This window comes from Trifolium pratense, linkage group LG2 (genome assembly GCF_020283565.1).
Source record: "Trifolium pratense cultivar HEN17-A07 linkage group LG2, ARS_RC_1.1, whole genome shotgun sequence".
NCBI classification, from domain to species: Eukaryota; Viridiplantae; Streptophyta; class Magnoliopsida; order Fabales; family Fabaceae; genus Trifolium; species Trifolium pratense.
This window is the reverse complement of record NC_060060.1, coordinates 5,924,435-6,207,847: the sequence shown is the minus strand read 5'-3', so window position 1 is coordinate 6,207,847 and position 283,413 is coordinate 5,924,435. Positions and strand designations below refer to the sequence as shown.

General features: G+C 32.7%; 36 protein-coding genes, 8 non-coding genes and 7 pseudogenes across 49 annotated transcripts in view; 33 read left to right on the top strand and 18 right to left on the bottom strand.

The window, feature by feature from the left end:
- Positions 1-88, top strand: part of LOC123906610 (polygalacturonase At1g48100) — a 4,693-nt gene extending 4,605 nt beyond the window's left edge. The window contains exon 6 of the mRNA XM_045956553.1: positions 1-88. This exon is cut by the window's left edge and continues 590 nt beyond it. The gene's annotated coding sequence lies outside the window, so the exon portion shown is untranslated.
- A 4,235-nt stretch (positions 89-4,323) lies between these two features.
- LOC123906609 (ADP-ribosylation factor 1) lies at positions 4,324-8,095 on the top strand. The gene is made up of 7 exons (XM_045956552.1): positions 4,324-4,595; positions 4,794-4,972; positions 5,726-5,796; positions 6,363-6,482; positions 7,083-7,201; positions 7,418-7,499; positions 7,836-8,095. Exons 2-7 carry the CDS (start codon positions 4,825-4,827, stop codon positions 7,839-7,841), a joined length of 546 nt encoding a protein of 181 aa, XP_045812508.1. The 5' UTR covers positions 4,324-4,595; positions 4,794-4,824; the 3' UTR covers positions 7,842-8,095.
- Positions 8,096-25,564: 17,469 nt separating this feature from the next.
- On the top strand, positions 25,565-29,095 carry LOC123904056. The gene is made up of 2 exons (XM_045953751.1): positions 25,565-26,291; positions 27,165-29,095. The coding sequence occupies exons 1-2, from the start codon at positions 25,565-25,567 to the stop codon at positions 29,093-29,095; spliced, it is 2,658 nt and encodes an 885-aa protein (XP_045809707.1).
- On the bottom strand, positions 29,094-33,671 carry LOC123904055. Its single transcript, XM_045953750.1, has 5 exons — positions 31,203-33,671; positions 31,040-31,122; positions 30,869-30,961; positions 30,391-30,780; positions 29,094-30,310 (listed from the first exon to the last, which is right to left on the bottom strand). Exons 1-5 carry the CDS (start codon positions 32,851-32,853, stop codon positions 29,228-29,230), a joined length of 3,300 nt encoding a protein of 1,099 aa, XP_045809706.1. The 5' UTR covers positions 32,854-33,671; the 3' UTR covers positions 29,094-29,227.
- Positions 33,672-37,751: 4,080 nt separating this feature from the next.
- Positions 37,752-42,418, top strand: LOC123906607 (MYB-like transcription factor EOBII). The gene is made up of 3 exons (XM_045956551.1): positions 37,752-37,890; positions 38,091-38,220; positions 42,052-42,418. Exons 1-3 carry the CDS (start codon positions 37,752-37,754, stop codon positions 42,416-42,418), a joined length of 636 nt encoding a protein of 211 aa, XP_045812507.1.
- Positions 42,419-64,007: 21,589 nt separating this feature from the next.
- On the bottom strand, positions 64,008-69,600 carry LOC123904054. The gene is made up of 2 exons (XM_045953749.1): positions 68,644-69,600; positions 64,008-64,094 (listed from the first exon to the last, which is right to left on the bottom strand). The coding sequence occupies exons 1-2, from the start codon at positions 69,598-69,600 to the stop codon at positions 64,008-64,010; spliced, it is 1,044 nt and encodes a 347-aa protein (XP_045809705.1).
- Positions 69,601-73,133: 3,533 nt separating this feature from the next.
- Positions 73,134-73,205, top strand: TRNAP-UGG. Its single transcript has one exon. It is a non-coding gene; the product is annotated as a tRNA-Pro (tRNA).
- A 145-nt stretch (positions 73,206-73,350) lies between these two features.
- Positions 73,351-74,160, top strand: LOC123906606 (50S ribosomal protein L12, chloroplastic-like). The gene has a single exon (XM_045956550.1). The coding sequence runs from the start codon at positions 73,462-73,464 to the stop codon at positions 73,999-74,001; it is 540 nt and encodes a 179-aa protein (XP_045812506.1). The 5' UTR covers positions 73,351-73,461; the 3' UTR covers positions 74,002-74,160.
- Positions 74,161-76,847: 2,687 nt separating this feature from the next.
- On the bottom strand, positions 76,848-77,914 carry LOC123906605 (protein NDR1-like). The gene has a single exon (XM_045956549.1). It carries the CDS (start codon positions 77,725-77,727, stop codon positions 77,152-77,154), a length of 576 nt encoding a protein of 191 aa, XP_045812505.1. The 5' UTR covers positions 77,728-77,914; the 3' UTR covers positions 76,848-77,151.
- A 180-nt stretch (positions 77,915-78,094) lies between these two features.
- LOC123906604 (zinc finger CCCH domain-containing protein 1-like) lies at positions 78,095-79,950 on the bottom strand. Of its 2 annotated transcripts, none has more exons than XM_045956548.1 (4): positions 79,724-79,950; positions 79,460-79,519; positions 78,520-79,361; positions 78,095-78,394 (listed from the first exon to the last, which is right to left on the bottom strand). In XM_045956548.1, the coding sequence occupies exons 2-4, from the start codon at positions 79,509-79,511 to the stop codon at positions 78,293-78,295; spliced, it is 996 nt and encodes a 331-aa protein (XP_045812504.1). In that variant the 5' UTR covers positions 79,512-79,519; positions 79,724-79,950; the 3' UTR covers positions 78,095-78,292. The 2 variants fall into 2 exon arrangements, with proteins under 2 accessions (XP_045812504.1, XP_045812503.1); XM_045956547.1 differs by having other exon boundaries at positions 79,769-79,950.
- Positions 79,951-80,643: 693 nt separating this feature from the next.
- Positions 80,644-84,152, top strand: LOC123904053 (annotated as a pseudogene).
- Positions 84,153-84,612: 460 nt separating this feature from the next.
- Positions 84,613-91,945, bottom strand: LOC123906603 (UDP-galactose/UDP-glucose transporter 5-like). Its single transcript, XM_045956546.1, has 11 exons — positions 91,520-91,945; positions 90,101-90,214; positions 89,899-89,991; positions 89,741-89,806; positions 88,751-88,849; positions 87,676-87,755; positions 87,107-87,219; positions 85,787-85,875; positions 85,505-85,591; positions 85,348-85,416; positions 84,613-85,169 (listed from the first exon to the last, which is right to left on the bottom strand). Exons 1-11 carry the CDS (start codon positions 91,640-91,642, stop codon positions 85,041-85,043), a joined length of 1,062 nt encoding a protein of 353 aa, XP_045812502.1. The 5' UTR covers positions 91,643-91,945; the 3' UTR covers positions 84,613-85,040.
- Positions 91,946-92,598: 653 nt separating this feature from the next.
- Positions 92,599-93,108, bottom strand: LOC123904052. The gene has a single exon (XM_045953746.1). The coding sequence runs from the start codon at positions 93,106-93,108 to the stop codon at positions 92,599-92,601; it is 510 nt and encodes a 169-aa protein (XP_045809702.1).
- A 2,590-nt stretch (positions 93,109-95,698) lies between these two features.
- On the top strand, positions 95,699-99,310 carry LOC123906602 (PWWP domain-containing protein 3-like). Its single transcript, XM_045956545.1, has 2 exons — positions 95,699-95,876; positions 96,164-99,310. The coding sequence occupies exon 2, from the start codon at positions 96,198-96,200 to the stop codon at positions 99,027-99,029; it is 2,832 nt and encodes a 943-aa protein (XP_045812501.1). The 5' UTR covers positions 95,699-95,876; positions 96,164-96,197; the 3' UTR covers positions 99,030-99,310.
- A 2,264-nt stretch (positions 99,311-101,574) lies between these two features.
- Positions 101,575-106,280, top strand: LOC123906601 (ATPase family AAA domain-containing protein 3C-like). The gene is made up of 8 exons (XM_045956543.1): positions 101,575-101,981; positions 102,089-102,184; positions 103,582-103,692; positions 103,776-104,085; positions 104,347-104,437; positions 104,655-104,946; positions 105,355-105,503; positions 105,632-106,280. Exons 1-8 carry the CDS (start codon positions 101,733-101,735, stop codon positions 106,134-106,136), a joined length of 1,803 nt encoding a protein of 600 aa, XP_045812499.1. The 5' UTR covers positions 101,575-101,732; the 3' UTR covers positions 106,137-106,280.
- A 1,198-nt stretch (positions 106,281-107,478) lies between these two features.
- LOC123906600 (universal stress protein A-like protein) lies at positions 107,479-110,660 on the bottom strand. The gene is made up of 4 exons (XM_045956542.1): positions 110,353-110,660; positions 108,853-108,974; positions 108,250-108,368; positions 107,479-107,928 (listed from the first exon to the last, which is right to left on the bottom strand). Exons 1-4 carry the CDS (start codon positions 110,528-110,530, stop codon positions 107,820-107,822), a joined length of 528 nt encoding a protein of 175 aa, XP_045812498.1. The 5' UTR covers positions 110,531-110,660; the 3' UTR covers positions 107,479-107,819.
- Positions 110,661-112,277: 1,617 nt separating this feature from the next.
- On the bottom strand, positions 112,278-113,216 carry LOC123906599 (annotated as a pseudogene).
- Positions 113,217-126,020: 12,804 nt separating this feature from the next.
- LOC123912025 lies at positions 126,021-126,100 on the top strand. The gene has a single exon (XR_006810880.1). It is a non-coding gene; the product is annotated as a small nucleolar RNA R12 (small nucleolar RNA).
- Positions 126,101-126,395: 295 nt separating this feature from the next.
- Positions 126,396-126,479, top strand: LOC123911986. The gene has a single exon (XR_006810841.1). It is a non-coding gene; the product is annotated as a small nucleolar RNA SNORD24 (small nucleolar RNA).
- A 3,899-nt stretch (positions 126,480-130,378) lies between these two features.
- Positions 130,379-134,830, bottom strand: LOC123906597 (cytosolic Fe-S cluster assembly factor NBP35-like). 4 transcript variants are annotated; one of them, XM_045956540.1, is made up of 5 exons: positions 134,710-134,789; positions 132,475-132,551; positions 132,272-132,323; positions 132,082-132,183; positions 130,379-131,545 (listed from the first exon to the last, which is right to left on the bottom strand). In XM_045956540.1, the coding sequence occupies exons 3-5, from the start codon at positions 132,306-132,308 to the stop codon at positions 130,617-130,619; spliced, it is 1,068 nt and encodes a 355-aa protein (XP_045812496.1). In that variant the 5' UTR covers positions 132,309-132,323; positions 132,475-132,551; positions 134,710-134,789; the 3' UTR covers positions 130,379-130,616. The 4 variants fall into 4 exon arrangements, with proteins under 4 accessions (XP_045812496.1, XP_045812494.1, XP_045812497.1 ...); XM_045956538.1 differs by lacking the exon at positions 134,710-134,789 and adding an exon at positions 134,533-134,676; XM_045956541.1 differs by lacking the exon at positions 132,475-132,551 and having other exon boundaries at positions 134,710-134,830.
- LOC123904050 (photosystem II core complex proteins psbY, chloroplastic-like) lies at positions 132,475-134,833 on the bottom strand (the record flags this gene model as incomplete). The annotated part of the gene is made up of 3 exons (XM_045953745.1): positions 132,475-133,231; positions 134,533-134,614; positions 134,710-134,833. Coding segments are annotated over 3 exons (537 nt in total), but the record flags the coding sequence as incomplete, so codon positions are not given.
- A 3,383-nt stretch (positions 134,834-138,216) lies between these two features.
- On the bottom strand, positions 138,217-146,125 carry LOC123906596. Its single transcript, XM_045956537.1, has 3 exons — positions 145,823-146,125; positions 140,434-140,606; positions 138,217-139,026 (listed from the first exon to the last, which is right to left on the bottom strand). The coding sequence occupies exon 3, from the start codon at positions 139,013-139,015 to the stop codon at positions 138,491-138,493; it is 525 nt and encodes a 174-aa protein (XP_045812493.1). The 5' UTR covers positions 139,016-139,026; positions 140,434-140,606; positions 145,823-146,125; the 3' UTR covers positions 138,217-138,490.
- Positions 146,126-151,065: 4,940 nt separating this feature from the next.
- On the top strand, positions 151,066-151,145 carry LOC123912026. The gene has a single exon (XR_006810882.1). It is a non-coding gene; the product is annotated as a small nucleolar RNA R12 (small nucleolar RNA).
- A 166-nt stretch (positions 151,146-151,311) lies between these two features.
- Positions 151,312-151,395, top strand: LOC123911987. The gene has a single exon (XR_006810842.1). It is a non-coding gene; the product is annotated as a small nucleolar RNA SNORD24 (small nucleolar RNA).
- A 105-nt stretch (positions 151,396-151,500) lies between these two features.
- Positions 151,501-151,583, top strand: LOC123911981. The gene has a single exon (XR_006810836.1). It is a non-coding gene; the product is annotated as a small nucleolar RNA SNORD25 (small nucleolar RNA).
- A 722-nt stretch (positions 151,584-152,305) lies between these two features.
- On the top strand, positions 152,306-152,386 carry LOC123912027. The gene has a single exon (XR_006810883.1). It is a non-coding gene; the product is annotated as a small nucleolar RNA R12 (small nucleolar RNA).
- A 67-nt stretch (positions 152,387-152,453) lies between these two features.
- Positions 152,454-152,537, top strand: LOC123911988. Its single transcript, XR_006810843.1, has one exon. It is a non-coding gene; the product is annotated as a small nucleolar RNA SNORD24 (small nucleolar RNA).
- A 9,183-nt stretch (positions 152,538-161,720) lies between these two features.
- Positions 161,721-162,769, bottom strand: LOC123904049 (annotated as a pseudogene).
- A 15-nt stretch (positions 162,770-162,784) lies between these two features.
- Positions 162,785-165,437, bottom strand: LOC123904048 (organic cation/carnitine transporter 3-like). Its single transcript, XM_045953744.1, has 3 exons — positions 165,366-165,437; positions 164,638-164,704; positions 162,785-164,330 (listed from the first exon to the last, which is right to left on the bottom strand). The coding sequence occupies exons 1-3, from the start codon at positions 165,435-165,437 to the stop codon at positions 162,793-162,795; spliced, it is 1,677 nt and encodes a 558-aa protein (XP_045809700.1). The 3' UTR covers positions 162,785-162,792.
- A 2,584-nt stretch (positions 165,438-168,021) lies between these two features.
- LOC123904047 (jasmonate-induced oxygenase 2-like) lies at positions 168,022-169,304 on the top strand. The gene is made up of 3 exons (XM_045953743.1): positions 168,022-168,470; positions 168,571-168,898; positions 169,044-169,304. Exons 1-3 carry the CDS (start codon positions 168,022-168,024, stop codon positions 169,302-169,304), a joined length of 1,038 nt encoding a protein of 345 aa, XP_045809699.1.
- Positions 169,305-170,793: 1,489 nt separating this feature from the next.
- Positions 170,794-172,112, bottom strand: LOC123904046 (annotated as a pseudogene).
- A 7,041-nt stretch (positions 172,113-179,153) lies between these two features.
- Positions 179,154-184,658, bottom strand: LOC123906595 (cinnamoyl-CoA reductase-like SNL6). The gene is made up of 5 exons (XM_045956536.1): positions 184,170-184,658; positions 181,241-181,413; positions 180,456-180,650; positions 179,904-180,057; positions 179,154-179,648 (listed from the first exon to the last, which is right to left on the bottom strand). The coding sequence occupies exons 1-5, from the start codon at positions 184,435-184,437 to the stop codon at positions 179,353-179,355; spliced, it is 1,086 nt and encodes a 361-aa protein (XP_045812492.1). The 5' UTR covers positions 184,438-184,658; the 3' UTR covers positions 179,154-179,352.
- A 12,942-nt stretch (positions 184,659-197,600) lies between these two features.
- On the top strand, positions 197,601-199,687 carry LOC123906594 (F-box/FBD/LRR-repeat protein At5g53840-like). Its single transcript, XM_045956535.1, has 3 exons — positions 197,601-198,860; positions 198,948-199,115; positions 199,345-199,687. Exons 1-3 carry the CDS (start codon positions 197,604-197,606, stop codon positions 199,540-199,542), a joined length of 1,623 nt encoding a protein of 540 aa, XP_045812491.1. The 5' UTR covers positions 197,601-197,603; the 3' UTR covers positions 199,543-199,687.
- A 679-nt stretch (positions 199,688-200,366) lies between these two features.
- On the bottom strand, positions 200,367-202,185 carry LOC123904045 (annotated as a pseudogene).
- A 1,750-nt stretch (positions 202,186-203,935) lies between these two features.
- On the top strand, positions 203,936-205,934 carry LOC123906591 (F-box protein At1g60400-like). Its single transcript, XM_045956531.1, has 3 exons — positions 203,936-205,168; positions 205,259-205,441; positions 205,677-205,934. Exons 1-3 carry the CDS (start codon positions 203,936-203,938, stop codon positions 205,872-205,874), a joined length of 1,614 nt encoding a protein of 537 aa, XP_045812487.1. The 3' UTR covers positions 205,875-205,934.
- A 2,603-nt stretch (positions 205,935-208,537) lies between these two features.
- Positions 208,538-210,440, top strand: LOC123904044 (F-box/FBD/LRR-repeat protein At5g53840-like). The gene is made up of 3 exons (XM_045953742.1): positions 208,538-209,788; positions 209,868-210,050; positions 210,231-210,440. The coding sequence occupies exons 1-3, from the start codon at positions 208,538-208,540 to the stop codon at positions 210,438-210,440; spliced, it is 1,644 nt and encodes a 547-aa protein (XP_045809698.1).
- A 5,705-nt stretch (positions 210,441-216,145) lies between these two features.
- On the top strand, positions 216,146-218,232 carry LOC123906593 (F-box/FBD/LRR-repeat protein At5g53840-like). The gene is made up of 3 exons (XM_045956533.1): positions 216,146-217,405; positions 217,493-217,660; positions 217,890-218,232. The coding sequence occupies exons 1-3, from the start codon at positions 216,149-216,151 to the stop codon at positions 218,085-218,087; spliced, it is 1,623 nt and encodes a 540-aa protein (XP_045812489.1). The 5' UTR covers positions 216,146-216,148; the 3' UTR covers positions 218,088-218,232.
- Positions 218,233-218,911: 679 nt separating this feature from the next.
- Positions 218,912-222,011, bottom strand: LOC123904043 (annotated as a pseudogene).
- Positions 222,012-222,479: 468 nt separating this feature from the next.
- Positions 222,480-224,478, top strand: LOC123906592 (F-box protein At1g60400-like). Its single transcript, XM_045956532.1, has 3 exons — positions 222,480-223,712; positions 223,803-223,985; positions 224,221-224,478. The coding sequence occupies exons 1-3, from the start codon at positions 222,480-222,482 to the stop codon at positions 224,416-224,418; spliced, it is 1,614 nt and encodes a 537-aa protein (XP_045812488.1). The 3' UTR covers positions 224,419-224,478.
- Positions 224,479-227,081: 2,603 nt separating this feature from the next.
- On the top strand, positions 227,082-228,984 carry LOC123904042 (F-box/FBD/LRR-repeat protein At5g53840-like). Its single transcript, XM_045953740.1, has 3 exons — positions 227,082-228,332; positions 228,412-228,594; positions 228,775-228,984. Exons 1-3 carry the CDS (start codon positions 227,082-227,084, stop codon positions 228,982-228,984), a joined length of 1,644 nt encoding a protein of 547 aa, XP_045809696.1.
- A 1,149-nt stretch (positions 228,985-230,133) lies between these two features.
- On the top strand, positions 230,134-233,296 carry LOC123906589 (putative F-box protein At3g58860). The gene is made up of 4 exons (XM_045956530.1): positions 230,134-230,173; positions 231,334-232,573; positions 232,661-232,843; positions 233,081-233,296. Exons 2-4 carry the CDS (start codon positions 231,341-231,343, stop codon positions 233,243-233,245), a joined length of 1,581 nt encoding a protein of 526 aa, XP_045812486.1. The 5' UTR covers positions 230,134-230,173; positions 231,334-231,340; the 3' UTR covers positions 233,246-233,296.
- A 384-nt stretch (positions 233,297-233,680) lies between these two features.
- Positions 233,681-234,121, top strand: LOC123904041. Its single transcript, XM_045953739.1, has one exon. It carries the CDS (start codon positions 233,681-233,683, stop codon positions 234,119-234,121), a length of 441 nt encoding a protein of 146 aa, XP_045809695.1.
- Positions 234,122-237,699: 3,578 nt separating this feature from the next.
- LOC123906588 (F-box/LRR-repeat protein 13-like) lies at positions 237,700-239,519 on the top strand. Its single transcript, XM_045956528.1, has 3 exons — positions 237,700-238,923; positions 239,023-239,205; positions 239,308-239,519. Exons 1-3 carry the CDS (start codon positions 237,700-237,702, stop codon positions 239,515-239,517), a joined length of 1,617 nt encoding a protein of 538 aa, XP_045812484.1. The 3' UTR covers positions 239,518-239,519.
- A 2,948-nt stretch (positions 239,520-242,467) lies between these two features.
- Positions 242,468-244,414, top strand: LOC123906587 (putative FBD-associated F-box protein At5g44940). Its single transcript, XM_045956527.1, has 3 exons — positions 242,468-243,700; positions 243,788-243,961; positions 244,199-244,414. Exons 1-3 carry the CDS (start codon positions 242,468-242,470, stop codon positions 244,361-244,363), a joined length of 1,572 nt encoding a protein of 523 aa, XP_045812483.1. The 3' UTR covers positions 244,364-244,414.
- Positions 244,415-244,798: 384 nt separating this feature from the next.
- Positions 244,799-245,239, top strand: LOC123904039. The gene has a single exon (XM_045953738.1). It carries the CDS (start codon positions 244,799-244,801, stop codon positions 245,237-245,239), a length of 441 nt encoding a protein of 146 aa, XP_045809694.1.
- A 3,706-nt stretch (positions 245,240-248,945) lies between these two features.
- Positions 248,946-250,880, top strand: LOC123906586 (F-box/LRR-repeat protein 13-like). The gene is made up of 3 exons (XM_045956526.1): positions 248,946-250,196; positions 250,284-250,466; positions 250,671-250,880. The coding sequence occupies exons 1-3, from the start codon at positions 248,946-248,948 to the stop codon at positions 250,878-250,880; spliced, it is 1,644 nt and encodes a 547-aa protein (XP_045812482.1).
- Positions 250,881-252,680: 1,800 nt separating this feature from the next.
- On the top strand, positions 252,681-256,100 carry LOC123906585 (F-box/LRR-repeat protein 13-like). Its single transcript, XM_045956525.1, has 4 exons — positions 252,681-252,720; positions 254,035-255,277; positions 255,365-255,550; positions 255,788-256,100. The coding sequence occupies exons 2-4, from the start codon at positions 254,042-254,044 to the stop codon at positions 255,980-255,982; spliced, it is 1,617 nt and encodes a 538-aa protein (XP_045812481.1). The 5' UTR covers positions 252,681-252,720; positions 254,035-254,041; the 3' UTR covers positions 255,983-256,100.
- Positions 256,101-259,923: 3,823 nt separating this feature from the next.
- On the top strand, positions 259,924-261,727 carry LOC123906584 (annotated as a pseudogene).
- Positions 261,728-264,078: 2,351 nt separating this feature from the next.
- Positions 264,079-265,718, top strand: LOC123906583. Its single transcript, XM_045956524.1, has 3 exons — positions 264,079-264,832; positions 264,914-265,102; positions 265,354-265,718. The coding sequence occupies exons 1-3, from the start codon at positions 264,092-264,094 to the stop codon at positions 265,549-265,551; spliced, it is 1,128 nt and encodes a 375-aa protein (XP_045812480.1). The 5' UTR covers positions 264,079-264,091; the 3' UTR covers positions 265,552-265,718.
- Positions 265,719-268,015: 2,297 nt separating this feature from the next.
- Positions 268,016-277,967, bottom strand: LOC123906582 (serine/threonine-protein kinase BLUS1). Of its 2 annotated transcripts, none has more exons than XM_045956523.1 (21): positions 277,709-277,967; positions 275,166-275,725; positions 274,337-274,591; positions 273,942-274,066; positions 273,782-273,826; positions 273,578-273,659; positions 273,409-273,477; positions 273,158-273,328; positions 273,005-273,070; positions 272,696-272,764; positions 272,431-272,571; positions 272,239-272,312; positions 271,529-271,726; positions 270,900-270,991; positions 270,678-270,754; positions 270,215-270,346; positions 270,088-270,130; positions 269,929-269,975; positions 268,995-269,056; positions 268,863-268,914; positions 268,016-268,401 (listed from the first exon to the last, which is right to left on the bottom strand). In XM_045956523.1, the coding sequence occupies exons 2-21, from the start codon at positions 275,331-275,333 to the stop codon at positions 268,357-268,359; spliced, it is 2,013 nt and encodes a 670-aa protein (XP_045812479.1). In that variant the 5' UTR covers positions 275,334-275,725; positions 277,709-277,967; the 3' UTR covers positions 268,016-268,356. The 2 variants fall into 2 exon arrangements, with proteins under 2 accessions (XP_045812479.1, XP_045812478.1); XM_045956522.1 differs by having other exon boundaries at positions 268,995-269,068; positions 277,709-277,931.
- A 2,378-nt stretch (positions 277,968-280,345) lies between these two features.
- LOC123904038 lies at positions 280,346-281,198 on the top strand. The gene is made up of 2 exons (XM_045953737.1): positions 280,346-280,376; positions 280,795-281,198. Exons 1-2 carry the CDS (start codon positions 280,346-280,348, stop codon positions 281,196-281,198), a joined length of 435 nt encoding a protein of 144 aa, XP_045809693.1.
- The last annotated feature ends 2,215 nt before the right edge of the window (positions 281,199-283,413 follow it).

The window sequence follows — 283,413 nt, the reverse complement described above, 5'->3', positions numbered from 1 at the left end:
GTTTGATTTCTAAATTAGTTTGTGTATAATGGAATGTTGAGTGAGATAGTTAAGTGTGTACCAAATTAAAAGTTTTATTCTATTATTACTTCCATTTGGATATAATAAATAATAAATAATGTAAAACAAAGGGGGTTTTTCTATTTTTTGCAAGGTTGCACATGATAAATCTCATAAATTATCAATTTTTTCTTTGTTAATTACACTTTCACTTTCTTATTTGTGAGAAGAGATAGATTACATCAAGATGAATTCAAAAAACAAATATGAAAACTAATAATTAGTGAGAAAAAAGAAGCAACTAATGAGAAGGATTAACTCACTTGGGTTGATGTATATTGGTATTGACTTGAGACCTGAGAGTGTGCTCCTCTTGATGTCTGAGGTTTGATTCTCTCTGTTATCAATTTGGGCGGATTAATTTAGCTTTTTCAAAAAAAAAAAAAACTACTGAGAAGGATTGAGGATTTAGTAAAAAAAAAAAGGATCGAAGAGAAGATGTACAAGCATAAATGCCTTGTATATCTTTTACTAGTAAAAGGAAGGTTGAATTGCTCCTAGGCCTTCATTGTGATGATGTGGCATGCTTTAGAGAGCTCTCATATCTATTTAAAATTTGTCACATAATTTATTTTGTATGTCCATTCATCCTCCAAAGTAATTATCTATATGTTACAATAATAATGGCTCCCAATATTTTTTTTCCAAAGAACAAAAAAAAAAGCTATATTGATGTTGATAATTATACATGTGAAGTTCAAGTAATTTAAATTAGTAGCAAGTGTAACATATAACATAAATAATAGTAATAATGAAAAAAAGACAAAAAAAAAAATCAAATTATAAAAGAAAAAAATGAATAGATATATGTTCTTTCATATTTTACACTACCAAACATAAAATATAAACTACGCATGCATAAATATAATTTGCACTTTGCAAAAATTTACTTTAAATAAATAAACCAAATAAAAAAAATTACTACTCAAAAAATTTTCATACTTGACAAAATAAATAAATTTTATGAAGAAAATACTTTAGTTATATTGTTTATTAATTAATTATTATTGTGCTATTATTTAAAAAAAAATAACTTTGTCATACCAACTTTTAAACTACCATTCTTTCATATTCCTTAACTCTTATTCCTTAACTATGACAAATAAATTTATCATTCAATCCTTTCAACCTTCATCTTTTCTCATTCCTAACCATTGTGTGTATAAATATATGATTTTGTGCACAAATGCTAAATGTTTGTAGTGCAAATTTGAGTTTTCATCATCATTTTTCTCCAACCAACTTTTGGATAGATGCTCTTCAATAGGTTCTTCATCTTTTTCACAATTTATTAGTTTCTATATATATAACAACTTATTAATTATGTTACTCTTACTTTGTGTGAAAATTTTAGAAATCTTTATTTTTATTGATATAATATAATGTTTGTTAGCCTACTTTTCTAACTTTTTTCTTAATTTTTTCTATTTCTTAACGTAAATTTGACAATTTTTTCATGTGAATTAGGATAAGAGAATAAAAGAGAGACCTCTATTTTTGTCATTGTTGCATCTTTGATGCTCAAGAAGTCTATGAAAAGTGACAATTTATGTAAGTATATATCTTTGAGTGCATTTCCACTATATATGTTATTATTCATAATACCATATTTTTACTTACTACCCTACAACAATATTGCTTATTTTTTCAAGGAAAATATCACTAAAATTATTAAAACAACAAAACCATCATTTTAATTGTAACAAAAAAAACATCATTTTAATTTTGATATTACTTATTCTTTGTGATAAAGCAATTATTATATTCAATTAAATTTGTCTTTTTAAGTAATCGTGAAAATAAAACCACAAATCCACCTTCATTTGTAAATTAGTTACAATAAGAAAAATAAATGTACGAGAAAATCAAGTTTCTTATAACGATAATAAATTATTAAAAAATTTGTAAATTACAGTTACTGGGTGGCGCATATGCATAGACTACAGGAGGTTGAATCAAGCAACAAGGAAGGATCACTTTCATTTACCTTATATGGATCAAATGTTAGAGAGGCTGGCTGATCAAGCCTTTTATTGCTTCTTAGACGACTACTCTTTCTATAATCAAATAGCTGTAGACCCGACAGATCAAGAGAAAACAACTTTCACATGTCCATACGGAGTATTTGCATCATTGTTTCAAATTATTTATGTGATATAGTAAATAAGAGAAATGGAAAGAAAGATTCAAAAGAATATTATAAAATTACGCACCTTTTTATTTTTTCGATAAAAGCCGGAAGAAAACAAACTCAAACAATTATATTGCCAATTTTCACACACATCGAGCAAAACTAATTAACAAAAACTCAATATGTGATTCCTTTTGTAGTAAACACAATATATATATATATATATATATATATATATATATATATATATATATATATATATATATATATATAATGAATAATAATAAATAAAACTCAGCTCAACAAAGTCAATATATCAGCACAAGGCAAGCATGACTACCTCTAACATACAAAAGTAAAAAAACAACGGTAAGAAAAAAAAAAGTAAAAAAGCAAAGCAAGTTGCGACTATACTACCACGATGCATAAAAAGAAAATTAAGTTCTCATACTATTACACTATTAGAATAAAATATAATTCACCTCTTCAAACTTATGAATATTAACAGATATTCACTAAAAATTATATTAGTTGTCCTTAATATACACAAATCTACTATGTAGGTTAATATTAAACAAAATCTTTTTTTTTTTAAATAACCTTCTTATTTTTAATATAGATTTATATTAAATATAACCATGTTACTATATTTAAAATATTAACAATCATTTAATTATATATGATTATACTTATCATAATTATTATTTTTATTGATAAAAAGTATTTTAAATGTGTGTTTTAATCAAACCCATGAAATGAAAGAAAAAAAAAAACAAATCATCTATAAAAAAAGAGTACTGCATTCTAATAAGCACTACTAAATTAAATTGAAAATCCGAATAAAAATTATTAAATAAAAAAATTGAAAGCAAAATGAGCGGAGAAAAACCCAATAGAAAAAAAAAACAAACAACAGACAAAAAAAATCGAGACTAATAAAATCTGGATAAAATTTCACCAAGTGAATAATTGATAAGAAACTTCAAGAGAACGAGAGGGAGGTAAGTTGATAAGTTATTTGGCATCTTAAATTGTATAGAAAGGAGTAAGCAATAACGTTGTTATTTGATAGGTAATTTTCAGAATACGAGATCACGTGATAAAAAATGTCAAAACCACCATACTTCTTAGTTCAACATTACTCATGAACAATATTTTCACCAAGTATAAGTATGTATGACCTCCAACTCTTATTGAAAATAAATAAATAAGTGATACATTAAAAATAAAGAAGCAAAGTGATTTGTGACTAAAATTGCAACTCATATAATGAAAACTAAGATTTTATACGATGACACAATTAAAATAAAATATGATACATCATTTCAATAAAAATTATTTTAATTCTGAACAACTTTTTTTGTTTTTACACATATATAATATTAAATATAACCGTATCGTAAAAAATATTTAACAATATATTTTAATCGAATATGTGATTATACTTATCACAATTATTATTTTTAATTTATAAAAATATTTTAATTATGTATTTTAATCGAACCCGTGCAACGCACGGGTTTACCCCTAGTTTAATTTAAATGGAACAATTTGTCATAGGGAATAATAATAGTAGAATAAGTGGGTTATGAGTCATAACTTATGACATTTTTTTCAAACCCATCCATGATATGCCTATGTGAGTGACTTGCAAACTTGATCCTTATTAACAAGTTGAATGTATAAAACTGCTAAGTCACATGAGCTAATTAAGCTTCAATTTGAAGTGAATAAATATATATTAAAATTGTGGGGAGTATTTGAATCTTATGAAATATTACTTATCTTTTTCTCATACGCTAGTATTTACAATTATCATACCAAATTATATCATATTAATTTAAATTACCTATAATCTTTTAATGTACCTAAAAAATAAATCTTTTTATATAATCTTTTTCTCATAATAACATCTATTGTCCACCCCTCAGAATCGACCCCTCAGAATGTCACCCATATCATATGATAACCCAATAAAAAAAAACCATTCTTTCCCTCCCTTAATTAATAAAAGAAATGCAAAAAATTAAATTTAGTAAACTAAAAAATAGTGTAAAAAAAAACTCCGAGAGACAAGAATAACCATGCATTTTTACCTTAACTATTGATCAATCAATCAAAACTCACAAATTTTTCTCTTTTCTTCGCCCAAAAAATTCACAAACTCACAAAAAAAAAAAAAAAATCAAACTTTCTCACTCTCTCAAAAAAGAAGAAGAAAAAAAAAAGAGCTAAAACGACTGCGTTTCAACCAAAACACTCAATACGACGCCGTATTACAAACATTCATTCTCCTTCACTATTAAGTAAACGTAACAATCGTAAACAACGTTCTTCTTCCTCTCTCTTATACAAATCGCGATTCGCTCTTCTCTTCGCAAAAAATCTAGATCGAGAAGAAGAGGTAAAATTTCAATTTCAATTTCAATTTCAAATTCAGTTCAATTTCAATTTCAGTTTCTTCGATCTGTTTAAATTTGCGTTCAATTGGTGTACGAATTATTAATTTTGGTTCGATTTTGATTTTTTATGATTGAATTATTGAATTGTTTATGGATCTGATTGAATTTTTGGATTGTGTGATTGTGGATCTTTGATTTAGTTATTGGATCAGCGATTTGTGTTGGTGAAAGATGGGGTTAACGTTCACGAAGCTGTTCAGTAGGTTATTCGCGAAGAAGGAAATGAGAATTTTGATGGTTGGTCTTGATGCTGCTGGTAAGACTACTATTTTGTATAAACTCAAGCTTGGAGAAATCGTTACTACTATCCCAACCATTGGTTAGTTCAATTTTCTTTCTCTATACTCAGTTTAATTTTTCATTATAGTGAAGTTAATTTTGTAATAGTAATTATAATTAGGGAGAATTTGGTAAAGAAAGAATTAATGAAGTTGAAAATTTCAGGGGTTCTATAAAAATGAACAAGATTGGTCTTATGTTTTAGGGGAGGAAGAAGTTCTTTATTCAGTTATGTTTTTTCAAACATATGAATGAATAAACAAGTTCGTTCTTGTTTTTTTTTAGTCAAATATTTGAATGAATAAACAAATGCAATGCAATCATTGCAAGAATGTTTGATAAATAGTTATTACTAATGAATTATTATTAATAAATGGCCATTTTTATACAACTTGGCTACACTACGGTTGAAAAACTAGCTGAGTTACTGCTGCAAGTAAATTGCATGATTGCATCTCTTAGATAAATATCAAATGAATTTTTAACTTGAGAGCAAAATATATTCAAAACACAAACTCAGGAATGTTTGTTGTCCTATCTTTATCTAACAACTGTGATTTGCTGACTGCAATGATTGCACAAATACCAATTTATTTTTTTATGCAGTTTGGTGTTTATGTTTGCATTTCCGGCACTTGTGTAGTGGTATTATTAACCAGTATGGAAATTTATACTTTGTATTGTTAACTAACTAATGAGGCTCACACGATGTGTTTCTTAATGTACTCATGGCATCTTACGGCTGTATGTATATCTATAAAATAAAATAATTGGAGTCATTTTTTATCTACAGGATTTAATGTTGAAACCGTGGAGTACAAGAACATCAGCTTCACCGTGTGGGATGTTGGGGGTCAGGACAAGGTACAGCTGCTCTTCTGTGTCTATTTAGGCTTTTTTGTTCCTGGTGAGTGTGAGTGGTGACCGAGAGCTAGTAGAGGTCATACATGGCTATGAATCACAATTTTAAACAGTTTTTGTTGTCATGATGACTCTATTCAAATGAGGGATCGTTGCACCTGTATGTGGTGTGTTATGTGATTCTTTCACTATTATTAAGTGACAGAGTGAAGAATAAGAGAGGGAAGGTAAAAAGGGGGAGAGGAGTGAGTGGATTGTCGTATATAGGGTGTTCTTGCTATAGTTTTATGCATGGTTTTTCTCTAATGCATATCAGCTGATCAAGTTGATGTAACCATTGCTACATCCTATCATTTTTGGTATCACTTTGTGAATCTTTCTTATTTATGTTGATGTTTGAATACACATCTTTTCAGCAAGTCTTATGTTCTATCGGTGTGTAATTTTGCTTACTAATCCATGTTATGTTATGTATTACAATATGATTATGATGTTTTTTGGGTCTTTTATTCTTTGTTAATATAATAAAGTATCATGCTATTTTCGATTAACTTAGTTTCTATCCACAGATCCGTCCATTGTGGAGGCACTACTTCCAGAACACCCAGGGTCTTATTTTTGTGGTTGATAGCAATGATAGAGACCGAGTGGTTGAGGCAAGGGATGAGTTGCACAGGATGTTGAATGAGGTATATGATTTTTGTAGCGGTGCATCCTTTGTTATTTAGTATCTTCACTATCTTGTATTATTTTAGCATATCACGTCCTTCGTAATTGACTTTTGCATGTTATACAAGTTCTCTAGAGATCTAATATTTTGTTTTTTTGGGAGGGTTTTCTTCTTGCTAATCTAATCATGTGCATGCTTGGGAATACCTTTTTTGGGTACAATGTTTTAGAAGCTCTCCCATGAATCTAGCAAAAATAATTTTTTAACTCAAATAATTTTTGTGCAATGCTTTGGGGATTTCACAATTATCATTCAAGACCGTGATAGAAACTTTGTAGCCTTATTGGATGTAATTGGACTGCTTTGTATGCTACTGAATCATTAACCAGGATTATATTATAAGTTTGTTTTTGGTTTTGTTAATGACTTGTTCTTGCGTTGTTTATGCATAGTTTCGTACTATATGGTTTGCACCGCTTCACCTATCCTTTGCTGACACCAGTTTATCCATTATATACGTAATTAAAGGCTGTTAAAATTAAGTGATAGTCTTAAATATATTGTAAATAACTAAATATATAATGTTGGTATGTGAACCTGGATGCTAATTTTGTTTCAGGATGAACTTAGAGATGCTGTTTTGCTTGTTTTTGCCAACAAACAAGATCTTCCCAATGCAATGAATGCTGCAGAAATAACTGACAAACTTGGACTTCATTCACTCCGCCAACGCCACTGGTATGAAGATCTGATCTCTTGCATTGAAATAAATTCTCAATTGTGTAAATCTTGACTAAGCTCAACTAGTTGCCTCAAATTGATGGTTTTTATTTTTCTTGCAATTATATATATGTCATGTTGGATTGAGCTTTTGTGAGTTTTATAATCACATTAGCTAATGACCATGCATAGGGCGAACAACCCTTTTTAATGCAATGGTTTGATTTATTTCAGGTATATTCAGAGCACTTGTGCAACTTCTGGAGAGGGTCTTTACGAGGGTTTGGACTGGCTTTCTAACAACATTGCTAGCAAGGTAAGTCATAATGCTATATAGGCATGTGTAGCTCTAATTATAATAAAAATGTTAGTGTTCTGTGGATGACACCTGTTGCATGATTTGTATCATTGTTCACCCTGGAATTTGGAACAACTCTTTATACTTTGGTTTTTCTGGATCAAAATTGTCTTAAAAGTATGCAAAGGTTAAATGGATAACAGTAATGTAAAGGAAACTGAATTGGTTTTATCAGTATTGCCTCAAAAAAGTTTGTCTTTGAAAGCTTTTAGACTGAAAAATCTAGTTAAAGTTTATAATATGACACTTATTTTGTGTATATAAGGTGACTGACCTAACCTTATGTTTTCTCAGGCATAAAGAAACATTTGAAAATTTTTGGGTGTGATCTGATCATTTCCTGTGAGTCTGGTGGTTCTTGAAGAAGGATGCTTTTCCTTTCAAGTGAATATTGTAATAGATGAATGATTGTTAGAAATATTCTCATCTTCAGTGTTACTTGAGTCTGTATGATTGCTTAAATGAGCTAATACTTTTAGCTATAATTGGAACTCCTACAATCTGTTTTGGTGTGCCTTCATGTTTATTCTATTAGTTTGATTATCGGTTGAATATTTCCGTGGATTATTATGTTCTTGGAATATTACCAGTAATAATTTTTGTCTAGTGATCAGTGAAACAGAATACAAAGAATGTAAAATCATAGTTGTTTTTGTTATATAGATGTAAAAGGATAAAATAAAATAGTGTCTTCATAGAACCAGCAAGTACCCTCAAAACATAAGATGTGTCTTACAGAAACAAAAATAAGAGGAAGAAGAATAGTGACTAGTAATAGAAGAGAAATATAGAAGAGACTAGTGACCAGCAAGTACTTCAACATAAAAGGTCTCTTAACATTTCTTTCATTGTATTCCTCTCACTTGTTTCATAGACAATTCGTTAGTTAGTGATATAATTTAGGAAATTACTAATAAGTAATACAATGAAGAAACTAATTTGCCAGGAAAGTTCAAGGTTCAAGTTACTTTTAGGGTATTCTGGTTGACGTTCTTCACATAATTCAAAAATTAAGGTTTTTTTTTTTTTTTTTTTCTTGTCTTTTTTCCAAATTTCAAATGGTGTAAATGCTCGACCTTACAATTCAGATTATGGCGAATCGATGATTTAAAGTGTTTGTCCCCTTACGTCTCAATATCTATTGCAAGGATAATGAAGGAATTGACTCAACACTTGTGAAAAGATAATAATTCAAAGAGTTTGATCAACAAAGCATCTCTTATCTAGCATGCGTTTGCTACGTGGAGCAACAAAGCAAGCATCAATTGAACTACTACTATGCATCAATAGTTGTCCAAATTTTGGTGTTTTGAATCTTGATCTATGTTGACGCGCTTTCTTAGTGATAGTGAATTTCAATGTTTTAGTCCTCCATTACGGAAGTTAGAGTTTCGATTTTGAAGACACAGTTCTCCTTGGGATGACTACTAAAGAGTGTAACTTTTGGTGATTGCCATGCTGACGAGATTTTGAGACATACTCCCTCCGTCCCAAAATATAAGCAAAAGTGAGTCAACAAAAGTTAATGTATTTGGACTAAATTTTACATCAAATACATTAACTTTTGTTGACTAGTTTTTACTTATATTATGGGATGGAGGGATTAGGTAATTTTATCGTACCCCACGGTGAGTCTAATGTTCTTGTATAAAGCAAGAGGTTGATCACCGGAGCTAGTGATTTCCATGTTTTTGGTTGTAAGCTCCTTTTCGTTCAATTTGAGTTAGGAGGTAAACTAGATTTTACAAATAAGGTGGGATGTACACCTACAAAGACACTCTAATGGCAAAGTGAGACAAAATGTAAGCAGGTTGAAAGCGAGGTGAGTGAGTGATCATACATGTGGTGAAGTAGGGACATGGGTTAGGAACTAGTTATAGTAATGCTCACTTTTTCTTAGTGTTGGTTTAACCGGTTTTCAACTTTCGTTGAACTCAAACTCACAAGAATATCCTCTCGAGTTCATAATTAATACGTGCTTATACATAACGACTTCTATAAAAATAAAATAAAATAAAGTCAAATTATTTTTCAACTTTTCATATAAAGTATAAGTTATTTTCATAAGCTATTCCGGAGAACTTATGGAAATAAGCTGAAAACAACTTATGAAGTGTCATAAGTGGTTTTCATAAGCTCTCCCAAATAGTCTCACAACAAGTGCTTATGGCAATCAAAAACTCAAATAAGGCATTTAAACGGATCAAATTATTATCTAAAATACGAAAATCAGATTCACAAAAGTCACAACCTCCATTACATCAATATCAAATTACAACGATTAATACTGAACTTGGAAATACAGATGAAATCAAAAGAACAGCTAGAACAAATCCACGAAAAACAGCCGATTCCGCTGTGATGACCACTATTATCGATATGACCATAAGGAGGCCAAGAGACAGAGCATACAAGGGATTATAGATCTTCGCTAAACACGCCATAATAGTTCCTGCTGAATTCGGAGTTTAAAAACTGTTTAAAAAATAATTTTTAGTCACCGAAGATTTTACTAGGTTGAGTCGCGAACTGAGTCGCTCTCTTTAAGACGTTTCGTGCCAAGGGACAAAATTGTGCAAGCAGACTATCAACCACTGGCCAAAATTGTGCAAGTATACTGATTTGCTACTGCACGATAGAAATCAGTCAAAGAATACACCTTGAATGGTACTACAATACTACTCGAATTGATGCTACGACATCAATCTATGATTCAGTGGTACTACAATACCACTCAAACAGATGTTACGACATCAATCTATGAATCAACGTTACTACGATACGACATGTATTGATGATACCAATCTTGAATAAATGAGATTATGGTACTGCGACCATTCTTAATTTGAATGAACTAGTGATACTTTTATCACTCTTAAACCAAATTAGTAATAATAAGATTTCTCTTTTGTTCAACTTATAAAATATACACAAGATTTAGACTTAAACTTCAAAAAGGTTCATAATGGAAATTAAATTCTAAAACAACAAAAATTCGTCAAAGCTAAAAAGTGGCAATATCAAAGAGATTAAGATTTGTGTATAAAAAAAGATTTGTGTATAAAATATTAAGCACGGAGCCATGAAAAGTCCCTTTTAATTTTTCATTTACAATTGTGACTAAGAAAGTTTATTTATATCTATCACAAAAATATTATTAGATGTAGCAATAAACGTTTCCAATAAGAAGAAACAATTTCTCAATATTATAAGAAATATTCAATGGTCTAAAAGGAGCATTCATATCAAATTATACAAATTTCAACACATTCATATATTCTGATTTACTACTAACATGTGTGCATCCAAATTGTATTTTAGTTTTTGTTTCGTGTGACCACTTGAACTTATTCTTATCAAGAAAAATAAATTGTATAGCATACCTGAATCATGGTAGGTAGCACAGACACATAAATGTGTCTTGAGATATACTCCCTCCGTCCCAAAATATAAGCAAAAATGAGTCAAACAAACTTGGTGTATTTGGTTCAAAATTTGGGTCATATACATTCACTTTTATTGACTATAACTTTTGCTTATATTTTGGGACGGAGGAGTATATTATAATAATTTAGTGCCATTGCAAGCACCTCTCATATTCGGATAGAGTTTCAAAATCACAACAGCACCACACTTGTGACCTTTTCCTTTTTGTATGTGATTAATCAATCTCAACAAAGTATTGCGGCTACTTGTTTGATTTTTATGAAGTACATAGGTTTCAAATGCTCAGCAAAAAAACATTGATTTCTTTATGCTCTTTCTATATGCTCAGTATGTATTTCTCTACAAAAATATTATTCAAACACAAATATTAAACAAATATACAACATTTATATATTTTTTGCTTTTTTTTTTAAATATTTTTTGCATGTTTCGAATTGCGTGCTGTGAGGGAAGAGAGAGAATGTGTCGTATTTTTGTCTACAAATTTGTGATGATATATCACTTCTCTTTTTTCACTCTTGAGTGGCGGCCAAATCATGTTTTACAATGTAGTCACCAATTATTCTCCCATAAACTTTTGACGGTTAGAAATTGATGGAAAAATAAAATCATCGTAAATTAAATAAATAAATTTTGTAACCGACGGAAACTTAATTTATTTATTTCCTCAAATTACACACTAGTATGTTACAACATACTAGTATGCTCTAGTACTCAATATGTGACTCAATTTTATTTTCAATTCACACACCAATGTGAACTTTCTCCCAACAATTCATCACTTGAATTTAAAAGAAAATTCCTAAAAATCGTAGGACGCTTCTAAAAGATTGTGTATAATGAAAGGTGTCTATGTCTTGAACCTTTACATAGCAAGTAAGAGTCTGATTTAGTAAGAGTAACACTTGTCTTGAATTCTATCTCGGGTTTTTCTTAAACCCGCACACAACCTTTTCTTAAGGTGTATCTTTATAGCTCATGCTTTAATGGTCTTGCACGTGTATCCCAGTTTCATGAACGCTCGAGGAATTCGCCTCTAAATTCCATAGAAACCAGCCTCAGTTCCACATTCATATAGGTGAGTCTATCAAGAGTACTCCTAAAGCTCGGTATTCCACTCATACAAAGTATAGATCTCATTAAGAGTTTTTTTTATCTCATCCTTTTGCTTTTCTTATTTTTAATTGCATAACCATCTTTAACTCCTCACAACTTGTTATTACCCTTTTAACCTAATTCTTGGGATCTTCAGTCTTTTAAGTTGAGTTTCCATTATGAGAAATTCATTTAGGCATTAGTCCCATCTTTATAGATGTATTATGGACTTCCTCTTTATCTATTCCTTTCGTCAAAAGATCTGCTAAATTTTCATCAATGTGTATATGACCCATTCTTACCGCTTCTTTGGAGTAAATAATATTAAGTTGATGATACAATACCTTAAATCAGATACAATACCTTAAGATTATTGGAAAGAGATGTTAAGGATACAATACCTTAAATCAGATACAATACCTTAAGATTATTGGAAAGAGATGTTAAGTAAATAAGTTTGATGATAAAATGTATTTATTGAAAAGAGATGTTAAGGAAATCTTCTATTTTAGATTTAAATTGCACACAGTTAAAACTGCAAGCAGTCTTACATTATCAAATTAACTTTATCAAATTACTTTTCCTTTCATTCATATATTTTTTTTCATTATAGAAAAAGTCTTTTTTTTTCTTTTCATTTCTCCATTCAACAGAACTTATAGCATAATTTTTACAATCTTATAATTTTTACATAATTTCTTCTTTCGGCCGCCACACCTATTCAATTTGGTTCTTCTTTTTTTAGTTTATCAATTAGAGAGAGGTGATTTATGATCAATTTTGATCTGGAATCACCCCTCTTGATCGTTTTTTTATTTCTTTTTATTCAAATAAGTGATACCCACATATATTTAGGTTTTGTTCGAGTGTTCTTCTTCGTGGCTTTTTTTCATCTTGTGTTGCTTGAATCCCGTCTTAGTGCGTCTTAGTGCGGAGTTTTGGTTTTGTCCCTCTTAGTACGGTGTTTGTTTTGATTTCTCGTCTTAGTACGATGTTTGTTTTTGTTCATATTTGCAGGTTTGCTTCGATCCAAATTCAGTGCAAATTTAATGACTTTAGCGCCGCCAACGTTGCAGATCTAGATGCATGACTATTCATGACATTTGAACTTTGTCAAATCAATTGTAGGTTTTGTCATAGACTCATAGACATTATGCCGTTATGTTATAATTTCTACAATTTCATAAACGAAATTCAACCTTAAATAGCGGAAACAAAATTGAATTAAATAGCCGAAATACCTCCAGCCATTGGTCTTGCTTAAAGTCTGTTCTTGTCTGAGGATTGCTCTTCCTCTTGCTTGCTTGAGGATGTTGAAGCTCTTCTAAACCTTCTACTATCTCACTTTGATGGTATAAGTTTTCTGAACGAGAAGTAAAGCTTAGAGAACCAAAACAAAGGGTTGCACTCTATTTATAATTTTGTCCATCACAAAAGTATTTTACGTGCAATCATGATTGTCCCACTATCTTGATGGGCAGTTACTATATTTGAGGGAAAGAATAAAGACCATACTTTAGGCTTAATGAATAATTACCACAGTGTGCACTTAGTGGTAATTTTCACTTATTTAAATTAATAAATAAATAATTAAAGGAGATACATCCAGCAGTTTTATGCTATTAACTCGGATGCTATGAGCATGTTCGCAGATTCATCCTTATTAGTTTTTAGCGAAATTGAACATGTAATGATTTTGATTAATGTATTTCCTATAAATTTGAATGAATGAATAAATTCGTTGTTTTTGAGTAAAAAAACCACGTATAGTCTTTTTTTTAAATACGTGTAAAATAAGACTTGGCTCAATCTACAAAGATTATGCAAAGAGAATTTTAGAGTCTCAAACAAATCCATGACTTGGCTCCCAAAAGCAAAAGGAACAACATGAAAAGAACTGTCACTAAGATTGTACTTTATTCAAGGTAAAGCAATTTTACTAATGACGACATTAATCGATTTTTAGTGGAGTAACCAATAACCAAACACAACAAGTATCAAGATGAACTTTCTTTGATAGTGCAAATAACATTTTGGAATGACAGTGACCTATCGAGACCAACTTCCTTTGGTTGTGACTTGTGAGCAAACTAGCTACTGGCTTGAAACAACTTAATTAAAACAAATTCACTAAAACCAAACAAATTTAAAAAACAAAAACTAATTTAGTTTGAAAAACTTGTCCACATTAATAATTTAGATATATTTAATATTTAGATTATTTTCATATAAGACAATGTAAATAATTCTGAGAGAAAAAGTTATAAGTTATTCGATAGTAAAAATTAACTATACGTTTGTGAAGGAAAAAAATTTAGCGAGTGCATTTCTTTCTTTTGTCATATGAGCTTATAAACTAGAGTTGGAATCCTCTTCATTTTGTTGTCTCATTTTCTCTTACCATTACTATAATTTCGAATAGTTTTTAAATATATATTAAAAATAGTTGGATCTGCTAAATATCACATTATTGCATTTATATTCTCAAAACATTAGCAATGACAAAAATAGAGAATAGAAAACGTAGAGGATCTGTCCCCGTGAGCTTAACTCAGTTAATAGAAACATCACATATATTATATAGGAGCCGATGTCCGAACCTCATACATCTTATTTATTCATGTTCAAGGTAAAATTTCTAGTCATTAACCTATATGTTTATATGTCAAATAAAACCAAAAGATTTTATGCTATCTAGCTACAAACAAAGCCACGTGGCGCTCTTGAAACAACAAACCAAGGTAGGTGCATAAATCTCATATTCCATATTCAGTAATATAGGAATACATTTTTTTGGTCTAATTGGAAAAGAGGGTAGTTGTGCAAAAGATGAACAAATTTCATATTTTGCAATTAGAGAAAAAGGAAAAAGAAGTGTCACCATAACCAAGTTCAAAATGTGTGAGTATGGACCATTAATATTAGGTTAGGTATTCTAAGTTATCTGCTAGTTTATATGGTTGTTATGTAGTTTATGTTAATCGGTTGTGTAATATCGTTGTTCATGAGCTTGTTCAAAATGTGTGAGTATGGACCATTAATATTAGGTATTCTAAAACTTTGGGATCTCGAACCTGGGTGGGGAATGCCCCTTTACAGGTCTGGTCTTTGTTTTCCTCCGGCTTATTTTGCTAATGAATGTGTTGATTGTCAAAAACAGATTACCAAACAGGTTTTTATTAACCTAACCTTTTGAGAGTATTTTGACAATAAATACTTGGTCGAATTAAAATTCTCTCAATTTGTTTTAAAAATGTTATCTTCATTAAAAAAAAAATCGACTTTTTAAATAATTTGGCTTCTATACTTTTGATTTTTTTGATCATTTTGCTTATATTTTACTGCGAAAAGATTATATTTATCATATAATTGAAAATAAAATGAAATATTTTATAAAATCAAATTTTATAATTATTTATCATGATAATTCTCACGTATTTTACATAGAAGACTCATTAAATTCTTCAGTAGATAAATAATATATGAAATACGTAAGCATTAGTATGATAAATAATATATTTGTCCCCGTGAACTTAGTTCAGTTGGTAGGGACATCACATATATTTCATTTCGAACACATTTGGCATGTCTAATAATTCACCATATGCCATATCCATTTTGCACAACTCTTGCAAATTTCGTCTCAACGAAGATGTTCGCGTATTTCCTTAATATCTATTGGTCGACCTCAAATTCAAACAATTAAAATAAGAACAAGAAAACCTTCCAAACCTTGTTATGCAACTATCATGCTTCTGTTTGCTTTGCCTGTCATAGTTATAGTTGACAATGTGTTATCTCTTGGAATTGAACAAATTAAGTAATTTGGTGAAACTTTTATGCGTGAATCCATTTTATCCACTCAAATTGAATAATCTTAAATGTATTGACAACCACAAGAAATTAGTGCACGTCATATACAACGCGTCATACGTTCGCTGAAAATACTCTTGTCTAATATAACAACACATCACATATATTATCTAGCTGTTTATTTATGTCTACACGACTTTCTTATTTGGTACGCACTTTACATGTCTAACGATTCACCATGCTATATCCGTTTTACATAACTATTTCCTTAATTTCTACTAGACTTTTTTTTTACCAAGAGCAGACTTATTTTTTTAACTATGAAATTTACAACATTCACACACAAGCGCTCCAACACTCTGTTCCACATCAAAATTGACGCTTATAACATTTGAGTAACCCAAATATAATCTCTATTGGCACACCTTGTGTTGAGGAAATCACTCGTTCTTTTATTTATATATATTCCATTTTGGTCTCTTCAAAAAAAATTAACTCTCAATCATCAATAAAATTGCTAAAATCCACTCTTTTATTCTTAATAATTAATATAACTAGAAAACTTCTTGATTAAGAACATTTTATAAACAATGACTATAAGATCACTTTAACACTATAGTCTTAACACTAACTTGGTGTACTAACACTATACCTACCTACCTATGTATAGTGGAAACCTTTTTCAATCTTTTTGGCAAAATGCATACCATACACACACAAATATGATTTAACTCTTTTTTTTTTGACAAAAATGTTCCTTGTAATTTAACTCTAAAAACCACTATTTTTTCTTTTTAAAATAACATAGATTTTAAGGGTCATATATTAAATCCAAATTTAATATCACAATATATATCATTCAATCATTTTTTTTTTTTTGACAGAATATATCATTCAATCATCATCCTATGTTATTTACCAACATTAATTACCTACCTTCTAGATAGAATTCGTTCAATTTCATTTTCAACTTTAATATTGCAAGTACACATTCGTACTATATATTTAACAAAACTAATATAATAATTCCAAAATTAAAAATAAATAAAAATCAATCAATCCTTTTCCAACCTAGACAAAATAAATAAATCCAAAAACACAACGAATCAATGACAATATTTGTTACACGTATCTCCATTCGACACGTATTAATATTATTGGTGACAAAATACGACAACCTGTTAACCACAAATGATGTTATGTGGTAGGGACTAAAACCCTCCTATTTAAGGATTGTGTCTCTTAATGAGTGTAATCTCTAATTAGCTATGTTCATATCACATGCTTGTGAAGTTCTAATTAAGGTCCCCAATCAAAGTAGTATTTTAAGCCACTAATCCCATGTTATCTTATGCTTTAACTTTAAGCATTAGAAAGTAAACAATATATATTTCTATGTAAAGAAGTTGAGTTAATGGTCTCTACTAAATTGTGTTGCTTTGCTGGACTTTGATTATTATGACTATCAATGGATAAGAAGAATCATAATCCATAAAATTAAAAATAATTTATTGTGACAACTAAAGCTATAAGCAACTCCATTTTTAGAATTATACATCTAAATGATCAAATGAATGTAATGCAATAGTAACATTATATGTGTATATGTTAATATGTCTCTGAAGGAGTAGTTCAGTGATTTTGTGCATTGATCGCACGATCAATCAATTACAAAGACTAATTAAGTAGATAAAAAAAGTGATTTATTCAAACTATTTTAAGATAGAGAATCAATCAATTGGATATCGTCGGGGATTTCAGGACAGTTTCAAGCAGTTCTTCAGGCAGATTAGTCATTTGATTTGTTACGAAAGAAGATGTAAGGTGGAAGGTGCGCAACCAACTCCATATTTTCCATAGTAAACCTAAAGGCTAAAACTAAAAGGCTTCTTAAAATTATTATTTTTGAATTCTTAATTTAATTAAGAAGTAAATAATTTTTATAATCCCTAAATATCTCTTTTGAAAAATAATTGACCTTTATTATTAAGCTCTTTTAAAATAATACCTAAATAGCGGATAATCCCAAAAACACCCTGTCAGATTTTATTTTTTATAACGTTTGCTATTTAAATAACAAAACAACATTTATAAATACATAGAACGCGTTAGAAATATATAGGACGGCAAAAAAATCTTTAAGTTCTGAGTTATTAAGGACTTTATCTCCTAAGAAGTAGAGTTAGCATAAAAAGAAAACTATGATACATGTAGACAGATTAAGCCCACACAGTAGTGGGTTGAAGAATCATGTCAAAAGGTTGCACATCACTCAACATATGAAAACCCATAACATGGATTTCCAAAAGTAGTAATGCTTTTATGTAACTTTAATTGGTGTCTCAACTGAAACTTGCTTAGCTTAAAGGTTAGAAAATTAAGTAAGATGACACATATTGATTTGATAAGATAATGAGTGGCTAACACTTAGTTGAAGTTAGGAATTAGTCTCTTTAACTAATTGAATCATTTATTTTTAGTATAAACTCATAAAGTCATATCCTTCCTCTTATTTATGGCCACGTATAATATTGTTGTACTTTTTCTTTTGATAATGTTGTTGTACTTTTATTTATTCATTCAAAATTCTTGATATATCTCTAAATTGTGACAACTTTTTATTCATTAGTTGTTTTTCAATATTTTAGTTGACTTTGTGTGGTATCCTTCCACACTTAGTCAGTCAAATTGAATCCTCTATACGTATAATTTACCACATATTTATTCATATATTTGAAATATTAATTATCGTCCGATCCTAATTAAAGAGCAAAATCAAATAAATTTTACTTTTCATTTTACAATTTAGAATATCAAACTTAAATATGAATAGTTTATTTTTGATCGAACTATCACCAATATCCAAGTGTGTAATTGCATATGAAAACTTAGTTTATTTTCTTAAAGAGTTGCTTGCTTAATTGACCCAATACATAACATCTATTAGACATGATGTTATTCTCTATTCACTCTCATATTCAGGGCAAGATTTAGGATTAAATGATTAGATGACCAACCAATATGACACTTAAAATTTATAAAAAGAATGCAAGGACAGTGATGAGTGGTTTTTTTTCTTTTTTTTTTCATGTCTATAAAAATAGTTAGGGATAGTAAAACCGACCAACCCCTATCTTGTTTTAGTATGCACTGCTGTTAATCCGTTTAAAATAAAATTGGGCGGAGCCGGTCAATTAGAGGTCCACCGTGGACAAGTGATCTACCGAATATAAATTTATCATCTTGACAAAAATAGTTTAATTAACACTTTAAAATTGTAAATAAAAATATGATTTATCATCCGACTGTCCCCTCATAACCCGACATAAAATAGATTAAGAATCAACCAAAATAAAATAAAAAAACCAAGACATTAATCATTTAATGAGCCACCAATATCACAAAGCATATTGAACACCAACCCCTTTGAATACGGATCTAAAAGTTTAACACACAACTCATAATATGCATACATACAACTAACCTCTTTTGCCTTTACTATGAACCACTTTAAAAAAAAAAATAGCCATAATATTTTCAAATAAGGCCTGGACACGATAGGATTTATTCAAAAATAACTCCTACATGTGTATAAAATCCACCCCTTTTACCTTTACTATGAAGTGTGGAACCCTAATTTGTTAAAATTTTCAAGGAGTTTTCAGACATGTGGAAGCCGCTTTTCCTTATTGTATTTTTTATGTTGTTAATCTTGTTCATCGGCGAAGAAATTGAAAGTTCATCCAATTTTTCTAATTTCTCACAAATAACTATGTTAGGTAAACTTTTTTTCATCTTCTGAATTTGAAGTTGAATTTTTTTACAGCTTCATTTTAAAATAAGATATGAAAAAAAAAACAAAAAGGAGAAAAATATCATATATTTAGTTTGTTGATATATTTATACTACATAAAAAGTAGCGAATAAAATATATTGAAAATTCAAATGATATTTAAAATTAATAAATTTATTGTAATAAATTATGACAAAAGTCAATTAAATTAAACAGCATTATAAAAAAAGTATATATACAAATAAATGTACGTTGATATATTTATGCCAAGTTAAAATAAATACTGATAGACAATATCATCGTCATCAGTCATCACTCTCCTTTTTATTGTTGTTATTCAATTTGGTATTTATCTTATTTTATGGATTAAGGTTTGTTCTTCATTTACTTTCTGCAAGCCAATATTAAAAATATGACCTTCCACTCTTTGAATTTTGGGGTTTGTTGTTGTGGATGAAAGTTATTTTGAAGGAGGGGGTAATAGTGATGGAGTGAATGATGATTAAAGAGAGAGATAAAAAAATATCAATCACTAATTAATATATTTAACTTTTTTTATAGATTATTTTTTATTTTCTTAATATTTAAAATATATTTATTGAAATAGAAAAAAAATTAATGACATGGATAATGTTTTGACCAACTGTGCAATGCCACGTCATTAATGACCTTGACATCTCATCAAAATTGACCATAAAATGGAGTGGGGGATCAAAACTCAAGAAAAATTAAAATAGGGTAAAATAGGGAGACGAAAAAGTTAGTTTTTAAAATAATGAGATCAAAACTTCAAGAAACTGAAAATAGGGGGATCGAAATTGCATTAAAGCCAATATTTTAAATGGAAAATGCTATTTAGCAAGAATTTTTTGATGTAAGAAAGAGAAGAATCTCATGTGTCAACATTAAACACTTACAAATTATAATCGCTCTTTGTCCCATCCATGTATGGTCAGCTAATTTTTTATTTGTCAAATTTCCTAATTATGTGGATTCTTCTCATTCTTGTGTAAATATTTTTTTATGTAGCAATACTCATTTTTTAAAAATAGAAACTAAAAACATTGAAAGCAAATGTAAAATAAATAAATTTATTAAAATAAATTATGCTAAAATTAAATCATATTTTAATTAAGTATAGCAAAAAATTAATTCTATATTATATTATATTTTAATTAATGAAGTAAAATATTTAGTAAAAAGTGTCTGCATAACTTTTTTTTTTTTTTCACTATAAATGTCCGCATAACTGGATATCAATAAGATTACGATCTTGGACTACTCTAAATCCTCTAATTCTCGATGGCGGGTGCTTAACTATGCTCTTCTTATCTTCATTATTGGATAAAATATTGTTAAAATCCTACTGTTATCCCATATTTTAGCTCAAGGTAAAATATGTTATAATCTCCAGTTCCAAAGACATTTATTGCTATAAAAAACCTGTTGAAATGGCTTTAGGTAGTCTTAGTCTTTAATGTCTTCAAGAACAAGAGAATCCTAATGGAAAAGCTTCATAGCTCGAGACTGAAAGAATCTTTCGATGGAAGCCAATGAATCGAAGTAATCAAGAATTGTGGACTTAGAGCAATTTTTATCATTTAAGGGTGATTCGACTTCGACGGTTACAACGGTTTACAGGCCTTGGTTCATTTCAAATGCAAAGGACGCGTGGCTGAAGTTTAGTAGTTTAACGTTAGGATAGACGTTGCTTAATTTTCTATAAATAGAAGTATATGTAGTCGAAGTAGGGGTCACAATTCATTTACACAAAATCTCAAACACTCAAAGTATCCATGTTAAAGCGAGAAACGAGTTATTCGAGAAAGATGTATGAATCGGTGAACCTTTACATTTTCTTTGTAACTTTTACATTCCAAATGCAAATTTATGTTTCATAAGTCTTTATTTTCTTAAAGCATTTACAAATTCTGCTTTTTATTAGTTCCCCCGTTCGAGTGAACTTGCTTTAATTGCATTTAACATATGTTTCAGAAATCAAACATATTGTTCTTTTATAAAATAAGGATGTCTTCAAAAATAAACTTCCAAGTTTCCTTTAACAAAATGCATAAACAATTGTCCCGAGATTTACTAGTTGATCTCTCAAGTAATTAATTTAAACTAGCGGTTGTTTACCAAAAATCAGTGTAAACAAATTGGCACGCCCAGTGGGACAGGTTGTTTTGTGCAATTTACATTGTTTAAAAGAAGTTTATTTTCTAAAAATCCTTTTACAAGTATTAAGACAGTTAGTGTTTATAGTTTGTGTTTTGATTTTGTATGCATTTGAGAAGTGGTAAATCTTTACCAAATTTAACTAGTGTCAAATCTAGATCAAAAATGGTTAGACCACCAAATAATAATCAAAACAATAACAACAATGTCCCAAATCCTGAAGGACAGCCAACACAAGCGTCAATTAGTAACGCTACTGTCATGGCCCAAGGCTCTGGAACATCTGCTTCGAGCGTTCCTGCAGTCAGTTTTGGGAATATAGGGGTAACAATGCCCTCAACGAGTTCGACTGTATCTGGGTCGATATCTTCGTTAGTATCACATGGTATAGGGGGCAGTCAGCCTGGTGCTGAAGATGTAAGGAGCCCCATTCGATCGTTTCTGTTGAACCAATCAGGATTAGGAATGCCAGATTCTCTGATGGCAGGCTTACATAATTCTAACCCAAATCCTGACAGGAGTACCATGCCTTCCCCAGCAGCCTCTGTTGTGGGAAATAGGACTAGAGATATTGCCTTACAAAATTTAACCAATGTAACTATGATGTCTTTTCGACAACAAATGGACGAGAGTAATCATGAAATGGTTAATACTCTGACTTCACAATTGGGGACTATTTTGAACCCTTTAATCAACAATACAAATAATAATTATCAGTTGCTAGCCCATCAGATGGGGCGGATTGCAGATTTCTTTGGCACTCCTACAATGCCTAACCAAAACCTGCAGCCCATTCGAAACCAAACACAGGTTCAGCACCAAGGGTTTCGTGTGAACAATGAAGTTCCAAACGATCAAATACCACAAGTGGTACAAGAGGAACCACCGGCTCCAGTGGTGCACCATGTGCCAGAGCCTGAAGTAATTTTGGTTAATCGAAATCAGAATGCTGACGAAGTGGTTCGAAATGTGCAAAGAAATAATTTTGCGCAACAAGATAACTTGGCAAATTTAGTCGAAACTATTTTAACTCAAAATGGTTTCAATGTTGGCCTACATAGGCCTAACTTTATTTCCCCATTATCTGAATACGTGTTACAAACTGAATTGCCAAGGGGATGGAAGATCCCCAAATTCACAAAGTTTGCTGGGGACACAACTGAGTCAACAGTGGAACATGTGGCAAGATTTTTTGCCGAAGCAGGAAATTTGGCAGATAATGAAAATTTAAGGTTGAAATATTTCCCAAATTCCCTTACAAAAAATGCTTTCACTTGGTTCACAACTCTCCCCCCCCGTTCGATTCAGCATTGGACTCAATTGGAAAGGGCTTTCCATGAACAGTTTTATATGGGCCAATCTAAGATTAGTTTGAAGGAATTGGCCAGTGTCAGGAGAAAGACACCAGAGTCCATAGATGACTATTTGAATCGATTTAGGCTACTTAAGGCTAGATGCTTTACTCAAGTGCCTGAACATGAGTTAGTCGAAATGGCTGCTGGAGGCCTAGATTATTCAATTCGAAAGAAATTAGATACACAACATCTAAGAGACATGGCACAATTAGCAGATAGGGTAAGACAGGTCGAACGCCTTAAGGCTGAAAAGGCAAGATCATCGAAGTTTCAAAAAAGGGAAAAGATTGCTTATGTTGAAACTTTAGATGATGATGATGAGGAATATGTGATAAACTATGGAGACATAGAGGATAATGAAATTAATGTGGCCGAATTAAAACCTGGCCCTCCCTATGTCTGCAAATTACTAAAACCTTCGAATGGAAAAAATCCTGTCGAACCCAAGAATGATAAATTTGTCGCTAAAACTTATTCGTTTGATATAACTAAATGTGATGAAATATTTGATTTGTTGGTTACTGATGGCCAAATTGTTGTTCCAAAGGGATTGAAAGTGCCTCCCCTCGAACAGCAAAAGAAAAGAGGTTTTTGCAAATTTCATAATTTTTTGGGTCATAAAACCTCACAATGTGTTCTTTTCAGGGATCTGGTTCAAAAGGCTTTGAAAGATGGAAGGCTGAAGTTTGGAGAGAAATCCGGACACAAGATGAAAATTGACGAAGATCCACTACAAATATCTGATGCTTCCTATGTGGAACCGGTCGAATGCTTGATGATCGATGCCATGGACTTATCAGGAGGCGCTCAATTAGTTTCTATTCCAGAGAATGAGTACTATGAGAAAATGAAAGTAGTATATCCTGGGGCTGAAGAGGAACTGATTGATTTTCTGCAAAGGTGTAAGCTTAACAAGTCTGAGGTGATGCTTTGCCCAAGGTGCAGTGCTGTATTCGACAAGAAGGCTACTGAGGGCCTTAACAAGTTTATACCATTCAGAAGGAACAAAGAGAATTGGCCAAACTCAAGGCCAATGAAAAAACAGAACATGGCGCATGCTAAACCAATACATCAAAGGTTGGGCAACCCAAATACTTTTGTGCCATCCAACAAATCACCAATGAACAAATGGGTTCATGGTCCTGCATCCAACTTTGTCAAAAATTCTGTTGACAAGGGAAGTTCGAGTCATTCTGTCGATTCGAAGAAGTATGCTTACAGAAACAATTACAAGGGAAAGAATCCCATGACCCGCACACAATGGCGTAGGCATCAGCGCCAACAAAGACTCTCCCTTCAAGAGGCTCAAAAGACTGAAGACAACAAAGGAAAACAGGTTGTCGAAGTGGCTAGAAGGCCTATGAAAGAAAGATTGACTCAACTAGAGGGTGTTCAAAAGGTTGAGAATGAGTTTGAAGGAGAGAACATGGAAGATGAGGATCTCCTCGATTCAGATCCCGAATTTGATGTGCTGGTAAATGTAGTTTCGATCCTCCCTGCTGAGTATGACGTGTGGTCAGAAGTGACTGAAGGGGAGGATGAATTCGATGAGTCTGAATTGGCTTTACACAAGCCAATGTGTTATTATGTAATGAATAATGGCTGCTTAGAGGAACAGATGGCCAATTTTGAGAGGCCAACTGAGGGAATGAAGAATCATTTGAAACCCCTCTTTATTCAGGCCAAAGTAAACAATGTGGGGGTCAACAAAGTGTTGATTGATGGAGGAGCAGCAGTAAACCTGATGCCAGAATTCATGATTACCAAGATTGGTAAATTCTCTACTGACTTGCACCCTCACAACATCGTTCTTTCGAATTACGAAGGTGAGACTGGTTTCTCGCTGGGGGCAATTCAAGTCGATGTGGCAGTTGGCAGCACTGTCAGGCCAACTTTGTTTTTGGTTGTAGCATCGAAGGCCAATTATAATCTGCTTCTAGGAAGGGAGTGGATACATGGTGTTGGAGCAGTGCCTTCGACTCTCCATCAGAGAGTGAGTATTTGGAGAGATGATGGTGTGGTAGAAAATATCGAAGCTGATCAAAGTTATTTTAGGGCTGAAACACACCACATAACCAAGCACTCATTTGATAAGAAATTGGCGAATATATCGCCATGCACTGAACAGGGATATGCCTATGCCCCTGCTGATAATGTCTACCATTCTGTCAAATTGGATCCAACCCATGGATTCATTTGGGAGAGAGAGGAGATAGACGAAGGTCCACATGTGGATGAAGGCAAAGTCCGCCCAACTGGGTGGGACCTTGAAGAGTACTACGATGACTAAGCCCAATGCTTGGGCCAAGATTTCGGCTTATATGGCCGAAAACAAGATAAAGATGGCTTTAGAAGCCACAATGCTGCAAGAAAATATGGCTATCGAAGCCAACAACTGTGAAAATGGCAAATTATTGCCAATGACTCAAAAAATGGACTGCATCTATGATGAAGAACCATTAGGATTTGAGAAAGATCCTTCCAGTTCCAGTCAAAAGATGCAGGCCCAAGATCCTTTGGAGGAAATAGATATTGGAGATGGCTCTATCAAAAGGCCAACATACATAAGTGCCAATATCCCAAAGGACTTGCGTGATAAACTGGTCGAACTCCTTAAAGAGTTCAAGGATTGTTTTGCTTGGGATTACAATGAAATGCCAGGTTTAGACAGAAATTTGGTCGAGCATAGATTACCCATTCGACCAGACAAGAAACCAGTTAAACAATCACCAAGAAGATTCGCACCAGAAATCCTATCTAAGATCAAGGAGGAAATCGAAAGGCTGCTGAGAAGCAAGTTCATCCGGACTGCCAGGTATGTCGAATGGTTAGCAAATATAGTTCCTGTCATTAAGAAAAATGGTTCTCTTAGAATATGTATAGATTTTAGGGACTTAAATAATGCTACCCCCAAAGATGAATATTCGATGCCTGTAGCAGAAATGTTAATAGATTCAGCAGCAGGCTTCGAATATCTTAGCATGTTAGATGGGTATTCTGGATATAACCAAATTTTTATCGCCGAGGAAGATGTGGCAAAAACAGCTTTTCGATGCCCAGGGGCTTTGGGTACCTATGAATGGGTCGTAATGCCATTTGGATTGAAAAATGCTGGAGCCACATACCAAAGAGCAATGAACTCAATTTTCCATGATTTTATAGATACTTTTATGCAAGTATATATTGATGACATTATTGTTAAATCGTCGTCACAAAATGATCATTTGGTTTGCTTGAAAAAGTCATTCGAAAGGATGAGAAAATATGGATTGAAAATGAATCCATTGAAATGTGCTTTTTGTGTGCATGCAGGAGATTTCCTTGGATTTGTGGTGCATAAAAAAGGCATTGAGATAAACCAAAACAAGACAAAAGCGATTTTGGAGACTAACCCTCCAACAAACAAAAAGCAACTTCAATCCTTGTTAGGAAAGATCAACTTTCTGAGAAGATTCATTTCGAATCTAAGTGGTAAAGCCCAAGCTTTTTCACCATTGCTTCGACTCAAGAAAGAGGATGTTTTTACTTGGGGGCAGGATCAGCAAGAAGCATTCGATGCAATCAAAAGATACTTGTCTAATCCTCCAACTCTGATGCCACCAATTAGAAATAAGTTTATGAAGTTGTATATTTCAGCATCTGATACCACATTAGGTAGTATGTTAGCCCAAGAGGACGAAAATGGCGAAGAAAAGGCCATCTATTATCTAAGTAGAGTCCTTAATGATGTTGAAACTAGATATAGTAGTATTGAAAAGCTTTGTCTTTGTTTGTACTTTTCTTGTATGAAATTGAAGCATTATATAAAGCCTATTGATGTTTATGTTTATTCTCATTATGATGTTATTAAACATATGTTGCTAAAACCAATTTTACATAGTCGAATTGGGAGATGGGCTTTAGCTCTTTCTGAATATTCACTTTCATACAAACCTTTGACAGCAATTAAAGGCCAAATAGTGGCTGACTTCATTGTTGATCATTCAGCAATTGAATCACCTCAAAATTACATTGCTCTAGAACCATGGACTCTGTATTTCGATGGGTCTAGACATCAACATGGTACTGGGATAGGTATTTTGATAATTTCCCCACAAAAGATTCCTACTAAGTTCAAATACAGGATTAATGGTATTTGTTCGAACAATGAGGCTGAATATGAGGCTTTGATAGCAGGATTAGAAATATTATTAAGCCTGGGGGCAAGAGACGTTAAAATAAAAGGTGATTCAGAACTAGTTTTGAAACAACTGACCAAAGAATACAAATGTATCAAAGAGCATTTGATTCGTTATTTTGTCATAGCAAATGCGTTACTAAAACGTTTCGATTCGATTGATATTGAACATGTCCCTCGAATAGAAAATCAAGAAGCTAATGACTTAGCCCAGATTGCTTCAGGATACAAGGTGTCCAAAGCAAAGCTAGAACAATTAATAGAAATCAAAGAAAAATTGATTTCTAATGAGCCAATGCAATTGGAATTGTCAATACCAAAACTTGAGGGGGCAGAGATGTCACCAAATGACATAAATAATTCTGATAAAGAAATGAATTATGATGAACTCCAAATTTTGGTCATTGACAATTTAATAGATGGTGATTGGAGAAAACCAATTGTAGAATATTTGGAAAATCCAATCGGGAGTGCTCCTCGAAAGATCAAATACAGGGCATCAAATTATGTGATCATTGGTAATGAATTGTTTAAAAAGACCCTCGAAGGAGTACTATTGAAATGCCTTAGTGAGAATGAGGCCTACATAGCAATATCTGATGTTCATAGTGGGGCTTGTGGTTCTCACCAATCAGGCCATAAGATGAAATGGCTTTTAGTTCGACAAGGCATGTACTGGCCATCTATGTTGAAAGATTGCATAGATTTTGCTAAAGGTTGTCAAGACTGTCAAAAACATGCAGGAATCCAACATGTACCTGCAAGCGAATTACATTCGATAATAAAACCTTGGCCATTTAGAGGTTGGGCATTGGATTTAATTGGTGAAATAAAACCAGCATCATCAAAAAATCAAAAGTACATAATAGTTGGTGTTGATTATTTTACCAAATGGATCGAAGCTATACCTTTGCCCAACGTTGATCAAGAAGAAGTTATAAGTTTTATCCAAAACCACATTATTTACAGGTTTGGAATCCCTGAAACCATCACAACTGATCAAGGTTCAGTGTTTACTGGTCGAAAGATGCAAGAATTCGCCAGGCAAACAGGGTTTAAACTTTTGACTTCGACACCTTATTATGCACAAGCAAATGGTCAAGTAGAAGCTGCCAATAAAATTATTATTGGATTAATCAGAAAACATATTGCTCAAAAGCCAAGAAATTGGAACAAGACTTTAAATCAAGTCTTATGGGCATGTAGAAATTCCCCTAAAGAATCAACAAATTCTACTCCATTTCGATTAACGTATGGTCATGATGCTGTGTTACCAGTAGAAATTTATTTGCAATCTATCAGAATTCAAAGACAAATGGAGATACCAACTGATCATTATTGGAGTATGATGTTTGATGAATTGGTTGATTTAGACGAAGAAAGGCTAAGAGCGCTTGATACATTAAGTAGACAAAAAGAAAGAGTAGCAAAGGCCTATAATAAGAAGGTTAAATCAAAAACCTTTGACGTGGGGAATTTAGTTTGGAAAGTTATTTTGCCTATGGACAAAAAAGATAGAGTTTTAGGCAAATGGTCTCCAAATTGGGAAGGACCTTTTAAAATAATACAAGTATTTTCGAATGGTGCATATGAAATAGAAGAATTGACTTCAGAAAAGCGAACCTTGAATATAAATGGTAAGTATTTGAAAAAATATAAACCAACACTTTTAGAAGTTAATATTAGCACAGAATAAATATTCGAAACGAAATTGAAATGGCATAAACGAAGTAAAAGTGCCATAAAAGGCAATTGTCAAGGTTACAAACCAAATAAAACAAAACCAGATAATTGTTCGAGAAATAAAAACAAAACATCAAAAGAAAATCTAAGACAAACACTTAGATTTGAAATCAGCATAATGGTCCTTAATAAGGCCAACTTCGACAGTCTGGATCTTGATTGCGTCTTCGAGAGATTTGATCTCTTCTTTGATCACAGTGGCAGCACTGAAGTGGGAAATACCTTCCTTCGCAGCTTCGCGAATAGATTCTTGAGTGGTAGCAGCAACAGCTTCTTCAATCTTTATACGCTTTGCTTTCTCTTCAAGAATCTTTTTCTCTCGATCAGCAATCTCAGCTCGAAAAGAATCTATTTCTGCCTCCCACTTGGAAATATTGTTGGTACATTCTTGAATCCCAAGACCTGGTTGCTGAACTTGTGCTTTCATTTGGTCAACTTTTGATTGGGCAGCCATGGCCTTCTCAAATAATGCATCATAAGCAGCCTGTTGACCAACAAGTTTCTGAGAGTTGCGTTTCAGGTTTTGCACTGTGGTAGCAAACTGGTCCAAGATCGATTCGAGCTGGATAACTTTTCTCAAGGTTTCGAGGTCAGTCTGAGGATTGTGCAACTTGTTCAAAAAGGACTTGTGCTTGAAAGCATTAGCAGGGTGTTCCTCAACTGATGCCAAGATGTCTCCATTGATGAAATCCGTATACAGCTTTGAAATCAGAGAGTCTTGTCGAACAGAAGAATTGATTTCTGAGTCTGAAGCAGTTGAATTACTAGGTCCACTCGAACTTACGGGATCAGTAGTTGTTTTAGAAATCAGAAGTTTTAGAGCAGCTTCAGGATCATGAATTTGCAAAGAAATGAATTCTTCTTCAGCGAGCCCTAGGCTGGCTGACAGCTTCGATGTCGAAGTTTCAGGTAGCAATTCTGATCCACCAGCCTCTGCTTCTTTTATGGCTTCAGAATCAAAGTCTTCTTCCTCTGAGGAAGATTCATCAGCATCGACCTCGACTGTTGGATTTTCGTTCCATTCCTTGAAAGGAGAAGTCTTGTTATCAATCTCTGCAGACATAGGAGGCTCTGATTGATCTTGACTAGGCTCTGGTATGACTTTTTCAGAAATAGTGGTCTCACTATCTTTGAGAGTATCACCACTAGACTTGTTCGATAGGATGTCCTGAAAAACAGAATCGAATATGAGGGAATATAACTTTACTTATTATAAATCAGAAAATGCAAGTAAAGTAGTACAAGTACCTCTGGATTGTTGTCTTGCTGGGGCATGTTGTCCGATTCTTTGAGTGTAGCATCAGGCATAGCAGCATCTTCTTGAACTTCAGCGTCAGGGATAGGCTCTTGTTGTTCATTCGAGATCGAAGGAGATTTAAGGTTGGTTGCAGAAGGATCACTTGAGGACTTTGATTTTTTATGTTTTTTATCCCGGGTTCGATCCTCTGAACTTTTCTTTCCTTCTTTCTTCTTTTCCTCTTTCCTCTTCGCTTTCCTTTCCTGCTTCTCTCTCTTTTCTTTCATCTTCTTTTCTTTCTCTTCAGTAGAAAGATTATCAGAGGTAGTTTCTGGGATATTTGTTTCAATAATCACAGAAGGCTGGCCCCTCTTTCTCTGGAAACTTTGTTCTTCGTCTTCCTGCAAATAGAAGTAGAAACAAGAAGTATTCGAATTAAGGGATTTGAGTTGAGAGGAACTTTGGAAATAATTTAGAAAAAACTTATACCTCTTCTTCGTCACTGACGACTATTGTGTTAGGTTTTGGCTTCTTCGATGGGCCAGTCTCAGTGGAAGGGACGTTGGTTGGTCTTTTACGTGCCTAGAAGAAGTGGGTTAGAAAAGTAAAGATTTAACTTAGAATGTTTCAAAGGAAAACAAGTTTCGATTCAATATGTACCTTAGAAGGTTCTTCAGACTCAACTGACTTTGATGTTTTTTCTTTAACTGTCTTAGCAGATTCTGCAGCTTGTTTTTTGGTAACTAGGAAACATAAGCAAAAGTTTAAATCGAAACAATATGGGAATATTTGGTAAAAGAAAGTGCATATATAGACAAGTTACCTGTAGTCTTGACTTGCTGTTCGATTCTCTTTATCTGAGGTCGAGTAAACCCACTCTCCAACCTCGAGATAAGCACTGCATCTCCTAGGTGTTTGCTGTCGAAATATCGCCTCCACCAGTTGGCAAACTCTTGTGTACAGTAGTAAGAAAGGTTGAAGTCAAATGGCTCGAAGCCATAAACGTTGTCACGACTAATCTTCATGTACCTTTCATACAAAGTGGAAGTCACAGTTGTCCCAAGCACGATGTTTTTCTTCCTTATATACATGCTCTTTGGTCGAAGCTGTGAAAAGCCAAACTGTCTAGAAACCAAGTTCGGTTGATACCCAATTAATGCATATTCAGAAGATAGGGTACCAATTCGAATAGACAGAATAGTAGGATCTAAGTAGGCTGTCCAAGTTTCATTTATTTCCTCCTCAGCGTTAGGATTCAACACTGGTATCTCTTTGACGAACCAGGAGGGACCAATGGTTCTCTTCACAAATGGAGCGTGTTCAGGCTTGAATTGGTCGATGGCTAAGAAAATTTTCATGTACTTCATGAATAGCTGTTGAGAGTTCTGTTCAAGGGGATTAGGTTGAAGCCTTATTAAACGAGTACCTTCGATTTTCCTTTTAGCTATCGAAGCGTGATGTTCAGTGGGAATGAACAAACCAAGTTCTTTTTCAAAGGTGGCATTCAACCACAACTGTAATAGCCACATTGGCCCAGCAGCTTGAAAACATCCATCTGGCGCAGCTTTCTTCGATTTCGACTTGGCAGGAACTAAACCTTTCAGGTTATCACAAACTTCCCCAATCGACTCATACAGAGTTGCCAGCAGAAGGCGTCCTAAGGCAAAATGGCATCCTTCATGTATTTGCACAGCCATGGGTATAAATTTCCTAGCAATTTGGAGAGATCGAGAGCAAAATACATAATGGGATAGCCATAGAGTGAGAAAGGCCACATGTTCTTCATCTGAGACTTCTTCATTCTCAGGTCCTGAATGTTTGAGGATAAAGGCAGAAAAGGCGTTTTCTTTGTAGTTTAAAGTGATGTTATCACTAACATCATCAGGGCTGTAAGTTTTGCCAGTGGGTCTTAACCCTGTGATAGCTGACACATCGAACAGGGTAGGTGTCATCATACCACTTTTAAAATGAAAGGTGTTGGTAGATTTTTCAAAGAAATGCATCGCAGCAATGAGCATTTCAGGTTGGTATTTGGGTCCTATCCTAGAAAACTGTATTAACTCAAAGATTCCGTAATCTTTCCAGAATTTACCAAAGGATTGCTCTATTCGATCAAGCCAAGTAAGGTAAAGGCTATTTCCGTAATAAGGATGGGATCGAAAGGGTTTATAATTTGTCAGCATATATTCAAAGTTATAGGGTTTGCTATCAAAGATCCTAGGCTCGCAGGTTTCGAGACATGGAAATATCTCGTCTACTTCCCTAGTCAAATTCATATCATCTGGAATCGGACCACCAAAAGCATAAACATTGTTATCAATAGCAAAGGGAATCATTACCTGACTTTCCCAAATTTCTCGGTGCTCTTTGCTACCCTTGGGTTCTGGAACATACTTCATTCCATCATCAGCAACAGAGAAGTCGTTCCATTTTCCAGCGAAAGGAACTTGAAATTTGTTAGATGAAGACGCCATGAAAGTTCTTGGGAAAACAAAGGAAAAGATGTAGATCTGAGATCTTGAAAGATGCGAACTGAAGAAGGTGATCAAAGATCCGGTAAGTTCAAATTTGTTTTGAATCTTTGATGTTTCAAGATTTGGAGAAAGATTTTGAGAGATTTTGGAGCGTGAAAAGCTTTGAAAGAAGTTGGAAAGGTTTCAACTGAAGTGACAGAGCTCTATTTATAGGCAATCTTGGATTAAGACAAAATTTAATTAAAAAGATAAATGCTGAAAAAGCGCTTTTTGTCTATTCCGATTCAACTTCTCAGGCTGACGCGTGTCCCACTACTCAAAAGGATGCAGAACGTGACAGTTTTGAAAGAAGTGAAACGGTTATCTTCTTAAATACCATGACATCATCAAATCGAAAGAAAAGGAATGGCATTTGGAAAGAAGTACTTTGAAAAAATGCCAATCTCTTATTTCATTCGAGTCATTCAAATCGAAATAGGCATTTTTGGGGGCAATTTGTTATCCCATATTTTAGCTCAAGGTAAAATATGTTATAATCTCCAGTTCCAAAGACATTTATTGCTATAAAAAACCTGTTGAAATGGCTTTAGGTAGTCTTAGTCTTTAATGTCTTCAAGAACAAGAGAATCCTAATGGAAAAGCTTCATAGCTCGAGACTGAAAGAATCTTTCGATGGAAGCCAATGAATCGAAGTAATCAAGAATTGTGGACTTAGAGCAATTTTTATCATTTAAGGGTGATTCGACTTCGACGGTTACAACGGTTTACAGGCCTTGGTTCATTTCAAATGCAAAGGACGCGTGGCTGAAGTTTAGTAGTTTAACGTTAGGATAGACGTTGCTTAATTTTCTATAAATAGAAGTATATGTAGTCGAAGTAGGGGTCACAATTCATTTACACAAAATCTCAAACACTCAAAGTATCCATGTTAAAGCGAGAAACGAGTTATTCGAGAAAGATGTATGAATCGGTGAACCTTTACATTTTCTTTGTAACTTTTACATTCCAAATGCAAATTTATGTTTCATAAGTCTTTATTTTCTTAAAGCATTTACAAATTCTGCTTTTTATTAGTTCCCTCGTTCGAGTGAACTTGCTTTAATTGCATTTAACATATGTTTCAGAAATCAAACATATTGTTCTTTTATAAAATAAGGATGTCTTCAAAAATAAACTTCCAAGTTTCCTTTAACAAAATGCATAAACAATTGTCCCGAGATTTACTAGTTGATCTCTCAAGTAATTAATTTAAACTAGCGGTTGTTTACCAAAAATCAGTGTAAACACCTACATGATACATGAAATAAGTGGAATAATTCATTAAGAGACTTCGAAGAGTGCATTCCACAAACACGCTAATTCTTCACTCTGAGCAATTTAATATACAGCAAAAGAACAATCGATCAAACCTTATAACCGAACATGAATATCCTCTATTTTATTTGTATGCACAAGAGTTTCATATAAAAAATTTAAACCCAGCTTATAGTTTAGAACGAGGTCCCGAATGGTAAGAATTGCACTCGGGTTGTCCAAGTCCCGACAACTCTAGCTATGATACTCATTTTTCGTTGTAGACCTACTTGACGCAACCCGCTGGCAAAAAGTCCTGCCACTGACCATTCATTTGTGATAGTTAATTATGCTCAAGAGAGGTGTGTTGGGTGTGGCGAGGATACGTATGTTCGAGGGGGTTGAATCGGAAGAGCATTTATTTGTTAAATGTCATATTGTTGGTATGGTATAAAATAATCTTTAGTTAGTTGGAAATTATTAATTAGAAGAGTTATTTGTACTATATACCAATGCAACAAAAGGGAGGAAGTATATTTTGTTACTCGGTCCCTTGGACAATTTGGGGACAAGAAATAACTTCATCTTCTCATTCAAGGATCCTAATGTGGAGGATGTGGTGAATTCAATTAAGTGTACTTCATGAAAATAGGTCCTCACAAGACATGTTTATATTACAAATAGCATAATTATCTACTTTAGTGCTTACTTAGATAGTTGAGTAATTTTGGAATCTTTATTTGTTGGTGGTAACCAGTTCATCGAAATAGAAATCTTAAAAAGAATTAGGTTTAGAATAGTAATCTGTTTTCAATTACCTGTATTCCCGGGATATGAAGATGGTAACAATTCAAATATTTCTTTGATTTAAAGAGTATTTTTAAGTATCCCTTATAGTTAATTTTATTGATGAGCCAAGTGCTGTTTGTACCTTTTTTCCCACTTTATATATAAATGATTTTTAAGCAAAAGTATGACTCCAATATTTCAACCATATTGACATCTTTTTATTTATCTAAAAAACCAAGTCATCACAAAAATTATATTGTGTAAAAAAGGAATACAAAACTTGGAGACTAGATCAAACTCCAAGTGGAAGCTAAAGAAATTACAACTGCTTACCTATAAAATTCAATGGAAAAAACCAGATGAAGAAAAAAAATAGTACAATGCTCTAAAAATTAGCAAAATCTTTCGTGCTGAGAAATGAGATGAGAATGCTCTACATAGCTCTCTCCATAAGTCTACAAAGTCGTCTTCTAATCCTTTGAACCAAGTAAGGCGGCGCCTTTGATGGTGAGAACGAAGAGTTAGCATTTTGTCTTCCCGCGTGCCTGGTAGTAGTCCAGGACGGTGTCAATGTGCTCTAGCCTCTAGGTGCTCGTCTGAGTCCGCAATGCCATCATAGCTTTCCATTTTGGGAAGTTTCTCCAAAGTTCTTGGGATTCGAGATTCCAAAATCCTCAAAGTAAACGGGTCCGTCCTGGATATTAGAGATATAGTTAGTTGCATTAGTTACTAGTTTTCTAACTTTTCTCTCTACTTTTTCATGGATGTCATGTTCTTAACACTCAATAACGGTTAGATCCCCTTCTTCGTTCATCCTCATACGGATGGTCTCTGCTGCATCTATTGTGGCTGGAAGGGAGATTTGGTAAATTCCATCATCGTCCTCCATTTCCGTTGTTTCCGTTCTTGCCGTTTCCTGGATCATTTGTGTTTCTGGTTGCATTGTATTTCTCGTTGTTTCTAAAAATTAGCAAACTCAACTGTCTCATTGAATTTATATTTGTAACCTCATATATCTAAAATAATAATCCGAAACTTCTGAGTTTAAAACATACTAGTATCTTTTTTTTACACCTAGAAAAAAGAAACTACATTTTATTCCTTGGCTCAAAAGACTAGTAAATCGTATTAGTCCTAATCGTATGAGTTGGTGTAAAATAATAGTTATTTTTCTTTTACTAAAATAATAAAATATACATTCATTCAAATTAATACTCAACAAATTTTAAATTCTTAAAATTGAAAACAAAGAATTTACGAAAAAAATTCACAACATTCAAGTTATTATAGTATAGAACAGAAAAATGCTTTCTCTAGTGAGTTCTTGAGTAAAAATCATTGAGAGTTTTTTTTGTTGTTTTTTAAATAAAGGACAAAGATGTCTTTTAATTTTAAATTTAATTATAAAAAAAGAGAGAGAAATTATAAATATTTGGGGACTAGGCCCAAACCCAACGTAAAAAAAGTTAAAGGCATAAACAACATATATCTCGTTAAAATTTTTACTGTGAAACTCCAATGGGATAAAGTTTTGGTGAAGGAAAAAAAAGGGCGCAGAGCAAACAAAAGAAATATCTCTTTTTTGGGACAGCAAAAGAAAGATCCCCTGATATACATTAACGGGAACAATGATCATTGAGGGGGGTTGACAAAGGAAACGAGAGAAACTAAGGATTGTTCGTGGTGAGCAATTAAAAATAAGTGTTTTTTCTTCTTACTTTTGTAACTCTCTTGAGAGAGAGATACAATAGAAAATTAGGGCTTGCTCTTGTTTAGCTATTAAAGTTAATTTTTTGTAACGCTATTATATCCGGTATAAAGACTCATTGATAATGAATCATAGAGTTACTCTCTCCCTTAAATGTGGATCAATTTGGACCAAATTGGATAAACAATCTTGATGTATCTATCCCTCTACTCTCTTTATCTTTATTCTTTGGATTGATTATTCAAATTTTCTTTACACGCATAAGTTCTAGGTTTATTCCAGCTAGGTTGAATTTTAATTTGCGTAGATAGTTTAATTTACTCCCTCCGTCCAAAAACTTTAATCCTTTTGCAGTTTTGCACGGAGATTAAAAAACATTAAAAAATGATAAGTAAAGTCATTTTTACCCTTACTTTATTAACAAAGAGAAAATATATTTAATTAATGTTTTAACTTTAGTAAGGGTAAAAATGGTAAAGCATCACTAAAAGTGCATTGGTTTTTTCAAAGGACTAAAGTTTTGGGACAAAACTAAACTGGTAAAAAGACTAAAGATTTGGGATAGAGGGAGTAGTTTTTTTGTTTTTTTTTTTTTTACAATGTTAGCAATGAGTATTGAACCTAAAACCTCATGCATACTATCAAAATCTCCCACTCATAGACCAAATAGTGGCTTAACAGTTTAATTTAGTTGTCATTATTATTTATTCCACTTTTTAATTTTTGAATTTACAATAGTAAGAAATAAATATAAACACTATATATTTCTCTGATCATATGCATGTGCCATCATAATTAAGGAGGAAAATATAGTTTGTAAACAATATTTTACACCTAAGAAAAAAAATTAAAATAGTGATGCATGCAAATACATATTATTTTTTGTATTCATGCATAGATGTTAATATGATTAACATAGTTAGGTACGTAAAAACCTTTTGATATCACTCACAGAAATACTTTATTACAAGTAACACATCATATAATTTTCCTTCTATTTAAGCCCTCCAACACCTATTATAATTTCCATCTCTCTACTTCTTCTTTCACTCACACACACTCTCTCCATCTTCCTCTTTTATTCTCTCTCATATACATGCAAAAAATAATGGACAAAAAACCGTGCAACTCATCTCAAGATCCTGAAGTGAGAAAGGGGCCATGGACCATGGAAGAAGACTTGATTTTAATCAATTATATTGCAAATCATGGTGAAGGTGTTTGGAATTCCTTAGCCAAAGCTGCTGGTAAATTTATAAAAATTAAATAATATTTTTAATATTTATATATTAGTTAATTACATATGTTGAGCACTCTTTCCATTATTTTAATTCCTTACTATATTTTTCTCTATAAACCCTAGCTAGGGTAATACTTTTGTTTTTAAAAATTAATTTAGTGATGGTGATACTAAATTATTAACCTGATTTATGTTTTCTTCTTCTAGGTCTTAAACGTACAGGAAAGAGTTGCAGACTTCGATGGTTAAACTACCTTCGTCCCGATGTTAGAAGAGGGAATATTACACCTGAGGAACAACTTTTGATCATGGAACTTCATGCAAAGTGGGGAAATAGGTGAATATTTATATGATTATTGTAATTTTATTTATTTATTTTTTAAAAAAAATGGTGCATGTGCTCTACTTAGCTATGGATCTTAATTTTATTTTATTTTTTGTTGAAGAAATGGTATATTTTAATTATTACTTGATTAAATTAACTTTTAACCTTTGTCTTACAAAGATGAAAGAAATGAAATGATTGGCTCTCTCTCCTTATATAAGTAAGCACACCATGAGAAAATACTATAAGGAAGCATTAGGTATGGTCATGGAAGACTATGGGAGAGAACTTTGTGCTTGAGAGAAATCTAGCCAAGAGGAAGACTTCAACACATGGAAGTTTGTAAAACCTATGGCTGAAAAATATTGCCTATGCGTGCAAAATAAGTTTCTATGTTTTTAAAGGCTTCAAAATGCTTTGTTTTGTGGTTTTATATTCATATGGGAGAGTTGGAGAGTTTTCCTTTAAAGGTACATGTTATATGTTTTCCTTTTTACTCAATTCAATCTCTCTCTCTCCCTCTCCATCTCCCTCCTTTCTCTCTCTCACAAAATTTTCCTTGAGATATACTATAAACATATGCATGGAAGTTTTGGAGATTTTGATCTCGTGACTTTAGAACATAAGGAAAAGAGAGGTACATCAATTATATATTGTCTTCCTATTTCCATTTATATTTATCATGCCCTTCTTTAAAAAAATATCATGAATTCATTGAGTACAAAGTTTTTCCTTCTTTTCTATAATTTAATTCTTTTTTTTTAAACGACTTTCTAAGCTTCTATTATCTATGATGTGAAAGATGGATCGAGGTTAATTGGTTATTAGAGAAATATTATAAATTTATAGCTTTAATTTAAATTTTAGCTTTGTACACCTTATATAGGTTTCAATGTTATTAATAAATGTCTTTTGCTTAATAAAAAATAAATTTAATATGATCTATGAATACTATGTACTATGTCAGAATGAGTTGATGTAATCTTGTACTTATTAAAATAAAGGTTATTTTCAAAAAAAAAAAAAAAGGTTATTTTCTTATTAAAAAAATTAGTTGAATAAAAAAGTATTAACTTTTTTTTGTATTTTTTTAATAAAAAATGGCAATAAAATATTAATCAACTTGTAGCAAATTTAATCCCTACGCACCGTCTACATCCTTTGCGAAATATTGGGAAGAGAGAGAGAGAGAGAAATGCGAAAAAGAATGAAACAAGAGAGATAGATTATGAATCTGTGAAAGAAACATGTAGAGAAAGATATCGAGGTTGTAGAGGGAGACTAGATGTATAGGATCTTAGTTTTTTTTTTTTTTTGAACGGCAAAATATTATTAATAATAAGTATAGGATCTAGTTGTTTACTTCGTAGAAGGTGAAAAGGAATTAAGACCTCTATTGACATAGATAGATAGAATGAAGAGGTGGTAGAAAGAAGTTGGATGTATATGATCTAGAATTTACTTTGTAAAAGGTGAAAAAGTATCAAAACTTCTATTGTCTCTTCTAAGTAATAAAAATACAAGAGAGAAAAGAAGAGCGGTAAAATATAATAGGGAGAAGATATATGAGAGTGAGATGAGGAAATTTGTAACGATATCTAGTGTATGGAGAGAGCTTAAGAGAATTTGACCAGAAAAAGACAAAAGTACGGAGATAAAGGAAAGTAGAAGATCTCCTATATGTGAAAGAGAATATGACATGATTGAGATGATGATGATGAATGGATAGATGGAGAGGATGGAGAGAGGTCGAGAGAACTCCCGCTACATATGACTCACATTAGATGAAATGATTTCATATAGTAAGAAACAAACAAGCATTCTCTCATGCATGATGCATCTCTCTCCTTGAAGGAAAAACAAATGTGGGAGAAGAGAGAGAAAAATGAAAAAGGGCAAAAAATATTAGGGGAAAGAAATTTTGGAGAAATATAAATTCAATAAAATATTAGCAAACAATATTGAAGATAAATTTTGTTGTAGAGAATTGAATTCCATAAAAGATAGGGATATAGAAAATAGTTACTTTACTTAAATAAAAAAATTTGTGAGCTAGATAGGTAGTGTGGCTCGATAATGATTATTAATATAGTATGTATATATGATAATGATGCCATGCATTTTCCTATGTAGCCATTCATTTTACAATTGGCTATCTCTAAAATAATGATTGAGAAACAATAGCTTGGACAAGGTCAGCTTCTATTTTAGGTTGAGCTCATGGAAAGTGGGGCACATTAAAATAGCACTCTAGTCACATGACAAAGAAATTTCAAGAAGTTTAGTAAAAATAGATTCAAACCAATGCCATGCAATTTTTGGCTCCTCAACAAAGAAGGATGAGATTGCAATTTTTATTAAATTAATTTGAGAGTCTCCTTCATGATATAGACTCACATATAATGCACACATAAACTATAGGGTATAGCTCCACACTCTATGTACTTAGTGTACCTTCCCAATCTTCTAACTCCTTCCCAACCAAGAAAACAAGTACAAAACACTAAGAGGTAAATAGTAAATACATAAATAATTGTTTTTATTCAACTAAGTTTTCAAATATTACCTCTTATTTACATATAGTATATATAAAGTTGCCAACTTTTATAACTAGCTAGGGATAATAAAATTTGCTAGGTAATTGGTACACGTGGCATTTTCTTGAACAAAGAGCTAGCTAGAAAATATTTGAAGTTTAAGATAGTCATAAAAGAAAAGAAGAAAACTTATATGTTTGAAAAAAAATTGAAATTGGATAGGAAAAATAACATGAAGAGAAATGTATATGAAATGAGAGAGAGATTTTTTAGAAGTTTGAATTGAATGGTACTTTCTACTACCTGAGGCATGAGAAATATGATTTTGATGATCTTGGAGCAAAGGCATCATTTTTCCAATGTATCATCAAAGGGACCTTGAGCATCTTATAACAATAGTCTTTTTATATGTGAAATCTAACATGCATATCACTTTTATTCTCAACCAAAGAACATGGTCTTACTTGGACACATGATACCTATTTAATTTTTTTGTTGCTACTTTTTACTTATCAATAAAATGTGACACCATTTGACAGCTTTTTATTAATATCTACTTTGTGCCTTTCTATTTTAAGAAACTTGATGTATATATTTGAGTCCTCTTCTCTTTTTCACACATGCACAATTTTCTATAACCTTCTATTCTCATTTTACATATGGCTTTCAACATACCATGTTCATTTTAATTGACTTGCATTCATTTTATTTCTTAGTCTCATTAATATACTTAATAAAACTAAACATTTGATGCAAAGGTCATAAAGTTAGGAATTAGGAATTGTCGGATAGTAACGATCGATACTAAAAAAAATTGCAAAAGAAAATATGGTGACGAAAAAATTTAATCCCTCTCTAATTCCTTCATCACTAACGTGATTAGATAGAGATTTCATATCTTCCCTCTCTAAATTTCACTTTCTATTTTATGTTTTTTGAGTATTGGAATAACAATTGCATCGCAATCTTTGATATATGATACCAGAAGTTCTCTAGTACTATTGGTCAACAAGCAAACGAGTGACAGTTTGACACAAACGTTGCTTCTAGTCCATATATTGATTTAGAGGTGGTCAGTTATAACCCAATATCGTAAAATATTTCTTAAACACCATGCTCATGATACTCAAAAAAAAATTAAGAAAAGTTAATTTTGTATTACACTACTAATTAACTAACTAATTGATCATTTGAAAAGCCTAGGTTGATCCAAAGTGGTTAATATATCAATATATAGCCAAGCAAGAAAATTACTTTTTCAGTTATATGTCATTGTCTTTTTATACAAATTATTTCACCATTGTAGGTGGTCCAAAATTGCAAAGCATCTTCCTGGAAGAACTGACAATGAGATTAAGAATTTTTGGAGGACAAGGATACAAAAGCACATTAAACAAGTTGATAATCCTAATCAACAAAATTATCAACCACAAATGAGTTTAGACATAAATGATCATCACCATTCAAGTAGTAGTCAAGTTTCCAACATTGTAGAGCCAATGGAAACTTACTCTCCAACTTCATATCATCAACAAGGAACTTTGGAACCATTTCCAACTCAATTTCCAATAATCAATGATCATCAATCAAGTTGTTGTACTAATGACAACAATACCAACAATTATTGGAGCATGGAGGATATCTGGTCAATGCAATTACTCAATGGAGATTAAATCAATGGTTAATTAATTATATGATCTCTAAATAATTAATAATATTAATAATAATATATGTTTTCATAAGTGCAATTATTTGCCACTTATATGCTAGAGTACTATATATCTAGCTTAAAAAACATACATATATATAATTAAGTATGTTCATATATATAAGTAGTTTAATTTGAGTTTGGTGTTAATTAAGAACTAAATTAGTTATGGATTGTAATATATATAGGTGCATATACTATTAAGTATGTCTGCATGCTTTTTTCTTTATAAATTTTTATAATATAGTAAATGGGTTAGTAGGTGGTAGATTATATATGTGAGATATGAGTATTATTTTAGTAAAATCCTAAATAATTATCTTAATGATCTCTTCTTTTGTCTCGAATTGTATATAAATATGTAGCTTATCATGTTAAGATTTTGATTATTGAATCTCTGACTCAATCTCAAGCTAATGATTAGTTGGGTCCTTACATATAATCTATAAAGAATATATAGATTTATTCGTACATACTATATAAAGACTTTTAATTAGTTAAAATAAGAAATTTGTACAAAAGTTAATTAGTCAAAAAGTTATATATAAACACAAGTTTTTAATCATTATAAGTTAGTTACTTTTCTCTTATGATGTCAACTTTGTTTTTTTTTTTTTTAATCATTATTTGATTAGGTAAAGTTATATCTAAGATGTGAGTGATGATGATGAAATATATATTATTGTATATAGTATAGTCTCAAACTTATCCTATATGAATATAAATGGAAAGACAACCATGTGAGTATGGGCATCAACTTGCATTCAAAATTTGGAAAAAGAAATTGCCCATACACTGCCTAACATAAACCACTAGAAATTTGACACGTGGCTGTGAAATATCAACACAATATAGCTATTTTTGGCAAAAACTCAATTCTACTTTTCCATATTACCCACTTTGGTGCATGGCCATGCAACATATTGGACCCCGACGTAAACCTAATTTTCTTGGGGATGAGTTTTTAGTTCAAATCTTCACATGGCCCTCTTAATATCCACACCATATAGATTTATATGTTAAACAATCCATATGTAGTTACATACCCTTATAATAATGTATTATTGTTCCTTAGGGAAGTCAAATAATTTTTTTAAGTAAAATATACGTATCATATATCAATAGTAACAGAAAAGAGTACAAGATAATTAGACGTGTATATATTCTAGAATTTTTTTGGGTATGTGGTACAACATTCATTGATTTAATGTTATATCATTTTTTCATATATAACTCTTTTGAGGTGAATTAAGTTTATTAATTATTTGCCATTCAGAAAAACAATTGTAGTATATTTTTTTTATAAGGATGAGGTCCTAGGCCATACTAATTTTTTTTTTTAACGGCAATTGATTTTATTAAAAGATAAGGAGAAAGTACAAGAGGTATTCTATCTATATCAGTAGGAGAAGTACAAATAGTACTATACCTAAACAAAATGTCTATCCAACCAAATACATGTCATTTGATCGGACTAAACCACTACTACCCGTCCAAAACTATCGAACTATACAATCTAAGGGCTCAACAACCATACTAATTTTGTAGTATTAGCCGATACGTACCCAACAAAACTGTCAAATCCTTAATTAAATCTCGTTTCTTCCTTAATGATAGTTGTTTTATTTAATAGTTGATAGAGCTCTAGTTAATTCATATGTGATCATTATTGTTGTGGTGAATTAGAAGAGATTATTACCATTACTACTATTATTATCATAATTAAGATTAAGACTAGAGATGTTATTAATTGGAATTCAGATCTCCACGATTGTAGATTCCTCGTTGTTATTCATTAGGTTAAGAACATACGGTCTTAATTGAATAGTCATTGATATCTTAAATACGTGAATGCCGAGAAGAATACTGACGACAGGAAATTCCGAATCCAATTAATTAAAAGGGTTGTCATTTTGTGAGCACAGAGTTAGGCCAATGAGGACATATATAGGAGAAGCATTGATAGTGTACCGAATTTCAACTTTAGTTTGCAATGCATTTTAAGACAAAGGGATGAGAGGGTCACTTGAGCCTTGTCTTGTGTTGTGTTGTATCTTATAAAGGAAATAAGGACAATAACTTGGGACTTTTTTAACCGCATGCCTATTTCTTCGTATCTTCAAAAGTAAAAGAGTTTTCTTTCTTACACCATCTATCTATGTGCCATTCCACACTCAATTCAATCACATGTTTTGTGTGCAAAAAACTTTAGCTATTTTTTTTTTTTCTTTTCAAATTTATAGGTAAAATAGCATGTGATGGATAAGGATCATTCACGTTGGGGGTCGGCCACTATATTAAAACGTGACGCACCTAAGCTATTTTAAAGGGAAATTGGACTTCCAGCTTAACTGCGTCATGCAGTTACAACTCTCAGTTGTTCGATTAAATCGACGGTTGAGATTATTTTATTGTATAATTTGATTGTATGATCTAGACTATTTAATCTTAAATCAACAGCTAATATTTAGTACTGCGTAAAATTGTGTATAATGTCATCTGCATCATTATCCGTTTTTAAAGATGAGATAAAATTAATTATGGTTAATATTTGTAACTCAACTGATGACGATATCGTTAGATTAAACACATTTACTCTAGTTTGAACTTGAGATTTTAAGGTTGAGTGTGTGAGTTTCTTGTGGTTATTACTCTCACTTTGGTTATAGACAAAAACAATTTGATTTCTTAATTCATGATTATGGCTACAAATAATTAACATAAAAAAATTGCATATTAAACCTCTAATTTTCGGGGAGAGATCGCGATAATCCGGAGTTTGGCTGACAATTAAATAAAGTTTGACCAATTATTGTTCCAACTAAGATTCAAATTTGGATTTTCTTAGAATTATGCATCTTTAAGCTTATTAGCCACTTAATAAACTCAATAATTTGATAAGCAATTCAGATTCCTTAAACAAGTGGTAATAAGTTTGATTGATACGTGACTCATATATTTGAAATTTTATCATTTAAGAGAGAATCCTTGTAGGGTAAATGATCATTTACCCCCCTGCAAAATAAGCAAATTTTCATTTACCCCCCTGCACAGATTTTTTTTCTGTTTACCCCCTTGCAAAAAATAGATTCCCTCATTTCGCCCCCTGGGTGTACAGCAGGACAAGTGACTATGCAAACCTGTTGACGTGGCTTGTACATGTGGAAAAAATCATTTATATTTATTTTTTAAATTCCACGTCAGATAATATTTTTTTAAAAAAAAAATAATAATTTTTTTCCTACAAAAAAAAAAAAAATCTGTTTTTTTTCCCCAAAATTTTTTTAAAAAATTCCTACAAAAAAAATTAATTTTTTTTTTCATACAAATGATTTTAAAAAACTTTCCAACAAAAAAAAATTTCCTCCCAAAATTAAAAAAAAAAATGAATTTTCTTATTTTTCTCCCAAAATAAAGATTTACTCCGAAATAAAGTTTATTTCCGAAATAAAAATTTTAAAGATTTATTTTCAAACTTTTTGAATTAAAAAAAACATAATCTTTATTTTTTAAAAACAAAACTTTATTTTTTGTTATTCTCTTTGAATTAAAAAAAATAGAAAAAGATTTTCAAAAAAAATATAAAATAGAAAAACAAGTTTTATTGGTGTTTTCCTCTTCTATCAAAACCATTTGCCCTAAAACTAGAAAATTATAAAGAAGCAGAAGACAATATAATGATGTAGAAGATGATTTCGGCGATTGAAGAAGACGACAACAAATACAATCATGACGGTGGAAGCAAACGATTACGGCGAAGATTCTGTTTTTTTTAATTCAAAAAGATTTGAAAATAAATCTTTATTTTTGGAGTAAAATAAGAAAATTCGTTTTTTATTTTATTTTAGGAAAAAAATACTCAATAATTTTGTACGAAAAAAAAAGTTATTTCTGGGAAATTTTTTTTAAAATTTTGAAAGAAAAAAAAAAACAAAATTCATATTTTAAATTTTGTAGGAAAAAAAAAATTTATTATTTTTTTTGAAAAAAATATTATCTGACGTGGAATTTAAAAATAAATATAAATGATTTTTTTCCATGTGTACAAGCCACGTCAGCAAATTTGCACAGTCACTTGTCCTGTTGTACACCCAGGGGGCGAAATGAGAGAATCTATTTTTTGCAAGGGGGTAAACAGAAAAAAAATCTGTGCAGGGGGGTAAACGAAAATTTCTTTATTTTGCAGGGGGGGTAAATGATCATTTACCCATCCTTGTATGTGCTTTAGATGCTTAAAATGGTTAATGTCATAGTCGTGTGCAAATGATATCTTAAGAAGGACTAAATTTCAATTCCTAAAAAATGTGCAACCGGAAAGATGAGGCAAACTTATAAATTAGTGTGCAACTAAGTGTGGACGAAGGATTAATCTCATAATAAATTCCAAGGATTTGCTAAGAGATTAAATATTATTGTGTTGAATTAACTAAAAAATGTAAAATATACAACCTAAGTTCTTTTTTTTAATGTGCTAATGATATTTTTCCTTATATTAATTGGTACAAACATACGAATAACTTTATATATAGTCGTTAAACGCATAACTTAGAAGTTTTTGAACTTGTCATTTTAGAATGTTAACTTTTATAAGAGTCACTTGATTGGAATGTTAACTTTATTGCAATTTTTTAGGATAGTAAATATATTGTAGGCCATTAATATGAAGAGCATATTGGAATCTTCAAAGAGTAAGATTCTTTTTCTTCTTTTCTTTTGAAACAAAAGAGTGAGTATCTTTTCTTTTGGAAGTATTATTCTTTTGGTTAGTTCTTTATTGTGAAGTTTGTCTTTGCTCTGTTTTTGAATTGCCAAATAAAATTGTAAATATCTTTTTGAGATCCAAAGACCTTTTTTTATGGTGTTTGATTATGTGAATAAGATATTTTGGGTTATGTATTGGGATAAAGTTTGTTTAAGAAATATGTTTAGTGTACACCTATACATGGAATTAAAGATCATGAAATTTTGTGGAATGAATACATTGATGGTAAATTTTAGTCTTTTTTTCTCTTTGGTCTAGATTTTTCTCCGGCATTGAAACGTCTTAACGTCAGAGAAAACTGTCTAAAGTTTGCCGCTAATATAACCAAAAGAAATATTGTAACCTTCATTTTAATGTATTTGAATTAGATATTTCTATGTATATTTGTTATATATATACTCCAATTTTTAAAACATTGATTTTTTTAGTTCACCAAAAAAATAACTAATAGTAAATTATTTTGTCCTTTAAGCGTTGGTTGTCTAACAAAGTCGTGGTTCCAAGTGATAAATGTCAAAGACGTGTTTCCTAAATTATATCAAATTTTTATGGAAAAACTTGCTAAGTAGAATATTATTTTATTTTATTATACAAAGAGGACGTGTTAGAAAAGTTTCAACCAAAAGGTATTACTTCCACCTTTCTTGCATTTATAGCAAAATAATGTTCTATTATTAATTTGCGATACATACTTATTTCCCTTGTCAATAGAGAGATTGTGGATGGAGTATTATTAGTTGTTAATGAGAATATTGACATATAAAAAGTAAAGTAAAAATGAAGATTGTTCAATAGTAACTTATTCCGTTATGTTCAATTTTCAAACAATAAAATGAAAAACTTATTCCGCTCTCACTAGTACAGAAAACACTTTTTACATCTGGCCAAAACCCCCTTTTACATCTGGCCCAAGTCAGAGGTAGACGTACGAGAAGTAGTAAGTTTATGCTTTTTACATCTGACATTCGCCAGATGTAAAAGTATCCCCTTTTACCTCTGTTCTCATGTTTCAGCTGACCAATTTTTATTTTTTATTTTTTTTAATTAAATTGGACCTTTTACATCTGACCAAGTCACCAGATGTGAAATAGTAACTTTATTTAATTTTTTTTTTCTTCAAAATCCTGCGTTTTTTTTTTTTTTTTTTATATTTTTAAATCCTATTTTGTAATTAAAAAAAACCAAAATAGCATTACAATTCAACATTCAACCAAAATACAATTACATTCAACCAAGTCATTAAAATTCAACATTCAACCAAAATACAATTACATTCAACCAAAGTCATTACAATTCAAATAAAATACCAAGTCTTACAAGTCAAGCAAAATACCAAAACAATCCAAAATGTTATAACATTCAAGCAAAATACAAGTCATTACAATTCAAAACATCCTAGTTAATGTGAATCCATTGTCCATTGTAACTAATAACACGATAAAACAAGAACACTGATATAAAGTCTTTGACAGTAGAGTGATCATTTTGTATTACGTCAAATTAAGTACAAAACGAAGGTAACTTACAATGTTCCAACCAATTTTCTTGTTCTGGCTTCAACTTGATCGCCACAAAATTCCCGAGCCAGACCAAAATCTGAGATTTTTGGATTCATATGGGCATCTAGCAAGATATTGCTTAACTTCAAATCTCTGTGAATAATTCTAAGTCTAGAATCTTGGTGGAGATAAAGAAGTCCTCTAGCAATGCCAGCAATAATATCGGAACGCGCTGGGTTGATGCGTTTTGAGAGAGAGGACGGCGCTGGTTCTTGCGAAGGTGAGGACGGCGCTGGGTTGATGCGTTTTGGGTGCGAATCGAAGGTGAGGACGGCGCTGGGTTTTGGTTCTTCGTTCGTGAAGGTGAGAGGGGTTTTGCTTCGTACGTGAAGGTGAAGCGGGTGGGTGTTGCTGGGTTGCTGCGAATTGAAGGTGAGGACGGCGCTGTGGGTTGCTGCGAATTGAATGTGAGGAGGACGGCGCTGTGGGTTTAAGGTGAAGAGTGTTGCTCGTACGCGAATTGAAGGTGAAGGTGAAGAGGGTTTAGTTCTTTTGATAATTGGGAGAGAGACAGATACATATTACCTTTACCTTTGTTCCAAAAATAATTTTTTTTTTTTTGTATTTAACCTGACATTTTACATCTGTGGCTAAATATGGCCAGATACATACATATTTTAGATAATTTTCACCATAATTACAAGATTGCCACCGCGTTTAGTTATGCTTCTGGTACATTGAAGTCAGATGTAAAAAGTCTTGTCTATTTATTTTTTACATCTGTGGATACTGAAGCCAGATGAAAAGGTTACTCCACATAGCCTTTTACATCTGACATATGCTCGTCAGATGTAAACATGATGTGTAATATGTCATATTTGTACTAGTGTCTGTCATAAATATCCAACCAATAATATAAAAGTCGTGTTTCATTTCGCTCTGATTCACTCTATTTCATCATGTTACTAACTTTCATTTAAAATAAAAAGGATTAAGCCCAAACCTTTATAGCTTAACTTTCATTCCACTACGTTATATATATATATATATATATATTTTTTTTTGCATAAATGAGTTTAACAAGCTAAACCCAAGCTTTACTAAAATTTAATAAGTTTAACCAAAATTTTTAACAAGTTTCCCTTAATATGAATGTTCAAAAGAATTTGAATTCGATTTTTTATGAAAATAATTTTATATTAGATTTTACTAACTTTGTGGCCGAACTCTAGATTATCGGGTCTCTTCCTAAATTCTTATTAAAGTTTGAATTGATCTAGTCCACTCTCCATTATCTTTTGTATCCCTTGTTGCATGTTTTTATTAAACCGTTTTTAAAATGGCATTGACGACCTCAAAACGTAAGCCTTCTTTTCTTGATTTTACACTTGGTATCCTCAACACTTTCCTTAATACTAGATAATTTGGTTTTAATTGATGCTTGCTTAATTGCTCCAAGTGGATTCAAATCTAAAAACTTAATCAATAAATGTATATTTAAACAAATGTTGGCAACACAAAATTTTATTCCATTGATGATTGTTCTCATTCATGCATTGTTCTACTATGATATAATCATGAAATTTTAATCGTTATTAGTGTTGATTAATTTTCGTTGGTATCTCTAGATAAGGTAGATTCTCTCTTTCCAACTGAATTATTTCTAATCGCGTGAACCAGAAATTGAACACCCGACCTGACAACTTATTTATAAGACTCAAGACCTTTATCACTTGGATTAGGATCAAGATTGCATTATAACATTCAAATTGAAAAACTAGAGGAAATCAGAAAACAACTATTGTTTGAGAATAATGAAAACAATATCAAATTTACATCATATTTTGGAAATTAAAATGAATTTGCAAAGAAATTAAGATTGATACACACGGATTGCTAATGAAACCTTGGGATCCCGTTACGCTGCCTATTTGCATTGACTTGTTGAGGTCCACTGTTGTACGGTTCTAGAAAGAATGCTCGGATTTGGTTGCGGTGACAACGATTATTGTGATGACTGTAACAAGGCCAAGAGACAGTGCATACCAGCCATTATATATCTTCGCTAATGATACCATTATTACCCCATTCAAGAAAAGCATCATGATATTAACGAGACAGACTTCACGATTTAATATGCAGAGGACTACAATAAAGAAAACCAATATGGTGTTAAGGGTGAAAGTAGATAAAGATAGAGCAAAAACGTCATCTTTTAGGATTTTTTATAGGGTAATTGTGTCGTTGTGGTTTGGTTTATGGTGGTGGTTAATGTAACAGTCGTATTAGAATTACTAGTATTTATCTGATTATTTTATATATTAATTATATGTGATTTTATGATGGACAAAACTTACAGTATAATAGGTATTGTTTTTACTGTTCTCCAATAAAATAATCACACGTGTATTTATTTACTTTCACTTTAATATTTTCAATGTTGCTAAGCGGTGTTCCGCCGTTCTCCACACACCACCTCTGCGAATATCATGCCACCGAGAACCTCTAATAACCATTGTTGTGGTGCTGAATTTGAAATTTGTGCCAGGAGATTCAAATTGGGAACCAACATCTACGGTATTACTTGCTGGACTCAAGACGACCATCGTGAGTAATCATAACCATTGTTCAAGAAAGCTTTGAGCAACATACTACATAAACAGAAATCATAGATCTATGTTTTTCCACAAAGCATTAGAACCATTTATCCCTTTAGTTTCACCGTTTTGGGATTTTATGACTTTTATTTCTTTCGTTTTGTTTTAGCCTAAATTCAAATTAGTGGTTACATGTTGATTGTGTTTGATGAGGTAAACGTGGATAGAAGTTGTTTCCCTTGCAGGTGGCATAGGATGAATCCAATCGGTGATGGTTTTATTAAGCAGAGGTTAGAGACAATGCGATTTTGTGAAATAAACACGTGTAATTATTTTATAGGAGAACAGTATCTAATGATACTGTATCTAAGTTTTGTCCTTTTGTGATTAATTATGTTTTTGGGTGTTTGAAGGATATTTTGGTAATTAACATATTTATTAAGTTTGTTTTGAGTTTTTAGTAATTAAGGATGAGTTAATTAATTTAAGTATGAGAGTTAGTGTAATTAAATGTTACTTCTTTCGGACACAAATATAAGTAAAAGTACACTTTTTAGATTCATTGAATAAAAAAATGCACTTTTGCTTATATTTGTGTCCGAATGAAGTATTAGGCTTAATAATAAATATGTGTGTGTTTGTGAGTAAAATGAAGGGTAAAATGGTAAAAAAAGCTTTATGATTAGGTGATGACTATGTTAGAGAGTCATAAAACCTACCGTTGAAAGGGATGTACAAAGAGAAAGTATTTTGTGAAGAGAAAAATAGAGAGAACGGGGAGAAAAGAAAGAAGAGAGGGACTTGGAGCTTGAAGTTTAGAGATTAGGAGCTTCAAATTCCAACCAAGGTGAGAGAGCAGATATATTAATTCATATGGAGATGGTTCAAAAGAGGGGAGTATATATATATATATTGTTTTATTGATGTTAGTTGCATGATTCAATCCATGAAAAATGAATACTTGATGTATTTTTTATGATGATGTGAATGATGAATACTTGATGTATTTGATGATGACAATGTGGTTTGTGTTCTAATTTCATATAATATATCGATCTCTAAATTGTTAATTATTACATGTGGTATCAGAGCCTCTTATTATATGAGTTAGAACCCTAATTTTATTGAGCCGAAATTCATCCTTTTCCCGAAATCATCCTTTTTGATTCATATGCTATATTGGATATAAATAAATTGATTTCGGTTCATGGATTAGTGTATCATATGCTTCTCTTGTTGTTGAATGCGTTTGTGAATAATAGCGATGTCTGTCTGATCACTGAGAAATTTTATTCGGCTATATATATATTTTTCCAGTCAATCACGTTTATTTAATTTTGATTGACCTGAAACTGCAGATGCTATAAACCTATTTGTTGGTTTCAAAATATTGTATGACAATCTTATTTATTGGAATTTGTTGCAATTATGGGATCATTCCTCTAATTGATAATTCAGAAAAAATAATTATTTATGCCGTGTTTGGTTATTTGGCTTATCGTTTTCATTGATTGCCTTAGAAGTTGCCACATACAAGTTTCAAGTTTTGGTTATGTTATTGTTTATGAATTTTTCCGATCAAATCATTTAGTTTTGCGGTTTGTGCTTTATATATGCCTTGTTTTCGGTTTCAACAAATTATAAGTAATATGCAATGGCATCGTTTGGTCTCTGTTTCTTGTTTATAGCTCTTTGGCTTAATTTTATTTCATATATGCCATTCAGGTGAATATGATTGTATTCAGAATTTTATTTATATCGTTTCTAAACAGTACAGAGTGACCATATAAGATCAAAGCACTGAACTTTTTTTTTTATTGCAAAGTTATGCAAATATCATACTTTGATCTAATTTTGATTTGCAATGGGATGAAACTTGTGTGGTTTGTTTCTTGTTGTTGCGTTTCAGTGATAAACAATGAGTGCATTCAGTTTTGATTATTGATTTGAGATTTCAACTTGTAATTATTTGTCCCTTAATTGTGGTTTTCTAATTTTCGGAACCGATATAAGTTCCCTTTATAAATCAGAGAGATCCATATTTTTCTTATTTTTATATCAGTGGTTATTATTATTACTTTATTTGGAATTGATCACTTATATTATATAAGTTCCTAATGTGGAAATAAAGTTTTACTGATAATGTGGATCGATAATTATAGTAACAAGACATGATTCTATTTTGTAGCAACCATGTGAAGTATGTTTTTTTTTTTTTTTATTTATTTTTGGTACCACCATTGATTGCGGGTTATTCAATTTAATGTGTTATGGTATAAGTGCTTAAATTTTTTCTGTTTTTAATTGTAACATGTAATTTTCTGCCCAAAGGTGATTATTATATGTTACGACTAAAAATTAATTTGAGGGATTTTATTTAACCCTTAAGATGCGATCAACCCCTCCAAAATCATAAATTTTATTTGAGATTGTTCTGTTTAAATGATAGTATCGCATTCCACACTTTTGAACTGAATTATATAATATGTTATATGTTATTATTACTTTAATCTTTCAGTTCCTATGATATGATTCCGACTTCTATTGTGTGTAGTGATACTTTTTGTTTGGGGTTTTAGCAAGTAACCCTGTATACTAATTGTTAAGTTAATTTGGGACTACTCTCCAATATTGTGTTTTCTATACATGTTCACTTTTAAAATATTACTCATAATGTTTGTGAGCAAAATTATTATGGTAATTGAAAATTGAATTATCCTTGCATTGTTTATTATTAGAGCATTTTATTATGATATATAACGGTTTGCCTGATTTGTGGCTGTTTGAGATGACATCGTCAAAGATCTTATGATTGTAAAGTCATCAATGCTCATCGACTCTATTTGCAAGGGTGAAAGTCACAATTTTGGAGGTTAGTAGTTCAATTATTTATCCTCTTGTGACTCATTATATAATTGCACATAAGGATAAATTCTTTTAAGGATATTATCGACTGCTTTTGAAATAATAAATATGCAATTATATATGAAAGTTTTATTGTTTTTCCAGAATATTCTAAATTAGAAACTCTCTATATAATGATTAATTGATTTCATGTTATATACTCCAATTTTTTGAAATTTACTCTATTGAGTGGGAGTATTTTAAGTTTAATATTTCGAGAGTTCTATTATGGAAAAATTTAAATTTAGTGTAACATTGTTTGACATGTCCATTGTGTGATAGAGGAAATAGTTGAATATTTGTTTAAATATTTTAACATTTTTGGATTGGTAATTCAACTATAATTCTCTATCAAGTGGGAGAGTTTTACATGTCAACTATTTATAAATGTTTATAGAGACTTATATTGAGGAGTCCTATGTTATTTATAAAAGTTCGGGACTATTTGCTTTATATCCTCAATAATATTTCAAATGAAGTCTCATATTATTCCGTTGCATAAATTATTTATTTATTATATTGAGTTGACTGATTCACAGTAATGATCTCTCCCCTCAAATACTATTTTTCCGCATTGAATAATTCAAGACATGTTGAGAATGCAAATTAAAATATAATGAGTTATCAGTTTAGATGCATTTAAATGATGCATATTTTTACTGAGTTGTATTTTGAAAAGAGCAAATGATTCCTATGCAAGAAACTTTTGTGTGTTGGTATAAACCGTCACCACCAAAGTGGGACCGCTTATATCGATCGATGAGATTTTCTTTGTAGTTTGAGGAATGTTTTTAATTGTAACATGTAATTTTCTGCCCAAAGGTGATTATTATATGTTACGATTAAAAATTAATTTTAGATGAAGTTATTGGAGGATGTATTGATCGGAGGAATTTGCCTGCCTAAAGGTGACAAATTTCAAAGTTCAATGTATACTCATTGATTAACTCATATGAGGTTTTGACTAGGGTTTTTTATCCCTAGTGAGTGCATTCTGCCCAAAGGTGATTGTACTATTATATTGGCCTCTTATGATAATACTAATCCAATTTGGTTTTGATTCAAATGAATTTCTCCAATTATGTTTCCATTGAAATGTTGAACATCATAGATCACTTGATTAGTGGGAGATAACTTATATTCTCTTGATATGCTTGATTAGTGGGAGTTTGAATTTTATATTAACTCCTTTTATAAATTTGAAATTATTTGAAATATAAAAATATTTGAGCTCAGTGTTGTTGGGATCACTATGCCGGTGATCAACACTATTATGAAGCTGAGGCATTATATAAATAAATATTATAGCTCAGTGTTGTTGGGATCACTATGCCGGTGATCAACACTATTTTGGAGCTGAGGCATTATGTGAAAACATAAATAAATAAGCTCAGTGTTGTCGGGATCACTTAGCCGGTGATCAACACTATTTTGGAGCTGAGGCATTATGGTATCTTAAGAACCATGTAATTTCTCTGGCTTTGAGGCATTTGAGAGAAATTATGTCTAAAATATTGGAGCTCGATGTTGATTAGATCATTATACCGCGGTAGTCAACATTGTTTTGGAGCTTGGACTTGTGGTATCTTATGGACCATAGAATTTCTCTGGCTTTAAAGCATTTGAGAGAAATTGAGGACTGACGAAGAAAATGATAGTATGGTTGAGATCACAAACATATCATTTTCTCGCTACACTCTACACAAATGACTAGTCGACGGAGTTTGGTGGTATTTGTAACCATGGAAGGTGTTGTGTCGATAATGATATAATTACCGCTATGATTCGATATCATTTAACTTTTGTTGGACGGAGTCTTAATTAGATGTTGCATCTTGGGATCAATGTGGCCACGTTAAAATATGTTGTCAACCCGAGAGTCGTTTTCAAAATGTTTTCTTCAAATTAAATATACACAATTGATTTTGCCCAAGTGGGAGAATGTTAGAATATTTTCTAATATTTTGTGGGCTGCAATCAATTGTGGGTTTTGGTTTTAATAAAAACGGGTTGATGTTGTTGTGATCCATTTGATGATGCTTAAGCCCGATAATTGTGATCAGTAATAATGGGCTTGAACACTAATTCTGATTTGTGTAGAAACAAAGTGTAGGCCCAACTCTAGAGTCCATGATGGGTGGTACTAGGGTTGTTATCTTATAAATAGATAGGCTAGGTCCCCTTTGCCGTCACGTTGTCAAGCGAACGCTCATTTGTTGTCTTCCCCATCAAAGACCTCAAAGACTGGAGCATGTGATAGGCAAAGGAAGATCTTGTCTAGTATATCGATGTTTTCGATATTGGTGCGATTCCGGTTATGATTATCAAGTAAGTGTGTTCTAATTTCATATAATATATCGATCTCTAAATTATTAATTATTACAGTTTAGAGATTAGGAGCTTCAAATTCCAACCAAGGTGAGAGAGCAGATATATTAATTCATATGGAGATGGTTCAAAAGAGGGGAGTATATATATATATATATATATATTGTTTTATTGATGTTAGTTGCATGATTCAATCCATGAAAAATGAATACTTGATGTATTTTTTATGATGATGTGAATGATGAATACTTGATGTATTTGATGATGACAATGTGGTTTGTGTTCTATATGATGTAGATAGAATACTATTAGGTTTTTGTATCCATTTTAATGATGAGGTAGATGAATGATACTTGCGCATTCCATTCATTCGTATTGTATGATGAGTAGATATTTTAGCTGCGATTGAAAATATAGCAGATATTTTAATGGTGGCTAAAATATATGGATTCAGTTGGTCCAATAAATAATGATGAGGTACCGCATGCATTAATAATGTTAGGCAGGGCCGGCCCAAACCCAAAGCTAGTGAAGATGGGGTTTTAGGCCCCCACCTTTTAGGCCTCTAAATTAGGCCTCAAAAACAAAAAACTAGGCCTCAAAATTTAATATTATATATAATTCCGAAAAAAAGTTATCAAAAGGATCTGAGTAACTTTGTGGTTCGTGTGATACTTGTAAATATAAGTTAATGGTTTTGCGATCAAAACGGAGCTAGACCACTTTTTTTTTTCCCACATAACTGGTGACATGTTTGTTCTCTTTTTTTTTTTGACGGAAATGTTTGTTCAGTTGTTCTTTTGTTTTTTTCCTCAAACATGTTTGTTAAAAATAAAAAATAAAAAAGTTACATGTTTAAGTTTGACATAAATACTGTCAAAAAATAAAAAGTTTGACATAAAAAATATTAATTATAATTTATTGCAAAATAGTTACAAAATTATTTATATACTACTAGTATACATATTAATATAGGAGAAAGATGTACCAAAAAAAGGAGAAAATAAAGAAAATTGTGGTTTTTATTCTTTACAAATACAAATTTATCCTTAATGGTTTTTTTTTTTTGATAAATTATCCTTAATGGTTATTAATGTATTCATGATAATACAAAGTGACATTTTTTATAATACCATTTTGCTTAAAAAAAATAATAAAATAAAGTGCAAAATTATATAAAAAATAAATAAATTAAAATTATATTAGAAACTAAAACTGAGAATTTTTTAAGATAATTTATTTTGACAAAGTTTACATCTATCATCAAACAAAAAGATTAATTATATTTACCAAAACATTATGTGGTTAATGAGTTCTTCTAATGCTTTACTTATCTCGCAGTCGAACTCTTAACAAACTAATATATTTTTTAAAAAAATATTAATATTTTTAAAAAGTCTCACTTAAATTTTCACTTTAGGCCTCAATATGCATTGGGTCGGCCCTGATGTTAGGGGGCATTGCATAAATTTGGCATTAGTTGCATTAGGTAATATGTGCACTTATGTGGTATGTTCGGTATCTCGCATAATTGATTCGTGTACTTGTGATTTCCTGATAATTGTGAATCCTCGATTATACGATGACTATTATGATATGTGTATACGAGAGATGTTAGATAGGGACATTTCAATGATGCAATTTATGTGCGGTTTATTTAAAGTGTATAGTATGAGTTGCTTTTACAATAACCTGAATTTTTATACTAACTATTTGTTCTGTGTATTTGCTGAACCTTTGGGTGGTTCAGGATCTCAGACTATGTGTTATGTTCGAGTTATCGACGAAGCTCCACTTTAATTGTAACATGAGAAAAGGTTAATAGAGTCCTTATTGTTGTCTTCTTTTTGAATTAAAGATGTATCTTGTAATAAAGAAATTTTGTATAAGTAATATTTTCTACATAATTTTGTTATTAGTAGTGTTTTAATGACGTATGTAACACCTTAACCAATGTTTTATATTTTAATTTTGAATTCGAGTCTTAAAGTCTATGTTATCCGCTACATGTTTTTTAGAAGCATTTTTAAAGTTAAAATTATTTAAATAATGGGTTTGGGTGAGTTAGCACTAAAAGGAGAAAAGGGTGAGAATGTGGGTGAGAACGGTTTTAGGAGTAGTTGGTGACTGTGGATGGGCGTCCGTTGTCATATAGTGTGATGTCCGTTGTTTCAAATTTTTCACCCGAAAAATCTATTTTTTTTTTCAAAAAAAAAAAACTCTATTTTTTTTTATCTTTCTTGTGTTTGTTTCAGATTTTTTTCAAAAATCATTTTAGTAAAAAAATCATTTTTTTCATCAAAATGAGAATCTATTTTCAATAGTTTTTATCAAAATTCATTTTTTTATCATTCATCATCCCTCGCCATCTTAAAAAAAACAGATTTTAATGATTGTAAACTGTTCTGGTAATAAACGAGGGGGTTTGTATTATTGATCAAATGGTGTGATTACACTCAGTTCAATCCCAACAACCCTGGGAGTTTAATAAGTCAGAATTTGATCCTTTTACAGATGAAAATATGAAACTATTTATAGACCACTAAAGTCTTCTTCTCCAAGCTAGGGTTCCTACAAATCCGGTCTTCAGCGCCTTTTCCGGTGATGCAGCGTGAAAGTAGGAATAAAAACCTTGGTCTCCAAGCCATGACAGTTTCAAGGAGTTGTTTTCTTCATTCCCAAGTTAATCGCCAAGGCAGGGAAGGATGAAGATATTTTGTTATCGTGGGTAAATCCGTCTTATAGGCGTTATCAGTCATTGCCTACCTCGCCCAGACCTTATGTCGCCAAATGGACGTTTAGGATTTAATTGTTTTGGGCCTGTTTCCTTTCTCATATTAATTGGGCTAGTTTGATTTTGCTTTTAGGCCCGTTGCCCAGTCCACAGCCCCCCAAGCACGAAGTCCAAAGGGGTGAAGTGCTTGAGTATGATTCGAATTTTCCCTCTAAAAACTTGTAACGCGGGAACGGTTTCATCACGTTTCTTCCCACTTTCTGGAGCACGATCTCGCTCTCCTATGCCATATCTATCAACCGTTTCTCCATTTACTGATGACACGATTGGATATTTCCTCTATAAAATGGATCCTTCGATGTTAGGATCCGCTCATCCCATTTTCACCTGTTTACCTAACAGCTTTCTTTCTACAGTATGTCTCCCAAAAATCCTCCTTTTGAATGCGGTCAGTCTCCCGCCTCTCCGGTTATCAAGCGGCTCCGTCGTATGCTGACCATAAATACTGAAGACCTGATGGAGGATTTTGGCGAATTTTCTGAATTCGTCAAGGAGCTTAACGACTACTGCTGGAGGTTAACCAAAGAAGAGAAACGCTTTCTCGATAGTGTCTTGCGCCTGGAAAAGGAGTTAAAAGCTAATGCCTCCTTTGTGATTGCTGTGGAGAATGTTAAGGAATGTCACTTCGAAGTCACCGAAGCTGTTGATAGCCAGATAGAGATCACGAAAGAGACCATGGGTGTGCAAGAGGAAATCTTAGGAATATGCTTTAATGAGGAGCGGAGAGTGGACGATCGTCTGGCGCTGCTGAACAAGGAGATGAAGCCGCTTGTGAAGAGGAAGAGGGCTCTTCAAGGCGAGATTAGGGATGATGTTGCTAAGCTGATTTCCAGGCGCCATTCTTTGGTAGACCTTTTGGACAAGCAGAACGAGCTGAGAGAGGATCTGAAGCCTATTGAAGAAAACATGGTGAAGGCGAAGAGGGTGAAACGGGCGCTGGAGGAAATGCACTGTCTCGCCGTCGCCGACGCCGGTGAATTAGGGAGTTCTACCATGCCATGAAGTCTTTACTTACTTGCTCTTTTATGTCTTTTTTCTATGTTTGTAATTTGTTTCCGTATCTTTGAACCTTCGTTATTTTCATTCTGTTTCTTGCTTCCGTTGTATTTTCTTTGCGAAAAATTTGAATATTAAGCAATTTCCTTTCCTTATGTGTTGCTCTTCTGTTCCTTTTAGTACCGCCTTCCTTTGCGATCTTCGATAACTAAAATGGGTCAAATTTTGACTCCTTGGAAACATAAAAGTGGCATTTATCGAGACAGTTAAAACTTGGTAGTTATAACCGTCCGCGCATTTATTATTATCGTTAATAACGATGTTAAGGTTAAACACTGACTATAAATATCACCTGCTAAAAACTCGAATTTTTATCATCTTGTTTTGAATCTTTAAGATGGAAAATAATAATGCGAAAAAACCTGTTGCCAGAAGTACTCCGCCTCAGCGGAGGAAGAAAAGAGTTGAGGTTTCAACCTCTAACTCCACTCGCTCCCGAAGGTCTAAGGATGTCAAAAAGGTGGAGGTTATCGTTCTTTCCTCGGATACCTCCGATTCTGGTAGTGGTGATGAGGATTACGTTTCGTTTCTGGAGACCTATGTTCCTCCTGAGCTTCGTGCTTCCTCGTCCAGTGAAGAAGAGGGGTCCCGGGTCACCGTGGAATCCAAGATGACTTTCCCTGAGCCTGTGCAAAAGGATTCGGAGTCTGATTGATAGGATTTTAGGATTTCTCCATGTAGCCTTGGTTTCTCCTCGTTGTACTTTCCATTTTCTGCTAATAATAAAGATTTTCTTTCTTGCTTTGAGTAGAATGCATTACTTTATGTCTTGTCTTTGCTTTATTTTATGTCTTGCCTCTCCTTGATTTTTGGCTTTTTCTCGTTGGGCATTGTTTTGGATATCTTTGTTGCGCCCCCAAGGCGAATCAAGTTTTTGCTTTTTTGGCGAGATAATGCGTCCTGGCGTGGCCCTTCCTTTAAAGGCGTTATAGATAGTTACCTCGCCGGAGGGCGTGGTTTTTAACTGTCTGACGATAAATCTTCCATGATTTATTCTTGAGATGCGCGCTTTGACACGTATTTAATCCGACGACGCGTGCGTTACCTCTTGCTTCAACTTCTGGACTTCAAACAGCCGAAAAGGTTTTTCTCTTTAAATAGTACCTCTGTTTCCTTCCCTTTACTTATTTCTTCTCGCAAATCCGTACTCTTTTTCGCATATCCTTCTTCGATTCTCCAGCAAGCCTTTGTTCAACGCTTCGTGTTAGGACGCTTCCAGTTTATTGCTCCAAGCTTTGTCAATTTCCTAAGGTATTCTTCTTTTATACCTTATTCCTTTTCGCCGGTTTGGTCTGTGTTGCGTAGGAACCCTAATTTTCTGATTTAGGTTTAGAAAGATGGTTATTTTGAGGGAGTTAGACGATAATGAGGGGAGGGTTCCTATTTCTGCTCCTAGTTATCTCGAATGGGCGCAACAAGTTCGCGCCCACTATACTAGGGCTAACGGTGTTCTTAATAGCCGAGGATTTTACTCGGAATTATGGGGTTTTGATGTTGGGAGTAGTAGTAGTGATAGTGATAGTGATAGTAGTAGTGCTGATAGTGGTAATGACAGTGATTGCGTCATAATCTCCCCTTCCTCTTTCACAGGAAAGCAGAAGAATCCTTGTCGAGATCTGGTTGTTGCTGGTTATACTCCCGTCACCATGGAAGTTTCTTCAAAGTATACCAGTACGGAAATGGTGAGGAGCTTTAGGAAAGCCGTCAAGCTTTCAGACCCCTCTCACGAAGACTCTATTATAACCGAACCCGTCGGAGAGGACGAGTTTGTATTTTCTAAGAATGACAACCCGCCGCATTATTTCTATCTTTATACCGGCGTGATCCAACCCCTCAACATTTGGTTGCCATTTACTTCCTTTGAGGCGGAGATATTGAAGGTTCTCAACGTTGCCCCTACCCAACTCCATCCTAATAGTTGGGCCTTTATCAAAGCCTATGAGGTAATGTGTTCCGGCTTCGAATTGGAGCCCTCAATTGGCGTTTTTTTCTCTTTCTACCACATAAAGAACTTGAAGCCGCATACTTTGGTCTCCCTTAGCAGTCAACCTAACCGTCGCCTTCTGAATCTATACGCTTCCAACTTCAAGAACTTTAAGAATTCTTTCTTTCGAGTTCGTAGTGCTGAGGAACTTTCTGACTTGATGTATGATGAGGTTGATGATCCTCTATTCCCTTTCTACTGGACTGATAACCCTAGGCTTATCAAGGGTGCTATCTTTGAGGCCTTAAGCGATTTTGAGCAAGATACCGTCAACTTCCTTGACTCCTATGCTCTTATGGATACCGCCGATATTCTTAGGTGTGAGGGTAATAGTGAAGCCCTGACAGAGTATTTACGTAAGTAACGCATTTGGTATTTTTCTACTTCTGTTTAATGTTGATCTCGCCTTATTATTAACTCTTGTGTTTTTTTTTTTTTTTGTCTCTTTTTACTTTTGCAGAGAGAATGAGGACTATTTCTAATGAGGAGAGACTGGCATTCTTGGCTAAGGCTCGCCAGCAAAAAGCCAATCCTGTTGTCGCCGTGATTGATCCACTGAAAAAGCTGCAAGTGGAGGAAGCTGCTATGAAGGAAGGGCGGAGCAAGAAGAAGCATGAGGGGCGTATCCGTGTCGAGATCCCGGGAAAAACGGCCTCTGGAGCAGAGGAGAACGAGGGTGTTGCTCCTCCTCCTCCCAAAAAGCAAAAAGTTGAGAAGATTACTCAGAAGGCTGGGGGCGCTGACAAGGGCAAAGGCGCGGCTTCCAGTTCTTCTCAGCCTCCTGCTCAAGACGCTGAAAACGCTGCGCCCCTTTCCTGGAGCTCCTTCGATCCTCTGGAGTTTATTGAGAGAGGAGTAACCATGGTGGGCGACATGACTCGCTTCACCGACACTTCGACGGAAGACCTAAGGAAGAAGGCCTTAGAGTATGAAGTCAAGGGTACTCTTCTTAATTATCTACTGACAAACCGCCAAGAGCAAGAGGTTCTAGAGGCGAGGCAAAAAGTGAAGATGGTTGATGATAATCTCGCTGACATTGAGAAGAGGTATTCCGAAACTAAGGCAAAACTGGAAGGCGACATTAAGAAGCTGAAAGAAGAACGGGAGGGCGAGACAGAGAGACTGAAGAAAGAGTATGAGGAAAAGCTGTCTAAAGTTAAAGAAAGCTATGCCGCTTCGGAGGCCAAGCTCAAGGAGAATGCTGCTGCCCAGGATGAGAAACTCTCTAAGCTATCCAAGGAGAAGGATGAAGCGGTACTGTCTGTTGGGACCTTAGCTGATGAGAAAGCTAGATTGGAGAGTGATGTCACAGAGCTTCAGCTCTATGCCGCCAACCAATATGACGAGGGCTTTTCTTTTGCTATAGAACAGGTTAAGCTTCTTTTTCCAGATCTCGATGCTAAGCGCTTTGGCGAAGCTGATGCAATGAATCAAATTGTTGACGGCAAGCTCGTTCCCTATGTTCCTCCTCAGTGAATGATCTCTTTTGTAATGATCTTGTTTCTGCCCTTCTGTGGCTTTTTGTAATTATTTTGTATGCCCTTTTGTGGCTTTGAACAATTTGCCCCTTGGCTGGGTCCTTTATAAATTTCTTTATTCGCCTGATTTCTTCTCTTCATAACTTTATGAATTATTTTTGCATTACGTTGTGAGGTAACGCCTTCTGTCGTTCTCGTCTAGGAAACTTTGTCCTTGCACCTGTGACATCTTCGACTTTCTACAATAATTGTAAATTGATACAAATAACTTTATACCTGTTGTCTTTTGGCGTTATAATGAATCGCCTGCTTTGGTTGTGTATACGCTTCTTCTGGCGGTGTTGATAATCTCGCCTTTTTCTGCTGTTTCTTTTTCTGACGTACCCAACTCGTAAGACTTACAGGTAACGCCAAGGCCTTGCAACCTTGTTTAATTTTTCTTTTTCTGACGTACCCAACTCGTAAGACTTACAGGTAACGCCAAGGCCTTTCAACCTTGTTTAATTTTGCTTTTTCTGACGTACCCAACTCGTAAGACTTACAGGTAACGCCAAGGCCTTTCAACCTTGTTTAATTTTGCTTTTTCTGACGTACTCAACTCGTAAGACTTACAGGTAACGCCAAGGCCTTTCAACCTTGTTTAATTTTGCTTTTTCTGACGTACCCAACTCGTAAGACTTACAGGTAACGCCAAGGCCTTTCAACCTTGTTTAATTTTGCTTTTTCTGACGTACCCAACTCGTAAGACTTACAGGTAACGCCAAGGCCTTTCAACCTTGTTTAATTTTGCTTTTTCTGACGTACCCAACTCGTAAGACTTACAGGTAACGCCAAGGCCTTGCAACCTTGTTTAATTTTGCTTTTTCTGACGTACCCAACTCGTAAGACTTACAGGTAACGCCAAGGCCTTTCAACCTTGTTTAATTTTGCTTTTTCTGACGTACCCAACTCGTAAGACTTACAGGTAACGCCAAGGCCTTGCAACCTTGTTTAATTTTGCTTTTTCTGACGTACCCAACTCGTAAGACTTACAGGTAACGCCAAGGCCTTTCAACCTTGTTTAATTTTGCTTTTTCTGACGTACCCAACTCGTAAGACTTACAGGTAACGCCAAGGCCTTGCAACCTTGTTTAATTTTTCTTTTTCTGACGTACCCAACTCGTAAGACTTACAGGTAACGCCAAGGTCTTGCAACCTTGTTTAATTTTTCTTTTTCTGACGTACCCAACTCGTAAGACTTACAGGTAACGCCAAGGCCTTGCAACCTTGTTTTATGGTTCAGCGCTCACATCTGAGTTGATCTTTGATAAAGATTCGGAGCTCAAGTTTGAGATAACCATTTTCATTGATTCAGAGCCCGTAACTTAATCAGGTTGACGCAAATATTTTGACATATGCAAGAAGATATAAACTACTAGAATTTTGAAATTCAATGAGCCTCGATAAAAACCCCAGTTAAAACAGGGGAAAAGAGTGTCTCATTGTCTTTTTATTCATTTATGAAAACGGTTCTTATACATCATTAAAAATATTGCTAAAAGAAGAGAATGGTTTTACTTATTCTTCCACCAGAAACGTGTTGCCCCGCGATTAGCTGTAGTAGAACTTTAAGTTTGCTATGTTCCACGTCCTGGGGAGGATTCTTCCTTCCATGGTCTCTAGACGATATGCTCCTCCTTCGAAAGCTTCTTGCACCCGAAAGGGGCCTTCCCAGTTTGCCGCGAACTTTCCTCCTTTATCCTTTCCCATAGGTCTTTTCAGCACTAGATCGCCCTCTTGGAAACTCCTTTGTTTGACTCTCGTATTATAACGCCTAGCGGCCCTTTGCTTTATGGCGAATTCTCTGAAATGCGCTCTTTCTCTTCTTTCCTCGATCATGTCTAGGTTCTCTTCCAAAGCTCTGTCGTTCTCTTCCTGCGTCGTGGTTTCTCTGCGCCAACTAGGAGGATTTATTTCCACCGGGATCATCGCGTCTGAACCATAGACCATTGTAAATGGCGCTTCTCCTGTCGAGGATTGGGGAGTGGTGTGATACGACCAGAGGATGGGTGAGATGTGGGCTACCCAAGCTTCGCCTTTGCTATCTAGCCTCCTTTTTAAGGCTCTTAGTATCACCTTATTTGCTGACTCTGCTTGTCCATTAGCTTGTGGATGCTCCACCGATATAAAGGTGTTTTTAATCCCTTTGCTTCGACAGAACTCTACTACCTTTTCGCTGGCGAACTGTGTACCGTTGTCGGATACGATATATTTGGGCAGTCCAAATCTGCAGATGATTTTCTTCCAATAAAAGATTTTTACCTGTTCCGCCGAGATGCTGGATACCGGTTCTGCTTCAATCCATTTTGTAAAGTAGTCCACGGCGACGATGATCCATCGCGCTTGTTTATAGCCAACCGGAAACGGACCCACGATATCTACACCCCACATGAAAAAGGGCCATGGGGATAACACTGACTTTAGTGGCTCCCCCGGAACGTGATGCAGGTTGGCGTGTCTTTGGCATTTGTCACAGTTTCTTACATACATGGCGGTATCATCATGTATATCTGGCCAATAAAATCCTGCTCTTAATATCTTTCCTGCTAGTGCTCTTGAACCGATATGACTACCGCACGATCCCTCGTGAACTTCAGACATGATGCGCTTGGCTTCTTCGGTACTGACGCATAAAAGGAGGGGGGACGCAAATCCCCTTTTGTATAGCTTATCCCCTACCATTGAATACCATGCCGCCACTTTCTTCAATTTTAAAGCCTTTTCCCTTTCTTTCGGGAGTTCATCCTTTTGGAGGTATCGGATAATGGGTGATCTCCAGTCTTCCTCTTCTATTACCATCATTACCTCTTCCCCGTTGATGCTGGGAGTTTTTATGGTCTCTTGGATAACGGTTCTATGGCTTCCTGGTTTTTTGGTGCTCGCCAGCTTTGACAATAGATCTGCTCTCATGTTTTGTTCGCGGGGAACGTCAACTAATTCGAACGAATCGAAATGCTTAGCTAGGTTTTGCACCTTCTCCACATATTTGATTAACTGCGGCTCCTTCGTTTGAAACTTCCCTGATACTTGGTTGGTTACCAGTTGGGAATCACTCATGGCCCTTAGCTCTTTTACCTCCATATCGCTTGCTAACTTCATTCCTGCTATCAAAGCCTCGTATTCCGCTTGGTTGTTGCTAGCTTTGAAGGCGAAACGTAGTGATTGTTCTATCATAACGCCATCCGGTCCTTCCAGTACTATTCCGGCTCCACTTCCTCGCACATTGGAGGCCCCGTCAACTGAGAGTGTCCAAAACGCCGTTTTCTCTGTTGTTGGCGGAGTAGACATTTCCAATACAAAATCAGCTAGTCTTTGTGACTTAATGGCCCCTCTAGGTGAGAAGGTGATGTCAAATTCTGATAATTCCACGGACCACGCTACCATCCTTCCTGCCAAGTCTGGCTTTCGGAGGACGTTCTTGATAGGGTAATCTGTTCTAACAACTACCTGGTGGCTTTGAAAGTACTGCCTTAACTTTCTGGCTGTGACAACTACCGCGAGAGATAACCTCTCTATTCTTTGATACCTTGTTTCTGCTCCCCTTAAGGTTCTACTTACAAAATATATAGGTTTTTCTTCGCCCTCTATTTCTTGAACTAGAGCTGAACTCAAAGCTCTATCCGAAACTGCGAGATATAGGTAAAGGGTGTTACCTGGTAATGGGCGTGTCAAGATGGGCGGTGATGCCAGGAACTCTTTTAGTTGTTTGAAGGCTTCTTCACATTCTGGTGTCCAGGAGAATCTCTCATTTTTCCTAAGGGATGCGAAGAAGTGGAAACCCTTTTCGCCCGCACATGATAGAAATCTGGATAGTGCCGCTATTCTGCCTGTCAAGGTTTGTACTTCTTTCACGGATGTAGGGCTCCTCATGTCTATGATGGCTTGGCATTTCTCGGGGTTAGCCTCTATTCCTCTGCTGGTGAGCATAAATCCTAAGAATTTTCCGGCTTGTACTCCAAAGGAACACTTCGCTGGGTTTAGTCTCATGTTGTACTTTCTTACTGATCCCATGATGTCCAACAGATCATCATCATGGCGACTTCCCTCGGAAGTTTTTACTACCATGTCGTCGATATATACCTCTAAATTCTTCCCTATTTGCTCAGCAAAAACCCTGTCCATCAACCTTTGGTATGTTGCTCCCGCATTCTTCAATCCAAAAGGCATGACGTTGTAAAAATAGTTGCAGGTATTCGACATAAAGGCTGTATGGCAGGCGTCGGAGGGGTTCATCTTTATTTGATTGTATCCGGAGTAGGCGTCCATAAAACTCAGCATCTTGCACCCCGAGGCGCCATCAATTAACCTGTCAATGTTGGGCAGAGGATATGGATCTTTGGGACATGCCTTGTTTAAATCTGTGAAGTCCACGCACATTCTCCACTTTCCGTTGGCCTTTTTCACCATGACGACGTTTGCCAACCATGAAGGGTATTTTATTTCTTCGATGAATCCGGCCTCTTTTAGCTTCTCTACTTCTTCCGCTATAGCGACTCGTCTTTCTTCTCCTACCTTTCTCTTTCTTTGGGAGACTGGTTTTGTGCTGGGTGATATTGAAAGTTTATGTGTTATCACCCCTTCGTCAATCCCTGGCATATCTGAAGGCTTCCATGCGAATAGGTCAGCGTTATCCTTCAAGATTTTGATGATTCGTCCCCTCTCCTCGCTGGGCAACGCTGTTCCCAAGCTTGTTGTCTGGTGAGGGTGATCGCCAATTTGAACCTGCTCCAGGTCTTCTATAGGGCTTACCCTTCGATCTTGAAATTCCTCCCTCGGATCCATATCTGCGCTTTCTATGATGTTTATGCCGCCTGGGATTGCGGCTTGTCTTCTTCCGACTTTTCCGCTTGCGCTGGAAGTTCGGTGTCGTATCTTTAAGCTAGACTCGTAGCATTTCTTGGCGAGGAGCTGATCGCCCCTTACTGTTCCTACTCCCCCATTCTCAAGGGGGTATTTTATTGCTAGGTATAGAGTGGACATGGCCGCCCCTAATGTGTTAAAGGCGGGCCTTCCTATAATAATATTATAGGAGGTAAAAGGAGTTTTAACTACCAGGTATCGCACCTTGATAGTTTTGGCGTTGCTGCCTTCTCCAAACGTGGTAAGAAGGGAGGCGTAACCCATTACGTCCACTTGTTCGCCAGAGAACCCAACCAGGGTTCCGGAGTATGGTTGCAATTGCTCTTCTGCTAATTGCATGGCCTTGAAAGCTTCCCAGTACATAATGTCCGCTGAACTCCCTGAATCTATCAGTACTCTTTTTACATCACAGTTCAAAATTTGGACTTGTATCACTAATGGATCATCGTCATGGGGTGCTACCTCCAAACCATCCTTTGCCGTGAATGCCAAATCTGGTACGTCTAATGGCTGAGGCTGACTTACGAGGTATATTTCCGAGATAGCTCGGCGTACATACCTTTTCCTTGCTGAGCTTGATTCGCCCCCGCCTGAGAATCCTCCTGCTATTGTATTCACGGAGATTCTCCCCTTGGGAGGCTCTCTGTTTGGCCCAGGAGGGTCTCGTGGCTCCTGCCGGGGGACTTTTGGCACGACAACCCGCCCTTGGGCGGCGTCGTCAATGAATTTGCGAAGGTGTCCGCTTTTTATCAGTTCTTCGATTAAATCTCTTAAGCGGAAGCATTTTTCTGTGGAGTGACCTCTACACCTGTGATATGCGCACCAGGCGTTATCGTCCAGCCCCATGGGGATGTTACTGGTTCTCCTTGGGGGGAGGTTTGCCAAACCAGTGGCCAGAATCTCATTTAAGACGTAAACTTTTGAGGCGTTTAATGGCGTGAGGTCTTCATTGGCGGGATGATTCCTGAATTCTCTTCTGGGCGGTTGGCGGTAGGGCTTCCCATGATGCCTCTGCCATGGGTCTCCTTGGTGGCCTCCCGATTTTGGTCGTGGGTGTTCGGGCGCTCTAGTGGCACGGCCCACGTATTCCTTCTCCTTAACGTCTCTTTGCCTTTTCTCGGCGTTACTTTCTTCGCCCTTTATATAACACTCCGCCCTCTTGTTCACCTCTTGCATTGACGAGGCTGGCTTTTGGGCTAAGGACTCATTGAAATGTCCCGCTCTTAGCCCATTGTGGAAGGCTGCCACGAACATCTCCTGATTTGGATTTGAGACTTTGATGGTGGCTTCGCTAAATCTGGCGAGGAAGTTACGCAATGACTCGCCATGGTTTTGGCGGATGGAGAAAAGACTGGTTGATGTGACTTTCACGTGTTTCGATCCAGCGAACTGGTGAATAAATTTTTTATGAAAGTCAGCATAACTCTCAATTGAGTTTCTTGGAAGGTTCATGTACCAACGCAGGGCGACATCCTTGAAGGTGCCGGCTAGTAATTTACACTTTAGATGTTCCGGAGCATTGATTATGGCGGTTTGTGTCCCAATTGCCATCAGGTGCTCCCTTGGATCCGTCTTTCCGTCGAAGGTAGGAAAGTGAGGAACCTTGATTGTTTCCACCACTTGGGCATCCCACAAGTGTTGTGCTAAGGGTTGTACGTCCATGACGCCCTCTCCCTCCTCCTCCTCCAAAATCAATTTCGCTTTCTCTTTCTCATTAGTTCTTTCGGCTTCGATGGCCGCAATCTGAGTTTGTAAGCGCCGTATCTCTACGACGGCGGCTTGCAGGGTGTTAACGCTAGAGCTATCGTTGTTTCCATGCTCTCCAGCCATGTGAAGATGTTTGATTTCTTGTCTAGTTGCTGTGATAGGCTGGGATCAAATGATTTTACCGCAGCCCCACGGTGGGCGCCAAAATGTTCTGGTAAAAAACGAGGGGGTTTGTATTATTGATCAAATGGTGTGATTACACTCAGTTCAATCCCAACAACCCTGGGAGTTTAATAAGTCAGAATTCGATCCCTTTACAGATGAAAATATGAAACTATTTATAGACCACTAAAGTCTTCTTCTCCAAGCTAGGGTTCCTACAAATCCGGTCTTCAGCGCCTTTTCCGGTGATGCAGCGTGAAAGTAGGAATAAAAACCTTGGTCTCCAAGCCATGGCAGTTTCAAGGAGTTGTTTTCTTCATTCCCAAGTTAATCGCCAAGGCAGGGAAGGATGAAGATATTTTGTTATCGTGGGTAAATCCGTCTTATAGGCGTTATCAGTCATTGCCTACCTCGCCCAGACCTTATGTCGCCAAATGGACGTTTAGGATTTAATTGTTTTGGGCCTGTTTCCTTTCTCATATTAATTGGGCTAGTTTGATTTTGCTTTTAGGCCTGTTGCCCAGTCCATAAACAAACGGCAAATAGCTTTAGATTTTCTTCAAAACCTCTACAAAAAATGATTTTCTTGAAAATGATTTTTTTTTAAATCTCAAACAAACAAGCCCATTAAGAAAATGTATTTTTGCACCTTATTTTAATTCACCAATATTTTTTTGCACACACTTTCTCTTTCCAATAAATTTAATATGTTATGTACCAATTTTTTTTTAAAAAAAAATACAATAAAAAAAATTATACGAAGAAGTTTAGTAAAAAAAAATACAATAAAAAGATTTAAAATAAGGAGGATATAATAGACAAAATATAACCTTAAATTATCAAAACGATAAGTAATTTAAAAAAAATAAAATTTTCTAAAATGTCCAGTTATTCGAAACGGATGGAGTACTATTTTCTAGCTCCACCGGATAAAATTTATGAATTCATCACTATAAATAAACACAAATTATTCCAAAATATTTAGTTAGGATTGATGGTTTGTTAAGCATTGGGCTCTGAACTTGAAATCACACAAGCCCAATAGAGTGTGATATCATCGTGGACTAGTTAGTTTGAACAACTGAATTTAAACTTTCCATTAAAAAAAAAAATTGAGAGATTCATGCTACACTTTAGTATTCCTTGCTTCCACTTATATAAAATTCTTAATTTCTAACATGTTTTAAAACTCCCAAGATAAGCTTCTAATTCTTCAATTGCTACCAATAATACAATCACTAACTTGTATAAAAGTCTTGTATAAAGTATGGTATTATTGGTAATGATAGTTTCTCTTTCCACCCCTAAATTTCTCTTTTCGCGCAGAAAACTTTGAAAAGCGTTTTCCGAATTTTTGATAAAATTTACACCGATAAAAAAACATCCGAAAATATTTTTCGAAATTTTTTATGTGTTTTACGCGAAAATAGAAACTTGGGATAGCGAGAAAAACCATCCTTGATAATTTGTAACTCGTGTGATTCATCTAAGTAGGCCCAAAGATTTAATAGCACACTAATTAACCCATGAAGAAAGGACTGTGTATGTATTTGTTTGGACCTTTTGGTACAAATCAACATTCAACATACATACCCCTCAAAGGACTAACTAACCCATGAACAAAAAGACTTTGTATGTATTTGTTTTGGACCTTTTGGTACAAATCAACATCCAACATACCCTCAAACGTTTGATTCACCAATAAACTACTTGCTCCATTCTTTTTAAATTATCCAATTTTTAGGGAGAATTTCTTACCATTTTCAATATTATATTAACTTTCTTTTTGTCAATTTATACATTTACTTGATCAATTATTTTACACTTACCGTAAGATAAAAAGAGTAAATGAGTTAGCAACCACCTTCAAGACATAAAAGGAGTAATAATAGTGTTTAGCCAATTATAGTGTTTTTGGAGTGATTTTGTCAAATCATATGCATTATCTACCCATTCTCTAAAAAAATATTCTTCCATAAGTAAGATGAGGTGAAATATATTCTTCCACCACGATTAACATGACATCTCTGTTAGGAACCTGTGAGATATATAAGGTGTGTTTTTTTTTCATAACTGAATTTTTTCATACGCATGAATCAGAAATCGAACTCTTAATCATATGTTTAAAGGAACCAAAATTCATACCACTTATACCAATCAATTTATTATTGATTTTGGTTTGCTATTTTTTTACTTTAATACAAATTAAAAATTACATTAAAATTTAAATCGTCTAATCTTAAACTAGTGATTATGTGTCTAGAGAATGTCGCAAAATATTGAATCTAATTTCAAAAGAAACACCCATTTTGTAGGGTTTTATTTTTTATTTTTTTTACTAACCATTTTGTAGGTTATTATTATTAATATTATAATCTTAATCTAACATGGTTGTAACGAATCCAGTATACCATGAAAAATACCATAAGATAACAAATATGCAAGAGTCATTTTAACAAATGCAAGAATCATTGAGTTATATAGTTCTAAACTTTATTACAAACACAACCGGGCATTTGGTCTAGTGGTATGATTCTCGCTTTGGGTGCGAGAGGTCCGGAGTTCGATTCTCCGAATGCCCCCTTTTTTCATTTTTAATTTTCAAACTTTATAGTATTTTTCTTGTCACGTTATTTAATTTTCAAACTTTATACTAATATTTTTCTTGTCGCATTATAACATTTTATTTATTTTTATTATATTCTTTTTATCCATCTTCTTAAGCCTTTCATTTCATCATATCCATTCTCTTATCTTTTCATTTTCTCATTCTTCTTCTTCTTCTTTTCGTTCTCTCACTCTTTCAATTTTCTCTCTAACAAACAACAAACAACAACGATGGCACTAACAACCGCTTTAACAACAACAATCTCACCCCTCAAACTTTCTTTTCCCACCCCCACTCCAAAACCAATCACATCTCTCCATTTCTCAACCCCAACCCCCTTCCTCATCCATCGCACCACCACTCGTCTCCGCCCAATCACCGCCGTCTCAGCCGAAGTCGAAAAACTCGGCAACGAAATCTCATCTCTCACACTCGAACAAGCCAAAACCCTAGTCGATTATCTCCAAGACAAACTAGGTGTAACCGCCGCTTCATTTGCTCCCGCCGCCGCTGTTGCTGCTCCTGCCGCCGCTGAAGTTGCTGTCGTTGAAGAAAAAACTGAATTCGATGTTGTGATTGAAGAAGTTCCTAGTAGTGCGAGAATTGCAGCTATTAAAGCAGTTAGAGCTTTGACGAGTTTAGGATTGAAAGAAGCTAAGGAATTGATTGAAGGTTTGCCTAAGAAATTCAAAGAAGCTGTTTCTAAAGATGAAGCTGATGATGCTAAGAAACAACTTGAAACTGCAGGTGCTAAAGTTTCAATTGTTTAGGGTTTCAATTTTTTCCCCAAATTTTCAATTTTTCTTGTTGTAATTTCAAATTGTTATTATTATATTATGGTGTTGTAGTGTTCAAAATTGAGTTAGTTCTTGTTATATTATTATTATAAACCTAAATTAAAAACAAATGTATTAATTAATTTTACTTAATGTGTATGTTTTATTTGAATTTGTTTTTTGGATTTTTCATTTTTTTTATATGTGCATTATCCTTTTTAGGCTTGTTTGGATTCAAGAACAAAATTTGTTGGAAAAAATAATTTATTTTTTTTAGAATTGAAAATATAATGATATTGAAATGATAAAAATGTTAGTGTTTGGATAATTGGAAAAAAAATTGTTGATTTTATGTAAATAATAGTTTAATGACTTTAATCTAATGGCTGAGATTGTCTAATGCGTGCGATGTAGTTTGAGTTTGAAATGTAAATGATAGTTTAATTTAACGGCTGAGATTGTCGGACCCAGATTTGCTGCTGTTGATATTAACACAGTTTCCCACTGTTTTAAATCACAGCCACTGAATTTTGATCGAACGTCTGTAGTTTAAGTTTGAAATGTAAATAATAGTTTAGTCTAAAAGATTATATTGTGTAATGTGTGTGATGTAGTTTAAGTATTAATCGATTGATGTTATGCAATGTGGTTTAAGTGTATGTATGATTTCACGGTGAAACTGTGTGATGTCCAAATTATCGTTTTCCAATGTGCTTTTGGTGTGGTATTTGTGAGGCTACAATTTGGGGATTTGAGCTTTCGGTTCAGTCTTAATGCAATTCTACAATCTTGCTGCCGAACGAAGGCTAAGCTCATTTGAGTATAGTCGTATGAAACTATCAACTGCGTGCAACTATGTGATTCTACTACCGCAAAAAATGTTGTTGTCGAGCTTATTCGTGCTTACTAAATTTGGAAAATGAGTATATAAGGTGAAAAAAATTAGAGAAAAACCAACTTTTTTTCTTACTATTGATGAACTTTATTTTAAAATATATCTTATCTTGATTTCTATCAGAGAGTTATAACCATAGTCTTACCACCCTGTGTTTGGATAAGATTTGGGATTGAAGGATGGATGGTTTGAGACTTTACACTTGAAATTGGTATGATTGCATTGCATCACAACTTGGTTGATTTGTTGTTTCTATGAATTAAATTTGAAAATTGAGTTGAGTTGTAATAATAATAATAATATCCATTTCTAAGGGTGAAACATTGCATTGTGACTTGTCTGTTATGAATTACAAGCTGTTTTGTATCAGAAAAAATTGAGAAACAGTTGAAGACTTGAAGTCAGAATTATGCTACTAACTAAACATGCATTTCTCTTATACTCTCAAGTCTCCACAGGTCTTCGTAACAATATGGAATTAAATATTTCAGACTGGTTAGACTATAAAATGTCTCATAAAGTAGTAATCAAAGTTTTTATTCAGAGATTGTGCTCAAATAGTATTATCAATGTTGCTCAAGCTTAAGCTTATGTTTTAGTTGTTTGTATTTTGGTCATATTATTGGTCATATTAAGAGATTAAAGAATGGATAATAGGGGAGCCCATTCTTTAGCAAAACATGTACTTTGCAATCCAGAGGGGTGTGGATAGAAGAAACAACTAAACCAAAATCTTTTTTGTCTTTTTGGATAAAAATGGAGCATAAGCCCAGAAAGAGAAACAACTAAACCAAAATTACTTATTACTCTAATATGGTTTCTCTCCCAACCCCCCTCAATTCTTTTCTACCCCCTGAATTTTCGTTTTTGTCCTTGGGGATACTGCGGTTTATAATGAACTCGGCCTAGCACACGCTGCACATACACTCACAACCCAGGACAATGATGACATTCCATATTAGCAAGAATATTAACCGATATATTTTGATAAATCAAGGTGTGACAGTTTGGATTTGAACCACCATTTTTCAAATATTAACCGATATATTTTGTTAAAAGAATTTTAAAACATGGATGGATATACTACTAAACACTAAATTAATCAATATTATTCTCCTACTTCAAGGCTAATATACATAGTTTAACATGAACATTCGTGTTAGCATCAATAGAAGTCAAAATATATACTCCCTCCGGTCCTTATTATAAGGAACAATTTGAAAAAAAACACACATACCAAGAAACCTTATCTTTCTTAATAAAAATTCTAAAATTTTACAATCTATTCCAAAACTAACCTTGATGTATTAATTTATCTTTAGGGAATATATCAAACTAATTAATGCATCACTTTGGAATGGATACAATTTAATAAGGGTAAAAATGGAATTGTAAGAATAAATTTAATGATCGTTTCTTATAAAAAGGACCAAATTTTTTTTCCAAATTGTTCCTTATAAAAAGGACCGGAGGGAGTAATAAAAAATGTCTTCAAAAGGAAGTCCTTCTTTGAGAAGTTAACCCTCAAACTAAAAACGAATTCAAACCACCTTAAAATTGTCTTCCTCGGTCACTTACGGATAACCGACATTTTATAGACAAATTAAAACTACTTGAGCTTTCTATCTTGAATCCTCTGAATTCTCAACAAACAACTAATAAGAAAAAGGAATGGATAAACCATATTACTTTGCTTCAACCCCTTTGAATATTGAGGTATTGACTTCTTTAGAGGGATTACTATTATTGGCTCAATTTGGAGATTCGTATAAAAATTATTTTCCCAATATTCTTTTACTACCCATTTAAATGCATTATATTGGAGCAATTGAGACGTACACAACACATCCAAAAATGTTTATATGGGAAATTATGTTTATAAACCAAAATTCAAATAAATTAGGGGAGAGCTTATGTATATAATAATTTGTTGGGAAAACTAGTTTACACATACTACATGTAAGAGAAATTCTTCTACTAGATGGACGAAACTGCCATGAACCTAATTAATGTCGAAGCAATTTTTTTTCTCACTGCATCCCAGCACAACATTCACAGCATCCATCAGATACTAAACGTGCTCTTCTTTAAGCTTACACTGGGTTGCAAGCAAGAATTACTCCTTACTATAGAAGAACATGCAGACAAATAGTATTGTTTTCTACTTGTTATAATGTGAAAAATTATGAAGAAGGATATAGAAGAGGGGGAGGAAAAACCAAGCCAAAAAAACAGTGAAGGAAATGAGATCAGTGCTTCTTTACTTTGGACCTTCCCAGTTTTTTGGAATTACGGGTAAGCGGGTACTTCTTCTTCTTATGTGAAAGCTTACCATTAGAATCAATCGGCAGAATACCTTTCAAGAGTAATCTCTGAAACTTGCTCTTGATTCCCCATGTCTTGTATCGATATCTAGTTGTCAGGGAAGCCTTCAACTCAGCGGTTGCATTTGATATGGCATTGAAGAGAGGTTTGAATGGTCCAGGTTTGCAACTAACAATGTCAGATACAATGCGGTTCTTGCTAGTTCCTTGATGAAATGAACCTATGGTTGTCTCCCCCACCTTATCTTCCTGCTGCCCATAGAGGAAACTCAATATCATGTTGTCGTAGTAAATGCTCGAGTCCTTGTTTGGGTTATCAATTTCAAGGCTATAAAATATGGTGCCATTTTGATTTGAAGGTCGATCTATAGTGACTAATACGATGGAGAAGGATGGGTTATTCGGTCGTAAGGACAACCATAGACACAGAACAAGAAGACCTAGGAGGCATATAACTTGCAACATCCATACATAGAAACTCTTCCCTTCTTCACACATCATTCAGCAAAAATGTCAGATAATTGAGAGAATGAGTTGAATGTAATATTAAGTGGTGGATGGTGCAGCAAGCTTTTGTATTTGAAGGGTGGGTAAGGTTAATGTTTTGAGTTAATAGATGGCTAACTAGAGGAATATATGCATAGAAAATGAGAAGCAGGTTGCCAAAGTATCAAGGGAAAAGAATATATGCATTTCTTGAGCAACATTGGATATGAACAAAATATACTATTAGAGAATCTTTGGCAATCCTCTACAGGAAGTATACTAAAGTTGTGTAAAAAAAAGAAGGATTAAAAAAGTTAGAAACTCAACTAATTTAGTAGTATTAAAATGAATTACACTACAATAAGAACTACACAGCGTGCTATTTTAAACAGATACAAATCTCTCACTATTATATATTTCGGAATCTATTAGTCAAAAAGATACAAAAATAACAAGACTGCGTAAACCTAACATATGTTTTCAACTCATTACATAGCATCTCCATATGACAGAATTAAAATGGAAGGAAAAAAAGGTGACCTCAAAGAAGCAAAGACATTCAATGATTGTATTGAGGTGTTTATTTATCCTCAGCCATCTTCTTCCGTATCTCATGAGCAACGTTAAAAATACCAAGCGTTGGCTGGTTGCAAACAAAACACTTCTTATTCTTTGCATGATGCTGCAAGTAAAATGATCAGAAAGTTAGGCATAAGTAAAAGGAAAGGGAAAAACAAAATTAAAAAAACTAAATAACTTGAAACTGTTATAAATAGAAATTTATTTGCCAAAACAATAAGGATGTACCTTCAATGCACAATGCTCGCAGAAGTAGTGTTTGCACTTCGTTGAGACAGGATCCACGAATGGATTTCTACAAATGAAACACGCAAATGGTAATGCATCATCGTCGTCGTCATCTTCATCATCATTCAAATTGGCACCCTCCTCTTCCGCATCCTCACCTGCAGCCAAACGCATCCTCCTTTGTTTCTCAGCTTCTTCCCATTCCTTCTCCATCTGCCACCCAGATTTGTAATCTCCTCGATCATGCATAAACTTACACGAATCACCATAACCACAATACCCAGTCTCCTTATAATCTTTACATATATCAGGCTGATAATCAAACCTAGCCGACACTCTTATATGAGCCGAAGCCCTAAGAGGACCGTGTGACCCACCAGCCTTTTCACCAGAAATTGTGTGCTCTCTCCGAAATCCAGCCTTATGATCTGTGTAATTATTCATTCCCTTGTATAATTTTCCATCCTCGGAGCCAGTTCCCTTTCCCTTAAGAGTCTCCGACGCTTGCTTAAGAGCTCTTTCACGCCTAGCACGAGCATCATTCGAAAAATCAGTCTCAGTCTCTAGAGTTGCTGTTGCTTTGCTGTCATGTTGAACTTGAATCTCTTTGGATGACTCAAAATGAAAGCCATGTTTTTTCTCAGATTCTTCGTTCCGTTCAGTCGATGCAGAGCTTTTGGAAGACCCGGAGGAAAAGAACAGCTTATTATCAGTCTTTGTATTCTTTTTCTGAACATGCATCAAAGATTCTTCATTATTGGAATCATCCTCATTATCTTCATTATCAATAGTTCGCTTCCTTATGTTCTTCTTATTAACCGGTTTTCGGAAAAAACTACAAACTGGAAATAAATAAAAACTAAAAATTAACGATAGTACTAGAAAACAGAGGTACATAAGATAACAAGATTGTGATTGTAATGCAACCAGTTTTACATACCTTGTTCAGTTTGTTGGTTGTTTTCGGCGGATTTGGGTTCAGAATCTTCCATGATAAAAACTGTTGATTTTTCAAACAAAGCACACAATTCCCAATCAGAAATATATATATATATATATATATATATATATATATATATATATATATATATATATATATATATATATTGACAAAATCAAATAATGTAATTCAAAATCATAAAAACAGAATCTAATTTGGAATTGAAACTAGGGTTTTGAATGGGGAACAATTGTAAAAACTGACCTAAAGAAGAAGTCAAGTAAGTTAACGAGAGCAGTATGGAAATTCCGATGCGATGACTGAACAACGGACGGAGGCGACGGTGAACTGTGAATGCGGAAGCTGCTATTTGATTTGTTAAGATTTTGAAGAGAAAGAATAAAATTGAGCTACCAAGAAGCAACGCTAGCCGCTAGGGCAAATGGTGCAGTTGAGTTAGTTGAGTCCAAGTTGTTTCAATTAACGCGGCTAGCTACATGTGAATTAAAATATTTGAAGGCTTTTATCATATACTTAAACCTTTTTATATAGATAGATATACATTTTTTGGATAGATATATATTGACATATCAACTTCGATCAACTACTAATTGAACCTGTGACTAGGTCGTCAAGAGCAAGCCTGAAGCTTAAAATTGTATCTTTTTATTCTATGTATCGTTTTTATTCTATTTTATCCTGATGGTGTAGTGATCTTTAGAGTTTAGATGGTATTATTTGGCTGTTTAACAACATGTTTGAATGGAATATATTTTTGATAAAAAAAGAAAAGAAAATAAATTCATAAGAACACTAACGGGTGACTATATATATATGAGGGAATTCCTATAAAGTTTGTTTGGAGATGAGAACAGTATGGAATGGAATACAGTTCATTAAAATTGGAAATCTCAGTAACTAAATCACACCATATATATTCCTTCTTAGTAAAAATTGGCTCGATAAAGGAAGCCATCGTATGTCTATAATATCTTTTGCTATCTTTATTTTAAGATCACCCTTTTCTCTCACCCCTAATGGCTGAACAAACCAATACTGGAGTAGCATCTCCATTTATGGTACTGTAACTTTTAGCAATGTAATTTAGGTTTATGGAGGAGGGACTGTAGAGCTCTTTTATATTATGGTTTTGTTTGTTTGCTTTTACCTTTAATCTACTATTTATGCATATTATTAACAATACTGTCACTGCTTTCATTTCTCAGTTGCTGAGTTTGTGTGAAGCAGAAAGCATTTCTTATCTTGATGAAGTAGCCAGCTCAACAAAGAGTTTAGAATTGTCTAAATCTGTTGCATTAGAGGTTAGTTTTCTTTTTCGGCAAATGCCAATAATTTGAACTGTTGACGATATATAGGGCTGCACTGTTTTAGTGGGATTTTGCTGATAGTTGACTTGCAAACGTTATAGCCTGATAATTACCTTATTGACTTTTTGTGCCACTCTCATCATTTCATTATTATCTGTGAGTATGTTGCTCATCAACTGGGATTGAATATGTTGAGTAAAAAGTATAAGTTCTTCATAAAATCTCTAAATTGACATTGTCCCATGGCGGTCTGCAGTATGTGTTTGTGCCATTAAGCACGTTGATTTCTTTATCATCAGGTTTTTGCATTTTAATATGGTTATCATGATATAGTTTTTTGACTTGTTGAAGAAAGCTTTTGGAAGAAATCCCGGGCATCTCACTGCTGGTCGCCCAATGGGATTTGTACAGCTCAATGCAATGCGTCTAGCTGACATTTTCTCCGATGATTCAAATTTTCAATCTTACGTGATACTTTGTTTTGTAAGTATATCTTAAAGACAATAATAGAGAGTTAACCTGCTTTAGTGTTATTGACTTGGCAGTAGCAACTAGCAAGCATCATTCTGTTTGGTTTTCAAAACTACACTCAATTAAAATTGTACTCACATATTGTTTTAATTTGTAGCCAATGCATAATATTTATTCCTTTCCCTTAGATTTGTCAAATGTTCATTTTGTGGTTGGTAATTTGACTGTTTCCTTTGCATGTGGTTTCAGACTGAAGTTCTGACAGCAATAATTTCACTCTCCCATGGAGATTTTTTATCCTGTTGGTGTTCATCAAACCTCTCAGAGACAGAGGAGGACGCGAGTCTTGAATATGATATATTTGCTGCAGTTGGATGGGTTTTGCATAATACTTCACCGGATGCAAAGGATGCCACAAATTTGGAATTCAACCTAACACAAAACAGCATGCTTAAGGCTTCTTATGCACATCATAGGACATCATTATTTATCAAGTTCTTTGCAAATCTTCATTGTTTTGTTCCCAATGTTTGTGAAGGTTGGTTCCTTGTCAACATTCTACATATTTTAGGCCAAACTTGATTGTTTTTATAGAAATACGCATCTCCTCATATAATTAGACCTTTTTTTTTGGTAATTTTGATCTTCAGAGCAGGAAAGAAACCTTTTCGTTCTCAAGGTCCTCGAGTGCTTGCAAATGGATCTATCTAACTTGCTTCCTGGGTTTTCTTTTGATTCTGATGCTCCTAAATTTGCCACCGCTAGCAAGAACCTCCGTAATGATTGTTCTCACATAATTATTCTTGCAAAAATGTGAGCCACGCATAGCTACTTTCTTACAATTAACCGTTTTTTTGCAGGCTCATTGTTAAGTCATGCAGAATCTCTGATTCCAAACTTTGTAAATGTGGAGGATATACAACTTTTAAGGTTACGTGTCCCTCATAAATGCTGTTTTAGCACTTGGCACTTTCACTTAGCATGAATGATTTTGAAATGTTATTTGCAAGGATAAGTATTTTCAAGGATAATGATGAATTGAAGTGATTGTTTTTGTTATTTTTCCTGAAAATTGGAGCTTGTTGTCCACACTATAGAGAGTCAAGGAATCTTCCTGATCATTGCACGCGTCATGCCTTGCTTGATCATAAAAAAATCAATAGACATTCTCTTCTGAATATCTGATGGTGGTTTGCATGACATATTTACCAGCATATTGACAGTCCAGTTAGGAGGACACTTCAATCTGCCTTTTTTGTTCTATTTACTGTACATGATAAAATATTTTTTAAAGTACAAACTTAGTTATCCTCAATTTTTTTCAAAATGAAAAAAGAAATAGATGAATAGCAAATGTGCTGATGATAACTAACTTTTATAATAAAGTTTACTGTGTGAGGATAGACCAAACATTGCAAACAAAATTTTGAAATTTTAATATAACTAGTTACTAGACGTTTTTTTTATTTATGCTACAATTAGAAATTTCAATAAACTCAGCATTATGCCAGTGTCAATGAATGTGTTCTTGGAAACTGTGTTTTATAGTAAAAAGTTCTCTCTGTCGATCATTTTGTTCTTGAAGATCCAGCATTATAAATTATAATATCATCAGTAAGTAAACAACTTCTATCTGTAAATTGTTTGTAGGGTTTTTTTCGTGGAATTACAATCACTATTTACTTCAAATGGATCTGGGAGAAATTGTGTTCAAGTAAATCCTTGTACTTTAGTTTGAGCTGTCAATACTGTCTTTTTCTGTTCAATCTCTTTTTTACTCATTCCCTTTCTTAATTGATGTATAAATGTGCCCAACTACTCTGCCAGAAAACTCAGGATAGCAAATTTGGGGAGTCATCTTGGGATAAGTTTTATAAGTTTTAAAAAATGTAATTAAATATTTTCCTGCTTTATGGCGCTACAAAATGCCTTAAACTGTTAAATAAACAAAGTAATCCAATTTTCAAATTGGATTATTTGGTTACCAATTATCATATGTAGCTTGTCCTCAACAAAGTGACTTGAGAAGTTTGATTTCCCGCAGGAGGCTCAAAGTGCTGGGGGACGTCCATTGCCTGCCTTTAACTGGTAAAGAACCCTCTGATCTTGATAAGAAGGGTGGTAAAGTCAAGGAAGGAATGCCGGAGAATTCTTCTTATGCAAATTTGGAACAATGTAAAACCCAAGCTGAAGACAAAGTTGAAGGCAATGGTTCAAATCGGCAAAGTCAGGTAGAAAATAAAGGCATATCTGGTAAAACAGCATTAGGAGGAGCAAGAGATACTGACAAGGATGCTCATAAAATAGAAACAAGTGGTTCAGATGCCAGTTCTGCCAAAGGAAAGAATGCTGTTGCTCATATGGATAACAGCGATCTTTCAAAATCAAATGAGCGTCTTAAAAAAGTCACAGTTAAAGAAAATCCAGAAGATGAAAAGAGTGAGCTTGCACAGAGGAAAAAAAGAAAACGAACTATAATGAATGATGAACAGGTGTTAATGATAGAGAGAGCTCTCTTAGATGAACCTGATATTCACCGAAATGCAGCTTCACTTCAATCATGGGCTGATAAATTAAGTTCGAATGTATGTTAAATGTAACTCAGGTCTTGAGTAGAATTTCATTGACATATTTTCATGAGACTTTCTTGCATGTTTTTCAGGGTTCTGAGGTTACATCTTCGCAGCTTAAAAATTGGTATGCCTCATTATGTAGCTTGTCATCTACCTGTTTGTTTAAGTTGTTTCTCTAATTGCACTATATAGGATTAGATAATGAAATATCTAGTTTTCTTTACCAAAACTATACTGAATCTTTGTTTAATGTATGATCTGAAATGTTATTAGGACTTGAAGTCATCAATATTTTTAACCACTAGTTTTTATATTTGTTAACATAAGTAGTATTTTCTCCGTTCCTTTATTCATCTTGTTTTGGAATTTCAAAGTTATATTAACTACTGTTTTTTGTCAATTGTATACTTCATCAATTACTTAACGCTTTTATTAAGAGAGTAAACAAATGAGTAACACAATGAAAAGTGAGGATATATTTGAATTTTGCTTATTAATCAAAGCTATGAAGTATTTAGTTTGTGCAAAACAGTATTACAAGACGTGTTAGAGAAAAAGAAAAAAAAAAGACACAGTCATGCTCATAGTTGTCAAGATGTTTTTATGATTTGAAGAATTCAATTATCTTCATATAGGTAAACAGCATTTTCCTGCCACATAAATCCCATCCACAGTAATGCCTATTATAGTTTTGCGACAATATATGCATGTTCTTACCAAAAAAAGACAGTATATGCATGTTATATTTTTGCACAGTTTGTTTATAGATTATGCTATCATATTCATAAAATAAATTGCCAATAATGATATTAAGTAAATAATGGACCCCAAAAATTACCACAAATCTTCCATCTTATCCCTCTTACACATTTCTGGAAAACTGAACAAAAACAACTTTGCTTGAGCAACACATTATACATTTCTCAATCATTAAACATCTTTTGGCTTTAGCAAGGTCTACAATTGATCTCCCCCTTGGAAAAAAATGTGGGGTTAACAACATCCTTTTCAAGTTCGGTATTGTTATGACAGTGATGCCAAAATCGAGGAACCTAGCCGCACTTGGTGCTGTTTGAATTTAAGTCAAACCACCTCTGTATAATTAGCTATCCCTGATCTTAAATACTGGATGTGCAGCTCGTGAGCTTAAAATTGAACCTCTTCAAACATTGTCAGGTGTAAGGTCAGTATGCTTTACGCCCATCTCAGTCATGGGTTGTCCTTCAAATCCTTCAAATCATTTGAATCCTCATTTTGAACAAGTGCTACATATGAGGGTGTCTTCTGAGGTGCCTTCTTCCAGAAACTTTTTGCATAAAGGGAGCCGAAAACAATGACCTGAAAAGTAATGGCATTACAATGCTTAGTTGCTTACCACTAATTTCATCAAGGAAATGATGGGAATCATTGGATCACACAGTTAACTGTAAAGCTTTGATCAATCTACATGGTTCGATTTTAATTTTAATCAAAGTAAGTGCAAGCAGGGAATGTTCAGAAAAGGTAAAAGGCTTACGGCTCCAATCCACTGTTCCCAGCTAAGAGGATGGGAAAACCACACACACGACAACATAATGCTCACCAACTGCAACAATTTGAATAAAAAATTACAAACATTGAAATATTACGCAATTGTAGTGAAAATGATAATTAGATTTCTCTGTGCAAGTTACCTGTCTTGTGGTCATTATGGTAGCAAATGTCAGAGCACCAAAAGTGCGAATTGTGTAGGAAATAAAAAATTGACTAATTGTTGCAACCTGTGTAACATAATAATAAAACAAACCTCAATGAAATAGATAATGAAAAGGGAGAATATTCATGTTTTTGCTTTTGAAGCCAAAGAGGGATAAGCAGTATAATACTATGGATACTGCTATGGATTTAAAAAATATTTTACAACAAACAGAAAAGGAGAATACGGTATAGAATTAAAACAGATGTAGTTTGCTTACAGTTGAAAGTAATGCTATGTCAAAGAAACAGTCATGATGCCGATATACAAACTCTACTGCTGATATCATTTGTCCTTGTACAATAAGACCTACATAAAAATTATCAAATATCAAAAGAGTGGATTTCTGGCCTTGAAGATTGTAGAGAAAACAGAGCTGAACCAAAATATTAGAATGAAAAAATCACTACTATCACTTAAATAAGTCTAGATACTAGATAGTTTATGCAACTCAGAATATTGGCTGTCAAGATAGTAGTTGTTTAGCAGTTGGGACTGAGTATTCTTGGTGAGCGGCTAGCACATAGAAAAAAAGTAGAAAGGAAGGCCCAAACACTAAAAGAAACACCAATGCAAAGGTTGTCAAGATCAAACATTATTATACATCATAACTTTGAGTCATCAGGTGCAAGTTATATAGTGTATGTTGCAAAGCAGCATCCAAGACTTTTAGAAAATTGTATCCATAGCAAATATTTGCCCTCAAATATGACTCCAGCAAATGAATCATTACATTACTGTTAGACTTGGAGTATTAGGGGGGTAAGATGGGAAATAATGAAAATACTGCAATGGATAACTGAATGGACTGGTGGCAGTGGAGTATTAGGTAGGGTGATGTTGTAATGAAGAGAGGTGGTTATAAGAAGAGTGGAAACGGGGAACATGGGTGTATGGAATATTTCGGAAAAGGCATGGGTAAATCATTCGGAGGAGTTCATCTCCTCTTTTTTTCTTTCTTTCGTTATGAACTTTTATCTTTGTTTTCTATTTTAGTGATACAGAGGGATAGACCTCAAATTGTAAGGAGCAGAGCTCAATTATTCTATATTTTTGGTAACAATATATTCTGGTTCCTATCAATTACCGAGCAAGATATCATTAGACTTAGGAGGATAGAATGCGAAATACTAAAAATACGCAAAAAAGGATTGTAATATAGCTTAATGGGACAGGTGGCATAAGGGGGGTTGGCAGAAATTGATTCAGGAATCAATGGGAGTTTATTAGAGGGCGTAACAGACTTGGAGAGGGAAACATGGAATTGAGGAAATTGGTGTGTGGTGGTAACTGAGCAATAAGGTTGGCTCCGAGACCAGGATTTCTTTCATCTTCTAAGGAGCTTTGCTCCAATTCAGTCACAGTTTCATTTTCTTTTGTAGTTTGTGTGTAAATTCTATTTCAGGGGAGTTTCGTCACTGATCAGGTTCTATTTCAAATAGCACATATATCAGTTTCTTTATATTTGTCAAGTCCTATCAGATATGTACGACAAAATTTAATGTTCGATATAAAAATTCAATGAACTTCTTAAACAAACCTGTCAGGCTAAGAATACAAGAACACAATGTTGTATAAAATATCTGATTATGTATCTCCATGTCATAGCCTCTAAACATCTTATCTTGGAATGTGCTTGTAAACCCATCAAACCTACAACAACATAAAAAAGATTCAATGGGGGAGTTGTATATGAACCACTTTTGGAGATAAATTCTTAAAACAAGTTGAAATAAACATGCATTCAAGAGACTGGAAAAAAGTTTAAAATGGCGATTTTTCCAAAAGAGGTTTTAAATATACACTGCAGCTTCAAATAACCTGTACTTCTCAAATCAACCAAAATCGTTCATAATGATTATATTTTCCCATACTAACTCTAAACTTTGAAAGAGGGAGAAGTAAAAAAAGTATATACAGGTAATTATTTGAAGTTTCATTGAGAGAATCTACTTTCATCGTTTTTTATCAGCATTGTAAACAGTTTGGACAAATAAAATATCTTCTGTTATAATGAATGAAGGTAGCATTAATTTTTGGACTTTTCTCCCCATAATAATACATAAAATCACTAATCATATGAAGAGATTTTAAGTTCTGTAGTGATACCCAAGATAGCCAACCATTAGAAGAACACCCCAAACAGTATTTTCCCTTCCTCTACTGTATGGGCTTATGTCTGTTCCTGCCTACAATAAAAACATAAAAATTTCTTTAGCTTATTAACGAATGCTGCCAGCTTAACTTATTAGGTGAATGCATCAGCGACTAAGTCAGTGTCATCATGATATCTAAGAAATTGCCCTCTGCTTAACTAAGATTGAAGTTAGGGAGTGAAAAGTTCTTGAAATACAGGGTGAAAAATATTTTTCATTTCTGTTGTTTACCATGTTTAAAGAAAAAATCATAGCAGTCGTGGGAACCGCCCGTGTCATTGGAAGCCCTCCGTTGTTGCATTTTTGCAACAATACTCACTCTGTTAGATTTCAATACATGTGTCAACTCTTTATGCAATGCAATATCCATTGATGGCTACTATTATAACAGATCATCGACCTTTGTGGGCTTTCCTTATTTGGACCAGGAATACAAATCCCTTTGGACAAGAGTAGACCAATGATAGTAATCCCCTTTCTGTGCGTGAGTCACTTGCCTATAGTGGTATTGTTATGATGACATTATGGTGTCAGCCATTCTGCATCCACGACTGGCACTATTGCAATGAGTGAGAGTTAAAATTTCCTTGTTTCTGATATTAAACTACTAAACACTTAATTTAATGAAAATATTCTCCAAAATCATGGCCTTTGTTACCACCACATACCAAAGGAAGCCTGAGGGTAAATTTTGTGAAGGAGAGCCATACATTATTTGCTTAAGAGTTAGTTCATACTCCTAAACGTCCAGTTCTTTGGGACAAAAATAGTAAATATAGCCTTCATAGGAGTGTTTTTATACTGATTCAGGATAGTTTTATCCTCAGACGTGCAACATTCATGACATGTGCTTAAAATAACCCCTCCTTACTGCCAAAAGAAATAACAGTACCACCCACATGCAACATCAAATCATTGAATATGATTACTCATCGGTGGTTCTTTGATAGAAAATTGTCATAAAGACACAAACAGACAGAATGACGATAAAGCAACAGAATTATTAGGGTCAAAGTTTCAATAATTACCGGATATAGGATAAATACTGAGCAGCCAAGGGTAACTAAAAAAGACAACAAATAGTCAGGTCCCTGATATCTCTTCTGCATGATAAGTGTACCCCAGAGCTGCATAGGATACAAAAGAAGGAATATAAGTTCAAGATGTATAGGTCAATCTTAACCGAACCAGTAAAGCAGAAACAAGATTCATGGAATCAACGAAAAACAATGACATAGGATGGAAGAAACACAAATTAAGACCAAGACCAAGACCAATTCCACTATGTAAAAATTTGGCTACTGTCGAATTCAGAAGAAAACATGGAAAGTCCTTGGAATAAAGGTTCAAACCGAAAATACAAGTTACACATCACTCTGTGCATAATAAAATGTCGTTTTACATTCATAAACAACTTGTCCAAAAAGTAAAATATCCTCTAGAATTTTTTAAACATGTATGGAATCCTCTAACACATCTTTATAACTCCCATAACACAACTCCTTGCCTCGCCGAATTCTCTCATTCATGGATATACTGCATCAACTTTATAAAAAAATTAATCAATCAATTCCAGGTGTCGTATTTAACATCTCAGTCTAGAATCTAGAGGATACATGATTTTTGTTTGTCATAGCGAAACAATGTTTTTGAGATCGTTGAATGATTGCGAGATTGTGAGGTCAAAAAAATACATTCAAGTATCTACTCAACATTTTTAAGCTTTCATGGATTTGTCTTGTCCCCATTTAGTAAAGAAAGGGGACACTAATAATAGAAATTACACAACATTGAGGACACGCACACACGGAGATAATTTAGCGCTAGTTCTTCAACAACACAAGCAATTACTATTATTCTCCATCAACAGGAGTAGCAGTGACTGAGAAGGTGAAAAATAAGCTACAGAAAATGATACAGGATAAATAAAAGAGAAGGGGGTAATGTATATTGAAATCAGCAAGTCATCATGATAAACAAAATTTCATAACTGGGAACAGCATCAAAGATTGACCTACCATAACCGGTATCATTTTAGCACACTTTGCAAGAGTCTGAACAGGAAAGCTAACATATTTGAGGGCCTGGAGTAAGAAATATGGTAGGTAAGTTATATCCATTAATGTTACCAATTACTTATAAATTAACATGAACGCAGAAATCATGTCTCTCTTACCTCATACTGACAAGTTGTGGTTAGTATGTTTGATACTGACACAAGGGAATACTTATAAATGGGAGCCACTGGGTCCAATGCTTTTTTACTTGCCTATAAGAAATGTAGAATATTAAGAACAAACAGAGCCACAAGAGAGGTATGTTACAATTCAAACACTGCAAAACATGCGAGTATTTTTGCATATAATGTATATACTTGCCAGCAAAGAACCAGCGGAAACAGCAGACGTCATAATGCGGTTGCAGAAAACAAGAAATAGTGAATGCTTGAAATACTCTTTTTCTGTCCCGTAAGGTATTCTCATGATCTTTTCCTGCAAGAACAAATATCGGTAAATCAAAGAATAGATCTTGGATCCTGAGAGGGCTTCGTGCTACCCATTCATATATGAAATAATGTATCAAAATTATATAGCTTACTCGTCATCAAATCACTAAGAGGGAATAAGAGAGAAACCAAGAGTATTGCCAACCACTCATGTGTCTATTTATTGCTTGATTGGTTTTAAATTTACAGTACTAAGCACATTTTGGATAAACAACTTAATTAACAATTTCCCGTATGGATTAGCTTATTTTTGAGCTTATACGAAACAGCTTATGCAAATAAATAAGTTTGTATGTATTATTATAAGCTTTTCAAGGTAGTTTATAAAAAAATAGCTGATAAAGATACAATTTTTGTTAGTGAAAACTTATGAATTAACATAAAAGTTTATTTATTTGCATAAGCTATTTTCAAAAGCTCAAAAATAAGCCAAATCCAAACGGGCTCTAAGTGCTCACAGCATAAGTGCTTATGATGAATAAGTTGTTTTTATAGGAAAATGCTAACATGTGCCCTTTAGTGCAAATGCTAAAATATGGAAATATTATCTTGTAAATTATGCATTTAATTTCGTAAAAGTTAAAAAATTGGTTTTTTAACACTAAGGGCTCGTTTGGATTATCTTATTTTTGAGCTTATGCAAATAAATGAAGTTTTATGTTAATTTATAAGTTCCTACTAATAAAAATTGTATTTTTATAAGCTATTTTATCATAAACTACCATGACAAACTTATAATAATACATAAAAAATTATTTATTTGAATAAGTTGTTTTGCATAAGCTCAAAAATAAGCTAATCCAAACGGACCCTAATTAAATTTCTCTTTTTGAAATCCTTAACATGTGGCCATTTTTATTAATAAAAAATAAAATATGTCAAACTGTTTTTATTAAAGCTGTATGTTGTTTTTATAAACTATATCCTGAAGAGCTTATGGAAATAAGCTGAAAACAGGTGATGGACATATCTATAAACTCTCCTAAACAATCTCACAAGTGTTATGACATTATACTATAAGCTCAAATAAGTCAATCTAAACAAAAAATAGGTCCTAAACCCTAAACACATATTGCTGGTGTATTCAAATAATGGCAGCTATAGCATTCGAAATTTTACTAAATCAAGAAAAATATGGGTTGTGCATAAATTTGTGCGATGTAAAAAAATGAGAATGAAGAAGAAACAATAAATGGAGATCGCAAGAAGATGCGATGCGATGCAATGGAAGGAAATGAAGGATGCAATATTGATTAATTAATTAATTAAATAAAAAAGGAAATGATAATACCTGTAAGATGCCATAGGTGACAAGGGTAAGCATGATTCCGGAGACAGCGAAAACACCTTTCCATGGATTTTCTTTGAAACTAACGGCGCTAGAAGATGAAGATGATGATGATGATTCCGCCATAAGCGAGAAAACATAGAATGGGAACCAAAACGGTGTCGTATTGATTGATTGGTTAATAATGAAGAACTTGAAAACTCTTTATGATGTTGAACGGTGGCGCCACCATTACAAGTGTTGAATCTTAAAAGGAAGAAGAACGCCGCTGTGTAGCAGAAGAGAGTAAAGAACGCCGCTGTTAGGACGGGCGACGAGGGCGGTGGTGGAGACGGCAGCAACGGCGGAAAGAGGAAGACGGAGAAGATGAACTGTATTAGTATTGTTTCAGAGAAAGAAGACGAGGACAAGCCATTTTTTTTCATTATTAATTAATTAAAAACAATGTAACCATTTAATGTCAGCCGTTTGATTTACTTTTTCCACGTATCACTCAAATGTGCAGTCAACAGGAATATATTTTTTATTATGGCTTTGACTAACATGCACAAGTGCATCATATGGTGTACGATGCACAAGATCGAGATAGGATTGTCTCACCTGCGATGAGATGATTCTTTTGTTTGAGATGATGGAATCTCAATTACGCAGAAGAAGAAGAACATGCTCTGCAATACTAAAAATACTTCTAATATAATTTTGCCTCAATTCAATTCTAAGCGAGAGTGTCTTAAAGAATCCAATACCATGAAAAATTATAGAAAAATGTCATAAACATTCATATTAAGTTCAATTTATAATCAAGTTGTCTAAAACCACCTAATACAAAAATAATAATAATTAAATTTATCCTATTTGAAAAAAGCTACTACCCTTACTTTCTATCATTCTAATATGATGTTGAATTTTTTCGCATCTTCTCCAAATCACTATCTCCATTCACTCGAAAAGTGCATCGTTAGGATCACCGTCTCTAAAGTATAATTTTTGCTAAAATTACATTGACTCAGTGTAACTCTATCAAACTCGCTATCAATTCTAACTTACGCAAACAACAAAAAAATGAGTAAAAAATAATAAAATTATTCACCTGAGAATGAAACCCTTCCAAAATCTAAATGACCAATTTGGTACAACTCATGCCAAACTTTTTCAGCTTCAAATCCAACATTAACACTATCCATTGGTGATGTTGGCCACATCATCTTCAAATCCACTTCTTTATTTCCTTCCAACACAACATCAACATCTTTATGTCCCTTTATACATTTCCTCTTATGACAACAACCACTTTTGTTTTTATTCTTGTTTTTATTCCCTAATCCCAAACACTTCCTTCCCATAATCCATGGTGCCTTTATAAATGCCAATGCAAAACAATGTAACACAACACAAGGACAACAACATAATGCAACACAATCAGCTATTAATCCTGTTGTGCATGATTTGCAATACTTTCCAGAACATTCTATTAAATCCGTTTCGCCGTCGTCTATGGTGGCAAACCTCTTGTTGGTGGGTTCCTTGCCTTTGCTACGAGCCTTATGAGTTGTAGTTTTGCTATGTGAAACTCCATTTGGGTTTTCATCCATATGATTCTCTTGCATTCGATATGTATCTGCAAATTTTTTAGTAAGAACATTTAAAGCAGATTTTTTACCTAAACATAATTTGTTGTTGATAATGTAAAATGGTTAATTTTGATAAGTTTAATAGTCAACCCATTACTATAATACACGAGCGTAACTTAGTTGATAGATATATTGTATATATTATATGGGATCCGAGTTCAAGCCATGATACCCTCACTTATTTATCTTAAAAGGCGAAATTTTAGCCACCAAACTACTTGACTGAAAAAAAAAATACATTGTATTTAAATTCTAAATTCTATACTATTTTTTTAAGCATAAATTAATGGACAAAACTTACGTGCATTTCCATACATGCATTTCTTACTTTTCCACTCACAAAGAGGTGGTTATTTGTGTTTTTTCATTTTGAAAAAATAAAAGAAAAATATTTTTTAATAAAAAAAACTACCTCTTTGTGATAGGAAAAATAAGAAATGCAGGTATGAAAATGCATGTAAGTTTTGTCCTAAATTATTTCAAAAACCGTTCGTTTCAAGTTATTTCAGAAGATTAATGGATAATTATACATGAATTTAAATTTAACACACGCTCTCTTTCTCCCACCCTCCCTCTCCCCACTATTTTTTTAAGAAAAAAAAATAAAGAAATCACTCTCTCTTCTCTAATGCAGCTCTAAACTATATTATAAACATAATAAATACTTCATCTGTTTCTTTTTAAACGATGTTTTAGCATAAAGCTCTCCAACTAAGATAGTAAATTATTATATTATTTTTCCGATTTTACTCTCAATTAATCTATTGTTTGTTTTCTTTTTCCAAATAAATTTAGCATATATTTCCCCGTCTCAAAATATAGTATTGGCAGTAAAGACAAATGCATAAGATGATAAGATCAATTAAACGGTAAAAAATTGTCAAAAATGGAAATTAATAATTTATTTAATAAAAAATGGTGGGAATAAAAAGGTGGCATCAATTGGTGCTTCTCAACTCAACAGAACAATGAAACGTAAATATCTCGTAGGGACAACAAAAATCTCGTCATCTATTCCACCGCTACATTAGAAAATTAACTATATGGAATACCAAAAGTTAGTGTAGCATTGTTAATTTCTTCTAATTTTTTTTTCTTAAATTTCTTCTAATTTTATACTCTATCTGTTTTAAATTACTTCACGTTTTAGTAAAAAAACAAAAAATAAAGAAAGTATATTTTTTCACTTTATTTTTCTATTAACTCTTATTTCAATTCACTAATATTTTTTTTCACACAATTTCTCTTTTCAATAAATTTAATATTTATGTATCAATTTTTTTAAAAAAAAAACAATAAAAAAATTTAAAATAAAAATGAGTGTATAATAGACAAAATATAAACTTAAATTATTAAAAAAATAAAATTTTCTAAAACGTCAAGTAATTTGAAACGGAGGGAGTAATGTGTTTAAATTATTTAATAGATTAATAGATCAATGTATTTTTGGTCCATAAATAAATTTTGTTTAATTTTAGTATTTTTAAATTTTAGCATCTTTTAAAAATTACTAAAAAATAATTGTTTTAGTTTTCAAAGTCAAAAGAGACAATAAATGAAGAAGAAAAAAAAAACCACTAATATAAGATAAGCTAAGTGATAAAAAAAGACAAAAAAAGAGTATAATAATTAGACAAAATTTATAACTAAACTTGAAAAATTATAAATTTTATAGAGATAAATGGAATTCTGGTCTTCTTTTTTCTTTCTAATTTTATTATTTATTTTAATTGTTTTTAATCAATTTTTTTATTTTTCTTATATAGTAACTCTTTATGGAAACACTTTAAATATATTTCTTTGCGAGTTTTACCAAATTAATTATGTTTGACTAATATTTTTGAAAGAATGTTTGACTAGTTTTTTTTTTTTTAAAAGAGTCAGGTTTAATTACTTATTTTTATTTATAGTAAAATTATAAGTTGTACTATCTTTGCCCTAATTCGAACTTTATAATCTCAACTGTTACTCTTTGATCGGACGGTTGATACAATAACTACGTTAACTTCAAGGCTTTGTCTAACATGCACCACTTGATTAAGTGGTGCATGGTGCACAAGTGTTCGATATTTTTATAACGAATACAAATTTTACAAAATCTACCGTTGGATAGAAAGTTTATATTGTTTAGATCATCCATAAATTTTTTAAATTTTTTTGAAAATCATTTGATATATTATTGAGACCCATCAAAATTAACGGTATTGAATAAAAATCCATAAACAGTTAATTTTGACGGGTCTCAATAACATATCAAATGATTTTTAATTTTTTTAAAAAAATTTATGGATGATCTATACAATATAAACTTTCTATCCAACGGTGAATTTTATAAAATTCGTATTCGTTATAGTGTTTTCGGTAACTTGTGCATGGTGCACAACTTAACTCACTTGTGCACCATAGACTTCGCCTAACTTTAAATCCTTATCCGAGAAAATGAAACCAAATTATCATCATCTCGTGATATTTTCAAAACCCTCATTCCATTTCATTACTCTCTCACTGTACTTTATTTATTATTATTATTATTTATTTAAATTCAAAAAATAAAATAACATTAAATAAAAAAAATCAATATTTATAACCCGAGAATCATATTCTTTTGCTCATCTTTTTTCTTACTATCATATTCTCAGCAAAAGAAAATTTTGAACCCTTTCATCTTCACAACATTAATCAAACCTTCATACCTAGTTCTAGTTCTTGTTCTTGTTCTCATCTTTGAGGTACCTTTTTTTATTTTTCATTTTTATTATAATTTTTGCTTTTTATTTAATGTTTTGAGTTAATTAATAATTTATGCATACAATAAAATCTTGATATGGTGTAGATTTTGTATATGGGTTTAATTTATTGAAAATTTTCCTTTACTGGGTAATGTTCAAAATTTCATTTTTGTGTTGCTCTTAGTTCATACATTTTATGTAACAAAAAGCCCTAGAAATTTGTTGAATAAAGTATTGATTTTTAACATGTATTTTTGTTTTTTTTTGTTTGTGTTTTTTTATATTAGGTTGGTTTTTTGAGGAAAGATTTGTTCTTTTTTGATGGGTATGTTTGAAACTGAATCCAAGGAACCATTTGGGGTTTCTTCTAGTTTAGCAGAAAATGTTAGGGTTGAAGGTTCAGAGCAAGAGAAGAATGAGAATGGTGTTGTAGTTGAAGTTGTTAAGAGTAGTGTTTTGGAGACAGAGGTTGTTTCGGTTTTGAAGGAAAATGATTCTCAGGTTGTGGTTGATTCTGAGGTGAATAATGGAAGCGTTGTTTGCGAGAAGGTGGATTGTGAGGGGAAAGTAGTAGAAGGTGCTGTTTTGAGTGATGATGGTGAAGAGAGAAAAGATGAGAATGTGAAGGAAAATGAGGGGGGGAAAGATGAAAATGTGGATGGAAAAATTGATACCGTCAAGATTCCAATTGTCGAGATAAGTGAGAATGTTGTTGATGCTGAAGTGAATGGGGTGGAGAGCGAGGAAGGGAAAAACGACGAAGGTTTGACTGAAGTTCCAATACTGCAGATAGGTGAGAACATCGACGTTGAAGTGATTGGGGAGGAGAGTGAGGAAGGAAAAAACGACGAAGTTGTGAATGAGGTTCCAGTAGTGGAGACAAGCGAGAGCGTTGACATTGATGTTGACGATTTGATTGATGAAAGTTCGGAATTTTTGGTTGGAGATTTTGTTTGGGGGAAAATAAAGAGTCATCCTTGGTGGCCAGGAAGAGTTTACGATCCGTCTGATGCTTCGGATTATGCTTTGAAGCTGAAACAAAAGAATCGGCTTCTAGTGGTGTACTTTGGCGATGGAACATTTGCTTGGTGCCATCCGTCACAGTTGAAGCCTTTTAAGGACAATTTTGATGATATGGCGAGACAGAGCTCTAAAGGTTTTACAAATGCTGTTCAAGAAGCTGTAAATGAGGTTGGAAGGGTTCTGGCTATGAAGATGAGTCGTCCTTTTGTTGCGGCGGGGCAAACTGAGTCTGATTTCGCTCCGGTGTTGGCGGAAAATGTGGGAATCAAGGAAGGGGTTTTTGTACCTGAAAGTGGCATAGAGAGACTTTCGGCTGTTACAATTGAACCAGCTGAGTTACTTTCTCAACTGAAACAAACTGCTGAAATTATTGATGTCGCTAGTATTCTTGGGCTGGAAATATTAAAGGCTCAGCTTTCGGCGTTTTATTTCTCGAGAGGAGGATATAAGCTACCTTGTTATGAGGATCCCAAACGGGTTCTCGGACTTGAAGATAAAGATGATGTAGAAAATGCAGTTGAAGCACCGTTCCAAGGGCCGTTTGACGAGGACTATTCGAATCTGACATTGAGTCCAAAATCGGGCGAACCCCGTCATTCTCCAGGGCTTTTAGGAAGTAGACTGAACCCTCAAAGAAAGCAGAAAAGCATTGCTGACATTATGGGGGAGGATAAAGATGATGCAAGTGATGAAGTTCTTGACACAATTAGGTCAAGAAGTAAAAAGAAGAGAAAAGATAGTGACGATGCAGCGGCATCTAAACCAGTTCGGAAGAGAAAAGAGTTGGTTATAGATACTGATGGAAAGTTTGTAAGAGCTGGAAAAGAAAGCCGCGAGGGGGAGGAAAACAGTGACAAGGGCAAATCGCTGCATTCAAACAAGAAAAAAGAAGCTTCTGTCAATGAGAACATCAGTAGCGAGGGGAGCGAAAAGGAAAATGATGAAGAGAAGCCGAAAGAACAAAATGAGAACGGTTTTTCGCCAAGAGAAAGAAAGAAAAGCAAGTACTTGTCGCCACCTTTCACTACTTCAATTGGGGAGCTTGTGAAGGGAAGAATAAAACCAGAAGCCAGGAATGCCGACAAGCTTTCTCCTCGAGTTTCAAAGCGTAACAGCGAGGCATCTCAAGAGTTGGAACTTGCTGATAGCTTGAATCACCAAACACAAGATGATGAGAAAAAGACTATTGATCCAGAGAAAGTAAAGGTTCCTTCGGGTGAAATTCTGTCCAAAATCCGTGATGCAGCTGTCAGTCCACAAATTTCTAGGGAGGGCACTTCTTCTGATAGATTGGTAGATTTCATTTCTGTCATGAGAAGTTCATTATATCGTGAAGGATTGCTACACAAAGAATACAAGAAAACTCGACCTGGAACTGGAAGGAAGAGAAAGAAGCCGGAATCTGGACTTGATCAATCCGATACCATATCACCTAATGAAGGTGGAAGGAGGAAAAAGAAGACAGAATCTGAACTTGATCAATCTAATCAAGTATCACCTAATGAAGAGTCTGAACCTGCCAAGAAAAGAAAGGAAACAGATTCAAGCATGTCAAAAGGGAAGAAGAGAGCTCGTGAAACCGAGACTAGCCGTAAGAAGGGGACCAATGAAAAATCTTCACCGGCTGTGCTTGTTGTGTCGTTTTGGCCAGGATCATCCACCCTACCTTCAAAAGCTGATCTGATCACAATATATAGTAAGTTTGGAGCTCTGAATGAAGAAGAAACCAATATGTTCCTTACTAATTACACTGCTAGAGTTTCCTTCCTGAGAAGTCGTGATGCTGAAAAGGCGTTGAAGAATTCGCAAAAGAAAAACCCGTTTGAGCCTTCTGAAGTAACTTTTCAGCTCGAGTATGCAGAAACTGGAACCAAGTCTGGAGGAGAACACAAGGAAAGATCAAAGAAGTCCAAACCCTCACAAGGCAAGAATAAAGAAAAGACTCCAACACCAACTGCACAGGGTAGCGAGACATCTAATTTGAACTTCATAAAAGATAAACTTCAAGGTCTGCTCTCTACGATAGAATCATCCGACGACAACTCACTTGATTTGAAGACAAAGGTAGAGAGCGAGGTGAAAGGTCTTTTGGAGGACGTGAACAACATGGTTGTATCTACTTCGTCCTGAAAAGCACATCGGTACTGGTAATTATGTAGTTAATGAGTAATGATCAAGGTAGGTTATCAGAGTCTTTTTACTATTGCCATATACTATATCAGGTTATGTTATCAACATGGAAGAACCTTTTGCATGATTAGTCTTTTATAGAGAGATTAATATCATTTTAGATTAATTGCTATCTTATTTGTAGTGATATGAAACAGCTTTTTAAGAATTTCAAAAATGTTGGCTTAAATAGTCGTGTTAAATTCTCAGTTATTAGATGAATGTGCTTGTTTGGTTTCTTATATTATCATGTCGCATCCAATTTGAAGCTCGGACTATTAGCTTCTATCTGACCGTGCGTTGATTGATATGTTTATACCGCGATTCCAAATATACTAGAAATTAACTCGGTCATTCGTGATTGCATAGAGCATTAAGGAGATATCCTGCAGTTTTTCAAAACAAAATATATATGGCATGATTTTTGTATTTGGCTATATATGATGAATTTTGTATGGTCTAATACACATTATGGACTGTGCTTGGCTGAAATCACAGAAAGTTGGGATGTTATGAGGATATTGATCTTCAATAGTGGAAATTTCAGATGGCAATATTAGCATGTTATTTTTTTTATTTTATTAATGAAATTCTGTTGTTATCATTTAAGCAAAACCAGGTACAAATGTACAATGCTATCATATTAAGTGTTCTTAGTAATTTTATTTTATTGTCAAGTAGCCTAGTGGCTAGAAAATTCACCTTAAAGGTGAACAAATTGAGTGTCCAAGGTTCGAACCCCGACTCCTGTTGTGATGTCCCTGCCAACCGAGGTAAGCTCACAAGGACCGTGTTCTTAGTCATTTACTAGTAGTTAACATAGTTAAAAGTTAAAATCATGGTTATCAGAATCTCATGTTATCATATTAAGGGTTCTTAGTCATTTCATTTAAGCTCGTCCAAAAGCAGGGCGCGGGCAGGCCACCATAAGCGTATGAGATCAAAAATCAAGTTGTCCTGTTTACTGACGAGTTGGCTGGCCGGGCCTCCAAACAATTTTTTCATCCAAACATTTATTTTTTTTAATTTCTACTGTTTATTATATGATTTGCATTTTTCTTTTTTAAAAATGAATATTTTCCAACAACCCATAACATAAAAGTAACTCAAAATTAATAACACTAGAGTTCAAATTAAGATGATAATTTAATGTTGAACTTTATCTGAAATTGAGGATTTTACTTTTAATTTAAAATCTTAAATGTTATGAATTTTTTTTTGTTGCAATGAATATATTATTTATTTTAAATTAAAAAAGCAATTTTCAGTATTAGATAGGTCACACACAATTGGTTTTTTTTTCATTTTTATAAATTAAATATGACTAATCATGAATTTTAATAACAAAGAATTCCAACAACTATATACTCATCAATATATAGTATATTTTAAGAATAATATTTCTCTTTTTCTTTTTAACCAAGATTTTTCTTGTTTTTAATTTTATCCTGTACTAAATAAAAATACGACGGTTTGAGTCATGTATGTAATGTGAAAATAAATATTATATATGACTTTAACCTTTATTATTTTATTTATTGTTATGAAACCCATATATATTACACTTATGTATGTATTATTTATCAAAAAGGATATATATATTTAAATAATCGTAAATTCTTTTGTAATGTTATATTCTTTTATATTTTCAATTAGATTTTTCTAAGTTAGAGACGAAGCAACTTTGGTATAGTTTTTTTTCATCTAATTTATAACTTGAATTATATACTAGCTTATAATTTTGCTATATCACTTATATTTAGGTACCGTTTTACCTAGCTTTTTTTTCTCTTCTTTCTTAGAAGTAAGAAGTTAGGCCAAACAACAATTTTTAAAAACTACGGTAAGAAAAAAAACTTCTATATTTTAAGAAAAATTATAATATAATTTTTCATCCAATATTTTCAATTTTTTTTGCTTAAATGTAATTTTACCCTCTATTTTGATTGAATCAAAATTCTTACCTCTATAATATTTGTCTAAGAATCGTTGTGCACTATACATCATCATAATTTCACTATAAGGTCATCTCTACCGTGTACTGGACATCATCCCCTCACTCTAATTTTTTTTTTCCTAATTTTTTTTTACAAGACTAACATCTCCACTAAACTAAAATACTACTCCCTCCATTTTTTTTAGTGTATCTTAACGCCAGATTTTGCATTTTTATTTAACTGTCTTTTTAATATTTTAAAGATATGATTTGTCAATGATATCAATTGTCAATTTTTTTTCAATAAAACTAATTACTGCTGTATATTTAAAAAAACAGAGAGAATAACTTGTGGGGAACGTTAACATGTGCCCTTAAGATACATGTTAAGGAAGTAAAAATAAAAATTATTAAATGTTAATTTGTGCATTTTAACCTTTAAAACATTAAATTTCTTATATCATTAAATGTTGAGTTTCTATATTAGGGTATCTTAACATATGCCGCACATGTTAACAAGACCCTAACTTGTTTTATGCAATAATAATAATAATAATAATAACTTGTTGAAAAAGTGATTATTTTTCGGGTTTCAAATCGGAGCTCCGAATAGAATAACCATTTCGTGTTCGGAACCCTACCAAAACCCTGAACCTTCTTTTTCACCTTAAACCATTCTTCTTCTTCTTCTTCTTCTTCTTCTTCTTCAACCAACCTTAACTTCTTCAATGGCGAAAACTTACGCCGCCGGTTTATTATCGGCCATAACCGCCGCCGCCACCGCAACCGCTGCCACATCTCGTTTACCACAAACAACTTTCTCCGATGGCGCCATTCCTTCATCTTCAAAAACCGAATCATCTTCGAAAGTTCAAAATGATAATCCAAGGACTACATCTGCTGGATTTGATCCTGTACCTCTTGAAAAAGGTGGTGAAGCTCTTAAACAAATTGCTGCTTCATCATACCCTAAACAGGTTCATCTCGTTTCTAATTTGTATTATATATATTGAATTTGATTATGATTATGATTTTGGTTCATGTTTAGGTTTTTTATTTGTTTGATTTTTTTTTTTTTTTGTAGATATTTGAAATTTTGAAGAAACAAGAGGAGACTAAACAAGCTGAATTCAAAAATAAGATTGCTGAGTATCAACAAATGAAAGCACAATTAGAGACTGTAAGTTTTGTTTATGTATTTGTTTGTTTGTGCGTAAAATTGCATGTTGTTAGTTTCATAAGTAGAATTCATATGGTAAAAGATTGCATAGCATAGGTATTTGATATTATGGGTTCGAGTAAAATCGCATTTACTAGCGAGAGTGACTTTCGCTGCTAGGCTCTATTTATGGCCTATTTGGATAAACAACTTATCTGCAGCTTATAGCACAAGCGCTTGTCATGATAAGCGTTTATGTAGAAGCTTACATAAGCGTTTATCTGCAGCTTATGGCCTATTTTTATTGTTCATAAGCTATATCGGTGAAATTATGCAAATAAGTTGAAAAAAAGCTTATAAAAATTGTCATAAGTTGTTTTCAGAAGTTCTTCCAAACAGTCTCACAAAACTTATGTCAATAGATAAATTCAAATAAGTCAATCCAAAGAAGCCCTTAGTGTTCGAGAATGTTCATTTTTAATCAAGTTTTATTCTTAACAATAATTAAGTTTGTTTTATAGAAGATAGAATTTGAGAGACAACTTATGTAGCACAAGTATTGCAGCTTGTAGATTTGTCTGGGTGTCCAACATATGTATTGGATACTCAAACCCTTGTACATGACTGTTGGAAAATGATGGGGCTACGTTGCATACTGCACTTCATTCCTGTGTTGGAAAATGTAAATATCTTTTGTATTTTTGGCTCAGCATGTTGAAGACAGGGCTAAAATTGATTTGATAATTTTTCTTTGTTCAGAAACTCATCATCTTGTTAAAGGGGAAATATTGTCTCTCGGTACTTCTACAGGAGACTCATTATCACGGGGGATGTAATAATACTTAACAAGTTATTTTTTGATGATAATGAATATATAAATTGTGATTTTCAATTTAAGTTTAACCAAATGATGTTGCTCATTTAATTTTATCCAATTACATATCATAATATATTTGTATTGCATGTCCTATATTTGGACATTACTGCGGGGTCTGTGCTATGTCTAGTGTCTGTTTATGTGTATGTGCTTCATAGGAGATGAAGTTGTCTACTTGTATTAACTAAATCAGTAGCAGAATTACAATTATTTGGATAACAAACATTTAGAATTACTTTTGTCAAAAAAAAAAAAAAAACATTTAGAATTACTCTCTAGCTCGCTAACTGCTAACAGCTACTAGTAGTAACAGGAGACAAACTCTAAAATGAAGACACTAGAACATTGTAAGTTTTCTCGATTTAATAAATCATATCTGTTGCCATGTAACTATGTAAGTTATAGCTTCTTGATGAGATGAGTTCAGTTTTTGCAAGTATGGCCTTAAACAATCAAGTATATGTGTGAAAATTAAACCCTGTTCCTGTTCTGTGTATGTTGTGTTTTGTTTATCCAGCTTATCAATTGGTTTGCCTGGCAGGAAAAACAAAAGATTACATACGAAGAAGAAAAAAAGCTGGCCCAGAGTCAGGCACAAATAAAATCCCAGATGGCTAAATATGAGGATGAGTTGGCAAGGAAGAGGATGCAGGTATTACATTAAACCTTTTGACTTGGGATTTTTGTTTTTTCATTTTTATGAGTCTTTTCTCATTCTTGCATTATTATTGTCAGGCAGAAAATGAGTACCATAGAATAAGGAACCAAGAGCTTGTAAAATTGCAAGAAGAATCAGAAATCAGACTGGAGCAAGCTCGACGTGCAACAGAAGAAAGAATTCAAGCACAACGAAGGCAAACTGAAAAGGAGAAGGCTGAGATTCAACGCGAAACAATCAGAATAAGTGAAATGGCGGCAGCAGAAGCGAGAGCGCACGAAGCAAGGCAATCCGAAGAGGTTAACAGACGATTACTACTTGAGCGTGGTGATGCAGAGCGAGAAAAATGGATTTCTATTATACATGCTACCTTCGAACATATTGGAGGTACATTTTTTATCAGATGTTATGTAATATGCAATTAATATTTCTGGACTTGAATGCCGGGACTAAATCATTTTTTATATATGCTTTTGCTTTTAAAATGAAGTTTCACCTGGATTTTTGTGGTAATGGTATTTTATCAATTTTACTTTCATCTTCTTGTTTAATAGTCAAGTATGTTGGCTGTATTATTTTTTACTGTTGTCCTCGTCATTTATTGCCACACCAATCCCAAAATTTGAAAACTTGACCTATCATTTGCAGGGGGATTTAGAGCCATTCTAACAGATCAAAATAAGTTGGTCGTAGCAGTTGGTGGAGTGACCGCTCTGGCAGCAGGGGTCTACACAACAAGGTATAAATTATCCAGAAAGTTTGGAATGAGCTACTAAAAATGAGGCAGGAAGGCAAAAAAGTATTTGGATGTTATTTTTTTGCTTGGCCTAGCCCATTTTTAGAGAATGTACAACTATAAGTTTTTTACCTTTATTTATTAGACATTTCTTATCTTTTAGTGAAATTGTACCTTGTTATTTGCATGCAATGCATAATTTACATTGGATTTAATGTAGGGAAGGTGCACGGGTTATTTGGGGATATGTTGATAGAATATTGGGACAACCATCATTGATCCGAGAGTCCTCCAGAGGGAAATACCCCTGGTCTGGCATGTTTTCTCGAGCAAACAATGGAAAGGGTTTTGGCGATGTAATTTTGCATCCTTCTCTTAATAAAAGAATTGCGCAGCTGGCCTCTGCAACTGCAAACACAAAAGAAAATCAGGCACCGTTCAGAAACGTGCTTTTTTATGGTCCTCCAGGAACAGGAAAGACAATGGTTGCCAGAGAATTGGCTCATAAATCAGTATGATTTTGTATCTATTGATCTTGTTCTGATTTAACGGTTTTGGTTCTTGTGTTGTGTTAAATAAGTAGGCAATTGGTTGTGTGCAATGTTAAAAAAATTGGTTTCAACTATTTCACATAGAAGTTTATATTTTATGTTATGCATATCAAGTGGAACCCATCAACATATTAGTAAAAGTGTATCCTCATTTTTCAGATTTTTCCTATTTTCCTTTTAATATTGTAGTTACTAGCTACAAGTGGATATTCTGTATCATGCTTCATTGCTTCTGGTTATTGCTGTTTTGTGAATTACTAAAGTATATTCTGAACATTTGACCTTATGTGCTCATAATTTTTATTTTTATGAATTAATTTTTAGAGAAATAGTTATTTTGCCTGATTTTTTGTTTTCAATTTAATTCAGGGATTGGATTACGCATTGATGACTGGAGGAGATGTTGCCCCACTGGGATCGCAGGCTGTAACAAAGATACACCAGTTGTTTGATTGGGCCAAGAAGTCCAATAGGGGTTTACTACTTTTCATTGATGAAGCTGATGCATTTCTATGCGAGTAAGCAATGCTTCTTCCATTCCATATTTTTTTTATATTAGATGCCAGCAACGCATGACTTGGGAGCATTTTCATTAATGAATTTAACATTTTGAGAATTGTCTGAGTGAATTGGATGAATTTTGCAGGAGAAACAAAACCTATATGAGTGAAGCACAAAGAAGTGCACTAAATGCCCTTCTCTTCCGTACGGGTGATCAATCTAAAGACATAGTCCTTGCCCTTGCAACCAACCGTCCTGGTGACCTTGATTCAGCTGTGGCAGACCGTATTGACGAGGTCCTAGAATTTCCTTTGCCCGGAGAAGAGGAGCGATTTAAACTTCTTAAGCTCTACCTAGACAAGTACATAGCTCAAGCTGGATCAAGAAAATCTGGTTTTTCACTATTCAAAGCAAACCCACAAAAGATAGAGATTAAAGGAGTGACCGATGATATCATAAAGGAAGCCGCAGCTAAAACCAATGGATTTTCCGGAAGGGAAATAGCAAAACTGATGGCAAGTGTCCAAGCTGCGGTGTATGGAAGCGATAATTGTGTCCTTGATGCAAGCTTGTTCCGTGAAGTGGTAGATTATAAAGTTGCCGAGCATCAACAGAGAATAAAATTGGCAGCTTCTGACAAACCCAATTAGTGCATAGAGAGAGGGATTCTGTCATCAATCTTCTAATGTAGTGCTGATCTATTATTTATGAGCGTGCTTTTATTCATTATTTGTTCCTAATTGATGGGAAGATTTTAGAATTAAATCATAGTGAAATCTTATTTAAGGCATCAATCACTATTCAATTTTGATTCATCACTATATGTAACACCTGATCCAGGTTTTGGTAGCTATCAAGTTTAACATTCTTTTTCTCCCTTGACCACTGGTCATGATGATTCATGAACCAAGGTGATTAAGGAGTTTCTATATTTTGGTGTAAGCTTTTATACCAGTCACAATAATAAATACTACCTCTATCCCTAATTATAAGACATGTTTGATAAAAATGTACTATTCATTTACCTTGTTTTGACCGTATTTTTCTAATAATATATAAATATAAATATTAGCATATAAGATCTTATTCAATTTGTTTTGATGAGTATTTTCAAAATATTAAATTTTTATAATTTTTAGTAATAGACAATTAAAGATATTAAAGATCAAAATTGTGCATTGGTGTACGTGCAGTGGTTAAACAAAGTCTTATAATTAGGGAAATTAGGGACAGAGGTAGTATGATTTTATGATTTTCTATGTTTCATTAGTGCTATTGTTATTGAGTGTGCAAGCTCTTGAATAAAGGATGAAGATATATTCAGTTAATTGGAGCATAATCAATTACTGTTGTTTAATTATGTCTTCATTAAAAACTACAAAGTTTGACTCTGTGAAAAAACATTATTTAAAGATTATATTGGCTTTCGTGTGATTTAAAAAATGGATCATGTTAACATGTGCCATAAGGACACATGATAAGTTATCCAAATATAGAAAATTAGAATTTAATAAGATAGAAAATTTAATGTTTAAAACATTAAATACACAAGTTCCAAGATAATATTTCCATATTTATTTTTTTAACATGTGTCTTTAGGGAACACGTTAACATTTTCCTTAAAAAATTTAGACAAATATTAGTCATTGTTAAGCAATGATATTAGACAATAATTGACTAAATAACCAATGATTATATTGGCTTCCACATTTTATATTTCTGATTTTTGAAGGCGAACACGTGTATTCTGTGTCTCTTTCCAAGTTGCATACTTTGGATCCATATATTTTAGAAATAAACCTCAATTTAGTTCTAAATTATCATCGTCTCCTAATTTTAGAAGAATTGAAGGACTACTTGATCGATTAATAGAGTATGGACTAATATTTCTACGGTTAGATTGATGGTTTATTCTTTTGTAATTGAGTTGATAGCAATGCTCACCTAAAACACCAAATATGAAATTAACTGAGAAAACAATAATCACCCATGTAGGATCTTGCCTGCACCAAATATTTTGGCATGCCAAAATTTTAATTAATGCAAAGACAAATCATATTATCAATACTATTAGTCCATTACATACACAATTGTATTGCAAGCAATACAGAGTACAAATCACACAAGCAAATGTCTTTATACATTCAAAGAAATCAACAACTGCTGAAACATACAGATAAAGGAACAAGGGCAAGAAAGCTCAAAAAGTTTGAGACCATGCTCATGTTCCTACACTAAACAACTTCACATACTAATCTTACTTATATTCAATATTTTCTTTTTAATTTTTTAAACTCCACCAACACATGTAATTTATCTCCAATGTCAAACTACTAGTCATCAACAGGGTCCCTTGGAGTTTCATCTGCATTGCGTTTGATAGTCATGACAGGGCATTCAGCGTGCTTCCAGCAAAATTCACTAACAGTGCCAACAAAAACCCTGCAGAACATCACAACTCAAACCGGTTATCGACCGTAAGTTACTCGTCGAACCAATGAATCACTAATATATATTCAAAACTAAGAATTTCATACCATACTTCAATAGACATTCACAAGTTTATTTATAACATAATATCCTCCTCGTGGCTTTAATATAAGTTAACATTTCATTTATAACAATTAGAGCTATGTTCATTACATCCTTGGTAACATATTTCAGAATAGATTGAATTCTAGGAGGCTAGGAGCTATGATGCACTCTTGAAATTTCATAAAAAATCAGACAATTCATAATGGGAAAAAGAAACCGTGCACTTACTTTTGGAAAGGTCCAAGACCTCTGCATCCCACAACTAGTAAATCTGGACGGATCCGTTTCACCTCATTAAGTATCACATCTTTGGGATCACCCTCCTTTATCCATGCTTGACAGGGGACCTACAAGTGTATAAACATTAGCTTGCGAGGAGGCACAGTTTGGATTAGCTTCTAATTTACGATAGCTTAATTAAAAATTCTATGATTTTTCACCTCATTTATGAAGTATTTAGAATCCCTACAGTCATGTGGTGAAGCGGTCATAAATCTCGACCACCAGGTAAGATCAAACGGCTCATATTCCTCGGCGGTCGAGAATACGAGCTGTCCAATCTTCATCCAACGGATGAGTTTCCTGGACTATGTTTCTCTTGACAGTAAAGAATCTAAGATCTTTCAAGAAGTTAAACAAGAGCTTCTCAAGAAATTAAGATACAAATGCCAATGTCAACTTGTATAAGAAATTATTGTTTAAAAACCTCAGTTATTACAAGATTATTTAAATATTTCTTTTACCATAAGTGCTTATGGAGAAGTTTATCTACACAGAATCCCAGATCATATTTCTTTTAACATTATACAAGTAGAGAAAAAAAAGTATTACCCCAATTTCATTACACCTATTGACAAAGTATTCCAGCAGATGAGTCCCTCTAACTCTTTCTTTCTGTTTCATGTTCTTAAAGTCTTCATTCGACGCATAGATACTATCCATGTCTTCATAACCTACAAGAAATGAAACACATGTACAGCCATTAGATTGTAGTTCCCTTTATTTTACTTTGTAAAAAGTAAATAATCACCTCATTGGATTAGATTCAAGTTCAAAGTAAAGGGTTAACAGATCAAAAAACAGGAAGGAAAATGCAAAAAACTAGGCAATAATGCATTAAAGAAAAAGTTACTGAACTCAAGCAAGAAATGTGGTTACATCATTAACATATAAATTATAACATGTTTTCATAGGTTATCCTAGTGATCATAAGCTATTTCTATAATTCTCCCAAACACTCACACAGGTATTCTTGTCAATAGATAATCACCAATAAGTTGTTCTTCACCAATGTTTGTTTATAATCTTTTTAAAGAGGTTTACTGAAATAAACATAAAATAGTTTGAAGACAAATCATAAGTTGTTTTCAAACACAAATATAATTTGAAATAAACTCTAAATCAGTTCTTCCACAAACACTTCTTAAGTAACAAAACCAAACACTGTTTGCATAAATAATTAATTAAGAGCTTATACCATAACTTCACTTATCATATACTTATTTATGTATAATTGTTTTTATAACAAAAGATAAAATAAAATTGAACAGTTTCCATATAAGCTATAAACAATTTTCATAAGCTATTCTTGAGAGCTCATGAAAATAATCCGAAAACAACTTATGGACATGTCAGTCTGTTTCCATAAACTATCCCAAACAGTCTTATAAGTGTTGACAATATATAAACTCAAATAAGTCAATCCAGACACTTACTAGGGGATCACAAATCATATATCGAAATATAGAATGCTCTTTCATCACAGTTATAAGTTGTTTTCATAAACTGTCTTGATTCTTGAAGAGCTTATAAAAATAAGTCAAAAACTGTCTCAAAAGTTTATAAAACTCATAAGTTATTTTCTTAAGCTCTCACAATCAGTCTCAAAAGTGCTTATATCCTATGAAGCACAAACACTTCTCGGATTAGGCATGACTCGGTATCGGACACGCGTCGATGTCGGACACCGACACTTATAATTACATTGAATTGTGTCATTTTCTCAAATTATTATCAGTGTCCGGTGTCCGTGTGTCCGTGTCTCTGTCGTGGTTCATAGCTTATATCAATATAAAACCTCACATAAACAACTAATCCAAACATACCCTAAGATAACAACTCAAAACACTACTACAATCTCATCAAACTCAATCTACACACTATGTATAATCACCAAAACTTTTGCACACTATGTATAATCAACAGAAATTTTTCAAAAAAATTGCATATATAATTTTTCAAGAATTCATAAAACAACATCAAAATTAGTTCAAAATACAAGAAATTAAACAAAAAGGAAATCAAAAAATAAAAAAGAGGAACGAAACGAACCATCTTCATCGGGAACTTGAACATGAAGAAAAAGAAGATTGAAAGCAGAAACATTGTTACGAATGATTTTGTTAATCGTCCATTCGAAAGCACCTTTGCTACTGATTGAAGGATTTGGATAACCCTTCAAGCTTGACTCGTTCACTCCAATCATTATCCGAGTCACTTCTTCTGCCATTTCTTTGATTTTTCACTGAGTCAACTCGTTCTCTTTTTCTTCTCTTTTCTCAACGATTTCAATTTCTTTGAGTTGTGTTGTGTGTGTATGTTTTAATTTGGCCAATTCATTTGCGTATTTTTATAATAATAGACTAAATCTAAATTTTATCCATTAGCGTAAATAAATAGACTAATTAATTAGTCTAATTTTTTATGAATATTTTTTTAAAAAAATTTATCCATAAATAAAATGATAAACATAAAAGTTAAATGTCCCGTAGACATTGCATTTTATATGCAGATGGCTGGTCACCAAACTATATTTTTATCTCCATAAATATCTTAAATTTTATTGTTTTAATCTCTATAAAGATTTTAGAAAGTTTTTGTCCTACAATTTTTTTGAAATTTCTAGTCACTAAACTATATTTTTATCTCCATAAATATCTTAAATTTTATTGTTTTAATCTCTATAAAGATTTTAGAAAGTTTTTGTCCTACAATTTTTTTTTGTCTAGTAGTTCAGTGGTTAGACTCACACATTTCAATGTGGAGAAATATGGAATTCATGTTTCGAACCCCGAACACTCGAATAATATATTTGGTAGCTCCCATTTAGGTCACATTTATGAGAATGTACTTCAAATATTTTATATCAACAATTTTAGTCTTTGTTTTTCAGTCAACTCGTGTATATTAATCGAAATTTTAAATATTTTTATGCAAGAAAAGTTCTCATTTTCTAACACACAAACAATTTTTTTAATACGCATGATAATTAGAGACAATCGGTTTGATTGTAATGTTATTATCAATTTTTTTTTGTTGATAGATGAAATGACAAAATCATTGAAAATTCACAAACACAAAGTGGAGTGACCGGGGTTCGAATCCCGATCCAAACATTCGACATTTCTGTTATTTGAGCTAGGATTAATAAACAATATTATTATCAATTTTTTTTTTGGTACAAAAGAGGGCGGAAGCCCAAAATGTTATTATCAATTTAATCTCTAACATTTACTATTTTATTGCTCCGTTTGATCATAAAATAAGAGACAATTAAATTAACAAAAATTAAATTAAATACTTCAATTTTCGTTAACTCAAGTTTATTTTTTATTGTGTAGCAACTCTTGACCAAGAATCAAAGCAGATTTTTCTAAACAATTTATTTTAAGTATCATTTGAACTTAATCTCGCAATTAACAAAGAAGTTTCAAAAATTGAATTTCTAATCTCAACGGTTTGTTAAAGTGTTACGGGACCGCGACCAATAAATGAGATGTCGTTTTGTACTAAAACGGCGGGAGACGTCTTCTTCTATGCCACGGAAAATTCTAAAAGGCAATTGTTTAACCATTTTTTCTAATCACACCCTAAAAAATTTTGGTTGCATCCCAAATTGATGAAATACCCTTAAGATAAATTAAATTTTGGGTTTCAAAAGGGGTCGGTGTGAATTCATTTCACTTTATTCTATGTAAACTCAATTTGTGTACTGCATGTAAATCAAATTAACGTGAATTTAAACCGAGTGTATGTGTGAACTAAGTTTACAGAATGTCGTGTAAATTGAATTCACCTAATCCTTTTAACCTGAGTGTAAGTGTGAACTAAGTTTACCGAAGGTTATATGCTTTTCACCAAACAAAATCCCTGAAAATCCTTGCCTTCACAAATTGGCCTTTTATTGGTATGTTACCACAAATCCTTTGGAGCATAATCAAGAGGTGGCACAGTTGAGTATGATAAATTTTGTTACTTTGGATGACATTATTTGTCTTTAAATTAGACATCTACCTTAAAAGCAGCAGCATATGCTGCCTGTAAATTAGACATGCCTTCAAAGGGCAACTTGTTATGGATGAGCTCCCTCCCACAACAAAATTGCAAAGATGTAGGCATCCACTTTATGGTTGTAATGCTTCTTCTCACCTTGTCTTAGGGTAACAGTGCTGTAAAGCTGCCACGAAACAGAAAAGTAACGACAATTACCGAACATGGAAACCAAGCCGGAAAATTCATCAACATTCAAAGTTTTCAGAAATCAGGAAGTACTTCTGGAGCCATCCATCGATATGTTCCTGTTTCGGCAGTTATCATTTCTGTTAATGACTCCTCTCTGGCTAGACTGAAATCAGCAAGTTTAACTGTCCTATGATCTCTGGTCAAGATCAAGTTATCTAGGAAAGAAACAAGTTATCAGGATTAAAGGTTGCTCCACTATTTGATAAGAGAGCGATACTTCTTTACTTATGATAAGCGCTCAATTAAATTGTTTATCCGAACATGAAATATACGGCCTTACAAGGGATAGTAATGATAGTTTGATCATATTAGAAGACTAAACGACAGACAATTTACATTATATAAACTCCTTAACTATAGATTATTTGTGCATAATGGCTCATGGTAAATCTTATTAACAATAACAAAGTAATTTTTAAAACTATTTTTCCATTTGGACAGAGATCATAGTATATACTACATAGTGGCCAACAAAGAAACATGCAATCAAGTAGTATATACTATTTTTCCATTTTATATAACTTGAAACGTACTAAGGAACATGCAACAAATGCAGGATGAGAAATTCAACAAATCTATAGCTAAGTGGCAATCTTTTCTATTAATGTGCAATCAGCTTGTATACCAGGTTTAAGGTCACCGCGAATGATCCCGTGTGAGTGTAAACAAAGCATTCCATATTTGTGCAATATTCTGATTTTTATATCTGCAATCAGAAAATCCAACAAATAACTCAATAAGTCAGCAAACAATCCTTAACCACAGATGATCATGCGCATTTATCCAAACAGATTAAGCCATTGATTGGATAAGCAACTTCATTAAGCAATTATTGTACAAGTGCTTATGTATAAGCTATTTCTATAACACAAAATAAAATAAAGTCAAAATGTTTTCATATAAACTATAAGTTAAATTCATGAGTTATCCTAAAGAGCTTATCATAAGTCGTTTCCATAAGCTCTCCCGAACAGTCTCACAAATGATTATGTCACTAGATAAGCTCAAATAAGTCAATCCAAAGATGCTGTAAGTACAAACTATGATTGTGAAATTGGATATAAATCTAGATGAAAGCCGAAACAATTAAGACAAACTTGAAAATCACAACAAACTTTGCACTAAAACTTTACTTTCCTCAAATAACAAATCCATATGATTAAAAAACTCAAAATCCAAAACTGATTCAAAAAATAGAAAAATTCAGCACAAGTTTGACTTACTTTCCTTCATAGACTTTAGCATGAGCACCTTCTCCAATTTTAGGACCAACAAATAATTGTTTATAAGCCACTTAGCATCTAAATTAAACTCTTCAAGAGAATGAACCTCATTACCAGATCCCATTTTCAAATTTCTCTCTCAAACACCTATCAAGCAACTATCATCAAATCAACACTAGTACTCCTCAGTCACCAAAAACAAGGCCTGGTCTTGCATGCTGTGTAGCTGTGGTGAGTAGATTCATGGAAAAGCCAAAACTATCACATCTAGCAGCTACTATATTGGATTATGAATATTCATGTGAAATAGGGAAGTTAGTTGATGACTTGGTATGCAAGTTAGTCACTATATATTCATGTATCGTTGACCATTGTTATTAATGTGATGGTGAATATTTCCCTTTTAATCTATCTCTCTCATATTATCATCTTCTTCCATTATACACGTGCGTGTGTTAGTGTGCTTGTCCCGCGCTTAAGCTGTGCCTATTTTTCGTGTCACCTGTGCTAGTGGCAGTGCATAGGCGCAATCTGCGCCTATCAAGCTTGTGCTTGTCTTGCAATTAGCTTATTTTGTTATGCTAACAGCAGAGACTATGTTTTGCTAACAACATTCTCTTTTCAACACTCTTTCTTCTAACATTACCTCTCTAATGATGAGAATATTCTTTTATAATAAGCTTTGAATGTTTGTTTGAAAATTGATCAACAACAGAGGTCATTGGAAAATTAGTTGAACGTTGCAAATTAGAGATTGGACAAAGTAATTAAAAGCACACTCATAGCATTTAATTAATATAAGAAGTAACTACAAATTATTACAGATCAGACAAAACTAAACTCATAGAAATTATAACTAATTAAGGATTAAACTGTATCCATCCATCCATGGTGTTGAAGATAAGATCGACTTGAACGTTCTATGAGAAAGAACAACAAAATCATGGACGACGACAAAAGCTGAGCACAAGGACAGTGATGATTGCAAGAATCCATGATATGCAAGTGATTGTTGCAGCAATGGTGGAGTATTGGGCCTAACTCATCCTTACAAAACCGGCTTGTAAGGTGAGGATTGCCTCTAGTATATAAACACTTAGTCAGGCCATATCTCAACCGATGTGGGACTCTTAACACACCCCCTCACGCCCAGCACTATTGGGCTTGGTGCGTGGATATAAACGGTAGGTGGCCCGATAGCGGACCGATGTGGGACTCTTAACACACCCCCTCACGCCCAGCACTATTGGGCTTGGTGCGTGGATATAAACGGTAGGTGGCCCGATAGCGGAAACCTGATAACAGGTGGCCCAACGGATCGGGGAGAGGCTCTGATACCATCTTAGAAATGAGTATTGGGCCTAACTCAACCTTACAAAACCGGCTTGTAAGGTGAGGATTGCCTCTAGTATATAAACACTTAGTCAGGCCATATCTCAACCGATGTGGGACTCTTAACAGACGACAAAAGCTGAGCACAAGGACAGTGATGATTGCAAGAATCCATGATATGCAAGTGATTGTTGCAGCAATGGTGGAGTATGGAAAATAGTTTCATCATGCATGGTTACATATAGTCGAATAAACCTATCATCAGCCATTGCAGTTGACGAGAAGAGAGAGTGAGTTTGAAAGATCCTTCTAATTTCTCATCATCATGCATATGCATGCATCATCATTCATCAAAGATGTGTGTGTGTGTGTGTGTGTGTGTGTGTGATGCATGATTTGAATACTTCATTCCATGCATGTGATGATCATGCTTCAATTTGAGTGAATTGGATGAGAGGATTGAAGATTTATCCAAAAGCTGAGCCCACCCTTTTACTTCACAACACGATGAACCACATTCACACACTACCACAAATTTCATCAAAATTAATTAATGATCTAAATTCACAATAGTAATAATTTAATCAAGTGCACTACTAAATACTAATGATAAATATATATTTTCTAAAAAAAAAATTAAGGAAGAGAAGCTACAATTAGTTTAGAGGAAAAAAAATATGCACATGGTAAAATAATATCTATCAGAGTTATATTTTTTGTCATGTCATCCCACTTTTTTATATAACATGAAAAAGTAAACCATGTGTCAAAAAAAAGAAAAAGTTAAACCATTTTTATTGGTTGTCAATATAAAATAAATTTGCGCTGACTATTGGTTGTCACTATAAAATAAATTTACACCGACAATGCATGTCCTCTAAACTCATTAATCAATGTCACACTAATGATCATACTTAAAAAAGTATCCAGGCAATATTGTAATTTGCAAGAATAGTTTTTATTTTAAAAACCTTTTATATAAATATTGAATATTTTTAGTCCCTCAAAATTAATAGTCCATATAAAATACAAATAGGGACTAGCTAATTTATCACTAATCTATGAATACTAAGTATAATTTCTATTGATAAGAGAAAAAAATATATAATTATCACAACACTTAAATAGAGTTGTATAATTTTTCACTCATTTGTATGAGAGACCTAGTTTTCTTTCTCCTTTGTGGCTCTAGTGAAAAAAATTTCTTGTTTACAACAGTGACATTTATTGTGGGACTATGGCGGAGGATTAGTCGCCTTAAGCATATAATGATTTAAGTACTAAATTAAACACTTTTATTTATCGACTCAATGTGAAACTCCTAACGGATTTCCTTTCAAATAACCATTCACTTGGTCAGAGGTAGTGTTTCTTTGACCGATTACATTATTGTCGGAGTTGCTTATTCTTCTATTCGAATACTTTTATTTATTTTTGAATCATAATGTTAAAAGAACTTGTCACTCTTTTCTGAGTTGCTAAATAGTTAACATTGTTGAGAATAATATGCCTAAATATCTTCTGAAGATCTTAGATTTAAATATTATTTAGATTTATATTTAAAATATGATAATATTAGGTTTTATGATTTATATTTCTATTTAGAATATTTAAGATTTGTTTAGAATTTATTATAGGATTAGTTTTGTTTTAAAAATATATGATTTGTTTTTTATGTAGCTCTATATATAGAGCCATAAGCATAATGAATAAAACAAGAACTTTAGTATTCTTCATATAACCCTATATTTGAGGAGAGTTTTCTCCCTAAATTTATATTTCACCAAATTCCGCAATACAAAAACACAAAAAACCATATCAGTGGCATCCGAGCCAACGTTCATAAGGACCTGTGAAGATGGATTTTTCAAAGGTTGCTCCTCCGATCTTTGATGGAGAAGACTATGATCTTTGGGCGGTGAGAATGGAGGCATTCTTAGATGCTCTAGATCTATCGGAAACTGTGGAGGATGATTACGATGTTTCTTCGTTACCAAAAGATCCCACAGCAGAACAGATGAAAACTCATAAAGAAAGAAAAACCAAGAGGGCAAAGGCAAAGACTTGTTTGTTTGCAAGTGTCTCACAAACCGTCTTTATTAAAATCATGACTCTCAAAACACCAAAAGAAATTTGGGATTACCTAAAAGAAGAATATAAAGGAGATGAAAGGATTCGAAGCATGCAAGTTATGAATTTATTGAGAGAGTTCGAGTTGCAAAGAATGAAGGAGGATGAAACAATCAAGACATACGCTGATAAATTATTGGGTATTGCTAATAAGGTACGATTACTAGGCACTCAATTTTCTGATTCCAGAATTGTGGAAAAACTCCTTGTAACGGTACCTGAAAGATATGAAGCCTCTATAGCCGCCTTGGAGAACACAAAAGATTTGAGTAAAATCACTCTGCCAGAAGTGTTACATGCATTGCATGCACAAGAACAGAGAAGACTTATGAGGGAAGAAATAACTATAGATGGTATATGTCTAGCAAAAGGTTTTGGAAAGAAATACCAACACAAACCATGTCCTCATTGCAAAAAGGATAATCACTCACCAAAGAATTGTTGGTGGAGGCCTGATGCAAAATGTGAAAAATGTGGTAAATTAGGTCATATGATGAAGGTATGCACATCACAACAACAACAAGGAGATGTTAACATTGCTCATGAACAATATGAAGAAGACCAGGAACTACTACTTGCAATCTCAGGTTTTACAACCAACAAACCGTCAAAAGAATGGCTCATTGACAGTGGTTGCACAAACCATATGACTTATGATCGAGATCTTTTCAAAGAGCTCAATAAAACTTCTATTTCCAAAGTCAGAATTGGGAATGGAGAACAAATTGCAGTAGAAGGCATTGGAACAATTTCAATTAAAACTCATGCAGGTATGAAACAAATTTCCAATGTTTTATATGTTCCTGAAATTAATCAGAATCTTTTAAGTGTTGCTCAGTTGTTGGAGAAAAATTATAAAGTGATATTTGAACATAAAAGTTGTGTGATTAAGGATCAAAACAATAAGGAAGTGATCACATCTCAGATTAAAGGCAAAAGATTTGTTTTAGATTTAATGAAGAATGATCATATTATTGAAGAGAAAAAAGAACTTAAATTCAAAGAAGATCGCGAAGATACAGGTATTTTGAAGAAATTTCAAGTTAAGGAGGAGAATAAATATGCTTGTGAAAAATCACCTAAAAGTCATAACAAATGCAATGTTTCTACCATGAAGTCCACAAGGCACAAAGATGCTAAAGCTTGCGATAAGAAGAAGAATCAAAACAAGAAGAATAATTTTTCAAGAAGCTCAGATTGGATACGCACAAAAGATATTCAGTCAAGGAGGAGTGTTGAGAATAATATGCCTAAATATCTTCTGAAGATCTTAGATTTAAATATTATTTAGATTTATATTTAAAATATGATAATATTATGTTTTATGATTTATATTTCTATTTAGAATATTTAAGATTTGTTTAGAATTTATTATAGGATTAGTTTTGTTTTAAAAATATATGATTTGTTTTTTATGTAGCTCTATATATAGAGCCATAAGCATAATGAATAAAACAACAACTTTAGTATTCTTCGTATAACCCTATATTTGAGGAGAGTTTTCTCCCTAAATTTATATCTCACCAAATTCCGCAATACAAAATCACAAAAAACCATATCAAACATTTCCTTATTGAGTTTCTAGTTTTGTTACAATTGGTGAATGTGGTTTTATTTAGTTTTCCTATCTGTGTGATCTTTTGAGGCATTAGTAACACTGGTTGAAGCACAAGAAATACCCTTTGAACCTCTCTTCAACATTGGCTTTTGGGGTTTCTCCCGAGTCATCTCGTGGAAACATTAATGCACTTGTACCGGGAGATTCTGGTGGCAAACAATATTATCAGATGAAGCAGTCCTCACCGGAACGACCGGTTCTGATGGCAAAATGGTAGAGAGATACCGAAGGAGCATCTGTCTAATTTGACTAAAATTCTTTCGATCGTTTGGCGAAAATGTGTCGAAAAATTCAAGCCCTTCAATTTGATTGTACCCCTTAGCCACAAGTCTTGCCTTGTACCTCTCTATGCTACCATCAGCCTTGTGTTTGATCTTAAAAACCCATTTGCTACCAATAGGTTTGATATGAGCAGGTGAATCAATAATTGACCAAGTACCATTTCTGTGTAATGCTTCCAATTCAGAGTTCATAGCATCAATCCATTCATTAGATTTACAAGCCTCAGTGTAGGTCTTAGGCTCAGTAGTATTTGAAAGAGACACAGAAAAAGCTTTATGACTAGAAGATAAATTTGCATAAGAATAAAAATTTGAAAAAGGATAAGGTGTACCTGAGATGATTGATGTAGCTGATTGAGAAGAAGAATTGCATACATAATCAAGAAGATAAGAAGGCACACGTGTCTGTCTTTTAGGTTTGGTTGATTTATCTGGAATGTTAATAGCAGTGTCAGAGTTATGTATGGTTAAGTGTGGTTCAATAACCAAGTGAGAGTCAAGGATTGGATGTTTAGTAGAATGGAGATTATGATTGAGGTTATCTGGTGTAGGAGTAGGTGGAGCAGCATTAAGGTCAAGCTTGGAATCATGTGAAGAAGGATAATAAGACCAAGTGGATGGTGTGTGTTTGGTTTGATAGGGAAAGATATATATGTTCATGATGAGTAATGTTTCTGGATACAAAAATGTCCCTATTGTTTAGATCAAATAAGACAACACCTTTCATGCCTGCCTTGTAACCCAAGAAAACACACTTTCTAGCTCTAGGAGCTAGTTTTGTTCTATGATTTTGTAAAGTAGTGGCATAAGCCAATGAACCAAAGACCCTAAGAGGTGAAGAAATATGATTGATGATAAAAACTGCATGTGTGACGGCATAAGACCAAAACTATTTTGGTAAATTGGATTGATATAATAAAGCTCTTGCGAAATTTAAAATATGCTGGAGTTTGTGCTCCACTCTTGCATTTTGCTGGGGAGTTTTGAACACAACTAGTTTGGTGAAGGATTCCTTTGGAATCAAAGAATTTTGATAAGAAAAACTCAGGACCATTATCAGTCCTAACACATTTAACTTTTGTTTCAAATTGGTTTTCAATCGTATTTATGAAAGTTTGAACACATTGATTAGACTCAATTTTGGTTGGTTTGTATAAGAATTAACCAAGTGAACCTACTGAAATCATCCACAGCAGTTAAAAAGTAAGAATGGCATTTGGCCCCCATATATCAAAATGAATCAATTCAAATGGCTTAGAAGCCTTATTATTACTAAGTGAAAAAGAAAATTTCTTTTGTTTTGCAAAATGGCATAAGAGACATCCTAGAAGCTAAAATGTGACCTAATCTTAAGTGCCACTTAGGGGCAAGGCCTTTGAGAGGGAAATACAAATATTCAACCTTGTCAATGAAATGCAATAAACACATTGAACTGGAGGGGAGCTATCAGCTATACTGTAATTAGTTTGATAAAAAATTAGTTACAGATTATTAGTAGTTAGTTACAGATTATTAGTAGTTAGTTACAGATTATTAGTAGTTAGTTACTGTTATTAGTAGTTAGTTACTAATAATTAGTTTGTCTTAGTTCAATAAGTTTGATAAAAAATTAGTTACAGATTATTAGTAGTTAGTTACTGTTACTGTATAGCTTAATATATAAGGCTCAAGTCCTTCTATAATGTAATTGAGAAATTCATTTTTACACATTCATCAAAATAAGAATGAGTTCAGTTTCCACATTAATCCTCTTGTCAATAATTTTCCCTTCCATTATACAAGTGTATGTGTGTGTGTTAGTGTGCTTGTCCCGCGCTTAAGCTGTGCTATTGCATAGGCACAGTTTGCGCCTATCAAGCTTGTGCTTGTCTTGCGATTAGCTTATTTTGTTATGCTTTTTTTGGTGTATTCTTCTGTTGGATTCCAGTTCTTGTGTATTTATTGTCCCTGAAAAATAACTTAGATAAAATGCATGAGATGTGAGATATTGGTATGAACTTAGTTCGAAGATAAGGGATTATTTATTTTCAAATGGAAAGTGATTCAAAAGTGCTAGGGGATATGGTTACAGGAAAATGCCACATTAACGGAAACATTTATTCTTTGAAGAGAAGGAGAGAAGGTATGTATGCGCGGAAATAGCAGTTGCGGTGTGTATGTGTGTGGTTTATAAGGTGGTTCTTTCTATGTTTTGGTGGTTTTGGTCCTTTCTGATTTGGTTAGTTACTGTTATTATAGTGGAGAGAGTGAGTTTTGGTGGAGAAGAAAGAAAGAAATAAGAGTTTGAGTTTCTTTTGCTCCTGATGTTGCAGTCAATGAATTGAAATAAATTACTAAGTTCCTATTTTATATTACTAATACATGTAACGTTTTGTGTCAAAAAAAAAATACATGTAACGTTTAAATACCACTTTGCCCTTCTACCTATCTCTCAATTCCAACTAGTCTCTAATTAATGTTCTTTTATTAACTACAGATATCCTTTTCACAGTAATTAATATTAATAACTAGAACATCGACCCGTGCGGTGCACGGGTCTAATTAGCTGTAAGATATATAATGATTAAATAATATATGATAATTCCAATAATGTAAGGTATATGAAAAAAGTTGAGTAACATTAAACGATAGTTCAATAATAATTTTGGATAAATATTCATACAAAGAAAATTATGTTATATTACGAAAGACTTCCTTATAGACCACATTCGAAGTCTTAGTCGTATCTTCACCGTCGTCATCGATGATCAATATTTTTAATCATTTTCTAGAAGTAACTCTTGAAATTGCAACATACAACTGACCATGTGAAAACACTGGCGATGAAAGATATATCCCAACATGCTTTAAAGATTGCCTCTGACTCTTATTAATAGTCATCGCAAAAGAAATCATTATAGGAAATTGTCTCCGTTGAAATTTAAAAGGAATTATCACGTCAGATGGTGTCAGAGAAAATCTAGGTATGAAAACCTGATTACCAATATTACTTCTTGAAATAAATTTTCCTTCAAGAGCACGTTTTCCCAATCTCGTAATTAGGGGTGCTCAAATCCAAACCAATCCAAATAAAAACCGATAACCGATCCAAAAAAACCGAAAACCGCAAAAAACCGAAGTTTTTTGGATGTGTTTGGATGTTCTTTTGTGAAAACCGCGGGATCGGATCGGATTTCGGATTGATTTCTTAAAACCGATCCAATCCGAACCAAACCGCATACATATATTTTAATATTTATTTATCTTTTTATTAGTATAAATATATATATTGCATTAACCTTTTTTATTCATTTTAAATTTTGTTAATACTATATGTTAGTTTAATTTAATCTATTTTTTTTACTTTTTATATGTTTCGAATATAATTGGTAATTGTCATTCCAAAATATTAATTTTCAATATATTATATGTTATATTTTACATCAAACTTAATATTTATTTTGTCAAAAATGTCAAACTATTATTTTGTAGCGTTTTTTATAATATTTATATTTATTAAAAAAAATTACAATTTATAATTTGGATATCCAAAAACCGATCCAAATTAAACCGCATAATATTGGATCGGATTGGATCGGATTTTGTTTATTTGTCATCCAAAACCGAACCAAACCGCAAATGAATTTATTTTTGGATCGGATGAGTTTTTGCCTCAAAACCGATTCAAACCGAACCGCGAGCACCCCTACTCGTAATAATAAATATTGTTCCATTGCATAATCCTAATTTTTAATTCAAATTCCTTAATAACATAACTGGAACTACAATTTTAAGTCTCAACTTGTGATTTAGAAGTCCCGACGTAGAAATCGTGTTAAAAAAATCGGGAGTATGAACATCATCCACTGTTTGACCGTCTACATTTTGTGTGAGTGTAGTATCATAACTCAAGTATGTTTTTTCTTCACCAGAAATTAAATCCAACATATAATCATTTATTGTGTCGACTATTGAATTTTTAGGAGCTAGTATAGCTCTATTTTGGAAATACGTTATATCGTTCATGTTTTGTAAAAATTTGGGATATGTGCTTTCAACGATAGAAGCAAGAGGATCACCTGAATTTGGAATCAATAAATCTGATGGAATGTCAAGTTCTAAATCATCGTCGTTTTCATCTCCAATTTCCCCATCGCCAACACCCAAAACCCATTCAGAAAACAATTTTCTTTGTTCAACGTCTGCACTCGAAATACCACCGAGAAGCCTCATGTTTTTACTTAATGTTAAAACTTCACAAAAAAATTTTAAGAACCGAAGAATTAATAGTAGCATGAACAACTTCTGGCCTTGTACCTTTGGGTATTACTGGTAGAATTTGTCTAAAATCTCTGCCAAAAACAACTTTTCAACCGAAGGGAATGTGTTTATTGTTTTTTATCAACAGACTTGAGAATATCTTTTAAAGTTCGATCAACAGCTTCGAAACAGTGTTTGTGCATCATTGGTGCTTCATCCCATATAATGAGGTTTGCTTTTTGTATTAATAGCGCCAAAGGGCTTTTAGGAACTATGATACATGTTGAAAACTCGTCAACATTTAGAGGAATACAAAATCTTGAATGTGTTGTTCTACCGCCAGGTATAAGCAATGTAGCGATCCCACTTGAGGCAACTGTTAAAACTATCTCACCTTTTGAGCGTAATGCGACTGACATGACCCTCCAAATAAATGTCTTCCTTGTACCGCCATAACCACAAAGAAAAAACACACCATGTTTGTTTTCGTTAAATCTTGTCATGATTGTGTCATATACTTTATGTTGCTTTGAAGTCATAGTTGACATCAATCTAACATGTTCCTCAGCTAATGATTGTTTGTTATAATTCAATTCGTCGTGTATTAAACTATTTTGTATATCAGGAACTAATGATGTGTCTGCTCTAGGCATTGGAGGATAATCTTTTAAACTTTTCCCACAACTACGTAACATCATCTCAATATCTCTTAGTGCATATTGTATCAATTGATCATCGGTTAATATTAAATCTGCAATGTTAAAATCAAAATAATGAATGTGATTAGTGACATGACTATAATTGTGTTTGGTTGTATTGCAAAAAAATTGATTTAGCAGAATTGAGTTTGATAGATTTGATTTTGGTTAAAAGTGAGTTAAACAGAATTGATTTATGTTTAGATACATTAACGTAAAAATAAAGGGTATTTATAAAAAATATCAATTCTTTTTCCATTAATCTTTTTTGACAAAATTCTTTTTCCAATTTTAAAAAACTACAATTTAATAAACTGCATAATAAATAATTTAAAAAGTGATATAAGTAAGGTTACATGAGACATTGAAATGTGAAAGATGGTTTTTTTTTTAATAGATTTAAATATTGTTGAAGGTGTTATAGTATGAGAATATATATATAACTTTTCAAATCACACGTGATAATAACTTTCCAAATCTCACATGATAATTATTCTCTAAATTTATGATCCAGTAGAAAAAAAATCATTGATCAGGAAAGACATAAAAATATTTCGTGATGAATAATATAGTCAACAATAATTTTGATATGATATACTTTTAAAATTGATGGTGCTTATCAATTATTGCACATAATTTTAATCACAATTGGTATACTTGCCATAGCGGTTAGAAATATTGCCTTGCATTGAAGGATTGCGGGTTCGAATCCTAGTCAAGACAAAATTGTATTATTTTTTAATAAAAATTGCATTATAAAATGGAGGGAAAATGAGAAAAACAAATTAGGGTTTAGAATTTGCTTATGTATAGAAGCTTATAATATAAAAGATACTTGTATACTATATATGCGATATCTTTTCATGATTATAGCTAGCTAGTATATAGTATTGTTTTTTATAGTATGTCAGTCTGGATACATACATCAGCGATTTGAGCGTTCAGTTGACAGAGACATCACATTTTATATGTAAGGTTTAAGGTTTGAACCTCGAACATATCACTTATCCAATTTAAAGGTGAAAATTTTAGTCACTAAGTCTCAGATCACTTGTTTCAACCGAACTTTAAATTAGATGTGAAGTTATAATTTATAAAGTATTATTGTTATAGTTGTTGGAATTTGGAATTTAGTGACTTAGTTACCAACAAAGATGGATCTAGCTTTATGTTCTACATGAGAAGTGTAGGAAAGTCTACGAGGAGCTATATTGATAAGTCATTCATAAATGAAAATAAATACTATATAAGTTAAACTATAATAGGGAGAACTTGATAAGTCATTTAAGTGAAAATGATTTTTGACTAAGTAATATTTATCTCGTGATCGAACTTTGTATTATTGGGTCTCATTCTCCTGAAAGGGTTAAAAAAAAATATAAGTTAAAATGGACGTGATGTTGTTGAGTTGGGACTGTTTTGGAACTTCAATTTTGCAAAAGTTTTCATACAAAACATCTTTGTTCAGTTTTCATGCAAAACTTAATCGTGAGACAAAAACTCCATGCTACCTCATTTGATGTTTTGTGCATTTTAGTATATTGGTGACTCTCGTTAAAGCTTGAATCCAATTACCTTGATGAAGACTTGAATCTAGAAATTTGAGTCCTCCAATTTATTACTAATATATTAAATTAAATTACCATCTCTTTTTTTGTTTGTTGGCCGGGTCTCTTTTTAATGGGCTTAGTAAGTAAAGCCCATCAACAAGAAAATGAAGAAAAGCCTATTAACCCGAAACTATGGCTATATATAAGCTCTCTATGTCATTGCAAACTACCAAACCCTAATTCCTTCATCGCAGCCAAAACTTTTTTTTGAATCTTTGTTTTCCTTTACTATGGTTTTCTTTTTCAATAAGCTCTATTCTTTCTTTCAATTATACTATCATTATTTTTCTTTCAATTGTTTCACTAGTTTATTTGATTCTTGTTTTATAAATTTATGATATAATTGATGTTGAATGATGAAAAAAATCAATCGGATTCCCATTGATATTTTCATAAATGAGATTATAACCAGCTACTTCTGACAACATCATGTTCATATTTTAATTTTTTGTTGAATAGAGGAATGTATTTTGTTATGTGTTATACTACCTCCCTCCCTAATTATAAGACTATGTTTGACAAAAATTACTATTTATTTACCTTGTTTTGATCGTATTTTTTTAATAATATATAAATGTAAATATTAACATATAAGATCTTAATGATTATTTTTAAAATATTAAATTTTTATAATTTTTACTCTTAGACAATCAAAGATATTAGTGATCACAAATTGTGCATACGTGTCTTATAATTAGGGACGGAAAGCAGTATAAATTTTGGGCCAGTGATGCATGAAAATATTTGCTACTCTTGATGGGTTTTTCCCATTTGATGATTTTTTATCCACCAAGATCTCTGAGGCTCTTTATTTATTTCTTATTAACTATGTTGGTGTTTTCTGATTAACTAACGGGTTAATACAAAGTCTAATTTTTTCTTTAAGGATTTGATATGTGATTATTCTACTTTCCACTTATTTAATTTTTAATTTTTTTAATTTTTTTTTAAAATCTGTCTTTACAAGTGTTATATTTGTCATGAACATTTGGACATTAAACCATCCTTTTTGGACTACAACAAGTGATCCTAGTGATTTTTGTTCTTCGTTAACCCTCAAACCTCAAAAATGTTTTCCATGACAAACTTTTTCCTCTAATGTTTGTTAATAACCCGTCATCAAAGTAGAAAAACAGTGTTGGTTGAAGCTTTTTAATGATTTCAAGGATTTTATTGGTAAAATAGGTGTAGAAACTTGTTTGCCTTATTTTTTCTAATAAAATGTTTGACATCCTTAAATCATCAATCATTAAAATCTATGATGAAATAGTCTTGGCAAGGTGAAAAAACTACAACTTTTATCATAAAAACTTTGATGCACCAAGTTTAAAACCATACATTTGAACCCTAATGATCCACTTATAATTTTATGTACCTTGCTCCGGTTCAGCAGATTTAGCATGAGAGCTCTTCCTCACATAGTTTTCTTGCAGTGGCTTAGGTATTTGAAATGAGAACCGCGAAAGATTTACACCATACTTTGGATTTCCAATACTTTGTGTCAGAAGTAAACCGATAATTCATGTATAAGGAATGTGCATAAACTTTCTCTTTCCCCTTTTAGATTCCCGGTAAAATATTAGTTCTCGAAAGTCTTCGTTTCGCAAACTCTCAAAATTGTTGACCAAGCAAGGTCGCTGAGAACACTAACGGAACACATTCTAATTCCCATTGAAGCTAGTACCTTATCCTTGACCACCATTAGCACAGCTTCGAAGAACCTCTTTTTTTGACTGTCCACAACTACAGAAGCAGCTGTTCATTAATTTTTTGTTTGGCTACAACGGCTCTCTAGAAGATTTGCTCGGGGCTGTTCACTTTAACTTGCATCGTTCAATTGCAGAATCGTGCTTTGCTACATTGACTTAATATAAAGTATAATAAAGTATAAATGTGGAAAAAGTTGTGGTATTTAGTGGGACTCATTTGAGAGTTTTTGATGAGTTGCATGGATATTTAAGAAATGTAATTTTGGTTTTAAATAATTGGAAAATGTGAAATAATATAAAAAATTAAATGAGATCCAATTTTGGTTTTAAATAATTGGAAAATGTGAAATAGTATAAAAAATTAAATGAGACCCATTTAAAGAACTCAAGTGGGTGTTATAGGGAGTGAAATATAAGAAAGATGAAAGCCAATGTTCAATGATAATAATGACAATAGTTCAATTAAGACACTGTAACTTTCAATGGTAAAGCAGAAGCACCACAACATACTTCTGGACCTCTACCATTCTTGCCTGATGGTGCTACATAGTATCTGAAATATTAATTGGCTTATCAATAGCCCAAATCCTACTGCCATCCTGAGAAATATCCTCCGGATCATCACAAGATACATCAGGTCGCCACTCACGAGCTTTTTCACAAACAAAAGGTTGTTGAAGGATATATTCACGTATTTCTTCATATTTTTTCGGCTTAATTAATAAAATGGTCCCTTAAAGACATTTTTGGTTTCAGATTGGTCCCTTAAAGAAAAAAAGGTCCAAATAGGTCCCTTAAAGAAAAAAAGTCCGAATAGGTCCCTTAAAGACATCTCTGTTAATCAGTTTGGTCCCTAAAAAGAGGTCTAAATAGGACCAAACTGATTAACGGATATGTCTTTAAGGACCTATTCGGACTTTTTTTTCTTTAAGGGACCTATTTTGACCTTTTTTTCTTTAAGGGACCAATATGAAACAAAAAATGTCTTTAAGGGACCATTTTACTAATTAAGCCTATTTTTCCTTTGTTGGAATCAACCTCCATTTAAAACACGAAGCACATTGAACAGTGAATGCACCAACTGCTGGCAAAACTCTAGGAACTGAACTTGGAGGTTTGCTTCGTGGACGCGGCAGAGGTTTACACTGAAGAGGATCAGGGGAAAGTTGAATTTGTGTCGTCGCCATTTGAATTTATCCAAGAATGTGCTTTTGTGTGATTAAAATTTCACAAGGCCTGTTTTTTAACCATATTAAGGTTTATTATTTTATTATTTCTCTTATGCGTTTTTTGAATGTATCAGGTGCTAGAAATCATTTATAATCTCATTATCAAATGTAGAAAGTGGTAAAGGAATTAGATTTACCAATTTTGATTTGATTCAATCCTAGCTCTCAGCATAACTGAACCAAGTTACTAAATTAGAAATGTAAATCATAAAAGTCGTAGCTCAACAGAGATATATTTATTTTATCAGCAATGCTATTTGTCGCGAACCACTTTTCATGAGAATATCGCGAATCCACATTTTTTTTATTAAATAAATAAATATTAAACAGAAAAAAATCCCATCGTTTTATGGACAGAAAAAACAAAAACCACAGAAAGACCACCGTCATCATGTACATGACCTTAGAAAACTAGAAGAACAAATAACCATAGTGAGACCAACAATGGTGACTATAAAACTCCACCGTTAAACAAGATAATAGAGCAGCTCCGATCACTATCACACCTAACTATGTATACTTCCGACGAGCATCCGCCCTAGAAGAGGTGAATCAATCTCCTCTAGAAATTGCTACCCAGAAATCACTTTATTGCTCCAATCCAAAAGCATGAAACGCTGCTATGGAGACACAATCAGATTGTGCAATCCAAAAGCAAATAAAAAAGCCCAAATTTCAAGTTTTAATGGTAGATAAGGTTTATAAGCATTAATATTCTAATTGAGAAGCTTGATAGTACATGGGAGGTGAGTCTGATTTTTCCGATGGCTGCAGCTGCTATGAAACCATCATAGGTGAGGTAGAGGAAGAAGCCGATAATTGCCGGGGAGACCAGAACGTAGTATTTATTTTTTTTGAAAAATAAAACAATTAAGCAAGAGAAACCAATTGCAATATGACATGTAAGCGACACATCATTCGTGATATATTTGTGAGCTTGGTCTTCGCTGTATTCAGCATTTTCATTATTTTATTATCAACTCAAATTATCTTTTTTTTGTCTCGTCGTATTGTGTGAACTTTCTAGCTCTGCTCCTATTGTTAAATTTATTAATTTTTTTTGTAATTTCAATTTTTTTTTTTTGGTTTATAATTTCAAATATCTTTCTTACTGCTAATCTTTGAATAGGCTAGAAATCCTAATCCAAAATTCAGTCCAAACTGTGTTTACATATGGGTGGGAGCTACAATAGCTCATCTTTATGGATGCACCCAAACCATGCACCATTTACAAATGATACGACCCTTAAATAATTGTGCAGTTTACCAAAGGAGTGGTGACCATTCAAATGCACTCTCAATCAATGCATTTAGCTATTCCTTGAACGAGTGGTGACCTTTCATATTTCCAACTTCTACTTTCACCAATAATAACTCAGATTCTACTTTGCTTCGAGACCATCAACTTCTACAATATCGTAGTTAAAACAATGCCTTTTGTTTTGTTTAGTAATCTCTTCGTTGGATCCAAACAACGCTGAGGCACAGAATCAATCCTGGCAAGAGTTCTGGAGTACACTCTAGTAGTATCTCCTTATGAACCTTTGACCCAGTCTGGCAAGAGTTCTGGAGTACACTCTAGTATCTCCTTATGAACCTTTGACCCAGTCTGTCTCTTAGCAAACCAAAGTTCCTGAATTTATTGTAGCGCCCTCTAATGGCTGATTTGTAGTACTATTATGTTACTATCCGTGGGGCTTCTTTATTCAAGCTGCTGAGCTTTTTTGTTTCAAACAGTTAAGGCATAAAAATATTATAACTAAAATCTAGAGTCGAAATAAACATTTCATATAATAATAAAACCTAGTGTCAAAAACAAAATGGAGAATACTCGGCATAAATATGCATGTCAACTAATTGTAACAGTAGCTGTCTAGAAAACAATACTTGTGCACCCAAATTGCCTCAACCCCCATATAAAGTAATTTTGCATGGCTTAAGACAGAAAAACAAATTTTCTGTCAATTAGGTTTAAATTTACAAAGTTGAACATCAAGTAAATCTCCTACACTCCATTACTTACCGTCAGTGACAACCCGCTAGTTTCCATCAACTTGTCTATTATCTTTTGTAATGCTGGAGCGCTCACAACACAATCTTTATCTGTAAAGCAAGACCTACCTTCTTCAGCTGCCTTACAAAGCTGTGGATCTAAAGGAACCTTACCAAGAAAGGGTACATCCATCTCATTGCACATTTTAATCGCTCCACCACCACTACTATCAAATACTTCACTGCAGGCAATTAAATTCAGCATTTCAGGTGCTTTTTCTCTCATATATTCCGATATCCACTCTGTAACATCTTTCATCTCACCATCATCCGTAATCTTCATAAACTTTAAATTTGAGATGGGCTGGGACAGACCACTCATATTCTCTACAACCCCAAGAACTTTCACTCCAACTTTCTTGCAAAAATTCACTTCTTTTTTCACATCAATAAGAGAGACTTGTTGAGGAGTAGTAACTATGATAGCACCATCTACATTAGCGGCATCTAGGCATTGAACAATTGAAATGTGTTCATCTGACGTTCCAGGTGGAGCATCAACAATCAGAAAATCAAGTTCACCCCAATAAACGTCTTTTAAAAACTGCTTGATAAGCCCATTTTTGCGAGGACCTCTCCATATAACAGCTTCATCTGGATTAGGAAGCATGAACCCAATTGACATGACCCCAAGATTAGATTCCACATAGACAGGAGACCACCCAAGGTTGCTCTGGTGTATCTCTTGACCTTCTAGGCCAAGCATCTTTGGGATGCTTGGACCACAAATATCAATGTCAAGAAGACCAACTTGAAAATCCCTTGCAGCTAAAGCAAATGCCAGCTGGGCAGAAAATGTGCTCTTGCCAACACCTCCCTTTCCGGACAAGACCAATATCTTATGTTTCACAGTAGCCATTCTTTCTGCAATGGCAACCATATCTGCAAAAACAAATGAAAAATACAATGTGACCAAAATTCTAAAACATGAAGGAAATTCAATTGCTCAACATCAAGGTAAAAATATATCAAGAAAGCAGGTATTTCCACTTTGAAATAATGGAAAAATAAAAGGATTCAGTAAGAATATTTCTAGGTTCTGAAGTATTGAGGTTCAGAGGAAAAACATGCACATCAAATATCTTAATCATCTTTCAAACTCTTAATAGGAGAGAATGCATTAAATAAATCATGTCTGGCTAATTCTACAAGCCTGGTGTCGGTGGAAGCGTGATGAGAGACCACTAAAATGTGAGATGTAATTCAGTTCATAGTTGTTAGTGACTCGTTGATTGCATAGCATAGATAAAAAACCACTGTGTCCCTCCTTATTCTTTATTCAGTTTGTACAGACAAATGCATGAACACAAAAACATGATGGCAACTTGACAAATTGAATAAATCATCAACAGTACAGAAAACAATACCCAGCCAGTATCGAAACATAAATAAATAAGATAAAGGTGGAGAGTAGGTACCAGGGTCAGGTCCTTTAGGAGCAGTGGCACAAATTTGCTGATTTGGGCATCCTTCACATGCATCAGATTTTCCAGCAGAATCAGACTCAGGACCTGGGCAATCTGTAAATACAACAAACACAAAAATCATATTATTCATTGGAATTATTATTATTATTATACAGTAGCAAAGCAAAATTCCAACACATACGTTCGTTGGCATCCTGAGGTATATCTCCGTTTTCCATGGAATCTCTTATTTTCTGTTCAAGAAAAAGGAAAAACAATAATCAATTATTTATTTTAGGGTTGGTTTAGTAGTAGCAATTAACCAATTAGCATAAAAATACAGTCAAATTCATATAATAGAACGGAAAATCATCTAGTAGTAGTAAAGCAAAGTAATTAACGAACCTAAGAACTGCGAAGGGGCGGCGCGGCGATAGAAAGAAGAAGAGATAAACTCTGATTGTAGAAGCAGTCGCACGGCACTAAAGAGAATAATTAGGGATTAAGAAATTAAAATCTTCTTTTATTATACTCCCTCCTTCCCATTTTATATAACAACTTCTTCTTTTACTAAATGCACTATGGCTTGTTTTTACTAATAGAGAATATAAATGTAAATTGTATGATTTATTTCAATGTATATTTTTTAAAGAATCACAGTTTACAACAAAACATAGGAAATTATTAAAATAAAAAAGAAGGGCCAGACATAAAACTAACAAAAAACAGACATAGCTTTAGATACAAGTTACAAGAGAATTGAATGATATATATCACACAGCAACAACAAAAATAAAAATCTAATTTTTATTTTATATATAAAGAAAAGTTTCAATCTGATCTCATTCTGTTGATTTGATTAAGAGCAGGCTGCAAAATATTGTAAAGAACCCAAAGAATAGCTGGTGCTACCACAAACAACAGAAGCTGACCCCTATTATCACTACTACCAGCTTCAGCAATTGCAGCTATTTCACTAGCCATTGCATCTTGTGGTGACAAAAACCCTGAAGAAGCTGTTAATCCACCAAGACCCAAACCAATGATAACCCCTTTATCGTTACGCATTCGGTTGATTTGGTTAAGTGCTGGTTGAAAAATGTTATAAAGAACCCAAGCTATAGCTGGAATTAATGGTAACAAAAGTGCTAAACCAAAGACTCTGTCCAACCACAATCAAAAGGGAACAACACAATAAGAATACAATTCCGACCATTTACCGTGAGTTTAGCTCAGTTGATATAAACATCATATATATTACATGCAGAAGTCAGGATTCGAACACTAAACATTTCACTTATTCATCTTTAGGAGAAATTTCTAGTCAATAAACTAACGGCAAAAAAAAAATACAATTCCGACCTTTTTCTCTTGCATCACACATAAATAAATAATAACCAAATTAATTTTTTTTAAAATACTAAATATAAAAAAAATAGATTTTTTTTTCTACTTCCAGCTTAAATCTTGGTCTTTACATACAACTAGAATGATTAAAATGTTAAAATATCTACATTAAAAATGTAAAGAAGAAATGTTAAATTAAAAAAATAGACAAACCACTGATCAGTTATAATTAAAAAGCTCATCAACAACACAACTCAAGAAAGCAATTTCTTTTCTGGAAAAAATCATGCTTTTTAAAGCTCCCCGGGGTGAAATTTACTACTACCTTACTACGTGCTAAGGGAGTTAATCTGTTTTATAATCTGAGTTCTCATTACATAATTGAAATTGGGTTCCTATTACACAAGATTCTTAAATTTAAACTAATCATCATTTCACATGTATTAACAACAATATCAAATTAATAAAATAATGAAATAAAGGTATAACACATGGCTTTAACTTGTTCAAATTATTGGCTCTAACCTCACATGTTCTTTTTAACTGAAAGTGTTCAAATTGTAATCAATACTTGTATTTTATAATATTAATCTGTCTAAATACATTTAAAAAACAATTAGCAACTATTTGCTAAAATACTTTTTTTCACGTCATTAATCTTGACCTATGATGCACGGGTACTCCTCAATTTGAGGGAAAGTACCTACCGGTACCGGGTACATACATACATGTACCTTAAATTTGAGTGAATCCTATGCTTCATCCTTCAAATACCTATTCTCTTATGGAGTACTTATACTTAGGGTAAAATTTCTAGGTAATGCTTACACTATCTACCCTAGAATTTAGAGTATAGATTAAGCTGGAAATAGAATACGTGAATGATCTATGAATGCTAAAATCGAGCACAAAGCAAAGCATTGCATGAAATAGATATGAAAGGGAAGCAGTTTTCCAGCTAAGAAACTTGATTTCTTCATTCCTTCCTAACACAAAACAGAACATGACTTGAACCCTAATTCCTAATTTATTTATTTATTTTTCTTTCCATTGAACCCTAAATGGTAATTATCCTCCACAGTTAAAGTAAAATGAAAAGTGAAATAAGAAACTAACCGGTTTGGTAAGGAAGTTGATGAAGAATAAAAAGATGAAATCGGCGTGGGGTTTGAGAGATAGAGAAGGTAAAAGATGAGTTCTGCGACCGAAAGCGAAGAGATAGATAAGGGAAGGAGCTTGGAATTGGATTAGCAATAGTGTAACAATAGTGGTGTTTGTTAGTTTTAGGGTTACCTTCAAATAGTGAGATGTGTTGCCAGAGAGAACGGCCGGAGACGTAGTGGCGCTCAGAGAAGGAGAGAGGATAGAGGCAGCAGCGTTGGTGTCGTTTTAGGAGAAGGTGAGTGAGTGCGCAATTTAACAGAAACCGTGCGCAATTTATAGGTTAGAGATGAAGTAGGATTTGGGCCTAAAAAACAATTAGTTAACCCGAACCATTAGTTTAGGACTTTAGGTTACAAATTGAAAAAAAATAATAATATAACAATATATAAAATAGGTGAGTTTGGGTTGAATTATCTTGTTAAGCATTTTGATAGAGCTACTAAGTTATCCTAATTAAGCTTGCATCAACTTTTGCAAACCCTAAACCTAACCAAAACTTGCAAATTTATCTTGGACCAAATTTAGGAGAGACTTTAATTTCTGATTTTTGTTAGTTAGGGGCATTTTAGGTTTTTTGATGTGGTGTCAAATTTTTAGATATGGGTATTTTAGGTTTTTTCATGGCACATTCATTTCTTATATAGATTGGTTTATTATTATAGATATGAATTTGTTATAGTTACAACGATGTACAAAAAAATAAGATAGATTAGATAGAAGGAACTAATGAGCAATAGCATGTGTTGTTCGAATGAATTTAAATGAAAACTGAAAAGATAAAATTTGAGAATAAGATTGCCTGACCTGCGATGAGATGATTCGTTTGTTTGAGATGATGGAATCTCAGTTACGCAGAAGAAGAAGAAGAAGAGTGGAAGGAAGAAGCAAAACAATGAACTATACAGCAGCGGCTACCTGTTTGGTTCCGCGTTTCAGAGTATCAAATGCACGTTTAGATGGTCAAAACGTGATTTTGAAATTTACAACCAAAAAGTGATTCAGTTGAGCAAGCGTGATTCTACTTGAAGCTACCTTTCCAAGCTTCTGCGTTTGACGGAATCAATTCTACACAAAATCAACTTGATTTATCCCTTTAAAGATCATGGCAATTTGGTTGTTTGCAATTCTTCACTCCCCTGTTTCAGTGTTTGTTCTCACGGTTGCGGCATTATCACTAGGTTAGAGGTGGAACAATTGGGCTTTAAAAAACTTAATCACAAACTGTTATTTTTTATTTCTTATTTTGAGTTCTAGTATTTGATTCACAAATGTTTTAATTCAATTAGTCAAAAAAATGTTTTAATTCAATACCCATTTTAAGTTTTTTTTTAATTTTATTTTTGAACAAATCCATTTTAAGTATTTTACTTCCTCTAAGCAAGCTCACGGGAACTATACTCACTTTCTTTTCTTATACAAGCAAACTTTCAATTTTTTTTGTATAGTTACATTTGTTTTTAGTTTAAACTCTCATACACTTTCTTATCTACTACTAATATATTAAAGTCTATTAATACCAAAATTACTAATTTATCCTTATTACTTTTAACCACGTTGCAAGTTTTATATACTTCATTGTAATTTCACTAAAAAAATATAGAAAGAATATAAGATAAATACAATAAGAAGATAATATGCTTAAAAATAGAAATAAAACAGAACAATATATTTATGCTTAAAGATATGAATAAAAAAAAACTACGGAAAGAATAAATGAATATTTGCATAAAAATATAGGTGTTTTGAAGATTAGTTGCGGGAAATTTCTATCTTTGGTTTCCTTGCCAAACATTTGAAGCGTTTGATCCTACGAGGAATTGAAACATAGAGCTTCATTGTATTGCAATGCTAAAATTGGCATTTGGCTTAATTCTATTTTAGAATCACTTTCGACTTTAGTTGTAAGCGTTAGAGTCCAATGAATTAAAATTAAATAAAACTCATAATTTGATGAATATGTTAATCATGTTAATCAATTTCTTCATATCTAAAACAAATAAAGAAAATCCTAAATTATCAACAATACTAAAACGTTCTTCATGTTTTGGAAAATTTCGAGGGCCTTAGAGCATGTTCTCTGCATCGAAAATTATCTTCCAACACATGTTTTGCAATCTGGCATAAACAGTATATTTTCGAAAGTTGCATGGTGAAACCCTCCCTACCTATTTGGTTCATAACTTCCAAAAACAATAATTTGTTTTTATAATTTTTTTTTCCTATGCTGGTAAATTTCCCCGAGTGTTCGGATTGTAACTTCTGAATGGCACTGAGGTTAATTTTGAACATTTGAAGGGTCTAAGAGCAATGTTCAAAATTAATTGTTCAAATTCAAGTCATACATTTTTTTGAGACATGTTCCGATATATTCAGACTATTTATCATCTCTAAATTAACACAAGAATTCATTTTTTGTGTTAATTTAGTGCATTAGGTTATACTTTGAGCCTTAGAGAAACCATATCAACATGAAAAATGAAGAAAAGAGGAACTGAACGAACCATCTTCATCGGGAACTTGAACATGAAGAAAAAGAAGATTGAAAGCAGTAACATTATTACGAATGATTTTCTTAAGGTGTTTTCTTGGTTGCCTTCCAAAAGTGATGGGCAAATAACATACCAATGATGTGAATATTAAAGTATTCAAAAATGTTATTCAAACACAAATATCAAACAAATATACGATATTTATACACTTTTTGTTTTTTTTTTAATATTTTTTGCATGTTTCGAATTACGTGCTATGAGGGAAGAGAGAGAATGTGTCGTAATTTTTGAGAAGTGTAGGAAAGTATATGGGGAGCTATATTGATAAGTATATTGTATATAAGTTAGCCAATGACATTAGAGAATTTAAGTTCGATTTTTAGTAGAACAATTTTATACTAGAACTTTGGATTATCGGGACCTATTCCCCTAAAAATCGGAGGGCTTAAAACAAAAAAAAAAGTATATAAGTTAAAATGGACGAGATGTTGTTGAGTTGAGGCTGTTTTGGAACTTTAATATTGCAAAAGTTTTCGCGCATAATATTTCTGTTCAGTTTCGTAGTGAGACAGATGGAACTACACTCAATAGTGAGACAAAAACTCTCTTACAACCCCATTTGATGTTTTGTGCTTTTTAGTATACATTCAACACTAAGGTGTACCTTCCTCCATTGTCAATGTTTATTTATTGTTCAACACCAGTCTCATTTTAATGAAAATTGAGAATTTCGGGTTAGAGTTTAGAATAAAATTGGGATAAATAAAACACATAAATTCATTCAATTTTTAGGTGTATTTGAGTGTACTTTGTTATAGTTTAACGAAAGAGATAGAGGAACATTATGAAGATTGGATCCAATGAACATATGAATGTTGTTCATGGGTTTTATTTATTTTCAATTATATAATAAAAATATCCTATGTGGCTGCCACTTCATTTTTTTTAATAATAAAATGACAAACTCATACACATTTATAAAAATAAATGACCCATATAAAAAGAAAGAAAAAAAGAAACTTCTAATATAATTTTGCCTCAATTCAATTCTAAGCTGAGAGTGTCTTAAAGAATCCAATACCATGAAAAATTATAGAAAAATGTCATAAACATTCATATTAAGTTAAATTTATAATCAACTTGTCTAAAACCACCTAATACAAAAATAATAATAATAATTAAATTTATCCTATTTGAAAAAAAACTACTACCCTTACTTTCTATCATTCTAATATGATGTTGAATTTTTTCGCATCCTCTCCAAATCACTATCTTCATTGACTCGAAAAGTGCATCGTTAGGATCGCCGTCTCTAAAGTATAATTTTTGCTAAAATTACATTGACTCAGTGTAATTCTATCAAACTCGCTATCAATCCTAACTTACGCAAACAACAAAAAAATGAGTAAAAAATAATAAAATTATTCACCTGAGAATGAAACCCTTCCAAAATCTAAATGACCAATTTGGTACAACTCATGCCAAACTTTTTCAGCTTCAAATCCAACATTAACACTATCCATTGGTGATGTTGGCCACATCATCTTCAAATCCACTTCTTTATTTCCTTCCAACACAACATCAACATCTTTATGTCCCTTTATACATTTCCTCTTATGACAACAACCACTTTTGTTTTTATTCTTGTTTTTATTCCCTAATCCCAAACACTTCCTTCCCATAATCCATGGTGCCTTTATAAATGCCAATGCAAAACAATGTAACACAACACAAGGACAACAACATAATGCAACACAATCAGCTATTAATCCTGTTGTGCATGATTTGCAATACTTTCCGGAACATTCTATTAAATCCGTTTCGCCATCGTCTATGTTGGCAAACCTCTTGTTGGTGGGTTCCTTGCCTTTGCTACGAGCCTTATGAGTTGTAGTTTTGCTATGTGAAACTCCATTTGGGTTTTCATCCATATGATTCTCTTGCATTCGATATGTATCTGCAAATTTTTTAGTAAGAACATTTAAAGCAGATTTTTTACCTAAACATAATTTGTTGTTGATAATGTAAAATGGTTAATTTTGATAAATTTATTATGCCATATATTCAATAAACAGACAACACGAGTTGCATCTAATTAATTAATAAGTTTAATAGTCAACCCATTACTATAATACATTGAATTTGTCCCATAGAGCGTAACTTAGTTGGTAGATACATTGTATATATTATGTGGGACCCGAGTTCAAACCTTGGTACCCTCACTTATTTATCTTAAAAGGTAAAATTTTAACACACGCTCTCTTTCTCCCACCCTCCCTCTTCTCTAATGCAGCTCTAAACTATACTATAAACATAATAAATATTTCATTTGTTCCTTTTTAAACGATGTTTTAGCATAAAGCTCTCCAACTAAGATAGTAAATTATTAAATTATTTTTTCGATTTTACTCTCAATTAATCTATCGTTTGTTTTCTCTTTCCAAATATTCTGTCAATTTTGTACCAAAAAAAAAAAACATATATAAAATATGTCAATTTAATCTTTGACATGTTAAAAAATCCGTCAATTTAATCTTTTATTTCTTAATAGTAAAGATTAATTTTGTGATTTAAATATTTTATATTTTATATAGTCATTCATTCATATCTCATTATAATTTCACCTTAAACCACCATATTTGGTCTAGAGGTGAGAAATTTGATTAGTGTTCAATAGGACATAAGTTCGATTATCAATATAATTGACTCCATTTATAAATCAACAAAAAAAAATTATAATGTCACCTTGTTAAAATTGTACCCAAAATACAGACTAATAAAAAATTGTACCCAAAAAGTGTTAAAATATCTCAACAAACTTAGAAAGCATATTGGGTCTTCAATTATTATTGATGGATATCTTTGTTTTTTGTTAAAAATTATTAATGGCTATCTTAAATCTTTATTAAAAAAATGATCTGTTTTGCATAGGATTCTTAAGTAATTAATTTCAGTGTTTATTTTCCTTTAAAAATAAATAAATTTCAGTGCCAAGTCAAAAAGAAGAAACGGGTACCTATTTTGACTCGTTTAAGGTTATCCTAAAAACAAGTGAATATCGTTAATTTAAAAATAAATAAAAATACTAAAATAGTCAAAATCAAAGTATGAAATTGTACCCAGAAAACAAAAATAAATTATAGCCGTTAGTGAATCCGCAAAAATATAACTAACTTAGAAAACTCAGCTAAAACTCCTATACATTAGGGGCATGTTTGGATTACCATTGCAAAAGCTATGTTTAACACAAACTCAAGATTTTATTCATTTTTTGATGGCTTACAAACATAGTGTTATCTAAGTTGAAGATAAAGAATTGTGCATTTGTTGTAGATTCACAAATCACACATGAATGTAAACTAACCTGAAAGTTTCTGAATAAGATGACTCTGATCTCTTTTAATTAAGTCGGCTGTCTCGAACTCAAATCTAGACTCCGAGAATGCAATAGTATTAGAAAAAATTGGGAATCTTCGTTGGAGTGATTATGATTCTATCCGGTTTGATATTTGTTTCCACAATTGCACGCGAAGAAATCTGGAGAGGGAAAAATTGCAAGTGATCAATATATGAAGAGTAATGAATAATGATAGACACAATTTGAGATGGTGACGAGTGCATTATAGGTGAGGGAGGGTAAAGTAGTAAAAACAAATTGGTGACATAAAGTATAGAGCATAAAATGTTTTTTTTTTTTTACCTAAAATGTGATGAACAAACAAAGTAAGGAGCCAAGTTTATGATTATGAATGAGAAGCTTGATACATCCTTTTCTATATGCAATGCGACTGTGTAGAGTACTAGTGTGTTTTAATTTGTTTTTATACATTTTATATGCTTTATTACTTTCTTTTTTTAATAAATGATTTATTTTAATAAAAATACAAAAATTTAGGTGAGTTGAATTCAAGCTTCACATATTTATTATTTTGCTATTAATATGAACTTTCACTTTCACCGTCCCGTGAGCTTTCTCGCAGAGACATTGCATTTTATATGTAGGGGTCAGAGTTCAAACCCCGAACACTGCACTTATTCACCCTTAAAGATAAAATTTAGGTGAGTTGAATTCAAGCTTCACATATTTATTATTTTGCTATTAATATGAACTTTCACTTTCACCGTCCCGTGAGCTTTCTCGTAGAGACATTGCATTTTATATGTAGGGGTCAGAGTTCAAACCCCGAACACTGCACTTATTCACCCTTAAAGATAAAATTTCTAGTCACTAAGTATCTGGGAAAAAAATGAACTTTCACCGTATACTCCATTATATTAGGAAATAAATTAGATGTAATCAGTGTGCAATCAACACTTTATTATCGTCTGATCGGACAATTCACATCTTAAAACAGTTTTTATGTATATTTAATATAAAATTTGATATGAAAATCTATATTGTTTGATATCGATCAAACAATCGCTAACTAATGATTGTGTGATTGTACGGTCCATCTGTGAGCACAACTCAGTTGGTAGGAGTATTGCATGTATTATGCAGGGACTGAGGTTCGAACCTCGGTATTTCTACTTATTCATTTTAAAAAGTTAAATTCTAACCATTATATTACTTAAAAAAAAAGAGAGAACATTTTTACATGTTAATCTAATGAAAATTGCAATACATGTACCCATTTAAAGGGATATTTTTAGAACAACCCTATAAACGTGACATTTTTGTCCTCATTGTGCAGATATTTTGAATTGATCCACTGCCCAACCCAAAAACTCATAATCCAACTTATATGCAATATGGTTCGAGACATTATTTTTCCGCCCTATGAATTTCTCGCGCCTTGTGTTTTCTTATCCGCTACATCCGCTACTTATGTAGCGCATGAGTAAAAATGAGAAATTTTAAGAAAAAACGTTATCCGCTATGTAAGTATCAGATGATATTTGAGAAAATGGTAGGGCGACGAAAAAAGTCCCATAAGATTCAGTTGAAATTAGGCCATGTTTTTTCATCGATAGTTTGGGCTGGGTTGGGCCCGAACCCTCCCGTATGTCGAACCCTATATATGGGGGTGCTCTAGTAGGTGCAAAAATGTCTTTTTTTAACTCTTCCCTCTTAGGTTTGTCAAGTGTTAGCTAGTGATTTCTCAAGTGTGTCTTTCCCGTTTAGTTCATATGTAATTTATTTATTTTTTACTTTTTTTAAGCTTCATCTCTTTTTTTTTTGGTAAAGAAAGAGGGCCAAATCCCAAAAGAAAGCTAAACAATTACACGAATGTTCCTAGACATGCAAGCCCCGGAAATGTCATAAAAAAGGAGACTTGAGATCCCACTAGGACGAGTCTCCATAACATGAATTTGAAAAGAATTCAGAGAAAAACTAAAATTTGCCAGCCAATCGGCACATCTATTTCCCTCCCGCCAGGTATAATTGACCTGCACCTGGCAATTCAACTTTAAAAGCTCCTGAATACGATGAACCAACGTAGGTGGTTTACCATTGAAGCATATTGTACTAAAAAAGAAGCATATTCACATATAAAACCCAATTATTTTTTCCTCTAGACAAATGATAGTAAATAACCGATCATACAAGTTAGAACAAATATTAAAACATAATATCTCTAGTGAATGGAAACTATCATAAATTTTTAAAAAAAAAATCTAAAAAACCAAACATCAAAAGGATAAAATTATTATTCATGTCTAATAGAAATTGAATGTGAATGGAATTGGAAATGACAAAAAAAAAAAAAAAAAAAAGGTAAAATCCCATCAATGGCCAAATTCTTGAAACATCATACACCACTAGTCACTATTTTTACTTTGAAATGGGAATCTCAGTGACAATGGAAAAGTGCTGCCCCACATATAAATGGTATGTTGTACATAGTACAAATAATTCCATTGGGAAAAAAAATTAATATAAAGCAAGTGGGGTGTGGTTATGGTGCATAAGCCTAAACTTATGCATCATGCATAAATTTGCTTCCTACACCCACCATATTTGCTTCCTACACCAAAAGTCAACCAAAGGTCAGCCCAAGCCCAAAATTAGGCAATTCATTACTCGCGCGCCCCCCATATACTACCCCATTACTTGCGCGCCCCCCTTTTGCTTAACGCACCCCCCAGTTTTTTTTTTCCTTTTTCTCCTAGATTTCTTGTGAGCCCCCCAATTTTTTTTCCTCCCCTAGATTTCTAGCGCGACCCCAATTTTTTTCCCTCCTCCAAACTTCTAGCGCACCCCTCCCCCAAATTTCTAGCGCGCCCGCCGTTTCCAATTAAATAATAATTTTTGTTCCTTTGAAGTATATATTATAAAAATCCATTTTTAATTAATTTTCGTCATACACCCCCTCGAAGCCCAACATAATAACGAATGGTTCATGTATATATAAAGCATACTTGTCAAACATACAATTTAATTTTAAGTTTTATCAATCATAATCACAATATAAATAAAATTTCATACATTAATTACATATATATATATATATATATATATATATATATATATATATATATATATATCGATTTTACTTTACAATAAAAAAAATGATCGAATCCAATATCTCATGCATACTATCCAATTTTTTTTCAACTAAACTAACCCTAATTGCTTTATATGATTTTTTGCTTTATGTAGCATGGTTTTGTAAAATGGTTATGTGATGTTTTACTTAATAACAATGGTTTCAGTGTATAACATCTTGGCACTAATGCCCATATGAAACCATTTAACTAAAATAATGGTTTTAGTGTATAACGCTATGAAACCATTTAACTAGACTAATGGTTTCAGTGTATAACATCTTGAAACCAAATAACAAGACTAATGGTTTCAGTGTATAACGCTATGAAACCATTTAACTAGAATAATGGTTTCAGTATATAACAGTATGAAACCATTTAACTAGACAAATGGTTTCAGTGTATAACATCTTGAAACCAATTAAAAGGACTAATGGTTTCAATGTATAACATCTTGACACTAATGCTCATATAAAACCATTTAGTTATAATAATGGTTTCGGTGTATAACGCCATGAAACCATTTAACTAGACTAATGGTTTCAGTGTATAACGGTATGAAACCATTTTTGCTGTTGAATGGTTTCAAAGAGTTGTTCTCCAAAAACATATTTAACTCTTAATAAAAATTGTGAAATAAATTTAAATTTTTAAGACGATATAAAACCGAAGAGAGTGAAGTATCCCCAACCGTTCCAAATAATTCAAAATACCCTAAATAAAATTTTGGGAAAATTTTATTAATATCTTATATTTATAAAAGCATATTTATCTCATTTAATTAACTAAAAATAGTTCCAGGTCTCAGAAAAATACCAAACTGGTCCCAAAATTCTCATAAAATTATTTACTATTTTTATGTAAAAATAATAAAAAAATTGGAGTCTCCTTGGCACCGCACGCGCCGCCAGTGAGAGTGGGCGTGGACGCGCGTCACTGTTCATCATCTTCCTCACCCATTTTCTGCAGAAACGGGTCACGACGACCCGGTTCGTCGACCCGGTTCGTTCTCCCTCAATAATCAACGAAACTCGACGTTCTTTATACCGTTTTGATCGTCGTTCGATTTTATGAATGTTTCCGGTATTAGTTTTCGAAATCGGTGATCGAATCGCATGTAAAATGTGGCCGAAATTGAGCAAGCAAAAATAGAAAGTTCTTCGGTTATGATTATTACATGTGTAAAATCATCTGATGGCTGTGAATGACTTATGCACCATACATAAGAAAAGGCTTATGCATATTAACTTTTGCCAAACAGGTGCATTTAGAAAAATATTATTATGAAATAAAATTAATAATTAAAGAAAATGTGTATTCTAAAAAATTACTACTTGGAATATGTGAGATTTTGTAATTTAAAACTAGTTTTTTCACATGACAAAACACTATAAATTGGGATGCTCCACATGTTTTCTCCAAAGACAAAACAAAAAAGATAAATAATAAACATTTCTTGTTATTATTACTCAAATAAAATATTTTCATTAAAAAATTGAAGTGAGGACTCGTTCTCCAAGAGATCTGTTAATAAAAGTGAAGAAAAAAATAGTGGAGAAAGAGAAAACAGATCTCCAACGATGCTGCTAAGTTAACATAATTGTATTTTTTTTTTTTGGTAAGAGTTAACATAATTGTATATATAACTTAGTAAAATTTCTAGGCTCACTATATTTTTTCTTAAAATTTGGTGTCTGGCCTCAGACCGACTAATTCGAGAGAATCAATTTCACCGTTCACTTGTGAAACCTCATTTAAAGATAAAGTTTCTTAATAATCTTTATGATCATTTTATTGCATATTCCTTTTTGAATTTTTATGCAAATATTAAAGGTGCTAAAGTGAGTGTTGAAGTTTCACTTCTACCATCTTGAAGTCAAACATTTTGAGTGATCCATTGTTCTAAACAAGCAAATTTATTAATTAAAACTAAATTAATGATCAAATTAAACCAAAAAACAGCAAAATAACAACATTGTCAAGGTTGAAGAATAGTAAATAGTTTATCTACACATGTAAATGCATCAAAGGGAGGAATATTCATGAAGATCCAAAATGCAAATCAAGATCCACTTTCAAAGTTTATTACTAGTGAATATAAATTTCAACAACAAAAATATCATAATTTCATAAACATAAATTAAGTACATGCATTATATTCATATTATATATCAATTTGAAGCTCAAATTAAGCTGTACCAAAGTATATAACTTAATTAATCAACAATACAATAAAAGAAAAAAAGAGAGAGTTAGTTAATTACCTGAGACTTGAGAGAGAAAGAGTGAAGCTTCAAAATTAGAACAAGAGTGGCCTCTTAAGTTAAACTTCAAAGAAAATTTGTTTCTGATTATAAGATTTATCTTTCTTTCTTGGTAATTGTAGTGTGTTATTGGTATTGCAAGCACAAACTTGATCTGATATATAATAAAAACCCATTAGAGGAATCTCTCTCTCTCTCTCTCTCTCTGCCTCTCTCTGCATGCTTTATAGTTTATTTTTATCATAGTTTGTAAAACTTTATCGATTAAAAGCCAAACCATATATTATAATCTAAAAGCTTGGGGAACAGTACATTATATTATATTTTTTTTTTTGTGTAAGACTAATCCTAGAGCTTTGTAGGATTTAAATTGACGACAAACTATTCCTAAGAGTTTTAACGCTATTACCTCGGTGCACTACTTTTTTTAATGGATATATTATATATTACTATATGAAAAATATGTTGTGGCTAGCGGCGCAACAAGTTGTTGATCGTTTGTTTTTCATATATGTGTAATTATTCTACAATTATTAATGAAGATCACATTTAAATAAATAAAAAACAATATTTTTGCTTTCTACACCATTCGATCTTGATCTAATAGTTAACAATGTATTGACCGTATAAATACGGGAGTTTGTAATCGCATCAAATTCAAATCAATACTATGTTGGATTTGGAATTGCTTCTGTTACAAATTCCATGCAGTCAAACACACCGATAATCGTTGGATCAAAATTCAATAGTTTAAATTTTAAATTCGTTGTTTTAAAATTGAAAAAAAATGCAAAATATGCTTGATTTTTTACCGTATGATTTCAACCGAACAATCAGTTTCTTAAAATTGCGAGTTAAGTCTAACTCAACCTTACAAAATTGTCTCTACTTTAACGCACCCCCCCCCCCCCTCCTCCCTCGCGCCAGACACTATTGAGTTTGGGGCGTGAATATAAATGGTAGATGGTCCGATCGGAAACTTGATAGCAGAAGGTTCAACCGAAAGGTAAACCTAACTCAACCTTATAAACATATATTCAGGTCATCTTCCATCTAATCTAACACTTTTGAATAGACAACATTAATGTTGCAATTACAAGAAATTCAAATAAATACTATACGTACAGTATATTGAAGTAGATAAATACAGTAGTGTAGAAAATCTGTCTGAGATAGTACGTAGTAGTAGATCACAACTCATGACAAGCAAGCAAGATGATCTGTGGTGAGTGAAGAGTTCCAATGAGAGGGAATATTGGAAAATGTTACTATTTTTCCACTTAGTCTGTCTGACCATATCATATGTTTGATTTTGTTAATTAAACCTGAATATCAACTGAGCAATATTCAGGCACGTGAGAGCCAGAGGGCACGTGCATGGTGCATCCACATTGTCCTATCCTATGCATGCATTTCTTTAAAACAAAATTAAAAGGCTTAGCAAAAATGTGACTCAGATCAAATGTTTCTATGAACGCAGCTACAACCACGACATCAAAGATTTTTGATCTCTCTACCATTTCCTAAGTAAACTTGTTTTTTGTTTAGACAAATTGAGTCCTAAGTAAACTTATATATATTAAGAACTGATTCTAATTCATCAAGAATTGCCAAGCAAAGCTGATTGTTATTGACGTGTCGGTATCCGTATTGTATCTGGTATCCTTATCTTTTATATTATAAGCTTGTATACACAAGCAAAATAAAAAAATACAATGCAATTACAACTACAATTTAAAATTTTGGTGTAGGTGTCAATGATCAATTGATGTATGTATAAAAGGGGTGAAAGTCGATATTTTTTTATGTCATTTCATACTAATAAACTAACACTAATTCATACTAATACTAATTCAACTACTAATTTTAGCAAACACTACAAATTCAATCAGCTAGCTTATTCGTTATAAGCTAAAAACTAGCTTATAAGATATTTACTCTAAACTCATTCACTATAAGTTAACTTATTAACTATTGATATTTTTTACCAAATAAAACCTAATTATTTGTTATTGTATAAATATTTTTGTCAATTTAGATATAGGTGAGGGTTCGGGGAAGTAAATAAATTGGAAATAGATTAGGATTAAGAGATTGATTTGGTTTATATTATTCTATTCAAAGGAGAGATTTGGACGGTTTGAAAGTGGATGTTCAAAAACCTTTACTTGCATAAAGTGATTATAAGTTTTTCAGAGAAAAGGTGGATGTTTGGATTTGGAACAGTCCTCCTCTCAAATTTTGATATATATTCCTAAGGTTTATTTGCATTTTATAGCTTAGAATGTTACTTTTTAATTTTAATGTTTTTCTTTTAGTAAATTAATTTTAATACATCGGGAAAAATTAGTCGTGGTTAATTTTTTTTTTGTTGCAATGTGGTTAATTTTGATTAGTGTTGAATGAATTGATAACAATTCTTTAAAAGACAACTTAGATTATATCCAAAAAGAAAAAGACAACTTAGACCTTTGATTTTTTTATTTTTTTTTTTCAAATAGTTTGAAGTTTAATATTAAGACATGGATCCACATAAGTAAAAGTTGAGCAAAGATATTATTATACAAATAATAGGGTGTTTGGATTCATATTGAGAGACCCTAGCTGTAGGTTTAATATCTTTGAACGTGGTTTTACAATGGGTGTGTTTGGTAAGTCTAATAAGCTAGCTTATAGCTTATTGGACTAGCTTATAAGCTTCTTTGAAAAAAACAAAAGTGTTTGGTAAAAAACTTTTCTCACGAGCTTATAGCTTTTTTTGAGATGCTATTTCAAGTAGCGTTTGAGCTTATAGCTTATAGCTTTTTACGGTTTTTTCCATTTTTAACCTTTAATTTAATTTTATTATTTTTTATAAAATAAAAAACTACCCACTAAAAAAAACTACCCACTACATATAAATGTCCTTTTATGTCTTTTTATATTTACCAATCGTTTAAAAAGCTAATTTTACCAAACACTTTAATTTCAATAAGCTAGCTTATAGCTTAATTTTACCAAATAGAGCCACATTTCACCATGTTTGGCTTCAACATATATAAACTGATTTTGGTCCTATACGTGCATTTACCTTGATGCTAAAATTCGTAGATTCAGCATCGAGTGAAAAGCAATTCACAACTATTTAGATATTATTGCGTTGGATGTCTGCTGCAATTACACGAACAAAAAGAAGATGAATAACAACATAATAATAGTTGCACATAAATTTCAAATGTGAACACACTATGCTTTAATTAGATTATCCCCTACCAATTTATGCAAACCGAATACAAATTGGTTAACCGGTGAATCCCATTCGGGATAATTTGGAAACCATTATATAAATTACACACTCATATCAAGCATATCAATAAATGATTTAGATATTTTAGGCAGAATTTCAAACTCATGAAACTCATGATTTTCTGATGTGTCTTTTCTGCTTCATGAATGTATTCTATTTATAGAAAAACTTATGTCAAATGATAAAGGGACCAGGGACGGAACCAGAAAAATATATTGAGGGTGGCGGAAATATAGTGTGAACAATGTTTTTTATCAACAATAATTTCTACTTGCTTAAAAAACGCCTATTATTGATGCTTGTATAAAATTTAGTTCAATAAAATAAAAATCCTATATATATATATATATATATATATATATATATATATATATATATATATATATATATATATATATATATACACACTACAAAAACAAACATATACAAAATTACCGATCAACGTTACAATATTCTTCGACTTTTTTTTGCTTGTTCAAAAAAATATTCTTCGACTTTTTATTTAATAAAACTCTTTCACAATTTTGCAATATCTTCTCAATATTCTTCGTTTTTTTTTTTGTGTTAATCTTCTGGTTCTTAGGATAAAGGGTTCGATAATCCAGAGTTCCACCACGAAGTAAGTTAAAGCTAACCAAAAATTATTTCTACCAAAAATCAAAATTAGAGTTTAATTGTACTTATCATTGAATCATTTAATAACATGTGATATTTTTATATTAATTAATTTTTAATATGTATCTAAAGTTTAATTAACTTTTGCCTACAAAATAGAGGCCTTATCCAATCAAATTCTCATACACTTAAGAATTAACCTTGTTATAGAGTAGTTGGATTATCTACTGCAGTGGCGAGTATTATTTTATTTGGTTAGATTTACAGGGGCGACCACTACCTATATAAGGAGGGGTAGTAGTATAACGTGTATATTTTAAGGGTGGCGACAACCCCTTTTACCTTATACTTAGTTCCGTCTCTGGAAGGGACACAACCCCCTTAAAAGATTTTCAAAAATATAAATTTGAATTTCAAACTAATCATTACAACCTTAATCATATTTTCAAAGGATGTGACATTTTTATTTAACTAACCTTCTTACTTATTAGTTAAAGTGGAATACTCCATCCAAACAATATCTTCGAGCTCAAATCCACTCCAGAACAACTTAAAAGCTCTTTGTGCAACCATACCATCATAATTAGATCTTTGTGTTTTGTTACGTGTGTAAGTATACTCTTTTTTTTTAAGAGAAAATTTAAGATGAAGAGTATAATATCTCAGTTTAAGGTAAATAAAATCTCTAGAATCAAAAAATATTTTTTTAAAAATTACATTTACTTTTCTTTAAATTAACTAAACTCGAAACTTTTAATCTAAAATATGTCATTTTTTAACCATTGTGTAAACCCTTGAAATTTCTTAAAAATTAACTTAGAAACGCAATAAATGTATACAATTTTTTTCTTGAGGAATGTGTAAAAAAAAAAAAACTTTCAACAACATGTTTTTATAGGTGTTGGTGTGTTAGAGAAAAAAATAATTTAGTTGCCCTCGAATTATTTTTTTCTTCTCCTTTTTATATCCAAAGTCTAAACGAAAGTTTATCTTCCCACACCACGTTTCTTTTCTACTCTCAAAACTTGCAGAAATGTGGGGTGTGAAGAGAAGCTTTCATTCCAAACATCCAAAGAAGGGCTCGATGAGCAAAGCCCATTAACCCAAACCATAGGGCTATAAATAGTTCTCTACGCAATTTCAAGGTCATAAACCCTAATTTCTTAACCGCAGCTTAACTCTATCTCTTTTTATTGTTCATTCATATATTCTGCACTTTTGTTTTCATTCTCACTATTCTCCCTTCAAACTTTTCATTAATTTATTTGTATACAAGTATTTTTTCATATGATATATGTGATTTATTTATTTATTTTAAATTCAGTTCTTATAATATATATGATGTTGAGTGATGATAAAAATCAATCGGATTCCCATTGATATTTTCATACATGAGATTACAACCAGCTACTTCTGACAACATCATAGTATTAATTTTTTTATTTGTTTTATTTATAATTTTTTACAATAAATTTATATTTATTGTTTTCAATATTTTATATGTTCCTTTACTCATTTTGTCATGGTTATGGATTGAAACATGTCTTCCTAATTATTTTATATTTTGTTATGTGTTGTATAAATGTTGGGCCAATGATGCATGGAAATATTTGCTACTCTTGATGGGTTTTTCCCATTTGATGATTTTTTATACACCAAGATCTCTGAGGCCCTTTATTTATTTATTTATTGCACATTTGATGATTTTTTTTTTTCATTTGATTTTTTCTTTTCAACTAATAATAAAGTCTAATTTTTTTTTTCACTTATTGGGAGTATAATTGTGATGAGCCTACAGACCTGTAATGAATTTGTGAGTATGATCACAATATTAATGAACATCTAAGGGACTGAATTTATTTTTGAAATACTCTCACTTTAGTGTGTTAATGAAATTTTTGTTTTTTCTTTCTTTTTGAAATTTGTTTTTTTGGATTGGCAAAAGTTGGACATCAATTCGAATACTTTACAAAAGAATAACCAAATTTGAAGCTTCATATAATATCCAGGATTGCACTTCTCTAACTTTGTGGCGGAAAAGTCAGGTGACTTTGATCAAAGTCATAAAAGTGACCCCAAAGTCACCTGCCTTTTCCTTCCTTAAAGTTAGAGAATTGCATTCCATCTTTTTGGACTAAACAGTTTACCAAATCTTCTCAATAATGTAGCTCCCTACAAAATCTACATTCATTTGATCTAGCATTGTATATTCAATTTTGTTAGCTGCAATTATATAGTATTAGTATTACTATTTACTAACCTCTTTACTATGTGGACAAATTGAGATGATCAATTTTAATAGCATATATATCAAGTTGTATATTTTTGCTTATTAAATATACAATGCTTCGATTATCGTATGCAGCTTAATGTGTTTTGCTCCAATAATATCATATGATGAGTTTTTTTGATAATGAGTATCTTAGGATTGCTCTGGGCTACCTAGTTTTTGGTTCTTGTTTGTAGGTCATGTACCTTAGCTCGCCCTAGTTGATAATGAAGAGATGATCTGTGTTTTTTCATATGATTTATGTGATTTATAGCTGTTTTTTTGGTTGATTCTGTTCTTACAATATAAATGATGTTGAATGATGATAAAAAATCAATCGGATTCCCATTGATATTTTCATACATGAGATTATAACCAGCTACTTCTGACAACATCATGTTCATATTTTAATTTTTTGTTGAATATAGGAATGTATTTTGTTATTTGTTATATAAATTTTGGACAAGTGATGCATGAAAATATTTGCTACTCTTGATGGGTTTTTCGTATTTGATGATTTTTTATCCACCAAGATCTCTGAGGCTCTTTATTACACTTTTTATAATTGTTATTCACTAATAACTATGTTGTTTTTTTGATATACTCCCACTTTAGTGTATTAGTGAAATTATTGTTTTTTTTTTTTTTGTCTTTTTGAAATTTGTCTTATTGGATGATGTATTTGGCATGAAAAATTGGACAACAAATATAATACTTTACAAAAGAATGAACAATTTTGTTTCTGGTTTACATATAATATTCACCATCGACTAGACTAAACCTAATGGCCTGAATGAACAAATTTTTTGCTGCATATAATATCCAAAACCTTTACTAGTTTGCCAAATCTTCTCAACAAAAACACAATTAATGATTGATACAATCTCCATCTGGCGAAAGATATTATGACCGACAACATGAATTAAGAATACTTTGATTGTCGATTTGTAGTTAAGATTGTTCCACGAGATCTTTGCCAAATGGAGATGGTTTCGATTATTAATTGTTGTGTTCTACTAACACATCACAGCAATGGCAAAGCAAACAGAGTTTTGTTGTTAAATTTCCAAGTTTCAGTTAATATTTGTGGTAGCTTTCAATTAATATTTGTGGTAGCTAGTTGTTAATAGTATTTCAGTTGATGCATTACCATTTCTAAGATACATATTTTTTGCTTATTAAATATCAAATGCTTTTGTTATCATATATGACTGCATGAACTGCTAAAGTGATTAGCTTGAATAATATCTTACTAGTCCCACACCCGTGCGATGCACATGTGTTATGTGGTATTTTATATTATAATGTTGAAAAATTATTCGTATAAATTGTAACAATAAGTATTATAAAATGAAAATAATAATAATAATAATAATAATAATAATAATAATAATAATAATAATATAAAAGTGATGTACTTATCACTTCCTCCAACCAATATATATACCTATATGTATAGAGAATGAGTACGGACCATCAAAATTGAATGAATTTTTTTTTTTTGTGGGGTGCGCCAGCCAATGCAATAGTGCAACGCATAGACGACACACTAAAATTGAATGAAATATGATAATGATAATGGTTATTATATATTTCAATCCCATAACCTAACTTTTAGCATAACCTTCGCTCTTCTCTAAAATTATAATGTAATTAAGTCAATAATGTATACACTCTTCGTATTTTTTTGTGTGACTAAATTATAAACTCTTTGTTGTTTCTATGAAAACGGTTGACATTTAAATGGGATAAATGTTGAAAGAGAATCCAACTATGTTCATCTTCATTGTCACTAAGAAATGTTATAATAATGTAGAAAAGTGTAACATCTTGTGACATCAATTTTTGGATAATTGGAGAGGTATAATTCAATAATAATGTAGAAAATTGTAACATCTTGTGACATCAATTTTTGGATAATTGGAGAAACATAATTCTTTATTATTTATTATGAGATTGATATAATATAAAAAAAAAATAGAGATGAGAATGATATAATATAAGGAAGTGATGTGGAAACAAAAAAAAATAGAGATGAAAATGATATAATATAAGGAAGTGATGTGGCATTATTGTGTGATTTAATTGGATGTAAGTGGGTGATGTGGATTAGGGTTAAGATGGATAGTAGGAGAACTATCTAGGAATTATATATATAGATATGACAGTTTATTTTCCATTTCTTAGTTCTTAGGATTGCTCTGGCTAGCTAGTTCTTAGTTCTTGTTTCTATGTCATATACCTTACCTCACCTTCTTTGATAATGAAAGAGATGATCGATGTTTTTTCATATGGTATGTGTGATTTATATCTGCTTTTTTGTTGATTCTGTTCTTACAATAAAAATGATGTTGAATGATCCAGCACTAGAGTATGAATTAAGAATTAGAGTACTACTATGATTCTTTGCGGCATGAGAATGTTGTTGTGCTTACTGTTTGGAGAACACTTCACAGCAAAGGCAAAGCAACCTGTTAAAAATTGATGTGCTTTCATTTCAATTTCAATTTTGATATGCTTTCCCGCTTTTGGAATGAAGTTTGAATTTCAATAGGTCTTTTGTTGAAGTTTACAACCATTGGAATAACCAACCACTGCTAAGTGATTTGAAGACTAATGGCTGGGTAAATTACTCTCAATATGTCGAATTGACAATTATATAAACAGAAAAATGAATAAATGCATACGGAGGATTACTTTAGAAACAAATCCAAGCTTTTAGAGCTACATATATATAATAATACTCTACTTCTTCAATATGATGTTTCTCAATGTTTTCTTCTCATAAAATGTCTGTCTTCAATTGTTTTATTCTACATATCACTAGCGTTATAGACTATAGTGTTGTTGGTGTTGATGCTCTACATGTACGTCTTAAATTATTATCGGTGTTGACGTGTCCGTAAATCTCTAATTCTCTATGTATAAAAGAAGTGGTTCCCCTAAATCACTAACAACTTCTGCAATCAAAAGTTCAATAAATAATAAAGTTGTATATTAAGAAAATATATTTTCTTCATTTTCCTAATTAGACGAGATGTGATCTAGTGTCGAACATGCAATCAGAATAGACAAAATTGGAGAGGATCCAATTCCATATAGACTATATTCACCATACACTTCCTTTCTTGTTTGTGAAGTAGTCGAGTGATTAAAAATTTCATCCTTATTAGGATTGCAAATGGAAAGCCGTGGAGTGAATAACATAATATTCTTGTCCGTCCAATTGGATAAATATGATATTTGTTTTCTCTCCATATCCTTGCGGATATCCACTAAGAGGACAATCCTTAGATTTTACAGTACTCACGGATCTTTACAGATATCCATGGATGATGACATTTTTTTTTCTTTCTAATGCTGATTATTGAAAAAAAGGTTTGAATTATTTTAAAGACAAAAAATATTCTCCCGTTGAGCATAGCGCTCAATTGGTAGGGACATTGCAAATTATTGCAAGGATTGGAGTTCTAACCTTGATACAACTACTTTTATTCACCTTCAAAAGGTGGAATTCTAGACACTAGACAACTTGACAAAAACAAAAAGACAAAAAATATTACTCCTTCTGGTTCTTTTTATAAGTAACACTTTGAAAAAATTACACAGACAAAGAAAACACATTTTACGTAGTTATTTAAATTTAATAATCTAATAAATTTAAATGTATTCTATGTATACTATTATTTAATTACTCTTAATTCAACTAACTTACCTATTTTTAATATTTTATCATAATAAATAAGGGCAGAAGTGAAATTAAACATTTAAAACATTTGAAAATTGGTCAAAGTTTCTTATAAAAATGACTATTTTTTTCTTCTCAAAGTGCTCTTTATAAAAATGACCGGAGGAAATAATACATAATAATATTCATACATTTTGCTCTCAAAATTTAACAACAAAAGTTCATTTTTTAATAGGTAATATTAAAAAATTGTCATAAAAATACAATATAGTGATCGTAAAAGAAAAAAATAAAAAGTTTCGTCTCTAAAGATTAAAAAAGAATATGAAATTTTTACATATACATCCAATAATGCATTGCCACATTATTTAATTAATGTGATACATCATGTGTTTTTAAATATCATACATGATGTATCGTTATATTATTAGACGCATGTGTAAAATAACTTTACACCGACAGTGCATATAAATTAAATTCTATAAGTATTTGTGTGCGCGAGTAGTATTAAACCTGCATCCATATCCATTAAATACGAGTAATTGAAATATACCTTTATTTTATCTATGTATTTTTTTTTTTGCCATCCCTACTTAAAATAAATAAATAAATAAAATATCAAGAATTCGAAGTTTAAACTCTAAGTCACATCTACATGTATATTGTATAATATGTTGTTAATAATTAATGTATAACAAAATCATAAAAGAAATGTGAGAATCTTCCGGTTTTGGCCATGTTTCACATGGTGGTCTCTTCCCTCCTATTTTTCCTCTTTTGGTATGCAACGGTCTCCTATCTCTCTGTCTTTTCAAAGTACACTACATTTGCACCAAGACACAAAACAAACACACACACTCTTCATTTCTCTGTACACAAAAAACTCTTCTTTTCTCTTGTGCTCAACAACACAATCATGCCACCAAAGATGAAAAGACCATGTAAGAAGCAGAAAACAAAGAACAACTTTGTTGATCCACTGATTTTTTGTTTCCAATTCTTTCTAATTTGTAGCAGATTATTTGCATCATTCATGAGTTTGACTATGTAGTTTATGAAAAAATAGTTTAGGAAGATATAATTTTCGTTATTGAGAACTTATGAATCAACATAAAAGCTTATTTATGCACTTTTTGTGGATATGGGGTCTGTTTGGATTGACTTATTTTTAAGCTTATACAAATAAGTAAACTTTTATGTATCATTTATAAGTTTGTAAAAGTAGTTTATGAAAAAACAGCTTATAAAGATACAATTTTTGAAAGTCAATTGACACAAAAACTTATTTATTTACATAAGCTATTTTACATAAGCTCAAAAATAAGTTAATTCAAACCGACCCATGATGATTTTTCCTTACAAAAAAGTAGATGTTAAAAGGAGGCATTTTTATTGAAATGAGATTGAAAAAAAATATGAACTTGGAAGCAAAATCAGTTTCTCATCACATGTTTCTGTAATAAGTAGCAGATTTTAGCTTATAGATTGATTATTATGCATGCTTATTTGTGTGGATATGATGATTTTTCCTTATAAAAAAGTAGATATTATATTTAAAGGAGGCATTTTTATTGAAATGAGATGGAAAAAATAAGAACTTGAAAGCAAAATTAGTTTCTCCTTCTCATATTTATTCAACTATCTTACTTTATTTGTGTAATATGATGTTTTTTTCTTACCAAAGTAGATATCACGGTTTTTCCTTATAAATAAATAGCTTTGTCTGGTGATTGGTTTAATCTAACTTTCAACTTTGTTAGCTTTTGTATATATATGTTCAGTCCAAGTCTCGTAAATGTCCTATCTCTAAGAGAAGGAAATTAATTCCGAACCCAACGACTATTTTTGATCGCCAGCGCACATTGAGATCCTCTGGAAGGCTTCAAACTGGAACGACATCTCTTGAGCAGGTGGGGGAAACACATGTGGAAGTTCAGTAGAAGTTACCCCTCTTGTGCAAGTGGCCGAATTAGGCGAGGTTGAAATGTCATTGTCCGGTCGTTCAAATCAAATGGCTGCACAAAATATGTTTGAAGAAGAAGCTATCCCTTGTGAACAGGTGGGGGAAATGCATGAGAAGGCGGGGGAATTAGGTGAGGCTGAAATGTCATTGTCCAGTTGTTCAAATCAAAACGCTGGACAAAATGCGTTGGAAGCAGAAACTATTCCGCTCGAGCAGGAGTCTTTTGCAGGGGAAATCCAAGCCTCAAGGGTTGGATGTTCGGCTCCATCTATTAGCCTTACTTGGATATGTATATTTGGTTATTTTGCTGCACTTGAATTTGCTGAGTAATATTGCTTGTTTGACATTAATATATAGATGTTTTGGTTAAATTTATGTGTATTTCACATTTTTACATCCACAGAACTGTTGTATCTAGCAGCTACCTATAGCATTAGTAGCACAATATGTGATGTGAGGATAGTAGAATAATGAAATCATGGCCATGATAATGAATGGATTGCGAGTATGTGAATGAAACTATGCAACATAAATTGGTCTTAGGAGTGTCATGTTGATTAGATAAAAGAATTATTCAATGTGGTATATGAGATATTTCAAAAGTAATTGTTCATTACTATAAACTATGATAATGTGCTCCACATTTTGCTACCTTTTATTTGATTTATTTTATTTTGGAATTAATATTAGTGCCTTAACCAAATTTGCATAATTTGAGAAAAATTGATTGAGTTAAACTTCTCAAATTGAGCACGCGCCTTAAACTTCTCTTTTGTAAGCTTTTAGGGATAGTCCCAGTGTTGAATTATCATGAAAATACGTGGAAGATGCATTAACAAAGTGTATAGAGAAAGAGCAAACAAATGCTACTGAAGCAACTAGATAGAAATAGTTAGTATACAGTATAGCCTGTACATGATTAGTTACACTAGACTACCTTCATCAGTTTGTGTTCTTCCCAAACTCACCGGTTCTAACTTCTAACTATCACTCGTGGGCGCGATCCATGATTAGTGCACTTGGAGGCAAAATGAAGCTCGAATTCGTTGATGGAACAATTGATCCAGTCACCGATTGCTTTGATCCTTCTTATCGCGTATGGAATCGCTGCAATATGCTCGTTCTTTCTTGGATCCTCAATTCTGTTTCAGATTCAATTGCTCAATCGATTGTGTTTATGGAGAACGCCGCTGACGTTTGGATTGATCTCAAGGAACGCTTTTCGCAAGGTGATTTGGTACGCATCTCCGAATCAATGCAAGAAATTTATGCCATGCAACAAGAATCGAAATCTGTAATTGAATTTTATTCTGATTTGAAGATTCTTATGCAATTCGTTTCTTAACTGGTTTAAATGAGAATTTTTCAATGGTAAAATCGCAAATTCTGCTTATGAATCCTCTTTCTCCTGTGAACAAGATTTTTTCAATGGTTTTGCTCCTTCTGAAGACTCCAAAGTGTTAATCAATGTTGTAGAGTCTTCCAAATCCAAAGGTTTTCATTCTGGCAAGATCAATTTTCATAATGGAAATGGTTTTCCTAAGGGCACCAATCGTGTTTGCACTTTCTGTGGTAAATCCAACCACATAGTGGACAATTATTATGCCAAACATGGCTTTCCTCCTCATATGCAGAAACGTTTTGCCAACAATGCTTCTTCTAGCTCTCAAGAAGCAATTGATGATGATTCTTCAGCTACTGTTGATGCCAAGGCAAATGGATCAGTATGATCAGCTTATGCAACTACTCCAACATTCATATCTTAATCAATCATCGTCTGCATCTTCAAATCAGGTTCATTCTACTTCATCAATTGGTCATCCACCACTTGGTAAGCTCAACACTAGTCTCATTTCTTCAATTTCTTTTCACAATTCGGTTCTTGGTTCTTGGATCATTGACTCAGGAGCTAGCGATCACATTTGTGGATTACTTCAATGGTTTCATTCTTTTAATGATATCAATCCTATTCATGTCAAATTACCTAATGGTCATTATGCAATAGCCAAACAATGTGGAACTATACAATTTTCTTCTGATTTTGTTTTAGCTAATGTGCTTTTTGTGCCTGATTTTTCTTTGAATTTATTGTCTGTTTCAAAATTGTGCACTGCACTTGATTGCATTGTCACTTTTAATGGTTCCAATTGTTTGATTCAGGAAAAGAACACCAAGAGGACGATTGGTTCTGGTGATAGAGTAGAAGATTTGTACTACTTAGTCATTTCAAATAAGCTAGTTTGTAACTCTAGTACTTCACATTTACATTCTCAATTTCCTTTTGTTAATGTTGATATCAAGGCTGTATGTGATGTATGCCACTTTCCAAAGCATAAGAATTTGCCTTTTTCTCTTAGTTCAAATAAAGCTCAAAATCCTTTTGATCTTATTCATTTCGACATTTGGGGCCCTATTTATGTTAAATCTATTCATCATCATGCATATTTCTTAACTGCAGTAGATGATCATCAGACCAGTTGTGTTGAGACACCTCAGCAAAATGGTCGTGTTGAACGAAAGCATCAACACATTTTAAACATTGGTAGATCCTTACTTTTTCATTCAAATTTACCAAAACCTTTTTGGTCTTATGCAGTTGTTCATGCAACTTTTATCATGAACAGATTGCCTAGTCCTGTTCTTAACAATAAATCCCCATATTTCCTTCTTCACAATCAGAATCCTAATTTTAATGATTTTAAGGTTTTTGGCTCTTTAGCTTTTACTACAACTTTACAAGCACATAGAACAAAACTTGCTTCTAGAGCAAGAAAATGTGTTTTTCTTGGTTACAAATCTGGCATGAAGGGTACAGTTCTCTTAGATATCAACACTAAAGAAATTGTTGTTTCTAGACACACCACTCATCATGAACACATTTTACCATATCAACCTATTTCTTCACCTTCCACATGGTATTATTATCCTACTTCTCCTGCCAGTTTTGATGACATAGCTGACACTAACTCAAGTACTAACACACCTATCAACTCCAACCCTACCACAGACACACACACCACATGATTCTACACCTAACCCTCCATGTATCACCACAAATAATCCTCCATGTACAAATACAAATGCCAGACCTACCAGCACAAACACCCTAGACTTTAGAGAACACTAAAAATAAGAAGAGGAAAAAAATGGCTGGATTTTAGCTTTTGATAAAACAATGTCATAGCATCAAATCAAATATCTAACGAGAAACTGTAAATAAGATATAACGGTTAATGCTTCTACCTGCTTAACTCTATTCTTGTGTTACAAAATCATACAATTCAGATGCACCAAACCCCAAACAATGTGAAGTTTTCCGTTTTGCAAATATTATCTAGGCCAATATTCTACAAGATCAAAACAGCAGAGACTGAACACAACAATATTGTATCTTTGAAGCTATATAAGCCTATAATTTGTTTTTGAGTCTCAAAACAAAAACCTATAGATTAGAGGTTCAATTTGTTGTGTTTTGAGCTAAAAGGAATCTTGTAAATTAATAAAAATTACCTGGCATGCTCCCTAACCTCCACCATATAGACAGAACCGCTACACCCTCCTTCCAAAATCGATTTATAAAATTTTCATACACTACTGCAACGAAATGTCAAAACCAGTTGCCTATGACACTCTACGACAACGGTTTATTTACATTCCAAAATTTAGACATTGCGGTAGACCTAAAATGTTGACTTCTATATTAAGAAAAAACTCATTCATAATTCAGGTTTAGATGTTTCTATAGCTGAATTCTTTTGCGCATTTTGCTACTGATTTTGATTCATGTTAGATTCTAGTAGAATCTCATGTATTGAAGTATATTAGTTAGAAATACTAGAATGTGTCACTGCCACAAAATAAGATTGGAACCAAACCACACTGAAAAGATAGATGTTGATCTTCTGATATCAAGATCAGTGCCACAATCAACATCACAATAAACCTGTTTTAAGGCAGAGATGGCATTAAGTTGTGAGATAAAGGATTGAACAATAGAAAATGATGAACATAAGCGCGCTTCACCAATCTTATGCAGACGTAAAATGATATATTTTTTTTTTTTTGACAATCCACTCATTCATTAGATAAACAGAGAAGAGGAAAACAAAGACCAGTCCTTTAAAGGGGCATTCCCCGTCCAGGCATGAGATCCCAAAGTTTTAGCCGCTTGAGCAAGCTCATGAGCAGCACTATTACATAAACGATTCACAAAAACAACAGAACAGCCCTCAATACAAACAGCTAGCTCAAGACAATCTTTATAAAAGGTTCAATACTAGCTATATCTAAAATACCATTAAAGCAGTTAACAACAACAGATGCGTCTAATTCGAACACAACATTACTAAGATGACGGTTCCTAACAAAACTTGCATTCCCCACCTTAAACCCAAAGTTTCAGCCAAGAGCGGTTCAGCAACCACCTCCGATTTTTCCATCACTGCATAAATTACCTCTTTGTTATGGTTACGAATCACAATCCCCTGCGTGACTTTACCCAGATTATCACGCCCAGCATCAATATTCACCTTCAAAAAATTATGAGGAGGAGCAGACCATTCCATGGGCGGACGCAAACATCTCTCAGCATGAGTAACAGGATTGGCCATATTAAATTCCTCAACAAAACCATGAGCTCCAGAGGCAACCACAATTGGATCAAAAACTGCTTGTTTAAAACTTGGTTTCTAAAGAACCAAATTTTCCACAAAGAAACACAAAAAAGTTGCACAGCAAGCGGTTCTTTTGAAGACACCCAATTAAGAATCCACACATTTAAATCCATTTGGGTTGGAGGCAGAAAGCCAAGCGGCGAAGCAAACCAAACCTTTTGACTCAAAGGACAGTGCATAAATAGACTTAAAATAATAGTTAACACAGTGAAAAGGGGGGAATAATAGAATCATCTTTCACATAAGCTTCAAAATTATCAGAACATAAGCTTCATACAAGAAAACTATCTAGCTTTTTAGCGCTTAGCTACTTTATCAAGAAACTATCTAACTTTTTAGTGCTTAGCTACTTTATCCTTCTGCGCCGCTAGCGCTACTACTCCTAGTGATAGGAATAACCTTTCTGTTACTTATCAACTAACAAATACAATCCAACATGAAAATTAAAAACATCTTATACAGACAATGTTACCAATTTATAATGATATATTTTCTATGTCTTCTAATGACATGTCATCTTTCTTCTCTTGTTGATCCATTGTATCACAAAGAGCTAATCCTCTTGTCTCTGGCAAACCAAGCAGCATAAAAGACGACAGCATGATAACTAGTCCAAACACGCCGTAAGAGAAAATGTCGTTTTTCCTCCCAGCAGATATCAGAAAGGGGGTGAAAACATTGCCAAAAACAGTAGCTTGTCCCACCAATGATGTTGCAGTGTTCCTCACACTTGTTGGAAATAGCTCTAAAATGTAAACGAGAAACACATTGAAAGCTGTGCAAGCACTGAAAAACGATGCCATCGCTAATCCGACTCGAATTTCTTGTAATCCTGATCCAACAACAACACACATTATACAACATACGCCACTAGCTATTGAGAATACACGAATTGATGGTTTTCTTCGGCAATTCTCCAAGAAATAGGTAGCCACATAAGCAGGTATTTCTGTCAAGGCATTGAATACAACGGCCAAGTAAATGTTGAATCCTAAGTTCCCAACTGCTAATGGCATACCAAAATACACCATTCCAATTCCAACACCGAGCACCATTGTCGCCACCATTCTCTTTAAAGCCCAACGTCTCCCAAACAACTCGGCCATCGATGAGAAGAGTTGGAAAATTGAAGCCTTTTGTTCATTCACTGGAGCTTCAATTACCGTCAAATCATTACTACCATTCTCTAATGAAGAAACTCCTTTGAGCATTGCCATAGCTTCTTGATGTCTTCCTTGCGTTAGAAGCCACCTTGGAGACTCGGTAACAAAGATATAAGCGAGAACTGAGTAGCAAATGGCAGGAACCGACGTGCAGACGTAAACCAATCTCCACGAATTAAATCTATTGAAATAAGCTATACCAGGCAGTGACATATACCCTAATGTGAAGCAGAAGTATTCGAAAATACCAACAGTGAACCTCCATTCAGTACTAACTTTCTCCGCAAGCAAAACCAAAACACAAGTTCCTATTGACGAACTCATAAAGCCAATCACGAATTTAAAAGCAGAGTAAATCCAAATATTGGTGGCGAAAACTATGAGAATTGAAAATATAGACATTGAAAAACAGGACATAACAATTGTGTTCTTTCTTCCAAGTGAAGTATCGGCTAAAGTTGAGAGAAGAAACGAACCCAAAAGACAACCAATGAAGAAGGAAGATTGTGGTAAACCTGTTACGAAGCTACTGGCACATTCAAGATTCCATTGAGATATCACTGTTTTGTGTGAGGGTCCATCCCATGACCATGAAGATTTAGGGATATTGCATATATTAGAACCTGAATTGCATAATGTTGAATTTGTGCAATGCCATGTTGGGTATTCATCGGTGTATATCGTTATGAATGATTGTTGTGAATCAAAAAACGATGCAAATGAAATAAGAACGCACTGCACAAATTCTAACCAACCAAATCTTCCAAAACCCTTTTCTATCATATCATCTGTGGAAGGAAACACTTTCTCCTCCTGCTCAACAGAATCAGCAGAATTTGTTAAAATTGGAACTCAATAATTTCAATTGCCATTGCTATTAAAACTAAAACTAAAATCAAAATCCTAAGCTAGTATCTTAATCATAGTTAAACAAAAATTATACTATATTATTATGTAATGCATGAGTTGAAGATTGCAAAAGTAATATTTGAAAGTAAGTGAATAATAAAAAATACTAGAGAAATGTTATTTGCACAAAATAGTTGGACACATACTTGACACATAGGGATAGTTTTGTCATTCCGTCTTTAGAAAGAAAGGGCAAGTTTTGTCTCTTTCCTCAACTCCACCATTTTCCACAATGTTAGAGAAACTGACTAGCACCACAACAGCCAACACCACCATTGTTACCTCTTGTTCTCCACCATTGTGATTTAGGGTTCAGCTTTAAAAAATATTGATTTTTTCAAATAAATTTAGTAAAACCGTATTTCAAAATATTACAACTTATTTTAAATTCGTTTTTTTTAATTGAAACATTAATTTCCACATCATATAACGTACGATCAAAACATAAAATTACAATTTTTTTCAAAAAGTTGTATTTAAAAAATAATTTTTATGAAACTCTGTTTGAAATAGCTTCAAAATTAAGTGATTTTTTTGAAATTTTGATATAAAAAAAAAAGTTTAATAAAATGATATAACATGTTAAAAATAACTATTCAGACCAAATTTTGATTTGTAATTTTTTTTTACACAAAGTTATGTACTAAGACAGTAAAATCCATTTGAAAAAAAAGCCAAAAACAAACATGCCCTTAATTATAATGAGCTTCAATCAAAAGAAAAAAATGTACGGTTCGAACACAGAAAGGGACGGTGATGAAATTGACTGTGTGGTGATGACAGAGTGGCAACCACGTGGGTGGGTGGAGTGAGATCAGTTCTGAACGGTTTGAACAATGGTGGTGATGGTGTCAACGGAGGAGGAGGAGAGAACTACAACGTGCAAGAGAGAGAAGACGAAGAGGGAAAAAAATAAATAATAGAGTATTAACAGTGATATATATATATATATATATATATACACACGTTGTATTTACCTGGGAAACAGAAGGCTGAGGAATGAAAGAATCTAACTCTTCAATATCAGCCATCTCTTGAATATCGGCCATGAGTGTGTGTGCATGCACTAAACATGTGTTAACGAGATTTATATATATGAGTTAAGATCCGTTCACATAAGTTTGACACCAAATCTCAATCATCTATATTTTATAATCAAAGGCTAATAATAATTACCTATATTAATTTTGTGTGGATCTATTTAGGAGAGTATTTTATTATTATTTTTTTTTTGTCAAGATTTTTTTTTATTATTCTACCGCATGAAAAATTAATTTGTGGTTATTCAATCTGCACCACCAGCATTACTATTTAATACCAAATCCTATTAGCATATCAAAAAAAAAAAAAACCAAATCCTATTATTCTACAAGGGTTTTTCTAATATTTTCTTTTTTTGACACAGGGTTTTTCTAATATTTAATGCCTTGTTTTGTGGATTTTCCAAATTGATGGGTGAATTTTTTCTTTCTCTCCACTCTGCTATTTTTTCTAAACAATTTTTTCACTCCTAATTTTTTTTTAATCAATAATCTCAACCCTTAGAGGTCGTAGGTTCAATAATCTTCGATTCCGTTGTTAATCAATATAGTTTGACACTAATATCTATATAGTTTGACACTTGGATCCATTGACACCAAGTGTCGAAATTTATTTTAATATCAAATCTTATTTATTTATTTATTTAATATCTAATTTTGGGTAAAAAAAATTAGCTTAAACAAATCTAATTTTAATATCTAACAAATCATCTCCTTCCTTTTGTGAAAAAAACTCACCTTGTCCCCTACTCCAACTTAATGTGCTCAGCTAGTACAAGTCTACCAACAATTATATGCATCATCTTCTTCAATATTTTCATAAATACGTACCTAAAAACGTTGACTGCAATATACAATTTTTTATAGTAAAAAACACGGTCAATATTTTTTGTAGGGGAAAGGAGGGGTGCCTCAAAAAAGCCTTAATTTGGTGGCACGATATATGGAGATTGGGTAATTCGAAGGAAGGTGGATGGTTCGGTAATAATATTAGTAGTGTTCTCGATGGTAAAAATATTGGAAAGAAAAATGGTTAGACATTGCACTTTTAAATGTTGCGCATCCAACTCTTTTCAACAAAGCTACTCCGCAAGACGGTAATATAGCGGATATGGGATAATAATATTTGGCTTATGCGTAATAACATTTTATTTAGAGGAGATTGTGTTAATGTACCTTTCTTATTGAACTAAATTATTTATATTTCTTGGTTTTGGTTTATATGCTGCATAGAGAGCAAAACTAGTTTAACTTTTTCTAACAGGTGTAATAATCCTTAGATTGTTTTTCTCGCATCTATGGTGATTTTCTTTGAATTGTAAGAGTTGAATAGTCTTTGTACTCCTTATAATTCAAATATTTGCTTATAAAAAAAGGTTAATATTTTATTATAATACTTTTCTTTGTTCATTTTTATTAGACCTCTTTCAAATTTTTAAGGGCATTAAATATTTCTTTACTACCACATACCCCTGATTAAAGTGCATTTTTTTCTACAATCTCTAATAAATACCCTACAAAACATTAACTAATTCTCTCTCTTAAAAGATAATTTTTTTTATAAGCAAAAAATAAATTATAAGGAGCACAAGGGGTACTCAACCCTTACAATTCAGAAAAGATCACCTTAGATGCGTTGAAAACAATCTAAAGGATTATTACGCCATTCAGAGAAAACTAAATTAACATTGTTCTCTGTTCGGCCTATAAACCAAAACCAAGAAAAATAAACAATTTGCTGCACTAAAAATGATATTTTGACACCGTCTCCTCTAAAAATAATGTTATTATACGTACGCCAAATACTCAACGTTGTCGCCAACCAAATTATATGATGAATTCGCTTGCTATGATTGCATTTTGCTAATTCACCAAACAAAGTGAAATGGCTTGTAATTAACGTCCTCAAAAGAAATAACATTACTGCCCAACCAAACAAATATTTTCTACCAATTTTGTGAAGTAACGCAGCAAGTGAAAAAAATGTGTTGTATGTCCTCTACCTCTTTAAAGCAAAATACGCAACTTCTCTCATGATTATTCGTGATAATACCTTTGCGAAAAAAGTCTTTCGGGTTGGTAATTTTTCAAGTAACAACCGCCAATCAAAAAGATAAAATTGTATCTACAATTTTTTGTGCTTCACACAACCCCTACTCCTATTTTGATTCATGAAATTGAATTTAGTTTTAACCTATTGATGATATTATTGAATAGCACTTTCTAATTTTTCATAAGTAATTTGGAAGAAGTGGTTTTCCACACAACTGTATGAAAGTGAAATGTGGTTTTCCCTTGAAGTCGTCAGTCAATGTTTCAGATATGCATGTGCTTCCCTTTCTTCTGCTAGTAACTTCCAATTTTCCTTACAAATTTAAAAACACACAAATTTAGTGAAAGATCAAATATGCATGCATGATTCCAAGGCGCCTACATTAAATTTGTCAAGCAATCTTATATTATATCATATGCATAATTTAGTGAAAGAATTTTATTAATATATAAAAGTATTACCCATGCATAAGGGGTGCAAACATTGTGTTTAAAGAAAAACTAGAGAAAATACAAAATACATCCGAATAGAAAATTAACCATGGAAGACTTTGATCCTGCTTACATTGTATCTAAAGAACACCGTCCCGAATTATCTAATAATGTTTTCAATGTTGACGAAAACCCAGTCATCGACCTCTCCGAAAGTAATCAGCAAGAACTCATCTCAAAGATTGGCAAGGCATGTCAAGAGTGGGGATTCTTTCAAGTTATCAATCATGGAGTTCCTTTTGAGGTTAGCTCAAAGGTTGAGATTGAAGCTAAGAAGTTTTTTGAGCAAAGCTTAGAGGAAAAGAAGAAAGTGAAAAGAGTTGAAGCTAATGCGACAGGGTATCATGATGGGGAGCATACTAAGAATATAAGAGATTGGAAAGAGGTTTTTGATTTTCTTATTGAGGATGCAGTACAAGTCCCTTCTTCTCATGAGCCACATGACATGGAGCTATGGACTCTCAAAAATCAGTGGCCACAATCTCTTCCACATTTTAGGTATTAATTCTTACTTTTTTTTATATATCATCATCATCATCATCAAGTTTTTGATAAGTTTTGCCACCATTTTATACTACTTAATTGTTTTTCTTTTTAGGGAAACAATGGAGGAGTATGGTAGGGAATTAGAAAAGTTATCTTACAAGTTGTTAGAGTTAATTTCATTAAGCTTGGGTCTCTCTAGTCACAAATTCAATGACTGCTTCAAGAATCAACTAAGTCTTGTGAGGCTCAATCGATATCCTCCATGTCCTTTCCCTGATTTGGCACTTGGTGTTGGTCCTCACGTCGATTCTAATGTCTTGACTGTGCTTGCACAAGATGATATTGGAGGCTTACAAGTTAAGAGAAAATCAACTGGTGATTGGATTGGAGTTAAACCTATTTCTAGCGCATTCGTAGTCAATCTGGGTGAAATTTTTCAGGTTCGTACATACGTTGTTCCAATAATATATATAACATAATGTCGATAAATTATGCAGTTTTACAATTAATTTTGATATCAATAATTTCTCGATCGCCTTTTATTTTTTTTTTTAGAATTTACAACTTTAAAAACTTTTTATACAGGTTTGGAGCAATGACAAGTATGAAGCCGCGGAACACAGGGTGGTAGTAAACTCAAAGAAAGAGAGGTTTTCATATCCATTCTTTCTTACTACAAGTCATCATACAATGGTGAAACCTGCAGAAGAGCTAGTGAGTGAGCAAGATCCTGCAAAGTATAAAACATTTAATGTTGGCAAATATCATGCTTACATAACTAGTGGTGATTTTAGCAAACAAGAGGTTGAGAGTAACAGAATTAATTACTTCAAGATTTCAGATTAGCTAGCTATTAAAAATGTTTACCTCTTTTTTTGGAATTAATTTATGTTGATTCACAATTAACCTTATTTTGTTGTTTTTATGCATGGTTAAGTGTTTGGCATCTTGCTAAGTGTTTGGCATCTTGGTGTGTAATTTTTTCACTTTTCTTAGCACTCTTTGTATTAATTATGTGACTTTTGTCTTTGTATATATTGTTGGGTTTCTTCCCATTGTTCCTCATTATTCCATCTTTCGTTTTCAATGAATTTAAACTCAGCTGATGCTTCTTTGTCGTCTTAGATTTATTTTTAGACGAAGCTGCTTTTACCATTTGCTTATAAAAAAACTCATTAAATAAAAAATAATTGACCATGAGAAAAGGGCTACAAAAGCAAATTATTAGATTTTATTAGATTTCATCCAACTAAAAACTGTTGATTCCAAATGATGTTCTCTAGTTTATTCATCACTAGGCAATGCCTTATATAGAGTTACAAGTCATATGGTCAATACAAGCACACACACACATAAGAGGCAATGCCTTGCGCGGCAAGCTAAGTCTGGCAAGGCCTGCACTGCATACTTCCACACACATGCTCATGGGCACGCCACAAGCCTAACACAATGTACCCTAACCGTTGAGACTAATGAAAGTCAGTAACTTGTGTAACAAGTTACTGCAAAACTATCTTTTAACTAGTTAGTTTTTCAGTTAGTAGTTAGTTTTGTAGTTGGTTAGTAGTTTGTTACACATTCATAACTGAATGTTAGTTAGCTATTAGTTGGTTGATCTTGTATATATAGTTAACTCATTCTCATTGTAAACACTAAGTGTGTAATAATAAAATTCTCTGGTTTTATGCTCACAATGAACTTAACCGTTTCTTCATCTTCTTGTTCAAGCTTCTTCTTGTGCTACAGTGGTGTATCAATCATAGTTTTTATTACTTCATCCAGGTTTACCTCCGCCATTCTACAAGTCTCTTCCTTTTTGCGTATGGCATATCGCCACTCCCTTTGGCAGCATCCACTAACTCGGAACTTAGTTTGAAAGTCATATTTAAGCCCGGACGTTTTCGGGATGCCCCTAATAACCAACGAATGGCAAGTGATGTTCCTTGTGTGGATCCTATTTCAACGGGAAATTGATGAATCGGTCCGCTTGCACATTTTGCTTTTACTGCTATATTGGGAGTTACCTTACATATTGCTTGACGTAAAACAGATCTATAGTGGATTTGTTTTTCTCTTTTTTTGAATCCTTGTCAAAGCTCGATAGATAATTTGATAAGCAAGTGATTTTTTTCTGTGTTTCATAATACGGTTAACCAACATGTACTCGATTACGATAAATTGGATTGAATTTTACGTTTTTTTTTTTTGCAGTACCCCGCCGTGACATGAGCGTAAAGGGAATAATCCATTTTTTATAACTTATAGGGGTTAAAATAATTTATTTTGGCTTTTTTCTTTTTGGCCCCATATTTTGAATGTCCTTGTTGACGATCCTTTACTCCGACAGCATCCAGGGTTCGTCGAACAATGTGATATGTGTCGGCCAAATAGATTCCCTTTTTAGGAGGAGGAATAGTCTTACGGCCTCTTCATTTTCTCCATTCTGCGTATAACCTGCAATAAGTGCATTCCAAGACACCACATTCCTCTCCATCATGTTCGAAAACATCAGTCTTGCAGCTTTCACACTTAATGCCTTTGCATATCCACTAACCATGGAGGTTTCAGATACCACATCCCTAAGCGGCATCCTATCAAAAACCAACCGAGCTTCGTTAACCCTCCTGCATTTTGCGTACATATCAACCAAAGCATTTCCTAACACAAGGTCATTCCGGAATTTATCCCGTTTCATAACACGAGCATGAATTTGCAAACCTTCCCTGATTGCTAATAAGCTTGCACAAGCACTGACTATGCTGGCCAAAGTAATCTCATCAGGCTCAATCCCACAATTCATCATTCTTACAAAAACCTCTAGAGCTTTTCCTGCAGGACCGTTTTGCTCATAGCATGTAATCAAACTGTTCCAAGAAACTATATTCCTCACTTCCATGTCATCAAAAGCTCTCTGAGCACTATCTACCACTCCACACTTGGAGTACATATCAACAAGTGCAGAACTCGTGTAAACATCAAACGAGTAACGAGACTTGGATATCAAACCATGTATTTGAACACCAATATTTACATCTATCAACCCTGCACAAGCACCAAGAGCACTGCCAAACGAATACTAATTATGCACAAAATCCTCACAGTGCATGTCAACAAAGAATCTCAAAGCTTCCTGAAACCGTTCTCGTTTAGCAAAACCAGACACCATAGCATTCCAAGAACACTGATCAGACTCAGGCATACACTTAAACAAGTTCAAGTCCTCATCAAGAGCACCACTCTTTATCAAAGCACTCAAAAAACCACATTCCAACTGAAAGTATTCCTCTGCGGCATATGATTTCCCATAAACATCAATGAGCCTGTTCTGAATCAAGATATCTGATGAAAACTGTGTCTTAATGATTTGAGCATGAATACGACGTGCTTCAAAAACAGAATTTGACCTAATACAAGAGTCCAATAGCTTCTCAAAAGATGAATAATCCAGAAAAGGTAAGTCACCTACCAATTTTCGGACCAACCCATGTTTACTCATTTCATCACCTTTGAAAAAGTTTCTTTTTTTTTTTTGACAATACCTTTGAAAAAGTTTCTTAATTTCAAGTATTAGAGGAACTGTGTCCCAACCACTAGCGAAAACCTCGTACCAATTTTGTCGTTTCCGATTGTACCACTTACTGAATTTAAATTTTACGCGGCGTTTAAGAAATTTAGTTAAGTGTAGTTAATTTTCTTGATTTAATGCAAAACAAAAGTTAAGTTTATTATATATTATCCATTTTGAAAATTGTAAAAGTGAAATAAATGACTAAAATAAAATAGAATTAAATAAGGGTATATTATGAATTGTATTATTAATTAGTTTAAAATTACAGAATATTTGAACTGTTTTTTTGCTTATATTTGTGTCCGTGTCCGGAGGGAGTAGTTCATAGACACTGTTTGACAAACTTTACTTGAGTCTATACTCAATTCTGTCAACCAAGTGTTGGATGATGCAGAAATGACATAATGAACTATTTACTTGCTTACAGTGACAACCAGGTATCAATAACCAGCATAGTGGGGAGCAGTTACTACTTCCCCTTAACCAAGGATCTTCTACAGGTAAGATTATTGTGACAACACGCGACAAAGAGGTAGCATCAGTTATGAAATCTACCAAGTCAGTTGATTTAAAACAATTGGAGAAGAGTGATTGTTGGAGTTTATTTGCCAGACATGCTTTTCATGGCAGGGTAGAAATATGGTAGGCAAGTGTGGAGGGTTGCCTTTAGCTGTGAAACAATTCTCTCACTGTGATTGGGTTAAGATACTGGATGCTGACATGTGGCATTTATCAGAGGGTGACAGCAACATTAACTCGGCATTGAGATTGAGTTACCATAATCTCTTATCCAATCTGAAGCGTTGCTTTGCTTACTGTTCCATATTTCCCAAAGGTTATGTGTTTAACAAGGATAAACTGATCAAGCTCTGGATTCTGCATTCTAAAATGCAATTTGTACTCAAGTCTAAAATATATGAGGATGTTATCATTCTCTGGTTGTCATCTCTTAGAGCTAGTTGACGAGATAAGCAATTTAAAGCTTTTGCGTTATCTAGACGTGTCTCGCACAGATATTAAAAGGCTGCCTGATTCCATTTGTGAGCTGTATAATTTACAAACACTAATATTAGAAAATTGTCCACTGTCCGAGCTTCCTTCGGATTTATACAAACTTGCCAATTTATGTCGTCTTGATCTAAAAGGCACTAATTTAAAGAAGATGCCGAAGCAGATAGGAGGCTAAACCATCTTCAGACACTGAGTCATTTTGTTGTGGGAGAGAATAGTAGTGGGTCTGATATTAAGGAGTTGGATAATCTCAATCATCTTCAAGGGCAACTTTGTATTTCAGGATTAGAAAATGTCATTAATCCAGCCCATGCTTCAGAAGCAAATTTGAAGAATTATGTATGAAACACAATTTCAAAATGAATTACAATGAAAGAGAATTGGGTGTCTTTGAGGCTCTTCAACCAAATAGCCTCTTGAAGAGGCTTACCATTGAATGCTACATAGACACTAGCTTTCCAAACGCCTCATTTAACATCAAATATCTGATTTTCATTTTGTCTTACCAGAAAAACCTGATAATCGGGGGAACAAAGGTGAGATCATTCAGTTTTTGGTCTTTTTACCAGTTATCTTAACTACTAATTAAGCTGTTGATTTTTCTAATTAAGTTATCTACACTGCCATATCAAAAGTAAATATACTTATGATGACAGGACTCGATCTCGATTACGACTGAACATTGATCAATAAAATAAAACAGTAGAATATAGTAGTGAATAGAAATTCTTATTCCTGGAAATAGCTAGAGTTCATGTGAGATCTAGCTCACAATACAAACAGAAGACTAAAATGAAAGGAAATAAGCCGTAAATGATAAAGGAGGCACTTCGAGAGGCCTAAGCTCTCTTAGGGTAAAATTCACCACTTAAATCATGCATAAAAAACAATGGTAGGGAAACATTCTCCTATTTAATCAATCAGATCTAGATTTACTTTCTTTTCCCTCGCTGAATAAGGAAACATTCCTATAAGGGAATGATTAGTTGTATCATTCTGTCCACGTTTCCTTTTATAAAATCTGTCATAACTATCAATACCCCCTTCAAAATTCTCCTTGACCTCAAGGAGGAATCTGGGAAACTCTTTTCTCATCTTTTCAGCTAGTTCCCAAGAGTTCTCAACACCTAGAAGTCCTTTCCGCGTGACTAACACTTCAACCTCCCCACTTGCATTCCTTCTTGTATCTAATGCTTTTTCAGGTTCTGGTTTCAGCTGCCACTCTTCATTCAAACTAGTTGGTAAAGGTTGGAAATGATTATGTTTGCCATAGACCCAATTAAGCAAACCATAGATTGAATAAGATTTTCTCCAACAACATTCACAATCAACTTTAGCCTTAAACACATTGAATTTCCCGGGGTCCCATGGTATTATCCTCATTGATGAATTTAATATCATAGTTGCAAACATCAAAGCTTTAGAGATAAAATAGCCCCTTTCCATCTCAAGAAATTGAATAAGTGGAACAACAACAACCTTGACATCATACTGTTGCAATACCATCTTCACAACCTCCCAAATTGATTTCCTCGCAATTGGAATGTCTGCATTGGCATCATATTCATTTGCAACTGCGGTCATCATTTTCAGCCTCAACTTTTTGACATCTGATGGCCCATTATACTTGTCAGTAATCAGTATATCCAATGGCGTCTCTTCTACAAAATCAAGAAGCATGACAAAATCATAGACTGCATCCTTTATTGAGAAAATGGTTAAATGAAAAACAAATGGTGCTGGTGCTATGCCATTTTCTCTGTTCTTGCTGTCCATAGTTGGATTTATGAGCTTTTTCACCAACATTGGTTGATCTTATACACATCAATTAATCCCTTGCCACAATCACCTTCCTTCTCCTTAATTGAGTAGATGAAGTATTCTTAGGCTATCAGTAATTTGAGAATGGGATTTTTTTTGACATGCTTTCATTTTTTTGATGTATCATGAAAAATAGACTGCCTGCCACTCTACAAATGTCCTCTAACCCCTGTGGACTGTGCTCTCTGCAGATTGATAGACGCTGCTCCTGCTGGTCTAGGAATTTACAGATCCCCTTTCTGCTTGCCAGAGGAGGGTCTACCAACTCCCTTTCTGCTTTGTGGATTGATAATTGTCCATTACTTAAGGGGGAAGGAGAGTGTTGTCATACGATTCGTCACATCACTGCTGTGTGTATTGACGAAATTAAGCAGCAGAAATGAGATTTTCCAAAAGGCAAGTACAACCTATGTGTTAGTTTCATTTTCTGTTTTGATTTAATATTGTTAGGAAGAAGTGATAAAAAATTGAATGTCAAAGGGAATCTCTTCTTCATAAGAATGTGGAGCCAATGCAACAGTTCTTTATGGCTCAAGAAAAGAAGATAAAGATTTTTGCGTCTCCCTCCCCCAAATGTTACATGTTTTTTCTGTTTTTCCACACTGCACAGCTCTCTAATGATCATCATCATAAGTTTTAGTGTTTTACATAGCATAGAACTTCAACAGTCTCTAATTATATTCTGTCAAACATTGTCCAATTTTCTTTAATTGACAAGGCCATGTATTTTATATATGTTCGCAAATGTGTTTCGTATATCTTTCTTACAGGAGACATGAAACCATACTCTCATTGTTGTTCTCCGCTCTTGACCAACTTGAAGGACCTGACTTTGTTCTGTGACGACGACATACCCTTGCCACTTCCATCAAATACCTCATTTGAATAGGTGAATGATGAATTTCTTTCATGACCATTACATCAAATAAAAAACATGTGTAAATAAAACAATGAACTTCAACTATTTTCTTATTACCCTTGTGCCGTGCTTTAATCAAGTTCCTTTTTTTTATACTTGATAACATTCTGCACCTGCATATTCTGCAGCTGGGATTGCCGTTCAAGGTTGTGAAAATGATAGATGACGGTTCTTCTGACAAGACCATTTCATCATCAGTGGCAAGGAGTGGATGCAGCTGAAGAACAGAATTAATTGCAACATCTTATCCTGTCTTGACAGGCAAGTTATCAAAATCCAACTCATGGATTTAATTTTCTTCCTATTGAATGAAAATGCTAATACATACATATTGATAATTGTTAAAAATCTGGATGCAGGCTGCTGAAAAGAAAAGAGGTAGAAGAACAGGAGGAAAATATTAGTAGATGGCCATAAAGAAAAAACTCCCAAGGGAATCATGTTTGGCATTAAAATAAATGTAATCAATCGTGTAGCACCACCCATTACAACCATTTCTACATTTACAACAATTATTCTGAAAGAGTTCACATGAAAGGCCTTGTCTTCACTCTTCACACCAATTGCAAAAGAAGCCTAAAAGACATTCTTCCAAACTAGTTTTTTACCTCGGGAAAACTAATCATTACTCATTTATGTAATTTAAGATTTGATAAAGTGGAAAGTAACTATACTATGCGGTGCTATTTCTGTCGCGGCTGAGCTGCACCGTCGACCATTCCAGCCACTTCATCTGTGCAGCCGTACTGATCTGGTGCGAGGCAAGTTGGTGCTGGTTCCAAATCCAATTGGTTTCTGTTATTCCACAGTCCCCGTAGCAACGTCATAAAGTGAGTGACAACTGCTTCAGGTTCTCACAAGAACACATCCGATATTAAGGCCGCTGCTGCACCAAAACGCTGCATTCTATCGCGAATAACAGCCCATAAACCAGCCTGCTGCCATGACCGAACACTGGTCTCGCATTGGAAAAAAAAAATGCCAATCGTCTTCCACCGGATCTCCACACAACTCACAGCTACTAGTAGGACAAGGAACATGGCATTTATTCAACCTTTGTCACGTCGGAAAGCAATCCCTAGGACATGGAGTATAGGGTATTATTATGCAAGAAAAGTTGCACTCGGTATTGAGAAACAGAGAAAATGTGAAAAGAAAGATTCATTATGATAAAAAAGTTGGTTATTACATTGTGTAATACACTTATATACTAGTTCTGGGTGTAGTCTACTGTAACTAATCATGTACAGGCTATACTGTATCCTAAATATTTCTATCTAGTTGCTTCAGTAGCATTTGTTTGCTCTTTCTCTATACACTTTGTTAATGCATCTTCCATGTGTTCACTACTATTTTCATGATAATTCAACAGCCTCCCACAAGCTTGGCCTTGGTAAATATTTATAATTCCAAGATTGGACACAAAGTAATTAAATTTTGGAGGTGGTAGAGCCTTTGTTAAGAAAATCTGCAACTTGCTCTTGAGTGGAGATAGGTAACAACTTCAGAACTCCCTTTTGTACTTTCTCTCTTACAAAGTGACAATCTATTTCGAGATGTTTAGTTCTTTCATGGAACACGGGGTTAGAGGCTATGTGAATTGCACTCTGTGAATCACAGTACAAAGCTGGCTGCTTAGTGCACACAACATTAAGGTCTCTCAAGAGATACAATAGCCATTGAAGCTCACAAGTGGCTGTGGAGAGAGCTCTGTATTCAGCCTCAGATGAAGATCTTGAGATAGTTTTTTGCTTCTTAGCTCTCCAAGATATTAGTGATTGTCCCAAGAAGAAGCAAAAACCAGTAGTTGACCTTCTAGAATCAATACAGCCTGCCCAGTCAGCATCAACATATCCCAGAATCTGTTTGTCTGAGTGTCTGGGAAACATGAGGCCTTTTCCAGGATTGTGCTTCAAATATCTAATCACTCTACAAGTCTAAGACTCTAGACAGTACTTTCTTTGAGAAATAGTGATGCCAGCTTGAGAATGTGCAACCTCCAAGCCTAAGAAGTATTTGAGGATGCCCAAATCCTTAATTTTGAATTGTGCGTCGAGTATAGTTTTGATCCTAGTGAATTTAGTAAGTGAAGTTCCAGCTAGAATCACATCATCCACATAAACAAGTAACGCTGTGAAATCATTGTCCTGTTTGAGAGTGAACAAAGAATAATCTGCAGTGGATTGTTGGTAACCTTCTTGTAACAGTAAGCAAGTGGGCTTCTCATACCATTTTCTGCTGGCCTGTTTCAAGCCATAAAGACTTTTCTACAATTTACACACTTGATGAGGGGATGCTGTGACTCCATCAGGTATGTGCATGTAAACATCTTCATGGAGATCACCATCAAGGAAAGCATTGTTCACATCTAATTGGTGAAGATTCCAATGGTTGATGGAAGCAAGGGCTAGCAATGTTCTGACAGTAATTAACTTTGCCACAAGAGAGAAAGTATAAAAAAAGTCAAGACCCTCTATTTGATTGTAACCCTTTGGAACTAAACGTGCCTTGTACCTCTCAATCGAACCATCTGCTTTGTGTTTAATTTTGTAAACCCATTTGCTTCCAATGGGTTTGATGTGAGGAGGTAGAGTCACAAGCTTCTATGTACCATTTTTAGCTAATGCATCCTATTCAACATTCATGGCTTTTAACCAATGATCATGCTGACATGCTTCTTTATAGGTTTTGGGCTCAAAACTTTGGGTGACAGACATTGCAAAAGACTTGTGTGAAGGAGATAAACGAGAAAAAGAATGAAAAGATGCAATAGGGTAGAGACTACCTGAAGGAGTTGCTTCTGCATGATTAGTAGAAGGGCTGCAGACATAATCATTCAAATAGCTAGGATAAAACATCATCTACTGCAGATCGAATGTGTGTCACGTGTATACAATGCGTCAATGTTGGACACCAACGACACAGACACATTTGATTATATTCAATCACACTTTTGTTTTCTTTAAACATGTATGTTCCGTCTTTCTGACTTGCAAATTGCTGTCATCTATGCTTACAGTATAAGTGTGTTTGGAGTCTCAGCAGAATCTATGCAGTGTCCTTATGATACAAAAGGAAACAGTGTCCTAACTAAAGGTACAGAGTACATATCTTTGGAACTTGTAGCTTTTGAATTTTAGGAAAATTTTATTTCTTTTTATTTCCAAAAATGTTAGGAATCCCTTAAGAAGATTGCTTTTACTTGGATGAATGCTATCATGGCAATGATGAAGCTGATAAAGCATTTGGATGGGTGCTTGAAATGTAATTTTCTAAATCTTCTCTAAATTGTATCATTTCTTAGCCTCTACTTTGGTTACCTAGGTATGCTTCCTCTACTTTTTATTATTTTCCTATCATGATATATTTAGCAAAATTGAATAAAGATATATATAAAAATTTATGATAAATGAATATAAGCATGGCCAAACAAACTACATGTTACCCATGTAGGACACCCCATCATAGACAATAAAAGAAAACTAAAAAAGCATATCTCATCTATTTTCTAGCAACTACTAGCTAAGACAAAGAAATGGCACAAATCTTAGGACATTAAGGCAACATGATTTCATCTAATATTCACTAAAACACCTAATTGGCCTAGACATGAGCCTGCACAACTTTTTATTTGATAGCTCAAATCTTTGCAAAGAATTATTTGATGCATCTCCACATATTTTTTCTTTAGGCATTCCAATCTCCTTTGCTAGCTTTTCTGCTTCACTTTGAGCATCAATTACATTATCAAAACAAATGTATCTACCATAAGCATTTCCATTCATTTCTTTGAACACACATTCATGAGCTTCAGCCACTTTCTTTACATCAATTGTTGCTAACAAACCATTAGAATACATTTCTTGTGCTCCTGCATTTGCATTTTCAATTGTTAATTTTACGATTTTTTCTTTTTGGGTTTTAACTCTCTGGTTTTCAGAGGAATGGACTCCGGTAATTCAGAGTTCAACCGCAAGGTAATTAAAGTTGATTAAAAATTGTTCCTACCAGAAATCGAACTCAGATTCTCTCGTTCCAAGGGGGAAGTCATTAATCATTTGAGTCCAATAAGAAATTTTATGTTGTAACAAGATGGTAAAGTATAATCTAAGCAAAAGTTTTGTACCTTTGAGATATGCAATTGTTGCCGTTGGATTTCTAGGACAAAATTCAGGACCTGTGATAAGTGCTGGACAAATGGTAGTGAGTTTCAAACCTCTTTCATTGGCTATTCTCCAAGCTGCCTTCTCTGCCCTCATCTTGCCTAATGCATACCATAGCTGCCATATAATTAAAACCAATATTTTAAAAATCTGATCGAATATCGAATTGGTGAGACCTTCTAGATCGTAGTTCAATTGGTTCAATTGATTCATCTATAAAGAAATAATGCAACAAAAATTAAGAACCGGTTATGGTTCAACTGCGACTCAACTAGTTCAACCCAATTGAATTTCGGTTTAATCAGAATAAGGTATAAGCGAAATCAAAGCAACTGACGAATTAGTTGATTTCCAACTCAATCAGATGAACCAGATAGTTCGGTCTAGGTTTTAAAACATTGATTTGAAGAGTATGGTCATAAAATATTTCATTCTACTACATAAACATGTTGTAAAGGAAGAAAAGAAAATACAAAATAAAAAAATGATTTGCAAATAAAGTTGAAGAAACTTACCTTTTTGTCTATGCAGAGTGATTCACTGCTCCAAGAGCCATGGTTAATAATAGGAGTAAGTTCTGAATTTACATTGTCTTGCCAAATACAAGCAGCTAGTGATGATGTGAATACACATCTTTTAATTGAAGGTGTTCTTGCACATGCTTCCATCACATTTTCTGCTACATTGACTTCAATCTCAGCCATTGATTTCTATATTTCATACATAAGTAATTTATTGTTAGACATTATATGGTGTAAGGTATGATACATTAGAACTATGAATATTGTGAAAAGAACTATGAATTTCTACTTCTAAAGAGTCGCAAAAACCAGGCATTAATTAGTATTTTGAATAATTATTAAGTACGATCTCTTGGAATAGAGAGTTGGGTCTAACTCAACCCTACAAAACCGGCTTGTAAGGTGGCGATTCCCTTCACTTATAAACACATATTCAAGTCATCTCGCAACCGATGTGAGACTTCTTAACACACACCCTCGCGCCTAGCACTTTTGGGCTTGAGGCGCGAATATGAATAGTAGATGACCCGATCAGAAACCTGATAGCAGGCGGCCGAGCAGATCGTGGAGAAGGCTGTGAACACATATTCAGGTCATCTCATTAACTTCTTACACAATCACATGGTTCAAACAATGACCTAATAGTTTGACTAATGACCTAGTGTCCTTCCTTATCCCGATCACCAAGTCAAATTTTGAAAGTCAAACTTGCATAAAAATGAAGAGAAAAAAAACTAAATAATAATCAAATTCAAACTGAAACAAACAATGACACTTACAGTGTATCCAGATAGACCAGCAGGGTCAGTAAATGCAGAGGTATGAAAAATGCCACGACATCCTTCAAATGCTTTCTCCAAACTATCAACATCACTTAGTTTTGCAATTATTATTTCCAAATTATTTCTCATTTCTCCATCTCTTTCCATTTCCCTCAATTTTTCTATGTCCTCTGCATTAATTAATCACAACCAACTATATCATATATCATATAAATTTCAATGCCGTACACGTAACAAACAACAAAATAAAACACCTATGTGTACACAATTAGCAACACTTTCTTTTTAGTAACACTTTTAAGTTCAAATAAAATTGCATAGATGCTTCCTTATCCTTAGTATAGTAGCTAGCTTGTTTGGTTTTCAATTTTCATATACAATGTTTACCACAAATGAAAGTAAGAACAAATTTTAATGTAAACTTGAATGTAGCATAAACGTCTTGAATTATGATTTTTAGCATTTAGGCCCACATTGGGTAGTGTTATAAATCTTTTCCAAAAAGATAGTGTTGTAAATTATGGGATTCTTCTAAATGAATCTCAACCACAAATTGTATAATGATTTCAAATTCTTTCTAGAAATAATAAAGTTATTTCTTTTTCATTTTATAAATTGGTTTTACGGACAAAAACAATATGGTAAAATATAATTTACAATGTTTTTGTGAACATAATTCAGTTGGTAAAAACATCACATTATATGTGAATGAGTCGGGATTTGAACTCAGACACTCCACTTAATCACCTTTAAGTAGATTTTCTAACCACTAAACTACTTGAAAAAAAATTATTCACAATGTCTCCATGTATTATTTCCAGTTTATAATTTATATTATTTGCATTTGTTTTCTTGTGTATATTTTTTAAAATATTTGTTTATTTCAATATAATATTTCAATATAAATAAGAAATCCACATAGGTGGGGGCACATTAACATATGATATGTTGTTTGATTTGTTTCGATAAATATTTTTAAAATATACAACTTTTATAATTTTTAATAATACATAGCTGAAGATATTAACGATTAAAAATGTTTATTGGCAAACGTAACTGTGGTCAAACAAGTCATTTATTTTGGAACAGAGAGAGTATAATTAATAATTAGAGTATATTATATATAGTATATTAAACATTACACAAATATATTAATGTTTCAAAAACATAACTAAAAAATTCCTTAATTCATGGATTACATGCAGTTTCGTGCAGAAGCAATCTTTGGGTGTTTGTGAACATACACTAAACTACAAATAAAAAGATAGTGCATGATTAAAATAAACCATAAAATCATAAACATATAAATTATGTGAATATAATATTAGCCGGCTATTATTTATAAAAAATATATATAAGTCGAGTGTTTTTATGGTGAAGAACTTTGACAAGGAAGAGGCCAATTCCTACATTATCATAAAAAAAATAAACATTCAAATTCAAAATTGAAAAGTTGAATTATTCAAAAAAATTAAAAATTGAAAAGTTGAATATTCAATATGGTCAATATAATTCGTATATCATAATAAATCCTCATAAATAAAAACAAAGCTAGTACGTAGTAACATTTTTCTTTTCATATTATAATTTGCAAATTGCAATGTATATATAGTATTTAAGTAGGAAAAATCCCCACTACACTCACATGCGGTGCCTCATAATATTCGGTTTTGTTTTTTTGACAGAGTAAAATATTCATTTGACGTTTAATAAAAATTTAAATTTATCTAATCAGATTTCAAAAATTATATTTTATTTGGTAGACTTCATAAATTACATTGAAGATAATGACAGAAATATAAAAAAAAATTCCTAAAAAAATGTATATTATTAGGCAAAATAAACTTTTTTTTTATAGATGGACAAAATAGTAAGACACTAAAAACTCACGCTTCAAAAGTAAAACGACTGATCCAGTTAAAAAGGTGTTTACACATAAGTCATATTTCATTATCTCACATTTAACTCGTCGTCAAGTAGCATAGTAACTAAAAATTTTACTAGTTATTTTTACATCTTGAGTGCATTATAATTAAAATAATTATAATAAAATCTTATAGTTTATGTAACTAAAATAGAATTTCATGCTTACATAAAATTTATCAATGTTTCTAGCTTCCAAACTTGTTGCAATGATGAAACAAAAAGATAATAGTATCAAGCTTGAAGTATATATTCACACACATCCACACAATCTATAAAGTAAATTAGAAAAAAATGACATGAGGGGCCATTAGTTTTAATTCTAATGTTGACAATGAAAATCTCCAAAGGGTTGTTGGAATTTATGGCTCATATTTGCTGAATTTCCCTCTCCTCTCCCTGTTTAATTTACTTTTTCTATCATACCTAACCATCTGGCTAAATTTAACATTTTAAATTAGAGGTATTTGGTTCGAAACTTGACATTAGAAATTTTTTAAACATTTTAAACTATATTTCAACATCATAAACTAACATTGTCATTTTTTTTCCTAATACTCATTTCCAGGTAATGAACTTGAAATTTCAGAGTTCGATCAAAAGTTAAATAAAATCTAATAAAAATTTTAAAATAAAAAATTTGTCTAAACATTTCATTCTTAACTTAAATTTATTAATAGTTTGAATTCAATCAAAAAAATTATCACTTTGCCATTTGCCACCAACTTACAATTTTTTTTAGTTTTATATATAATTTCATCTTTTTACATGTCTTCCACATTATTATTCTATAGTTTCTTGTTCACACCTACCTATGAGAAAAAAATCATAATTTACTCAACACCCAATGAATAAAATATGTTAAAAAAAAATGAACTAGGAAGAACATGGTGAAAATTATGAACCTTAAGCAAATTTTAAGAAAAATTAAAAACCCAGAACTAGTTTTTTACATAAATTAAGAAAAATGAAATTTTGATGAAATTAAAAAAGAAAAACCAACCTGGGTTGTCAACAGTTATTCTAACAGAATAACCTAAGACTAAAAGATGGTTGACCAAAGCAAGACCCAAATATGAAACACCACTAGTGACACAAACCAAGGTTGTTCCTTTATCATCATCATCATCATCTAAAGAAGAATCAAATGAGTTGTTTTTTCTTAATCCTTCATCGTCTTTTCTCCGGTGTATGCCGGCGGTAGCCACTAGATTCCGGTGAAAGACCTCAAGTTCTGATCTCCTAATTTCACATGTGCCCACAACACCCATATTTTTATGAACAAAATTGAGAATAATATAAGTGTTTGAAAATAAAGATATGATATATAGTTAGGAATATGAAAATGATGATATTTTTTTTCTTCTCTTAAATTGGTGTACTTGGTTTGTGTATGGTTTATATTATGGTTATGTGTGAAGGTTGAAAGGGGGTTATGGAAGCAATATATAGATAGATATGAGTGAGTGTTGTGTTGTGTGTGTTTGTTGTGTACCTAATTAAGTTCAATATGGGTTAAGTGAATTATACTATTCATTTGTGTCAAAGTCCAGCTTGGCGGGTTATATAATTGAAAAGTGGAAAAGATAACGTGGATAGTACACTTACACGATTGAAAAAGTTATATTGATTTGCACAAACAAAAAATTAAAGGGGTATAGTTATGGCCGGTATGGAGTTAAATAGCAAGGGCCAATGGCAACGTCCGGCCGGCTCGTCTACTCGGGTTTCGCTAATATAGCGGATTGTCGAGCATTTGACAAATTCACGCCTTTTATCTTGAATAGGATTTGTTCCTCGAATTTAAAATTATGAGAAGAGTTCAACTCGATCAAAAAATTATTTTATTCAATGGAAAGTAAACTTATGATTAATTACATGGTGAGATTTTTGATACATGATCTCGTTTTGACATCATCTATGTCACTATTGTCTTTGGGATGTTTTGTTCTATTTTTTGTTCACAACACTTTAGTATTTCTTCTTGATTTTTTGTAAAATTTACTATGATTCACCGGTGTTAGATATTGTATTTTACTGCGAGTGTAAAAAAATTATTGTTTTTTTCTTACACAAAATATTATATTATTGTCAAAAACGGTATAAATGATTTTCATGAATGTATAGTATAAAAAGTAGGAGATAGATAAAAATAAATATATGATATACATATGATATTGATGTTCAAATAAGATATTGGTTTGTTAATTTTGTTAAATAAAAATATTGTTTTACCAATGCATATGACGTTTTTCATATGAAATCATGGATCATGCTGTGTAATGGGGTAACCTACTGAGAGTTCGTTTAGTTTGCAACTTTAAACACAAAACAAAATCTAGTAATTTATTAATCATATTTTAGTTTGAATTGATCGAATGTAACTTTAACTTTTTTTTAATTGTTAAATCAAACATATGTAACTTGTGGTGCAAGGCTATTTGAAACGTTCTTCAACCTCTTTGAAAAAATTATTTTTACAATCTCATTAGTGAAATAAATAATTGAAAAACAAAAAGAGATGACAATCCAACGGTAAATGTAGATGCCACGGACCATTTTGACATGTTTAGCACTTTATACTGCTAATAATGGGACAATTATGTGTTGATTAGACAATAAGTCATATTCATTTTATATATGCTTAATAGTTTTCTGATAGATATTAGTCAATGTTACACGGTGTTGAAACTTGAATTTATACCTATAACGTAATAAAAAATATTAATTTAATTATTCAATTCTTTTTCAAAAAGAATGTTTAAATATTCAAACTAGTTACCAAGGTAAGTAAGCATTCTTTGAAGAAGAAAGGAAGAAAAATTAAACTTTGAACTCTTCCTTTAATTCTCTTAGTAATTGGGTTAGGAACTAGCTAGCAAGTGATGCTCACTTTTTCTTAGTGTTTGGTTCAACCAGTTTTCAACTTTCGTTGAACTCATACTCACAAGAATTTTCTCTCAAATTCATATAGTAATGAAAGTTATATGCTCACCCATGATAGTTAATAATATATCACTATGGAAAAATTAGTCATAAGTTTTCTCCTTCCTTCTTCATTCTCAAATCAAGTCTAATTAATTATGAGATAATTGGAAATTTTATAAGAAAATTTGAACAGTAGGCAATTCAGTGAGATAACTTTAAATTTCAATTTATTGGGTAATTTGCAATTCCTTTTCTTTAAGCTTTGTCACTTATTGGGTAATTTCCAATTATTGGGTATGTTCAAAATTTGAAAAAAAAAAATAGAGGCCAATTATTGGGTAAGTAAGTAAATAAATTTAAATTTGTTTTCTAAAAAATAACTTTAAATTTGAGATTCAAATTTTATATAGAGTAAGTAAATAACTTTAAATTCTTAATTTTTAAGCGGTATATATTTAAAATTTCCTAATCTTAATTTTGACAAAATACTTCGTAAATTGTCTTTATTTTAAAAATTCTATAAATTTATCATTATCTCCAAACACTAAAATTTACCTAATTTTTTTAAAATTATCGCTTAAAATTACATTACCTAAAAAACTCTTTTATCAAAATACATTATTAGGTACCTTAACTCTTTTATCATAAATTACTCTTCTTAGAGTTCTCGTGCAAAGCCCGTTGACTAAACTCTTTTATCAATATTTGGAGTTGTTAATGTCAACTTGATTTTTAATGGTTTAATTCTACTTAACGTTTGAATTGATCTAGTCTATTTTCCATTATCTTTTGTTGCATGTTTTTACTAAATCATTTTTAAAATGGCATTGACAACCTCAAAACGTATAAGCCTTCTTTTCTTGATTTTACACTCTGTATATATCATAGTAGTACTAGATAATTTGAGTTTTAATTGATGCTTGCTTAATTGGGTCCAATTAGTGGATCCAAATCCAAACACTTCATTAATAAATGTATATTTAAACAAATGTTGGCCACACAAAATTTGATTACATCATTGTTCTCGTTCATGTATTTTTTTTTACTATGATATATGTATGAAATTTCTACCATCATTAATGTTGATTAATTTATGTTGGGGGGGGGTCTTTATAGGGCAGAAGTAGAGACAATTTTTCTCTTTCCAAACACGTGAATGAGAAATTGAATCCCTAACAACTTGTTTATAAGGTTCAAGACCCTTACCACTTATAGATTCTCATTCTTGATAAAAAAATATCTAAATTACAATTTTTATATGTAGGAGTTGAAGTTCGAACTCTAGACACTCCTCTTTTTTTATCTTAAAAAATGAAATTCTAGAAAATTTGATATTTTCTTTTACTCTCCTTTTATTGAAGAGATATATTAAAAGGAAGAGAGAGATGTAGAAGAAAGTAAATGAGATAATCCAAATTTACAATTTTAGCCACTAAACCACAACCACTTGACAAAAAAAATTATATTAATGTAAAATATCATATAAATAAAAATAATAAACATGTATTAATATATATTCAATTCCGTTCATTTTCACAAAGAAATCCAAAATTCAATTCAATACAAACGATTTTTATAGAAGAATATTTAAATACATTTAATAATAATTATTTAATTTTTGTACAAAAAAAATTGTTTTTCTAAAGAAATTTGTGATTTTAATTTGTGTCCGTTAGAATATGTAGTACAGTAGTACGTCATCACCAAAGGGACACATACAAAGGGATAGGTCTATTATTTGTTTGAGAGTGAGGTTAGGAGAGATCACGTGCAAAGAACAAGCTACCACTCTACCACACAACGAGCAGTTGTAGTAGCTGAATAAATAAGATTATGGCTCGATAAAAAATAGTGGATAATTGATAAGTTTTTGGTTTATATAGTTGATAATTGATAATTTGTAATTTATATAGTTGATGGTTGATGATTATAGTTTATGAGATGACGAATGTACCCAAAAAAACAAAAGTAAAATGAGGTAAGAAATTCTTTTATTTTTTGTAAAAAAAAAAGAAGAAATTCTTAATTATAATTAAATTTATAATATGTTACGATAAGTTAGTTTATTGATCTTATCAAACATACCCATATATGTTATCATTTTTTAAATCGGATTCAAGCGTTCTTATTTTATTTTTCTTTTTGCATTTACGTACGTATTTAGGACAATTTTGTGATCGTTAGATCAATATTAAACAATCTAAGAAGCAACTAATCTAAAAGACAAATCTCACCATTCATTAACGAGAGCCCAATTAGAGAATCAAACTTGAGAGACAAAAATTAGTAAAAAAAAATTCGAACTTGAGAAAGAATCACACACTAAAACTACACCACTAGGTCAACTTTTTTTAAAAAAATCTAACTTAAAACTTGAATCGTACTAACATAAAAACCATATAAAAAATAGTTATATAAAATGGGTCTTAAAATTGGACGCCCCAAATTTTAAGATAAAATTTTAATTATAAAATAAATTTTAAAATTTAAACCATCTAATCTTGATCAAAACAATTTACATGTAACCAACTACATTGCAGTTACTATTTTTTGACGCCACGAAACTTCAATCTTAAAAAATGACTTGGTTTTTTTATAGAGTAATGCTATGGTCACATCCATCAACACACTCTTTTTAACACACCATCTTTTATTGGTCCACTTCATCACTTTTTTTAATTCATTTACCTAGTAACCAAAAGAGAGAGAAAAAAATGTCAATGAAAAAAAAAATAGAGAGAGAAAAAAAATCAATTTCCTTCTCTGCAATCAGCTCCTCCGCCGTAACCAAAAGCATATTCGCTCTTCCGCCATTCCTCCGTCGTGTTTGCTCCATCTGCACATGCTCTTGTGTCTGTGAAAATATGTTTGCTCCGTCGTGTTCGCTCTTCCTTCTCTGGAAATTGTCTGTTCATTTCCATCTTATCTTCTTCTCATTATATATGGATTCTCGTGGTTTCGATTTCTCCATGGCTCTTTTTTTTATTTTTATTTGTATCATCTTTATCGCAAGGTTTAATCTGACCCATCTCGTCCTTGTTAGCCGTCATCGTATCTGTATCGTTGTTGTTGCAAACTCAGGTTTTTGTCGATGTTTTTGGTGAGAGCTTCTGTAATCTTCAATAAGTTGGGGTTCCAATTTTGTAGTTGGTGTCTACTTTTGTTGCAGGATTTTCCATTGCAAAATTTTCAGATCTAGTTGGGTTTCAATTTGGGTACACTAAAGCATAGTTATATGTTTACCATGGTTCTGGCGGTGAGATTTTCTTTACAAATTCATCATTTGCACTGCACGTTTTGGCTTTTTGAGATTTTAATGGAAGTTGAAGATACAGTTTTGGGGAGTTGAGTGATGAATTGAAGATGACGGCGAATAATAATAAAATAAAAATTAAATATAAAGTAGTAAATGGATACAAAATTAATCCGGTGGCAGGTAAAGGAAAGGAAACAAGTAAATGATATGGCTAATAATAATTGGAATGTGTTAAAAGAGTGTGTTAAATGGCGTGTCCTTAACATTACTCTTTTTTATATCCTCGTGTTACATGAGAAATTAAGTAAAAATCAATAAAAAAAAATAATGATAACGCGATGACCCGCGTTGTGTGTATCACACGTTCCTTTGTATCACGTGATTTTTCAAGCTAAACATAGGCCATATTTTATTACTCCCTCCGGTCCTTTTTATAAGGAACACTTAGGGCAAAAAATTTGGTCCTTTTTATAAGAAACTTTGACCAATTTTCAAATATTTTAAATGTTCAATTTCACTTATGCCCTTATTTATTATGAGAGGGAATTTAAAAATAAGTAAGTTAGTTGAATAAAGAGTAATTAAATAAGGGTATACATGGAATAAATTAAAATTTATAAGAGTATTAAATGAAAATAACTATGTTAAATGTGCTTCATTGGTCTGTGTGATTTTTTCAAAGTGTTCCTTATAATAAGGACCGGAGGGAGTATATTTTTGGACGGTCCTAGTAACATGTCTCATTATAAGGATCTGGATTCCCTGCGGTTGGGAATCACACAGTTTTCACGCTGTTTTGCATCTCAACCATCCATTATCAGATCGGACGATTAGAACAATCCATTTACAAAATTATTCAAAACGATCACAGCCACACGATTATGATCGAACAGTCCCTAGCTATTACAGCGTCCTGATGTAACAGCAAGAAATCCATTTCCTCATTATAATGTTCACAATACACCAATAATAATAAGAATTTTAAACCTCTTAAATAGATGTCCAGGAGTTTTTTTTGTCAAATAATTTACTGACTGAAAATTTTATCCTTAAAGTAAATAAGTGAGATGACATGTGAGTTCAAACCCTAACCCCCTACATATATAATACAATATTTCTGACAACTGAGTTAAACTCACGGAACAAATGTTCGGGAGTTTGATTGCTCACCCCACATATATCATGAATACAAGTCAAAATATCATTATTGACAAGTTTGTTCTTGAGCAAGGAGCTGTTTACGAGTTGTAGTGTTTATTGACATATTATTGCCCTTCTTTAGATAGTGCAGATTGAAGAAGATGAGTGCCATACCAAGCTTAAGATTGACATGTTTCTTCAATTCCGTGATGTTTCTTTGGCGCTATATAATCATGTTTTGGAAGAGTTGCAACAATTATGAATGAATGAGGTGTCATCCAAAATGAGCATTTTTGGATTAAGATTATTGCTATCGAGACTTTCTACTCGTCTGACTTTGGTGAGAAAAGAAATTATTGCTAATTCGTGTGAGTTTTGTTACCCTTTCTGTTTCACAGAGGAAGAAGAGATTTGCCATGTTTTCTTCAATTGTTCTTTCTCACAACCATCGTGGAAGATTTTTTTTTTAAAATGGATGAATGTGAATTTCTTTTCTTTTGAAGAAGTTTGGAACCATTTCATTTCTTTTGAGGCTTTGATGAAGAACAAGAAATATCCAACATGTAATCTGGTTGGCAACTATTTTGTGTCTATGACGCTCTCGTAAAAATTTCATGTTTAGAGAAGAAGTTGTTAACTTGCAATCCTTAGTGGATCAAATTATTTATATTTCTTGGTTTTTATAATTAGTTTATATATTCGGGTAAAAAAAAACTAATTATATATTTAAATAATTTTAATTTATATTGTTTCATTTAAATCAGACTATTCATATTTAACTAGTATCAATTTATCAACTTCATATATAAGTCATCCCATCCGATTAAATTTCATTTTTGTAAAAATTATAAAATTCTATTGAAGAAAGCCAACACCGAAACAACTAGCTAGCTAGCAAACACTTGAGCAGCGGCGGAGCCAGGACCCTGGATCAGGGGTGCAAACTTTTTTACCCCCATTTTGGGACAAAAATATTGAACCTAATATACAAAATAAATTCTCATCTCACAATCGAATTATTTCGATAAGCAAATTATTGATAATTTTCTCTGATATTGCATAGCATTGAGTTACTAATCGAATGAATGACTTACTAGTTGCAATGCATAAATCAATGTATATATTATCTTTACAAATTTAACATAAATAATAATATATTATATAAGGTTTACAAATTTTTTTATAACTTCACTAACATTGTTTTCTTTTATTTTTTGTTGAGATTTAGAAGGTCGTCTAATTTTATGGTGAATATTTCAGTATCCAATATACATTATTGGTTATTGCAGCAAAATTTAATGTTATTTCATATTTTTGTATTAATTTATATTTAAAAAATTTATATTTTAAATACGTTTTACCTAAAAAATACACATATTTAACAATATAGGTTTCTTTTTTGACGCTTTGGTTAAAAAAAAGTTTCTTTTTTGACGAAAAAAAAACTTATATTGTTAAATATAAGTTGAGTAGTTAAGAATTTACATATTTTTATATTAAAACAAAAAAGAGAAGACTAATAAGATCATGAAGTTAAAACTTGGGCCATTAAATTCATGAAGTTAAAGGCCCAAATGAGTTAGGAAACCTAAATATTAGTAATAAGTACTACACGGCATCACTTTGAACTCTCTAGTTTCTACAATGGCCGCCGTTTCTTGTTCCATTTGCTTGTTCATTTATTCTGCACATTACTTCTTCTTCTTTTCTATTTTAGTGCATTTTCATCTTCTATTTTCTTCTATGTTTGTTCTTCTCTTGGATATGTTGAATTCAGGGTGTGCAAAAACAAAATTTCAGGGGGTTCAAGATGTAAAAATCATAATATTATACGTGTAATTTTGAAAATCTCAGGGTGTGCAGCTGCACCCCCTCACCTTAACCTGGCTCCGCCCCTGCACTTGAGGGAAGTAAAGCCAAGAACTTGGGATGAAAAATAAAAACAAACAACACAGCTACATACACTAGCTATTGTTTGAGACCAACCATCTTTGACTTTTCAAAATTCTTTTAGTATTATTATTTGACTCCTCAACTCAACATTCATTCTAAATTAGTAACTCATCATCTATATCTCATTTGACCATCACACTCCGATCATGAGTGTGAAATTAAGGTATTCTCTTCTCTTTTTCATTGCAAGTACAAAAAGAAGTGATATGATGAGATATACTTATTTTATCATATTGACTTTGACTTTGTTTCCTTCTTAGTTCCTAAATAAATGGTTCTTTGACACTTTTAAGCATGACCCAATAAAAAGTAGAGAGTAAATAGTTTACACAAAAAATTTGAGTAAATAGTCCCTTTCCAATCAAAGTTGCGGGGATCGAATCGTGATCGTCCCTACCAAATCTAATATACTATTAGACCAATTAACGATCGATTGAAAAACTTATTTTTGTATTTGAAATCGTAATGATCAGTTAATATACTTCTTTAAATAAGTTCAATAACAATATAGTTCATTACATTGAAAAATATCATCAATTTAGTTCTTAATTTCATCAAATTTTGCATGACAATTGTAATATATATATATATATATATATCACTTAAAAGGTAAGGAATTGGATCCTCTGTATTAAAAAGAAAGTGCGTAAAAGTTAGTAATTAATTAAAAGAAGTAGTTTTGGAGGGAGAAAATAGGGGGTGTATTGGATTGAGATTTTGAAAGATTGTTTCGATAAAAAAATGTTTTGAAGATATTAAAAGATTTTTTGAGATTATATTAACTTTATGAGTTTTTAACTGAGTTTTCTAAAAAAAAACTTTTTACAATCAGGATTTTTAATACACGATTTTATGAATTTATAACACAAATTTTTAAGATTTCAATGTACTTTATGAATTTTTAAGATTTTAAATGACTCAATAAATTTTGACAAAAAAAAAAAACTATCAATAAAAAGAAAACAATTCTATAAAAAATGAAAAGAATAACATTGAATTGTTGTCAAAAAAATAAATTGAAGAAACAAGTTAACATCGTAAAAAGAATAACAAGATTGTATTTTTTATTGAGGGAAGCATGATTGCATCGTTGATATTGAATAAATAAAACCAAACATACAATATGTTTATTATCTATTTGATTTTGTGTAATTGTGAAATGTGCAACATTCATGAATACGAATTCTTGAACAATATAATAAGCTTAACAAGGAAATTTTAACCTCGTTTTGATTTCTTTGTGATTGAAGCATGATTTGTTCTTTGTGATGTTAGTGAACACGAATGTAGAGTAACCATAAGTTGCACAATTTGTTCAATTTTTTTTTCTTCTTTTAGAAAGCATATTTGATAATAAAGTGAAGAAAGAAAATAAGAAAAAAGAAAAATAAAAAGTCTTGGGAGAGTTTGAAAAAAGTCTCAAAATTTTTGGTAAGATTGTTGGAAGAGTCTATCATTTATATTTTTAACTAAAAAAAATTCCATAAAATTCACTTCATGAAAGAATAGATTTTTGAATACTAAGACATTTTATAGGTCTTGACAAATCTCAATCGAATAGCAATGAATTTCATTGCCCTAAAAAATATAATCTTAATTGAATATCATAAGATTTATTTTGATTTTATTAAAGTCTTGATTGAATACCACAATTTTTTTTTAACAAAACTCTTTTAAAATCCTTTCAAATCCTAATCTAATACCCCCCTAAACTTAGATGAACAGCTAAAACATAGCAGAATGAGATTCAATTATTAATTCGTTATATTCTGAGTAGAGGTGGGAACAGGCCAGGTCGGCCTACATGGCCTTAAGGCCTAGCCTACATAGGCTCAGGCCAGGCCAGCCTATTTCTTTAAATAGAGCAGGCCAATGCTTTTTTATAAGCCTATTTAGCTAAAAAAGCCAGGCCGCAGGCCATTAAAAAAGCCTTTGAGGCCTACTAGGCCGGCCTATTTAAGTTAACATGAATAATATTTTTATTACGATTATTATTTATATATTAAAATTTATACTTTGATTAAATTATAAATCTATTAACTTTTAAGTAATTTAAGTTTATTAATCTACATTAGTTTTTAACATATATAAATGTATTATTATAAACTAGAATTGAAATATGATGACATATATAGTCAAATTCTCTAAAATATCAAATGGAACATTATTTTATTAGTTCATAAGTATATTTCAAAATAAATATAATTATTTATTTAAATATGTTCATATGAAATAGACTTTTAAACAGGCTAACAGGCCACATTAGACTTTCAAAAGGCCAGGCTCAGGCCTAGAATTTAAGCCTATGATAGGCCACAGGCCAGGCTCAGACCTTCGATTTTTTGACAGGCCAGGCTCAGGCTTGGCAAAGCCTAGCTCGGCCTAGCCTATTCCCACCTCTAATTCTGAGGGATTAGTTTACTATATCATAAATTTGAAAAATAAATTGATCGACTATATATAACAATTTAAAAAAATAAACTGTCTATTTAATCAAAATGATATTACTAGCTTTTTGAGTACTGTTCCTTCAAGTGAAGTCATGCATGCCACCAACACTTAGTATCATATGAACCGCAAAAGCATTCATCCTCTTGAAAGTAAGATATGCTTGTAATAGACGGTAACAAAGATTCATCAGTAGCATAATCTAAGTCTATGTCCAACGCATCCTACATAATCACAAGAGCAAATATAGACAAAAATCAATAAGTAAATATAAAAATTGAAGTAACCAATGAAATATATAGTTATTTCATACTCACCACATTTGGCGGGACATTGTTAGGTTTGATGTTTTACACGAATTCCCTCAAGTTGTAAAGATCGACATATATATTGAATCTCAATCACAATATTGACTTCCAGTTGACTAGAATTTCGGAAATGGATTCCCTGCAATTATTATTTGACTGCAAGTTAATCCGAGCCATTGAATTTTATTAATGTATTTTATATATTTGATCAAAGTTTAATTCAATGGCGCCAATATAATGACTGCATGACTGTACCAGTCAAAAGTCTTTGACTGCATGAGATCCAGGTCCTAGAATTTCTCAAAAAAGATATAGTAAGTTCTAAATTACCATTATATACACATGACAATATATATATATAGATTTGGAGCATCAATATTAATCTCCTTCAAGTTAGAGCAAAATGATAACTCCAACAGCTTAAGTCGATCACTTGAAATATAAATCCTCTCAGACCTTAAGTGGATCACATTGGCAAGACATGGTATTGGTCCTGACCTACACCACTTACTAGCGACCCCGTTTGGGAATACTTGATTACCTAAAAGATATTAGTGATCAAAATTGTGCATTGGCGTACGTGTAGTGGTCAAACATGGTCTTATAATTGAGTCAGGATCCGTTGACACCAGGTGTCAACTTAAAGTTTGACACCAAATTTTACCCGTTGATTTGTTTAATCCAATAGTCTGTATTTTTCACTTAACAATCAATTTTTTCCATAAAACATACGATTACTTCTTAAAATAAAAAATATATGATATGATTTGATTAAGATAGAGTTTTTTTTTTTCTTAACCTGCTCACCATTCTCTCCCAACTAACCGGAAAACTCAGTTATTTTTTTACTCAATCTGTGTTAGACATCTTCAAGCTTGTGTATTTATTCTTCCATGGTCAAATTAATTGTGGGAATGAATGAATGTCTTCAAAATTATATTAAACAAACAATGGCGAGAACCCTCTCCTATGTAAATGCTTTACCCAAAGTTCACCTTTTTGTAATTCACCCCTTTTGACCCTAATGTTTACTATAGTTATAATTATAATGATAATAATGCAAATCAAGTACAGAAAAAGAATTAAGACACCATTGAAATTAATCATTCGGTTCATTTTTATAAGGTTTTATGCGATCAAAAAAGACAACATGCAAGCAATTTGAATAAAAATTGGTAGAACAAACAAACTTTTTTCGTAAAAAAAAAAAAAAACAAAAATTTTATGCAATAAAAAAATAATCTCCTAAATAGATACACACATAGTTAATATAGGAAACTATTATTAACCTTTGATTAAAAAAAGATAGACGGTTGAGATTTGATGTCAAATTAAAGTTTGACACCTGGTGTCAACGGATCCTAACTCCTTATAATTAGGGACGGAGATAGTATTTAGAAGATATCATGTTTTTTTTTTTTTTGACAAAAGAAGATATCAAAAAGTTAATAAATTTAACTTAATAGAGTAAAATTTCATAGAAGCGTAAGCCACTAGATTTGATCTAATGGTGAGAGGTTTGTGTAGTATGCTCTATAAGTTTTGGGTTCGATCCCCAACTCAATGTAAATAAAAAAAAATTCATGGAAGAGTAAACATTATTAAAACTATTAAGGACAAATTAATTAGTAAAGTAAATTTGATAGCAATATTATTTATGTTTTTACTATGATCATATTTTTATGCGGATTCATCTTATTATTAATCTTTTCTATGTCCTTTCTATATTTTTACGATACACATATATAATTTTTTATTATTATTTCACATTTTTTTCCCTTAATTTTTTTACTAAATTATTTATAATCATTTTTTTTTATTGTTAGTATAGATTCATATATTATTAATAGAGTAAAATTATAATTATAATGAATGATATAAAATTTAGAATATTATTAAAACTAATAAGAATAAATTAGTAAATATGATAGTAGTTATTTTCGTGAATATAACTCAATTGGCAGGGATTTTAGAAATTAAGGGGCGGACCCACTTATTCTTAATTATTAATTTTAAAATTGGAACAAGATATTTATGAAATTTCATGAAGTCGGAAAGAGTTGGGTACAAGTTAGGGTTTTTGAATTTCATCTATTCTCATCATTGTTGGCTTCTCAGTCATTTATTTTTATTCACTTCCGTTCCAGATTGAAGGTAACTAACAATATCGTCTTTCTCTCTTTTTAATCATCATGTTTTTTTTTCTTTGTTCATAACATTATATACTATATATGTTTCTTACTCTTCACAGAACTTTGGTTTGAGAGACCAAATTTAAGGTTATTAATATTATTAATAGTGTTTTGCTGTTTCTTTAGAGTCGGTGTGTGTCTGTATGATTTTTGTTCATAACATTATCACCTGTTTAACAAAGTCTCTTTATGTTGTTGAATTTAGAACATAAATGGAGGAGTTTGAGGAAGATCGATTATCAAGTCTGCCAAAAATAATTCTTCATTGCATTCTGTCAAAGTTGCCGGAGAAAGATGCCGCTAGGACAAGCGTCTTGTCCAAGGTTTGGTTAGACACATGGTATACTTTTCCCATTTTATCTTTCTCTAATAAAAATATCATGGGAAGGTCTTCGTCAAAATCACAACCAACGAACTATAAACATATATTTGATGTAAGGATGAGAAAAAGATTTTGTGATAATGTGAAAAGGAGTATCCTAAGATTTCATGATCAAAGCTTGGCTATCAAAGAATTTAAGCTCAAGGTCGAGCTTTATAAGCTTGTCGACAATTTAAAGGATGTTGATATTTGGTTGAAATTGGCTTGTGAATGTGGTGTTGAGGTAATAAACTATTCCTTAGATGTATTAGTAGGTCAGGACCAATACCATGTCTTGCCAATTTGTGTCATTGAAGCCAAATCAATTAAGAAGTTGGTGTTAAAGGGGTATATCAAGATTGATCCAACATTCATGAATCATTCAATCAAGTTTACCTCATTGAGAGTATTGTCATTGTGGTCTGTACTTTTGGGAGATCGACATACAATTAACCACCTCATTTCGTTTTGTCCACTGATTGAATCTATATATTTAAGTTATTGTTATGTGTTAAGCTCTGATGATGGTACAATGGAAAAGAAGAAGTCTTTGAGCATCAGTGGTCTACAAAAGCTCAAGAGAGTTGATACTTTTGGAATACAAGATGTTTCTATTGATTCCGGGAGTCTTGAGACTTTATGTTATCATTGTCCTATTAATTTCAACACACCATTAAAGATTGATTTTGATAGGTGCGGAAATTTGAAAGAGTTATGGATGTGGTCTGTGAATGGTACTTTTTTTACATACAAGTGGTTTCTTGAACAGCTTCCAAAATTTCCTTTTCTTGAGAGTTTGATGTTAAACAATTGCAAAATGCCAGAGAGGATTGATATTTCGTGTGTTCGACTTAAAGTGTTGGAGTTATCACATTGCTCTAATTTGAAGGAGATTAATATTGATGCTCCAAATTTATTGTCATGTGGATATAAAGGTAGTGGTGCTTCATTACCTACTATTTGTTTTTTGAGAAATTCTAGTCGACCAGAAGTCAATATACAAGTTGATTATGTGGATCTTTGTAACTTGAGGGAATTCATGCAAAACATCAACCCTAACAATGTTTTGACTTCATTAGCTCTATCCATCAGTAACTCGTCAAATGTGGTGAGTATGAATTAGCTATTTGATTGGTTACATTAGTTTTTATATTTACTTATTGATTTTTGTCTACACTTACCCTGGATTATGTAGGTTGCCTCGCTTGTTTCATTCCCTCCACCAAGCATCAAACACTTGACCATATCCTATGTTCCTCAGAATAAATATTTGTTCTCATCTGTTGTACACATCTTACTTGCAAGCTGTTGTCCAGCAACTATTTCTTTAAGTATCGATATGAGCGGCAAAGAATTCATTGAGGTGTGTTATTGTCTCCAATATTCTTTAAATTTCAATTTGTACTTCGAGTTGTGAAATTCTTGCATAACATACTGTGATTATATGACAGAAGAAAAAACAAAAACTTGTCTTGCCATGTTTTCCTTTTATGTCAAACACATTTATGCATAAAATGTTTATACTTTTACAATATAAATGTTATGTGGAGCTTATGTTCTAACTCGATTTTGTTAATCGTCTAATACTACAGTTTTTCTACGAGACGTTAATGAGAAGAAAAGAGGGAGAATGCTTTTGCAGTTTTCATGATACTAAGTGTTGGTGGCATGATTTGAAGGATGTGAAAGTCACAAGAAGGTCTATGAAGATGGATGAAAATGTTGATTTTAAGACCATTTTAGAATCGTTGACGACTTTTGAAAGTATTATCTTTAGGCTAGATTTTTAATGTTGTTTGTTGGGATAAATAGATAAACATGCTTATTTAGAAGTTTGATATTATATTACCTCTTGTGAAGAGATGCATCCTTCTATGATTGTTACTGGTAGGCCTAATCTGCTTCAAATATACATTTTGAGTAAAGAAGTTCTCTTGTTTTCTCCTTCTCTTGTTGTATTTACTAAATTGTACTGTATATTTTCAATCACTTAATTAATGAAATGTGTTTGTGATTTATTTTTAATGAAGTGTGCTAGGAACACTATTTTATTCACTTTCTTACTGGATGAAATTATCGTCGATTCCACTATTTTATAAATGAGCCCCTTATTGTGCAAAAACATATGCAAGTATGCAAATTGAAACCATTAGGCTTATGGTTTCTACATCAATTTAGTGTTAAGTCTAAGAGGTTTCAAACTTGTCTCTCGCCTGAAAGTGTATTTTGCAAAAAGTAGTGTTATGGGGGTAAACCTTGACGAGAATCTTTGTTCAGTTGGGAATTTGTCCTGCCGGCGCTCTTTGTTCAGTTGGGAAGAAGATGCCAGTACAGAACTGCTCGAGGGTATCTCTCCTACTCGTATGGTCACAGATTCGCGAATATGGATGGCTTTTTCGATAGGAGGATACATAGTAAATTCGGGATATGCAGTGATTCAGCGAGCCACACAAGATATATCAGTTAACTGTGAATTCAGCAGCGCTATTTTGGCAGGTTCTAAGCTGCAAAACTTCTGTAGCATTAACTAATTATTAATCCAAAGTATACTTTATTTTTATTCGATATTGTACGAGAAATTGTTACATTGAAGGATATTTTGAGAATAATAGTATTAAATAAGATAAAAGTAATTAGAAGATTGTTGCATCTTATTATTATCCTCCACTGATTTCATTGTTTCTGTTCTTGTTTCAACTCCAATGTTCATAGACAAATTTCCATGATTTCTTTCTAAATCATTATTCTTTCCTAAAGGGGTGAGAAAATTAGTACTGTTCTTTTTTACTTCATCAACACACCAATTTAGTACTTCATTGTTTCTAAGGTTTTGAACAGAACCTGCCAATTCATGGTTATTGTTGTTGAAGTGTCTTAATCCAAACCCTCCATTTTGAATAATCTCTTGTTCTTTTTGTGATCGGTCGCACGATGTTAAGCAACTACTATCCATCGAGCCGTCGTTTGGTTGAGGACAAAAGCCTTGTAAGTTGTAACTCTTTCATCTCTGAAAATGTTGAATTCAGACACTGTGAGGATACTTTTGACACAAGCTCGGAGAGTTGAACTTTAGCAGCTTCAAGTCCTACTATTCCTAAGTTTTGTCTACCAAGTGTTTCTTGAGCTTTTTCGAGGACCGATTGAAGGTATTTTCCTTGAGCCTCTATCCTTAGTTGCAAGTGTCTTTGTACCTGTCACAAGGTTTCAAATGGTTACTTACAATCCAAGAAACAAAAATCGAAGAGTCATTGCAGAGGATCTGATAAGATCCAAACTTAACTTTTGTGGATCCTCTGCAGCATAACTGCAGAGCTGTTAGATATCTAACAGCTCTACAGTCGTTGCAGAGGATCTGATAAGATCCAAAATCAATATGAATATTGTAAAGACTCACCTCAAGTTGTTCATTGAGTCTTCTCTGAACCTCAATCTGCATCTGCAGCGCCTCGCTTATGTGTATATCTCTACCAAAAGGGACATGAAAGTTAGCATAAAATCTTAGTGATAGAATGTTCATACCAAAGAAGATTACATGAAGAGTGTAATCTAAAAAGGTTTTTGTTTTTCTTACTTGTTGTTATTATTAGGTTGTGGTCCAAGGGTTAATTTATTGATGTGAGTTCCATTGGTTTGATCAGAAAGTCTCTCATCAGTTACTGAAGCTGAATGTGTGGCTGGTAAATATAACCATATATGTTGTTATAAATAGCTCTTTGATTAATTAAACTTTAGATTAGATTATAACTTTAGATTATAAGAAATGAAAGAGATTGTTCTTACTTAATTTGTGTTTCACATTATTATTGCTTTGTCCATGCAGATTCTTGCTCAATCTGTACTTCTGGTGAAGAAAAAAAACATCATCAGTAATTGCACCATACAAAGTAAGGTAAATACATATGATTCTTGTCTTGTGGCGTTATCTGTGAAACACCGACACAAATGCGGATACCAGATACGACACTGACACTGACACTAAAATCATATCATTAAAGGGATGTGATTTGATTAAGGTCGCTCATGTTTTTACCTGAAGATGACTCTTTAGATGATATAAGGTAAGCCCTGGAATTCCCATGAGTTTCATTACTGTTTTTGGAGAAGCCTCTGTAATTAAATTTAAATTAGTAAAATAAATCTCTATGTTACTCAAGATTTGATGATTCACAACAAAAGAAATGTGTATATCATACGTATACTTACTGTCAGCTCCACCTAACTGATTAACTGCTTCGATAAACCTTGCATGAAGATCCGGTGTCCATTTTAATCGAGGTTTAGCATCGGTTGAGAGTACGAGTCCTGAATCACTAGAACCATTTCCTGTTTGAAGGAACATGTGTCTCTCAGATGGTATTGACATTCTAGAAGAAGAATGGATATTTTTTCCTTGATGTTGGTGATGATGATACATGTTACCTATGGAAGATGAAACTATAATATAGAGCCTTGTTTTGAAGTAATTTAGTGGTTGATAGTATCAAATATAAGAGAACTTGTGAATGATGCTGGACTCGGACTGCTTTCATTGAAAGCGTTGGAGTACCCCTTATACTCCTTTTAATATAATTGTTTTCTTTATTAAAATAAATAAATGAATGAATTGTCATATGAAAAGTTTGCACAATGAAGAAATACTTATATGTTAGATTTCACTTTCCCAGAGATCTAACTAAAGATGGAAAGATTCAATTAGTACATTGCCCATCCTTTGAGCAAGTAGTAGACATTATGACAAAAGTTTTGAGCCTCGATAATTTTTGCAGGATTAGGGACTATGCAAGCTTGAAGATATAAACTGAATTTTTGATATAGTTCAGTTTAGGGGAGGTTATGTTAGATGTGTGTTAGCCAATTTGTGTGTATAAGCAATATTTAGGCTTGTTGCATAAGTGTTTTGCATATGTGTTGTAACCATAGGCGCGCGAGTAACTTGAGGCCCAAGTCACCTCTTGTGCGAGTTAGTTTTTGCCTATATAAGGCCTTGCCTATTACTAAAGAAGTTAGTTATTCCGTTTGCCCAACATACTATTGGTTCCATTGTAGCGAACTTAATTGTCATGTATTGTTAAAATTATTGATTTACGGCGGATACATAAGAAAATTTTGAAGAATTGATCAAATGTCCCGAGCGAATGCAATTAGAGGGGCGAACCAATCCAAAAGCAAAACCATAAATATTTTCCTAAAGAATGTTGAATAAATGAATTTTTGCTAAAAATTTACTGAATCCTTTCAAATCTTTTTTTTTTCTTGTTCAAAAAATTTTTTTTTTTTTTGTTGAGAAATCCTTTCAAATCTTATAAATCCACACAAAGTGCGTTGAAATCTTAAAACTCTTGTGTTATAATTCTATTTAAATCCATATTTAAAATATGGATTGTAAATAGTCTTTTAGACTGAAAAAAAAAATCTTAAACATCAAAAAAAAAAAATCTTAAAAGTCAATAACATCGTGCAAAATCTTTGTGACTTTTTGAGTCAAAATATTCTCTTAAAATCACAATCCTAAATTTGCTGCCAACATAGCAGAAAGGGTTTTCTCTAGAAAGTTAGGGGTGTAATCTAATCATCACTGTGTGTTTCTCCATCGTTTCTATTCATAGCTTTCGTTTTGTTCACTTCCATTACAAATTCAAGGTAACAATATCTTTCTCTCTTTTTAATCATCATGTTTCTTTCTTTGTTCATAACATTAGATACGATAGATACCATGTTTCTTACTCTTTATACAACTTTGGTTTCAAAGGCCTAACTTTAAGGTTATTGGTTAGGATTTAATTGATATGCACGACAATGTAAAATAATTTTACAGTGTCAACCAATACCAACCTACCAACCATACATCACCCCACTTTCTTGACATGACATGACAAAATGATAGATTTAAATATATTCACTTGGTTATAAATACAAAGGTAGTAGCACTATTTTATTATGAAAAAATAATGAAATTAGGTCATTGACATCATTAGCAAGAAACAAGCCTTTTATCTCATTATTTGCCATATTCTTTCTATTTTTCATTTTATTATACAACCACAGTTCACTTTTTTAAACACCTTTGACAAATGACTATATCTTTTTCTGTTTCTTAAAAATTTAAATTTGTACAGTTGGTTTATATGAATGTTGGGATGCACAGTTGGTTTATTATATATGTTTTTTTATTTTAGAACATAAATGGAGGAGCTTGAGGAAGATCGATTATCGAGTCTGCCAAAAATAATTCTTCATTCCATTATGTCAGAGTTGCCAGAGAAAGATGCTGCAAGGACAAGTGTTTTGTCCAAGGCTTGGTCAGAAACATGGTATACTTTTCCTATTTTGTCTTTCTCTACAAGTAAATTCATTGGAATGTCTCCATTACAACCAATGGAAGATAGTGAAAAGATGAGAAAGATGTTAGGATTTTGTGATTATGTGAAAAGGACTATCCTAAGGTTTTGTGACCAAAACTTGGCTATCAAAGAATTTAAGCTCAAGGTGAACATTTCTGAGATTCGCCACATTTCAAGGGATGTTGATTTTTGGTTGAAATTGGCTTGTGAATGTGGTGTTGAGGTAATAGAGTATTCCCTAGATGTATTAGTAGGTCAGGACCAATACCATGTCTTGCCAATGTGTGTCATTGAAGCCAAATCAATTACGAAGTTGGTGTTAAAGGGGTATATAAAGATTGATCCAACATTCATGAATCATTCAATCAAGTTTACCTCATTGAGGGTATTGTCACTGCAGCAGGTACTTTTGGGAGATCAACATGCAATTGACCACCTCATTTCTTTTTGTCCACTGTTAGAATCGATAACTTTGATGACCTGTTTTGTGTTAGGCTCTGGTGATGGCACCAAGGAGAAGTTGAAGTCTTTGAGCATTAGTGGTCTACAAAAGCTCGAGAGTGTTGATGTTGTCGGGATAAAAGATGTTTCTATTGATGCCCCGAGTCTTGAGACTTTATGTTATTCTCCTATTTATTTTGACGCACCATTTAAGATTGATTTTGATAGGTGCAAAAATTTGAAAGAGTTATGCATGTTGTATGTGACAACAAGTACTTTTTTAACAGAACAGTTTCCAAAATTCCCTTTTCTTGAGATTTTGAAGTTAAGCTATTGCAAAATGTCTGAGAGAATTAATATTTCAAGTGTTCGACTTAAGGTGTTGGTGTTATCACATTGCTCTAACTTGAAGGAGGTTAATATTGATGCTCGAAATCTATTGTCATTTGGATATATAGGTCATGGTGCTTCATTACCTACTATATCTTTTTTGAGAAATTCTTGTCAATTGGAAGTCAATATTTGGATACACGTTGATTATGTGGATCTTTGTAACTTGAGGAAATTCATGCAAAACATCAAACCTAACAATGTTTTGACATCATTAGCTCTATCCATCACTAACTCTTCAAATGTTGTGAGTATGAATTTGCTATTTGATTGGTTAATTTAGTTTTTATATTTACTTATTGATTTTTGTCTACACTTACCCTGGATTATGTAGGATGCATTGGACCCAGTTGCCTCGCATGTTTCATTCACTCCAACGAGCATCAAACACTTGACCATATCCCATTTTCCTCAGAATAAATATTTGTTCTCGTCTGTTGTAAAAATCTTACTTGCAAGCTGTTTTCCAGAAACTATTTCTTTGAGTATCTATTCGGGCGGCAAAGAATTCATTGAGGTGTGTCATTGTCTCCCGTATTCTTTAAATTTCAATTTGTACTTCGAGTTGTGAAATTCTTGCATAACATATTGTGATTATATGACAGAAGAAAAAACAAAAACTTGTCTTTCCATGTTTTCCTTTTATGTCAAACACATTTATTTATGCATAAAATGTTTATACTTTTACAATATAAATGTTATGTGGAGCTTATATGTTCTAACTCGATTTTGTTAATTGTCTAATACTACAGTTTTTCTACGACACGTTAATGAGAAGAAAAGAGGGAGAATGCTTTTGCAGTTTTCATGATACTAAGTGTTGGTGGCATGATTTGAAGGATGTGAAAGTCACAAGAAGGTCTATGAAGATGGATGAAAATGTTGATTTTAAGACCATTTTAGAATCGTTGACCGATTTTGAAAGTATTATCTTTAGGCTAGTTTTTTAATGTTGTTTGATGGGATTTTTAATGTTGTTTGTTGAGAAGAGATGCATCCTTCTATGATTGTTACTGGTAGGCCTAATCTGCTTCAAATATACATTTTGAGTAAAGAAGTTCTCTTGTTTTCTCCTACTCTACATTTCTTGCTTTTCTCCTCCTCTTTTCATTGATATGTGTTCCTCTTTTCATTGATTCATTTTATTCTTTAAATGAAGTGTGCTAGGAACACTATTTTATTCACTTTCTTACTGGATGAAATTATCGTCGATTCCACTATTTTATAAATGAGCCCCTTATTGTGCAAAAACATATGCAAGTATGCAAATTGAAACCATTAGGCTTATGGTTTCTACATCAATTTAGTGTTAAGTCTAAGAGGTTTCAAACTTGTCTCTCGCCTGAAAGTGTATTTTGCAAAAAGTAGTGTTATGGGGGTAAACCTTGACGAGAATCTTTGTTCAGTTGGGAATTTGTCCTGCCGGCGCTCTTTGTTCAGTTGGGAAGAAGATGCCAGTACAGAACTGCTGGAGGGTATCTCTCCTAATCGTATGGTCACAGATTCGCGAATATGGATGGCTTTTTCGATAGGAGGATACATAGTAAATTCGGGATATGCAGTGATTCAGCGTGCCACACAAGACATATCAGTTAACTGTGAACTCAGCAGCGCTATTAGGCGAGTGTGGAGCAGCAAGGTGCCGTCGAAAGTGCAAGCCTTTGTGTGGAAGTTATTTCATGATAGACTACCGATGAGGATCGCTTTGGTGAGAAGAGGATTGGTGGAACCTAGAAGAGAAAGATGCTGCATTTTCTGCTTTAGAGAGGATGAATCTACACAACGCCTCTTTTTCGATTATCCTTTCTCAAACAGAAAATTTGGATTGACAATTTTCGATGCTTAGGCATTAATGGATCAGCGCAGCAGAATAGTAGTATTAAGCATTTCCTGCAATTTGGCGCGGTAATTAGGAAGAAAGTGGCGACAAAGAAATAATTTATTTTGTGGATGGTTGTACTTTGGTGCATTTAGATGAAAAGGAACAAGTTAATTTTTGGAGGTGAGGTGGTGGGTTACGTAGAACCGATGGATCATATAAAAAAGTTGGCTTGCTGTCCATAATGCAGGGAGGCAGAACTATAGTTATGTGAACTGGTGCAACAATCCCCTAGCTTGCATCGAAAGCCATGCCTAGACATCATGACAGATCGTTATTATGATATTTTTGCAGGATTAGGGACATGTTGGGACTATGCAAGCTTGAAGATATAAACTGAATTTTTGATATAGTTCAGTTTAGGGGAGGTTATGTTAGATGTGTGTTAGCCAATTTGTGCGTATAAGCAATGTTTAGGCTTGTTGCATAAGTGTTTTGCATATGTGTTGTAACCATAGGCGCACACGAGTAACTTGAGGCCCAAGTCACCTCTTGTTCGAGTTAGTTTTTGGCTATATAAGACTATTGGTTCCATTGTAGCGAACTTAATTGTCATGTATTGTTAAAATTATTGATTTACGGTGGATACATAAGAAAATTTTGAAGAATTGATCAAATGTCCCGAGTGAATGCAACTAGAGAAATGATTGGACAATTGTTCCGGCGAACCAATCCAAAAGCAAAACCATAAATCATTTCCTAAAGAATGTTGAATAAATGAATTTTTGCTAAAAATTTAATGAATCCTTTCATATCTTTTTTTTTTTTTTTTGAGAAATCCTTTCAAATGTTATAAATCCACACAAAGTACGTTGAAATCTTAAAACTCTTGTGTTATAATTCTATTTAAATCCATATTTAAAATCTGGATTGTAAATAGTCTTTTAGACTGAAAAAAAAATATCTTAAACATCAAAAAAAAAATCTTAAAAGTCAATAACATCGTGCAAAATCTTTGTGACTTTATGAGTCAAAATATTCTCTTAAAATCACAATCCAATACTCCTCCTAAATTTGCTGCCAACATAGAAGAAAGAGTTTTCTCTAGAAAGTTAGGGGTGTAATCTAATCAACACTGTGTGTTTCTCCATCGTTTCTATTCATAGCTTTCGTTTTGTTCACTTCCATTACAAATTCAAGGTAACAATATCTTTCTCTCTTTTTAATCATCATGTTTCTTTCTTTGTTCATAACATTATATACGATAGATACTATGTTTTCTTACTCTTTATACAACATTGGTTTCAAAGGCCTAACTTTAAGGTTATTGTTTAGGATTTAATTGATATGCACACAGTCTAAAATAATTTTACAATGTCACGTCATCAGTGAGCATGACACATTAGCAAAAATTTGACCAAATTGAGGTGGGGGACTAAAACTAACAAAAAACTAAAATAGGGGATCAAAAGTGTTGAGTTTTAAAATAGGGGATCAAAAGTTCAGGTTTTTCAAAATAGGGGATCAAAACTGCATTAAAGCCTACTTTTTTTTTTCTTCTCCTTAAAAGTAGTAAAGAGGTAAAATATTGTGTTTGACCCAACTTCTCTTTATTTTATAGTTTACTTTATTTCTCTAATTCTTTTAAAAAGAAACGGGGCCAAAATACAATTTTCTACTTCTCTATTTCTTGTAAGGAGAAGGAGAAAAGTAGAAAATAAGTAATGCTAAACGGGGCCTTAGCCCTATAATTAAGGGATTTAAATATATGTTTTTTTTTATTTTAGAACATAAATGGAGGAGCTTGAGGAAGATCGATTATCGAGTTTGCCAAAAATAATTCTTCATTCCATTATGTCAAAGTTGTCTGAGAAAGATGCTGCTAGGACAAGTGTTTTGTCCAAGGCTTGGTTAGAAACATGGTATACTTTTCCTATTTTGTCTTTCTCTACAAGTAAATTCATGGGAATGTCTCCATTACAACCAATGGAAGATAGTGAAAAGATGAGAAAGATGTTAGGATTTTGTGATTATGTGAAAAGGAGTATCCTAAGGTTTTGTGACCAAAACTTGGCTATCAAAGAATTTAAGCTCAAGGTGAACATTTCCGAGATTCGCCACATTTCAAGGGATGTTGATTTTTGGTTGAAATTGGCTTGTGAATGTGGTGTTGAGGTAATAGAGTATTCCCAAGATGTATCAGTAGGTCAGGACCAATACCATGTCTTGCCATTGTGTGTCGTTGAAGCCAAATCAATTAAGAAGTTGGTGTTAAAGGGGTATATAAAGATTGATCCAACATTCATGAATCATTCAATCAAGTTTTTCTCAAGATTGAGAGTATTGTCATTGTGGTCTGTACTTTTGGGAGATCGAGATGCAATTAACAACCTCATTTCTTTTTGTCCACTGATTGAATTTATAACTTTGAAGACATGTTATGTGTTAAGCTCTGGAGATGGCACAAAGGAGATTATGAAGTCTTTGAGCATCAGTGGGGTACAAAAGCTCAAAAGTGTTAATACTTTTGGAATACAAGATGTTTCTATTGATGCCCCGAGTCTTGAAACTTTATGTTATTATACTAATGACTTCTACGTCGCACCATTTAAGTTTGATTTTGATAGGTGCAGAAGTTTGAAAGAGTTATGGATGTGGTCTGTGCCGGGTACTTTTTTCACAAACAAGTGGTTTCTTGAACTGTTTCCAAAATTCCCTTTTCTTGAGAGTTTGAAGTTAAACTTTTGCAAAATGCCTGAGAGGATTGATATTACAAGTGTTCGACTTAAGGTGTTGAAGTTATCACATTGCTCTAACTTGAAGGAGGTTAATATTGATGCTCCAAATCTATTGTCATTTGGATATATAGGTAATGGTGCTTCATTACCTACTATGTCTTTTTTGAGAAATTCTAGTCAACTAGAATTCGATATTCGGTTACAAGTTGATTATGTGGATCTTTGTAACTTGAGAGAATTCGTGCAAAACATCAAACCTAACAATGTTTTAACATCACTATCTCTATCCACCGGTGCTGCGTCAAATGTAGTGAGTATCTTAGCTATTTGATTGGTTAATTTTGTTTGTATATTATTTATGTCTATACTTGACCTGGATTATGTAGGATGCACTGGATCGAGTTGCCTTTGAAGTTTCATCCCCTCTACCAAGAATCAAACACTTGGCCATAAACTATGTTCCTAATATTAAATATTTGTTCTCATCGATTGTAAACATCTTACTTTCAAGTTGTTGTCCAGCAACTATTTCTTTTAGTAAATATTCGAGCGGCAAAGAATTCATTGAGGTGTGTCATTGTCTCCCATATTCTTTAAATTTCAATTTGTGTTTCTAGTTGTGAAATTCTTGCATAACATACTGTGATTGTCCTATACTATATGCCATGTTTTCCTTTTATGTCAAACACATTTATGCTTAAAATGTTTATAAGTTCTAACTCGATTTTGTTAATCGTCTAAAACTACAGTTGTTCTATGAGACTTTAATGAGAAGAAAAGAGGATGAATGCTTTTGCACTTCTGATAATACTACGTGTTGGTGGCATGGCTTGAAGGATGTGAAAGTCACTAGAAGCTCTATGAAGAAGATGGATGAAAATGTTGATTTTAAGACCATTTTAGAATCGTTGTCTACGTTTGCTCCTCAAGAAAGTATTATCTTTAGGCTAGATTTTTAATGTTGTTGTGATCAATAGATAAACATGCTTACTTAAATGTTTGGTATTACCTCTTAAGAATAGATGCATCTTTTTTTATGAAAAATGTTGAACGGTACCAAAAGAGGTAGTATTATCATTTTGTTCTAACTCCTAAGTATATTGTTCCATGACTTGTATTAAAAATATTTCCCCTGCAATAGAGATGAAGGTTGGGAGGTGCAGCAAAGGCAGGCACAGCAACAGAAGCAGGAGCAGCGGCAGAAGCAGGTGCAGTAGAGGACGAGCCAGGTGCAGCGATCGCGACCGATACATGACAATCTTTGCTCCCTTTATAGATTCTGCAACCTGTTTAGTAACAACCTATCACTAACTCTTCTAATGGTTGTTTCATTTGAAATTATCTAAGCTCATATTCTTAAAAAAAAAAATTACTACACAGCTCGCATATGGTTTTTAATTAACCACCTGCTTAAGATTTAAAACATGCGGGAAATCTGTTGAGATGTTAATTTCTGCTGACGGCGAGTTTTGTCGTAAGAAATCAACTATTCCATCAGGAAAGGCAGGTGGTTTCAAACGTGCTATAAATGCCTTGCTTAACTTCGCAACTTCTTTATGCCGTCCTCACCACTGTCAATCGCCATTTTGCCACCGTCGTCCGTTCGCCGCTGTTCCATCACTCACAGCTGCCTTCTCTTCTTCTCTGAATCATCACACAGAGAAGATTGCAGGTAACAATATCACTTGTCAGCAATCTTTTGTTTGTGCTTTGTTTTCTTTCTTTGTAGGTGTTGGTGGCATGGCATGTGAAAGTCACAAGCTCTATGAAGATGGATGAAAATGTTGATTTTCAGACCAATTTAGTTTTATGCAAGTATTTCCCTGCCATGTACACGCTGTCGGCAGCAGATAAGAATTGCACGAGTGTTTAAACTAGCTTTTGTTGAAAATAATATGCTTAAATATTTTTTGATGTTTTTAGATTTAAATTTAAATATTTTATATTTAAAATAAGATAATATTATGATTTATGATTTAAGATATGTTTAGAAATTATAGATTAGTTTGTTATTATTTATTTAAAGATATGATTTGGAAATTTATAGATCCACCAGTTTATATAAATATATCTCACCCAATTTGGCATTTAAAAAAACCGTCAATTTTCTCTATTTTGATTTCTATTCACTTCCATTCCAAATTGAAGGTAACTAACAATATCGTGTTTCTCTCTTTTTAATCATCATGCATGTTTCTTTCTTTGTTCATAACATTATATATATACGATACGATAGATACTATGTTTCTTACTCTTCATAGAACTTTGGTTTCATATATAGTTCTAACTTTCAGGTTATTTTAGGTTTGTTTATTCGGATTTTTGTTAGTTTTTCTTTTTTGAAACGGTCGATGATAGTAATTAATTATTTTAGTTCAAATCAGTTGAGCCATCCAATTCAATCCCGTTCTTCATGCTTTTGTTATCATAATATCAAATTTATACATAAAACTATAAATTTCTTTTATACAACTTTTCAAAACTAACCTCAATTTGCTAACACACTAAAATTTGTAGTATGTTGTACTCCTCCGTCCCAAAATATAAGCAAAAATTTGTCAATGAAAGTTGATGTATTTGGTTTAAAATTTAGTCCAGATACATTCACTTTTGTTGACCTCCTTTTTGCTTATATTTTGGGACGGAGCAGTATCTTCATATACTTTGATACTTCACTTTTCAATTTGCTTTTTGTTTTCCTTTGCAATCCTACTTGAGTTTTAAAACAATCGGTTTATAATATTTATGGTTATATATATATATATATATATATATATATATTTTGGTCCTTATAAATATTTTTAGCAATTTTTGATCCCTCACCTTTCATATGATTTTTTGTTCCTACTTTTCAGTAAACTTGTGTATAACATGGGATGATTAAGTAGGGACTTTAGTCAAAAAATAAATAAATTAATAGTAGGGATCAAAATTTTTGGTAAGATTGTTGGAAGAGTCTATCATTTATATTTTTAACTAAAAAAAATTCCATAAAATTCACTTCATGAAAGAATAGATTTTTGAATACTAAGACATTTTATAGGTCTTGACAAATCTCAATCGAATAGCAATGAATTTCATTGCCCTAAAAAATATAATCTTAATTGAATATCATAAGATTTATTTTGATTTTATTAAAGTCTTGATTGAATACCACAATTTTTTTTTAACAAAACTCTTTTAAAATCCTTTCAAATCCTAATCTAATACCCCCCTAAACTTAGATGAACAGCTAAAACATAGCAGAATGAGATTCAATTATTAATTCGTTATATTCTGAGTAGAGGTGGGAACAGGCCAGGTCGGCCTACATGGCCTTAAGGCCTAGCCTACATAGGCTCAGGCCAGGCCAGCCTATTTCTTTAAATAGAGCAGGCCAATGCTTTTTTATAAGCCTATTTAGCTAAAAAGGCCAGGCCGCAGGCCATTAAAAAAGCCTTTGAGGCCTACTAGGCCGGCCTATTTAAGTTAACATGAATAATATTTTTATTACGATTATTATTTATATATTAAAATTTATACTTTGATTAAATTATAAATCTATTAACTTTTAAGTAATTTAAGTTTATTAATCTACATTAGTTTTTAACATATATAAATGTATTATTATAAACTAGAATTGAAATATGATGACATATATAGTCAAATTCTCTAAAATATCAAATGGAACATTATTTTATTAGTTCATAAGTATATTTCAAAATAAATATAATTATTTATTTAAATATGTTCATATGAAATAGACTTTTAAACAGGCTAACAGGCCACATTAGACTTTCAAAAGGCCAGGCTCAGGCCTAGAATTTAAGCCTATGATAGGCCACAGGCCAGGCTCAGACCTTCGATTTTTTGACAGGCCAGGCTCAGGCTTGGCAAAGCCTAGCTCGGCCTAGCCTATTCCCACCTCTAATTCTGAGGGATTAGTTTACTATATCATAAATTTGAAAAATAAATTGATCGACTATATATAACAATTTAAAAAAATAAACTGTCTATTTAATCAAAATGATATTACTAGCTTTTTGAGTACTGTTCCTTCAAGTGAAGTCATGCATGCCACCAACACTTAGTATCATATGAACCGCAAAAGCATTCATCCTCTTGAAAGTAAGATATGCTTGTAATAGACGGTAACAAAGATTCATCAGTAGCATAATCTAAGTCTATGTCCAACGCATCCTACATAATCACAAGAGCAAATATAGACAAAAATCAATAAGTAAATATAAAAATTGAAGTAACCAATGAAATATATAGTTATTTCATACTCACCACATTTGGCGGGACATTGTTAGGTTTGATGTTTTACACGAATTCCCTCAAGTTGTAAAGATCGACATATATATTGAATCTCAATCACAATATTGACTTCCAGTTGACTAGAATTTCGGAAATGGATTCCCTGCAATTATTATTTGACTGCAAGTTAATCCGAGCCATTGAATTTTATTAATGTATTTTATATATTTGATCAAAGTTTAATTCAATGGCGCCAATATAATGACTGCATGACTGTACCAGTCAAAAGTCTTTGACTGCATGAGATCCAGGTCCTAGAATTTCTCAAAAAAGATATAGTAAGTTCTAAATTACCATTATATACACATGACAATATATATATATAGATTTGGAGCATCAATATTAATCTCCTTCAAGTTAGAGCAAAATGATAACTCCAACAGCTTAAGTCGATCACTTGAAATATAAATCCTCTCAGACCTTAAGTGGATCACATTGGCAAGACATGGTATTGGTCCTGACCTACACCACTTACTAGCGACCCCGTTTGGGAATACTTGATTACCTAAAAGATATTAGTGATCAAAATTGTGCATTGGCGTACGTGTAGTGGTCAAACATGGTCTTATAATTGAGTCAGGATCCGTTGACACCAGGTGTCAACTTAAAGTTTGACACCAAATTTTACCCGTTGATTTGTTTAATCCAATAGTCTGTATTTTTCACTTAACAATCAATTTTTTCCATAAAACATACGATTACTTCTTAAAATAAAAAATATATGATATGATTTGATTAAGATAGAGTTTTTTTTTTTCTTAACCTGCTCACCATTCTCTCCCAACTAACCGGAAAACTCAGTTATTTTTTTACTCAATCTGTGTTAGACATCTTCAAGCTTGTGTATTTATTCTTCCATGGTCAAATTAATTGTGGGAATGAATGAATGTCTTCAAAATTATATTAAACAAACAATGGCGAGAACCCTCTCCTATGTAAATGTTTTACCCAAAGTTCACCTTTTTGTAATTCACCCCTTTTGACCCTAATGTTTACTATAGTTATAATTATAATGATAATAATGCAAATCAAGTACAGAAAAAGAATTAAGACACCATTGAAATTAATCATTCGGTTCATTTTTATAAGGTTTTATGCGATCAAAAAAGACAACATGCAAGCAATTTGAATAAAAATTGGTAGAACAAACAAACTTTTTTCGTAAAAAAAAAAAAAACAAAAATTTTATGCAATAAAAAAATAATCTCCTAAATAGATACACACATAGTTAATATAGGAAACTATTATTAACCTTTGATTAAAAAAAGATAGACGGTTGAGATTTGATGTCAAATTAAAGTTTGACACCTGGTGTCAACGGATCCTAACTCCTTATAATTAGGGACGGAGATAGTATTTAGAAGATATCATGTTTTTTTTTTTTTGACAAAAGAAGATATCAAAAAGTTAATAAATTTAACTTAATAGAGTAAAATTTCATAGAAGCGTAAGCCACTAGATTTGATCTAATGGTGAGAGGTTTGTGTAGTATGCTCTATAAGTTTTGGGTTCGATCCCCAACTCAATGTAAATAAAAAAAAATTCATGGAAGAGTAAACATTATTAAAACTATTAAGGACAAATTAATTAGTAAAGTAAATTTGATAGCAATATTATTTATGTTTTTACTATGATCATATTTTTATGCGGATTCATCTTATTATTAATCTTTTCTATGTCCTTTCTATATTTTTACGATACACATATATAATTTTTTATTATTATTTCACATTTTTTTCCCTTAATTTTTTTACTAAATTATTTATAATCATTTTTTTTTATTGTTAGTATAGATTCATATATTATTAATAGAGTAAAATTATAATTATAATGAATGATATAAAATTTAGAATATTATTAAAACTAATAAGAATAAATTAGTAAATATGATAGTAGTTATTTTCGTGAATATAACTCAATTGGCAGGGATTTTAGAAATTAAGGGGCGGACCCACTTATTCTTAATTATTAATTTTAAAATTGGAACAAGATATTTATGAAATTTCATGAAGTCGGAAAGAGTTGGGTACAAGTTAGGGTTTTTGAATTTCATCTATTCTCATCATTGTTGGCTTCTCAGTCATTTATTTTTATTCACTTCCGTTCCAGATTGAAGGTAACTAACAATATCGTCTTTCTCTCTTTTTAATCATCATGTTTTTTTTTCTTTGTTCATAACATTATATACTATATATGTTTCTTACTCTTCACAGAACTTTGGTTTGAGAGACCAAATTTAAGGTTATTAATATTATTAATAGTGTTTTGCTGTTTCTTTAGAGTCGGTGTGTGTGTCTGTATGATTTTTGTTCATAACATTATCACCTGTTTAACAAAGTCTCTTTATGTTGTTGAATTTAGAACATAAATGGAGGAGTTTGAGGAAGATCGATTATCAAGTCTGCCAAAAATAATTCTTCATTGCATTCTGTCAAAGTTGCCGGAGAAAGATGCCGCTAGGACAAGCGTCTTGTCCAAGGTTTGGTTAGACACATGGTATACTTTTCCCATTTTATCTTTCTCTAATAAAAATATCATGGGAAGGTCTTCGTCAAAATCACAACCAACGAACTATAAACATATATTTGATGTAAGGATGAGAAAAAGATTTTGTGATAATGTGAAAAGGAGTATCCTAAGATTTCATGATCAAAGCTTGGCTATCAAAGAATTTAAGCTCAAGGTCGAGCTTTATAAGCTTGTCGACAATTTAAAGGATGTTGATATTTGGTTGAAATTGGCTTGTGAATGTGGTGTTGAGGTAATAAACTATTCCTTAGATGTATTAGTAGGTCAGGACCAATACCATGTCTTGCCAATTTGTGTCATTGAAGCCAAATCAATTAAGAAGTTGGTGTTAAAGGGGTATATCAAGATTGATCCAACATTCATGAATCATTCAATCAAGTTTACCTCATTGAGAGTATTGTCATTGTGGTCTGTACTTTTGGGAGATCGACATACAATTAACCACCTCATTTCGTTTTGTCCACTGATTGAATCTATATATTTAAGTTATTGTTATGTGTTAAGCTCTGATGATGGTACAATGGAAAAGAAGAAGTCTTTGAGCATCAGTGGTCTACAAAAGCTCAAGAGAGTTGATACTTTTGGAATACAAGATGTTTCTATTGATTCCGGGAGTCTTGAGACTTTATGTTATCATTGTCCTATTAATTTCAACACACCATTAAAGATTGATTTTGATAGGTGCGGAAATTTGAAAGAGTTATGGATGTGGTCTGTGAATGGTACTTTTTTTACATACAAGTGGTTTCTTGAACAGCTTCCAAAATTTCCTTTTCTTGAGAGTTTGATGTTAAACAATTGCAAAATGCCAGAGAGGATTGATATTTCGTGTGTTCGACTTAAAGTGTTGGAGTTATCACATTGCTCTAATTTGAAGGAGATTAATATTGATGCTCCAAATTTATTGTCATGTGGATATAAAGGTAGTGGTGCTTCATTACCTACTATTTGTTTTTTGAGAAATTCTAGTCGACCAGAAGTCAATATACAAGTTGATTATGTGGATCTTTGTAACTTGAGGGAATTCATGCAAAACATCAACCCTAACAATGTTTTGACTTCATTAGCTCTATCCATCAGTAACTCGTCAAATGTGGTGAGTATGAATTAGCTATTTGATTGGTTACATTAGTTTTTATATTTACTTATTGATTTTTGTCTACACTTACCCTGGATTATGTAGGTTGCCTCGCTTGTTTCATTCCCTCCACCAAGCATCAAACACTTGACCATATCCTATGTTCCTCAGAATAAATATTTGTTCTCATCTGTTGTACACATCTTACTTGCAAGCTGTTGTCCAGCAACTATTTCTTTAAGTATCGATATGAGCGGCAAAGAATTCATTGAGGTGTGTTATTGTCTCCAATATTCTTTAAATTTCAATTTGTACTTCGAGTTGTGAAATTCTTGCATAACATACTGTGATTATATGACAGAAGAAAAAACAAAAACTTGTCTTGCCATGTTTTCCTTTTATGTCAAACACATTTATGCATAAAATGTTTATACTTTTACAATATAAATGTTATGTGGAGCTTATGTTCTAACTCGATTTTGTTAATCGTCTAATACTACAGTTTTTCTACGAGACGTTAATGAGAAGAAAAGAGGGAGAATGCTTTTGCAGTTTTCATGATACTAAGTGTTGGTGGCATGATTTGAAGGATGTGAAAGTCACAAGAAGGTCTATGAAGATGGATGAAAATGTTGATTTTAAGACCATTTTAGAATCGTTGACGACTTTTGAAAGTATTATCTTTAGGCTAGATTTTTAATGTTGTTTGTTGGGATAAATAGATAAACATGCTTATTTAGAAGTTTGATATTATATTACCTCTTGTGAAGAGATGCATCCTTCTATGATTGTTACTGGTAGGCCTAATCTGCTTCAAATATACATTTTGAGTAAAGAAGTTCTCTTGTTTTCTCCTTCTCTTGTTGTATTTACTAAATTGTACTGTATATTTTCAATCACTTAATTAATGAAATGTGTTTGTGATTTATTTTTAATGAAGTGTGCTAGGAACACTATTTTATTCACTTTCTTACTGGATGAAATTATCGTCGATTCCACTATTTTATAAATGAGCCCCTTATTGTGCAAAAACATATGCAAGTATGCAAATTGAAACCATTAGGCTTATGGTTTCTACATCAATTTAGTGTTAAGTCTAAGAGGTTTCAAACTTGTCTCTCGCCTGAAAGTGTATTTTGCAAAAAGTAGTGTTATGGGGGTAAACCTTGACGAGAATCTTTGTTCAGTTGGGAATTTGTCCTGCCGGCGCTCTTTGTTCAGTTGGGAAGAAGATGCCAGTACAGAACTGCTCGAGGGTATCTCTCCTACTCGTATGGTCACAGATTCGCGAATATGGATGGCTTTTTCGATAGGAGGATACATAGTAAATTCGGGATATGCAGTGATTCAGCGAGCCACACAAGATATATCAGTTAACTGTGAATTCAGCAGCGCTATTTTGGCAGGTTCTAAGCTGCAAAACTTCTGTAGCATTAACTAATTATTAATCCAAAGTATACTTTATTTTTATTCGATATTGTACGAGAAATTGTTACATTGAAGGATATTTTGAGAATAATAGTATTAAATAAGATAAAAGTAATTAGAAGATTGTTGCATCTTATTATTATCCTCCACTGATTTCATTGTTTCTGTTCTTGTTTCAACTCCAATGTTCATAGACAAATTTCCATGATTTCTTTCTAAATCATTATTCTTTCCTAAAGGGGTGAGAAAATTAGTACTGTTCTTTTTTACTTCATCAACACACCAATTTAGTACTTCATTGTTTCTAAGGTTTTGAACAGAACCTGCCAATTCATGGTTATTGTTGTTGAAGTGTCTTAATCCAAACCCTCCATTTTGAATAATCTCTTGTTCTTTTTGTGATCGGTCGCACGATGTTAAGCAACTACTATCCATCGAGCCGTCGTTTGGTTGAGGACAAAAGCCTTGTAAGTTGTAACTCTTTCATCTCTGAAAATGTTGAATTCAGACACTGTGAGGATACTTTTGACACAAGCTCGGAGAGTTGAACTTTAGCAGCTTCAAGTCCTACTATTCCTAAGTTTTGTCTACCAAGTGTTTCTTGAGCTTTTTCGAGGACCGATTGAAGGTATTTTCCTTGAGCCTCTATCCTTAGTTGCAAGTGTCTTTGTACCTGTCACAAGGTTTCAAATGGTTACTTACAATCCAAGAAACAAAAATCGAAGAGTCATTGCAGAGGATCTGATAAGATCCAAACTTAACTTTTGTGGATCCTCTGCAGCATAACTGCAGAGCTGTTAGATATCTAACAGCTCTACAGTCGTTGCAGAGGATCTGATAAGATCCAAAATCAATATGAATATTGTAAAGACTCACCTCAAGTTGTTCATTGAGTCTTCTCTGAACCTCAATCTGCATCTGCAGCGCCTCGCTTATGTGTATATCTCTACCAAAAGGGACATGAAAGTTAGCATAAAATCTTAGTGATAGAATGTTCATACCAAAGAAGATTACATGAAGAGTGTAATCTAAAAAGGTTTTTGTTTTTCTTACTTGTTGTTATTATTAGGTTGTGGTCCAAGGGTTAATTTATTGATGTGAGTTCCATTGGTTTGATCAGAAAGTCTCTCATCAGTTACTGAAGCTGAATGTGTGGCTGGTAAATATAACCATATATGTTGTTATAAATAGCTCTTTGATTAATTAAACTTTAGATTAGATTATAACTTTAGATTATAAGAAATGAAAGAGATTGTTCTTACTTAATTTGTGTTTCACATTATTATTGCTTTGTCCATGCAGATTCTTGCTCAATCTGTACTTCTGGTGAAGAAAAAAAACATCATCAGTAATTGCACCATACAAAGTAAGGTAAATACATATGATTCTTGTCTTGTGGCGTTATCTGTGAAACACCGACACAAATGCGGATACCAGATACGACACTGACACTGACACTAAAATCATATCATTAAAGGGATGTGATTTGATTAAGGTCGCTCATGTTTTTACCTGAAGATGACTCTTTAGATGATATAAGGTAAGCCCTGGAATTCCCATGAGTTTCATTACTGTTTTTGGAGAAGCCTCTGTAATTAAATTTAAATTAGTAAAATAAATCTCTATGTTACTCAAGATTTGATGATTCACAACAAAAGAAATGTGTATATCATACGTATACTTACTGTCAGCTCCACCTAACTGATTAACTGCTTCGATAAACCTTGCATGAAGATCCGGTGTCCATTTTAATCGAGGTTTAGCATCGGTTGAGAGTACGAGTCCTGAATCACTAGAACCATTTCCTGTTTAAGGAACATGTGTCTCTCAGATGGTATTGACATTCTAGAAGAAGAATGGATATTTTTTCCTTGATGTTGGTGATGATGATACATGTTACCTATGGAAGATGAAACTATAATATAGAGCCTTGTTTTGAAGTAATTTAGTGGTTGATAGTATCAAATATAAGAGAACTTGTGAATGATGCTGGACTCGGACTGCTTTCATTGAAAGCGTTGGAGTACCCCTTATACTCCTTTTAATATAATTGTTTTCTTTATTAAAATAAATAAATGAATGAATTGTCATATGAAAAGTTTGCACAATGAAGAAATACTTATATGTTAGATTTCACTTTCCCAGAGATCTAACTAAAGATGGAAAGATTCAATTAGTACATTGCCCATCCTTTGAGCAAGTAGTAGACATTATGACAAAAGTTTTGAGCCTCGATAATTTTTGCAGGATTAGGGACTATGCAAGCTTGAAGATATAAACTGAATTTTTGATATAGTTCAGTTTAGGGGAGGTTATGTTAGATGTGTGTTAGCCAATTTGTGTGTATAAGCAATATTTAGGCTTGTTGCATAAGTGTTTTGCATATGTGTTGTAACCATAGGCGCGCGAGTAACTTGAGGCCCAAGTCACCTCTTGTGCGAGTTAGTTTTTGCCTATATAAGGCCTTGCCTATTACTAAAGAAGTTAGTTATTCCGTTTGCCCAACATACTATTGGTTCCATTGTAGCGAACTTAATTGTCATGTATTGTTAAAATTATTGATTTACGGCGGATACATAAGAAAATTTTGAAGAATTGATCAAATGTCCCGAGCGAATGCAATTAGAGGGGCGAACCAATCCAAAAGCAAAACCATAAATATTTTCCTAAAGAATGTTGAATAAATGAATTTTTGCTAAAAATTTACTGAATCCTTTCAAATCTTTTTTTTTTCTTGTTCAAAAAATTTTTTTTTTTTTTGTTGAGAAATCCTTTCAAATCTTATAAATCCACACAAAGTGCGTTGAAATCTTAAAACTCTTGTGTTATAATTCTATTTAAATCCATATTTAAAATATGGATTGTAAATAGTCTTTTAGACTGAAAAAAAAAATCTTAAACATCAAAAAAAAAAAATCTTAAAAGTCAATAACATCGTGCAAAATCTTTGTGACTTTTTGAGTCAAAATATTCTCTTAAAATCACAATCCTAAATTTGCTGCCAACATAGCAGAAAGGGTTTTCTCTAGAAAGTTAGGGGTGTAATCTAATCATCACTGTGTGTTTCTCCATCGTTTCTATTCATAGCTTTCGTTTTGTTCACTTCCATTACAAATTCAAGGTAACAATATCTTTCTCTCTTTTTAATCATCATGTTTCTTTCTTTGTTCATAACATTAGATACGATAGATACCATGTTTCTTACTCTTTATACAACTTTGGTTTCAAAGGCCTAACTTTAAGGTTATTGGTTAGGATTTAATTGATATGCACGACAATGTAAAATAATTTTACAGTGTCAACCAATACCAACCTACCAACCATACATCACCCCACTTTCTTGACATGACATGACAAAATGATAGATTTAAATATATTCACTTGGTTATAAATACAAAGGTAGTAGCACTATTTTATTATGAAAAAATAATGAAATTAGGTCATTGACATCATTAGCAAGAAACAAGCCTTTTATCTCATTATTTGCCATATTCTTTCTATTTTTCATTTTATTATACAACCACAGTTCACTTTTTTAAACACCTTTGACAAATGACTATATCTTTTTCTGTTTCTTAAAAATTTAAATTTGTACAGTTGGTTTATATGAATGTTGGGATGCACAGTTGGTTTATTATATATGTTTTTTTATTTTAGAACATAAATGGAGGAGCTTGAGGAAGATCGATTATCGAGTCTGCCAAAAATAATTCTTCATTCCATTATGTCAGAGTTGCCAGAGAAAGATGCTGCAAGGACAAGTGTTTTGTCCAAGGCTTGGTCAGAAACATGGTATACTTTTCCTATTTTGTCTTTCTCTACAAGTAAATTCATTGGAATGTCTCCATTACAACCAATGGAAGATAGTGAAAAGATGAGAAAGATGTTAGGATTTTGTGATTATGTGAAAAGGACTATCCTAAGGTTTTGTGACCAAAACTTGGCTATCAAAGAATTTAAGCTCAAGGTGAACATTTCTGAGATTCGCCACATTTCAAGGGATGTTGATTTTTGGTTGAAATTGGCTTGTGAATGTGGTGTTGAGGTAATAGAGTATTCCCTAGATGTATTAGTAGGTCAGGACCAATACCATGTCTTGCCAATGTGTGTCATTGAAGCCAAATCAATTACGAAGTTGGTGTTAAAGGGGTATATAAAGATTGATCCAACATTCATGAATCATTCAATCAAGTTTACCTCATTGAGGGTATTGTCACTGCAGCAGGTACTTTTGGGAGATCAACATGCAATTGACCACCTCATTTCTTTTTGTCCACTGTTAGAATCGATAACTTTGATGACCTGTTTTGTGTTAGGCTCTGGTGATGGCACCAAGGAGAAGTTGAAGTCTTTGAGCATTAGTGGTCTACAAAAGCTCGAGAGTGTTGATGTTGTCGGGATAAAAGATGTTTCTATTGATGCCCCGAGTCTTGAGACTTTATGTTATTCTCCTATTTATTTTGACGCACCATTTAAGATTGATTTTGATAGGTGCAAAAATTTGAAAGAGTTATGCATGTTGTATGTGACAACAAGTACTTTTTTAACAGAACAGTTTCCAAAATTCCCTTTTCTTGAGATTTTGAAGTTAAGCTATTGCAAAATGTCTGAGAGAATTAATATTTCAAGTGTTCGACTTAAGGTGTTGGTGTTATCACATTGCTCTAACTTGAAGGAGGTTAATATTGATGCTCGAAATCTATTGTCATTTGGATATATAGGTCATGGTGCTTCATTACCTACTATATCTTTTTTGAGAAATTCTTGTCAATTGGAAGTCAATATTTGGATACACGTTGATTATGTGGATCTTTGTAACTTGAGGAAATTCATGCAAAACATCAAACCTAACAATGTTTTGACATCATTAGCTCTATCCATCACTAACTCTTCAAATGTTGTGAGTATGAATTTGCTATTTGATTGGTTAATTTAGTTTTTATATTTACTTATTGATTTTTGTCTACACTTACCCTGGATTATGTAGGATGCATTGGACCCAGTTGCCTCGCATGTTTCATTCACTCCAACGAGCATCAAACACTTGACCATATCCCATTTTCCTCAGAATAAATATTTGTTCTCGTCTGTTGTAAAAATCTTACTTGCAAGCTGTTTTCCAGAAACTATTTCTTTGAGTATCTATTCGGGCGGCAAAGAATTCATTGAGGTGTGTCATTGTCTCCCGTATTCTTTAAATTTCAATTTGTACTTCGAGTTGTGAAATTCTTGCATAACATATTGTGATTATATGACAGAAGAAAAAACAAAAACTTGTCTTTCCATGTTTTCCTTTTATGTCAAACACATTTATTTATGCATAAAATGTTTATACTTTTACAATATAAATGTTATGTGGAGCTTCTATGTTCTAACTCGATTTTGTTAATTGTCTAATACTACAGTTTTTCTACGACACGTTAATGAGAAGAAAAGAGGGAGAATGCTTTTGCAGTTTTCATGATACTAAGTGTTGGTGGCATGATTTGAAGGATGTGAAAGTCACAAGAAGGTCTATGAAGATGGATGAAAATGTTGATTTTAAGACCATTTTAGAATCGTTGACCGATTTTGAAAGTATTATCTTTAGGCTAGTTTTTTAATGTTGTTTGATGGGATTTTTAATGTTGTTTGTTGAGAAGAGATGCATCCTTCTATGATTGTTACTGGTAGGCCTAATCTGCTTCAAATATACATTTTGAGTAAAGAAGTTCTCTTGTTTTCTCCTACTCTACATTTCTTGCTTTTCTCCTCCTCTTTTCATTGATATGTGTTCCTCTTTTCATTGATTCATTTTATTCTTTAAATGAAGTGTGCTAGGAACACTATTTTATTCACTTTCTTACTGGATGAAATTATCGTCGATTCCACTATTTTATAAATGAGCCCCTTATTGTGCAAAAACATATGCAAGTATGCAAATTGAAACCATTAGGCTTATGGTTTCTACATCAATTTAGTGTTAAGTCTAAGAGGTTTCAAACTTGTCTCTCGCCTGAAAGTGTATTTTGCAAAAAGTAGTGTTATGGGGGTAAACCTTGACGAGAATCTTTGTTCAGTTGGGAATTTGTCCTGCCGGCGCTCTTTGTTCAGTTGGGAAGAAGATGCCAGTACAGAACTGCTGGAGGGTATCTCTCCTAATCGTATGGTCACAGATTCGCGAATATGGATGGCTTTTTCGATAGGAGGATACATAGTAAATTCGGGATATGCAGTGATTCAGCGTGCCACACAAGACATATCAGTTAACTGTGAACTCAGCAGCGCTATTAGGCGAGTGTGGAGCAGCAAGGTGCCGTCGAAAGTGCAAGCCTTTGTGTGGAAGTTATTTCATGATAGACTACCGATGAGGATCGCTTTGGTGAGAAGAGGATTGGTGGAACCTAGAAGAGAAAGATGCTGCATTTTCTGCTTTAGAGAGGATGAATCTACACAACGCCTCTTTTTCGATTATCCTTTCTCAAACAGAAAATTTGGATTGACAATTTTCGATGCTTAGGCATTAATGGATCAGCGCAGCAGAATAGTAGTATTAAGCATTTCCTGCAATTTGGCGCGGTAATTAGGAAGAAAGTGGCGACAAAGAAATAATTTATTTTGTGGATGGTTGTACTTTGGTGCATTTAGATGAAAAGGAACAAGTTAATTTTTGGAGGTGAGGTGGTGGGTTACGTAGAACCGATGGATCATATAAAAAAGTTGGCTTGCTGTCCATAATGCAGGGAGGCAGAACTATAGTTATGTGAACTGGTGCAACAATCCCCTAGCTTGCATCGAAAGCCATGCCTAGACATCATGACAGATCGTTATTATGATATTTTTGCAGGATTAGGGACATGTTGGGACTATGCAAGCTTGAAGATATAAACTGAATTTTTGATATAGTTCAGTTTAGGGGAGGTTATGTTAGATGTGTGTTAGCCAATTTGTGCGTATAAGCAATGTTTAGGCTTGTTGCATAAGTGTTTTGCATATGTGTTGTAACCATAGGCGCACACGAGTAACTTGAGGCCCAAGTCACCTCTTGTTCGAGTTAGTTTTTGGCTATATAAGACTATTGGTTCCATTGTAGCGAACTTAATTGTCATGTATTGTTAAAATTATTGATTTACGGTGGATACATAAGAAAATTTTGAAGAATTGATCAAATGTCCCGAGTGAATGCAACTAGAGAAATGATTGGACAATTGTTCCGGCGAACCAATCCAAAAGCAAAACCATAAATCATTTCCTAAAGAATGTTGAATAAATGAATTTTTGCTAAAAATTTAATGAATCCTTTCATATCTTTTTTTTTTTTTTTTGAGAAATCCTTTCAAATGTTATAAATCCACACAAAGTACGTTGAAATCTTAAAACTCTTGTGTTATAATTCTATTTAAATCCATATTTAAAATCTGGATTGTAAATAGTCTTTTAGACTGAAAAAAAAATATCTTAAACATCAAAAAAAAAATCTTAAAAGTCAATAACATCGTGCAAAATCTTTGTGACTTTATGAGTCAAAATATTCTCTTAAAATCACAATCCAATACTCCTCCTAAATTTGCTGCCAACATAGAAGAAAGAGTTTTCTCTAGAAAGTTAGGGGTGTAATCTAATCAACACTGTGTGTTTCTCCATCGTTTCTATTCATAGCTTTCGTTTTGTTCACTTCCATTACAAATTCAAGGTAACAATATCTTTCTCTCTTTTTAATCATCATGTTTCTTTCTTTGTTCATAACATTATATACGATAGATACTATGTTTTCTTACTCTTTATACAACATTGGTTTCAAAGGCCTAACTTTAAGGTTATTGTTTAGGATTTAATTGATATGCACACAGTCTAAAATAATTTTACAATGTCACGTCATCAGTGAGCATGACACATTAGCAAAAATTTGACCAAATTGAGGTGGGGGACTAAAACTAACAAAAAACTAAAATAGGGGATCAAAAGTGTTGAGTTTTAAAATAGGGGATCAAAAGTTCAGGTTTTTCAAAATAGGGGATCAAAACTGCATTAAAGCCTACTTTTTTTTTTCTTCTCCTTAAAAGTAGTAAAGAGGTAAAATATTGTGTTTGACCCAACTTCTCTTTATTTTATAGTTTACTTTATTTCTCTAATTCTTTTAAAAAGAAACGGGGCCAAAATACAATTTTCTACTTCTCTATTTCTTGTAAGGAGAAGGAGAAAAGTAGAAAATAAGTAATGCTAAACGGGGCCTTAGCCCTATAATTAAGGGATTTAAATATATGTTTTTTTTTATTTTAGAACATAAATGGAGGAGCTTGAGGAAGATCGATTATCGAGTTTGCCAAAAATAATTCTTCATTCCATTATGTCAAAGTTGTCTGAGAAAGATGCTGCTAGGACAAGTGTTTTGTCCAAGGCTTGGTTAGAAACATGGTATACTTTTCCTATTTTGTCTTTCTCTACAAGTAAATTCATGGGAATGTCTCCATTACAACCAATGGAAGATAGTGAAAAGATGAGAAAGATGTTAGGATTTTGTGATTATGTGAAAAGGAGTATCCTAAGGTTTTGTGACCAAAACTTGGCTATCAAAGAATTTAAGCTCAAGGTGAACATTTCCGAGATTCGCCACATTTCAAGGGATGTTGATTTTTGGTTGAAATTGGCTTGTGAATGTGGTGTTGAGGTAATAGAGTATTCCCAAGATGTATCAGTAGGTCAGGACCAATACCATGTCTTGCCATTGTGTGTCGTTGAAGCCAAATCAATTAAGAAGTTGGTGTTAAAGGGGTATATAAAGATTGATCCAACATTCATGAATCATTCAATCAAGTTTTTCTCAAGATTGAGAGTATTGTCATTGTGGTCTGTACTTTTGGGAGATCGAGATGCAATTAACAACCTCATTTCTTTTTGTCCACTGATTGAATTTATAACTTTGAAGACATGTTATGTGTTAAGCTCTGGAGATGGCACAAAGGAGATTATGAAGTCTTTGAGCATCAGTGGGGTACAAAAGCTCAAAAGTGTTAATACTTTTGGAATACAAGATGTTTCTATTGATGCCCCGAGTCTTGAAACTTTATGTTATTATACTAATGACTTCTACGTCGCACCATTTAAGTTTGATTTTGATAGGTGCAGAAGTTTGAAAGAGTTATGGATGTGGTCTGTGCCGGGTACTTTTTTCACAAACAAGTGGTTTCTTGAACTGTTTCCAAAATTCCCTTTTCTTGAGAGTTTGAAGTTAAACTTTTGCAAAATGCCTGAGAGGATTGATATTACAAGTGTTCGACTTAAGGTGTTGAAGTTATCACATTGCTCTAACTTGAAGGAGGTTAATATTGATGCTCCAAATCTATTGTCATTTGGATATATAGGTAATGGTGCTTCATTACCTACTATGTCTTTTTTGAGAAATTCTAGTCAACTAGAATTCGATATTCGGTTACAAGTTGATTATGTGGATCTTTGTAACTTGAGAGAATTCGTGCAAAACATCAAACCTAACAATGTTTTAACATCACTATCTCTATCCACCGGTGCTGCGTCAAATGTAGTGAGTATCTTAGCTATTTGATTGGTTAATTTTGTTTGTATATTATTTATGTCTATACTTGACCTGGATTATGTAGGATGCACTGGATCGAGTTGCCTTTGAAGTTTCATCCCCTCTACCAAGAATCAAACACTTGGCCATAAACTATGTTCCTAATATTAAATATTTGTTCTCATCGATTGTAAACATCTTACTTTCAAGTTGTTGTCCAGCAACTATTTCTTTTAGTAAATATTCGAGCGGCAAAGAATTCATTGAGGTGTGTCATTGTCTCCCATATTCTTTAAATTTCAATTTGTGTTTCTAGTTGTGAAATTCTTGCATAACATACTGTGATTGTCCTATACTATATGCCATGTTTTCCTTTTATGTCAAACACATTTATGCTTAAAATGTTTATAAGTTCTAACTCGATTTTGTTAATCGTCTAAAACTACAGTTGTTCTATGAGACTTTAATGAGAAGAAAAGAGGATGAATGCTTTTGCACTTCTGATAATACTACGTGTTGGTGGCATGGCTTGAAGGATGTGAAAGTCACTAGAAGCTCTATGAAGAAGATGGATGAAAATGTTGATTTTAAGACCATTTTAGAATCGTTGTCTACGTTTGCTCCTCAAGAAAGTATTATCTTTAGGCTAGATTTTTAATGTTGTTGTGATCAATAGATAAACATGCTTACTTAAATGTTTGGTATTACCTCTTAAGAATAGATGCATCTTTTTTTATGAAAAATGTTGAACGGTACCAAAAGAGGTAGTATTATCATTTTGTTCTAACTCCTAAGTATATTGTTCCATGACTTGTATTAAAAATATTTCCCCTGCAATAGAGATGAAGGTTGGGAGGTGCAGCAAAGGCAGGCACAGCAACAGAAGCAGGAGCAGCGGCAGAAGCAGGTGCAGTAGAGGACGAGCCAGGTGCAGCGATCGCGACCGATACATGACAATCTTTGCTCCCTTTATAGATTCTGCAACCTGTTTAGTAACAACCTATCACTAACTCTTCTAATGGTTGTTTCATTTGAAATTATCTAAGCTCATATTCTTAAAAAAAAAAATTACTACACAGCTCGCATATGGTTTTTAATTAACCACCTGCTTAAGATTTAAAACATGCGGGAAATCTGTTGAGATGTTAATTTCTGCTGACGGCGAGTTTTGTCGTAAGAAATCAACTATTCCATCAGGAAAGGCAGGTGGTTTCAAACGTGCTATAAATGCCTTGCTTAACTTCGCAACTTCTTTATGCCGTCCTCACCACTGTCAATCGCCATTTTGCCACCGTCGTCCGTTCGCCGCTGTTCCATCACTCACAGCTGCCTTCTCTTCTTCTCTGAATCATCACACAGAGAAGATTGCAGGTAACAATATCACTTGTCAGCAATCTTTTGTTTGTGCTTTGTTTTCTTTCTTTGTAGGTGTTGGTGGCATGGCATGTGAAAGTCACAAGCTCTATGAAGATGGATGAAAATGTTGATTTTCAGACCAATTTAGTTTTATGCAAGTATTTCCCTGCCATGTACACGCTGTCGGCAGCAGATAAGAATTGCACGAGTGTTTAAACTAGCTTTTGTTGAAAATAATATGCTTAAATATTTTTTGATGTTTTTAGATTTAAATTTAAATATTTTATATTTAAAATAAGATAATATTATGATTTATGATTTAAGATATGTTTAGAAATTATAGATTAGTTTGTTATTATTTATTTAAAGATATGATTTGGAAATTTATAGATCCACCAGTTTATATAAATATATCTCACCCAATTTGGCATTTAAAAAAACCGTCAATTTTCTCTATTTTGATTTCTATTCACTTCCATTCCAAATTGAAGGTAACTAACAATATCGTGTTTCTCTCTTTTTAATCATCATGCATGTTTCTTTCTTTGTTCATAACATTATATATATACGATACGATAGATACTATGTTTCTTACTCTTCATAGAACTTTGGTTTCATATATAGTTCTAACTTTCAGGTTATTTTAGGTTTGTTTATTCGGATTTTTGTTAGTTTTTCTTTTTTGAAACGGTCGATGATAGTAATTAATTATTTTAGTTCAAATCAGTTGAGCCATCCAATTCAATCCCGTTCTTCATGCTTTTGTTATCATAATATCAAATTTATACATAAAACTATAAATTTCTTTTATACAACTTTTCAAAACTAACCTCAATTTGCTAACACACTAAAATTTGTAGTATGTTGTACTCCTCCGTCCCAAAATATAAGCAAAAATTTGTCAATGAAAGTTGATGTATTTGGTTTAAAATTTAGTCCAGATACATTCACTTTTGTTGACCTCCTTTTTGCTTATATTTTGGGACGGAGCAGTATCTTCATATACTTTGATACTTCACTTTTCAATTTGCTTTTTGTTTTCCTTTGCAATCCTACTTGAGTTTTAAAACAATCGGTTTATAATATTTATGGTTATATATATATATATATATATATATATATATATATATATATATATATATATATATATATTTTGGTCCTTATAAATATTTTTAGCAATTTTTGATCCCTCACCTTTCATATGATTTTTTGTTCCTACTTTTCAGTAAACTTGTGTATAACATGGGATGATTAAGTAGGGACTTTAGTCAAAAAATAAATAAATTAATAGTAGGGATCAAAAATTTTGATAGAAAAATATTTGAGGGACCAAAAATAGATAAAATTTTATAGGGAGGGATCAAATTACAGCGGTGTAACATTTGGGTAATGTTACACCGCTCAATAACGCTTTAACGAATACAAATTTTACAAAATCCATCGTTAGATTGAAAGCTTATATCGTGTAGATCATTTATGTTAAACTTTAAAAAAATCTAAAATCGTTTGATATGTTATTGAGACTCGTCAAGATTAACGGTTTATGCGTTTTTATTAAATACCGTTAATCTTGATAGTTGATAAATATAACATAAATGGAGGATATGAATTATTACCTATTTAACACAGTCTCTTTTGTTGTTGAATTTAGAACATAAATGGAGGAGCTTGATCAAGATAGATTATCGAGTCTACCAAAAATAATTCTCCATTGCATTCTGTCAAAGTTGCCAGAGAAAGATGCTGCTAGGACGAGTGTTTTGTCCAAGGCTTGGTTAGAAACATGGTATACTTTTCCTATTTTGTCTTTCTCTACAAGTAAATTCATGAAAATGTATCCGGTACAAGGAATGGAAGATAAGATGAGAAAGATGTTAGGATTTTGTGATTATGTGAAAAAGACTATCCTAAGGTTTCGTGACCAAAGCTTGACTATCAAAGAATTTAAGGTCGAGGTGATGAATTCTGGACTTGACCACATTTCAAAAGAAGATGTTGATATTTGGTTGAAATTGGCTTGTGAATGTTGTGTTGAGGTAATAGAGTATTCCCAATATGTACTAGTAGGTCAGTGCCAATACCATGTATTGCCAATTTGTGCCATTGAAGCCAAATCAATTAAGAAGTTGGTGTTAAAGGGGTATATAAAGATTGATCCAACATTCATGAATCATTCAATCAAGTTTACCTCATTGAGGGTATTGTCACTGCAGCAGGTACTTTTGGGATATCAACATGCAATTGACCACCTCATTTCTTTTTGTCCACTGTTAGAATCGATAACTTTGATGACCTGTTTTGTGTTAGGCTCTGGTGATGGCACCAAGGAGAAGTTGAAGTCTTTGAGCATTAGTGGTCTACAAAAGCTCGAGAGTGTTGATGTTGTCGGGATAAAAGATGTTTCTATTGATGCCCCGAGTCTTGAGACTTTATGTTATTCTCCTAATTATTTTGACGCACCATTTAAGATTGATTTTGATAGGTGCAAAAATTTGAAAGAGTTATGCATGTTGTATGTGACAACAAGTACTTTTTTAACAGAACAGTTTCCAAAATTCCCTTTTCTTGAGATTTTGAAGTTAAGCTATTGCAAAATGTCTGAGAGAATTAATATTTCAAGTGTTCGACTTAAGGTGTTGAAGTTATCACATTGCTATAACTGGAAGGAGGTTAATATTGATGCTCCAAATCTATTGTCATTTGGATATATAGGTCATGGTGCTTCAGAACCTACTATATCTTTTTTGAGAAATTCTAGTCAATTGGAAGTCAATATTTGGATACACGTTGATTATGTGAATCTTTGTAACTTGAGGAAATTCATGCAAAACATCAAACCTAACAATGTTTTGACATCATTAGCTCTATCCATCACTAACTCTTCAAATGTTGTGAGTATGAATTTGCTATTTGATTGGTTAATTTAGTTTTTATATTTACTTATTGATTTTTGTCTACACTTACCCTGGATTATGTAGGATGCATTGGACCCAGTTGCCTCGCATGTTTCATTCACTCCAACGAGCATCAAACACTTGACCATATCCCATTTTCCTCAGAATAAATATTTGTTCTCGTCTGTTGTAAAAATCTTACTTGCAAGCTGTTGTCCAGAAACTATTTCTTTGAGCAACTATTCGGGCAGCAAAGAATTCAATGAGGTGTGTCATTGTCTCCCGTATTCTTTAAATTTCAATTTGTACTTCGAGTTGTGAAATTCTTGCATAACATATTGTGATTATATGACAGAAGAAAAAACAAAAACTTGTCTTGCCATGTTTTCCTTTTATGTCAAACACATTTATTTATGCATAAAATGTTTATACTTTTACAATATAAATGTTATGTGGAGCTTCTATGTTCTAACACGATTTTGTTAATCGTCTAATACTACACAGTTTTTCTACGAGACGTTAATGAGAAGAAAAGAGGGCGAATGCTTTTGCAGTTTTCATGATACTAAGTGTTGGTGGCATGATTTGAAGGATGTGAAAGTCACTAGAAGCTCTATGAAGAAGATGGATGAAAATGTTGAAAGTATTATCTTTAGGCTAGATTTTTAATGTTGTTTGTTGAGAAGAGATGCATCCTTCTATGATTGTTACTGGTAGGCCTAATCTGCTTCAAATATACATTTTGAGTAAAGAAGTTCTCTTGTTTTCTCCTACTCTACATTTCTTGCTTTTCTCCTCCTCTTTTCATTGATATGTGTTCCTCTTTTCATTGATTCATTTTATTCTTTAAATGAAGTGTGCTAGGAACACTATTTTATTCACTTTCTTACTGGATGAAATTATCGTCGATTCCACTATTTTATAAATGAGCCCCTTATTGTGCAAAAACATATGCAAGTATGCAAATTGAAACCATTAGGCTTATGGTTTCTACATCAATTAATTTAGTGGTAAGTCTACCTTCATGAGCGAGCATGTGATACTGTTCTAAGAGGTTTCAAACTTGTCTCTCGCCTGAAAGTGTATTTTGCAAAAAGTAGTGTTATGGGGGTAAACCTTGAACGAGAATCTTTGTTCAGTTGGGAATTTGTCCTGCCGGCGCTCTTTTTGTTCAGTTGGGAAGAAGATGCCAGTACAGAACTGCTGGAGGGTATCTCTCCTAATCGTATGGTCACAGATTCACGAATATGGATGGCTTTTTCGATAGGAGGATACATAGTAAATTCGGGATATGCAGTGATTCAGCGAGCCACACAAGACATATCAGTTAACTGTGAATTCAGCAGCGCTATTAGGCGAGTGTGGAGCAGCAAGGTGCCGTCGAAAGTGCAAGCGTTTGTGTGGAAGTTATTTCATGATAGACTACCGATGAGGATCGCTTTGGTGAGAAGAGGATTGGTGGAACCTAGAAGAGAAAGATGCTGCATTTTCTGCTTTAGAGAGGATGAATCTACACAACGCCTCTTTTTCGATTATCCTTTCTGAAACAGAAAATTTGGATTGACATTTTTCGATGCTTTGGCATTAATGGATCAGCGCAGCAGAATAGTAGTATTAAGCATTTCCTGCAATTTGGCGCGGTAATTAGGAATTGGCGCGGTAATTAGGAACAAAGGGGTGACAAAGAAACAATTTATTTTGTGGATGGTTGTAGTTTGGTGCATTTAGATGAAAAGGAACAAGTTAATTTTTGAAGGTGAGGTGGTGGGTTACTTAGAACCGATGGATCATATCAAAAAGTTGTCTTGCTGTCCATAATGCAGGGAGGCAGAACTATAGTTATGTGAACTGGTGCAACAATCCCCTAGCTTGCATCGAAAGCCATGCCTAGACATCATGACAGATCGTTTTATGGAAAATGAGGAGAAAAGCTAGAGACATAATTACAGTATTGCTTCACAGGGTGGTGAAGATGGAGAATAGCATGAGTTGTGATAGGTGTGTCTGTTACATAATTTGGTGGGTGTTCTGCAATCTTTTATAGAAGGTGGATAGATTCATCATGCAATAATGCTGGACTCGGACTGCTTTCATTGAAAGCGTTGGAGTACCCCTTATACTCCTTTTAATATAATTGTTTTCTTTATTAAAATAAATAAATGAATGAATTGTCATATGAAAAGTTTGCATAATGAAGAAATACTTATATGTTAGATTTCACTTTCTCAGAGATCTAACTAAAGATGAAAAGATTCAATTAGTACATTTTCCATCCTTTGAGCAAGTAGCAGACATTATGACAATAGCTTTGAGCCTCGATAATTTTTGCAGGATTAGGGACATGTTGGGACTATGCAAGCTTGAAGATATAAACTGAATTTTTGATATAGTTCAGTTTAGGGGAGGTTATGTTAGATGTGTGTTAGCCAATTTGTGCGTATAAGCAATGTTTAGGCTTGTTGCATAAGTGTTTTGCATATGTGTTGTAACCATAGGCGCGCACGAGTAACTTGAGGCCCAAGTCACCTCTTGTTCGAGTTAGTTTTTGGCTATATAAGACTATTGGTTCCATTGTAGCGAACTTAATTGTCATGTATTGTTAAAATTATTGATTTACGGTGGATACATAAGAAAATTTTGAAGAATTGATCAAATGTCCCGAGTGAATGCAACTAGAGAAATGATTGGACAATTGTTCCGGCGAACCAATCCAAAAGCAAAACCATAAATCCTTTCCTAAAGAATGTTGAATAAATAAATTTTTGCTAAAAATTTAATGAATCCTTTCAAATCTTTTTTTTTTTTTTTTGAGAAATCCTTTCAAATCTTATAAATCCACACAAAGTACGTTGAAATCTTAAAACTCTTGTGTTATAATTCTATTTAAATCCATATTTAAAATCTGGATTGTAAATAGTCTTTTAGACTGAAAAAGAAATATCTTAAACATAAAAAAAAATAATTTAAAAGTCAATAACATCTTGCAAAATCTTTTAAAAATCTTTGTGACTTTTTGAGTCAAAATATTCTGTTAAAATCACAATTCAATACACTCCTAAATTGTAATCATCACTGTGTGTTTCTCCATCGTTTCTATTCATAGCTTTCGTTTTGTTCACTTCCATTACAAATTCAAGGTAACAATATCTTTCTCTCTTTTTTAATCATCACGTTTCTTTATTTGTTCATAACTTTTCTTAGTGTGTTTGAGTTTGATAGAATTGAGTCTAACAGAATTGATTTTGGTTAAAAGTGAGTTGAACAGAATTGATTTATGTTTTGTTATATTAACAGAAAAGTGATTCTTGTAAACTCATGATGTTTGGATAGTTTGGATCAAAATTGAGTTTGAATGCACAATTACTAAAATGGGTATTGGTATCTACTTAAAATTATATTTCTATTTTTTTGTCCAGACTTTTCCTGTTTTTTTTTTATATCTAAGTCTCTTTATGCCAGGTGATTAAATAAAGGGTGAATTGTATATTTGGTCTCTTATGTTTATTTTAGGTTTTAATTTGGTACCTTATTTAAAAAGTTTCAAGTTGGTCATTTACGTCCGTTTAAATCGTGGACCACATAAGAGAGTACTATGTGAAAGTTTTAGAATAAATTAACTCAAAATTTAACAAAAAGTTAGAAAAAATTAACTCAAAATTTAACGAAAAGGACCAACTTATGTTGGGATCAATAACATAAGAGTCCAACTTGAAACTTTTTAAACATAAGAGATCAAATTGAAACCTAAAATAAATTTAAGGGACTAAATATACAATTAAGCTTTAAATAAAATATTGTCAATTTTTTTTTTGTTACAATAAAATATTATCAAATAAGTCTACCAAGTAAAACATAGTAATGATTAGGGGTGATCGCGGTGCGGTTTGGTTTGGTTTTGAGCATAAAAGTCATCCTAACCGCGAGATAAAAATGCATGCGGTTCGGTTTGGTTCAGTTGATTTTTAAAAAGTCATCCAAACCAAACCAAACCAAACCAATGCGGTTTGGATCGGTTCGGTTGGTGCGGTTTAAAACATAACGATTGTACCGAACAATTTTAAGCATAAAAAAATAAAAAATTGAAGTTCCAAAATAACATTGTAGTACCAACAAAAATTATTTATCCAAAATAACATTATAGTAACTTACAATTTTAAATATATAAAAAAATTGAATTTTCAAAATAACATCACGGTACCGATAAAATTTGTTTATTTAAAATAACATTACAACACCAAAATAAAATTTCAGTACAAAAAATAAAAACAACTTGAAGTTCGATTAATTTGGTCGACTGACTTGGTAATTGGGCATGTATATTGGAATATAAATATATTTTCTTTTACGATATTGGAATATAAATATATAATAGTAACTTAATGCGGTTTTTGCGGTTATCCGCGGTTTTTGCGGTTTGCGGTTTTGCGATTTGCGGTTCAGTAAGAAAACCATCCAAATACATCCAAACCAAATGCGGTTTTTGCGGTTTTCGGTTTGGTTTGGTTCGATTTGCGGTTTTATTTTTGGATTGGTTCGGATACGATTACCCCTAGTAATGATAATAAAACAATTGTACCGAGAAAAATAATAATAATAAAACAGTATTGCCCACTAAAGGTTAACATTGTAAATATAAAATTGAATAACTACAAAAAGATGAGAATTGATTTTACTAAATGCAAAAGCAGAGAAACATAGCTTCTTGTAAACGTGAGTCTGAAGTTAGAATTGATTTGCTTTTAGTAAAAGCCAAACACCACAATTTATAGTCAAATCACGTTTGACCCATCTAAAATTGCTTTCGATGAGTACAACCGTGGATGTCCTAACTTTAAGGTTATTGTTTATGTATTTCACTTTGAGGACAGTTTTGGTTTGTTTACTCAATTTGTTCTAAGCTTTTGTTATTTTATTTTAGAGTAAACCAATATATATATATATATATATATATATATATATATATATATATATATATATATATATATATATATATATATATATTTACAAAAGTAAACCAATAAATTTGTCACTCACTTGACTAATGACTATATCTTTTTCTGTTTCTTAAAAATTTAAATTTGTACAGTTGGTTTATTATATATGTTTTTTATTTTAGAACATAAATGGAGGAGCTTGAGGAAGATCGATTATCGAGTCTGCCAAAAATAATTCTTCATTCCATTATGTCAAAGTTGCCAGAGAAAGATGCTGCAAGGACAAGTGTTTTGTCCAAGGCTTGGTTAGAAACATGGTATACTTTTCCTATTTTGTCTTTCTCTACAAGTAAATTCATGGGAATGTCTCCATTACAACCAATGGAAGATAGTGAAAAGATGAGAAAGATGTTAGGATTTTGTGATTATGTGAAAAGGAGTATCCTAAGGTTTTGTGACCAAAACTTGGCTATCAAAGAATTTAAGCTCAAGGTGAACATTTCCGAGATTCGCCACATTTCAAGGGATGTTGATTTTTGGTTGAAATTGGCTTGTGAATGTGGTGTTGAGGTAATAGACTATTCCCTAGATGTATTAGTAGGTCAGGACCAATACCATGTCTTGCCATTATGTGTCATTGAAGCGAAATCAATTACGAAGTTGGTGTTAAAGGGGTATATCAAGATTGATCCAACATTCATGAATCATTCAATCAAGTTTTTCTCAAGATTGAGAGTATTGTCATTGTGGTCTGTACTTTTGGGAGATCGAGATGCAATTAACAACCTCATTTCTTTTTGTCCACTGATTGAATTTATAACTTTGAAGACATGTTATGTGTTAAGCTCTGGAGATGGCACAAAGGAGATTATGAAGTCTTTGAGCATCAGTGGGTTACAAAAGCTCAAAAGTGTTAATACTTTTGGAATAAAAGATGTTTCTATTGATGCCCCGAGTCTTGAGACTTTATGTTATTATCCTATTTATTTTGTCGGACCATTTAAGATTGATTTTGATAGGTGCAAAAATTTGAAAGAGTTGTGCATGTTGTATGTGACAACAAGTACTTTTTTAACAGAACAGTTTCCAAAATTTCCTTTTCTTGAGAGTTTGAAGTTAAACTTTTGCAAAATGCCTGAGCGGATTGATATTACAAGTGTTCGACTTAAGGTGTTGAAGTTATCACATTGCTCTAACTTGAAGGAGGTTAATATTGATGCTCCAAATCTATTGTCATTTGGATATATAGGTAATGGTGCTTCATTACCTACTATGTCTTTTTTGAGAAATTCTAGTCAACTAGAATTCGATATTCGGTTACAAGTTGATTATGAGGATCTTTGTAACTTGAGAGAATTCGTGCAAAACATCAAACCTAACAACGTTTTAACATCACTATCTCTATCCACCGGTGCTGCGTCAAATGGAGTGAGTATCTTAGCTATTTGATTGGTTAATTTTGTTTGTATATTATTTATTTATTTATGTCTATACTTGCCCTGGATTATGTAGGATACACTGGATCCAGTGGCCTTTGAAGTTTCATCCCCTCTACCAAGAATCAAACACTTGGCCATAAACTATGTTCCTAATATTAAATATTTGTTCTCGTCGATTGTAAACATCTTACTTTCAAGTTGTTGTCCAGCAACTATTTCTTTTAGTAAATATTCGAGCGGCAAAGAATTCATTGAGGTGTGTCATTGTCTCCCATATTCTTTAAATTTCAATTTGTGTTTCTAGTTGTGAAATTCTTGCATAACACACTGTGATTTTGTTAATTGTCTAAAACTACAGTTGTTCTATGAGACTTTAATGAGAAGAAAAGAGGATGAATGCTTTTGCACTTCTGATAATACTACGTGTTGGTGGCATGGCTTGAAGGATGTGAAAGTCACTAGAAGCTCTATGAAGAAGATGGATGAAAATGTTGATTTTAAGACCATTTTAGAATCGTTGTCCACGTTTGCTCCTCAAGAAAGTATTATCTTTAGGCTAGATTTTTAATGTTGTTATGAAAAATATTATATAAGTTCAATCTGCATTTCATTCTTCTGTCTCCCCTGCTTTCTTTGATATGGCAAGGGAAAGTACATAAATATGTTGCTATATATTCCTACTCTTTCATTTTATTTTAAAATGTTTGTACTCTTGGAGGTAGCATCTAACTTCCTGTGTTGTAGCATTTCCTGCAATTTGGCGTGGTAAATGGGAAGAAAGTGCCGACAAAGAAACGATTTATTGTGTGAAATGTATTGCTTCACAGGGTGGTGAAGATGGAGAATAGCATGATGTGATTTGGTGAGGAGGAATTCTTTTATTTCGATCAATTTGATAATAGGGTGTATAGCTGCTGCTAATATGCAGTTTGGATTATTATTCACTTATTTGTGTTTGTATCAATAATGTACTATCATAATCTGATTGTAATCATTTTTGCAAAGAAACATTGTAACATGTTCTCTTTCAATAGGAGGAGGAGGTTGTTACTACTGTTGGAACTCCTCATCATGTATGTGTATCAAGAAATGGTTGGTTTTACTTAGCCTGTTCTCAATGCTCTAAAGGTATTGTCAATAATAGCGTTCCCTATAATGTATTATTTCTTGTTGATTCTAATAGCACCTGGTATGATTTGTTGACGTACAGGTACGAAAATCTATGTGAAGCTGTGACTGGTGGTGGCATTGAGCTATGCTGTACACAATCAGTCGGGCTGGTTCGTGGAGGAGGTGAAAATTCTATTGGGAGACGGTTCGAAGGTTAAAATTTGGAGCGATAATTGGCTAGGATCAGATAGCTTTATGCAGATAGGAAGAAGCTGGCGGCTCTCTTTGTTCAGTTAGGAAGAAGCTGCCAGTACAGAACTGCTGGAGGGTATCTCTCCTAATCATACGGTCACAGATTTGCGGATATGGCATGGCTTTTTCAATAGGAGGATACACAGTAATTTCGGGATATGCAGTGATTCAGCGAACTGCAGACAAGACATATCAGTTAACCGTGTATCCTAAACAAATTAATTGCACGAGTGTTTAAACTAGCTTTTTTTTTTTAAAATAGAGCATTGCTATTTACAGCGAATGTTGATATCACGAACGTTTCACGAATTGGTTCCACCAATTATAATACACACTTATTAATTATTATTATTATTATTATACAGCATTGCTAACTGAAAAGACACCGCTTGCCACCACACACCACTTGCACCGCTTGTCCACTAAACCTAACACAACAACACATCTCAAATTCTCAATGTTAACTGCTAAGCACCTAAACAAATTAATTTATGTTGTCTCGACACAACTCTATATCAACTCTGGTTAGAGAGTGTATGTGGTACTCTGGTTTATTCATCAGAAAATATTATCACGATTCACCATTGCTGCAATTTGTAGAATTTAACTAAAGAAAGCATGAAGTCAACACAATTGAGTAAAAGAAATAGGCCTCTCAATTGAATACATGAGTTTCAGAGACAAATTATGGAAGAGTGAACGACAACATTGCCTAAATTTGTTAGAAGAATTAAAGAAAATTGCAGAGAAATAAGACAAAGTATTGTTGTTTGTTGGAGGTGGAACTGTGGAAGATGAAAGAGGATAGCAGAGGGGAGAAAAACTAAATTAATTAAATTAAATAAATGTAAATGATGGAAAGTATAGTAATAATAGAACCAATGATATACTGCCAAGTGAGTTCGTGAACGGTTCGTGAAAATATTCTTCGCTGCAACCAGCATTTTCCTTGAAAATAATATGCTTAAATATTTTTTTGATGTTTTTAAATTTAAATTTAAATATTTTATATTTCAAATAATATAATATTATGATTTATTATTTAAGATATGTTTAGAATTTATAGATTAGTTTGTTATTACTTATTTAAAGATATGATTTGAAAATTTATAGATCCACTAGTTTAAAGACCAGACCCGTGCATTTGCACGGTCCATTGAATTTTATTATATATTTTTTTTTGTCAAAAAAAAAAATTTCTATATTTTTTTTATATATATATTTTTTAGTGAAGTTACAGCGAAGGATATAAAACTTGCAATGTGGTTAAAAGTAATAAAGATAAATTAGTAACTTTAGTGTAATCGATTTAAATATATTAGTAATATATATGATATAGATTTGAATAATAATGAAAAGGAGAATAATATAATAGGAGAATCCTCCACTTATATAAAAATATTTCTCAACTCCATATAAATATATCTCACCCAATTTCGCATTTAAAAAAACCGTCAATTTTCTCTATTATAATTTCTATTCACTTCCATTGCAAATTGAAGGTAACAATATCGTCTTTCTCTCTTTTTAATCATCATGTTTCTTTCTTTGTTCATAACATTATATATATACGATAGATACTATGTTTCATACTCTTCATAGAACTTTGGTTTGATAGTTCCAACTTTCAGGTTATTTTAGGTTTGTTTATTCGATTTGTTTCTAATTAAGCTTTTGTTAGTTTTTCTTTTTTGAAACGGTCGATGATAGTAATTAATTATTTTAGTTCAAATCAGTTGAGCTATCCAATTCAATCCCGTTCTTCATGCTTTTGTTATCATAATATCAAATTTATACATAAAACTTTAAAATTCTTTTATACAACTTTTCAAAACTAACCTCAATTTGCTAACACACTAAAATTTGTAGTATGTTGTATCTTCATATACTTTGATACTTCACTTTTCAATTTGCTTTTTGTTTCCTTTGCAATCCTACTTGAGTTTTAAAACAATCGGTTTATAATATTTATGCTTTTTGTTAAACTTTACAAAAATCTAAAATCGTTTGATATGTTATTGAGACTCGTTAAGATTAACGGTTTATGCGTTTGTATTAAATACAGTTAATCTTGATGGTTCATAATAACATAAATGGAGGATATGAATTATTACCTATTTAACACAGTCTCTTATGTTGTTGAATTTAGAACATAAATGGAGGAGCTGGATCAAGATAGATTATCGAGTCTACCAAAAATAATTCTCCATTGCATTCTGTCAAAGTTGCCAGAGAAAGATGCTACTAGGACAAGTGTTTTGTCCAAGGCTTGGTTAGACACATGGTATACTTTTCCTATATTGTCTTTCTCTACAAGTAAATTCATGGGAATGTCTCCATTACAACCAATGGAAGATAGTGAAAAGATGAGAAAGATGTTAGGATTTTGTGATTATGTGAAAAAGACTATCCTAAGGTTTCGTGACCAAAGCTTGACTATCAAAGAATTTAAGCTCCATGTGAATTCTGAACTTGGCCACATTTCAAAAGAAGATGTTGATATTTGGATTAACTTGGCTTGTGAATGTGGTGTTGAGGTAATAGATTATTCCCAATATATACCAGTAGGTCGGTGCCGATACCATGTATTGCCAATTTGTGCCATTGAAGCCAAATCAATTACGAAGTTGGTGTTAGAGGGGTATATAAAGATTGATCCAACATTCATTAATCATTCAATCATGTTTACCTCATTGAGGGTATTGTCACTGCAGCAGGTACTTTTGGGAGATCAACATGCAATTGACCAACTCATTTCTTTTTGTCCACTGATTGAATCGATAACTTTGAGGTGCTGTTTCGTGATAGGCTCTGGTGATGGCACAGAGGAGATGAAGTCTTTGAGCATTAGTGGTCTACAAAAGCTCGAGAGTGTTGATGTTGTGGGAATAAAAGATGTTTCTATTGATGCCCCGAGTCTTGAGACTTTATGTTATAATCCTATTTATTTTGACGCACCATTTAAGATTGATTTTGATAGGTGCAAAAATTTGAAAGAGTTATGCATGTTGCATGTGACAACAAGTACTTTTTTAACAGAACAGTTTCCAAAATTACCTTTTCTTGAGATTTTGAAGTTATACTTTTGCAAAATGCCTGAGAGGATTGATATTACAAGTGTTAGACTTAAAGTGTTGGTGTTATCACATTGCTCTAACTTGAAGGAGGTTAATACTGATGCTCCAAATCTATTGTCATTTGGATATATAGGTCATGGTGCTTCAGAACCTACTATATCTTTTTTGAGAAATTCTAGTCAATTGGAAGTCAATATTTGGATACACGTTGATTATGTGAATCTTTGTAACTTGAGGAAATTCATGCAAAACATCAAACCTAACAATGTTTTGACATCATTAGCTCTATCCATCACTAACTCTTCAAATGTTGTGAGTATGAATTTGCTATTTGATTGGTTAATTTAGTTTTTATATTTACTTATTGATTTTTGTCTACACTTACCCTGGATTATATAGGACCCAGTTGTCTCGCATGTTTCATTCACTCCAACGAGCATCAAACACTTGACCATATCCCATTTTCCTCAGAATAAATATTTGTTCTCGTCTGTTGTAAAAATCTTACTTGCAAGCTGTTGTCCAGAAACTATTTCTTTGAGCAACTATTCGGGCAGCAAAGAATTCAATGAGGTGTGTCATTGTCTCCCGTATTCTTTAAATTTCAATTTGTACTTCGAGTTGTGAAATTCTTGCATAACATATTGTGATTATATGACAGAAGAAAAAACAAAAACTTGTCTTGCCATGTTTTCCTTTTATGTCAAACACATTTATTTATGCATAAAATGTTTATACTTTTACAATATAAATGTTATGTGGAGCTTCTATGTTCTAACACGATTTTGTTAATCGTCTAATACTACACAGTTTTTCTACGAGACGTTAATGAGAAGAAAAGAGGGCGAATGCTTTTGCAGTTTTCATGATACTAAGTGTTGGTGGCATGATTTGAAGGATGTGAAAGTCACTAGAAGCTCTATGAAGAAGATGGATGAAAATGTTGAAAGTATTATCTTTAGGCTAGATTTTTAATGTTGTTTGTTGAGAAGAGATGCATCCTTCTATGATTGTTACTGGTAGGCCTAATCTGCTTCAAATATACATTTTGAGTAAAGAAGTTCTCTTGTTTTCTCCTACTCTACATTTCTTGCTTTTCTCCTCCTCTTTTCATTGATATGTGTTCCTCTTTTCATTGATTCATTTTATTCTTTAAATGAAGTGTGCTAGGAACACTATTTTATTCACTTTCTTACTGGATGAAATTATCGTCGATTCCACTATTTTATAAATGAGCCCCTTATTGTGCAAAAACATATGCAAGTATGCAAATTGAAACCATTAGGCTTATGGTTTCTACATCAATTAATTTAGTGGTAAGTCTACCTTCATGAGCGAGCATGTGATACTGTTCTAAGAGGTTTCAAACTTGTCTCTCGCCTGAAAGTGTATTTTGCAAAAAGTAGTGTTATGGGGGTAAACCTTGAACGAGAATCTTTGTTCAGTTGGGAATTTGTCCTGCCGGCGCTCTTTTTGTTCAGTTGGGAAGAAGATGCCAGTACAGAACTGCTGGAGGGTATCTCTCCTAATCGTATGGTCACAGATTCACGAATATGGATGGCTTTTTCGATAGGAGGATACATAGTAAATTCGGGATATGCAGTGATTCAGCGAGCCACACAAGACATATCAGTTAACTGTGAATTCAGCAGCGCTATTAGGCGAGTGTGGAGCAGCAAGGTGCCGTCGAAAGTGCAAGCGTTTGTGTGGAAGTTATTTCATGATAGACTACCGATGAGGATCGCTTTGGTGAGAAGAGGATTGGTGGAACCCAGAAGAGAAAGATGCTGCATTTTCTGCTTTAGAGAGGATGAATCTACACAACGCCTCTTTTTCGATTATCCTTTCTGAAACAGAAAATTTGGATTGACATTTTTCGATGCTTTGGCATTAATGGATCAGCGCAGCAGAATAGTAGTATTAAGCATTTCCTGCAATTTGGCGCGGTAATTAGGAACAAAGGGGTGACAAAGAAACAATTTATTTTGTGGATGGTTGTAGTTTGGTGCATTTAGATGAAAAGGAACAAGTTAATTTTTGAAGGTGAGGTGGTGGGTTACTTAGAACCGATGGATCATATCAAAAAGTTGTCTTGCTGTCCATAATGCAGGGAGGCAGAACTATAGTTATGTGAACTGGTGCAACAATCCCCTAGCTTGCATCGAAAGCCATGCCTAGACATCATGACAGATCGTTTTATGGAAAATGAGGAGAAAAGCTAGAGACATAATTACAGTATTGCTTCACAGGGTGGTGAAGATGGAGAATAGCATGAGTTGTGATAGGTGTGTCTGTTACATAATTTGGTGGGTGTTCTGCAATCTTTTATAGAAGGTGGATAGATTCATCATGCAATAATGCTGGACTCGGACTGCTTTCATTGAAAGCGTTGGAGTACCCCTAATACTCCTTTTAATATAATTGTTTTCTTTATTAAAATAAATAAATGAATGAATTGTCATATGAAAAGTTTGCATAATGAAGAAATACTTATATGTTAGATTTCACTTTCTCAGAGATCTAACTAAAGATGAAAAGAATCAATTAGTACATTTTCCATCCTTTGAGCAAGTAGCAGACATTATGACAACAGCTTTGAGCCTCGATAATTTTTGCAGGATTAGGGACATGTTGGGACTATGCAAGCTTGAAGATATAAACTGAATTTTTGATATAGTTCAGTTTAGGGGAGGTTATGTTAGATGTGTGTTAGCCAATTTGTGCGTATAAGCAATGTTTAGGCTTGTTGCATAAGTGTTTTGCATATGTGTTGTAACCATAGGCGCGCACGAGTAACTTGAGGCCCAAGTCACCTCTTGTTCGAGTTAGTTTTTGGCTATATAAGACTATTGGTTCCATTGTAGCGAACTTAATTGTCATGTATTGTTAAAATTATTGATTTACGGTGGATACATAAGAAAATTTTGAAGAATTGATCAAATGTCCCGAGTGAATGCAACTAGAGAAATGATTGGACAATTGTTCCGGCGAACCAATCCAAAAGCAAAACCATAAATCCTTTCCTAAAGAATGTTGAATAAATGAATTTTTGCTAAAAATTTAATGAATCCTTTCAAATTATTTTTTTTCGAGAAATCCTTTCAAATCTTATAAATCCACAAATTACGTTGAAATCTTAAAACTCTTGTGTTATAATTCTATTTAAATCCATATTTAAAATATGGATTGTAAATAGTCTTTTAGACTGAAAAAAAAATCTTAAACATCAAAAAAAAAAAATCTTAAAAGTCAATAACATCGTGCAAAATCTTTGTGACTTTTTGAGTCAAAATATTCTCTTAAAATCACAATCCTAAATTTGCTGCCAACATAGCAGAAAGGGTTTTCTCTAGAAAGTTAGGGGTGTAATCTAATCATCACTGTGTGTTTCTCCATCGTTTCTATTCATAGCTTTCGTTTTGTTCACTTCCATTACAAATTCAAGGTAACAATATCTTTCTCTCTTTTTAATCATCATGTTTCTTTCTTTGTTCATAACTTTTCTTACTGTGTGTTTGGTTTGGCGGTAAAGAAAATTGAGTTTGATAGAATTGAGTCTAACAGAATTGATTTTGGTTAAAAGTGAGTTGAACAGAATTGATTTATGTTTTGATATATTAACAGAAAAGTGATTCTTGTAAACTCATGATGTTTGGATAGTTTGGATCAAAATTGAGTTTGAATGCACAATTACTAAAATGGGTATTGGTATCTACTTAAAATTATATTTCTATTTTTTTGTCCAGACTTTTCCTGTTTTTTTTTATATCTAAGTCTCTTTATGCTAGGTGATTAAATAAAGGGTCAATTGTATATTTGGTCTCTTATGTTTATTTTAGGTTTTAATTTGGTACCTTATGTTTAAAAAGTTTCAAGTTGGTCATTTACGTCCGTTTAAATCGTGGACCACATAAGAGAGTACTATGTGAAAGTTTTAGAAGAAATTAACTCAAAATTTAACAAAAAGTTAGAAAAAATTAACTCAAAATTTAACGAAAAGGACCAACTTATGTTGAGATCAATAACATAAGAGTCGAACTTGAAACTTTTTAAACATAAGAGATCAAATTAAAACCTAAAATAAATATAAGGGACTAAATATACAATTAAGCTTTAAATAAAATATTGTCAATTTTTTTTTGTTACAATAAAATATTATCAAATAAGTCTACCAAGTAAAACATAGTAATGATAATAAAACAATTGTACTGAGAAAAATAATAATAATAAAACAGTATTGCCCACTCAAGGTTAACATTGTAAATATAAAATTGAATAACTACAAAAAGATGAGAATTGATTTTACTAAATGCAAAAGCTAGGAAACATAGCTTCTTGTTAGAATTGATTTGCTTTTAGTAAAAGCCAAACACCACAATTTATAGTCAAATCACGTTTGACCCATCTAAAATTGCTTTTGATGAGTACAACCGTGGATGTCCTAACTTTAAGGTTATTGTTTATGTATTTCACTTTGAGGACAGTTTTGGTTTGTTTACTCAATTTGTTCTAAGCTTTTGTTATTTTATTTTAGAGTAAACCAATATTTTTTTTTTTTACAAAAGTAAACCAATAAAGGTGGCTTTTTCTTGTCAATTTGCATGGCTTGTGTAGGGGACTAGTTTTTTTTTTTCCTTTTCTTTTCATGCTTCTAGCTAGTTGTTGTTCTTTTGTTAGTGGGGTGTTTTCTTTCTTTTGGATCTTCGTAGCAGTCTTTGTTGGATGTGCTAGTGGATTCTTTTGTTTTTGTACTGCTTTGGCTCCTCATGTACTTCTTGTTATTGGGGAAGCTTTAATAAATGTTACCGATTCAAAAAAAAAAAACCAATAAATTTGTCAGTCACTTGGTGCTTTTAAATAGTCCTTTTTATTCGATAGTAAGTTGTTAAAATATCTCTATGATTAGGTTTTTGTTTATTTTTAGGTTCCGTTTGGCCCTACTTTTTTTTTTACTTTTTTTTTCCTTCTCCTTAAAAGTAGTAAAGAGATAAAATATTGTGTTTGACCCAACTTCTCTTTATTTTCTACTTTACTTTATTTCTCTAATTCTTTTAAGCAGAAACAAGGTCAAATACAATTTTCTACTTCTCTATTTCTTTTAAGAAGAAGTAGAAAACTAAAAAATAAGTAGGGCTAAACGGGGTCTTAGCCCTATAATTAAGGGATTTAGTTTAGATTTAGATATATTCACTTGGTTATAAATACAAAGGTAGTCGCACTATTATTTTTTTGGTAGAAGGTAATCGCACTATTTTATTATGTAAAAATAATGTAATTAGGTCATTGACATCATTATCAATAATATTAATAATTCTTATTATTTCCTCCTATTGTTTCACCTAAATACCTGGAATTCAACACTATTCACATCATTTAGCAAGAAACAAGCCTTTTATCTCATTATTTGCCATATTCTTTCTATTTTTCATTTTATTATACAACCACTGTTCACTTTTTTTAAACACCTTTGATTAATGACTATATCTTTTTCTGTTTCTTAAAAATTTAAATTTGTACAGTTGGTTTATTATATATGTTTTTTTATTTTAGAACATAAATGGAGGAGCTTGAGGAAGATCGATTATCGAGTTTGCCAAAAATAATTCTTCATTCCATTATGTCAAAGTTGCCAGAGAAAGATGCTGCTAGGACAAGTGTTTTGTCCAAGGCTTGGTTAGAAACATGGTATACTTTTCCTATATTGTCTTTCTCTACAAGTAAATTCATGGGAATGTCTCCATTACAACCAATGGAAGATAGTGAAAAGATGAGAAAGATGTTAGGATTTTGTGATTATGTGAAAAGGAGTATCCTAAGGTTTTGTGACCAAAACTTGGCTATCAAAGAATTTAAGCTCAAGGTGAACATTTCCGAGATTCGCCACATTTCAAGGGATGTTGATTTTTGGTTGAAATTGGCTTGTGAATGTGGTGTTGAGGTAATAGACTATTCCCTAGATGTATTAGTAGGTCAGGACCAATACCATGTCTTGCCATTGTGTGTCATTGAAGCGAAATCAATTACGAAGTTGGTGTTAAAGGGGTATATCAAGATTGATCCAACATTCATGAATCATTCAATCAAGTTTTTCTCAAGATTGAGAGTATTGTCATTGTGGTCTGTACTTTTGGGAGATCGAGATGCAATTAACAACCTCATTTCTTTTTGTCCACTGATTGAATTTATAACTTTGAAGACATGTTATGTGTTAAGCTCTGGAGATGGCACAAAGGAGATTATGAAGTCTTTGAGCATCAGTGGGGTACAAAAGCTCAAAAGTGTTAATACTTTTGGAATACAAGATGTTTCTATTGATGCCCCGAGTCTTGAAACTTTATGTTATTATACTAATGACTTCTACATCGCACCATTTAAGTTTGATTTTGATAGGTGCAGAAGTTTGAAAGAGTTATGGATGTGGTCTGTGCCGGGTACTTTTTTCACAAACAAGTGGTTTCTTGAACTGTTTCCAAAATTCCCTTTTCTTGAGAGTTTGAAGTTAAACTTTTGCAAAATGCCTGAGAGGATCGATATTACAAGTGTTAGACTTAAAGTGTTGGTGTTATCACATTGCTCTAACTTGAAGGAGGTTAATATTGATGCTCCAAATCTATTGTCATTTGGATATATAGGTAATGGTGCTTCATTACCTACTATGTCTTTTTTGAGAAATTCTAGTCAACTAGAAGTCGATATTCGGTTACAAGTTGATTATGTGGATCTTTGTAACTTGAGAGAATTCGTGCAAAACATCAAACCTAACAACGTTTTAACATCACTATCTCTATCCACCGGTGCTGCGTCAAATGTAGTGAGTATCTTAGCTATTTGATTGGTTAATTTTGTTTGTATATTATTTATTTATTTATGTCTATACTTGACCTGGATTATGTAGGATGCACTGGATCCAGTTGCCTTTGAAGTTTCATCCCCTCTACCAAGAATCAAACACTTGGCCATAAACTATGTTCCTAATATTAAATATTTGTTCTCGTCGATTGTAAACATCTTACTTTCAAGTTGTTGTCCAGCAACTATTTCTTTTAGTAAATATTCGAGCGGCAAAGAATTCATTGAGGTGTGTCATTGTCTCCCATATTCTTTAAATTTCAATTTGTGTTTCTAGTTGTGAAATTCTTGCATAACATACTGTGATTGTCCTATACTATATGACATAAAATAAAATTATATTTTTGCCATGTTTTCCTTTTATGTCAAACACATTTATGCTTAAAATGTTTATAAGTTCTAACTCGATTTTGTTAATTGTCTAAAACTACAGTTGTTCTATGAGACTTTAATGAGAAGAAAAGAGGATGAATGCTTTTGCACTTCTGATAATACTAGGTGTTGGTGGCATGGCTTGAAGGATGTGAAAGTCACTAGAAGCTCTATGAAGAAGATGGATGAAAATGTTGATTTTAAGACCATTTTAGAATCGTTGTCCACGTTTGCTCCTCAAGAAAGTATTATATTTAGGCTAGATTTTTAATGTTGTTGTGATCAATAGATAAACATGCTTACTTAAAAATTTGATATTACCTCTTAAGAATAGATGCATTTTTTTTTTTTTATGAAAAATGTTGAACGGTATCAAAAGAGGTAGTATTATCATTTTGCTCTAACTCCTAAGTATATTGTTCCATGACTTGTATTAAAAATATTATATAAGTTCAATCTGCATTTCATGCTTCTGTCTCCCCTGCTTTGTTTGATATGGCAAGGGAAAGTACATAAATATGTTGCTATTCCTACTCTTTCATTTTATTTTAAAATGTTTGTACTCTTGGAGGTAGCATCTAACTTCCTGTGTTGTAGCATTTCCTGCAATTTGGCGTGGTAAATGGGAAGAAAGTGCCGACAAAGAAACAATTTAGCATGAGTTGTGATAGGTTTGAGATAGGGAAACCTGGTTGCACCTTTTATGTTCTTGATTGCATTGGCAGGATTAACTCACAAAGCAGTAGCGACTCAGATGCTATCCAGTTTGCAGGAAAAACAAAACTTAGCTTTCTATTTGCTACAATTTGCAGATGACATGACACCATCAGAACATGTGATGATTAGCAACAAAATTTATGGGGGATTAACGTTGTTCTAAGTGGTTTTGAACTTATCACACTTCCAGAGGTTAAAATTTATGGGGGAACACTATCTATTGGGAGACGGTTTGAAGGTTAAAATTTGGAGCGATAATTGGCTAGGATCAGATATAGCTTTATGCAGGTATTTCCGCGTCTGTGCACGCTGTCAGCAGATAGGAATTTGTGCTGGCGGCGCTCTTTGTTCAGTTAGGAAGAAGCTGCCAGTACAGAACTGCTGGAGGGTATCTCTCCTAATCATACGATCACAGATTCGCGGATATGGGATGGCTTTTTCAATAGGAGGATACAAAGTAATTCGGGATATGCAGTGATTCAGCGAACTGCAGACAAGACATATCAGTTAACCGTGAATTCAGCAGCGCTATTAGTTGAGTGTGGAGCAGCAAGGTACCGTTGAAAGTGCAGGCCTTTGTGTGGAAGTTATTTCATGATAGACTACCGATGAGGATCGCTTTGGTGAGAAAAGGATTGGTGGAACCTAGAAAAGAAAGATGCTGCATTTTCTGGTTTAGAGGGGATGAATCTTCACAACGCCTCTTTTTCGATTGTCCTTTCTCAAACAGAATTTGGATTGACATTTTTCAATGGTTAGGCACTAATGGAGTGTTGTTTGTGTTGGTATCAATCGTAATGTTTGAAATCATTAATAAGTGTCAATCGCCAGTTTGCCACCATCGTCCGTTCGCCGCTGTTCCATCACTCACAGCTGCCTTCTCTTCTTCTCTGAATCATCACACAGAGAAGATTGCAGGTAACAATATCACTTGTCAGCAATCTTTTGTTTGTGCTTTGTTTTCTTTCTTTGTAGGTGTTGGTGGCATGGCATGTGAAAGTCACAAGCTCTATGAAGATGGATGAAAATGTTGATTTTCAGACCAATTTAGTTTTATGCAAGTATTTCCCTGCCATGTACACGCTGTCGGCAGCAGATAAGAATTGCACGAGTGTTTAAACTAGCTTTTGTTGAAAATAATATGCTTAAATATTTTTTGATGTTTTTAGATTTAAATTTAAATATTTTATATTTAAAATAAGATAATATTATGATTTATGATTTAAGATATGTTTAGAAATTATAGATTAGTTTGTTATTATTTATTTAAAGATATGATTTGGAAATTTATAGATCCACCAGTTTATATAAATATATCTCACCCAATTTGGCATTTAAAAAAACCGTCAATTTTCTCTATTTTGATTTCTATTCACTTCCATTCCAAATTGAAGGTAACTAACAATATCGTGTTTCTCTCTTTTTAATCATCATGCATGTTTCTTTCTTTGTTCATAACATTATATATATACGATACGATAGATACTATGTTTCTTACTCTTCATAGAACTTTGGTTTCATAGTTCTAACTTTCAGGTTATTTTAGGTTTGTTTATTCGATTTTTGTTAGTTTTTCTTTTTTGAAACGGTCAATGATAGTAATTAATTATTTTAGTTCAAATCAGTTGAGCCATCCAATTCAATCCCGTTCTTCATGCTTTTGTTATCATAATATCAAATTTATACATAAAACTATAAATTTCTTTTATACAACTTTTCAAAACTAACCTCAATTTGCTAACACACTAAAATTTGTAGTATGTTGTACTCCTCCGTCCCAAAATATAAGCAAAAATTTGTCAATGAAAGTTGATGTATTTGGTTTAAAATTTAGTCCAGATACATTCACTTTTGTTGACCTCCTTTTTGCTTATATTTTGGGACGGAGCAGTATCTTCATATACTTTGATACTTCACTTTTCAATTTGCTTTTTGTTTTCCTTTGCAATCCTACTTGAGTTTTAAAACAATCGGTTTATAATATTTATGGTTATATATATATATATATATATATATATATATATATATATATATATATATATATATATATATATATATATATATATATATATTGGTCCTTATAAATATTTTAAGCAATTTCTGATCCCTCACCTTTCATGATTTTTGGTTCCTCCTTTTCAGTAAACTTGTGTATAACATGGGATGATTAAATATGAATTTTAAAATTTGTTCCGCGGTCATGTTTAGTACATTATGTTAAAAAATTCTAATTTTTATGGGAGAGGTTCTTATAGTATTATAAACGTGAATGTAAAAAATTATTCAAAAATATTAAAGTGCACAAAGTTTAATTAAGTAGGGACTTTAGTCAAAAAAAAAAAATTAATAGTAGGGATCAAAAATTTTGATAGAAAATATTTGAGGGACCAAAAATAGATAAATTTTTATAGAGGAGGGATCAAATTACAACGGTGTAACATTTGAGTAATGTTACACCGCTCAATAACGGTTTGACGAATACAAATTTTACAAAATCCACCGTTAGATTGAAAGTTTATATCGTGTACATCATTTTTGTTAAACTTTACAAAAATCTAAAACCGTTTGATATGTTATTGAGACTCATTAAGATTAACGGTTTATGCGTTTTTATTAAATACCGTTAATCTTGATGGTTCATAATAACATAAATGGAGGATATGAATTATTACCTATTTTAACACAGTCTCTTATGTTGTTGAATTTAGAACATAAATGGAGGAGCTTGATCAAGATAGATTATCGAGTCTACCAAAAATAATTCTCCATTGCATTCTGTCAAAGTTGCCAGAGAAAGATGCTACTAGGACAAGTGTTTTGTCCAAGGCTTGGTTAGACACATGGTATACTTTTCCTATATTGTCTTTCTCTACAAGTAAATTCATGGGAATGTCTCCATTACAACCAATGGAAGATAGTGAAAAGATGAGAAAGATGTTAGGATTTTGTGATTATGTGAAAAAGACTATCCTAAGGTTTCGTGACCAAAGCTTGACTATCAAAGAATTTAAGCTCCATGTGAATTCTGAACTTGGCCACATTTCAAAAGAAGATGTTGATATTTGGATTAAATTGGCTTGTGAATGTGGTGTTGAGGTAATAGATTATTCCCAATATATACCAGTAGGCCGGTGCCGATACCATGTATTGCCAATTTGTGCCATTGAAGCCAAATCAATTACGAAGTTGGTGTTAAAGGGGTATATAAAGATTGATCCAACATTCATTAATCATTCATTCATGTTTACCTCATTGAGGGTATTGTCACTGCAGCAGGTACTTTTGGGAGATCAACATGCAATTGACCAACTCATTTCTTTTTGTCCACTGATTGAATCGATAACTTTGAGGTGCTGTTTCGTGATAGGCTCTGGTGATGGCACCATGGAGAAGTTGAAGTCTTTGAGCATTAGTGGTATACAAAAGCTCGAGAGTGTTGATGTTGTGGGAATAAACGATGTTTCTATTGATGCCCCGAGTCTTGAGACTTTATGTTATTCTCCTAATTATTTTGCCGCACCATTTAAGATTGATTTTGATAGGTGCAAAAATTTGAAAGAGTTATGCATGTTGTATGTGACAACAAGTACTTTTTTAACAGAACAGTTTCCAAAATTCCCTTTTCTTGAGATTTTGAAGTTAAGCTATTGCAAAATGTCTGAGAGAATTAATATTTCAAGTGTTCGACTTAAGGTGTTGGAGTTATCAAATTGCTCTAACTTGAAGGGGGTTAATATTGATGCTCCAAATCTATTGTCATTTGGATATATAGGTCATGGTGCTTCAGAACCTACTATATCTTTTTTGAGAAATTCTAGTCAATTGGAAGTCAATATTGGGATACACGTTGATTATGTGTATCTTTGTAACTTGAGGAAATTCATGCAAAACATCAAACCTAACAATGTTTTGACATCATTAGCTCTATCCATCAGTAACATGTCAAATGTTGTGAGTATGAATTTGCTATTTGATTGGTTAATTTAGTTTTTATATTTACTTATTGATTTTTGTCTACACTTACCCTGGATTATGTAGGATGCATTGGACCCAGTTGCCTCGCATGTTTCATTCACTCCAACGAGCATCAAACACTTGACCATATCCCATTTTCCTCAGAATAAATATTTGTTCTCGTCTGTTGTAAAAATCTTACTTGCAAGCTGTTGTCCAGAAACTATTTCTTTGAGAGTCATCAATTCGGGCGGCAAAGAATTCATTGAGGTGTGTCATTGTCTCCCATATTCTTTAAATTTCAATTTGTGCTTCGAGTTGTGAAATTCTTGCATAACATATTGTGATTATATGACAGAAGAAAAAACAAAAACTTGTCTTGCCATGTTTTCGTTTTATGTCAAACACATTTATTTATGCATAAAATGTTTATACTTTTACAATATAATTAAATGTTATGTGGAGCTTATGTTCTAACTCGATTTTGTTAATCGTCTAAAACTACAGTTTTTCTACGAGATGTTAATGAGAAGAAAAGAGGGAGAATGCTTTTGCAGTTTTCATGATACTAAGTGTTGGTGGCATGATTTGAAGGATGTGAAAGTCACAATGAAGATGGATGAAAATGTTGATTTTAAGACCTTTTTAGAATCGTTAGATTTGGCACCTTATGAAAGTATTAGCTTTAGGCTAGATTTTTAATGTTATTTTGATCAATAGATAAACATGGTTATTTAGAAGTTTGGTATTACATCTTATGAATAATAGATCATGCATCTATTTTTAGTTTAAAAAATGTTGAACAGTACCAAAAGAGGTAGTACTGGAGAGGAAGTTTGAAAGTAATACATTTAAGATATTCAATATGCATGGCATCAACCTAATTAGAGAGTTTTATTTTCGAAAGGGTCAAGTGAACAAGGATAAATTACAGTAATGGAACTACTACTCATAAGTCTTTGAATTATGAAAGATATTCAAACTTCTCATGGACAACATCAGGTTCTCTAGCCAACAGGTTACATTTCTGTGTATAAAAATCGAGCTAAATAGACGGTAAACAGATCGTTGAAAAAATAAAAATATACAGCTGGATTTGCTTCCCGCTCACATGCATACAGAGTCACATCTGCATTTGTGATGAAATATCTCTCTCTTCTCAAGCAGATGGACTAAATTGATTGTAAATTGTTAAAATATACGGACTTAATCGATATTAAGTTGTTAAAATATAGGTACTTTATTGATAGTAAGTGTTAAATATAGGGGCTCAAATTGACAGTTCAATCAAGTTTACCTCATTGAGGGTATTGTCACTGCAGAGGGTACTTTTGGGAGATCAACATGCAATTAATCGCATCATTTCCTTTTGTCCATTGATTGAATCTATAAGTTTGAAGTTCTGTTATGTGTTAAGCTCTGGTGATGGCACAAAGGAGAATATGAAGTCTTTGAGCATCAGTGGTCTGCAAAAGATCAAGAGAATTGATGCCGTAGGAATACAAGATGTTTCCATTGATGCCCCAAGTCTTGAGAATTTATGTTATTGTCCTTATGGTTTCGACACACCATGCATGTAAGATTGATTTTAATAGCTGCAGAAATTTGAAAGCGTTATGGATGTGGTCTGTGAGGAATGCTTTTGCACTTATGATAATACTAGGTGTTGGTGGCATGGGTTGAAGGATGTCAAAGTCACAAGCTCTATGAAGAATAAAGACAACTTTAAGACAATTTTAAGCTCTATGAAGCTCTTATGTTTGATTCCTGGCTCCGCCCCTAAATTATGATAAACAATTATACATATGTTGCACAAAGTTGATCATAAACTAACAACTGAATATTGGTCTGCTGTGATACCGAAGCCTGCAAGCTGCATTCCTTGATACTGGAGCTGTGATTGTGGGAGCATTAAACGACCGATAGAAATATTGGTCTGCTGAGAAGAATAGAAGAAATATATATGCATGTCTTCAGGGACGGATCCAGGAATCTATAAAACGGGAGGCCGGAATAACTAAATAATAAATATTAAATAAATAATAATTATAATAGTATTTAAATATACTCAATAAAAAATAAAAAATACATCATATTGTTTATCTAAATTGTACACGACATTGCTCTATATCATAAAATTCATCAACAACTAAATTTGTATTAAAATTTATAGCAATTATTCTCTCGGTGTAAGTAATCACATAACTAGTTTGAAATTCATTTTCTATCTTGTTTCTCAATCTATTTTTCACAATCTTCATAGCAGAAAATAATATCTCACTTGTAGCAAACAATCAGAACTAACTTAATTGAATTTAGACTTTAGTAGTGTATAATATATTATCAAAATATTTTAAAGTAAATTATTACAATTACAATGCTGTGGGTACATGTTTTGCACCAAACGGTAGTTACTAATCTTTAAACACATCTCTCAAATATCAATTTATGTGTACATATGTATCAAGAACAAGTATATGAAAAAAAAAATACGACAAGAGGGGGGGCCTCAGCCCCTACTTGCCCCCCCTTATGTCCGTCCCTGCATGCCTTGTGCTCTTATTGATTACTGGCTGAACTGTCCATAAGAGATAGCTATGGATAACTCAGCCTTTACTGATCAGTATATTAGTATGCTCAATAACCGTCTCACTATCAACTAGGGGCATTTGTGCTGCTGCTGTTTGGATCTGTTTTGATGCAAACATAATGTACTTGAGTCCGGTCTTGGATTTGGATATGATCCAATTTAAATGTGGTTTAATATGGTTCTATGATGAGATGAGATTTGGAAGGTTCTAACTTCTAGAAATTGGAAAGTTACTTGTGTTGTGTGTTCAATTATGACATCAATTATGATATTCAATAAATTTTCTTTTTCAAATAGATTTTTTTCCCAAAATATACCCCTACCCCCCTCTTATTTCCCGTAATACCCCATCTCAATTTTATTTCTCGTAATACACCTTTCAGGGGACAAAAACTGTCGTTGCAGCAGGGCACCTGGGTAGCGACATTTCATATGTCGCCATTGACACATGCATAGCGCCATTCAGAATGGCGCCATTGACCAAGCATGTTTTTTTTTGTCCTTTTCGTGTCTGGTCTGCGCGCATGGGAGGGAGAGAAAGCAAGTTTGAATGCATGGGAGGGAGAGAAAGAAAAGAGTGTTTGAAATTTTTTTTTATTTTATTCTACTATCTCATTCTATAAATATCACATCCCACACATTCATTTTTCACTCAACTAACTTCATCTTATTCATTTTATTATCTTATTTTCTTCACTCTCTTTATTTTATAAGAAATGGCATCTTCGTCCAATAGTTGCCATAATTTTTCTGTTAAATTTGAAGGCCGCCAAGGACATTTTAAGTTACTGATTGGCAAATTGAGTTCGCTTGCAGCTTTAAAGAATAAGATTCAAGAAATGTTCTTGTTAAAAAATAATGAACATATACAAATCCAACATATGGCCTATTTAAATTCATGCACGGACATCACAAGTGACTCCATAGAAGCTACAACAACAAAATATTGGTACAAATTGAAAGGTGATTTGGAAGTGCAATTGATGTTTTCCTTTGTTGAAAATGAACCACATCGTTTGTACGCGACCTTAATGAAAAGTGGTTAAGTTGTTGTTGTACGTGGTTTAATTTTTTTTTTTTTTTTATGGTTTATGTACTATGGTTAATTAAGAATAATGCAAGTCTTCATTCTGAATGGCGCTATGCATGTGTCAATGGCGACATATGAAATGTCGCTACCCAGGTGCCCTGCTGCAACGACAGTTTTTGTCCCCTGAGAGGTGTATTTCGGGAAATAAAATTGAGAGGGGGTATTACGGGAAATAAGACGGGGGTAGGGGTATATTTTGGGAAAAAAATCATAAAAATGACTTAATTTATCAGTTTTTAATATTTCTTAATCCACGTGCAAAATTCTGAAAGGACCAAAGTTTTTGGACGAAAGGATTTTTAATATTTCTTAATCCATATGCAAAATTCTGAAATGACCAAAGTTTTGGGACGGAGTTTGTTATCGATATAGAAACATTTATACTTAAATTTTGTACAGTTGTATTATAAAAAGGGTCATGTTAAACAGTGCCCCTGGGCACTTATTAAACATACTAAAAAAGGAAATAAATGACAAAAGTAATGATGAGAGAGAATAACTTTATACATTTTAAAGCATTAAATGCACAATTTACGAGATAAAGTTTCCATATTGATATCCTTAACCAGAGCCCGGGGGCACTATTTAACATTTTCCTTATAAAAAAATAAAAAATTTGTACAGTTGGATAAAAATTAGCAGATAGCTGATAAACTAATTTATGGTGAATAAACTGGTATCAAATATAATAATTGATTGAATTTGTAGTGTTTAGTAAAATTAATTACAAAATAAGATATGTCTAATTAATATTTACTTTTTTTAAAGTTTCTTTTGATGAATTAAGTAAGATGAAATGAGTAAGATAAGATTACGGTATAAAAAATGGGAAGAAGTATTTAATATATTCTCACATTATTCAATTTATTTTCCCAAAATATTAGGAAGGATAAAAATGGGAAGTAAAAAAATTGGAGAAGAGAAGAAAGAATTAGAATAGTTTCACTAATCTTGAAGAAAGAATTAGAATAGTTTCACTAATCTTGCCACCAATACCTTAGCCCATTCAAAATTAGGGTTTAGTTAGTTAGGGTTTAGCAGTGCAATTTGGAAGCGATGGAGAAGAAATCAGTGGCTGCTACAAAAGAAAAGGTGAGCAATTACATACCTGATGAAATTACTTACTCAATTCTATCAAAGTTGTCTCTTAAGTCATTGAAACGATTTGAATGTGTTCAAAAATCATGGTCTCTCTTATTTGAAAATCATTTCTTCATGAACATGTTCCGTAACAATTTCTTATCTAATAATAATGACCCATCATCTTTCATCCTAAGAGATTTTGTAAACTATGATGAAGAAGTTTTCTATTCTTTTTCTGGTGAGAGGTTTGAGAATAATGTTCAATTAGACTGGTCAAGTTCATTTGAAAACCGTGTTCGTACGACTCGTATTCTTGGTTTGGGTAGTGTTAATGGCATATTTTGTCTATATGGTCATAATGACGACATTGTATTGTGGAACCCAGCTACCCAAACAATCAAGCCCCTTCCTGGCAGTGAGCACAGTCGATTGAGCGTTGTATCCTAAAGGAGGATGTGGGTTGGGTTTATTGTGCTGTTGAATGTTATGCTCACGGATTTGGTTATGACCCTGTTATCAATGACTATAAGGTCATTCGGTTTGTAAATGTTCATTTAGAATCATCAGTTCAAGACATGGAAGAAGAAATGATAACTTTAGATTTAGACCGGTTCAGACTAAGAAATTACACAGGTTTTTACCCCTTTTGGGAGATATATAGTCTAAGAAGTAACTCATGGAGGAAACTTCATGTTGACAGGCCGTATTCATTGGAATCTGTTGACGACACCCATGTCTACATGGATGGAGTATGTCATTGGTTGTGTAGATATTATGAAACAGTTGAACCTTGTTTGGTATCATTTTACTTGAGCAATGAGGCGTTCTTCAAAACACCCATACCCTCATATGAAGATGATTGTTTTGATATTAAAGGAAATTGGATAAAGTTGGCGGTGTTAAATGGATCAATTGCATTGATCTCATATCATGAAGAGACAACTATTTTTCACATATCAATTTTGGGTGAATTCTGTACGAAGGAATCATGGACTAAACTCTTAATTGTTGGACCGTTCACTTGTATTGAGCGTCCTATCGGAGTGGGGATGAAAGGAGAAATATTCTTCATAAGAAAAGATGGAGAACTAGTTTGGCTTGATTTAAGTACCCAAATGATTGCAGAGCTTGGTTACATAGGAAATCCGGTTCATACTCGTCCGATAATAATACACAAATGAAAGCATTCTGAATTGTGGGAATGGTAGCTACATTGTAGATTTTTAAGACAGTGACTCAAAATCTTGTGATACTGTGAAATTGGTGGAATGTCTTTGAAACTAAGACGCATTTACTTTAGTTTACATGTCATTTATTTCTGTTTTGTTCTAATTCCTCTAGATTGTTGTTCACAACGATAGCACAAGAGGGAGTTCATTTTTGCTGTGTTAAGGTGCTGAATGATTGTGGAAATTGTAGTTAAGATACTTAGCTGAAAGCATGAAGAAGCTTATTTTGAAACTTGGTCAACAAGTTATAGTGTTAGTTTTCATTTCTGTTATTTCCGGCCATTGTAACTGTTTGTAACTGCCTTAGGTAAAGCTAGCGTATGTGCTTATAGGTAGCCTATGATGCAGACTACTTCCTCTATAATTAGCTTGATGTGACAGATTTTGATTATTAAGTGAACAATAATGAATTCACTCTATCATTTTTTTCTCTACTAGCTTTACTTTATCAGAAATATACAGATTTTGATACTTGTTATTTTGTTTAATTTATGGAACAAATTTTTTATACCAGTACTGAGACTGAGACGAGCAATCAAATACTGATGGAAGACAGACTCAGACTAGGAATAAATATTTGTTAACATTCATTAATTGGAACTATTTATAAGTGAGTCAGTGTTGGAAAGAGAATGTTAAAGTGAGCGTTTCTAGCTAATATTAAGGTGGTACTCCATCTCCAGCTTACCTAAGACAGTGATTCAAAATCTTGTGATACTGTGAAGTTTGTGTAATGCCATTTGAAACTAAGACGATGTTAATTTAATTTATATCTGTTTTGTTCTAACTGCTCTGGATTGTTGTTCACAAACACCGTCCAAGTGCGCGTGCATTTTCAACTTATTGGACCACATCAGAAGGTATGTTTCTTGGTAGCTCCGTGTGGGTTTATTTTTTAAATCATTGTAGGATTATGGGAAATGTAAAGGAAATAAGAACATATATCATTGTGCTGATTGTGTTTGTGCGAGAGACAAGGTTTGTTGTTAAGCTGCTGAATGATTGTGGAAATATATGACGGTGGATGCATCTTATATGGTTTTGTTTTGAGGAACTTATTTGGTACCGGTATTCAGACTGAGAGATGAGCAATTAAATACTGATGGAAGACACGCAGTATTCACATCCTTGCTGTCTGAGGCGGAAATAGTGCTTCACTGTACAGCCTGCAAGCTGCATTCATGGAGACTGGAGCTGTGATGGTAGGAGCATTAAACACAGAAATATTGGTCTGCTGAGACTGAGACGAGCAATCAAATACCAATGGAAGACATGCAGAATTCACATACTTGCAATCTGAGGCGAAAATAGTGCTTTCGCTGCTAGCTTCATTCATGGGCTGGAGCTGCTACATACAATTCCAGTTGTCTGATGTATCCGTTTATTGATGCTTTGTTATTTTTGTTCTTTTTTTTTTTTTAGCTTTCACCACCAGTTGAATCTGGTTCGGGGGTCAATTTTGGCATCAAGTGGTTCCAGCCCCCTCTCGATCATAGTTGCGGGGATCGAATTGCGGTCCTCCCTACCAAATTCAGCGTCAATCACCACCGAATCAACTAACGATTGGTTTGTTATTTTTGTTCTATTTAACTTCTCTTGGATTACTATAGCTGGACCATTTGTTTTCATGTTTAACTTCTCTTTGGATTACTAGAATATTATCGGTTAAGCTAAAAGAGACCCGCGCTATTTCATCTAAGTGTTCTTGGGTTAATATATTAGTAGTAGATAGTTAATAGTATTCTTTTTCTGAAAATTATTGTTTATGTTTTTATTCCTATATTCCTAATTTTATTAAAAGTATTAAATTCATGTTAAATTCAAATTTACAAAATATACTTCAAATTTTAAAATTCAAGCAAGATATTTATGAAATTTCAAAAAGTCGGAGACATTTAGATGAAAAATAAGATTGATAATGTTTGGGAGGAACTTAATTTTGACCCCATATGATATGGCAATCCAAATTGATTACACTTTGTTCACATATGGCATATCTCGTCAATCAACTATAATTACCCGCTCAACAAGTTAGGGTTTTTCAATTTCATTGGCTTCTCAATCGTGGTTTGTGTTAATTTTGACCCCATATATTTTTATTTTTTTTTACAGTCTAAATTTTTTTTTTTTTAAGATATTAGATTTAAATATTTTATATGTTGGGTTTTTGCCCTCTTCATCATAAAAAAAAAACAAATTATATGCTGAATAAGATAATATTAAAATTTATGATTTAAAATTTGTTTAGAATTTATAGATTAGTTTGTTATTTAAAGATATGATTTAAAAATTTGTAGATCTATACATAAAGTTATATATCCACTTATATATAAAAATATTTCTCAACTCCATATAAATATATCTCTCACCTTTCGCATTAAAAAAAACCATCAATTTTCTCTATTTTTATTTTTATTACTTCCATTCCAGATTGTAGGTAACGATATACTTCTCTCTTTTTAATCATCATGTTTGTTTCTTGTTCAAAACATTCGTTCATAACATTATATTTCTTACTCTTTTATAGATCTTTGGTTTGAGAGTTCTAACTTTAAGAATATTTTTATGTTATTTTTTTCTTATTTGAAACAGTCTATGATAGTAATTAATTATTTTAGTTCAAATCAGTTGAGCTATCCAATTCAATCCCGTTCTCCAGGCTTTTGTTGTCTCAATATCAAATCAAATTTATACATAAAACTATAAAATTATTTTATACGAGGACTAATAACAAACAATTTGATTCACTAACATACATGCAGGATATGAATTATTACCTGTTTAACACAGTCTCTTATGTTGTTGAATTTAGAACATAGATGGAGGAGGTTGATCAAGATAGATTATCGAGTCTACCAAAAATAATTCTCCATTGCATTCTGTCAAAGTTGCCAGAGAAAGATGCTGCTACAACGAGTGTTTTGTCCAAGGCTTGGTTAGACACATGGTATACTTTTCCTAATTTGTGTTTCTCTACAAGTAGATTCATAAAAATGTCTCCGGTACAAGGAATGGAAGATAGTGAAAAGATGAGAAAGATGATGTTAGGATTTTGTGATTATGTGAAAAGGAGTATCCTAAGGTTTCATGACCAAAGCTTGGTTATCAAAGAATTTAAGCTCCAGGTGGATTATTTTGGACTTGACTACATTTCAAAAGAAGATGTTGCTATTTGGATTAAATTGGCTTGTGAATGTGGTGTTGAGAGTTTGATATTATACAATTGCAAAATGATCGAGAGGATTGATATTTCAAGTGTTCGACTTAAAGTGTTGATGTTATCAAATTGTTATAACTTGAAGGAGGTTAATATTGATGCTCCAAATCTTTTTTTTTTTGGTCAGGGTGATGCTCCAAATCTATTGACATGTAGATATAAAGGTGCTAGTGTTTCAGAACCTACCATATCTTTTTTGAGAAATTCTAGTCGACTAAGAGTCATTATTCGGATAAACGTTGATTATAGGGATCTTTGTAACTTGGGGAAATTCATGCAAAACATCAAACCTAACAATGTTTTGACATCACTATATCTGTCTATCAGTATTTCGTCAAATATGGTGAGTTTTTGAATTACCTGCTGAATTCTTTTTCTACATATACTTATTGATTTTTGTCTATACTTGCCTTCGATTATGTAGGGTGGTGCATTGGACCCGGTTGCCTTATACATTTCATCCCCTCCACCAAGTATCAAACAATTGAATATACTCAATGTTCCTACAAATAAATATTTGTTCCCATCTGTTGTAAACATCTTACATTCAAGCTGTTGTCCAACAACTATTACTTTGAGAGTCATCAATCCGGCCGACAAAGAATTCATTGAGGTGTGTCATTGTTTCAGATATTCTTTAAATTTCAATTTGTGCTTCAAATTGCGAAATTCTTGCATAACATATTATTGTGATTGTCCTATACTACTATATGACAGAAGAAAGAAAAAAACGCTTTTGTCTTGCCATGTTTTCCTGTTATGTCAAACACATTTATGCATAAAATGTTTATACTTTTCTCAATATAAATGTTATGTTGAGCTTCTATGTTCTAACTCGATTTTGCTAATTTTCTAAAACTGCAGTTTTTCTATGAGATGTTAATGAGAATAAAAGAGGACAAATGCTGTTGCAGATTTTATGATACTAAGTGTTGCTGGCAACACTTGAAGGATGTGAAATTCGCAAGAAGGTTTATGAAGATGGATAAAAATGTTGATTTTAAGACCATTTTAAAATCGTTGACCACTTATGAAAGTATTATCTTTTGGCTAGAATTTTAATGTTATTGTTGTCAATTGATAAACATGCTTACTTAGAAGTTTCTGAAATTTCTGCAACATATTAATATTCCACTCATGCATAGGAATAATGGCATGAAATTTCTGCACAATTTGCAGAGGCATCATATTAAAATTCCACTCACCATTAGCTGTAAATAAATGCTAGAATTCACTGAGTGATAGATTCAGTATTCACCTTATCAATATCTCAAATCCATTATGGATTCTATTTGACGTCGGACCTTCGAATAGTCAATATTTTTTTATCTCATGCCTTTACTTCATTCATGGTTTGATATTCTGGTGTCCTAGGCGTAGAGGAACTACACTAATCCATCCCGAACTTGGTGGTTAAACTCTACCGCAGTGATATACTTTGTGGAAGTTTTCATGAAAACGATAAATAAATTAAAAACTCGGATAAAAACCATGTATCGAAAGTCATATAAATTGTATTCAACAACGTATAGTATCATCTTTTTAAATTGAAAAATACGAATAGCTCAATAGCATCTTTAATTGGAAAATATGAAAAATAAAAACCAATAAAAGAACATTTGCTATCAATAAAGTTTTTAACTAAATTCAATTGTCATCAATTCAGTATATAAAATGAGTATATTCAAAACCAATTTCATAAATCTTTCAAACAATTGCACAAGTACTTATTGTTGTATTTGTTTTATTGCTTCATAATATAGGAAGTTAGTATTTATTTTTGGGAAAAACTAACATGTGCCCTTAAGGCACTTTATGTAGGTAGTTAATTTGCTATGTGTTGAGTGTATTTATATTCAACAAATTCGTATAGTGTCGTTATGATTTTCAAAAAAAATAAAATAAAAATGCACAGTAATGATCGAGTGTATCACATTTTCTTCACAAGCAATAATTCTAAAGAGTAAATTGCAATTAGTAGACAATAACACCATTGAGTTAGAGACAGAGACTCAAAGGAAAAAGGGAAGGTTCTAATAAAAAATATGGAAAATCTGCACATTTCATATGTAATATATTGAAACCATTAGGCTTAAGGTGGAAATTTCAAGCCATAATGGATGGTATGGTTGCTATATCAAGAGGTATATCTATACTTTGAAATGGAAGATAGTGAATGAAAAGATTCACAATTTTCTAACCTTGTCGGGTTTCACTAAATGCAATGTGGAGACTAAGTGAATTTCTCCAACACTGCACATAGTACTAATTTGTTTTATGTATAGAATTGTGTGTATTAATGAGAATGTGATTGGTGAGTCCAAGGCTAGAATAAACTTAATTGAAATGTATGACTTGGGATGGAAAATCAGTGACAACCAGAAGAGGAATGATGCTATGCTCGAGGGAATTTGAAACTAATACATATAAGATATTCAATATGCAATGACTGCAACCTAGCTGCAACACCAGTAGAAACCAACCTAGATTTAAAGAATCACAGAAAGATATGTTTTAGAGGTAGTTAAGGATGCAACATCATGGTGTTCAAAGAAGCAACCGGTGGTTGCAGTCTTTGCAGTCTCATCTTACGAAGTTGAGAACATATTGAACTTTATGGATTGGAGCACTTTTTGATGATGTACAATTTGACAAGTGCTGATCAAACGCAGACCGATGATGAAGGATAACTAATCAACAATAAACTTGGCAGAGTCCATAGGCAAATGAAAGGAGTAAGAAAACACATTGAGAGTTCTATGTTCTAAAGGGTCAAGTGAACAAAGATAAATTAGAGTAGCGGCTAGCTGATATACTAAGTGTTTGGGTTCTTTTGAAGAGTTTGAGGAGCGAAATCCACTCAACCAACGGGAGAGGAGCGAAAATGGTATTACCTCAATGGGATAAAAGAAGCAAAGAGCACTATGGTATTACCTCAATGGGATAAAAGAAGCAAAGAGCACTACTCAGAGATAGTTATTGGCTAAGAAAGAGTTGTGAGGGAGAACTTGAGGGTTGTAACATTAAACAATCTAAACTAAGTGGGGTATGTTGTATTTGGTAGTGATTCCTATTGTTCCTCATGTTTTCTACTAGTAGGGCATGTGCCAAGGGTACATATAGGGCCTAAGATTTAGTGATAAATTAGGACATCTCATCTTCATAAGCAATAATGACTAAAACACAACTAAGCCAAGTTCTAGATCTCTCTATCTCTCTCTTCACTCAAGTGTCATTTGTGGTTGTGTGTGATAGTAATTCATATTTTTCCAACACTTGCCATATCATAAGTCTAATTAAACTCCTCCAAGTACCTCCTTAACAAAATAGTAAAGACAGCTCTAATTATCTTTTAACTTACCTAGTTAGAAGGATAACCATACAATTAAACTGCTCATACAAATAGAATTAAGAGATGTAAGATGGGTCACACACTTTCAAATATTCACCTCTTTGGTGTGTCTTTCTACCTGCATAAGCAATTCAACAGCAGTTGATATGACGAAATACAATCCAACAACATGAATTAATCGAAACACAAAATGGCAAAGAATTGCATTCAAGAGCTAAAAAGCTTACTATATGCATAACCAGAATTCTCAGGAGTCATTATTATTTTGGAAGAGAGAAAGAGAGGAGAGAGAGGGAGCGGGAGGGGGAGAAAGAGTCATAATTACATGATCCGATAATCTTGTCAAATAAATTATATTTTACAGATGACACAAGGGGAGCATCTCAAAAATTGGTGCCAGCCGCAAACAGAAGTTCACATATGGTAATAAGATATCCCTCAAGTATGTCGAATCCATCACTGAATGTCATGTTGTCCAAGATTAATCAAACCATTGATAACGCTCATCTTGTTCTTCACTTTTCAGCTTTGTTGACAATACTGCTCAACTGTCTCTCTAACTGCAAACCAAACAGAATGTAAGATAATGCCCTAAATGATGACTTAAAAAATCCAAATATTATTATCAAGGAACTATTCTAACTTAGATGATACAGTATAATATAAAGATTCTTACAGCTGCTAGTACTACATGTGTAATTTTAATGAAGACAAGCAAATAGATTGACAAAATCACTTTTCATGAAACACGAGATGCAACATTTAGTAGTAAATCTAGAGTCTATGTCACGTAGGCAATGAGTAAATGAATCGATTGAAAAAAAGGTAAGAGTAAGAACAAAGCATACATAGTTTATAGTATTATAGTAACCATAAAAGAAGAATAAGAAGTTCCAAAAAAATCTTCTTCTTTTGTACATATGATAGAAATAAGAGTACAATAATATGAAAACCATACAAAACATCACTGTTCCGACCATAAGGGTAAATGGGTAAGTGTGACAGGCCAAGATTAACACACCTGAACATTTTTCATCTTTTGTCTCTGCAGTTCCTCGACAAGGCCCCCAATACTGACAGAGAGAGTGTAAAATGAGATGTATGTGGAATGTGAATATACAAAAACATCAGAAATTCAGTTACATGCATATACCTCTGTTGGAGTTGAATCACCTGCAAATGCAGCTCTTTCTCTCTAGGTGTCGCAGGAGGTGCCTGAAAGTTGCACTAATATGAGGCAATTCAACAAAACAACAAGTATAATAACAAATACCTTGACAAATGATAAAAATGAAAAAGACTAATGACTCTTTTTGTCATTAAGCTTGGACTTAATTTTTAATTTCACACCCCATATTATGCTACCTAGATTCAAAATATCAAAATTCTTCAAAATAATTTATCCCTTTTAGCTGGGCGATGGGATTGGTCCCCTTGGATTAGTCGGTCCTAAGGCCGGATACCAAGTTTTCAAAAATATTTATCCCTTTTAGCCTTGTGCGTCAATTGCAAGGATTTTACTGCTAAGCATGGGTACTTTAACTAACAACAAAAGCCTTTTCTGACTCGGTGGTGGGGTCCACTGTATGGATCAAACAATTTCATAACATCCAGCCATAAATCATGTCAAAAAACAAACCATTTAAATTTACACCCTTTCTAAAGTTTTGGTGGTCTTCTCTTCCTCTACCTCTAACTATTAGACTATCGTTCATTTGATCTACTCTATGACCTGGTAAGTGGTACCTGGGAGAAGAAGGGAAATTGCAGGCTCGTGTTAAGGTAAAGAATACTGGCTGAAATTCAATTGTGAGATTAAGCAGTCGCAAAGCAACTTGGTTGGTACCGCTTCAATAATGTCTGGGCAGTGTTTCTGGAAGTTGAGTCCAAACCCAAGGACAATAACTAGATATTGGTTGGTGTGCTTAAATGCTTGTTATAACCATATCAACATTGAAGAAAAAGTACGACTGGAGAAACATTCTATTTTTATTTTTTTTTTTGAACCACAAACATTCTATTTTTGAACATCACATAACGTTAAAAGGTTCTTAAAAGCTGATAATGTAAAAACGGAAGTAATTTACCTGCAGAACATCAACTGATCCTGCATCTATTGATTCTGTACTCTTACCTGCAACAAGTGAAATTATTCAAATAAAGTAAACAACATTTTCCGGTTCAGTACACAAATATATACACTGACAAACAAACAGATTCACACACATAAAGACGAGAGGAAATACCATAAGATTGCTCTGCATACTTTATCAATTTAATAATTTCTTCCTGTCAAAAACCCATGGGAAAAATGAATTTATGCCTTTGATTAGACATTTGACAAAAATCTAAAAAATACAAACAGAAGCATACCCTCTGTAAGCCGTTCTGTTGTAAGATGCACTGCAGTGATGGGAGAATAGAAGTGCTCATTGAGTTCTGATTTGGGGGACTACTAGGAGCAGGACTTCCAGCAACTGGGCCAGAAGTGTTGTTTGAAAGACCCTGAATAAGTAAAAAAAAAAAAAAGGGCAATGATTACAAAGTCATTGCCTAAAACATAAAGCATTTAAGTTCCATTCTCGATGTTAATGAAGTCATACATTGTAGCGCGTCTAAATCCAACCATAATTTTTTATAGTCTCGATAAGACAAAAGAGAAAGTGGTAAAAATATTAATAGATAGTATAATATTGCATATAATAAGACTTGCAAACTTTAAATTAGATATTAATGGGAAAAACCCTTTGATGATTCAGCGTGCAAATAAAGCTTGTTTGAGGTTACAAGAGTACTGGGAAGGAAAAAAAAATATAACTTTCCATGTAATACATACCATTGAACTGGGATCTGCTGATGTGACCTTAAACCTCCCCCTACGCTGGACAATTGCTCCTTCTGATGTGTCATCAACTGCATATGGAAGCGGCATTGAAAAAAATTATGTAAGAGCCATTTCCCAATCTAATTATTTTCAGATAAAAAACTACAAATCGAAGAGGAAAGAATAAAAAAGATTATCATATCACCAATCACATTTGCATAAAAATATATGTACCCGATGGAAAGTTGTTGACATCTCTCCTTTGCCGATATAGCAATGGACCACTGTGATTCCGCTCAGAAGGATATTTTGTTTGTAGATAATCCCTTTCAAGATACACAAAATACATAAATACACACTAATACTGCAACTCAATCGAATATGCAGCAGTAGTAAAGAAATGAAATGTACTAAATTAAAAACATAATAAAAAATCCCCATTCTCACAGCCCCAGATCATTTACAAAATAAAGCTAGAAACAGATACCAAATTTCCATAAAATCTCAATAATATGTTTCACTTTTAAAGGAAATAATTGAATTGCGCTATATGTTAATAAAATTCCCAAAATAAGAGAGTGACAAAGATAGAACAAACAACAAAAATAATCTGACAAAGACACTACACCCATGGATGGTTGCAAATCTCAAGCATTTACAAGTTCTAGTAACATTTCCAAATAGGTATCTGTATAGAAGTTCTAGCAACAAGCTCAAAAAAAATCATATGGCAGTGAAAAAATAATTAATTTGCATGGAATTGTTCAAATAGAAGTTCTAGTAACACGTTCAACATAAACAATAAAGATGAAAGATAATAGATGAAACTACACAAAAAAAAAACAGTAAAAGGAAAAACTTACCTGTCCCCATCGGCAGCCTTCTTGGCAGCATTATCAGGTTGTAAAGAGCCACTCAAAAACTTCTTAGGCTGAGTTAAAGCATTTTTAGGCGACAAATTACTGGGCCCAGAACATTCATTATCAATTCTTCCATAACTGTGATCCAAATCTGTTGGACTGGTATTATTGACATCATCATCGCCGACATCAAAACAACCTCTGCATAAATTTCATATCAGAAATAATATTTTCTCATTGAAACTGAATTGCAAAATTATTACATAAGTCTTGAAAATACAGAATTAAAATTTGTTGCCCAAAACAAAATCTATCGACAGTTTAAATGTTTAGCATTTGCCACATCCGCATTTATCTTTTAATCATTTATCATATTAAAAACAAATATTTTATAGCATATTATGTTTTGAGAGATGAATGAAGAAAAAGGGTCTGAAATAACAATGCATTAACTATGAAAGAGGGACAAATCATATATACAAAAAATTATTGAAGAACTGATACGAATGATAAATAAAGGACCTAGTTTTTTTGCAAGTACTGGCACTTTACTATAATAACAAAATTAGATAACATTAAGTAAAATAAAAACCCAGTCTATAACTAGTAACAGTCAAACATAGTACCACTTGAAAAGATGGCACTAAATAAGTAGGAAATGGGGGGTGGTGGGGGTGGGGGTGGGGGGTGGGAATGTACTGAGATGAGCATACTTGAGTGCTTGAAGAGGTTTAATAGGAAATGAAGCAAGTGAACTTTCCAAATCCTGAAGATTATTGAATCCATCCTGAAATAAGATGTAATGTAAATACTATATATCAAGACACGTCAAGTTATTTTTAAAAAAAGGTTTGGAGTTCAAAAAGATAGGCAAATGATAAGATCATATGCGACAACAACAGTACCTCCTTGTCCTGTGTGGATGTACCATCTGAATGATTAGAAGCAGATGGCTCCTCTGTTGGAACCTTTAAGTCATTTGATATGTCTTTTTTCTTCTTATCTGTATCTGGCTCTTCTGCATTTGACATGTCTGCATCTTGAATCTGTTGCCAACAAAAAAATGCTTACAATGAAAAAGATAATATTTCCCAGTAATGACTAACTTCCCCGTCTAATTCAAATAGATATTAAATAGATCACACAAAATAGGAAGGTGAAAATACTTACAAGAGCGGCTTGACTTTTTAAATCTTCCAAGTTAAAATTCCAGGCACTAATTCCTCGAATATATTCTTTCTGCATTTGAAATAGTTGCATCGTCAAATATAGTATATTCTTTAAATCCCCAAGGTCTAATTGAAAATTACAAAATTAAATTAGATACAACAAGGAAAGGAAAATAAGGCAAATGACATGCATTCAAGACTGCACTCATAAAAACCACCACTTCCGTAGAGCATGCAAGAAGCAAGCACAAACCACAGGGGGGCTTGTTCAAAAAAAGCACAAACCACAGGGGATTAATAATCAACCTACCTGAGATAATTGCTCCATATCCTCATAAAGAGCCTTGTTCTGCATCAATAAATCTGCCTCTTTAGCCTAGAACACACAAGCAAGTCAGAGAGACGATATTAATACGCAACCAATTTTACACAGAACAGAAGAATTTAGAATTAAACAGCAGACCTTCAGCGTTCTAAAACGGTCTCCTAATGGAGCAAGGCCTTCGAGAATAGTGCGACTTAGATATTCGGTGGGACGTGCATGTTTAAAGAAGTGGTGCTTTAAAAGCTTTTCTGAACTTGGACGCTTCTTTGGGTCTTTGACTAAGCAGGTGGCAACTAACTCTTTGAAAGACTGGGAAGGAAGAACAATTTATATATAAATAACCTTTCTAAGTAGCAGGTGCTACAAAGTTTTGAATGAACACCACAAACCTTTGAAAATCTCTTGTCTCTTTCATAATCAAGACCTGGAGGAGCATTCTGCAAAGTCATAAGCAAAACCTACATCCAGAAAATAAGGGAAAGAAATCAACTCTTAGCTTGCAGTGCTATCAGTAGGCACATGCAAATAAATTTAGAAGACACAAGACAAGTATATTACTTTCATCGGCGGATACTTGGAAAACGGGGCATGACCATGAGCAAGTTCAAGTGCTGTTATTCCAAATGACCATATATCTGCTCTGTTTATAGAGAAAATGAAAATATAAAAACTCAACAAAGACTAAGATATCACGGAGCAAGATCCTTTTGAAAGGAAAAAAAAGTAATCAGTGGGTGGAGGGAGAGAATAGAAAGCACTTACTTAAAATCATATCCATGCAATTGCTGCATAACTTCAGGAGCCATCCTGTGTAAAATTAGCATAATGTATAGCTTAAACAGTCTTATTCATATGAATGGTAGCCATGTTTCACATGAAAAACTACAATAGAGGACGACCATCGATAGAAAGTAAATGGTACCAGCAAGGTGTTCCAACAAAAGTATTTCTTGAACGTTGCCTGTCTCCAGTATCAAACATACACGCAGACACTCCAAAGTCAGCCATTTTGACGTCACCATTAGAATCAAGCAAAATATTCCCAGCCTGCATAGTTAAGAATGTTTAAAAGAGGACAAAAAAACACAAACATGTGGAGATAGGTAGATAAAAATTCATGGAAATAAAATGAAATTAATTACTGGGTTTCAGATACATCTTTACAAGCAGCACAATAGCAGAAAACTAAGTTCTTTTAAAATAATTCAATCTCACTATTCCACTTAGTTTATATTAACAATTCTAACTGACAAATTCTCAATATACATGTCTTTTAAAAAGAAGAGAAACGGTATAAGAAGAGATGTAGTTCAATACCTTAACATCTCTATGTATGTGCCCATGGGCATGGAGATAAACAAGAGCTTTGAGAACCTCGCGCAATACAGTTGCAATAACAGGTTCATCAAAACCCTCAGGAAAGGAAGATTTCATTATATGAAGGCAAGAGCCCCCGGACATGTATGGCATCACAACCCAAAGACTGTGTCCAGCGGTAAAAGAGCAATGTGCCCGTAAAAGATTTGGATGATCAATCAAGCTCATGGTCTGTACCTCTCTCCGAATTCCATCCTGCATATATTTGTGCACATATCGTTAATGAATTTACCGTAATGGAATAAACATGTGCACATATGTTTGCACAATTAGTTATAGGACAGTGAACTAATGATTGACATTATTCTTGTATTATAGCAAATGGATCAACTGTGCAAGTCCGCATTTTAACTCACCAGAGTTACAGAACAAACAAATGAACAGACACAAATACATGATTTAGCATCAAATAGTGTAATAATGACAGGAACTATCCCTTTATAGGTTCCTAAGCCATTCACTCCAAACAAGTAGCAAGACAGTTTAAGTGAAAAGATTAGTTAAGTATAATATGAAAACAACATGAAGATGCTATATACAAGACTAGGTTAAATAAGGGTGATTGGATTAAACAGAGTCTCACATAAAAAAGAGCCCCATTACGTAGCAGATCAGCAAACTCAAGCAAGCACAATAAGTTTCGCATCTTTAGAAATCGAAAGTGTTGGGTCACTCGACCAATAGTAACCAAACATGCAATAAAATACAGCACATGCAGAGGAAACTGAAAACGATAAACATAAATTGTACAGGAGAATAGCTCACATACCAGATCGTTATTGCATTTCTCGAGATCAAGAACTTTGATGGCAACAATCTCATTGAGCGGAATGCAGAGAGCCCGGTATACCGAGGCACTGACACCTTCCCCAACCTCTTCATATAACTTGTAATCTTTTGCACTGAGAGGAAATCGTTTTTCCGAAATACGCTCCATTTTTTCCTTATAGCATTATATCAAATTCTTTATAATTAAATATTGTGCTGAAGATGTGAGCTCAATGTAATAATTCTTTCAGGTTGGTGGCAATCCCCTTTCTTCAAATCCCACTTGATAGTGTATCCAACAAATTTATTCAGATGTTTTTTAATTTTATTTTTCCCAACAAAACTTCTCCCTTCAACTCCAATGATAATATTGTTTCAAAAAACCTCCAATGAAAATATAATTTACAAATGCTCTCTTTCAATAAATATAAATTGCCAAACTTGAATTTTAATTACGCCTAAGCCAGCTTGGTGGGGCACATCAAACAGGCACTATTACATACTACACAACTAAAATAACATGAGATCAGAATCAGAGGACATCATATCAATCTCCAATATCTGCAGCAAAGGTGATAAAAGACACTCATTAGTAACTCCAGAAAATTAAACAATTGTCGCAACCAATTTAAGAATATCACAAATCAGAAATAGGACACATAACCATAAGTTAAATGCAATAATAGCACAGAAAAATACCCATCGCATGCATATAATTTATATAAAGATAGACACACACAGATGTGCTCACATGGAAAATTAATAAGTAACTAGTCTATATCTCCAACTTTAAGTTAAGGAGTATTGCCAAGTCCCACAAATAACAGTTGTTAACTCTTCTATAAGGATTTTATATTAAACTCCTCTCCTCCAAAAACTTTCTACACAAGGCCTTGGGATGGGTTGAAATTTTGGGCAACAAGAAATCTATGCTACCATTTGGTGCCTTTGGTTCGAGTAACTCAAATTTTAAGGTTGATTATATGGTCAAACAGTTGATTTGGGATGTGACTAAGCATTTGGCTTTTATTAGGTGAAAAGTACATATCCCTTTCAAGAGATATCCGCAATAGATCTGCCAAGGGATTGGACAATTGGGCTGCATTGATGTTTACATTTTTTCTTTGTTGGTCTATGATTTGCTCTAGTTATGCTATGAAGGAACCCCTATCCACTAATTTCAATGAGTCTTTTTCACCTTGACTTGGTAAACTCTTCTTTCTATTCAAAAATAAAATCCTTAAACTTAAGAGCTCCTAGTCTAGACAATTTCTCATGATTGAGCAAGTAAAATAGATGATATAATCCATTCATTCTCCGCCACACTTTGCAAGCACATAAATGCATTAGTTTAATCCATCAATATGTCATTTGCAATTCAAATCAACAATGCATGACTTATCATAAAGCCTTTCCTAATGAAACATGTGCAATCCAGATCATAGTTCTAAATTGCAGTCATTGCAATTGCAGCACAACATAAAGATTTGAGAGATCCCCATAGCAGTATTGCAACCGCAATTACAGCCGCATTTGCCTGTATTTTTCCGTAATATCAAGGTTTGCCGTGTAACTGCAAACATGACTGCAACCGCAATTTAGAACCATGATTCAAATATAAGGTACAGATTTCTAGGGAATTCTCAGGTACTGCAACTGATTTCCTACAAGCATATCAAATTGTACCACAAATGCCCCACTTCCACCTCAGGATCAAACCCTTTCAAGGCATAAGGTACACACTTCTTCCGGCATAAACAGCATTGCAATTTCAGCATGTATATCACTCAAGCATTCAAAAGACAATTCTTTTAGATTCTCATAAACCATATAGATTTCTAATAACACATCTTAACTTCAGAAAAGAAAAATCTTTCATCATTTAATTAAAATAACAAACACTACCACATAAATCAGACTAAATCTAACCACATAAATCATCTCATATTTTCCATGCAAAATTTTTCCTTCCAATAATCACCAGCATGCATGAATAATCAATAACCAATGCATCATTTTGAATACAAAATCCAATTCCAGATTATACACAAACCAAATTAATCAATCATATCTAATAACCCTCCAATCTTTGCATCTTAAGAAAAAAATCCAACTTTATCAGCATTTCAACAACAATATCCATTAGCTTCATCATCATAAATCCAAGGTTATCAGCATTTCAACAACAATATCTATTTAGCTTCATCATAAATCCAAGTTTATCAGCATTTCAACAATATCTAGTAGCTTCATCATCATAAATCCAAAAAAAAAAAACTGAAAATCATTTCACACAAATTCGATCAGCAAAATCCATCAAATTATCAAATTCATAAAATCATGAACAGTAACACTCTCATCATTATCAAAACAAATACAAAAACAAAAAAATTAAAAAATAATCATAAGTTAAGATAAAAAAAATCATTATTCAGCTAATAATTGAAGCAAAACCAAAATAATTCACAGATTTAAATGAAATTCAATAAAAATGAATTGAATTGAAGAAAATGAAATGAAGCTAGGGTTTGAATTTGAGCTTACTTGAAATGAATCTGACTAAGTCAGTGACAGTTATTCAGTGAAGAATCAAAGCGACACCGATTGAAGTGGCGATGAATTCGTTGATACGATCAGAATCTACAACGAAAAATTTTCGGAGCTTCGATTTTCTTACAACACAAAGAAAATTTTCATCATAGAAGAAAATTTTCTTCTTCTTTTACTACAAAGAAATTTTTTTGATTGAATCTAAGACACTGGTGTTTTTTTTTTTTTTTTTAGACAAGGTATATTTATATACAAAAATTACAATCTGAATAATTAATATATTTAGTCAAAAAAAAAATAAATTTTTTATTGCTTTTGTCAAAGGGAATTTATTATTTTTTATGATGGTCTAAAAATTAATATTATTTTTTTACTATTTTTTATGTTTGAATTTTTTTAATGTTTATGATAATTTAACCAGTATAATAATATTGTTATTACCTTTTTTTCTTGAAAATTATACTGTTATTACCATTGACAAAGGAAAATTTAATATTTTTTATGATGGTTTTAAAATAATATTATTTTTTGAATTTTAATTAATATTTATGATAATTTTTTTTGAACCAATATTTATGATAATTTAATCAATATAATAATGTTATTTTTGGTCAAGTAGTGTAGTGGCTAAAAATTTCAACTTTAATGTGGAGAAAAGAGATGTTTGGGGTTCGAAATTCGACCCCCTATATAATGTGATGTCCTGCCAATTGAGTTACGCTCCCGAGACTAATAATATTGTTATTGCCATTGTCAAAGGAAAATTTATTGTTTATTATGACGGTCTGAAAATTAGTATTTTTTTTATTAATGTATATGATAATTTAATCAATATAATAATATTGTTATTACCTTTGTCAAAGCAAAATTTATTATTTTTTATGATGTCTAAACAATAATATTATTTCTAGTCAAAAATATTAATATTTATGGTCTAAAAAATTAGATTTTAGAAGAGACTCGAAACATCTCGGTCAAACACTTTTGGATTGATCTTCTTTTATAAATTATAACGTATGAATAATTATTTTATTTGAGTTCTTAATCTGATGAAAGAAGGTGCTAGACTCTCACAACATGACAATATCAGAGATTAATCACTTGAGAGAATGTGAACTATTTTGAGAGAAGTAAATTTTAGAAGAGACTCGAAACATCTCGATCAAACACTTTTGGATTGCACTGTAATTGATAATGTTGACTTACACAATGGTGGATATTTTGATGAAAAAGACACATATGCTACACTTCTAGTTAATCAAAAATAAAAGACTTGTTTGTTATCTAAAAAACTTAAATGATCTAGAGGTAAACAAAAATTTGCTAATATTGCAGGTGGTAAACACTATTTTACCCTATAATTAATTTTTTTTTGAAAACTTGGTATCCGGTCTTAGGACCGACTAACTCTATAATTAATTAGGTCTTGAATTCAGCTACCACTAAGACCAAATAGTTTTTTCTAATGAGACATTCATTCAAATTAATAGATTGCATCAAATACAAACATAAATTTAACATCGTAAAAAATAAAAAAGGTGAATTTAGGAACAAACTCACAATATCCAAATTAATATATAGCGTAAAACAACATAATAATCTCTATAAAAAATCAAAGTAATTCGAATACCCTAGCCTTTGGATCAACATTGTTGACGACCTAGTAATTGGTTGAATCAGAACGTATTCCAAATTGATATGTCAATCTAAATGAAACGAACACAACAAGACAAAAAATCAAATTAACATCACATCAAGTCGGAAAATTAAACAATGTCGCACTAAGACGACAAAATCACAAAAAAAAAAAATACACAAAAGAAAAACTTAATGTGTGAGAACTACTTATTTAGTTTAAAAAGAGAGAGAAAATATGCACACATGTTATTTCACGTAAAAAAAACTCAAAATCACCCCTTTCTTTTTTTAATGTGTGAAAACTACTTATTTAAATCACTCTTTATGATAAAAGAAAAAGAAGAGAAACATAAAAAAAAAATGTGTAACTTTTCTCTCTAAAACAAAATTAGTGCTAATTTAGGAAATACTAAGTTGGAACAAGGCCAAATGAGTTGATGAGTTACTAAATGTAAAATTATATAGTGACTAAGGTGGATATTTATGTATGCAATATGCAATTTTTTGCTTCCATTGCTATATCATGACTATATCATCACCATCACGTTTTCTTTTTAAGGTGATTGACATAACTTATGTTATATTTCAACACATGTTTTTTTAGAAGGCTAATCTTAAATTTACCTAACTTACTATTCATCATGTAAACTCATTCTCATTATACTTAAACTCAATATGATATATTGGGTTGGGGTCACAAGAATATTCTTTAAATAGTGTCTACAGTTAATTTAAGGAGCTTACTAGAAAACTTAATTGGAATTTGGGACTTATTTGACACCTCTAATTTTAAATAATCTAAATAACATGTTTTAAAAATTCACTTTCTTAGGACAAAATCACATTAGACCAATAACATAATGGAAATGAGTCTAATAACAAACAAATAATTGCTTTTTTCCTTTTCTTTTCCATTGCATTGCTGAAACAAGCAAAATACACTCATAAGATATCTTCCAATAAGAAATATTTTAGCGTAAAATATATCTTCCGATGGAATTGAAGGGAATTCTAATCAAGAGAGGTAAGAGAAGAGCGGAAGAGCTAAGATCGAACATTAGGTGATCTACAAATTCAAAAATTGGGATAAATATATTCACAATGAGTGAAAGGTATAAATGAACATAAAGAAAGAATTTGTTGCGTAAAATTGTTAAACCTAACAATGTTAATTTTTAGAATTAATTTTACTTCTTGTTGGTTTCTTAGAAAACACTCTCCTACTGATTTACCAATTTAGACAGAGATAACAATACTATGTTGTCTCGCATTTAGTTTGATAAATTCGGACAAAATGATTATTTTTAACTCATTTAGAGATAACAATACTATGTTGTCTCGCATTTAGTTTGTCAAAAAAAAAAATAATAACTCTTGTCCAGCAACAGATACTGTGTGTCTTAATGTAGATGGGAGCTTGCTAAGTTCGATAAATTCTGCAGGTTATGGCGTGTTGCTAAGAGACAACCATGGTGAATTTATTTGGGGTTATTATGGAGCTGCAACATTAAAAAATATTTTATGTGCTGAAATCATGGCTATATGGCGAGGATTAAAGCTGTGTTGGGAGAATGGTTACCGTAAAGTTCTCTGTTGCTTGGATTCGTTGCTCGCAGTTAATTTAATCAAGCAAGGGGTCACATCGCATCACCGTTTTGCTAATGAGATTCATAGTATTCGGAGGATGCTAGAAAATGACTGGGAGGTGGTTATTACTCACGCACTGCGTGAGGGAAATGCTTGTGCGGAATTTTTGGCAAAAATGGGTGCTATCTCGAACTCGCCTTTAGTGAAGATCTCTATTTCGCCTAGTGATCTGTTGAGACCTCTTTTGGAGGATGCTTAGGGTGTAGAGTTTACTAGGGAGTAATCCCATTGTTGTCTTTTTTTTTTTTTATGTAACCCAAAAAACAATAACAATAACAGGTGGTTTGTAACTCGAAGCCCAATCTAATTCATTTAGAAGAGACCGGCCCACCATCATCATTCACTAATGAACAAAACCAATTAAGCTGCTGCCGTTATACAATTAGAACTGTGCTTTTCGTACCCCATGCAATGTCTCAGTCACCCACTGAAATGACCAAACTAACCCTCTTGCTTTCTAGAATGCGAGCACTTTTTCAAACTCTAAGTAGAGTGACAATATTTTTAACTCAAATCCAATGTATGCACCCCATAGGACCGACTAATCCAAGGGGACCAATCCCACCGCCCACTTGCAGGGGGCCCAATTTAAAGCAAGAGTTTTTTTGCTCTGTATGGACTTAGCCCACCGAAATTGGTACCAGAGGAAATCGAACCTGAGACCTTGAGAGGAGCATACTCCAAGAACCCAAGCCAACACCACTAGACCAACCCCAAGTGGGTTTAGAATAAAAAAAAATTATGAATAAAGGAGTTTGCTTTCTAGAAAAATTCATAAAATTAAAGGAAAAATCTGTTTTTCTTATAAATAATAACTATTAAATCTATTATTTTAATCAATTAAACAAAAAAATAAAATTAGCTTAATTATTGTAAAAAAGAAAAAAGTTTAAATATATATATGAATTAAAATTTATAATTATTCCCTTTTGAAAAAAAATTAAAAATAAAATTTAAGATTGGTTTAATGAGTAACCTAATTTTTATTATATACCGGTTATAAATCTATTCTTTTAGTTTAATTTTTTTTATAAGTGTGTTGCACTTTTACTTTCTTGACCACATTCATTTACAGTCATTCCAATGTAAACTTGTTATGTGAGTCTAAAATTTGTACTCCTCTCCATCCACTCACTACACACAAGTACACAACACCCATATTATACGTTTTTTAAGAGAAAATTATAGTCCATGTAAAATTGTTAAGAGAAAAGAGGAGTGTGCTAGGGTCACACCCTCTAACACACTCTTTCAACACAATAAATTGTTTATTCTACTTTTAAAAGTTATTAAAAAGTAATTTTTCCATTGTAAAATTTACTTTCTTTTTTTGTGCTTCCTTAATTAGTGTTCTGGATATATAAGTCAGCATGACCCTTTCAAAAAATCAATTAAGCTATGTTCAATGTTTGATAATATAAATAAACTAGCTTATAGTTAATTGGACTAGTTTGCGTAAAAAAAAAATATTGGACTAGCTCATAGATCTTTTAAAAAAGTAAGATGTGTTTTGGTAACATGTTGTGTATTTATTGATATATTTACTTATAGAGTTATCTTTGATACTATTTGTGACAACTGCAACTGTTAAAAGAGTTTTATCTGCTATGAATCTTATCAAGATTGCGAAATTGCATGGAGATCAATAGTTAAATATAAGGTTGTCAGAAATCGAGTTTTTACATCAACTCATTTAGTCTAGGTTGAATTGAAACGTAAACTCGACTTGTAAACTGATAGAGTTTACGTCATATATATATATATATATATATATATATATGATATTAAGAATTTTATTTTTAGTCTAAAAATTTAAGTGTGATGAATATTAATAAAAGAAAATATAAAAAAAAATTAATAGAAAAATAATGATGTTGGGTAGAAAAATAAGGTCAAAGCAGAATCTTATATGCTAATATTTATTTTTGTTTATTAGTAAAAAAATAAGATCAAAGCAACATGTATGAATAGTGCACAACAGTCAACCATATCAATAAAATTGGAACTCAGAGAGTATATAATAGTGAAACATAATGGAACTAGACCTTTATTACATGTGAGCATACTAGCTTTATTATCGCTTAGCTGTCCATTGCTAGTCATAAGAGTTAGTTAGAGAGGCTGCCACATCAGCAGACCGAGTAGTGTGTCTCTCAAGACACCCTAGTTTGTTTTTTTTGTTTACGATGAGTTGGGGATCGAACACAGAACCTAGGGGTGCTCAAATCCAAACCAATCCAAATAAAAACCGAAAACCGATCCAAAAAAACCGAAAACCGCAAAAAATCGAAGTTTTTTGGATGTGTTTGGATGTTCTTTTGTGAAAACCGCTGGATCGGATCAGATTTCGGATTGATTTCTTAAAACCGATCCAAACCAAACCAAACCGCATACATATATTTTAATATTTATTT

Excerpts from the sequence above, each read along its gene's own strand:
- LOC123906588 (XM_045956528.1), top strand. The coding sequence starts at position 237,700 with ATGGAGGAGCTTGAGGAAGATCGATTATCGAGTCTGCCAAAAATAATT. Across the intron at positions 238,924-239,022 it reads CACTATCTCTATCCACCGGT|GATACACTGGATCCAGTGGC; the intron begins GCTGCGTCAAAT and ends TGGATTATGTAG. Across the intron at positions 239,206-239,307 it reads GCGGCAAAGAATTCATTGAG|TTGTTCTATGAGACTTTAAT; the intron begins GTGTGTCATTGT and ends CTAAAACTACAG.
- LOC123904041 (XM_045953739.1), top strand. The coding sequence starts at position 233,681 with ATGGGGGTAAACCTTGAACGAGAATCTTTGTTCAGTTGGGAATTTGTC.
- LOC123906582 (XM_045956522.1), bottom strand. The coding sequence starts at position 275,333 with ATGGAGCGTATTTCGGAAAAACGATTTCCTCTCAGTGCAAAAGATTAC. Across the intron at positions 274,067-274,336 it reads ACATACATAGAGATGTTAAG|GCTGGGAATATTTTGCTTGA; the intron begins GTATTGAACTAC and ends TTAACTATGCAG. Across the intron at positions 268,915-268,994 it reads GTGATTCAACTCCAACAGAG|TATTGGGGGCCTTGTCGAGG; the intron begins GTATATGCATGT and ends TCTCTCTGTCAG.
- LOC123904055 (XM_045953750.1), bottom strand. The coding sequence starts at position 32,853 with ATGGCGTCTTCATCTAACAAATTTCAAGTTCCTTTCGCTGGAAAATGG. Across the intron at positions 31,123-31,202 it reads ACAGCAAGTCAAGACTACAG|TTACCAAAAAACAAGCTGCA; the intron begins GTAACTTGTCTA and ends TATGTTTCCTAG. Across the intron at positions 30,781-30,868 it reads TCGTCAGTGACGAAGAAGAG|GAAGACGAAGAACAAAGTTT; the intron begins GTATAAGTTTTT and ends TTCTATTTGCAG.
- LOC123906586 (XM_045956526.1), top strand. The coding sequence starts at position 248,946 with ATGGAGGAGCTTGAGGAAGATCGATTATCGAGTTTGCCAAAAATAATT. Across the intron at positions 250,197-250,283 it reads CCACCGGTGCTGCGTCAAAT|GATGCACTGGATCCAGTTGC; the intron begins GTAGTGAGTATC and ends TGGATTATGTAG. Across the intron at positions 250,467-250,670 it reads GCGGCAAAGAATTCATTGAG|TTGTTCTATGAGACTTTAAT; the intron begins GTGTGTCATTGT and ends CTAAAACTACAG.
- LOC123906585 (XM_045956525.1), top strand. The coding sequence starts at position 254,042 with ATGGAGGAGCTTGATCAAGATAGATTATCGAGTCTACCAAAAATAATT. Across the intron at positions 255,278-255,364 it reads TCAGTAACATGTCAAATGTT|GATGCATTGGACCCAGTTGC; the intron begins GTGAGTATGAAT and ends TGGATTATGTAG. Across the intron at positions 255,551-255,787 it reads GCGGCAAAGAATTCATTGAG|TTTTTCTACGAGATGTTAAT; the intron begins GTGTGTCATTGT and ends CTAAAACTACAG.
- LOC123906594 (XM_045956535.1), top strand. The coding sequence starts at position 197,604 with ATGGAGGAGTTTGAGGAAGATCGATTATCAAGTCTGCCAAAAATAATT. Across the intron at positions 198,861-198,947 it reads TCAGTAACTCGTCAAATGTG|GTTGCCTCGCTTGTTTCATT; the intron begins GTGAGTATGAAT and ends TGGATTATGTAG. Across the intron at positions 199,116-199,344 it reads GCGGCAAAGAATTCATTGAG|TTTTTCTACGAGACGTTAAT; the intron begins GTGTGTTATTGT and ends CTAATACTACAG.
- LOC123906596 (XM_045956537.1), bottom strand. The coding sequence starts at position 139,015 with ATGCAAGAGAATCATATGGATGAAAACCCAAATGGAGTTTCACATAGC.
- LOC123906589 (XM_045956530.1), top strand. The coding sequence starts at position 231,341 with ATGGAGGAGCTTGATCAAGATAGATTATCGAGTCTACCAAAAATAATT. Across the intron at positions 232,574-232,660 it reads TCACTAACTCTTCAAATGTT|GATGCATTGGACCCAGTTGC; the intron begins GTGAGTATGAAT and ends TGGATTATGTAG. Across the intron at positions 232,844-233,080 it reads GCAGCAAAGAATTCAATGAG|TTTTTCTACGAGACGTTAAT; the intron begins GTGTGTCATTGT and ends AATACTACACAG.
- LOC123906600 (XM_045956542.1), bottom strand. The coding sequence starts at position 110,530 with ATGGCAGAAGAAGTGACTCGGATAATGATTGGAGTGAACGAGTCAAGC. Across the intron at positions 108,369-108,852 it reads ATAGGTGTAATGAAATTGGG|GTCCCCTGTCAAGCATGGAT; the intron begins GTAATACTTTTT and ends ATACACTTGTAG. Across the intron at positions 107,929-108,249 it reads GGTCTTGGACCTTTCCAAAA|GGTTTTTGTTGGCACTGTTA; the intron begins GTAAGTGCACGG and ends GATGTTCTGCAG.
- LOC123906597 (XM_045956541.1), bottom strand. The coding sequence starts at position 132,308 with ATGGAAAACGGAGATATACCTCAGGATGCCAACGAAC. Across the intron at positions 132,184-132,271 it reads ACCTCAGGATGCCAACGAAC|ATTGCCCAGGTCCTGAGTCT; the intron begins GTATGTGTTGGA and ends TTGTATTTACAG. Across the intron at positions 131,546-132,081 it reads TCCTAAAGGACCTGACCCTG|ATATGGTTGCCATTGCAGAA; the intron begins GTACCTACTCTC and ends TTGTTTTTGCAG.
- LOC123906606 (XM_045956550.1), top strand. The coding sequence starts at position 73,462 with ATGGCACTAACAACCGCTTTAACAACAACAATCTCACCCCTCAAACTT.
- LOC123906592 (XM_045956532.1), top strand. The coding sequence starts at position 222,480 with ATGGAGGAGCTTGAGGAAGATCGATTATCGAGTCTGCCAAAAATAATT. Across the intron at positions 223,713-223,802 it reads CCATCACTAACTCTTCAAAT|GATGCATTGGACCCAGTTGC; the intron begins GTTGTGAGTATG and ends TGGATTATGTAG. Across the intron at positions 223,986-224,220 it reads GCGGCAAAGAATTCATTGAG|TTTTTCTACGACACGTTAAT; the intron begins GTGTGTCATTGT and ends CTAATACTACAG.
- LOC123906601 (XM_045956543.1), top strand. The coding sequence starts at position 101,733 with ATGGCGAAAACTTACGCCGCCGGTTTATTATCGGCCATAACCGCCGCC. Across the intron at positions 104,086-104,346 it reads TACCTTCGAACATATTGGAG|GGGGATTTAGAGCCATTCTA; the intron begins GTACATTTTTTA and ends TATCATTTGCAG. Across the intron at positions 104,947-105,354 it reads GAGAATTGGCTCATAAATCA|GGATTGGATTACGCATTGAT; the intron begins GTATGATTTTGT and ends AATTTAATTCAG.
- LOC123906607 (XM_045956551.1), top strand. The coding sequence starts at position 37,752 with ATGGACAAAAAACCGTGCAACTCATCTCAAGATCCTGAAGTGAGAAAG. Across the intron at positions 37,891-38,090 it reads TTCCTTAGCCAAAGCTGCTG|GTCTTAAACGTACAGGAAAG; the intron begins GTAAATTTATAA and ends TTCTTCTTCTAG. Across the intron at positions 38,221-42,051 it reads CATGCAAAGTGGGGAAATAG|GTGGTCCAAAATTGCAAAGC; the intron begins GTGAATATTTAT and ends TCACCATTGTAG.
- LOC123904052 (XM_045953746.1), bottom strand. The coding sequence starts at position 93,108 with ATGGATGAAAACCCAAATGGAGTTTCACATAGCAAAACTACAACTCAT.
- LOC123904044 (XM_045953742.1), top strand. The coding sequence starts at position 208,538 with ATGGAGGAGCTTGAGGAAGATCGATTATCGAGTTTGCCAAAAATAATT. Across the intron at positions 209,789-209,867 it reads CCACCGGTGCTGCGTCAAAT|GATGCACTGGATCGAGTTGC; the intron begins GTAGTGAGTATC and ends TGGATTATGTAG. Across the intron at positions 210,051-210,230 it reads GCGGCAAAGAATTCATTGAG|TTGTTCTATGAGACTTTAAT; the intron begins GTGTGTCATTGT and ends CTAAAACTACAG.
- LOC123904054 (XM_045953749.1), bottom strand. The coding sequence starts at position 69,600 with ATGGGGCTGGACGATAACGCCTGGTGCGCATATCACAGGTGTAGAGGT. Across the intron at positions 64,095-68,643 it reads AGGAATTTCAAGATCGAAGG|AAAGTCGAAGATGTCACAGG; the intron begins GTAAGCCCTATA and ends CAATTATTGTAG.
- LOC123906605 (XM_045956549.1), bottom strand. The coding sequence starts at position 77,727 with ATGATGTGTGAAGAAGGGAAGAGTTTCTATGTATGGATGTTGCAAGTT.
- LOC123906587 (XM_045956527.1), top strand. The coding sequence starts at position 242,468 with ATGGAGGAGCTGGATCAAGATAGATTATCGAGTCTACCAAAAATAATT. Across the intron at positions 243,701-243,787 it reads TCACTAACTCTTCAAATGTT|GACCCAGTTGTCTCGCATGT; the intron begins GTGAGTATGAAT and ends TGGATTATATAG. Across the intron at positions 243,962-244,198 it reads GCAGCAAAGAATTCAATGAG|TTTTTCTACGAGACGTTAAT; the intron begins GTGTGTCATTGT and ends AATACTACACAG.
- LOC123904047 (XM_045953743.1), top strand. The coding sequence starts at position 168,022 with ATGGAAGACTTTGATCCTGCTTACATTGTATCTAAAGAACACCGTCCC. Across the intron at positions 168,471-168,570 it reads CAATCTCTTCCACATTTTAG|GGAAACAATGGAGGAGTATG; the intron begins GTATTAATTCTT and ends TTTTCTTTTTAG. Across the intron at positions 168,899-169,043 it reads ATCTGGGTGAAATTTTTCAG|GTTTGGAGCAATGACAAGTA; the intron begins GTTCGTACATAC and ends CTTTTTATACAG.
- LOC123906583 (XM_045956524.1), top strand. The coding sequence starts at position 264,092 with ATGGAGGAGGTTGATCAAGATAGATTATCGAGTCTACCAAAAATAATT. Across the intron at positions 264,833-264,913 it reads TCAGTATTTCGTCAAATATG|GGTGGTGCATTGGACCCGGT; the intron begins GTGAGTTTTTGA and ends TCGATTATGTAG. Across the intron at positions 265,103-265,353 it reads CCGACAAAGAATTCATTGAG|TTTTTCTATGAGATGTTAAT; the intron begins GTGTGTCATTGT and ends CTAAAACTGCAG.
- LOC123904048 (XM_045953744.1), bottom strand. The coding sequence starts at position 165,437 with ATGGCCGATATTCAAGAGATGGCTGATATTGAAGAGTTAGATTCTTTC. Across the intron at positions 164,705-165,365 it reads CTCAGCCTTCTGTTTCCCAG|CTGAACCCTAAATCACAATG; the intron begins GTAAATACAACG and ends TATTTTTTAAAG. Across the intron at positions 164,331-164,637 it reads TGTTGGCTGTTGTGGTGCTA|TTCCAATTTTAACAAATTCT; the intron begins GTCAGTTTCTCT and ends GAAATTATTGAG.
- LOC123906604 (XM_045956548.1), bottom strand. The coding sequence starts at position 79,511 with ATGGAAGATTCTGAACCCAAATCCGCCGAAAACAACCAACAAACTGAA. Across the intron at positions 79,362-79,459 it reads CAACCAACAAACTGAACAAG|TTTGTAGTTTTTTCCGAAAA; the intron begins GTATGTAAAACT and ends ATTTATTTCCAG. Across the intron at positions 78,395-78,519 it reads GCGAGCATTGTGCATTGAAG|CATCATGCAAAGAATAAGAA; the intron begins GTACATCCTTAT and ends TTTTACTTGCAG.
- LOC123906595 (XM_045956536.1), bottom strand. The coding sequence starts at position 184,437 with ATGGGTGTTGTGGGCACATGTGAAATTAGGAGATCAGAACTTGAGGTC. Across the intron at positions 180,058-180,455 it reads CACTCTGCATAGACAAAAAG|CTATGGTATGCATTAGGCAA; the intron begins GTAAGTTTCTTC and ends ATTATATGGCAG. Across the intron at positions 179,649-179,903 it reads AACAATTGCATATCTCAAAG|GAGCACAAGAAATGTATTCT; the intron begins GTACAAAACTTT and ends ATGCAAATGCAG.
- LOC123906593 (XM_045956533.1), top strand. The coding sequence starts at position 216,149 with ATGGAGGAGTTTGAGGAAGATCGATTATCAAGTCTGCCAAAAATAATT. Across the intron at positions 217,406-217,492 it reads TCAGTAACTCGTCAAATGTG|GTTGCCTCGCTTGTTTCATT; the intron begins GTGAGTATGAAT and ends TGGATTATGTAG. Across the intron at positions 217,661-217,889 it reads GCGGCAAAGAATTCATTGAG|TTTTTCTACGAGACGTTAAT; the intron begins GTGTGTTATTGT and ends CTAATACTACAG.
- LOC123906602 (XM_045956545.1), top strand. The coding sequence starts at position 96,198 with ATGGGTATGTTTGAAACTGAATCCAAGGAACCATTTGGGGTTTCTTCT.
- LOC123906609 (XM_045956552.1), top strand. The coding sequence starts at position 4,825 with ATGGGGTTAACGTTCACGAAGCTGTTCAGTAGGTTATTCGCGAAGAAG. Across the intron at positions 6,483-7,082 it reads TGCACAGGATGTTGAATGAG|GATGAACTTAGAGATGCTGT; the intron begins GTATATGATTTT and ends ATTTTGTTTCAG. Across the intron at positions 7,202-7,417 it reads TCACTCCGCCAACGCCACTG|GTATATTCAGAGCACTTGTG; the intron begins GTATGAAGATCT and ends GATTTATTTCAG.
- LOC123906591 (XM_045956531.1), top strand. The coding sequence starts at position 203,936 with ATGGAGGAGCTTGAGGAAGATCGATTATCGAGTCTGCCAAAAATAATT. Across the intron at positions 205,169-205,258 it reads CCATCACTAACTCTTCAAAT|GATGCATTGGACCCAGTTGC; the intron begins GTTGTGAGTATG and ends TGGATTATGTAG. Across the intron at positions 205,442-205,676 it reads GCGGCAAAGAATTCATTGAG|TTTTTCTACGACACGTTAAT; the intron begins GTGTGTCATTGT and ends CTAATACTACAG.
- LOC123904042 (XM_045953740.1), top strand. The coding sequence starts at position 227,082 with ATGGAGGAGCTTGAGGAAGATCGATTATCGAGTTTGCCAAAAATAATT. Across the intron at positions 228,333-228,411 it reads CCACCGGTGCTGCGTCAAAT|GATGCACTGGATCGAGTTGC; the intron begins GTAGTGAGTATC and ends TGGATTATGTAG. Across the intron at positions 228,595-228,774 it reads GCGGCAAAGAATTCATTGAG|TTGTTCTATGAGACTTTAAT; the intron begins GTGTGTCATTGT and ends CTAAAACTACAG.
- LOC123906603 (XM_045956546.1), bottom strand. The coding sequence starts at position 91,642 with ATGGCGGAATCATCATCATCATCTTCATCTTCTAGCGCCGTTAGTTTC. Across the intron at positions 90,215-91,519 it reads TCACCTATGGCATCTTACAG|GAAAAGATCATGAGAATACC; the intron begins GTATTATCATTT and ends TTGTTCTTGCAG. Across the intron at positions 87,220-87,675 it reads CTAATGGTTGGCTATCTTGG|GTTTGATGGGTTTACAAGCA; the intron begins GTATCACTACAG and ends ATGTTGTTGTAG.
- LOC123904056 (XM_045953751.1), top strand. The coding sequence starts at position 25,565 with ATGGCTTTAGAAGCCACAATGCTGCAAGAAAATATGGCTATCGAAGCC. Across the intron at positions 26,292-27,164 it reads TCGATGCCCAGGGGCTTTGG|CAATTAAAGGCCAAATAGTG; the intron begins GTACCTATGAAT and ends AACCTTTGACAG.
- LOC123904038 (XM_045953737.1), top strand. The coding sequence starts at position 280,346 with ATGGAATTGAAGGGAATTCTAATCAAGAGAG. Across the intron at positions 280,377-280,794 it reads GGGAATTCTAATCAAGAGAG|GTTATGGCGTGTTGCTAAGA; the intron begins GTAAGAGAAGAG and ends TAAATTCTGCAG.
- LOC123904039 (XM_045953738.1), top strand. The coding sequence starts at position 244,799 with ATGGGGGTAAACCTTGAACGAGAATCTTTGTTCAGTTGGGAATTTGTC.